We start from the raw sequence: 241823 nt of genomic DNA, 5'->3' as shown, positions 1-241823 counted from the left end.
TAGATTCTATGATAGGTTTCACCACATTAAAAAATTGAATTAAGAAGCTGACAGACAGGGCTTCCCTGGTGGTTCAGTGGTTGAGAGTCCGTCTGCTGATGCAGGGGACACGGGTTCGTGCCCCGGTCCGGGAAGATCCCACATGCTGCGGAGTGGCTGGGCCCGTGAGCCATGGCCGCTGAGCCTGCGCGTCCGGAGCCTGTGCTCCACAACAGGACAGGCCACAACAGTGAGAGGCACGCGTAATGCAAAAAAAAAAAAAGAAGCAGCTGACAGATGAGAAAAACTTCAGAAAAACAGCCACACCAAAAACGAAGCACACGTAACTTCCCTGGTGGCACAGTGGTTAAGAATCTGCCTGCCAGTGCAGGGGACACGGGTTCAATCCCTGGTCCGGGAAGATCCCACATGCCACAGAGCAACTAAGCCCATGCACCACAACTGCTGAAGCCCGCGAGCCTAGAGCCAGTGCTCTGCAATAAGAGAGGCCACCGCAGTGAGAAGCCCGTGCACCACAACAAAGAGTAGCCCCTGCTCGCCACAACTAGAGAAAGCCTATGCGCAGCACCGAAGACCCAACAGAGCCAAAAATAAATAAATAAATATTAAAATAAATATAAAAAAAAGAAAGAAAGCACAATCGCAGTTCACGAGGGAGCTCACTCATCTCAGCACTGAGTGATATTACAGGCATAACACAGATGCACTGATTCAACCAGTAATACTATACTCCACCCTGGCAGGATCCCGAGAGGAAGTGGGGTATGAGAGAGCAGAATTCTCACCTATTTTAACAGAAAGGCAATAGATAATGACTACAAGTGATAAAGCAAATCATAAAGTACAAAGACATTACTTCGAAAGATGGACAGAAATGATAGGAAGAACACTTACACCAGTGGTAAGTGGGCTGTGAGTAGGGAGCTATGTGGCGGGGGCTGCTGCTTTTCATTACAAGCCTTTCTAGGGCTGTTTGGCCTCTTAAACATTGATGCAAATAATGATTAATAAATTGGTATATCTTCTTCACGGAAATTCTAAGAAGCTCTCACTTGTGAATGTAAAGCTGTGTGAGGATGTCTATGACCACATGGCTTTAATAAGAAGCAAAAAACATAAAAGAAAAACAACCAAAATATTTATCAAGAGAGTGGTAAAGTAAATTAGGTACATTCCTCCTGAATTCTCTGCAGCTGCTGAAAAGCACAGGGCAAAGCTCTAACACAGAAAAAGAGTAAGGGCAGAGAAGCAAGTTGCAGAATATGAACTGGAGTCTTAGCCTTTTAAAAATTAGAGTCTATGACACCAAAGCATGGCCAATGGGGATCTTGAGTTATGCAAGGAAAAACAGGGAGGTGAACAAAGCTTGAGGAAAACGTCCGTGGTCGACACTAGAGCCTGCTGGAGAGCAGGTGGAGGGGATCACACACAGCTTCAGGGGAAGGGGTGAGGGGAGAGGGGGAGGCCATGGCCCTGAAGAAGTCTGCCGAGCAGGCAGCAGGGGCAGGGCAGGGAGGGACAGCTGAAAGAAGAACGAAGGACAATTCTCAGTCTTCACGGGGCCAAAAGGCAGCCAGCGTGCAAAGCCCAAGTCACGCCAGGCCGCTCCTCTCACCTTGCGAGAGGCAGGGTACCCCCTCCATGGGCTGGGTTTGGCTGCCCATCCCAGGACAGTGGGCAGCAAGGGAGATGGACTCACCTGGCCCAGCACAGTTCATTGGCACCCCAGCTGGAGAAAGGAGAGGGACGGTCCATGGCTCTGATCTGTCCCTTCCCTACCCAGAGCCTCTATCTCTGGCTGGCTTGAGAGTGACCTCAGGCCAGGAGTGCAAGGGCTTGGCCTGATGTTGTGAGGTCATGTTCTGCCCAGGGAGGGGCAGGAGGATGACTGTAACCATCCTGGGAGGGGGCTGGAAGGCTGCTTTAAGCACATGGCCCATGTGTGTGGAGCACTTGTTGTAAATCAGGCCCTGTGCTTGCAGTTGGCCTGTGCTGTTTCCTATGTTTCACTCACTTCTGTAACCCTCGTGGCACAAGGGAGGAAACGGGTTCAGAGGCTACAGAACCTGCCTAACATCACACAGCTAGTGTTAATTATCTAGTACTGTGCAACAAATGATCTTAAAACTTAAAGGCATAAATCAGCACACATTGATGATCTCATGGTTCCTGTGAATAAGGAATATGGGAGCAGTTTGGCTAGATGGTCCTGTCTCAGGGTCTCTCATGAGGTTGTGGGCAAGTTGTCAGCTCAGGCTGTCACTGAAAGGCTCGACCGAGGCTGGAGGATCCACTTCCAAGATGGCCCATTCACCCAGCTGCTGCTGGAAGCCTCAGTTCCTCATCATGGGGTCTCCTCCACAAGGCTGTCTGTCTTCATGCCACAGCAGCTGGCTTTCCCCAGAGTGAATGAGTCTAGAGAACACCCAAGATTGAAGCTGCAGTGACTTTTACAACCTAATCTTGGAAGCGATATAGCATCACTTCTGACACGGTCTGTGGGTCACAGGGTACCCCTGGTACCATGTGGGAGGAACTGCAGGAGAGTGTGAGTTCCAGGAGGTGGGATCGCTGGGGGCCATCTTCAAGGCTGGCCACCACAGCTGGTCAAGGGCAGAGCCAGGACTCCAATCCCGCTAGGACGCAGGGAGAGACAAGGTGAGAGAAGCAGGCCAGGCCCACACCCCCGGAGGTTTAGTGAGCCCGGGAAGAAAGCGCTCTACCTGGAAAAGGGGAGGCAGGGAGACCAGTTAGGACACATCCAGTTAGGGAGAGACATGGGGACTCTCAAAAGATAATGGGGGGGACTTCCCTGGTGGCGCAGTGGTTAAGAATCCGCCTGCCAATGAAGGAGACATGGGTTCGATCCCTGGTCCAGGAAGATCCCCCATGCTGCGGAGCAACCAAGCCCGTGTGCCATAACTACTGAGCATGAGTGCTGCAACTACTGAAGCCCACGCACCTAGAGCCCATGCTCCACAACAAGAAGCCACCACAATGAGAAGCCTGCGCACCTCAAGGAAGAGTAGCCCCTGCTCGCTGCAACTAGAGAAAGCCCGTGTGCAGCAACGAAGACCCAACGCAACCAAAAAAAAAAAGATATTTGGCGTGCTCTCTGCCTCTGCCTACTAAGTCCCTGGTCACCATGGCTGAGGTTTGCTCGTGGCTGCCGGTGGATGGATGAAAGATGCCAAATTCAGCCAACGATTTCCAAGCCACCTGGGTAAATATCCTCCCATGTGAATCATGCTATGTGAGGAAAAAACCTAGACTGAAAGTCTGGAAATGGAAAGTTGCATGAGGTCTCAGGCAAGTAAGCTTCTCTCTCTGAAACTCAGCTTCCCCAACTTTAAAATGGGCTGACTCCCCATACTGGTCAAAATTCCAAAGACTGAAAACATCCAGTGTCGATAAGCATGTAGGGCAACTAGCACCTTCATACACTGATAGTTGTAATGTAGTATCCCCTTTAGACCCAGGCAGTGGGGAGCCCTGGCCTAGGCCCTTCTCTCTAGAAGGTATGGTGGGGAGAATAACAGAATAACAGCACCTCCAAAGATGTCCACATCCTAATCCCCCAACCTGTGAATATGTTATCTTATATGGAAAGGGGGAATTAAGGTTGCTAAGGAGCTGACCTTAAAATCAGGAGATTAGGGACTTCGCTGGTGGTCCAGTGGTTAAGAATCCGCCTTCCAATGCAGGGAATGTGGGTTCAATCCCTGGTCGGGGAACTGGGATCCCACATGCTGCAGGGCAACTAAGCCCACGTGCTGCAACGAAGAGCCTGCCGCAACAAAGAGTGTGCGTGCCGCAACTAAGATGCGACACAGCCAAAAAATAAAATAAATAAATTTTAAAAATCAGGGGATCATCCAGGTAGGGCCAATATAATCACAAGTGTCCTTTAAAGATGGAAGAGACAGAAAGAGTCATGATCAGAGTGATGTAATGTGAGAAACTGGACTGCCATTGCTGGCTTTGCCAATGGAAGGGGGTCATGAGCCAAGGAATGCCAGTAGCATGTACCAGCTGGAAAAGGTAAGAAAACAGATTCTCCCCTAGAGCTGCCACAACCTTGATGTTAGACCATTGAGGTTTATTTTTGACTCTGACCTTCAGAATTGTAAAATAATTTATGTCTTTTTAAACCACTAAATTTGTGGTAATTTGTTCCAGCAGCACTAAGAAACTAATACAGAAGACCCTTCTGTGGCCACAGGATGGAGGAGGAACCCACAGGGCCCAAAGGAGTGCCCAGGCAGGGCCCCCTTCAGCCTTTTACATACACTTGAGCATCAGAATCCGCAGAGTTCCCTGTGCATCACTCCAGGGTCCATCCTCCCCAGGGCAGCTGGGGTGGGTGAGGAGGAACCCAGCTGGTCCATGGTGGGATCTGGTTATTAGGTCAAGGAACATCCATTTTAGAGAACACTGGGTACCTTGTTAAAACAGTGAGACAGATCCATGCATCCCCACCTGGGAAGCTCTCCACTTCACGTTGTTCAATTTAAAAAAATAGTGAATGTTAGAGCAGTATTAAAAGTGTATAGGACTTCCCTGGCGGCCCAGTGGTTAAGACTCTGCGCTTCCACTGCAGAGGGCGTCGATTTGATCCCTGATCAGAGAACTAAGATCCCACAATCCACACAGCGGGCCAAAACAAAAACAAAACAGTGCAATCCCAGGTTGTAAAACAAAGACATAAATGTGGAAACAAGTCCAGGGTCACGTTGTAAAGAACCACACCAAGCTGTTGACGGTGGGGGAGTGGGGCAGAGGGGCGTGGAAAAGAGGGTTGTGGTGCAGGGGGTTCTACAGGCAGGCGATGGAACGGAGAGGGAACAGGCGCAAAGAGGCGGGGCCGGGCGGGTCTGGGCGCTGGGCCGCCCTTAAACTGGGTCAGAGGGCTCCGCGCACCCCTATCGCTCGGGGGAGGCGCGGCTCTCCGCAGGGCGGCCCAGATTGGCCAGAGCCAGAAGCCCGCCCACAGGAAGGAGCCCCGCACAGGGCGAGCGAGTCAGCGGGTGCCGCACCCCTTCCCGGACCTGCAGGTCCTCTTAGCCCGGGCGCGCAGCGTAGCGGGTTGGACCAGGTTCATTGTGGACGACCCGCCCCTCAGGCACAGCCCGGTTCGGCGTGGCCCGTAAGTCGGTCCCCAACCCCCAAACGGACTTCTCCGGCCGGGACCACCCGGAACCCCTGCACGAATCCGCGTGCGACCCCGAGCGCATTAATGGCCCACCACGGTGCCTGGTGAGCTCGGGGCCTAGGAGGCCCGTCATCCCGATGACAAGCCCGAGGCTTCGGGAGGGACCCCTCAGCGATGAGACTCCAACTCGAACCGCAGGCGCTCGGCACAGTCCAGAAGCGTCCAGTGGAAGCCTCGCAGCACCCAGGCTCGGCAGCCAGGTGTCCCCCGCCCCCACCCAGGGGAGTCGCGACGCGGCGGCCGCGTGGGCTGAGCACCTCCCTGCAGAGCCTCTCTTACCAACGCTGGGCCCTTGAGTCCTCCCACCCACACCCAAACAAGCCACGAAAGAGAAGCTGGGAGCCCCCAGGTCACCTCCCCGGATCCCACTCCAGCTTCTCCAAATAGTGAAAGTCGCCCGCACCCACCAGTGACTCAGGCACACACCTGGTGTCACCTCCCCCGCCCCCCCAGTCCACACCCACACCAGAGCAAGCCTGTCCCCATACTTTGTCTCTGGCCCCACTGCCACCCGACAGCCAGTCCCTCAGGGTCTCCTTGTTACCCCCACACCCCCAGCAACCAGAAGGAGCACTTAAAATGCCAGGGCATCCTTGTGTTTAAAGCCCAGCAGCGTCGGGCTTCCCTGGTGGCGCAGTGGTTGAGAGTCCGCCTGCTGATGGACATGGGTTCGTGCCCCGGTCCGGGAAGATCCCACATGCCGTGGAGCGGCTGGGCCCGTGAGCCATGGTCGCTGGGCCTGCGCGTCCGGAGCCTGTCCTCCGCAACGGGAGAGGCCACAACAGTGAGAGACCCGTGTACTGCAAAAAAATAAAAAAATAAAACCCAGCAGACTCAAAACTCAAAACCAAAGCGAGCGAGGTGGGTGCAGAGCTGGGGGAGGTGGGGTGGGAGTGGGAGTGTCCTTGGTGCAGTTCCCCTTTGGGGAGATCTGGAGATGATAATGGGGATGTGAATGTACTTAATGCCACTGATCTTTGCACTTAAAAATGGTTAAAATGGTGAATGTTACATATATTTGACAAAACAAACTCACTCCAGTGGCTGCCCCCACACCCCAAATAAAATCCAAACTCCCAGGCCAACTGCAAGGCCCAGCTCCCCACGCTGTGGTTCCACTAAAGCCCCCAGGTCACCTCCTCCTCCAGCCCTAGCATCCATCTGTGTTCCATCAACACACTAAGCCTGTGCACTGGGCCTTTGTGGGGCAGTTCCCTTCGCTTCCAGCCCAGCATTCACTCCCACTCTCCCTGGTGTCACTCTTGCTGACCACCATCTCAACTAGCCCCTCTGTGATTCTCCACCCAGAGAGGCAGCATGGTAGCAGGGTTAACAGAGGCCCGGCAGCTGGGCAGGCCAGGCCATGTCCCCACCCCAGTGCTCACCAGCTCTGGGACTTGGTGCCCCCGTTTCCCCAGCTGAGAAATAAGGATGACAAACAGGAAGCCCTTTGGATTGTGGACAGAAGGAAGGAGTACTAGTACATGCTAGAGCACTAGGAGGCCTGGCACTGGTGGGTACTGTAAAAGCTCCTCCCTATTGGGCTCCTGCAGGTGGCCCCCACCCCAGGCCATCCCTCAGGCCTGCATCACATGGTTGTTCTTCCCAGCCTATTCACCATCAAACACAGCTGGGACCTGCAACCGTTTTTGTCACCTTGGGCCTGGAGACACTTCCTTTAGTGGCTCTGAGGCAGAGGCAGGAGGGGCAGTGGCCCAGCCACGTACAATGGTGCCCCATGACCTCCTGCACCAAGGGCTGCTCCTGTGTGAAAGGGGGAGAGGGGTGCCTACCCCAGGACCCAAATGGGCGGAAGTCAAGACAACAACCCCAGACCTGGGGCTCACCAACGCCTGTGTCGTGGCTGTCCTCAGAGCCAGCAAGGCCCCCTACAGCCCACCCGCCTTGCCTCAAAGCTGTCCTACTGGGCTTCCCTGGTGGCGCAGTGGTTAAGAATCTGCCTGCCAATGCAGGGGACACGGGTTCGAGCCCTAGTCCAGGAAGATCCCACATGCTGTGGAGCAACTAAGCCCGTGCGCCACAACTACTGAGCCTGCACTCTAGACCCTGAGAGCCACAACTACTGAGCCTGTGTGCCTAGAGCCCGTGCTCCACAACAGAAGCCACCGCAGCGAGAAGCCCACGCACCACAAAGAAGAGTAACCCCCACTTGCCGCAACTAGAGAAAAGCCTGCATGCAGCAACAAAGACCCAGTGCAGCCAAAAATAAAATAAATAAAATTAATTAAAATGCAGAGATTAAAAAAAAAAAGCTGTCCTACCCAGGGAGCCCAAGAGCCTGTGCTCCCAATGTGGGGGGACTGTTGCCAAGGCTGAGGACACCGGAGGCTGCAGGATGACACTAATGGACAAACACAGTGGCAGGGTGCAGGATACACACCGAGGACCCCCAAGCTGCCTACCAGCACCAGGCAGGGTCACCCACAGCTGTGTAAACACCAGGGCACAAGCGGATCATTTTACCCACTCAGGAGCTGGGTCAGGAAGTAGAGCTGTTCAGAAAAGAAGCCAAAAGAAATGGAGCCTCAATTATCCTGAGGGCTCAAGGCAGTAGAAACTCTGGTTGGGCAAGTTGACCGGGGTCAGCCCAGGGGCCCCAAGGCCAGTGCAGATTCCTCTTGAAGGTTGGAGAGGAGTGCCCGGTGCCGTGTCCAGGTCCAGCGCTGTGGCCTTGGGCCTCCACTTGGCCCACCCAACTCAGGGGTACAGAGAACTACCCACAGGACACCCGCACACACCAGCCTCCCAAACCCTTTGCAGTGCCCACCCGAGGCCCCTCCTGTCTTCGGCTCCATCCAGCCTGTTCCCTAACTTGTCTCCATGACCATTGATCCATTCTTTCCTGTTAAACATTCCAAGGTGCACCTACCCTTTAGCTCAGCCCCATAGGCAAACTGCTGAAGCTGAACAATCACTCCCCAAGCCCCTTCCTGCCGGATTTCCAGCCTGTAGTCCATGGCTTCCCCCTCCTGCCCTCTGTTCATTTTCAGCTAGCTCATCTGCCTGTGGGTCTGCAGGCCTCAGACACATCTGTCTAACAGAGAGGGGACCTGCTGCCCCCACTGAGCCCCATAAACCCCACAGGCAGGGTGAAGCTGGAATCCGGCCACTCCCAACCCTGAGCCACAAACACCAGCCCCAACCACCACCACCAACAGCCACCAAGGTGAGGACAGAAACAGCAAAAGCCCCACTTTGAAGCAAAAAACTCAGAGACCAGGCGAGTCCCGACGGGGCACATGTTTATCCAAGCCAGCCGCCTCCGGGCCGAGGCCCCCACCACTCTCTGGAGACCAGTTCCTCGATGGCCCAGCCGACAGTGTCCAGCTGGGGTTGGGCATCCCCTCCAGCGGCGGTCCTCAGTCACTGCCTGGCTTCTTCTGCCTGCCACACCAGCTCGCCCGAGATGTAGGTGGCCCGGACGTGGAGAGAGTCATCGAGCACCACAAAGTCTGGGTCAGAGGTGGGTGGTGAGAAGCAGGCAGGGGCAGGGCTGCCACCGTCCCCACCCCAAGGCCCGGGTGCAGGAAACCAAGGCCCGGCACACGACTTGTGCAGGACATCCCAGCCCATCACAGACTGAGGCCCCAGAAGCAAGACTCCGGGCAGCAGAGAACAGCCAACAATGTTCCCGCAGACCCTTGCCTGGCCCATCTCAGATGCCAGAAGGCCTAGCCTACCGGATGGGAAAGGGGGGCCGGACCGAGGCCACTGGCCAGGCAAAGCCACCTAGGTGAGGGGAAGAGCCCACCTCCTGCCCACCTGCCTCCCTGGCTCTGTCCCAGGCCTCCCAGGAACTCCCAGGCCGCCCCTCATTGGGCGCTGACCTGCATCGGCCCCAAAGTCCAGGGTCCCCTTGTGCTTCTCCAGGCCCAGCAGCTGTGCAGGGTGCAGGGACGCAGCCTCCAGGGCAGACTCCACGCTGCAGCCTGCTCAGGGAGCACAAATGGGTGACTATCCCCAACCTCTGGCTGGCTCTGCCATTTGACTTCAGGGCAGGCAGGGCCGGGGGTGGGGGTGCAGCAGCAGAGCACCGAGTCCTGGGTGGCCTCATGATGCCTGGGGTCCTCCTTTCTGGAGGGGTGCTTTCCTTGGAAGCCAAGGGGAGGGGCCTGCAGACATTTGGGTCTAGAGCATTTTGTCAGTGAGGTCCCTGCAGGGCTGGGATGGGTGAGTGGCAGGAAGAGGGTACCCAGCAGGGTTCCCCCCCCAGCCCCAGAGCTCCAAATCCTAAGGTCACACCCCAAGACTCCGCAGCAGGGTGATGAGGCCCTCCCCTCCCCCCAACCTGAGAATACTGCTGGGTACCCCAATTCTCTCCATCCCCTGCTTCACCCCCCAAGCCAGGCCAACAGCTGTCTGTGCCTCCCAATTCGTCTCCCTGCGGCTCCAAACAGCACCTTGGACCTCGGTGCCCCCCACCCCCGGCCCCCTGCATGACATCCCAGCCCCAAGGCACTGCCAAGAGCCCCACAGGGCCTGGCCCACCACAGCCTCTGCCAGACACACCCTCCTCACCTCCCCAAAAACATGCCAACCCCATTGAGAGGCCCCCGAGCAGCCCAACCCTGGAGCCTGGAGTGCTGCCCCCACCCCACTGCCCTCCACAGCTCTGCACCTGCCAATCCTGCAGTTCCACAGGCCCCAGGCCAAGGCCCTGCCCTCGGGTGCCGTGGCTTCAGTGCCTGTCACTGTGGGTTCCAGCCATCCGCTTGCTCGCAGCCCTCTCCCTCTGCCATGAGCTCCTGCAGGCGGGACCTTGGCCACATTCCTAGTGCCCATCCCCTGGGGACCCCACCAGACACAGACAGGCCCTGGTGGTCCCCACTCTTCCCTCCAGCTACTCCCAGATGTAGCCTCTGCCCCAGCACACACACTCACACACACGCACACACACACGCGGCACACGCACCCCAGCCTCACTAACCTGTGGCCTGCAGGAAATGCCGGACGCAGGTATCCATTGGGGCTATGCTGCCACTCAGTGTGTTGGTGCCTTGAGAGCAGAAAGGGCAGGTTCTGGGGAGGCCAAGGGCACCAGGCACACTGGGCCACCCGAGGGCCCAGTGGGTCGGCAGGGGACACCCAGGTTCTTATATCCCACCAGAGGGGCTGAGAGGCTATCCTCACTCCGGCAGTCTTCGGGACAGGGGTCACTCACCTGCCACATAGGCTGTCAGGCCATCCACCTCCACCTCCTGCTGCCCCAGCGTGTGACGGCCATTGCCCAAGCCCAGGGCAGGGACAGCATCAGTGACCAGCACCAGCCCTGCAAGGGGAAGGGGCCTCAGGAGCTGCCCAGCCTGGTCTTCCTACTGGCTCCCACCCTGTATGGCCGCTCACCCTCGGGGTGGGCCCGGTGGGCGATGCGCAGGGCGGCAGGGTTGGTGTGTATGCCGTCAGCAATCATCCCGTAGAAGATGTGGCGGCCCAGGGGCAGCCGATCACTGGTCAGGAGCCCCACGATGCCTGGGTCACGGTGGTGGAACTGGGCAGGGGCAGGCGGGGGGCGCTGAGCAACAGCAGGACCCCTGCACCCTCCCGCCAGGAGCTGGGGTGGCACTCACAGGCAGCATGGCGTTGAAGAGGTGGGTGATGAAGGTGGCCCCGCTCTGCACGGCTTCCTCCGCAGTGCCCAGGTCAGCTACTGAGTGCCCTGCGGCGACCCAGACTCAGACTCGGCACCCAGCCCAGGACCCCGGATGGGCTGGCCCCCAAGGTGATGACACACCCCCTTACCTAGGGACACGCAGATGCCAAGGGCCGTCAATGCCCGGATCACCTCGTGGCTGCGGCCCAACTCGGGGGCCAGTGTCACGATGCGGACGTTGTCCAGGCCCCCATAGGTGGCCAGCAAGTCTTGGAAAGCGTTGGCCTCAAAGGAACGAAGGTGGGCCTCGGGGTGTGCACCCCGCTTCTCGTGGCTGATGAATGGGCCCTCCAGGTGCACCCCTGGGGGGAGGGGAGGGGATGATTCCAGCAGGCCCCCTGCCCTGCAGCCCCCACCCTGGCCCCTCTTGCCTGCCCACCCTCCCTCCCCAGTTGGGCATCTGGAAGGCAAGGGGCTGCCAACAGGTCCCCAAGGAGCCTCCCAGGGTAGGGGTGGGGAGAGGGGTCAGCCACTCACCGAGGACCCCTGCCCCATGGGGACCACCACTCTTCACGGGGATCTGAGGAAGGACCTGGGGGGAACCAGCTGTTAAAGCCCTGCCCCCCACGGCCCAGCACCCAGAGGTCACAGCCCAGTCAAGGTCAGAGGTCAGAGTTCAGAGCCCAGCCCCTGCTGGCCTTCCCTCAGGTGTTAGAAGATGGTCGAAGGCCCCAACCACGGGAAAGCACAGCACATCAAGAAATGACAGGTGGGCTTCCCTGGTGGCGCAGTGGTTGAGAGTCCGCCTGCCGATGCAGGGAACACGGGTTCGTGTCCTGGTCCGGGAAGATCCCACATGCTGCCGAGTGGCTGGGCCCGTGAGCCATGGCCGCTGAGCCTGCGCGTCTGGAGCCTGTGCTCAGTAACTGGAGAGGCCGCAAAAGTGAGAGGCCCGCGTACCGCAAAAAAAAAAAAAAAAAAAAGAAAGAAATGACAGGTGCCCAGGGATGCAAACCTGCTCTGCCTGAGAGGACCTAGAGGCGGGGAGACAGCTCCCAAGCAGGGGGCAGGCACATGGCACCAAGGCCCTCAAGGGCCCCGTCAGACAGAAGCTAGGACGCAGCGGGCTGCGCACCAAAGGGTCTGGACCTAGACAGGATGACCAGCCTGGCCTCGCTGAGCTGCAGGCCCAGGAAGCAGGGCTGGCGCAGGAGGAGGGCACGCAGTCCAGGCAGAGCAAGAGGCAGAAGCAGGGCTTGGTGGCCAGAGAGCTCAGGCACCGATGGCGCAGCCACACTGTGCCCGGATCTGGACACCAGGGGCAAAGTCACTTGTGTGACTCTCTGGGGAGATTGGGGGGCTGGAGGGCAGGAGATGGGCCTGAAAGGGCTAACAGAAAGCTAACTCTTATCTTTCCTGGTGGAAAGCAACACTTACGCTGCCCTAAACCAAAAAGTTGAGCAGGAGTACTAGCACATTTTCTAGAGATACGGGGGCAAATTCCAAGGGTCAGCTGAGTTGAAAGTGATTACCTCTACGTGGGAACTGGTGGGAACAAAGGGCTGCTGTTTTTCCTAACAAGCCGTGTGATACACGTAAATTCACTAAAGGGTTAAAAAATTAAAATTAGGGCTTCCCTGGTGGCGCAGTGGTTGAGAATCTGCCTGCTAATGCAGGGGACACGGGTTCGAGCCCTGGTCTGGGAAGATCCCACATGCTGCGGAGCAACTGGGCCCGTGAGCCACAACTACTGAGCCTGCGCGTCCAGAGCCTGTGCTCCACAACAAGAGAGGCCACGACAGTGAGAGGCCCGCGCACCGCGATGAAGAGTGGCCCCCGCTTGCCACAACTAGAGAAAGCCCTCGCACAGAAACGAAGACGCAACACAGCCAAAAAAAAAAAAAAAAAAAAAAAAAAAAAAAATTAAAATTAAAAAAAGAAATAATGGCTGTGTTTTTCTAGAACAGAGTTTTAAAAGGGAATGCTAGAAAGCACTGAGTAGACAGAACAGTCTGGAGATGAAGGGAATGAGGCACGTTCAAGGCAGGAAAGCAGTGGAAAAGGTGAAAGTGTAGAGGGCGTTTGGGGCCTGAGGAAAGGGCCTGGCTGCCACCCTGAGGAGGTGCCTGATGTTGACTCAGCAGACAATGGACCTGAAGCAGAGAACAACGCGCTCAGACCCTCCTCCTGGAAGGGTAGGAAAGGGCAAGACTGGAGGAGGAGACCCCAGAAAAAGAGCAGGTGGTCTCAGTGGACCTGAAGAACTTCTGACAAAGTAGCAATCTGTTTCCGCCCACTGTGAAACGTCCCTGGAGGGAGATGGGGCAGAACGAAGGGAGGGGCGTGTGTGGGGACATCCAAGTGAACAGTTCTCTGGTTTCTAACGTGATACTGGTATCAAAGTTTTCATATTCAAAGCCCTCCACGATTTCCACCATAAATCAGTTTACTCTATGCCTCCCAAGGCTTTCATCCTGTAAGCATTTATGAAGGGTGACAGGAAGAAAACGTAAGACAGAAGCCCTACTGGCCCAAAACTCCTTCCCCTATGGAAGAAGCCCCACAGTTCATATCATGATGCTCGAAGGTGCTGCCTGAAATCAAGGGCAGCGGGTGACAGCACGGCATGGGCAGCGCGCAGCAGAGGAGCTACACAGGACGGAGACAGAGAGGCAGAGGCCTTCCACGCGGAGAGCTTGGGGGCAGAAGAGGGAGCTGCCTCGAATGGCTGAAATGCAGGTGGGGAAGGAATGCTCAGGAGGGTTGGTCAACCCTGCAGGAGGTTGGGGGAAACATGAGTGTTGTGCGGAGCCTGACACCTGGGAAACGCCACTCTGGCAGGACCCAGGGCTGGGAGAGCAGTTGGGAGACTGGGTTAGGAGTCACTAAGCCTCACTGTTGGGGACCAGGAGAGGGGAGGAGAAAGAAGGGGGGGCAAGAGGGTAGGCATGTTCCTGGATCCTGGGCAGGGAAATTACAGCCTGATGACTGAAAGACAAAACACAGAACTAGGGGCCAGTTTGCAGCAGGAAAATGAGATTGGTTTTTGACACCTGACTCTGTCGTGGGAGACTCGGGGAAATTTCCGGAAAGATGTCCATAGCTGACATTTACCAAGGGCATACTATGAACCAAGCATAGTGCTGAGCGCCCAATCCTAAGAGATGCATTCCGTTATTATTCTTACTTAAGGCTTGAAAAAACTGAGGTTCAGAAACAAACGACGTTGTCCCGAGTCTCCGAGACGATACACAAAGTCAGGGGGCCAGGACCGAACCCGGGTCCACAGCCAACCTCCCCCAGCTCCAGGCTCTGAGTCTGCGTGCACACACCCAGGAGGGGACCCCACAGCAGGCAACACAATCCAGGATCCTGGGATGGATCCTGGTCTGGAGAAAAACTACAAAACTAGAACATAAAAGGTAGACTAAAAGGAAACCGTGTTAATTCCCAAAACTCAAGGACTCCATGGTACTCGAATAAAGGAATACCCATGCTTTTAAGAAAAGGGTAAATACTAAGGAGCAAACACGTATGTTGTGTGCCAGCTACAATTCAGAAATTCAGAGAAACAGAACAATATACAAACAGAGAAAACAAGATCGAATAACATAACGTGGCAAAGAGCAAAACCGGAGAACCTGCGTACAAAGTAAAACTTAAAAGAAAAATGGACTGTGGACAACTGAATTCCAAGACTTGCAGATGAGAAAGAAGTGTGGTGGTGCATGCGGGACCAGCAGAGGAAGCCTGGGGCAGGCGATGGAGCTTCTTCCTGGAGAGCTGTCCACTGGCACCGCATACCACAGATCGGTGGTGGGGCATGATCAACTAAGGATGTGGCAATCACAGAGTCCCCAGCAGCCATAGTCAAGGAGGTGCCTGGAGGCGGCCAGACTGCAGGGTGGGGAGGGCGTATGGCAGGTGGCTGAGGCAGCGAATGCGGAAGCCCATGGGGACAGTCAGACCTGCAGTGGCACACCAGGCGGAGGAACACCTGGATGAGAAAGCCCAGGGGAGGGGACCCCCAAGCCCAGGTGGAGGGAGGCCAGCAGGTGAGGCCAGACTCAAGGGCCAAGGGGTGTTCGTGAGGGAAAGAGATCAGATTTGAAAATTAAGAGGCTGGGTGTTCCTGGGGCCTCCTTCACTGGAGGCCGGGAGCCTGACCTCACCTTGCAATAAACCTCCGGTGGCGAGGTGACCAACGTGGGACAGAAGGAGGTGACTCCGTGCGGCAGGATCCTCCGGGCCACCAGGGCGACTCCCGAACCCACGTCCTCTGTGGCCTGAGAGAAGTCAACGCCAAACCCACCTGCGGTACAGACAAGAGGGGATCACACGGTGCTCAGAGCTCCTCTTCTGGGTCCCCGCCCCGCGGGCTCCGGACCACACCGTTGATCTGCACGTCGATGAAGCCGGGCGCTAGGATGCAGCCCCCGCAGTCCCTCTGCTCGTCAGCCACGCGCCGCTCCTCAAAGAACAGCTTCTCCGGGTCCAGAATGCGGCCCCCGCGCACCCACAGATCCTCCCTGCGCACAGAGCGGGGCGGAGGTTCGCATCACCGGCCCCGGAGCCCACCAGGGCAGCCCCGGCCCCGGCCCCGGCCCGCGCCCACCTGAGCAGCGCCCGGCCCCGCAGGATGCGACAGTTGGTGAACTGGATCACCGGGGCCCGCGCCGCGCCCTGCCCGCCGCGCATCCTGAGCCCAACCAAGCGGCAGGCGCCGGATTCCGCGCCGAGTTCCGGCCTAGAGCTTGGCCGGGCGCACGTGACCCTCAGCTGAGGCGTGCCCACGTGATTCGGGCACCCACGTGACCAGCGCAGCACACAATGACGCGGTGACGTCTTCCCGGGTGGCCCGGCCCTCGGCCCTCGGCCCCTCCCTCCCGGCCCTGCCACCCGCGAGCCCCGGGACCCAACAAGCGACCCACACCCAGGCAACCAGTCACATCCGAGAACTTTATTGGACACGGTTCGGCGCCAGGGCCCAGTGGGCCCAACACACTGCGCCACGGCCCTGGCAGCCAGGGCTGCAGGAGGTGGTTCCATCCAACGCGTCTCAGGGCAAACGGTAACCGGTAACCGCACAACGCAACAGTCTACCTAAGATTACTATAGAGTTGGGAGACAGAGGGCTGCTCCATAGACGTATGAACAGGTCAAATCTTTATAAATAAACATCCAGTGAAGAGAAAATGACAACTCTAATTCATCCTTATACACAGAGCACTCTAGGGCAGATGGGTGGGGGGCGGCCAGAGGCCTGCATCCTCACTGGTCAGGGGCCTGGACCGGGAGTGGTGGGCCCAGATGTCCACGGCACGGGGCGGGCAGGGGCAAGGCTGGGGGCAACAGACAATGGGCACTAGGACACTGCGCATTTACAAGACCAACTACTGGCAGGCAGCTGCCCCGTGCGTGTGTGTCAGGCTGTTCGTTCTGGAATGAGGAGGGGGTGGTCTTTACATCATATTCTGTGGCTGGTGGGCCCGGAGGGGCTACTTTGTGGAGAGGATGAGGGCGACGATGAGACCGTAGAGGCCGAGCACCTCGGCGAAGATGAGGATCAGGATCATGCCCACGAATAGCCGGGGCTGCTGGGCAGTGCCCCGCACGCCGGCGTCCCCCACAATGCCGATGGCAAAGCCAGCTGCCAGCCCACTCAGGCCCACGCTCAGGCCAGCGCCCAGTTGAAGGAAACTCCTGGGGGAGAGAGTACACAGGATGGATGTTAGCCAACAGCCAGGGAAGGCATTAGGCATGGGTCACCAGCCATCCACCCAAGACCCCTCCTGGCTCCGCACAGTGGCTTTACCCCAGGCAGGGTGTAGGGAGAGCAACCCAGGCCTCACCTGTAGAGACTGATGCCATCATTCAGGGAGTTGGCAATGAGGACTGCCACCACCAGGCCATAGATTGCGATGATACCGGCCATGACCACCGGGATGATGGACTTCATGATCAGCTCCGGCCGCATGACAGACATGGCTGCGATGCCGGTGCCACTCTTGGCTGTGCCATAGGCAGCACCCAGGGCTGAGGGGGAGAAGATGAGGTGAGCCCAGAGCACCTGTGGCCAGAACCCTGGGGGCAGCTTTTGGCATACTTGAAGGCCAACGCAAGTTATCACCCGCAAGGGGCAAGATGAAAGTGGCACTCAGCCAGGAGCAGGTGGCTTTCAGAGGAACAGCCATAGCTGGGCACTCAAGGAACCCACGGTATGGGTTCCTCCACCAGATACCCTCATGGCTGTCTGGCCCATATGGGCTCCTGCTTTCCTGTGAAATCCCAACCCAGGCTCAACAGCACTCCCCATGCCTGCTACATAGATCCCATGCTTCCATGGAGCCTCAGACCTAAAAGGGGGAGCTGTGACAGGCTGCCCTGTCACGTGGGGAAACAGGCAGCTGGGCACAGAAGCCTTGCAGATTCTGGGCACCTTTTGTCCCACCAGGCACTTTCCCACGTCAGGAAAGGCCTGGAAAAGCACGAGCTATGTCAACAGCCCAGATGTTGAGCCTGGGTCAGCCCACAAGCCCTGGGACTAAGTGCAGAGACAACACGCTGGAAGAGCCACTGCAGTGCAGGGTCAGGGGAAGCTGGCCTGGCAATTCTTGTCCTCTCAGGCCAGAGGTTCGCCCACTCCCCACCCTGCCCACCACACTTCCCACAACTCCCAGCCCAGGGACACGCTGCAGCAAGGGCTAGTGTGTCTGTCAACAGGCTGAATGCTCTGCCAGAAAAGGCAGCTCTCGGCACCCTCAGCCACAGAGCAGGCCAGGACCCTTGAGTTCAGGGAGAATCCTCTCTGAACAACCAGAGAAAGGGCAAGTCAAAGAGAGGACAGGGTACAGGAAAGACAGTGGGCTGTGAAGCCATCACCCAGGCTAACCCCAAGGCCCCTGCAGACCTGTGAGAAGCCTAGCTTGTGTTGAGGCCTCTGGTAACTGGGGTGGGGGGGAGGCTCTAGGCACTGCAGGACTCCTGTCTCCCCTGCCACTATCTCTCCTCCCTCTTCCCAGGGTGGGCTGCCTTCCTGAAAGCCCCCCTTCTCCTGGCCTGTCTTCCAAGCCTAGGAAAAACGTTTGCAAGTACAACAGACAACCACAGGGCCCCAGGCAGCTGTTCTGACTCCAGTCGCCACCCTCGAGGCTCCCAATGTGCGGCTTGAGCAGATGCTGACATGGGTTAGAGGTGGAAGAGGCCAGGACAATCCCAGACATTCCTGTGCATCTTTGACTCACCTGTTTGGGCTGTCAAAAGATGAGTAATCTGTGCTCATTGCAGAGCAGGGATGAGGTCAGAGGGGCTCTGCCTTCCCAGGGCTCTGAGCCTGGTGAAGAGATAGACGCAGCCCCTCCAAGCATGGTAACATGTTCCAGGAAGAGTGGGGAGGTCTGGGGAAAGGTTTCACAAGGGAGGTGACAACTGAGTGGAGGGCTGATAGTGAGTAGGTAGTCACAGAAAGGCGAGGCAAGAGGAAGAAGATTCCAGACCACACAGAGCAGAGATACCAGATAGGGAGCAGAGGGAGGGAGGCAGTGGTGGGGGCAGCAGGACCTTCACTGCTTCCCCTCCACACCCCCGACATCCAGCCTTCAGGTGCCAATCTTCACCAAGCTGCTCCTGGAGCAACCGTGCATTTTTCAGCCTCCTACTACAGGCCCAGCACCACACCAGGCCAGCGCCAGGGCTCATTACTCAAGGACGAGGACACAGACTGATAGGTGGCACTGGGTGAGACCCCATTACAGGGAAGCCAGCGCCCCAGGCAGTGGGCCCCGCTGCAAGGCTGGAGCGGGTGAGAGTTGGCAAGTGAGCTGGGCCCTTCTCTGTAGAGTGCAGCATGGAGATCATGTGGCTGTGCTTCCCCTAGGGGTGGGGAAGCCACAAGAGGAACAAAGGGAAGAAACAAGGATGACCATCAAGAGGGAAAAGCAGCCTGACCCAGGCTGCTGGGCTGGGAAGACCCTGGATGCCAGCTCCAGAGTCCAAGCCTGAAGGTGCTCCAGATGGAGCAGGGAACAGAAAGAGGAATCAGGACACAGTTCCGTGAACATAGCGCCAAACACCAGTGGCTCACTGGTAGGGAGGAAGTCACAGAAGATATGGAAAAGGAGCAACTGATGGCTCCATGGAAGACATGATGAAGAAAAAATATACAAGACTTGGGTCGTAAGTTAAGAAAAAAAGGGAAGCTGGAATGGGTGATGGGGATTGGGAGAGGGAGTGGACCTCATTCAGTCGTAAGAAGCCCAGTCAGCCAAGTGCTAGGCAGGCCAGTGGCAATCTGGGCCAGGAGCCGCGGACAGAGCTTCCACTCACCCTAGCAGCAGCACCTGAGGCCTGAGAACTGTTCAGGAAGGCACAAGGAAGTAGACGAAGACAGGCCCTGGAGAAAGGTTCTAGAGAAAGAAATTAAGTCAGAGTCTGACCCAACTGACCAAGTAAGAAGCTAGCTACTGTAGGGCCACAGTAAGCCCCATGTAGGGAGGGGAGCAGGAGTGAAGCTGCATACGAGCCAACCAGAACGGGTGGCCCCAATTCCCAGGAGCCTGGGGCAAGCAAAATACCTCTGGACCGGTGATACCCTGTCTCAGTAACTTCCAAAGACCTGCTGGTCAGGCTCTATTCAAAAGTACCAAGTAAGTTCTAGAAGGACAGGAAGAGAGGCACCTGGTGACCAGAAGGAGGCCAGGAGCTGGATATGGAAAAAGGGTTCGGGTGTAAACTCTGCCAGATTTCAAGTTCCACATGAGCAGGGTTCTTGTTTTGTTCACCGATGTCCCCCAGTGCCTGGCACATAGTAGGAGCTCAATGGAGAATTACTGAATGGTCAATGACAGACAATCAACAACCCACAAGTGGCCAGGCACTGGCCCTGGAGGCATTCCGGAGGCAAAGAGCAGAAAACAGTGAGGGAAAAGAGGGTACAGCAGCCTGCTGGGAGGCACGGAAGAACAGGCAGCTCTGGAAGATGTGGAAATAGTAGGCATCGCCTAGGACAAAAGGGGAAGTACAGGCCACTTCTCCCACCACAAATGATCCTTTACTCGCACATGACGGGAAGGGCAGGGCCCACTCAGCAGCTTGTGACCAGCAGGCAGGCCCGCCTGGGCAGAGGGAGGCCCCAAGCCCCCACCCCACTAGTGTTTATAGTCAGCAGAGAGTGTTTAGAGTTCAATCCCTCCACATACCTGCATAGGGAGCCTCTCCAGTCCACCACACAGGGTGGGGCAGGGCGAGTCATCAAAGCCCAAAACCAGACCTACCTCAGAAGGCCTAGACCAGACCAGGCCAGACCAGTCCACAAGGGCTGCAGCTGGGTCAGGACTCACCTCCCTGGGTCCCACATTCCTGGCCGGGCCCAAGTGCTATTCTCCCAGAAGGGCCCATTTTCATTGAATTTTACATCCCAGGACTGATAAGACCCAACTTCAAAACCAAGGTGCCATCAAAAACCTTGCAAGGCCCCTTCTCCATTCCTAGGGCAGCCCCTCCCAATTCCCGGCCTCAGGGAAAGGGAGAAAGGTCATTCATTCATTCAGGCCTGAACTGAAGACTTCCTTCTATGGAAAAAAAACCAATCCCCTCAACACTGAGGCTTCATGCTACCTCGCTCACCCCGACAAGCGTCTGCAAACGCAGTGCTGAGGGTGGCCTGTCTCCCAGACATCCATACTGCACCCTCGGCCTGTCTGACCCACCCCCACCCCCCAACTCCACTCCCACCTCTGGGTCCCTGCCGGCTCTCAAGACCAACCTCTCAACCCAGTTTTTCTAACCAACCCACACCGCCTACAGGGGTATTGGGAAACACCGACAAGCCCTAACCGGAAGCACCTGCCTAGGTGCAGACCCACCTGACCCCCGCCGACGGGCCAGGCCGCCACAAGGGCGAGGGCTGTGGACCACGGCGGGGAGCGCCAGGGCCGGATTCCCCACCTCCGCCGCCCACGGACAGGGTCGGCCCTGTGTCGGGGGATCTTTCCGAGGTGTGATGTCACACCTGCCCGCAGGATAGGGGGGGCGGGTGCGGAGCAGACGCAGGACCGCGAGCCCCCACCCCAGCCTCGCTCCCGCCTCTCCAGGGGCTAAGATGGCAGCGGCGCCGCCGCCCCACCCCCGCACCGACACGACCGGCTGGCCGCGGGCCAGCCGGGGACCCCCGGGAGACCCTGGGACCCACACCGGGACCTAGCCCGCATGCCCTGCCCTCCAGACACCCGACGGGCCCCTGCAGCCCTCAGGGCCCCGGCCCAGGCCTGCAGTCACGTGAGACCCGGGACCCCCAACAGCTCGAAATTACGTCAGAGTGACGTCACACGCCGAACCCCGGAGAGCAGCAGGCACGAGCCCCGCGCGCCCCCCGCCTCCCGGGTCCCTCCTGCCACGGCGCTCACCGCTGAAGACCATGGCGGCCGAGGCGCCCATGACCGCGAAAAAGGAAGCGTACTCGGGGCCGCTCTTGGCCTCGGACATGTCTGCGGTGAGGCGGGGGCGAGGTCGGGCCGGGCGCTGCGAGCACCGAGCTGTACGAAGCGAGCAATCAGGCGGCTGGGAAAGCGATCCCGGCCGTCAGCCGCTGCGCTCTAAATACCAGCACCGCAGAACAAAATGGCGGCCGTGGCCGCGTCACATGACCCGGGCCCCGCCCCTGCGGGCCATACCACTTAGCGCCGGTAGGGGGCGTCATGGCCCCGGGACGCCTCCTAGCGGCCCGCTGACTGCCCACGCACTGTGTTGTCGCCTTGCCGGCCTGGACCCCTGCGCCCCGCCCCACCTCGGCCTCCTCAGGTGCGCTGTCGGGCGCCGCCGGCCTCTCGAACCCCGCGGCGTTGGGCCCGTCCGGTCCCCGGGCCGGGGCGGGGCGGTGGCGCGCCATATTAGCATATGGGGCGGGGCTCGAGGTGTCCCACCTCCTCTGCGGCTGCGCGGCACTCTTCGGTGTTCGCTTCCGAGTGTCGTTTCTGTTTGCGTTCTCAGTGTGCAGGCTGGCCGAGGAGTTCTCACGGCCCAGACCGCAGGGGCCCAGGACTACCGTCTACCCCGAACGTCCTCATACTTCCTGGGGTGATCTGAGAGTCCAAGCAGGCGGAGCCGAAATCCTGTGTCTCCCGTTGCCCCCCACCCCCACCCCGCCGAAACCGTCCCCAGACTCTTCCAGACCCACCAGGCCCCAACCCAGCAATTGGTGATTTCTCTCCTGGCTTCCGAGGAAGAGGAGCCCCCTCCCCCTTATCTGTTCCCTCCTTTGCATCAGGGACCCAGACTACAGTTGGAGGGGTTGTCTCTGCCCCTCAAAATGTAAGCATGACTGGTCTGAAGACCTGTCAGTGTTGCAACCTGTGAAGGCTTCCCCGGATTTCTACATCTTCTGGTGTTCCTGTTCTCCCTGTTCCCACACAAACCCTGCAAATGCAGGGCTGCCCGTATTTCTGGAGCAGCAGTAAGTGGTTCCCTCTCAGCCCAGCAGGCAGTCTGGCCTGGGACTGGCCCCACCCTGATGATTCCATGTGACCATCCTGGCATCCCAACTGGCTGCCTTATCTCTGCCCACCAGCTCTGGTTCCCTTTGCCTTTTTGTCCCATGCATTTCAGGAGCCCTGGGTGGCTGCCATCTGGTCCTGGGTCTCCCTTGAGCCCCAAGCCCTTGTCCCAGCATTAAAGCACTCTCCCTGAACAGCCTGAGCGGTAGCTGTCATCAGCCTTCTCCATGTGGGTGGTGGGGTCACCTCCCCTGGCCTGGCCCTCCCACTGGACTCTCAAACCCACCTTCCATGACAGGAACCTCCCTCACAGCGTCTTCTCAGTGAGGCTGAGTTTGCCCCCCTCTGAACTTGCAGCCCTCAAAGTGCCATGTCTGTCGTGTTTCAAAAGAGAGGAGGCCACCATTCTGCTAGAGCCCTCCCCACCACCCTCTGCCACCTGACCAACTTCTGGAAAGAGGAATCTTCACTCAGCATCTCCACCTCCTCCCCAGCTCCTTGTCCTTGCCAAGGTTGCTGGTGACCGCCATTTCTCTAAGCTGAGGAACATTCGTCAGGCTCTCTGAATGGGCCTCTCTGCTGCCGCGGCCTGCTGCCCACTTCCCCACACCCCACTCTCTCCAGTTCACCACCATCTGCCCTGATGCCCTCATTCCTTCCTGGAGTCACAAGGAGGAGCAAGGACGGACCCAAGCCCTGAAGCCTCAGCTTCACTGCAGGTCCCGGGTGTTCCCAGGGCTCTCCCTGCCCTGCCCTACCCTGGGTGATCACCTGCACCTTTCCAGACCTGAAGCTGTCCGAGCAAGTGAATGCCCAAGTGTCTGCCCCAGGCCCAGTCCCCATAATTACAGGCACTCAGGGTCCAGGGCCCGGGGAGCCCAGACCAGGGAGCTGTCACTGGCTGGGGGGCAGGGAGGCTGCATGCAGGGGCAGAATTCAGACTAAGGAAAGGAGATACAGGACAGCCCCCCTCGGGAAGCTGCACAGCCAAAAGCACAGTGGTGGCAAAGCGCACAAACCCCAGCACAGCTGAAGTCCTGAGACTGGGAGGTCAGGGATACAGTTCCCCCCTCAGGCTCAGAGGGCAGGTCGGCTTTGCTCACCGTCCTCTAGTTTTCTGCCGAAGTTCTGGTGTGAGAAGTCACAGCGGGTCTCCAGTGGGGCTGTGCTGACACCTCAAACCAGCATGTCTCAAACTGAACTCACCTCCCAGCGTATCACCACCAGCTTCCACTTGGTTGTTTCCATTTCCGGCAAGAGGCACAGCCATCAGCCACTGCCACACCAGCAGCCTTCGAGTCACAGCTCCCTCTTCATTACTCACCAGGCCCCGAGATTCTGTGGCTTCCCAGCTCTCAGCTCTGCCCCTGCCTCACTGCTGCTGCTGCCCCTGAGGCAGGCCTTTACTTCTGGCCTGGGTCTTCTCACAGCCTCCAACCTGGTCTGCCTGTCCAGTCTTCCTCACCCTGTCACCATGGGAGCTTCCTAACTGGTACATCTGACCAGTTACTCTGGTCCCGGAATCCTTCAATGTCCCTCTAAGCATTTGGGGGCATTATCTAATCCTCATAATGATCCTTTGAGGAAGATATAACCATTACCCTCATTTTGTGGATGAAACAGGCCTAGGAAGCTTTAGTACCTTGCCCAGGGTTAGCCGGCTAGCGAGTAGTGGAATTGAAACTCAAACTCCACAGGCTGAGCCTAGCCTGTGCGGCTTACTACACCTCCTGCTTCCTGCATAGGAGCTCAGGGAGTGTCTGGTGACCAGTGACAGGGACAGGAGAGACCCAGGTCACCTTCCCCTTGGCCTCCCAGCATCAGGCAGGGCCCGGGGATGGGGTGGGCCAGGGGATGTGTAAGGGAATGGCCAGGGACACACACCTCTGCCTTCTCCCTCACAGTTGTGCAGCCCCTGGAGTGAAATCACAGTGTCAAAAGCCCCTGGCCTGTCACTGTGCAGGTGGGAATTTCCAGGAATAAAGAAGGAGGGGCTTTGGGAAACTCAAGCCAGAGACCCCAATAGGGAGAGGTATAGAGAGATGCGGGGTGAGGTCCCAACTTCCCCGAGGGTTCTAACGGGGATGAACAGGCCCATTGTCTGGACTGAAAGATGGTGGGAAAGAGAAATCCAATGGCACTTTGCAGAGACCTCAGGGAAGGAGGAGATGGCTGGGGAGATGGAGACCACGAATAAAGTGACAAAGGGCCTCAAATGATTAGAATTAGAATCCTGAGGAAGCCATTTCAAAGAAGAGAGAGTCCTGCAGCCTGACATGGCAGTCTTATCAAGAATATCAGGAAACTGCAGACAAGGTGTCCAAGCAGAGCGTCTTCTCCCAGCGGACAGTCCCATTCTTCCGAGTAGCCATGAAGACATACCATAGGGTGTGATGCTCAGAGAGGGCACCAGGCTCTCTTGACTTGATAGATAAGAGCTAAGTGTGGCCCAGGCAAGGCTGGGAGGAGATGGAACAAAAAATATAGTTGCGATATCAGAGGGGGAAGGGGCGGGATGCATAAAGATGACTTTTTGGTATAATTAAAATAATTGGAGCTTACAAAAAGATACAAAAAAAAAAAAAAAAGATACAAGGTGTTTTTTTTTTTAAATAAAAAATGTCTATGTACAAGCAGGACAGGGGCACAGCCGGGGCAGCCAGTCCTGCAGGGGAGACTGTGTTTTCCTGAGTGGCTCCAGCTGGATGTCAGGCCCTGAGAGAGGCAAGAGGTGGAGGACTGGGGTGATCCCAGAGATGGAGCAGCCCCCCACTTCCCACTGACCCCAACTCTGAGGGCTGATGAGAAAGGGCCTGACTGATTCTCTCTCTCTTTTTTTTTGGCCAAGCAGAGCTGCTTGCAGAATCTTAGTTCCCTGACCAAGGATTAAACCCAGGCCCCCTGCGGTGGAAGCGAATAGGCTTTACCACTGGACTGTCAGGAAATTCCCAGCCTGACTGATTCTTAAAACTCTTTGAGAACCAGACTGGCAGCAGGCAGGAAGCCCAGGGGCTGGCCCCGACAGCCAGGGGGCAGTGTGTGACTCTCCCTGGGCCAGTCAGAGGAAGGAAGGGGGAATCCTATGGGTTTACAGTAAACCAGGGCCAGGCACAGGGAGCAAGCTCTCAGAAAGTGCGCTGGATGAATCCTCAGCCCTGGTGGGCACCATCGGCCCTGGTCTGGGCTCAGCACCCTGAAGGCCAGTATGACCTCCCTCCACTCCAACAGTCAGCCTTCAACTCTAAGCCACTCGTCTGGCACTTAATTGAGCATCTACCGTGTGCGGGCACTGAGCTAGGCTCTGAGGATACAAGATTGAGGAAGACAGCTCCTACCCTACCTGGGAGGGCTGGACTCAAGGACAATGATATCCCAGTGCCAAATCAGCTACAAAGGAGGGAGAAGCCTGGAAAGCTCAGATGGCCCCCAGCGGGTGATCTCTAAATGAGGGCTTAAAAGATGAAGAGAGGGACTTTCCTGGTGTTCCAGTGGCTGAGACCACGCTCCCAATGCAGGGGGCCCAGGTTCAATACCTGGTCAGGGAATTCTGTATGCCGCAACTAAAACTAAAGAGCCCATGTGCTGCAGCTAAGACCTAGCACAGACTAAATAAATAAATATATATTTTTTAAAGATGAAGAGGGTTTTAAAATATATATTTTTTTATTTTTTTGGTTGCTCCGGGTCTTAGTTGCAGCATGTGGGATCTTCTTTGCCGCATGTGGAATCTTTTATTTGTGGCATGTGGGATCTAGTTCCCTGACCAGGGATCGAACCCGGGACCCCTACATTGGGAGCATGGAGTCTTAACTGCTGGACAACCAGGGAAGTCCCAAAAGATAAAGAGGGTTTGAGCAGGGGAGAGACAGGATCCTGTTTGTGCTTAAATTACAGACCATCCACACCACAGAAAGTTGGGCAGCTGTTGATGAGATGGAAGCAGGTGGATGACCCCTGAGATGCAGTTAAGTGACAGGCAGCAGGGTGGGGAGAGTGCACAGGTGGGTTACCTGAAGTGCACAGACCCTGCTGACAGCGGTGGGTCCCCGAGACCAGACTGGGAGGGAGACCTCCCCCTGTGGATATTCCCGTACTGTACTGATTTTCTACGAGGTGCATATTTTACCTTTAAAAAAAAACAAGAGACAGGGAGAAATGCAGAGCAAGTGCTTAAATGAGTTTCCTTATGGAGTGATAAAAAATGTCATGGAACTAGATAGCAGTGGTGGTTGCACAGCACTGTGATGGCACTAAGGGCCACTGCATTGCTCACTTTGAATTTAACCATTTGAATGTTTAAAAGGACAATAAAACAAAGCATTTCCATGGCTGGCTACAGATGGGAAAACAAGCTGAGATACGATTACCCTGGACCAGGCCCAAAAAGGGGCCCACGTGAGGTGGTGCTGGGAGGAGAGAGGTAGCCCAGGCTGGTGGAGCTCTGGGCAGACACCGTGGCCACCACAGCTGGCCCAGCCTGAGGGAGGCAGGCCTCCAAAATGTTGGAGGATATAGGCCTGCATCCCTACCTCCCCTATGGGGGCCTTCTCCATCCCCCCACCCAGGGAACGCATCTTGCCCAACTCTGGCCCGGGTCACAGTGTCCTTTTTTTTGGGGGGGGTGGCGCTGTGTTGGGTCTTCGTTACTGTGCGCAGGCTTTCTGTAGTTGCGGAGAGCGGGGGCTACTCTTCATTGCGGTGGCTTCTCTCGCTGCGGAGCACGGTCTCTAGGCGCGTGGGCTTCAGTAGTTGTGGCTCGTGGGCTCTAGAGTGCAGGCTCAGTAGTTGTGGCTCACGGGCTTATTCTGTGGCATGTGGGATCTTCCTGGACCAGGGCTCGAACCCATGTCCCCTGCACTGGCAGGTAGGTTCTTAACCACTGCGCCACTAGGGAAGTCCCAGGGTCACAGTGTCTTAATGTCAACCATAAGATGGGCCTAAGCCCACTTACAGTAAGAAGGGACTGCAGGGAATGTTGGGGCATCCCCAACCGCAGGCCCCAGGAACACACACTGACACGTGAGACAGGTGCACAGCCATCCCCATCCAGAACTGTCCGATGGACACTAGCATGGGCAGCACCACAGGGGGCTCCTGCTCTCACAGGCCAACAGGGGAGGGGTAGTGGGGCAGGGGCACGCAGCCCACTGATGGATGGGAAATGGTCCAGAGGCCCAGTCTCTTCGTTCAGAAGAGGAACTGAAACAGCTGGTGTCAGAGAGCTGGCAGCACTGGGACCAAGCCTCTCTTCCCCTACCAGCCCAGGATTTCTGGGACCTGGGCCAAGCCATCTGAAGGTGGCAGCAGGAAAGGGATGACGGGAACACGCAGGTCTTGGAAGGCAACGGCAAAGGAAGGGGGAGCAGCAGGAGTGAGTGTCCAGCCGCCAGTGTGGGGAAGAGGAACAGAAGGCAAGAGCGCGACAGAGCCGCCAAGGCTGCCGGCAGGATGGGAGGGCCGCTGGCAATCCGCCAGCCCTGGGAGGAACTGAAGGACAGGTGTGTGCAGGTGGCAGAGAAAATAGGTCTTACGTGTTTGTTGTATACGTACACCCAACTAAAATGCAAGGGATTAGAAAAGACATTCATAGTGACTTCCATAAACTTCCAGATAGAATAAGCTTATTTTGAATGAGCATGACTTTTTGACACTGAGTTTTACACAGACAGGGATCCTTGCAATTCTGGACAGAGAAGTTTGGGCGACATTTCCTGATGGCCATTCCTCACGTTTACGGAGCACGTCCACACGCCGGGCGCTGTGAAGAACAGTAGACAAAATCCATCAGGGGAAGACTTGGTTGGCACCAGAGGCAGCAGAGGATCTATCTCTGGAATGAAGAAACTCCTCCCCGTTGATCAGGATCAGCTAATGCAGTCCCTCAAATTCATGTCCAGTGGTTCCTTCAGAAATTCCCATCCCACTGAAACATTTTCAAATCAAATACTTCACAGTGATGTTGATCCATATGTTCTCATTCATTTTATTTAGGACTCAAAATTAACACTGACCAAACATATCACTAAATCACTTATTTTTCCAAAGTTAGATTTTGCTTCAAAGTTACACATTCACTCACTACACGTATTTCCACAAGGTCCTCAAAATATTTTTTTTACATTCATTTAAATGCTCTAAAGTGTCAGTCCAGTAATCCATTTTTCAGCCAATAACCATCCTAGACAAGAACAAGAAGGTAAAATTATTCACACAGCTCTCCTCTTCGATCTTTAGCTTGTAAACTTTTGACAAAACGTGTCCTTTGCCAGTCAACGCACTTCAGGGTGAAATAGAACAGGGGCTTGCTCCTGTATCTTTGTGTGAAAATAAAAACAGGGGCTGGGATAGCTTGGGTTGAGCTAGCTTCACCACGTTATCGACCATATCACTGGACAAGATCAGACCTGCAGGCTCCCTGCAACCAGGGGCGCATCTAATGGGGAACCTAACTGAGCAGCCACACCTGGGCTTTAGCGGTCTAAGGCGGAAGCTTTTGTTAGTTGGTGTGTCCCATGTCACATCATGGGTCAGTGTCTGTGTGACAGTGTGCCCACTAACTTTGCTTCCTTGGTCGCCAAGTGCGGTGTTGATAAATTCCACGCGGTCGGGTGAAATGAGTGGGTCTGCACGCATGGGAGGCATTTCAGCTCCAGACATGAGTCACATGACACTGTACCTAACTTCAAGCACAGTCTGACATGTATATAACGAAGATCATAAATTCTTTTTTTTTTTACGACAGGTTATTTTTAAACATGCAAACACTTTTCTTTCTAACTTGACATCGTAGGGTGAAGCACCTGCGAGGTGTGCCTGGCACTCCTGCCTCATTTGGCGACCTCTCTGTGTAAACACGACAGTTGGGGGAGGACCGTTGAGATACAGGAATACATATTTGACACAGTCACTGTACGGCCTAATTATGGCAATTTTTTTTTGACCAGTGTTAGTCATGTGAACTTAATGACATTCAGGATTTAACTAAAATATGAGGAAGTAAACAGTTATAAAAATTAAATCTATTCGTGGAACAAAAACGACTATAGAAAAACTGAGGGAATCTGAATACAGACTGTAGTTTAAGTTTCCAGCATCATACTAATGGTCATTTCTTAGGTTTGATAAACATGCACTATTAACACTGGGGGAGGGTAGGGAGGGGTCGTGGGAGCTCTATACCATCCGTGAAACTCTTCTGTAAATCTAAAATTATTTCAAAATAAAGTGACAAAAACTGAATCTACTAAACATAAAATATGTAAGGAGACTATTATAAAGGCTCTGTGGCTTCAGGAAATAGATAAAAGAAATTTGAAGCCCTTGTGAAATCTTCAGAATTTTCTAAAACAAGTTGCTCTGAAAACCTGAAAAAAATAATAGGCATGGAACTTATAAAAATAGGAAAAATTGAAATACTTATTTTAATTCAATAATTAAAACTGAAAACTCATAAAATACAAATGACTTACTCTTGTATTACAAATTATTTTTTAAAAACTGATTTTCTAAAGCCTTAAATGCATACAGTCCACTTTGATAATGAATTGGTTTAATCTATGTTCAATTTTTTGCTTTCCTTATTTTTTTTTTTTTTTTTTTGCGGTACGCGGGCCTCTCACTGTTGCGGCCTCTCCTGTTGCAGAGCACAGGCTCCGGACGCGCAAGCTCAGCGGGCATGGCTCACGGGCCCAGCCGCTCCGCGGCATGTGGGATCCTCCCAGACCGGGGCACGAACCCGTGTCCCCTGCATCGGCAGGCGGACTCTCTACCACTGTGCCACCAGGGAAGCCCCTGCTTTCCTTATTTTTAAAAATTTAAAAAATTAATTAATTTTTGGCTGCGTTGGGTCTTCGTTGCTGCGCGTGGGCTTTCTGCAGTTGCGGTGAGCAGGGGCTACTCTTCGTTGCAGTGCACGGGCTTCTCATTGTGGTGGCTTCTCTTGTTGCGGAGCACGGGCTCTAGGTGCGCAGGCTTCAGTAGTTGTGGCTCGCGGGCTCAGTAGTTGTGGCTTGCAGTTCTATAGCGCAGGCTCAGTAGTTGTGGCGCACGGGCTTAGTTGCTCCACGGCATGTGGGATCTTCCCGGACCAGGGATCGAACCCATGTCCCCTGCATTGGCAGGTGGATTCTGAACGACTGTGCCACCAGGGAAGTCCCTAATTTTTTGTTTTTGAAATAAATTTTCAAATGTTTCTAGAAAAACAAATAACTCATTATGCAAATCCATAAAACTTTGGCTAATTTTTAACATAAAATGCTAGTAATAATCAGGAAGAAATAATAGAGTATTAACACCTAATATCAGATAACAAGGACAATAATAAGAATAAAAAATAGAGATAATAACCACATACCTTTTAGTTTAGCAGAAAAGTTAGGGAGAAGATGTGAAATTCAAAGAAACTGAATATTTTACATGCACACATGAAGATCTCATGATACAGAAATCGTGACTAATCAGCAGTCACCCTCCCTGGCAGACCTCTGGGGGCCCTTGGGGCAGCCACAGAGAATCCTCTGGACTTACTCTCCAGAAAAAGAACACCCCAGTTCAGGAAGTTTACAGAGGAGGCCATGCAAATAGCGCTCAGGTATGCCTTCAGCTGCTTCTGAAAGGCTGTGCTTTTAAAAGGCCTTCGACGTTCCCGTGATAGAACACTGACAAGCAGGAGGCTGCACCCTGTTCGGTGGCATGCCCAGGGGCGGGTAGCCCCGGGAGGTCCCCCTAATTGAAGAAACCAGACTCGGGATCCCTGGAGTTCATGTAACGAGACTGTGTTTAATGAACACCAAAGTACAGGTGAGGGCTGTGGGGGCTCGAGGACAGAGGGCAGCGAGGGCTGCAGGGTCTGGTGGGGGGGGTAAGCTGTGACACCACCTCCCAACACCTCTCCCTTCTACAGGGATTCACACTGGCCCCTCAGAGCCTCTCAGCAGTCCTGTGGGTACAGCACAGCAGGATGACTGGCCCCATTTTACAGTTGGGGAAACTGAGTTCCAGACAGGTTCATCAGCTTGCCCAAAGCCACACAGGGTTCCCGGTCCTTCCTTCTGTATCACTTTGGCCTGGCTCAGGGGGGATCTGAGTAGGTGGGCAGGGGAGGATGAGCACCCCACAGGAAGAGCAAGCAAGATGTGGAGGACAGAGGCGTGGCATGTGGGGACATGGAGAGGCAGGACCCCCTGGCATCTGTGGCGCAGGCTGCCATGGCCTCGGCACAGCCCCTTGGATGTCCGCTTGTCCTCTTTCCTCAGGGGTGTGCCCAGGCCCTCAGGACCAGCTGAGGGAGGTCATGGGGTGGGAGGGCCACTCCCTGCAGGGCTCACACAGCCCTGAGAGACGCAGAAGGAGAACTCGTGCCATGCAGAGGGATGCGTCAGGAAGGTGCTCGGGGGCAGGGAGCTGGGGAGGGTGTGTGGAGCACAATGAAGGTGAGGTGGGTAGGCCTGGACGAGGCCAGCACTCCATGCTGAGGGGTCTGGACAGGATCCTGGGCCACGTCACTGCAGTGAAATGGGGCCGCCGCAAGGACTGCAGTGGAGCTAAGGAGGGCCCGAGCTGGAGAGGAGGAGGGCTGAAAAAGGTTCCAGGGGTCCAGGCTTCTCCAGGCAGGCCCCTGGAAATGTTGGTTGGTTTGGGGTCAGTCACGGAGGGCCCCTCCCTGGTCAGCCTCTTTAGGCGTGGCTACACACTGAGGCCCAGCAGAAGCATCAGGCTCTGTGGAAACACAAGGACACGTACTGTCCCCTGCAGCCCTTCATCCTACTGGCCCTCGGCCCTCCCTCGGGAGGGGCCCAGAGCCCTGCATACAGCCTACCCTCCCTGCCTTCACCCTGCTGTTCCTGTCTGAGAGGCACCCCCAGAAGGCCAGTATGGGGAGGAGGGAACTGAGTCAGAAGTTTCAGGCAGATGCTCCTGCTAAGGAATAGTCCCCAGGATGCCTGTTGTCTTCCCAAGACCAACACACCCCTAGGGAACCACCAGCAGCAGGCCCAGCAGGAGGCCGCAGGGCCTGCTTGGGAGCCATGCTCAGAGGCACCAGCAGGGGGTGCCATGGACCCACACTCGAGGGGCAGGCTCCCTCTGCCTTTCCAGTCTCATCTCCCCCACCCCTCTCACCCCACAGAACCAAGGCTCAGGGGCTGCAAGACTTAACCCTTCCGGTCTTGGGCACAGGATGCCTGCACAGAGAACAGCCAGGGCCTGAGTCCGAGGTGGAGACAGTAGCAAGTATGGGCAGGTCTGAGAAGGGCCAGGAGGGACAGGCCTGGCCAGCTGAGGTGCTGGCACCACTCCCCAGCCCAGCACCAGAGCCCAGCTGCACCCTGATGGTGCCCACGCACGTGGGGGGGGGGGCGGTCTTCATTCACTGCCTCCTCCCTGAAGAAGGGGCCCAGCCACCACCCCACCCTACAGCAGCAGCTCGGTCACCGTTAGATCACGCCTGTCACTGGGTGTCAGGGTCTTGGAAGCCCCAGGCCTCCACAGCAGCGATGAGGAAGTTCTCAGAGCAGAGGGGCTGGTTGTTGAAAGTGTCACAGTGGCCTGTGCGGCCCCGGTTCAGGTCCCCGTCGATGTAGAGTGCCTGGCCGCCCCCTCCACCTGTGGGATGCTTGGTCAGTGGCTGCCCGCTGTCCAGCGCTGCCCCCAAGGGGCTCTCCTTCTGCTCCTGAGCAACTCCACTTGTACAGGGCAAGTCTTGGAGCCGTCCCTGTGCAGCCCTGCCAGAGGCCTCTCTAAAACCACGGGGCTGGCTTTCCACTCTGTAAAGTCCCCCGGCTCCTGGTGAGACCCTGCTAGTGAGCTCAATTCCCCACACACAGCCTCAGGTCCCCACGCCTGCCCCGCATGCATGCTCCACCCCCAACAATCCCACTGCCTTCCTCCGTCATCACAGGGGCTCTGCCTGTCCCTCAGGTGAGGTACCTATCACCTGGCTCAGCAAGAGCTGGCCTGGGGCTTCAGCCACCCACGACCCCGTACCCTCCTCCCAGGCTAAGTGACCAAGGGCAGACAGGAGCCCAGCCTGAGGTGCAGGGAGGCGCCCACCTATGATGAGGCAGTCGTTGCCCCCGGCCATGAACAAGGACTCCGTCTTGGAGGGCAGGTTGAAGTGTCGAGCAGCCAGGAACGGCGAGAGGCGGTCAGCAGGGTCTGAGGACACAGAGTGGCAGGGCGAGGACAGAATGGTGGTAGACTCCAAGGACACAGGCTTGGTCAGCTCCGGGTGTTTGATGACCACCCACTCGTAGCGCTGGACCTCGGGCTGCAGCTGAGGGCAAAAGGGCAGCATGAGGAGTTGGCACATGGCGCCCACAGGGCCCCTGCCAGCTTCCCGCCCCCCACCCCACCCAATTCATCATCAGTGCCTTGAGTGAGGCCCTGAGTGGGGGCTGGGAGATGGCGCCACACAGCGCAGATGAGGGCCTGCCCGCTCTCACGGAGCTCACGGTCTAATGATCACAAACCAGAGAGAGACGGCGAGGTTAGCCTGTAGGGTAACAGCTCTGATAGAAGTAAACAGGGTCACGTGAGTGGGGGTGATCTCCCACAGGGAGGCCCACTCACCCTAAACACAAAGCATTCTCCGGTCCCAAAGAAGCCCAGCTTGCCTCCAAACTTGTTTCTCTCACTCCAGTCTGTTGACAGGTAAGCTCCACACACCTGGGGAGAAAGGCCCAGGGTGAGGCTGTGCCCTGCTTGCCTGCAGGAGTGTCCCCTCACTCAGGACCTGCTGAGAAGCCACAGTACAGTCACAGCTGGGGGTGTTGTGGTCACAGCCCCCCTCACACTTGAGGGCCAGGGCTGGAGAGTAGTATGGGAAAGTCAGAGTTTGGAGGGCATGGGGCTGGCAGTGACCATGCGCGGGGGCTGCCTCGGCTGCCATCAGCTTAGTTGGGATATTTTCATTTCCCTCTTGGGCCCTAAAGCATGGGAATAAGCTCCATATCCACACTCTGATTGTGGGCATCAGTGCCAGGGAGGCCCCTCAGATGGAAGCTTCCAGGAAGCACCCCTGCTCAAGAAACGTTTTCCAACCCTCCCATCAGCCAGCAAAGTGGTTGATTTCACCATTAAAGAGTCACTCCTTTGAGTCGCTACAGGATTTGCCCAAAGTATCTGACAATCAGAGCCATCTGCTATAACATAGATGCCTGGGCTTCTCCTGGAGAGCCAGACGCAGACTCTGCAACAGGGTGAAGAAACTGAAACTCCCACAGGTGCAGGTTCGGGAGCCACTGAACGAGGAGCCTCTATCTCATGCAGACACCCCCAGGACTGGGGCGCGTGAGCTCTGACTTTATTCTAGACATCTTAGATACTTTCCAGATGACAGCACTGCAGAGAACAAGGCCCTGAGAACTACCTGTCAGGGGCTGGAGGCAGGTGAAGGCAGACAACTCACCTGGTGCTGGCCAACTACTACAGGAGGAGGTGAGGCCTCACTCACTAGGCATTCCTGCAAAGCTCCTCTAAACTGCCAGGCTGTGTCAGGCTTGGGGCCTGGACCCCAAGGGGAAACAGGGAGGCTCTGGGTACTTAGGGGGTCCTAGGGGAGGCTACATTCACCTCTCTGTAGAGGGCTGGCCCTGCTCTGCACCCCTAAGCCCAGGGAGCCTGGGTAGGGGCTATCAGGGAACACCCATCCTCTCTGGGGCACAGACTCCCCCAGAGCTCATCAGAGGCCAGGACCCCAAGCTCCCTCTGGTCCCTCCTCACCTCCTTTTGCGTGGTCTTGATGAGCAGGAGGGTGGGCTCGTGTCCTTCACACTGGAAATAGAACCTGGGGGCAGAGACCACACATGCCAGTCCTGACAGTAACAATCACACCTGCACCCCTTCCCTGTGCCACTTCAGCCAGCCTCTGTTGCCCCAGGCTGTCTGGGGGTGGATGGACCTGGAAACTGCTTGTCCTCCTCTCCCAGGGACCAGGCGCAGTGGCTTGGATGGTAACACCTTGGCCCAGGCACTTTTCTCAGACAAGATGGAGCCCTGGCCAGGAGGTCCGCAGGCCAAGCGGTCAAAGGTCCCAGGACTCTCTGCCCTGGTGTGACACACAGGAGAAGCTGCATGGCAGAGGGCCCCCAGCAGACAGAGCCACGTGCCAGATGCTTCAGGGAAGCAAGAACCAGAGGAACAGGTCCCTGCTCTGGGAAAGCTCGGAACGTCCTCGGAAGCTAGGCAGCACTGAGAAGCATGTGAGGAGGACTGAGGCTGCCGCTGTGCCAGCACCAGGTGCCCAGGGGTTGGCTGGCATCCCTGGTGGCCCTGCTTAGCCGTCCCTCAGCAGGCCTCCCACACTGCACAGAGGTGGGGGCCAGGTCAGCGCAGCTCTGGTGCCTGCTGTGTGGCTGGGCCAGCCCCGACTGCATCACCTATGACCCAAGCCAGACCTTGGGTCAGAAGCTACCTGCCATCTGAGGCTCTAGGGGGGTGGCCACGCCTGGCAGAGTGACCCTGGGAGACAGTGTGCCCTGGGGGAAGCCTGTACAGGGCCCGGCACAGCCCACAGGGCCAACATGGACCTGGTGTGTGAATTGATGAAGTGGGGTGGAGGAGTAGTGAACCAAGGCCGGCCGCCTCAAGTTGTCCTGACAGTTCTGTAAGCTCCCAGGAGGGAAACTCTGCCTCCCGTGTCATCACAACGCCTACGTGGGGGCCTGGAGCTACGGCGTGTACTGTAATGACATCTGATGTTTGGGTGGCCTTGGAGTGAGAGAGAGATGCCCAGAAAAGGGGCTCCCAATTCTAGGGCCCCCCAGGAAGAGACAGGGCCTTGCCCAGGTGCTCATGTTTGAAGGCTCATTTCCAGGCCCACCATAACCTCCCGGAACGAAGGACGAAGAAGCTGGGCAACTCCACAGCTCACTCCACCCCTTCTGCACTGTCTGGCCCTTGAAGTCCATACCTTGGGGCCTTGGGAGGGTAGGCCCAGCATTCCCCAGCCTCCTGGGCATTACCTGGTCAGGCTGTACCCGTGCTGCAGCGAAGAGAAGAGGAGGAGGGGCTGGCAGAGGGCGAACCGCTCAGGGACCCATGACCAGATGTCTCTCATCTCCTTCACGCCGACGATCTCTGAGTGGAAGTTCTCTGCATGAACAGCCAGGTGCACAAACTGCCTGGGGGAGTGGGAAGAGGTCAGAGCACAGCTGCGACCCCAGCCCTGGCCACGCCCCCCACCCTGGAGGTGTGCAGAGCCTCTTGTGTGAGCTCAGCCTGGAGGAAACGTCTCACCTGTTCAGCCAGGTCAGAGCCTGGTTCTAGGGGCCCTCAGGAAGAAACGGGGTGGAGCTGTCCCCCTGGAGTCCTGCTCCCACCCCGCTACACAGAGGGGAGAGCGCCCAGCCTGGGTGGGGACAAAAGCACCTTTTCTCTAATGGGGATAGAGAGTGAGTCAGCTCTGAAAGACAATGCTTCCTGGCCAGCCAAGCACCGACAGGCAGACAGACAGGGCCTGAACTTCGGCCAGGCTCTGAGGCAGCACTGCTGAAGCCAGCGCCGAGAGCCAGAGCAAGCAGCCAGGCTGGAAGACAGAGGGAAGCCAGGCGTGGAGACATGGTTTCCAGACCTACCTTTTAGAAAGTGAAACACTGAAAAACAGGAGGAAGCAACAGACGTGGAGAAGAGGAAGAAAAATAAAACAGACAAGGAGAGGTTAGTTGCAAGTACTGATGCCCAGGATACGCCTGCCTTTGGCCTGCAAGAAAGGCCTCCACACCTAGAGTACACTCACAGCGTCTGCCGCCGAGGTCTCAGGACACCATGGGCCCTTGCCACGCCTGTTCCCCAGGGGTCTGTGCTCAGGGCAGGGGGCCACGCTCAGCAGCCACGAGAATGGCCGGCAAGGGAGCCCAGAGCTAGAGTGGTGGAGCAGAAGCTGCTCTAAAATGACCCAAGGAGGACAGCCTGGCTCACTGCTGGACCTGCTGGGGCCATGGTCAGCATCCAGCTTCCATCTCAGCCATGGCCCCTGTACCCGGGAACAGGACCCTATGCCTCCTGCACCCACAGTTGCCTCAGCAGCCTGTGGCTGTAGCCAGGAAGGCCCTTTCTCCTTTCCCGTGGCTTTCTATCCACACACGGATGGCTGGCTGGACAGGCTCAGGCCCCAAGCACCCAGAATGCATTCCCCCAAAGCCCCACCCCACTTGGGCCCTGATGGTAGCCCCTGCCTACCTCTTCTGCTTGACAGTGATGCCCTTCTGCTTCAGAGCTTTCTCATTGGCCATCTGTAGGAGCTGAATCTCCTTCCGAGAAAAGAGGCGGATGGCAAACGCTTTCTCCAGCAGCTTCTCGGGAGACACAGTCTTGGCGATGTCCTTGACAAAGGTGCGGATATCCTGCTTCACGTTGTCTGACTCCAGCGGCTGCCCAGCTCTCACCTTGTGGAAGAATTTGAGGATTGCCAGCGCCACGCGGTACAGCACCTTGTAACCTTCCACCAGGAAGACGTCAAAGACGCGAGCAAAGTAGTTGAGGGGCAGCTCCCCAAACAGCCACCGCTGCCAGTCCGCATAGACCTGCAGGACGTCCTCTGAAATGGCCACCATCAGCTTGTGGGCTGCCTGGCAGTACTTGTTCACCAGGTCCCCGAACGTCATGCAGGAAGACTCGAAGGCCAGGAAGCTCTGGTCGATTAGCTTCTTGCTGGGGTCGTTGCAGGCCAGGATGCGGCAGGCCTTCTCGAAGCACTCGGCCTCGTCGATGCTGTAGTGGAGCAGCAGGGCCACGACCGCAGGCAGCGCGGGGCAGAAGGAGACATCAGGGAACTGGTTGGCGATGCACAGCAGGATCTTACGCACGGCGCCCTCGCCCCGTGTGTTCAGGCAGTAGCTGGGCACCTGCGTGTTGTCCACAAACTCGGGCAAGGGCAGGCTTCCACTGCTGTGCTTGCCCACGATCTTGCCGACGATGTCACTGTACACGCTGGCGTCTGGTGTGACCGTGCGGCAGGGGATATCCCGGATCAGGCGCTGGTACACCTTTCCCCGCAGGGTGTAGCTGCGGGCCCAGTAGCCCTGGCGCGCCAGCTGCTTCAGCTCCTGCAGCTCGGTGCAGCTCAGCTCCTTGGGCCCCAGGTCCTGGATGGTGGCATCCATCTTATCCCTGTCCACAAAGCAGTTGTAGCCCGGGGAGTCCATAGCGCAGGGCGTGCCCAGGAGGAGGCCTAGGGCTGCCAGGAGGGGGCGAAGAGCAGCTAAATCCACCAGCGCTCTGTCCGAGGCTTCTCTGCTAACCTGTTTGCCATCCCATATCCTACAGGATTAAAAACCATGCTTAGTATGCGTGTATAAAGGTTTACATTAAAAAAACACATGTTTTTGTTTTAGTCTTTTTTTTAATTGAATTGTATACTTTATTTTAAAATTAATGAATTTTTATTTTTGGCTGTTTTGGGTCTTTGTTGCTGCGCGCGGGCTTTGTCTAGTTGCGGCAAACGGGCTACTCTTCGTTGCGGTGCGGGGGCTTCTCATTGTGGTGGCTTCTCTTGTTGTGGAGCACGGGCTCTAGGCACGCGGGCTTCAGTAGTTGTGGCATGTGGGCTCAGTAGCTGTGGCTCGCGGGCTCTAGAGTGCAGGCTCAGTAGTGTGGTGCACGGGCTTAGTTGCTTCGCGGCATGTGGGATCTTCCCGGAAGAGGGCTCGAACCCATGTACCCTGCATTGACAGGCGGATTCTTAACCACTGCACCACCAGGGAAGTCCTGTTTTAGTCTTTCTATAAAGTATCAGTAGGGCTTCCATTTAAGATAAGTGGATACTCTGAGAATTCACTACGAACTCTGGAGCATAATTTCTTTCCTTGGGGCTTATGAAGATACTGGAAGAGGTCACATAGATTCTGGGTCATGAGAAAGGGCTTCGAGAGGCTGACTCTACTGGAAACAACTCTCTGCTCAGGGGTGGGTGGCCCACCGGGCCCCCACGCTTCACCCTGCAGGCCTTGTAAAAGGAGCAGCTAGTCAAGAAGACTCCATGAAGTCAACAGATGCTGCGTTTCTGCCCCAAGACCCCTGGCTTGCAATCTGGAGGCCAGCTCTTAATTCTCTAAAAATAACAGCTAAGTTTCGGGCAGGTATTCCGAGAAGACTCAGTGGTGGGGAGTAGACATGAGGGCTGAGAAATAAATGGAAGGTGTCACAGCTTCAAAATTAGACATTTCTGGAACCAAATGAACCAGAAGTATTGGGGGATTTGGGCAACTATTGAGATTCGTGCAGACATTTAAAAAAAAAAAAAGGATAAAATGTGCTATTTGAGAGTCTCTGGCTGCATGTGGACAGCAAGACAGAAGTCTACCGTTCAGAATACCGCAATCTGACATTTGTTTTGCCAAAGGCTACTGTCCTCAACACTAAAGTACAATAGTCTGCCCATGCACCTCTGACTAACCTTTCCACCTGGGATGGTACACTGTCCAGAGTTATCACAAGGGTTTGCTTCAGTGAGTTTTGGTAAATGACCAGATCATTCTGGTTCTGCTTGCATCAAGAACATTTATCTGAAAATATTAAAAGTAACATTTTAAAAATATTGAGTGGAAAGAATTGTAATGTAAAACCTGTTATATTCAAGAAGATGTCTTGAGAAATCACCTTGATACGGTGGGTTTTTTTATTGTGTTAAAATATACCTAACAAAATTTACCATTTTAACCATTTATAAGTATACAGTTCAGTCACATTAAGTACATTCACAATGCTGTGCAACCATCACCACCATCCATCTCTGGAACTTTTTCATCTTCCCAAATAGAAACTCTGCATCCTTTAAACACGAGCTCCTCATTCCCTGGCCCCCAGCCTGTTATCCACCATTCTACTTCCTATGAATTTGACCACTCTAGGGACCTCATATTAGTGGAATCATACAATATTTGCCCTTTCGTGTCTGGCTTATTTCACTGATTATGTCCTCAAGGTTCATCTATGTTTATAGCATGTATGAGAATATATTTTTTGAATTTAAGACTATTATTTAGAGCAGTTTTAGGTTCACAGCTAGAGAGGATGGTACAGAGATTTCCCACATACCCTCTGCCCCCACGCATGCACAGCCTCCCGGTTATCAACCTTCCCCACTAGATGGTACATTTGTTACAACTGATGAGCTTAAACTGACACATCACCCAAATCTATAGATCAATGAGGATTCATTCTTGGTGTTGTACATGAGTTTGGACAAATATAAAATGACATGTACTCTTATTATAGTATCATAAAATGTATTTTCACTGCCCTAAAAATCCTGTGCTCCACGTATTCATCCTTGCTCCCTGCAACATCAGAATTTCATTCCTCTTTATGGCTAATGTTCCATTGTATGGACAGAACACATTTTGTTCATCTATTCATCTGTCGATGGACATTTGGGTTGTTTCTACCTTTTGGCTGTTGTGAATAATTCTGCTGTGAACACAGCGGTACAAGTATCTGTTCAAGTCCCTGGATATATATCCATTGATACTGTTTTTATAGGGACTTTCCCACAGAAATAAGGTTTTGTGACAACATCTATTTAACACATCCCACTGGAAAAACCTTACCCACAGCAGGACCAGGCGCTGCCAGTGCTGGAAACTTCTTCCCCAGAAAAGAATCCCAAATGGCAGTTGGTCTGTTTGCTCTATCCTGGGAGGGATGGCAGTTAGGGCTCTCCCATTTCCCCAGGTTGTGAATTACCTGTACAGTTTACATCTTTCGTTCTAGGCTCTGAGCCCACTAGCCTCTGGAGGGACCCCAGGCCTATCCTCTTTTCTCGAATAGAATCCACTCCTTGTCAGGGCAATAAACATGTTTATAAACAGAATATGGGCTTCCCTGGTGGCGCAGTGGTTGAGAGTCCGCCTGCCGATGCAGGGGACAGGGGTTCGTGCCCCGGTCTGGGAAGATCCCACATGCCGCGGAGTGGCTGGGCCCGTGAGCCATGGCCGCTGAGCCTGCGCGTCCAGAGCCTGTGCTCCGCAATGGAAGAGGCCGCAGCAGTGAGAGGCCTGCGTACCGCAAAAAAAAAAAAAAAAAAAAAAAAGTGTTTATAAACAGGATAAGAGCTAGGCAGGACAGTGCCAAATCTTGCTCAAGTGGCCTCAGATTCAGGTTGAACATTAAACTGGAAACTCCAAAAACGGTTATTGCACCTTGCAAATTCCTTCAGAAAGGACCTTCAGGGAGAAGCAGACCCACTTTTTTTTTTTTTTTTGCGGTACGAGGGCCTCTCACTGTTGTGGCCTCTCCCGTTGTGGAGCACAGATTCCAGACGCGCAGGTTCAGCGGCCATGGCTCACGGGCCCAGCTGCTCTGGGGCATGTGGGATCTTCCCGGACCGGGGCACGAACCCGCGTCCCCTGCATCGGCAGGCAGACTCTCAACCACTGCGCCACCAGGGAAGCCCAAGACCCACTTTTTGTTTGTTCTTTTGTGGCTGTGCCGCAGGGCACGTGGGATCTTAGTTCCCTGATCAGGGATCAAACCCACGCCCCCTGCAGTGGAAGCACAGAGTCCTAACCACTGGACCGCCAGGGAAGTCCCCCACTGTTTTATTTGTTGTAGCAAGTTGTTGCAGCCTGGGGACTCCGAGGCAAAGACAGGTGCAGAAGACCCTGAAGGAGGTCCTGGATCCCTGCAGGCCTCCTCCCACCTGAAAAGACAGCATGGTGTTTGTGGAGCAGGGCAAACAAGGCTTATGATGACCTCCTTAGGCATCTATAAAGCCAGGTCTCAGGGCAGGTTTTTGTTTGGTTTGTTTTTTACATAAACACATAATCATGAAAACATCCAGTAATACAAAATTATACAGTAAAAATGTAAAGTCCTGTTTAAGTTACCCCCTCAATCCTACTCCCTCTTCTACCTAAGGTAATCACTGTTCACATCTAAGTGCATGTCCTTCAAAACCTTTTTCTTTCATTTACGTGCACACGCATCCACAACCCAGTTAGATAGTTTAAGCTGGCTATTGGGAAGGGGAAGTCAGGAGATGGGAAACGGATCAAAAACACAAAGTCGCTGGGCTGGACCCTCACTCACCGTGTGGAGGTGAAGGTACACCCTCCCCGAGCTGTCCCACCTGCAGCTTGCAGCCATCCTGCAACACTGTCCACACCTCCAGCTCCCACTCAGAAACAAGGCCTCACCGGCTCCCCACAGTCCCCCAGCTCCTGACTGAGGCGCCAGGCCCAGGAAGGAGGCTGTGCTCCCTGGTCCATGCCTGGCAGCCAGTGGTAGAGAAGGGAAGCAGTTTACTCGGGAAGCGAGCCAGTTTAAAGTCAGACAGGCCGGGCTCAGAGTCCAGTTCTGCCGCTTGTTGGGCTGAACCTCAGATAAGCCATGCCTCCTCCCCGAACAGCTGGTGCCCGTCTCTAAAATGGAGCCAATGAATATAAGCCACTGGACAGACATTAATCCCCACACAGCACCTGTGGGTTAAGCTCTTACTCTGGGCTCACTGGCTAGGGTGTGGGTGACACCCCACACACAGGCACATCCCACTCTCTTCCACTCCCCCTTGCCCTGTGGCAGCCCAGGGCAAACAGCCACTCTTCTCTGCCAGCGGGGCCCTGGCGGCAGGTGCACTAGGAAACCACTTTCCCTCAGCCTCAGGAAGGGGAGGGAGGGAGTGAATTCTAATCTCAAACACTGCACTCACCTTAAGCACCGCCCCCCCCCCCCCCCAGTCTCAAGTTCACTGCAGAAGAAGAGGGTGGGGGCAGGGCTGGCTCTGGGGTGGCACCTCTCCATCAGCCCTGTGGGAGGAGGCTGGCCCCAGCTGCCCACAGCTCCCTGAATTTAGAATGTAGGAAAGAACTTTGTGTTTTCTGTCCTTAGCTTTGGGCCTAACCTGCAATTCTGGGAAAACAGGAAAAATTCTGCTCAGCATCCTGTTAGACTCACAAGAACTGCACACAGTGACCATTTCAGATAGTTGGGACACCACGCCGTGTGTCTGGAGGGTGGCGGCTACTTCAGCTAGGGTTGTCAGGAGGACCGCTTCCCTGCCGAGCTGAAGTGATGAGAGGGAAGCTGCCAGAAGAGCTGAGGAGAGGTCACTCTGGACCACGAGAAGACCGCGTGCAAAGGCCCCGAGGCAGGAAGAGGCCTGCTCCAGAAAGGGAAAAGCATCCAGTACAGCCAGGGCACAGTGAGAAAGAAGAGCGGAGACATCCATGGGTTGGATCGTGCACGGGGAGGAGCCTGGACTTTAAGTGCAGTGGGAAGCAGGGAAGGTATGTGATCCAACAGACGGGTTTAAAAGCTGACTGCTGTGAGGATTAACTGAGCCTGTTTATAGAAGGCACTCAGCCCGGCCTGGCTCACCAGGGCAGCTCAGAAGTCCCGAGGGCCTCTCGTCGTTACTGCTCCTTGGGCTCTGCTGGTCTGGCACTGGCTCAGGGACGTCTGGGGAGTGATGGGGTCAGGCAGGTCAATGCTAATGCCCGATCAGTCCTGTGGTGAAGCTGAACCGTGCCCCTCCTTAAGGGGGCAGTGCAGCCACAGGAGGCTGCTGCCAAGGTTCTCCCACGGGCCGAGAAGGCCCCTGCTCTCTTTGGGATGGTCCCTTCGAATGGCCTCTTCGAGGGCCCTTCTTCCCCTTCCCTGCCTGTGCTACTGCTTCCCCATCCGGAAGCCCCTTCCAGTCACCGTCATGTCCCTTTACTCACAAATACTATACCTGTTTTGAGAGTTCAAGCTACCTAATGGAAAGCAAGTATTCCTTAAAAAGAAAAAATAAAAACGTTAAGTGGAACTAAGTGACCTCTATTTAGGGGTGTTAGGGGGCCCCTTCAGCAGCTCTAGGACTGCAGTCCCATGGACCCTGGGCCAGGAAGCTTTTCTGAGGAGGGGAGTTCCTGTGACATGACGCTTTGGCTGGAAACACCCCATGGGAGGTCAAATAAACTCGAACTCTGCTCTCCTTGGTGAACCCCCAAAGTGTGCCCACAGGAAGAGGAAGGCGGCCAGTGGGGTGGGAGAAGCCCTCCCACCCCATACCCGCCACTTCTGCCTCCAGAGTGACCCCACAAGTGTCTTCGACCCCTCTCCCATCTCAGGAGCGCAGGTCACCCAGGAGGGCCAGCCCCACTGCGCTCCCTCCTCAGCCAGTTGAGGGCTGGCTTCTTAATGCCACACTGCTATCCCAAAGCACTACCCATGGTCTGATAGTCACAAGACCTCTGCCTTTCTCACCTTTTTAGTGGGGAACATGATTTTCCCAAACAACTGGATTTGAAAAAAAACTCACTTGCATGTGACAGACCGCCCCCACCCCCCTTAAGCCTGGGTGATTCCATCTTAACCACCCGACAACACTCGGCACTATGCCTTCCTTACAGGCTGCCTCTCCCAGAGGGCCCAGCACCCCATCATGCCTCCCCTTGACTCAAACTTTTATTCATTTGACAAACTTCTACGAAGTTCCTTTTCTGGGCAGGGCACCGGGGATACGAAAGTAAAAGACAGCTCTCGAGGAGACCAGTGGTCACGGCATCCACAGTGAGACTACGAGAGCCCAGGCGGGGCACTGGCAGACCACCAAGGCAGGCGTTGACTCGGTGTGAGTACCACAGAGGGGACAATAGTACCTGAGTGTACAAAGACGGGAGTGGGGACAAATGCATGAGGGAGAGCACGGCAAACTGGGGAGCCTCAGAGAGATGGTAGGGAGTGACCGGAGGTGGGACAGGAGGGGCTGATGGCCTTCTGTGCCAGCTGCACTAGAAGACCAGACATCACCCCCACACAAGAGGGAGCAGGAGGAGAAGAGCCGAAGCAGAAGGTGACATATCATATCTGCATTTTAGAAAAAACCCCTGGTGGCCAAGGAGGAAGGAGGGCAGAGTCCAGAAGCAGAGGCAGGAGGAGGGTTGGGCTGAGCTGGCCAGGGAGGATACAGAAGATGGGGTGGATTCCACCAGATGAGGTGACCTGTTTGGGGTGGGGGGCAAAGACCCAAGCAAAGAACAGAGAATTCTGGCCCAGGGGTGGGGTTTTGGTGGGGCAGAGGAAGTGCTCCATTTTAAAGTGCCTGTTATGACACAGATGCCTCTCAGGCAAATGCCAGAGCAGGTTAGGTGAGGCAGAACCCTGGGCTGCTGTGCTGAGATCCTGCCCAGACACCCACCCCTCAGCCCTGACACCTACACTGGCTCCTGGACTCCTCTATCACCCAGTGGGCTTCACAGATGGCCCCTCCACATACCCAGAGGCCACCAAAGAGCCAACTGTGGCCCAGGTGGAAAAAGTCAGCCCTGTGCAGAGGGAGCCTGGTGCTCCCCAGGAAGCCTACCCACTCCTACTGACCTCTGCCCAGCCCAGCCTGACCACTCCCCACCCTCCCCCTTGGCTGCAGGAATAGCTCATAGCCCAAGCAACCAGGGCTCAGCCTGGCCGGGCCTTAGTCACTGCACCACAGGACAGGGTGCTGCACAGTTGTGTCTCAGTTCTTCCCCTTCACTCTGAGCAATCCCACATCTGTTTCCTGAGAGTGAGATCAGGAAACAAAGAAAGAAGAGGAAGGAGGCTGGTTCCAGCCCTGCCGACCGGCCAAGAACGGGGCGACAGATGGGAAGGAGGGGCAGTGAGAGGCGCTAGGTCCTGGGCCTGAGGAGTTCCACGTGACCAAGAAACGTATGCTCCTCTCAGGCAGTTTCCCCAGGGTGGAATTCAGAGCACGCGCTCTCTAGGGAGCCCCTCACCCTCAGAGACCATTGGTCCCCAGCCAGGACGCAGCAGAATGACGAATCCTTCAAACAACTAGTGGCCCCACTCTAGCCCTCAGGGTATGTGAGGTCTGGGGATGAGAAAGACACAGCAATTACAGGACATGGTCACTGTCTGATAAGATCTCAGGGTGCCAGGCACAGAATGTGGCAGCAGGACAGGGAAGAGCAGATGACCTCCTGCCTGTGGCTCTGCTTGTAGGGTATTTGGGTAGAGGAGCAGGGCAGGTGGGACAGCCTGGAAGGGAATCTGGGCTGGTGAGTAGGGTATGGCAGGTGGAGCTCTGAGGCAGAGAAGGTGGATGGAGGTGGGGGGTGGGAGTTATTCCTGAGGCCATCCACCTAGCACACCCAGAAGGGGCAGGGTGGGTGGGGCCTGGAGCAGGATGCATTCCACCCTCTCCTCAGGCTGGGACCTTCCTCTCAAGTCCAAGTCTGACTTCCTTAGGAGAGGCCCAGTGCTCCCGTCCATCTATAGGGAGAGGCCAGGGAAATGCCCAACCCCACTCCCAAGGATCTGCTGGAGGCCTCGGAGACACAGCTTCAAGACTCTGTCTGGAGTCCTAGGTCGAGGATACTCATCTCCCTGCCCAAGGCCTCAGCAATAGGATGATTCCCAATTCTGCGGATGACTGGTGGTGACAGTGTCATTGATTGGGGTGACTACGGTCACCGATCCCCCACATTCGCTTCCTTTGCTGCCTTGCTTTTTACTGACCTCACTCCGAACTCCCAAATCTCTTCTTGCTCTGGAACTTGGCTTGTAGCAAACAATCCCCCACCTCCTCATCCTCTCCCCTAATGCACCCTTCCTCCAGGCCAGAAAGCAGGGGGCTCTCCCTGGGACCCTGCCCCTTCTCTCCAGGGTCTCCCCAGGGTTCTGACACCCCTCTGTCCAGGGTCTCCCCAGGACGTGCCACACACTTCATTCCAGTTCTTGGCCTCCTCCTCTCAGCTGCCCTCATTGCAGGGCATTCGAGGGTCAAGCAGGCAGACCTGGTTCAAAGCTCCCCAACTTTTTGGGTTTTTTTTTTTTTTTTTTTGCGGTACGCAGGCCTCTCACTGCTGTGGCCTCTCCCGTTGTGGAGCACAGACTCCGGACGCGCAGGATCAGTGGCCATGGCTCACGGGCCCAGCTGCTCTGCGGCATGTGGGATCTTCCCGGACCGGGGCACGAACCTGTGTCCCCTGCATCGGCAGGCGGACTCTCAACCACTGCGCCACCAGGGAAGCCCAAAGCTCCCCAACTTTAGAAACCTTTACATCTCTGATGCTTCATCTACACCCAGGTCAGCCCCAGAAACTCCTCCACTCAGTGAGCGCATATCACAAACACCCCACTCTCTTGTAACTGTCCTGAAGCTCTTCACTGCCCTCCTCCCACTCGCCATAACTCTATCTCCCCGCACCGCCAATCCTTTGTGACTTTACTTCCTTGTCTGCTCAGCCTAGACCTGACCCTCCAAGCCTCAGCTCCACCACTTCCATGCTCCTGTCTCAGCTACCCAGAAGCCCCACGAGAGGCCAGCCTGACCAACTATAGAGAGAAAATCACACTGCCCTGCTCGTGGCCCTTGGAGCCACCTGGCAGCCCTCAGCATGCCTCGTGGCACCCGCCCCTGGTCCCCACACTAGCCAACAGCTTCACATCTACCACTCTCCTTGAGAACCCAGTGTCACGCAAGAAGCATCCTCTCCTGTCTGACCTTGGCCCTTGATATGCACCCCCACCCTTGGTCCTGGATCTGTTAGATAGGCCCCCAACCCCAGCACCCAACACTCCCCTTGAGCTAAGCCTTTCCTCTTTCTTTCCTTCCCAGTCAAGCTCCCGGGGAGAGCAGGCTGTATGTCTCCCCCCTCGCCCTTCACGCCTGGCTGCCAGACCTAACAGACACCTTTGAGCCCTTATCTCCCTGAATCACACAGAGCTGACCCAACTGCTCTCAGCTCTCCTCTCCCCAGGCCTCCAGAAACCCCTTCTGTCTGTCTCCTTGCCTCTCTGGCTGCTGCTGCTCCTGTTCCTGTCCCTCAAATGTCCCTTTTGCAGAAATCCATCTTCTTTTCAGCCAAGAATTCTCAGGTCCCATACCTCCAACTGCTTTCCTGAAGTCTCCCCACCTTCACACACTTCATGTGACTCCAACGTAGCTCAGCTCTGACTCCCAACCCGCTCTGCCCCAGCTCTCCACCTGAAACCCTTTCCTGCCCACCGCCCCACCCCCCCTCCTTTCAGGATTTGGCCCTACCTGCCCTCCACGTAGGGCAGCTTCAGGAGTCTTGACAGTGGGAAGGGGGAAAGGCAGGACACACCTGTTCTTCTTCCTCCTCTCGGGCCAGTCTGCTTCAAGCCTCGGCCCAATGCCCCCTCCTTCCCCAGCCTTTCTAGACTCCTGACCTCACAGGCAGGACTGAGGGCAACCTCCCCACACTCCACCCCTCCTTGTCCAAGTCTGTTTGAACTTGGCAGGCCTCTGTGATGAGCTGCTTATGAATCAAGCTCTTCTACTCTACTGTGACTTTGAGCCCAGGTGTCTCACACCATATACTCAGTGTACCCAGGAAGGAGAAAGCAAGAGAAGGAAACAGATGGAGACTCGGGAAAATCCCAAACCACTTGGGCCCAAGAGGGAAATTTAACTCTAAATAACAGGGGCCATTTGCCAACTTGTTTGTTCTAGGCGTGTGTCCTTCCCAGCAGACATCTTCACATGATGAGAAGGCAGACTGGGCTCTGCCTCAGCCCTGAAGCAGCACTGGGATTTTTCAAATGCTAATGGAAACTGGCATTCCACAGTGACTGCCAGGCTGCCAGTTACCCGGAACCTGATAGTGGGCCCTTTGCTGATGGCACATAATGGAGGGCACGTGCCAGGTATAAAGGGGCGTAACCATTAAGGAGGCATTAGTCACAGCACCGTAGGCCAGTTGGCTGGCCCATCTGCTGCCGCTGGTCAGAAGTTCAAATGCAGGTCTTACCAGTGGCAACTGAGCCTATGGATGGGACCCAAGCAGGGCAGAGTCCTAACCGTATTAGCCACTCGAAAGGTTTCCTGCAGGGACTCGGGGACTTCCCTGGCGGTCTAGTGGTTAAGACTTGGCGCTGGGACTTCCCTGGTGGCGCAGTGGGTAAGAATCTGCCTGCCAACGCGGACTGGGGACACGGGTTCGATCCTTGGTCCGGGAAGGTCCCACATGCCACAGAGCAGCTAAGCCTGTGCGCCACAACTACTGAGCCCATGCACTGCAACTACTGAAGCCCGCGCGCTCTAGGGCCCGAGCGCTGCAAATACTGAAGCCCGTGCCTAGAGCCTGTGCTCTGCAACAAAGAGAAACCACTGCAATGAGAAGCCTGCGCACCACAATAAGGAGCAACCCCCGCTCACTGCTGGTTTGGTCCACCCACAAGCAGGGACTGGGGTTGCAAGGGGGCTCTGCTAATTCAAGGTCTTTACCTTCTGAGTTCAAAAGGTCCTCCCAACAACAGCCCCCAAGGGCATAGGAGAAACCAACTAGCTACACAGAATGAGAAGCAGAGAGAGAAAACCCAGCTGTCAGAAGCTAGAATTTTGACTGGTCTGAATTCTAAGCAAGGTGCCTGTGATAGGTGTGCCTCGGAAGGCTGGGCACATGGCAGGCTCTCAGCAAGTATCTTTAGGCCTGACAACAGAGCTGGGCTGGGAGGGAATCTTGCAGGTTTAATCATTTTAGTAGGCATTCAAGACACTTCCTGAACACCAGTGTATCAAGTGCTGGAATATGAAGATGCAAGGCCCAGTCCTAGCTCTCAATGAGCTTCTGGATGTGAGGACATGGTGTATTGACCATGCCAACTCAGGAGCAGATGCTATGAGAGAAAAGCACAGGGTGTCTGGGCCCCCAGCCTACAAGAAAAGAGGGGTCTGGAAGGATTCCCTAGCCAGCACCTGCCTGGCCTAGAACCTGAAGGCTGAGGAGGCCTTCGGCCAGGAAGCAGCAGAAACAGCATGCGAACAGGACAGGGCCTTGGAGAGCATAGCTGTTTAGGGCCAGTGAGTGTCATTCATGGCTCAGATTCAAAGACAGTTCTACAGCCCAGCTTCATGGGCTCTAAGAAGCCAAAGGGCCCAAGACAGAGGCCTGGGGTTCACCAGGCTGCCGAGGAAGGACAGTGCTTGTGTGTGCTGGGAGGTGGGGATGGGATGGCCCAGGAAGGCAGGGAAAGAAACCAGAGGCAAGTGGAGTTAACCTATACCCCTGGATCCTTTGAAGGCCCACAGGTTTAGGAAGATAGGAAGGCGGGAATGACCCTTGCTGAAAAATGAATTACAGATGATAATTAGGGAATGAGGACAAACTGACTCAAGGAAAGGCTGAAGGGAAAGAAGCCAGGGAAGCTTTTGGTGGGACACAGGTAATGAGCTACATTTAGAATGCTACACAGTGGAAGGGCTTTTATTGGTAACAGAATCACCCATCGGTAATCAATTGGTACCCAATTAAAATTGTGTAACAATTAGGCGGACACACAGTTTCAGGTTATGCGAAACAGGCCAAGCCATGTGTAGCGGGTTCTCAATGGCCTGTAAGAGGAGAGTGCAGGCTGGGCAGGATGGAGGGAGAAACCATGACCGCGCACACGTGACCTCTGCCAGCAGCTCCTTGGGCAATACCCAGGGGAGATGGATAAGGTCCCACAGCCAGGCAGGGGACCATAACTGCACAAGATAGAAGGAGAGCTTGTTGCACATACCCCTAACTGAGCAGGTTCCCTAAGAGACGAAGATAACTGCTAACAGCACTTATCCAGAGGCCGGGACAGCCCTGGGGGCCATGCGCCTCCTTTGGGTAAAGAGGAACTCCTTTTGCCTTTCCTCACCCTCTCCCGTGTGGCCCCTCAGCATGGGGGAAAGATTACCGAGGGGGCACTATACACTTGGCCTCTGTATCTTCAAGAGTCTTTCCAAAGTCCCACCTGCTGCTAATGCTGATGCACTACACAGAAACTGGGGTCCTGGAAGAAGAGCGACAGGACCCAGAGAATTCTGCGACCTTGGATCTATCTCTGTGTCTGAGAAGGCCTGTTTTCAGAGATCTAATTGTGAGAACGCCCTGAGAGGACCAACTGTCGGGCTGGAGGGGAATGAGGTCCTTTGAGATGAGTGACAATCTGGAAGTTTCCCAAAAGGCAAATAAACACACATGTGACAGGAAGCCCCGGGAATCAATCATGTGATTTTGCACCTTTAGTATCTTACATTTTGCTGTTTAACCAACAAACAGGGGCTCTACGACAGAAATAAAAAGCCCACTATCCTGCCCCCATCTCCGCAAAAGGCAAGAGATCATTAATCAGATTTTTGTTACCTTATCTACTCTGCTCTACAGACATGAAACATCAGGCATCTCCAAGGTTCAGTCTTCTTTTTCTCACTCCACACCACCCCACTCCCTGGCTTCAGTGCCACACAGGAAGTAGTACCCAGGACACTTTTGTGTTTGCTCTCCTTGGCTCCAGACCAATCTCTATCCAGGAATTCTTACCGACCCTCAGCTCAACATCTCCACACCGCAAGTCATCACCCACTCCCAGGCCTGTCCCTTCCAGCACACTCTGTGTGGCACAGCCTTACCAGCTGCCAGTCACCTAACCTTGGAATGTTCCCTAAGTCCTCCTTTATCCCTGGTCCTTCTCATCCCTGCAGCCACTTGTCTCAAGGTCTTGCTCTCTTTTCTGTCCCCACTGCCCTTCCTTGGTGCTGGGCCTTTTGTCCCGCCAGGTATATCCCCGTGTTCTGTTAACCGCCCTCAGTGCAGGACTTCACCAACCTACCCTGGCCACCACTGCCTGGTCACCCATGAGGGCACAATCTGACCAGTCACTCACAAACCCGAGATCCCTTAGCGGCTCCCCACCACTCTCAGGGTAAAATGCAAACTCGGGACTGGTACTCAAGGCCTCTCCTGACTGCCACCAGCCTAGCTCCTTAACTTAATCTCCCTCTCCTCACCCCAACCACCGGAGCTACCCACTGCCCTTCTCCCAACAGCCGGTGGGTGGGAGCTGTATTCCTGTACTTCACACACTGTGCCTTGGCCTAGAAGTCTCATTCCCTCATGTGGCCCTGCCACTCCCATTCGTTTTTTTAAAAAAAAAAAAAAAAAATTTTTTTTTTTTTTTTTTTTTTTTTACCACACCGCGAGGCTTGTGGGATCTTAGTTCCCTGACTAGGGATTGAACCCATGCCCTCGGCAATGAGAGCGTGGAGCCTTAACCACTGGAGCGCCAGGGAACTCCCCGTTCTTCAAAATTTAATTCGAGCCCTTCTCAGGAGCCCCCACTAAAGGCCAGCTGGACTCCACCCCTCTGTGCCCATAGCAAGCTCCGTCTGCCTCTGTGAGAGCGCCGACTGCAGTGCCACAGTTCACTGGCCCGTCTCCTCACTGTACCCTAAGCTCTTCAAGGGCACAGGCTCACTCAACTTTGTAGCCACAGAATACCGGGCACAAGTCCTCATCGTGTGAATTATGATTTGGATAAACCTGCACTGAAAGAACAACAAAAATCATCAAATAATGAATTTAGGTTGGTCCTTAGTGAAAAGCCCAAGGTGTTGTTTCTCTGATATTATCTCCATTTGGAAAGTGACACTTGAAACAGCCACTGAAACTGCTGCTTCAAGTTGAAAAGGCTTTTTTTCTTCCCTGCACAGAGTTGTCATAACAGAGAAGCTATGCTCAAACAGGTAAAACATTGAACAGGGTAAATATTAAGTGCTTTTTTATAACCTGCTTCATTGTCCTTATGTACTTCAAACCAGAAACAATCTAAAAGCAAACACTTAAATATGTCTTCTGAGATTGGCTGAGACTGTAATGAGAATTAGGCGCAACACTGCATGCCCAAGGTCACTTGGCCTGCTGACAGTCCTGGCAGGTGTGGTCAGCGACAGCTAGCATGGCTCACCAGCAGGTGAACTTGCAAATTCAGGGTGTGAATTTTGTTATTATGAAAAACCTGCCTAGATTACTAGATTACTTCTACATCCTCTGAAGGTCACCCTTCATCCAGATGAAAACCACTGCATTAGTTTTAGCACCTTGGTTCATTTCAACAACCATTCAGGGAGAACCCCTGGCCCATTCCATATGAGGCAATGGGGGAGCAAAGATGAATGCGACGTGGCTCCAGCCCTGTTCATAGGGAGAGATGAGCTTCTAAACAGAGCACTCGCTACTGGATAAGTACTTCTCATACAGGCTTTACCTGAGAAGACTAAACGAGGACCAACCTTCAGGATAAAAGGATGCATATGTGGAGGTTGTACCACTGGCTAGAAATGGAAACTGTAAAACCTCTGCGAGTTTTCTTGATCTTTTCTTACCTGGGTTTGTTTCTCCAACCCTGTATCCCTTAAAAAGAAAAAACCAGCACATCTGTCTTCAAGGCAATTAAGTAAATGTTTACAGGTAGCTACTGTGTACTGGGGCTAGAAAGTGAAGATGGAGCGGAGCCCTTGCCTCAAGTGGAATAAACCGCTGTATCTGATGAATAATGGGATTTTTTTCCCCCTGTAATTGCCTAGATGTTCCTGCAGACCTGGGAGAAAACACACACAGAACTAAGGAAAACCACCTTCAAGTCCTTCTACTGGCCCTGGAAAGGCAGGCAAACTCCTCACCAGGAATAAGCAGCTAGGTAAAGACCTCAACACAAGCATCACAACCACAGCCACATCGGCCACCAGGTCTGTGCCTCCCAGGCACATCGCTATCTTAACAGCTGACCCGCGCCTCCGCACTGCCCAGGTGGTCTTCAGCCTCTGGCCTTAAGTGTCAGCCCAGCAAGTGGTAATCCAGGAAGCCCACCGCTCGTCTGTTCCCTACAGAGTAAGGCCACCAGGCCACCAGCGCCCTTGCCAGAAGAGGACCTTGACCGAGTGCAGCCCATCCCCGACCTCCAGCTGTGCTTACTCAAGGCTCAGAGAGCACAGCGCCCAGGGGCCCCCGACCTCCAGCTGTGCTTACTCAAGGCTCAGAGAGCACAGCGCCCAGAGGCCCTGTGGAAACGCTTTCGTCCCCAGCACAGCCTGGCGGACAGCTGCCGCCTGGCACAGCGGCCACCCCAGGAGGCACCCGCCGGACAGGACCCAGAGGCTGGGTAGATACCTAGGCGGCAGGTGGGCAGCGTGTAATCCTGGGGCAAGCGTAGGACCAGGACGGGAGCAGCTGCAGGTCTTCGAAGACAGAACGTTATCAGAGAATCTGTTGCAACTTCGAGTCTAGAAGAGGATTTCCTACCCCGCAGAGACCGAAAGCGCCCGAGGAAGGAGTGACACAGAGCCAGCTCTTCCCACCGCCGCCTCGCCCGGAGCCGGCCGGAGAGCCGACAGCGCCTGGTGAGGGGCGCCGGCGCGACCCCCGGGGTCGGTGTCCCGCGGGTCCGAGGTCGGCTCCGGACCCACGTCGCGCCCTGCCCGGCGCTCGGGCCGCGGGGCAGAGCCGGCGGCGGCGGGCAGTGCCCGGCGGGCGGTCGCGGGCCCAGGGCGCGCGGGCTGCGAAACCGCCACCCGCACTGCGGCCGGTCCCCGCGCCCCGCTCGGACGGAGGCCCGGCAGCCAGGCCCCCACGCCCCCTCCGTCAGCACGCCCCCTCCGTCAGCACGCCCGGGACGCGGTGACAGTCGGCCACCCGACCCCGCGGCCCCCGCGCCGGGCCGTCACGCCCCCGCCCACCCCGTTGCGCACCTACCACCGCCCGCCGCGCTGGCCGAGAACCCACCTCCCGGCGCCGCGCCGCACCGCGCCGCTTTCTCCTCAGCTAGCTGAGCTCCCGAGCGTCGGTCTTTCTGCGCACGCGCGCACGCGGCCCCGCCCCCGCCGAGACGCGCCGCCGGCTGCCCACCCGCGGCGCCCGCGGGTCTCTGGGGCAGCGGGCTCCGGGCATGCGCGCTGACGCCCCGAGGCGAGGCGGCAGGAGCATGCGCCGGCTCAGCACGGGTCCCGATGAGAGGCGAGGGGCGCGCGCGAGTGGGCGGGTGGCTGTCAGGCCCAGCTGTGGGCAAGGCTGGGGTATCGGGGGTCGGCAGGGGTGCCCGCCGGAGTCGCTGCCGGGTTACGCGTAGACCTGGGAACGCGCGCCCGCGTGGGCACGACGTCCGGTCCCGAGCGGGCGGAGGAGTGCATGGGGGGACCTCCGGGTGGGACCTGGGTGGAGGATTCCTGAGGCCGAGGCCGAGATAGACAGCCAGACGGAGACAAGAGACAGGGACTCAAGGGGGCAAAAAAGAGGCTGAACACAGCGGGGGGCAGGGACACGGACGCCCAGCCGGCAGAGACAGGACAGGCAGAGGTGACCTACGGGACAGACGGGAACCAGAGGCCGCCGTCCTCGTTGGGGGAGGAGTCATAGCGCCCTCTGCGTGTCCTGACAGGGGGCGGGGGAGCCAGTGTCACCGAGCTCCATGGGGGTCCACAGGCGTCTGTGGTAGCCACAGTGCCTCTTGGGGAGTCAGGGCGCTCTCTGGCGGATCACAGAGTCCGGGGGCGGGTGGAGTCTCAGCGGCCCTTGGGGTATTCGCAGATCTCTATGCGTCCTGGCATCAGAAGGGGGTTCATAACTATTTGAGGGGGGTGTCAGTGCCTTTCAGGAAGGTGGGAACGCTGAGGGACCACGACATCACGGGGGGCTGTGTCACAGAGGCCCTTGAGGTGTTCGCAGAGCCTCTAAGTATTCGGCCCCACAGGGGGTTCACAGCCCTCTGGGGGTATCGTGGTGTCCCTTTGAGAAGGCAGATAGCTTGAGGGTGGGGGGGCCAAGGGGTCCTTTGGATGACAGGTGCTCCAGGGGGCCTCAAAGCAGCTCTCTGGGGCTATCACATCCCTCTGTTGGGGCGGGGGTGTCCCTGCGTCCGTCACACCCCTCCTGGGCAGGAGCTCGAGGCACCGAAGGAGGCGCAGGGCAGTGGGCCCAGATGGCGACGCGCGCGACGCGAGCAAAGACTTCTCGTGAGGCGGATGCACTGGATGAACGTGTGCCTTGATGTGTGAGAAGCCCCCCGCCCGGTCCCCGCCCGGCCCCCGCGCTCAGGCCGCCCCGCAGCGCCCCCGCCGCTCGCGCCTCTGCAGCCTCCGAAGGCGCCTCGTCCACGCATCCCGCCAAGGCAACACGAGGCTCCCGCGGGCGGCGCTGAGCCCGGGCCCCCGGCCCTCGGGACCCCCGGCCGCGGCCCCCGGTCCGCCCCCCAGCAGCAGGTAGCGGCGGTCCGGTAGTAGGCGCGGGCAGCCGCAGGCGGCGTCCCGCGCAGGCACCCACAGCGCGCTGCTCCCGCGCCGCGCGCGCTCCTCGCCGCTCCGGAACACGGCAAGCACGGCCACCGGGAAGCGCGTCCAGGAGCCGCGCGCCTCGCCGCGCGCGCGCACCGCCACCTGCACCGCTGCGGGGGAGGCGAGAGGGGGCGGGGTCAGGCGGGGCGGGGCCCGGAGGGGGCGGGCCGCGCAGAGGAGGACACGGCGCCCGCGGGGGTGGGAGGCGGGGTGGAGGAGGAACACAAAGAGGACACGCCGCAGCGGGAGCACGAAGAGGCCACGGGGGCTGACAGGGCGGGGCCGGCGACAGCGTAGGACCTGAGGGCCAGGGGATGGCCTTGGGGTCCAGCGAGGGTCAGGGTATACGGAGAGAAAGTAGGGCAAGGTGAGGAGGACGGGGGCAGGAGGCCTGAGGGTGGCCTACCGTAGTCCTTCCTGCAGAACTTCTTCAAGCTGATGCGGTAGCTGCCACGGGCAGGTTTGCAGTGCAAGTTGCAGTCTGGGAGGAGGGCGCAGGAGGAGGTTGGCACCGATCTGCACCTCCTTCTCCCACCCTCTCCTCCTCCCCTCCTGAAATCCATAGCCCCCTCCAGCCAAGGACATGCCCCCTCTGGAACCTCCACTCACCCTGGGGCTCCACAGGGCTGCTCTCCTCAGTGGGTCCAGGGACAGGGGTCTCTGTGGAGAGGATGAGATAAAGGCCTTCCTTTGAAGGGAGCCAAGGGAATCTGCAGGGCTCAGGGGACAGTTGAGGGGGGCAGGGGGATCTGCGGGGCCCAGGTAGGCAGCAGCAGGGAGCTGGGTTGACCTTGGCTGAGGTGGTCTAAGCAGGGCAGCATCACTCACTAACGCAGGGTGCCACTGGAGAGCGGCTCTGCTGGAAGCCAGGGGCACAGCGGTTGCAGGTGAGGCCAGTGACGCCATCCTTGCAGGGACACTGGCCTGTGGTCTGGTTGCAGGTTTTGCCAGCAGCACCAACAGGGTGACAGTCACAGGCTGAGGATAGAAGTGGGATGGTCAGAAGCCCATCTAGGGATGTGGGAAACCAGAAGGTGAGGGTGTGCAGGTAGCTGGCAGCAGGCTCACCCCTACAAGCGCGGCGGTCACTCAGGGCACGGCCTGGGTCTCGATAGAAGCCCTCCTGGCAGTAGTGGCAGTGCCGGCCGGCAGTATTATGCCGGCAGTTGAGGCAGACACCTCCACTGCGGCGGCCAGACAGTCGGTACAGCTCCATGTTGAAGCGGCAGCGGCGGGCATGGCCATTGCAGGAGCAAGCTGCAGGGAGGGATGAGTCAGGGACAGGCTGGCCTGGTCTCAGATCCCCAGGCCACCCTCCAAGGCCTCACCAAGGCAGGCGTGGGCTTCCCGGGCTGTGGCCCGCTGCCATGGCCTGTCGCAGTAGAAGGGCTTGCAGCGGCCGCAGTCGGGGCCCTCGGTGCCATGCCGGCAGTCGCAGATCAAATGGCCCTGGGTGTCCAGCAGGCACCTGGAGGCATGCCCATTGCACTTGCAGCGCCCGCCCACCTGGAGCTCAGTGGCTGAGTAAGAGTAAGGGACCATGGCCGTGGCGTCCCTCGTGTCCCCCAGCATGGTAGGCCTTGTGAGCACTACTTGAATGTCTGTGGCGGTCACCCAGTCTTGGAGCACCGGGCTGCTGTCCAGATCCAGGCCTGGCGGGCTGCCGTCCTGCACGCTGAAGGCCAGAAGGCCACCCCCATCAGGCTGGGCCTGGGGCTCAGGGAAGCACAGGGCTTCGGGCCCCAGGCCAACTGGGCCATCTGCAGGGGCAGGCACGCGGCCATAGTCCAGGCCACAGCGGGAGGAGAAGAAGCCCAGTGGGGTCCAGCTTCGGCCATGGTCCTGCGACTTGAGCAGGGCCACCGAAGTGGGGGGTGCAGAGCAGAAGCGCAGGCTCACGAACACCAGCTCAAAAGCCTTGCCGAGGGGCACTGTGAGGGTCACGTTGAGGGGCACCTGCGTCAGCGAGTCCGAACGCCAGCACACCGGGCTTGTGGTGCCCCCTGCGGAGGTCAGGAGGGTGGCAGGGTGTGCCCGCCGCGGGTCCGAAGCGTCGCAGGCCCGCGTGGCCGGCCGCCCGCACGTGCTGGACGCCAGCACCTCGCGGCCCAAGGCCGCGTTCACCAGGCCGGGCACGCAACCGCGGGGCGCGCCCCCCTCGTCATGGCAGGGGTCGGCGGGCCCCGGCGGCCCTGGGCTCAGCGCGGCCGAGATTGTGCCCGCGGCCAGCAGCAGCCCCCAGGGCCAGCTGGGCATGGCCGGAGCCGCCGTGGGTCAGCCAGCCGGCCGGGGGCCCACGCCGCTGCCCTCAGGAGAGAGAGCCCGATCCGAGGCTCTGCCCGCTGGCCCGCGGTGCCGAGCAACCAGAGCCCCGGGCCGCTCCAGTCAGGGCCCAGAGGTGGGCGCAGCCGCCGTTACGCCCCGGGCCGAGCGGAGCAGCGGGGATGTCGGCGCGTCCTCCCGCTGGGCCTGGAGCGTTGACAGGCGTCGCCCCCGCTCTCGGCGCCTCCGCCCGCAGAGGCCCCACCCGCCGCCCGCCGCTCGCACTCACCCACCGAGGGCCGGGTCGAGCAGGTCTCCCGGCCTCCCGGGACTGGCCGAGGGCGGGCGGGGCCTGGGGCGCCCCGGCCGCCGCCTCCTCCCGGCTGCAGCGAGGGCGGGCAAGCTGTGCCAGTAGAGGGTGGGGGGCGCAGCAGGCGCAAGCCTGGGCGCAGCCGGGGGCGGGGCTGCTCGGGCCGGGAAGGAGGGAGGGAGGGGAGGGGAGGGGAGGGGGCCGGGGAGGGGGCCTCGTCGGCAGAGCCGGAATCAGAAGCAGATTCAGACACTGGCTGGGCCAGCGGGGGAGGGGGCTGGGAGGCCCTGGAGCCGGGGGAGGGGCCGGGGAGCCAGGAATGTGCTGGCGGGAGGGCTCTGGAGGGGGTGGTTCAGCCACGCAGCCCGTGGGGGACCACCCAGCCGGCCCCCGGCCTGCCTCCAGGCTTTGACTGCTCCTGGGGTTGTGCCACGTGCCGGGTGGGGGTCTGGCTGCCTCCTCCCTCAGGCCCATCAGGCAGGCTGGGCCCTGGATCTGAAGGTGGGACCCTCATGCTCCCATTGGTCCCTACAGGGCACACTCAGCACAGAGGGAGCCAAGCTGGGCTGGTGGTTGTGGGGTGTCCCCAGGGCAGCAGTCTGCTGTAGTAAAAAGAACCCAGGATTGGGGCCAGGTCTGATTTTGAATCCAAGCTGCTTCAGTTTCTAGTTGTGTGGTTTCAGTTCCTCAACCTGCCCAAGCTTCAGTTTCCTCATCAGCCAGATGCCTATTATTCAACTTTGCCAAGCTGTTGGGATTTCATGAGCCACATAGGTATTGGATGTAGCCAGGGAGCTCAACAGACTGGAGTCTCTCCTTGATGGAGGAGGCAAAGCATCCCAGGAAGGGTCAGCCCCATGCAAAGGGGGCAGGGAACATGGGAATATATCCCACCTGGGAGCAGCTCTGAGGCCTGAAGTTCTAGATGGGAGGCTGACCCCAGGCCAAGCCCAGCTGTCAGTGGAGGACACCACATGGGTGTGTCTGTGTAGGCGGGGCTGCCACCTTCGGTTGGGCCAGAGACACTGCAAGGACAGATAAGAAGAGGATGGAGAGAAGCAGAATCCTTGTGCTATTTAGGAGAGGAGGAGCAGGAGGACATAGAAGCCTCCCAGGGGACACTGAAGGAGAAGAGGACACACGAGGGCTTGACCTTGGAGAAGGAGCAGCAGGAAGACAGGGTGATTGATGGGCTACCTGGAGTGACTGACACTCTCTGGTCAGGCCCTTCACCAGGCCTAACCAGCACAAATGCAGGGGTGAGGGGTGAAGGGACTGAAGGGATAATAGGAGACTTTGGAAAGACTAAGCCAGGAGGGCCAGAGGGGCTGCTGGCCTCTCTCTTCTTTTCTGGCAGCAACAGGAAGGCTGAGGGTGCCCCTCACCCCACAAAGCAGGTGCCACTGGGGCCTGTCCCTCAACTTCCCAATAAAGAGAATGTGTCCCTTATAACAAACAGCCATGCACGAATGAGGTAGCTGGCGGGGAACACTGTTCTGCTCTGGGATGGGTCAAGTTCAGAAAGAGCACCTTCCCAACCATTCTCTTCAAGGTTCTTCTGATCATCAGCCTCAAACATGCTTGGGATGGGGGGAGCTCTGGTGGGAGAGAGGGAGGTGCGATAGATCCTTCTCGGACTGTTAGAAGCAAGGAGGTGGCCACAGGGGGGAGAAATGCCCAGGCCCAAGCCAGTGGTTCCCCAGGGCCTGAGACAAGACTCCAGGGAAAGCTTGGCTGTCTGGACTTCAGGACTCCTGCTGGGAAGGAGGAAAGCAGGGAGCAGCTCCCCCTCCCGAGCCTTGCAGACTTTGTGTGCAGCACAGCCTCCTCGTGAGTTGGGGGTAGGGTGTGCAGAACATCTGGTGGCCTCTGGTGTGGGTGAAGGCCCCCAGGGCTCATCCTGCAGAGTGTTCATCGGGGTCAGCAGGCAGGTACCTGGCCCAGAGCGTCGTTGCCCCACTAGCTCCCCAGGGAGGTGGCTGCAGGCAGCCCAGGCTCTTTTCTGGAGTGGCCCTAGGTGTGCTTTCTATTCTGGCCCCGGGGGCAGCCCTGGCAGATGGTGTGATGGGAGTTAGGGAGGGCCTTCCTCACAGCCCCCCACCCAGGCTCAGTGCTCCTTGGGACTCAGCCATCTGTCCCCAGTCCTTGACTAGGGCCTCTCAGACCTCACATCTCTCTGCTGGCCCTGCCCCTTCCTGGCACCTTAGAAGAGGCTCAGCCTCTAGTTCCCCACCTGCAACTCCTCAGGCTGCTGCAGGCCTCCCCTCCCCTGCCCCCACTCAGAGTGACAGCTGCTAGCTCTGGGGCTCCAGGAACCTCTCTGGGGGAAAAGGGACCGAGGGGGGGTCCTGATATGTCTCAGGGGGCTGGGGTCTTTCTCTTAAAAGGCCAACTGATAAAATACTCCCGGCTTAGCCCAGGACTTACTGTCCCCACCAGACTTTTGCAAGCCACCACTTGTTCATATATAGCACAAACATTTACTGAGCGCCTATTTTGCCTCGAGGGGCTTCCAAACCAGTGGGGTTTGGACAGCTAGGGGAGGAGGACACAGACCACTGTGCCTCGCCCCGAGGAGGGTAGCCACGTCAAGTCCCCGGCCCGCCGCCGCCCAGGACCCTGCATACCCTGCAGGCCCCCCGTGCCATGCAGACTGCCGCCAGCCCCGCGCTCAGCCAGGACGGCTCTGCGCGCCAAGCGAAACGCTCAAAAGCAACATGGGCGGAGGCGGGTGCGAGAGCGGGAGAGCTGAGTCGGGGGAGGGGAAGGAGATGGCTCGAAGTGCCCAAAGCTTGGGCATCCTGAGAGTTCAGAACAGTTTGGGGACGGCGTCTGGGGAGGAGGCTTCCGCCACACGCGCTTGGCACTGCGCCAGCCGGGCCCAGGCGAGATCCGGAGGGAGGGGGCGCCGGCTCGCCGTGACCTCGCAGGGGAGAGGGCTTGGCGCGTGGGTTCAGGGCGTCCCCGGCTCCCGCCGCCCCCCGCGCCCGGCCTTCTGCCGCCGCCGCCGCCGCCATGCGCGCCAGCACAGGAAGGCGGCGGCCAGTAGCCCGAGGCCCGCGCCGAGCCCTGGGCCAGGTCCAGGCGGGGTCCGCGCAACGAGAAGGTGATGGCCGTGGCAGCGGCGCCTGCAAGCAGAACCACGGCGCCGAACGGCAGGACGCAGCGCGGCCAAGAGCCCCCCGCGACGCCGGTGGCCAAGAGCAGCGAGCGTAGGGCCCCGGGGGGCTCAGGGGCCTCGGCAGGCGCAGGGGGCGAGCGCTCGGTCGCGCTCATGCTACCGAAGCGGGGTCTGCGCTCCGGGTGGGTGTGGGCGCCCCCTGCAACCCCGCTTGCCCGCCAAGTCGGAGCAGATTGGCCGGCGATGCTGTGACGCCACGGGGACAGTTCTTCGCTGCAGCCTCCTGGCGTGGTGTGGAATCGAGGTGGGCGGGCGCTAACTCGCAGGGGGTCTCCCTTTTCTGCTTTGGGTGCCTTGTGTTGGGACCTACCCAGATCTCTCCCCTCATGTTATCTGCTGGCACCTCCCTGCCCATGAAGGCCCAGGTGCCCACAGAGGTCCGCAGGACACCACCAGTGCCCAGGACTGGCCAGGTGGGTCATTGAGTCAACAACCTCTGGGTGCCCATCTGCGCTTAGCTAGAGATGCAGGTGGACAGCATCCCTGACAATAAAGTGCACAATAAACTAAGACAACCAGTGGGTGAAATAATTGCAGTGAAGACCACCTGCTACGGATTCTGGGGTGGCCAGTAACAGGGGGGTGGTGGGATTTGCCCTGGAGATTAAGGGTTCCTCCAGATCCCAGCACCTGGACATAAGCTCTGGAGGCAGCAGTGGAGTGGCCAGAAGGAGGTGGTTGTACCCCAGGCTCCCTCCCTCTCTTTCTCCCCCTTCCCTGGTTTCCTGCTCTGGAGTTCCACTCCCTGGAGGCCCCCTTAGTGCAGTGAGGGCCCTGATTTTTCATTTTCTACTTTGGTCTGTCATCTGGTCCCCAGCAGCTCCAAGGACCTGGGACTCCATGTCCAAGGTTTCTGGCCTGTTGGACTGTGGGGCCCTTTACAAGTAGGGCCTCCTGCAGGGTGGGGCTACCCTGAGGCGGCTTCAACTTCACCCAGTTCATCCCCCATACCTGCAGCACTTCATCAGGCTTGCAGAAAACCTGGCCTTCTCCAGGAGTCATCTGCCTCCTGGGCCTGGGCTTCTCAGGGCAGAAGCAGGTGTTATTTGGTCTCACATCACTGTCCACACAAAGGGCTACTGCCCTAGCTCTGAGGGTTGTGCCTGGTCCACACAGGTACTCACTAAAGGCTCATGAAAGGGACACTGCTGCCTCAAAGCCCTCACCAGGGTGCAGAGCTGTGAAGCATCTAACACCACCTTATTCATCTTCAGCCCAGTGGTAATAACCACTACCCCAGTATGACAGTGGGGACAACACTGGGAACTGAGGCTCAGAGTCTTCAAGAATCTTGCTGGAAGTCCCAGAGCAGCAAACAAGTCATGATGTAAACCCAAGATGTGTGACCTGTAAACCCAGAGGCTGTGACCTTGACCTCTACACTTTCTTGCCTTCCAAGAAACAGTGCCTCCTTCAACAGGGGAGGTAGGAGCCTTGGAAGTGACAGTGGAGCAGGGGAGGGGTGGACTCAGTCTGGGGGGCCCACATAAGCCACAGCAATGGCACAGGAGCAGGTGGTGGGCATGGGTGCCAGGAAAGATGGCTGTGGGCAGACAGTGGATGTCCACTGCAATACTGGCTTGTGGCTTTTTTGTCTTTTGATAAGCCCGGTACAAATGTAGGCACTTGTGGGGAGAGGTTTCAGGTATGCTAGGGCCAGTGCATGAGGCAAGTCCCCAGGGCAGCCCACCTTGAGTGGCTTTGCCCCCTCCCTTCAGTACACAAGGGATATGCCTATTCTTGGTAAATATACTTGATATATTCTTGGTATATAATAAACACAAAGAAGAAAACAAACATGCACCAAGTCGCACCTTGGTATGATTTAAATATATAAACTTTCTAAAGTAGTTTTAATGTCACACAAGTAGCTTTTAAGTGTACAGCAAGAGAAAACAGAAGTAGCTAAGAAAAGCCCCCACCAGTCTCAGGTCTCCTGAGCCTGTGGAAAGCCAAGCCAAGCTGAGCCCTGACCAGCAGCTTTAGCAGCCATTAGAAAGGCCCTAAGTTCCTCAGGAAGAGCCAGGGGGCAGTCCCCGCCCCTTGGAAACCTGGTTTCCTAAGGGGGTACAGGCATCTCTGGGCCCCTGGCTCACTGTACCAGTGAAAGTCCCCTCAATGCCCATTCATTTGGTTCCTCCTAGGGAAGGGGGGCTCTCACCGACAGTCAGGCTAGAGGCAGAGCCAGCCTGCCTTTGCTGCAGGGTTCTGGGGGACTGGGGGTGGGCCTGGCCATGGGAAGGGCTCAGTCAGCAGGCTTATCTTCTCGTAGGATGGTGAGGAAGCGCTGGCCTCCCTCACAGAGCAGGCTGTGGACAGCCCGGCACAGCGCTAGCCAGGGTGGCCCCAGCGGCTCCTGCTTGCTCACCAGGGGGAGGAGTTCGGCCATCAGGACCTGGTGGGTGGTGCAGGACCAAGGTCTCAAGGGGGCCCTGTCCCAGCTGGCCCAGGGCCCCCAGAGGAGGGCTCAAACCAGGGCCGGCTTTGAGGCACCATGCCCCAGCCCATCCCTCCTCCAGAAGCTCCAGCACCCTCACAGGGGCACAGGCCCAGCAGCTCCCACCCTTCCCTGGTGGGTCTTGGTGGGAGGAGCACAGATAGGCTCTTGAGGCCAAGCCCTCATGAGGCTCCAGACCTAGAGTCCTCCCCAGGGCCCACGGCTCCCCGACACTCAGTCACCCACTCCCTACTCTAGAAGTACCTTTTCCAGGTGGATCTGCTGGTGCAGCATGGCCACCCGCAGCCTGAGGGCCGCCAGGGTCTGCAGCTCCTGGGTACTAGAGTAGAGAAGCAACTGGGGGCTCCAGATAGGGTCTGCTCCTCCTCCACAGGGCAAGGAGGCCCTGGGGAACCTCCCCTCAGGCCACGGCCCCAGCTGCTGTTCCACCACTGTTGCGAGGACAGGGGATATGGCCTCACAGGGCACAAGCCAGGCACCTCCTCCCCAGGCCCCTTTAAGGGGGTGCAAAGTCTCCCCTTGCCTCCTGTATGAAGCCCTATTGTCCATAAACAACTAACTCTTGCAATACCAGGCATCTGCCAGTACCTCTCTGATTGTCACAAGGCACTTTTTCAATAACTGGATAAATAAGTAAGCTACTCGGAGTGGTGGGGTCTGTGTGTCGGGAGAGAAATTGGAGCAGGGGTGCTGCGCTGGCCAGCTCCACAGCACAACTGCAGAGAACTCAGAATGCAGTGGGGTGACACAGGGAAGGGCCGTCCTGCCCGCCTGCCTCCGTTCCCAAGCTGCTGTTAAAGTCCCAACACCACCCCGTGGCTAGAGGATTTTGACCCCAGACTTCAGCACGGGCGGGGCAGGCCTCACCTGTGCATAGCTCCCGCAGCCTGTGGAGACACTGCCCCACGATGGCCTGCAGCTCCTCCAAGGTGAGCAGGCAGCGGTACTCCTGCATCCAGTCCTTGGGGTCTACACGAGAGCCAGGGGGAGCAGGCCAGGTCCACGCCGGTCCTGAAGCCTTCCCCACCCTGACCAGAGACGCAACTGAGGGCCCACTAACCTGCCGTGAGCTCTTCCCCCATTCGAAGTCTTAGCAGCAAGCAGGCCTTCTGCAGGTGCCGCACCTCTGCCTCCACCTCGGTGGCACTGAGCCTGGGGCCAGGCCAGCCTGACTGCATGCGGGTCATGGAAAGTCCCCTGTGGTCAGGCCCCTCCGCTTTCCCCAAGGGCTGGGTCCTGGAGTAGCTCTGGCCCTTCCTGGAGTTGTTCCTCCTCAGACTCGCCAGGTTTAGAGCCAGAACCTCTGCCCCCCACCCCTCACTCCCCCAAGCCCCGCAAGGATACAGTTGTCTGCATTTTCTGGAGGAACTGCGTTTTGGCGGTGGTAGCAGCATCCACAGAATCACTGGTCTGTGTAGAGCTGAGCTGGGCCCACAGGCTGGGATACACACATGCACAGCCCACAAACCAGAAAGCAACGTGGTTACTACAGCCAGCTGGGCTGGGCCACGAGAAGTAGGCAAGGGCCAGGGTAGCAGCCCCAGCCTGGGGTGTCTGGCTCTTCTGAATGTCAGGAGGGGCCTTTGGGTGTCCTGGGGAACCGAGGGGGACACTGTCCATGAAAAGGGGACAGAGCTGACCCACTCTGGGAAATGCTAGGAGAGAATTCAAGGAAAAGGGGAGAGGAGCCAGCAGTGACTGGTGACCAAAAAGTCTGGTAAGAGCTTTGGATGCTGGCTCTGTGCCAGGCACAGCACAAGCACCCGAAAAGCCACCACCTCGTTTAACCCCTACAACACCTCTAGAAGCTGGTACTATTATTGTCATCTTCACAAGGAAGACAAATGGGGACTTGGAGACACTAAGTGCCTTGGGGCCTCAGAAGCTGCTGGCTGAGTCTAAGGTGACTACAGCCGTCCTAGGGAGGCTGACTCTCCTAATGTGGAGTGTCACCACCCAGCAAAGAAAGCCAAGGGACCCGTGGGAAGTCTTACCAGTGGGAAGCCTCAGCCTCCCTGCTCTCCACACTCCCCTGGTCTCCCCTCCCCCTTCACCCAGCCACAAGACTCAGCCTCACCGGGAATTCCGGGAAGCCGCTTTCCTGAAGGCCTCAGGCAGCTGCAGCAGGATCCTGTCAGGGAAGCCGGTGCTCAGAGCAGCTCTGTCTCACTCTGGGGGCTGCAGGCCCCACTCCCTACTCAGAGCCCAGTGAGAGATGAAGCTCACCCACCCCTCAGACAGGGCTTCCAGGGTGACCACAGGAGCCAGCCCAGTCCAGGTACCACCTGGCAGAGAGAAGAGAAAGCAGAGACCAGGCCTTCGAGAGCTCATGTGGAGCCCTGGGGCTGGGTGGATAAGTGGATAGGGCACAGGTCACGCCCCAGTGCATCAAACATGGCACCTTCACAGCCAGCTGTTCCACTCTGCCAGCTTCTGGGCTTGCCACCCCTCATGGGGTGGCATCCTGGGGTTCCCCTGGCCCACATCCAGCTCAATGCCCTGCCCTCCCTGTCACCCCAAACCCAGACTCCTGCTGCTGCCCAGGATCTGATCAGGTAGAGACAGTAGTTCCTCTAGTGAGGGTCTGGGAAACCTACCCCTTATCCTTGAGTGTAAAAGCTCCTGGGGCCTGAGAAGCAGCCGACAGGGCTATTTGTTCGTTCCTGAGGCCTGATTTAGGCTTGGTGGCTCCAGCCCCTTGCCCCATACAGGCCTGATCCCCCACTGACAGAAGCCTGCGCTCAGGGAGGTCCTTGGTAGGCACCCTGGTTTGGAGGATGCCCCTGGGAGGTTTTGTCTCTGATGCACGGCTGCCAGCCCTGTGTGAGGTGCTGGGTGGGTAAGAGGCTCTGGTGGCAGGGGAAGTGGCAATGGATCCAGACTTCAGGCTGGGGGCCTTGTTTCCTTCTCCAGCCTTTGATATGCCTTTTCGCACCCGTACAGCCTTCTCCAGTGCCTGGGTCAGAAGCTCCAGCTCCTTGAGGTCTTGCGGGCTGGGTATGCATGCTGCAAAAACCAAGAGTCATGTAGAGGTCCCTCACCACTTCATGTCTGAAGACAGGCCAGAGGTGGCACCTGGAGAAGGTAGATGGCTGAGGTTTACCTGCAGATGGGGCCTCTTCATTAGTTTCTGACCCTGGGGTTGGCTCCGGAGCCAGGGTCTCGGCTGGTTCCCTGTGAAGACACAAGGCAGCCGTGGCACGGCCAGGGCCCAACAGGCCCCCAAGGCCGCCTGGCCTAGGGGCAGACCCGCAGTCTCAGAGCCTGCAGAAAAAGCGGGGAGCACTGACAACCCGCAACTCCGAAGTGAGAGCTGGGCCGGGCCTCCCGGCCCGGGGTCGCTAAGCGGGGTTCTGACGGCCCGAGGGAGGCCTAGCCGGGTGGTCCCGGGGTCCGCGTACCAGGCACGCAGCAGCCGCCGGGAGACTCGCAGGCTCCGCTCCAGCTGCCGCTGTCGCTCGGCGCAGGAGTCCAGGGCGTCACGCAGCTCGGCCACTAGCCTGGAAAGGACGCACCAGAGGCTCAGCACCCTGGCCAGCCTCGGGCCGCGCAGCCTCCCGCCCCCTCCAGCGGCGCGGGACCCACCGGCGCGAGCTGCCGGCAAGCAACGTGAAGGCGGTATCCATTCTTCGCGATCTGCCGCCGTCGTCAAATCCCGCCCCTTCCGGCCTAGAAGACCGCCCCTTCCGGCCGGACTGCCCAATTCCGAGCCCAGAGTTCAGGGCCCGCCCTACCCGATGATGATCCCGCCTCAAGGCCCCCCATTTCCCCCGGGGTCCAAGCCATGACTCCGGTTCTGAGCTCGGGCCGGGGGCAGCGGAGGGAACACGGGTGAGGACCTCGGGTGACGCGCAGGCTTCTGGGTTGGATAACCGGGTAGATGGTGGCACCTGTGATCGCTTAACGGTTGGCTTCGTCTTTGTAGTGAAGGCGCTCTAAAGCAGGGCCCTGCTGCCTTGCTGACCCCGGGCCACCTAGCACAGGGCAAGGCACATGGAGTGGCCCAGTAGGTATTTACTGCAGTCGATAGAAGTGAGGATTACATGTGTGTTGGGAGCAGGGACAAGGGAGGAGGGAGTGTTCACTTTTGGATATGTTGGTGAGGTGATGACATCCAGGGGAGGCATCAGTGGGCACCTGGGCAGAGGCGAATGAAGCCCAGGAGCCAAGGATGTGGCACATGGAGCAACGGGCCTGGGCGAGCTGGTCCAAGGTGTGCATGGATGGGGACAGGTGAGGGGGAGCTGGAGCCCAGAGAGGTGGAGGGACAGCAGAGCCTGGTGTCACAGAAACCACAGGAGGCTATCCCAGGAGGGAATGTCTGCGGGTTGGGGGAACGGGGCCTTCAGAGAATCAGGAGACACCTGGCGAGGAGGGATTGTAGGGACAGATGCTGGCTGGGAGGAGTGGTTCGGGCAGCAGGGTCCACTGTAATTGGAGATAACAGGAAAAACAGATGAATGCCAACCCCTCAGGGGCCAAGAAATCTCAGGGGAGAGCAGGACAGGTGACAAACCTGGGAGGGGTTGTTTCAAGTTGGCGAGGTGTCCGTTTCACAGTGCTGATAGGAAGGTGCTGCAGCAGAGGACAGAGACACAAAGGAGGGGAGTTGAGGGTGCCAGGCAGAGAAGGAGAAGGGGGTGAGGACCTAGGCAGCCCTGGGACTGCCCTTAGGGTGGGCCCCTCCATCGGTAGTGGCCTGTTTTCTTGCCTAGTGCGGGGAGGCTGACAGCATTCTGACTAAAATGAGATCCTCTGTGAGGTAGGAGGGGAGGGAAGAGGGCTTCAGTCAGTGCTTAGAAGATGCAGGGAGACCCCACCCCACCCCACGGTCAGGTGGTACTAGGTCCCCACTGGAGTGGGAGAAGGCAGTTCAGTCATGCACATCACGTGGCTGCTACTACCCTCATCACATTTAGTCCTCACAACACCCCTGTGAGGTAGGTATTATTGCCCCATCTTACAGATGAGGAAACTGAGGCTCACACATGCCTAGGGGCACACAGTCAACAGGGAGGTCTGCAATCCCTATGCTGGGATTCCCTTACTCAACCATGCCTGACCCAGGATGGTCAGAATTCTACTACAGTAGCAAAAAGCGCTCCTACAGGGAAATCAACACCCAGAAAAGCCTCACGGAGTCAGCATCTCCCTGTCCCTGTCGTTTTGGTTCAAGAGCATTTGGGGGACACTCCTGGCTAAGTGGTTCTTTCTGACATTTTCGAGAGGAAGCAAAAGCTATCAGCAGGGCTCCACGTCGGCACCAGCTGCGGGGCAAAATGGAGGTGTGGGACTCGAGGGACATTGTTCCAGCTAATGATTAAGAACTCTCCAGACAATAGGGGCTTCTTAGACAATGGGTGAATTTCCAGGATGTCCGGCCCCCTTCCGAGAAGGAGGGAGATAACAAAATGTAAAAAAGGTGTCTGTCAAAGACCAATCAGGCAGCTGGGGAGAAGGAGGGAGATAACAAAATGTAAAAAAGGTGTCTGTCAAAGACCAATCAGGCAGCTGGGGACAAGTTCCCTCTCTGGCTCACCAATCAGCAGGAGAACACAACCAAATCTATAATTTACATACGGGGAAGTGGGAACCTATAAAACTGACATATTCGCGCCCAAAAGGGTTCCTTCTTCGACCTCCTGCGTGAGGACCAAGGAACCCCGGTGCACCGGCCTTCAATAAACCTCTTGCGTTTTGCATCGACTTCCGACTCTTCTTGTTTCCTGGGCGAGTCGAAACTCCTAGGAGACCGCGCAGGTCTAACAGAGGCGCTGATTTTGGAACCCTCCCTGTATACTGTCAAAGCCATCCTGATTCTGGACAATGATGGAGATCGACTTTTTGCCAAGTACTATTACGACACCTACCCCAGTATCAAGGAGCAAAAGGCCTTTGAGAAGAACATTTTCAACAAGACCCACCGGACTGACAGTGAAATTGCCCTCTTGGAAGGCCTGACAGTGGTATACAAAAGCAGCATCGATCTCTATTTCTATGTGATCTGCAGCTCTTGTGAAAATGAGCTGATGCTCATGGCTGTTCTGAATTGCCTCTTTGACTCCTTGAGCCAGACGCTGAGAAAAAATGTAGAAAAGCGAGCTCTGCTGGAGAACATGGAGGGGCTCTTCTTGGCTGTGGATGAAATCGTAGACGGAGGGGTGATCCTGGAGAGCGATCCCCAGCAAGTGATACACTGGGTGGCATTAAGGGGAGAAGATGTACCCCTTACAGAGCAGACCGTGTCTCAGGTGCTGCAGTCAGCCAAAGAACAGATCAAGTGGTCACTCCTTTGGTGAAGACCCCACTGTTCCTGGCTCCTCACTCCCTCAAAAAATCCACATGTCTGCTGTAACTTCTCATCCAGCCCCACAAATGATGCTCTCAGGGTCATCTCGGGGATAACAGGGATCCTTAAATCTCCATCCTTTCTGTGGTTGCCCCCTCGCAAACCCGTATACGCTTCCCGTTCCTTCTCACTCTTTTTTGCAGTCCTGGGAGTAAAGCTCTTAGCAGATTTGGACACAGGGCAGGGGAAGCACCCTCTTCCTTGCTCGACTGGATTATACTCCCATGCTCTCCTATCCCCCATATTTTCTCCTCCACTTCTGTGCCCTTTGCTGCAGCTACACTTCAGATCAAAGCAGGAGAAAGAATGTGCTGAGTGTTTTCCTCCCTTTGCCTTTACCCGGCCTTCATCCCAACAGTCCATATGTCCAGCAAGGGGAGAGAGAGAGAATTCTTTTCTATAGAAGGAGTGCGGGTGGGGAGAGGCATATGAAGTCTCAGCCACAGCCCCGCTTGCTGGACTTGGTATTTTCTCCCATTCCTTTTTACTGCCCAGGCCTCCAGCCTTGGAAAAAAGATTGGGAACAGCTCATAGTCAGGGGACAGAGTGGAAGGAGCAGTGATTTAAATATTATTGGACAGAGCTTATAAAATTCTGTATTTCAGACACAGCTGCATTTTTTACCCTCATCCTGGCTTATACCTTCAAAACTGCTGTGGTCTGTGAGTGTTCGGTGTGGGAGTGTCTGTCTCTCCGTCTGATACCTTAACTTTCCACCTTCACTACCCCTGCGAGCTCTGCCTGGCTTGCCCTGTCTGTGCCCTGGAGCAAAGCCAGTCCCTGATCTAAAATGCCATTCCAGTCTTGGGAAGAAGAGTTTCTGCTCAGAACTGGGGATAGGGTGGAATTTATGACTTGGGCCTCTGGGCTCTCTCAGTCCCCTTCTCTCTCCCACATGCACCTCACTCCTCTGCCTTGGGTCTGCGATCTCTGCTGCTTAACCCTGTCCTCCCTCTGCCTCAGCCTTACATCCGGGCAGTAGGTCTGGGCGCCTCCCTTCCCTAGGTCGCTGAGAGAGGTGCCTTTCTTCAGAAGACCTTTGGGATTTGGCTTTCCCCAGGAAGACGGAGGATGGGACACCCACTGTTGGGTCATCTCTCCCCTTGACCCAAAACTTCCCACAAAAATGTCACAAGAAACCTTCCTGAGACTTAGCATCCTGTCCCCACCCACTAACTGCCAGTTCTCCAAGTGGGGCGGGTAACTGGGCATCCTGGAGGGAGCATTTTTGTGTAAGAGGTGTGCGGAGTCAGCATGATAGCCACCTTCATATACTGTTCTGCGCAAAGAGGAATAAAACATTTTTTTCCAAAAAAAAAAAAAAAAGCTATCAGCAGGGTGAGTGTGTCAGCAGGGGAGAGAGGTCAGGGTCAGTCTTCGTCAGATCCCAAGTCCCTGTGGTCATTATTCTCAGGAACTCACAGCAGATCTACCCTCACCCAACAAACAGGTCCTCTGAATCTTGCTCTTCTGTATCTTGGTCACCTCAGATGTTACAAATGACATTTAATTTTTTTTCTGGCTAACCTCTCTGGGAAAATTGGTTTTGCATACAGTGTCAGGATAGCACTGAGGGGTTTGAATCGAATTTTCTTTTTTTTAGTTGAGCCTAAATAATGTTGAGAATTAAAAAAAATTAATACCTTATATATTTAATGTTTTTTTAAAAATTTATTTTATTTATTATTTATTTTTGGCTGTGCTGGGTCTTTGTTGCTGTGCGCGGGCTTTTCTCTAGTTGCGGCGAGCGGGGGCTACCCTTCCTTGAGGTGCGCGGGCTTCTTGATGTGGTGGCTTCTCTTGCTGTGGAGCACAGGCTCTAGGCGCGCAGGCTTCAGTAGTTGTGACTCGCGGGATTCTAGAGCGCAGGCTTAGTAGTTACGGCACACGGGCTTAGTTGCTCTGAGGCACGTGAGATCTTCCCGGACCAGGGCTCGAACCCGTGTCCCCTGCATTGGCAGGTGGATTCTTAGCCACTGCGCCACCAGGGAAGCCCTCATATCTTCTATTTTTAAGTTTTCTTTTGTTTTTTATCTTAGAGGGATGGAGGATGGAAATAAAGACAGGGAAAGAAATGGCCCAGACATTCCGATGCTCATACGGACATCATCTGTTGGGGACACAGACAAACCATCACAGGAGAAGGGGCAGATTTCTAAAATGAGCTGAGAATATGGGAGGAAGAGAGCCTGTGACCAAGACATCAAGGCCCTGGCCTGCAAAAATGTCAGGGCCCACTCACCCGGTATTCACACACAGTCCGAAACGATCCGCGGGGCAGAGTTCCCTCACGATAGGACCCACCACCCAGTGAGGAAAGGAACGGCTGCCTGGGGCAGGGCAGGCCAGGCCAATGTGGGCGCAGGGATGGTGTGCTCAGAGCTATTGGCTCCCCGTGGAACCCCGAACCAGATAAATGTGGGAGGGGGTGAGCTGTGCCAGGATACCTGGGTCACACATGTTCTCAGCTGTGAAAGCTCTCAGCTCCCGCGGTGCCTGGGGCTCCGTGGGGCTGGGAAGTTCAGGACGTGGGCTTAAGTTTCCCAGAGAAAGCAGGACAAACATGGGAGGGGACAGAGAAATAGGCTTCACACAGTATGGCATGATTGCTTTGAGGCTAAACTTTCCAGAGAGAAGGAACTGAGTTTTTGTTGTGATTTAGACATTCTGATGGCTCACAGTGGGCTCCCCTAGGGAAAGAAACTTACTGCCCCAAGTTCTCCTTTCTATTCCGTGTGACTGCCACCAGGGGTCTACAGGGATCCATCTCCAGCGCCCCCCTCCCCCTTGCTAGTGCAACAGCAGCCCTGCCTCAGCAAACATTCACTTCAGCCAACATTCACTGCAGCAAACGCACTGACACACTCACAGCTTCAAAAAGCCCAAGTTCATGTCCTCCTCCTCCTCATTGTGGGCGGACAGGTTTTTCCTCTTCACCTGTTGCTGGGGAGCACAGCTCTCCGGGGGGCTTGGGGGACGACACTGTACACACGACTTCCTCGCGTGATGGTGGCAAGGCTGTGTGTTCAAGTCGCTGCCCGGGGACAGTACTGAGGTAGATCGGGCAAGGCCCCCCAAGCCATCTGCGGAGTTTGTGGGACTTGTGCTGCTGACAGAGGAGTACCCTGAGGTCGTTATGTCCTTGCCTGCCCCCCTCCTGCTGCACAGAGAGCGCTCGAGCCCTGGGGTCCAAGGTGTCTGGCTGCCTGGTGCTGACGCCTGTGTGTCCTGACGCCCCTCCTCCTCCGGGCAGGCCTCCTCATCGCTTGATTCCTGGCAGCAGTGCTGTTCCGGGTTCAGGTAGACCACAGTGACATCGAGGACACCGCTGGGAGCTGTCACTATGGGAGATGGGGGAGAGGTCAGGCCATAGCCTGAGCATCAGGGTGACTCCGTGCTCGGTCAGGACCCAGGGGAGCCCAGGGTCCAGCTCTCGGCCGCACATCCTGAACCTCGCTGGACAGTCCCCTTTCCTTTACGTAAGAAATTGGGGGTGAAGTGCCTCCTTTCAAACTTGGGGTAATACCCAATGTGACTTAGGGGACAGTAGGAAGTGACAACAAACTGGCCATCTAATAATTTAGTTAATCCCCTGAGTGGACACAAAAATAGCAGTTGGAAAATCAACAGAAGCTGTCGAACTGGGCTTCCTGTGCAGATGGCTGATGAGACATGGGGACAGAGCCTCCTGCAGCCTGCCCTAGATGGGTGCCTGAGGGACAGAGCCCAGCAGGGGGCACATCTCACACAACCTTCTAGAAAGGTCTATTTCTCTGTCCCTGACCTGGTGAGGTCCTTCCACCAGCACAGGTCCAGCTGGAGCTGGGCGCAGGTTGGGCCCACATCCTATCCTCCCTGTGGGCTGGTATTCCAGGGGCTCTGCTCTCTCATGTCTACCTGCGTCCGGACACACTCTCCTGCAGCTCAGGCTGGGGGCCCTCCTGCCCGCTGTCCCCTCTGGGGCAGCACCGGGTGGTCTCCAGCCCTGGCACTCACCATCGCCCTCCTTCTCGCCCTCGCTCTCTTGGTCGCCCTCGTAGCCGGAGCAGTAGTCCAGGCTCCAGTCCAGGAAGCTGCCCAGCAGTGTCTCCTCCTGGCTGGACAGCTCTGCGGTCGGCGTGGTGACGAAGCTGCCCCTGTCCTCCTGGAGGCTGTTCTCCCGTTTCCTGTGCGGTGGGAGAGCCGGGAGCCGGGTCATAGGCAGCAGTGTTGGGAGGCCCAGTCTGGTTCTTGGCACCTGCCTGACCCTGCCCCCACGTGCTGTGAGCAGGGACAACACAGCCACCCAGGAACTGCCCTCAGAAGCTCAGGGCAGATTTGCAGAGACAGGGCCAGCACCATGGCGAGGTTCCTGCTCATCTGGACTTTGTAGGATGGATAGGAGTTCTTTAGGTGGGTGAGGTGGAGGGGGAGGTTATTCCAGGCAGTACAGCTGGGACACTGAGATGGAAGAGACAGGGATAAAAGGGATGCACACAATGAGGGCACAGCTGGAGTGCAGGGAGTGCCACAATGTGGTGGAGCAGAGCAGTCCCGTATGGCTCACACCGGGCGTGGGGCAGGGCCAGAGCCTGAGTGGGCTCAACCTGTGCTCAAGACCACCATCCCTCACAGGGAGCCAGGCTGGAGCCAGAGAGCCACACTGGGGAAAGGAGACGGTACTGTAGGCAGTGGAGACTACCAACCGCAGCTTCAGTTTTCTGAGGATCTGCTCTCTCCCTGCTGCTCCTCAGGAGCCCCGATGGCTGCACAGGTCACGAGGGAACCCAGGCCTGGCCCGCAGGGTTCACTCACCGCTTGGTTCTCCTTCCAGAGGGAGAGCTGAGGAAGGTGTGAATGTCCCCTGTGCTGAGGAAAGACGCGGGTTCTGGGCTCTCTTGTTTCACCCCTAGAGTTGCACACAACTGGCCGTAGCTCAGCACCTGAGGGGAAGCCGGGGTCAGAGGGAGGGCCGAAGCCCCAAGGGGCCCACGGGGACCCCCGCTCCCTAGCACCCACCAGCACCTCTTCCTGGCTGATCTCTTCGTATCGCTTGTCCTCGAATCGCTGCTTCACGGCAGTGAGAGAGACCTGCCTGTAGTCCTTGGGGGCATCGTCATGGAAGCTGCCGACAGAAGGACACGTGAGGGGTAGTGGGGGGCAGACGGTGCTGGCACCTCCACCCCAAAAGCTCCCATCTTTAGCCTCCACTCACTGAAGTGAGAGAGGACAAGACATTTTCAAAACCAGCCCAGCAATGGGAGTGAAGCCCAGCGCTGCTGTGCAGTCTGGCGGTTCCTCGAGTCACCTATGACCCCCAGGTGCATCCCCAGGAGAAAGGGGAACAGAGATCCACACAGAAACCTGGACACACATGTTCACAGCGGCACTATTCGCAACAGCTGGAAGGTAGAAAAACCCCAAATGTCCATCAGTGCACGACTGAATAAACAAGATGTGGTCCCTCCATCCAGTGGGCTATTTGTACAGTGGAAACATTATGTAGGTGAGAGGCTGGTCATAAAAGGCCCCAAGTTGTACGATTCCATGTTGGTGAAACATCCAGAACAGAAAGAGCCAGGAAATAGATGAGTGTTTGCTGGGGGCTGGTGGGGAGGGGAAACGTGACGGTAATAGGTAGCAAGGGCGGGGTTTCTTTTGAGGGTGGGGAAGATGTTCTCGAATAGATTGTGGTTTGTGGTGATGGCTGCACAATTCTGAATATACCAAGAGCCTGTTGAATTGTACACTTTAACAAAAAGTTTCGTTGGTAAATAAATATGTTTCCAGTTTATCTGGATTGGGAAAAAAAAAAAAAACAACTCGGTGGGGGGCGGGGGATGGGTGTAGGAAGGCAGCCAAGCAGCAGCTTTTGGCAGCCTGGTCAGGCACCGACCCTGCACTGGTCTGAGCAGCCTCGGGGGCAGACACGTGTTGACCTGCCACCGTCACCCATGCTGCCGTCCACCAGCGACGAGGTCTGGGCCCTGCAGGAGAAACGGGCTGCACACACTAACCCAGGAAGTGCTGACAGGCTCCCCGTGTTAGCGGGGAGGGGGAGAAGTGGCAGATGGGCCAGAGGGGCTGGTCAGAGGAATCTCTAGACTTGTGCCCAAGTTCTGATCTCATCCCCAAGGTGTAAGCAGAAGTGTCGTGTTCAGAGGCTGCCCTGTGGAAATCCAGGAGGCGGCTGGGGCAATGACCATGGGCAGGTGAACAAAGTGCATTGGCCCCGAGAGCCGCTGGGATGCAGGGACAGAGAAGCAGAAATGGGCTGGCCTGAGGGCTCTGATAGGATGACCGGGGCCTTGTCCACCAAGCACCAAATGAAATCTATGAGGAGGAATGGCCTGGTGTGGACAAGCTGGCAGGGGGGTCTGTGGCTCGGGTCAGAGGTTGGCTTTTAGATGTGTTCTGAATCCTGGAAGTGGTTAAGTCTCCCAGGGAGCGTCTGGGTACAGGCAGAAAGGCAGAATTACCCGGACCCTCGTGTCGGGGAAGGGGACTCTGAGGCAGTGTGGCCTGGCGGAGAAAGGAGGAGGTCCCTGGGGGCTTTAGCAGATATGCATGCGGTGGGGAGTGAACGTGAGACTGAGGAGTGGGAGGAGCGAGTCTGCCAGCCAAGCTGAGACAGGAGGCGAGGGAAAGGGCCAAGGTGTGTGCCCGGGGCTGCGGTCTGCCAACTCCAGAGCTGGAGGCCAACCTGTCCTAGACTGAAATTACCGCTGGTCAGGGAGACAGTCTCATTTTTTCTTACGTTCCACTGCCCATGGAATTAGGTTTGGGTTGGGGGGAGCTGCTGCCCACACATCAAATGTTAAAAACGTATGAAATAAGCAACATGGCCCTGGAATTTCTAAACGTCAGTCCTGAGATACGCGGCTCACGCGGGTAAGGTCTGAGTGTCTTGACAGCCCTCACGTGAGAGCAAATTCCCCCTGGACTTGTGGTATTAAGGACACATCCTCTGTGTGGGGGGACAGTCGGGGGGTTGTGGGGGGAATTGCTTCCTTACACGCTTACCACTTTTTTTTTTTTTTCGGTACACGGGCCTCTCACTGTTGTGGCCTCTCCCATTGCGGCTCTGGACACGCAGGCTCAGCGGCCATGGCTCACGGGCACAGCCGCTCCGCGGCATGTGGGATCTTCCCGGACCAGGGCACGAACCCGTGTCCCCTGCATCGGCAGGCGGACTTTCAACCACTGTGCCACCAGGGAAGCCCACGCTTACCACTTTTGATGAAGGCTTAAGACACAGGGGATGAGGTCTTCACAGGAGAACCCAGTGAGGTCCCATAACCGAGTGGTCCAGGGCTGTGCTGGGGAGGAAAGCAGGAATAGTGGGGCCGTTCTGATGCCCACTCATGCCCCACAGCCCTGATGGTTCTGGGATGGAGTTTCCTAGGGCTCAGGGTTGAAAAGGCCCCAGGTACAGAGCATGCGTGCTCATTGTCGACAATGTGGGAAATATTAAGCTAGAACTGTCTCTAACCTCACCCCCAGACAATGGCTTTTAGTCCATTCTGGTGTTTCCTTCTCCAGAAGATGAACACACTTCTTTTTCTCCCTCCAACCCCCTTGAATTTGAGCACTGGCTCCTGACTCCAGGAATCCCCCGGACCACTGGCTCAGCCCATGTTCTGAGTGGCTGGTGGGGAGGACCAGCTCCTTACTCTGCCCATGTGTCAGCCTCGCCAGGAGCAGGGCGGCTGCAGCCAGGTGGGCCGGGGCATAGGCGGCCAGGCTGGTGTGCAGCAGGGAGAGCTCACAGAGGAAGCTGCACAGGTGCTGGGTTCTTGGCGCCATGGGGACCAGCGTCAGCAGGACGTCCTTGTAATCGACCACAGTGGGGACCTAGAGGGAACGGGGAGGCAGACGTGGGGTCTCAGCACACAGAGGGCCCCTCCACCCACTCGGTGGGGAGGCTGGACCTTAGAAACACCACCCTCGGCGTGGTCAGCCCAGCATCTGGCCCGACTGCTGTGCACGCCAAACAGCTGTGGCCTCGCGCCCTCTGGGTCCAGGAGGGCTTCCCAGAGCAGGGAAGCTCAAAGCCATGCAGATACCCTCTGCCCCTCCATGCCCTCACGTGACCTCAACTTTGATTCAAAAGGAAAAAGCAAGTGGTCACTTACTCGAATCTTCCCTTCCAAGGCAGAGATGATTTCTCCCATCATCCTCACCAGGTCCTCGTATTTGTACGTGTTGTCTGTGAGCCACACAGCCTCCCGGATCGTCAGGATCTCTTTGCTGATGAACCTGGAGTGTTAAGAAGGGGTCTGAGCACTGAGCCCACTCCCCTTAGTGGGGTGATCACTTTAGGCTTCAGTGATGGGGTTGGGGGGGTCCAAAGAGTGGACTCTGCTGCCCCTAGCCACTGAGGGGAACTGAAAAGGTCAGATAAGCCTATCATGGGGGCTGGAAGGGAAGGGGGATTAGTGTCACAGATCAGTGGCAGTGAGAGCTGCTGGCCTGCTAGGCATGCAGGTGTTTCTGCAAAACGCACCCACGAATGACATGATCGGTCAATCCTCTTAACGACCTGAGGGATAAGGGTTCACCCTGCCTTGTGTCAGCTTCTATGGAGCGAGTATAAACAGCTTTAACCCAGAAGGCAGATGAGCCAGCAGAACCAGAGACAGAGGTTGTTTGAAGGTCTGGACCCAGCATGGGGTCTGGCCATGGGAACTGGACTGTCCTTAGGCAGGTGGTCACGCTGTTCTCTACTCTCCACCAGTTCCAACTATCAGGGAACACGCTAGTCCAGCGGCCTGCTGAGGACACCTCCCCACACAAGGGTGGACTGGGACCGGGCCCTTGGCTGCTCTGTCATGGGGACTCTGCAGCTCCCGTGTTTGCTATTGCCTGGGCCAAGAGAGAGGACAGGAGTTGTAGGGACCGCAGGTGCTGGGGGATGTTATGTGAGTGGGGCGGGCGAAAGCCCTGTGCTCAGAGCAGCGGCAGGTGCTGCTTTGAGAGTGGATGTAGGGGCATCTCGGCTTCTAAAAATCTTTTAAAGCAATTATCATCTCATTGCCAGCAGCCTGTGGTCTGGTAGTACCTCAGTCTCTCATTGCAAGGACATAACTACGCCATTTGGATCCAGGGAGGCTGGGGACCCGTCTGTTCAGCCCTCTCTGGTGACAAGACCTGGAACGCCGGGTTCCGAGAGCACACGAGAGGTGCTGGACAGCGTGTGGCATTTGCTCACCGACTCTGAGCCCACGGACCCTGCTTCCACAGCCACCTAGAGACCCCACTTCCCAGTTCCCGTCGTGGCCACATGACTGCGCTCACTGCAAAGGTGGACCTGGTGGCCTCAGGGGTCATGGCAGGTAGCAGAGAGCAAGTCAGGACCTGGGCCTCCTTCATGACGTCATGAAACAGATAAACCATCCCAGTGACACAAGCCTCTGGGTTACTGTGCAGAAGACAAATCAGTCTCTCCATAGTTGACACCACTGTGTGCAATGAGCCTGCTCCTCCCTCGAAAGCCTTACAGATAATGATGTTGGTCTGGAAAGCACCACCCAGGGGAGATAGCAGACCACGTAGGAGAAGTCTGCTTTAGGAAAACAAGAAAATGCAAAATGTATGCTGGAAACTGCCATCCACATTGTGTCCAAAGGCAAAACTGGGTGGAAAGGTGGATTTAGGTAAAACTTAAAATGGTCTGATTTGAAAAGTCAGAGCTGCTGCAGGGGTAGGCTGCCTCTCTGAGGACGCATCCTGCCCATGTGGTTGGAGGGGGTCTGTGGGGAGTTGGGGGTGGGGGGCACATGACACTGATGAAACGCAGGTCTCTGGACGCAGAGTTGAGAACCGGACTGGCAAGGGCAGCCGCCTGTGACCCTCCCTCATCGCTGTGTTGCCCTCAGGGGCTAGGGGAAGAGGGTTCCAGCCTGAGCCTGCCCAACAGAGGCCACGTTCTGGGTCCTGAGGCCGCGTGTTGGGATGAGCGGCTGCCCACACACCAAGGGTCAGCCTTGCCACCCCCGTGTGGGTAGGACCACTTGGCGTGGGCACCCCCTAAAATGAAAATCCCTGTCATAAGGAGGTGGGGTGCTGAAGGCTTGTTCCACTGAAAAGCCAGCCTGTGAACTGGGCAGCGCCAGCATGCTGTGTTCCGTCTGCGGGCCCAGCCTGGGGGGTTTCTTACCGGGTGCACATGACCATGCAGGCGATGCCCAGCAGCTGGAGCCTGTACCGGGGCACCAACCGCCTCCGCAGGTACCGGTCCACGCACTCCACGGTCAGGTGAAGGCACAGGCTCGAGAAGTCCTTCATGGTCGCAACCTCTACCAGCCAATCGATGAGAATGTACCTGTGGGAAGAGCACCATCCCTGAAAACCAGGCCAAGCCTTCATGAGTGTCCCGTCTCCCATTCCTGCCCGGCCATCTGTCCCGAGGGGTGAGCGATCACTTTAGGCATCACTGGCTTATCCAGGCACCTGTCCAAGGCTGAGACACCCTGTCCAAGGGGGAGGCCCCATGACTCCCGACTTTGTTCCTGGGAGGCAGGTGGGCTGCACATATGTGTACTCTGCCTCCCCCACCCCGGGACCCCCAGGCACTGGATAAGCCTGGACCGTTACTTGTAAGGGAGCAAAGCAGGTCTGCTCTGTGGACCTGGGACAGGTCACAGGACAGGAGAAAAGTCAAAGTTTATCGTTCTGCAAACCTGTCTTCTCTCTGAGGAACTCTCACCCATGGGGTCATTTATCACAACCCTCCGCAGTGGAGCAAAGAGCCAGGAATGCATCTAAAGCAGGATTCCCTGAGCCTGTGTGCTGGAGTTCTCAGTCACCCAGCAACCATGATGGAGAACTTGGGCCGGCAGAGCCAACAGACATAGGATCCCTCCTCGACGGGGCTAAAAGCCGGGCCAGGGACACAGACGTCACAAGGGGATACTGCATGCAACATCAAGGATGCCCAAGCATGGTGAAAGCCTTTTTGCACAAGGGAGAAGAGATGGGGAGAAGAGAAGCAAGAGAGAAAAGAAACGTGGTGGTGAGTGATTCTAGGCAGACAGGAGGGACTGCTCCAGGTGTCAGCCTGGACAGGAGCATCTTTCATAGGCAGAGGAAAGGAGGGAGTGCTGGGGCCGAGTTGGGGAGGGGAGGAAGGAGGAGGGATGAAGGGGAACAGGCTGGGGAGGAAGACACGCAAGGCCAGGTGTTTGAGGGTTAGGGGCAGAAGAGGAAGCTTCCTACGCAGACACCTTTGACAAGCTCAATGATCTGACTTATAAAAACAGACCAACGGAACTGTACACTTTAAAATGGTTAAACCTGAAACTAATGTTACATGTCAATTATAACTCAATAGAAAAAAGGAAGAAAAAGTCAGCTGTTGCTTTACATAGAGGAAAACGTAAAGATGCTCAACTTGGGGATTGAAATGGTATTATTGCAATAAAACTACTTTAGCTCTTGAAAAGAAAAGAAAGGTTAAGTTTATGTTAACCCCCACCCCCAGCACACAAAAGGAATAGCAACAGTCCCTGGCTCCCGCCGCCAAAAGAAAGGCAGACTGGGAGGGCACGGCGTGGGGCAGGGGGCACCACCCCCAGCACAGGCACAGGACTCAAAATCACAGCAGCTTGGTGACATTTAATGTGGGAGCCAAGGACACTGCACCCCCTGCTATGAGTAAAGACGGAGCCTCTCCAGGGAAGAGAGCTTACCAGGTGCTGGGCTTTGTCTGCCGCAGTACAGCCAGAGCCTGCCCATTATAAATCTAAAATGTATTTGAAATCTCTGGTGTAAGCTTAAAAAATTATTCACATTTTCCATTTTACTCTCTAAACAAGTTCTGTGATTGAGTGTAAAAGTGTGTTATCTCCAAACCTCGAGGGAAAATGGACCTGCAGGAAGAGGCAGTTTGTGGGGTTTCTGAGGCTACAGGCACATGGCAGCTGCCTCCCACACTCCCGCACGCTGATGCGCGTGATGATGGGTTGGAAAGAAAAGGTGTTTTCTGGCATCATTTCTGAAAGATGTTTAGTACGGTTTAATATAGTCTGAGACTTAAAAAGGAAAACTGGAGAGAGCAGACATTTATGTGGGAAATTTTTCTTTTCAAAGCCCTGGATAACTTAGGCATAACTGGTTTTAGAAAATACACACACACACACACACACGTGGATCCCAGTGGGGTTGATGACGCAGGGGCCCTGTGACAGGAGGCTCAGCTGAAACAACAGACAGACCCTGTCACGCGGAGACGGCTGTCGCTCTGCCTCGGACCCCTCACCTCATTGTGTCATTGAGTCCCTTCTGCACAGAGAAGACCCTCTGCTTACTGACAGCGTGGGAGGCCTGGAACAGCTGGCAGACTATCTCGTTGGAGGCTTTCGCTTCCAGTCCGAGCTGGTTTCCGTGTGCACAGGCTTTGGCTAGAGACAGCTGAGGACGAAAAGACTCGAGGGATGAGCAAGGGGTTTTGAGGTTCCTGCTTCTGAACGCGAGGAGGATTCTGCCTGTACATACACTGGCCCACTTAAACCTTCTAAGCCTTCTGAAACCAGGAGGGCCAAGATTTTAATCTTTTGGAAATAAATAATATATCACGATAGAACATTTTAAAAGGTACAAAAGGTGCATAATGGGATATCAGTTGACTTCCTGCCCGGCACAGCTCCACGGCCAATTCCAGTCTTCTGCCAGCATTTTCTTTTAAATTAAGTTTGTTTCTGCTCACCGCTCCCTAGTGAAAGCTGATGCTCTGGGGGAGGCCACATAGCACAGTGGCTGAGAGCTGGCTGGGGGCTCGAATGACCCGGCTTTAAGACCTGGGTCTATGTGTGACCACAGGCGAACTGGAGGCTTCACTGCACCTCAGTTTCCCTTTTCACCAAATGGCACAACAGCAGCTGCTTCGGCAGATGCCGTGAGGATTGAATGAGATGCACAAGCACCTTGCTCAGGACCCGCCGGGGCCCTCCAAGCCCTCAGTGGTTACTGTTGACCATCTCTACGTATTTCCTTCCAGAGTTTTCTATGCACTTGTAGCAGAGTGCATGTGCATTTGTGATCACGGAACACACATGTTACCTTTTCTTTGCCTGCCTAACGATTAACGTGGTTCTTTGCGATAGGAGACTTCTGTAAGCGTGTTTTCCTTGTTCTTCCTTTGAGGGGGTTTCTGTTGGTTTTGTCACATTGAGGGTCACCTTTGTGCAGTCTTGTGCACCTTCTGCTCACGCAGTCGACCCACAGGCACTACCTGTGCCCAGGGGCTTTCTGAAATTCCTGCGCGCATTTTCACACACACTAATAGGAACACTATTTTTTTTTTTTTTGCGGTACGCGGGCCTCTCACTGTTGTGGCCTCTCCCGTTGCGAAGCACAGGCTCCGAACGCGCAGGCTCAGCGGCCACGGCTCACGGGCCCAGCTGCTCCGCAGCATGTGGGATCTTCCCGGACCAGGACACGACCCCGCGTCCCCTGCATCGGCAGGCGAACTCTCAACCACTGCGCCACAAGGGAAGCCCTTTCCTGTACTTTTTTTTTTTTTAGGAACACTATTTTATCACATGTTTGCCGGCAAAAACTGCTATCATTAAAAATGTATATTTTCAGGGCTTCCCTGGTGGTGCAGTGGTTAAGAATCCGCCTGCCAATGCAGGGGAAACGGGTTCGATCCCTGGCCTGGGAAGATCCCACATGCCGTGGAGCAACTAAGCCTGTGTGCCACAACTACTGAGCCTGCACTCTAGAGCGTGTGTTCTGCAACAAGAGAAGCCACGACACTGAGAAGCCTGCGCACCGCAACAAAGAGTAGCCCCCGCTTGCCTCAACTAGAGAAAGCCTGTGCCCAGCAACAAAGACCCAACACAGCCAAAAAAAAAAAACAATAAAAAAAAGCTGAACTGTATTTTCAGAAGTTCCTAGCTATCCACTCAAAAACACAAAGACTACGTGTATATGATTTGCTAGTGTGATCAGGCACGATCTCTTTAAACGTGTGCCTTTTTGACTAGCAGAGAGGTCAAACCTGCTCCGTATTTTGACTGCTTGTATTTATTTCCTCTTTTTTGAGTACCCTGAGGCTCTGTGAACTTCTACAGGGCCTTACTATTCTTATTGATTAGCCTGAGCTTGAACTAGAACCACATTGTTCATTGTTGTATTTCTTGTAAACTTGTTAAGTGCCTTTTTGGACATAAACATTACAACGTCCTGTGATGTGTCAGGCGGGCCATCCCTCTGTGATTTCTTCTCTAGCTTTTAAGGGCAGATGACTCTCAACCCCCAACTTGGTGGGGTGACAAGAGCAAGTGTCTACCAGCTTGGCAAAGGGGGACTTTCTTTGATTTATCTTAAAATAATGACTTCTTTACAGCTGCACAGGGAGAGTGTCTGGAGAACGCCAACTACAGACCCTTGATGTCCTGGTTCCAACACTGGACAACCTGGTGAGCAGGTCAGATAATGAGAAGAGGACAGCATTCCACACACCCATCTGCTCTAAGGAGCTCTAAGTTCTGTAGCCAAGATGCTTTCCCTACAGGCCAACTTTAGGGAGCTGTATAAATTTTGATGCAGATGTAGTCCACAGCACTTAGAAATTAAGTGGCTGGCTGTCTTAGATGGAACTGGCAGAGGTGAGGAAAGCGCTTCTGGGCTCTCCTCCCCGCACACCCTAGAGCTGAACTCCCTTAGATTCAGTTCCAAACCCTGGGCCACTCTTACTTCGTCCTGGGTGGGAACCTGGCAGTGTTGCCCCCACGGTCCCCACGAGAGGAGGCGTCAGGACAAAGGCCAGCTCCCAGCTCACCTGTGCTTCCCAGCAGCCTTTGGCAGCAAAGTCCCTGAGTTTCCGGAAGCTGTGGAGGCATCGTCCGGGATCTGACATCTGTCAATGGGAGAGTCACCATGCCCTTACATGGCCATATCTCTGGAGAAACTCAACCAACCCACAGTCTTCTTAAATGTTCCCCCTGACACCTCCAGAGGGTCCCCAGCTGTGCTTTCTTCCCAGCCCTTTATCCCCCAAATGGTGGTGGTCGTTTCAGGGGCAGTGCTGAAAGCAGCCCCATGACCAGCAGCGACCCCGGCTGTGGTGGCAGAACCTTGTCCACGGGCTACTCTGGAGATTGTGCCTTTGGCCAACATAATCCATTCTTTCCCCAGACCTAGGCCCACTCACATCCATCTTTCTGTCACTTTCCCAGAGGAGGTACGAGCTGGTCAAACACCCCTGATTAGCAGACTCTTCAAACAGGTCCCGGGCCTGCTCCTGTTTCTCTTCATCCTAGAATAAGTACCTCTAAGTAACCACATATACTGTTCTCATCTTTAATAAAATGAGTTAACTACATTAGAGTAAAAACAACTCTGAAGATGCATGATTTGACAACCAACTCGTGAAGGCAAGCCCATGAGTTCTGCCCTCAGGCCCTGCTTCCTCCTGCACGAGGTTTGTGCTGGACTCGGCTCCCGGCACTGCCCGGACGGTGATGGGGGAGGGTTTCCCAAGGTCTTCCAGCTCCTCGCTCATACTAAGTGTCCCTCCCTGCTGCTGTCAGAGCACCTAGCACCAGGAGCCACCACCTCCCCCAAGACTGCTGCAGACGGGGTTCCCGAATCACAAGGCTCACTAAGTAGAGAAGTCTGCGTGAGTAGTGGCAGGGAGCCGCCAGTAGCAGAGCCGTGAGACAAATAGACCCGGGGTCCTGTCCCGCTCAGACACTCTTCCTGGCTCCACACAGCCTCACAGACAGGGCTCATCTTGGCTTTGAACCCCGGAAGCCCCCTTCTGCTGCCTTTCACGCAGTTCCTGATTCTTGGTGCTTGAAGCTGCCAGAAAGGCGAGCAGCACAAAAATGCAGACCCGCTGTGCCCTGTGTGCTCACCCGGGCCAGGACGCCAAACAACGCAGGGCCCCGTGGGATGGTGGAGGGGACTCACCTCAAAAAGACTCAGCACTCTCCCCAAGCAGTGCAGTATGGACGCTCTGTGAGTCTAGAGAAAGGAGGTGGAGGAGGAGGGGTGACTGTCAGCGGACAGAACTTCCCGGGGACTGTCCCTCCGTGTGCGGGTCCTCCTTGCTCCCTGCCCAGCCCCTCTGTGCAGAGGACCGCTCCCTGATTCCAGGCCTCCGCCAACTGCTTCACAGAGTCTCAGTCCTGCCTTTCCAGCAGTTGACCCGTCTGCAGCCCAGCCCCTCACCTGATTCCCCTGACCCTGGCTCCGAGGCCTCCTCTCCTGCTAGTCATTAGCAGATGCTCCCACATCCACACTGTTTTCTATGCCTCCACTGCTCTCGGGTCCCTGACTTTACATGGTCCACAGCATCTCCCTTCAAAGTTTTCTCACCTCCCGGGACCCTACAGGGCTCAGCCCGCCCAGCACGGCCTGCCCTACTTGCACCCCTTGCCAGGACTCACTTTCTGCAGCTGGCACTCCATCCTGAGGCTCTCGTGAACCACGGCCTTGCAGCAGCTTCCGGACACCGACCAAGGTGGGCGGATGAAGAGCCAGATGAAGGGCGCGGCGCCCACATTCAGGCGCTCCGTGAGACTGAAGAAGCGAGAGGCCTTCAGCCCGTTCACTTCCGCCCGGGCCTCATCAGACACAGACACTGAAGAGACGGACAGAACACAGCCCGGGATGTCTCTGGAGGAGGGGTATAGGAAGTTCCCCAGTCTTTTTGGAAAGTTTAAAGCCTTAAGCCGCTACAACGTGAAGTTGCTGGTGTCTTAGGACAGAAGAGCTGGGATGGGGGCTCCTCCCTTTTCTTCCCATGTTTTATGAACCAAGTGCCCTGCGGCCCCTCCCAGCGGCCTGGATTCCGAAGATCTGGGAAGGTCCCCCCCACGTGGAGGCATCAGATGCCCACCCTCCCTCCTGTGGGGAACTGCTGCTCAGACCCCTGTTAACGGGTAGGGGTTTTCTTTGTGGGGTAATGAGATGATGGCTCCAAATTGAGTGGTGATGGCTGCACGACTCTGTGAAGATACCCAAACCACTGGACTGTATACATTAGACAGGTGAGCTGAGTGGTGTGTGAATCTTGTCTGGGCAAAGCCATCTGACAGGAGGGTGGGCGCAGGATTGCTCATCGTCTGCAGGTCCAACAGTCCTGTCAACCAGCTGTGACCAGGGTGACCTCTCAGTAAGACGCCAGCTCTTTTAGAAGCAGAAAAATGGCGACTATACCCAAGTCTTTATGCATCTTGGGAGGTGGGACAGGATGAACTGCAGGCTCGCTCCTTAGTGTGCTCAGCAGACAGGCAGGAATTGGGAGAGAGGGCCGCACCAGGTTCTTTCGAGGAGCACCTGCCCCTTAGGGGTGAAGGAATCTAGGTACCAGGCTGGCTTTGACCTGTTTGTACTTGCCTCCCACTTGGAGCCTTGGCTCCCTGTGTTACTGACACTTGGCATCAGGCATGCTTTGACCACTGCCCCAGGTTCACTCAGATGAGCTGTGGCCAAGGAGAGAAGCTGGGGTCTATGCATGGGCTGTGGTGTTAACTAGGCAGCCAGGGAGGGCTGGCTTGCCTGAGTAGCCCCCATTCTGAGTCTCTGCTCAGAGTCACTCGTTGTCAACCGAAATTAATGGTTCATTAAACAAAGAGGCAACTCCCCCAAACTACAAAATCAAACTTCATCCATGGGTCCCTGAGCAGGACACCTCTGGCACAAGCTCCCCAGTGGGGACGGTACACAGCCAGACACAGCAAGAACAGCGACTAAACTGCTGACACGGGCAAGAGCTCATGCTTGTTCTATTAGGTTTTTTGTTTTTGGCTACACCACACAGCATGCGGGATCTTAGTTTTCCAACCAGGGATCTAACCTGCGCCCCCTGCAGTGGAAGCACAGAGTCTTAACCACTGGACCACCAGGGAAGTCCCTCGTGCTTGTTCTAAAATGTCAGTACCAAGTGGGGTGAGGCCAGCCCCAGCACCAGCCCCTCGAGGACTTACGGCCTTCATTGTAGAGGTAGGCTATGCCCAGCTTCACAGCAGCTTCAAAATTCCCTTTTTCGGCAGCCCTAGAACATTAAGAACATGAAATATCACATGATTTTATTCCATAAAGGTTATGTTCCACCACAGCACTTAAAACTACAGTACTTATTTTCTGAACAGAAAATATTTTTGACAATGCAGCTAAATATCAATTATCCACGACATGCTACAACATGGATGAGCCTGGAAAACACACTTGTGAAAGAAGACAGACACAAAAGGCCACATGTTGTATGATTCCACTCATATGAAATGTCCAGAAAAGGCAAATCCATAGAGACAGAAAGCAGATTAGTGGCTGCATAGGGTCTGTGTTACTATAGGGAAAATAGGGAGTGACTGCTAATGGTTATGGGGCTTCATTTGGGGGTCATGAGAATGTCCTAAAGTTAGATAGTGTTGATGATTGCACAACTCTGTGAGCATACTAAAAACCATTGAGTTGTACACTTTAAAAGGGTAAATTGTGTGGTTGGTGGACTATGTCTCAGGCAGCCTGCCTGTGACCACTGGCATACTGCAGCTTGCAGCCCCTCCAGCCCTTCCTCTAGGTCCCAACCCCGGCCGGGGAGGTGGGATCAGCCAATGAGTATAATGTAATAGGATTCAAATCGCATTGTTCTGACCAAAAGAAGAGGGCTGAGGAAAGTTTCCACATGCAGGTGACCTGCATCTGAGTCACACACAATGGGTCACAGCTCAAGTGGACCCTTCAGAAGCACTGCTGTGACTAATGAGAGTCAGGCCCGTGCTGGTGGTGTGGATGACCCATGATTGTGCTGGAAGTTGTGTGACTCGATGGGTGAGGTCGACAGCCCTCAGTCACTCCCTGGGGGATAAGGTGTTGGCGGGAGCAACAAGCAAGAGGAAAATCATTCCCAGGTCAGGCCTTGAGACACAGACTGGCATAGCAGGGAGGCCCAAAGGTAGGAGAAAGCCACGCTCTTCTCAGGGTGCAGAGATACCTTTCAAAGAGCTTCAGGTTCTTTGGAGAAGGCCACAGCTCCTGGAAGCTGGCACATGCCCACACGCTGGCATGGTTATCCACCAGGTACTTCAGGTGGGAGTGCACCTGAAGAACAATGGAAGAGGGGGAGTGGTGGTTAATCAAGGGACCTCCCAGAAGCCCTGCTTCTGGAGCTTTTGAAGACAGGGTGTAGACAGATGTAGGGTCTCCTGTTTCCCTCCCCACCCTAGCAGTAAAGGCCCAGCCTCTGTGTATCAAAGTAACTAACAATTGCTTTGAATAGAGAAAAGAGCCCAGAAACAACTTTCTCTGTGGCTCTAAAGATGGGGACAGTGGTCCTGGAAGGGGGAATAAGCACCTAGGCTGAGAAAGGGGATATAATGCTATAATACCTGCAAGGATCAGGGAAATCAACTCTAATGGGAACAGGTAGGTCAGAAATCTGTTTTGAGCTCCTTTACTTAGGGTCTTGCTAGTGGGAGCAAAGCTGGGGCCTGCAGGTCAATAGGGGCTCTCAGAAGAGACTGAAACACATGACAGCAGCCTCAGGTAGGACTTCTGTCCTGGGTGATAGCAGGAAGTACCCAGGCAGGGGGCCCTGAGCACAGGTGAGCATTTTAAGTGCTAAAGCTTCCACTGCCATTGGAAATTCAGCACCCATGGATATTATGAACGCAATGGAGGCAGGTTTGGGAGTCAGAGAAGTGGGTTCTTACTGGTGTTCCCCCACTAATTTGCTGTATGCCCTTGGTTAAATCCCTCAAAGTGAAGCTTCAGTTCCGAAATCTGCAAAATAACTCCCAGAGTCTCTTTCAGTGCTGAATATTACATGGGCTTTGTCCTCAAGAACATACTATTTTTCTTCTTAATGCTATCTTATTTCTTGAGGGAGGCAAATTTCACTGCCATAAAAGGGTATTTTCTCTGTCAAAATAAACATTACAATGAGCAGACTCAAACCTTGCTGTCCTATGTTTTAGCTTTCCTGCAATCAGAACAACCTTAGGCATCTATTACCAATATCACCATTGTTTCCTCTACCTTCATTTGTAGCCAAAGTTTTTGTTCTGACATTTAACACACGAAGGCTTCATGGTACAATATAACCAATGATGCCAAGCCTGACACTATTTTCATCTGACAACTTACAGCTCGGACAGCGAGGATGTCTCCAACAGAAAGCCATTTCAGGATATGAAAGAGCACATCTTCAGGGAGACTCAAGATCGTTAGGTTTCGGGGTCTCCTTCTTATTCTCCGCTTTGTAGGATAACAGAAACACTTGGCACACCTACAGTGGATCACTTAAGAAAAAAAATCAGAATGGTCTAAGTGATGTGTTGGAAACGAGTTGTGCTGATATGAAAAGTTACATCTGAACATGATTTAACAGTTACTGTCCTCTGCCCCAGCCATATTTACAGTCTTAAACAAATATTAAATAAAGGAGCAGTAGTGGTACAGAAGACATCATCATTCATTCAAATATTCAATAAACATTGATGGTGAGTAGTAATCATGTAACCTGGCTATTGGGAAACCTTCTGATCCAGAGCACAGATGACAACCAGGAAGGGGGAAAAAGCAGCCAACGCTGATGATGGTTAGGCTTGCATTTCACTCTCAGGGAGGCGCCTTGACCCTTACTGATCTCTTTGCTTCTATCTGCACACAGGACTAAAATGCATAATGTTAATAAGGATCTATGGACTTGAACAGTCTGGTTTTCAAGTCCAAACTAGGAGGGTCCACCCTGCAGAGAAGCCAAAGGTGGACTTGGAGGCCAGGCCTGTCCCAGCTCTGCGGATGTCAGAGCTGCCCAGCCAGTCTCAGTGTCCTCTCAACCCACAGGAGGTCCTTCTAACTTCAACTTCAGCAAGTCTTTGCTGACTCTAAGCAGACGACAGAGAAGCTTGAGGCAGGAGGAGCCCATCACCTACAATTCACCTGGTTTCCCACCCGTTCCTTCCTCCAGTCCCGACAGGAGGTGGCTGCTCTCCCACCCGCACGACTCCCTCCTCAGGGCTTCTTCCTGCCCCCCTCCCCTCGCTCTTCACCTGGGTCTTCCCATCATCAATTAACATGCTGCGAAAGCCAAGCGTACACGCAGGGCGACCGATCCCTGCGTTTTACCGCATTTTCCTCATCCCCTTGCTCTAGGACAGCCACGATAATAACCACGGAAACCTGAGCTGCGCTCACGGCCCTCGACAGGTGGCAGACCCCGCGCGCCGCTTTCACCGCTTTCACGCGGAGCAGGGCGCTCCCGGGCATTTAAACCACGCGCCGAGCGGGCGCCGCCGGGAAGACACGCACCCCGGGCCGAAGGGCTCGAGCCAGCCCTGCTCAGTCTCGAGGCCGCCCCGCCGCGCCCCGCGCCCAGCGCTCACCGCCTCCGCTCCCCATAACCGTGGCTGCCGTCGCTGCCGTCGCCGGTATCTCTGCCAGTGCCGCCTGCCGGCCCAGAGCGCGACTCCCCACGCAGGCGCAGACCCGCCCGCCGCCCGCCGGAGTTTTCAAATGCACCAGGCGCTCTCATTGGCCCGCCCGGGGGGGCGCGCGCCACTGTTCGGCCGGGCCCCGCCCCCTCCCCCCCACTCGGGCTCGGACGCTCGCGATTGGCCGCGCCAGGATGCGAATTCGAACGCCGGCTGTTGATTGGTAGAGCTTGCGCGGCCGCCCCGCCTCCCCGGCCCTGGCGGGTGTCCCTAAGGAGCGTGGCTCCGGGCCTGGCTGCAGCAGTGTCTCTGAATCCGCTCCGGCCCGCGTGGACCTGGCCTGTTCTAGGCTTAGGCCTTGTGGTTGACTCGGCGGCAAGAGGTCCTGGCGACCGGAGGCCACGGCGTGCAATGGTTTGTCAGTGAAGGTCTGAGCGGACCGGCCGCGCCTCCGAGCCCGGGGTCTCGGAGCGGGGACCCCGACGTGGTCTTCTACCTGCGGGGACGCAGGCTAGCCGGCACCCGCGGGCTGCGCCTCACCGAGGCTGGCCCTGACCTTTCCGACCCGCACCCCGAGGCCGCACGCCCTTCTTCCAGCCCTTGCTTCAGGCGAGGAGACCCCTGGTTCGGTGGCCGAGTCGCTGTTGGCATAGATCGTAATGCAGAAAGTGGAGTCCAGAGACCTGGTGCTCGAAATCTTCATTGACTCATGCAACACGTTTGACTCCTTCCTCCCTTGAAACGTGGCTCACCCTGGACCCCTCCTCCATCCCTGCCCAGGGCAAGCCCTCACCTTCTCACTTGGACTAGATATCGTCCCCTGTCAGTCCCCAATGTCTCCTCGTGGTCACCTGGGAGCCCAACTAAAATAGAAGTGCACACCTGCTTGCTTTACTGGCTGCTTTCAGCCACAGCTGAGCGTTCTGTTTACTCAGGTATTAGGCAGTGCCCACCCAGTCTGTCTTTCTGCAACCAGCTCACATCCCACCTCTTTCATGAGACCTTCGGACAAGGAAAGAAATGCAGTCTCCTGGGAGAAGTGTTTGATGGAAGAGGACAGAGTGGCTTTTCCTGGAGAAGCCGGGGAATCTGGTCAAGACTCTCCTCCCCCATTTCCCCACAGCCTCAGACAGCACTCTGTCCCGCTACCACTTATACTCGCTGAACCCCTTCAGGGTACTTGGTCTGTGCTCAGCAGCCGAACACACAGAGGAGCCATGGTGCCAAGGCTCCATGCCAGTCTGGAGCAGGAGACGAACGGATGACCACAGCATGGGATATGAGGCCTTGGAAGCTGGGGGTGGAGGAGGGGCAGGGGTGATGTTCATGGGAAGAGGAGTGGGTAGAGCAGAGCAAGCTTGGAACTTGCTTCCCAGATGCCCCACGTTCCCACACCAGAGAACAGGAGAATCCACAGGACCCCTAAGGGTTTTCAGTCTTCTTCACCTCACCTTTGTTTCCATTGGTTACTGTTTCCCAATTTGGTATTTTGTTGTCCTCCCCCTGCACTGTTACTTTCTTTGTTGCTGGTCTCCCCAGGGCAGAGGTACACTCTCTGTGTTAGATTTTGGTGACATTGGCTTCACCAGTGAGTGAGTAAGTCACGCTCTCGCTCCCCTGTGACGCTGCGTGTCTGTGGAGTCCAAGTGGCACCCTGACCAGTCTCTCAGTTGTCCTCTATCTTGCTCCTATGTCCTTACCACTCTTTTTATTTATTCAGAGGTAAAGTTTTCTTGTTTATCAGGAAATAGGCGTTCTTCTCTTGGCTCTGCTGCAGCCATGCCATCCGTCACCCCCACCCACTGCCCTGGCAGTAAGAGCCCCTGGGCTCAGAGGGGTGATGAGCCACTCCCAGAAGGTGTGAGAAGAGCCCATTTCCCATTGGGCTTCAGGAAGGTGAGAGAACTCACTGGAAGAGTAGATTTTTGGGAGCTCAGGCAAGTTCCTGACTGGAATAAGATGGCAGTTGAAGGCCTGGGGTGAATGAGAAAGAAACTCAAGGGTAGCAGGGTGCAGAGGGGAGAGTAAGGAAAAGTGAAGCAGGCTGGGAGCCTGAGGCATCCCCCACTCGGAGAGAAAGGAAGAGGAGCCTACAGAGGAGGCAGATGAGGGGCCATGGGGGGCCTGGTGCAGTGGGGAGAAGGGGGCAGGGGACACTGAGATGCCTCAGAGAAGTCACAGGAAAAATGGATGGAGTGGGTGTGGCAGCCAGGCATGTGACAACGCTGTACTTTTGGTGAGTGGTGAGGGGAGGTAGGGAGTGTGGGCAGGGATGGTAGACACCACTTTCCCAGAGCTGAGCTGAGAAGGGAGGGAGAGAACTACCTGCAAAGGAGAAGCCGAATGGGGCTTTGTAGAGGGGCGGGTGTGACCATGCTGCAGGGAGAAAGGCTATTGGGCAGGGCACTTCTCGGAGGAGAGCCCTCGTGACAAAGGTACACGGCCACACCCATCTGCACTCAGGCCGGATGGTCTGAGCTCACAGGCTTAGCTTAGTTCTTCTCATGCCTGAGCTGCATCAGAAGCACCTGTTAACACAGATTGCTGGTCCTCACCCCCCAGACTTCTGATTCAATGGGTTTGGGGTGGGGCCTAAGAATCTGCATTTCTAACAAGTTTCTGGATGATGTGGATGCTTCTGGTCAGACTCCACTTTGAGAACTTCTGCCTGAGTTGAATCCTGGCTCTACCATCTGTTGACCATGGAAAGTTGCCGGATATCTCTTAAGTCTCAGCTTACTCTTCTGGGCAATGGGATAATAATCATGTCCACGTCATGGGTTGACGGAGGGCCATATACAGGCTCACCCCTAACATTCGCGTGGGCCAGGGCAGAGAACAAATGGAGCCCCACAAATCCAAATATTGAAAAATGGTGCTTTAAGTTTGCAAACTTGTCAATCTCTTCTCTCCTCCTACCTTCAGAAGTACGGCATCATTACAACCATGGTCACCCCCAGGCCTCCATACTCCTGACAGGACATGGCAGGTGTTGTTCCTCTGAGGCTGCTTCTATGGCCAGGTCTCAGTGAGGCTGAAAGCCACCCAGGTGGGACTTGAGGGGATCCTTTTCCACAGAAATGCACCTGGGTCCTCCATCAGGCCTCTAAGGTGAGTGGCCTAAATCTGGTAGAGAGCTGCCCCCACCCCTCCACCCTCAAGCTGAGCTCACTGGGTCCTCAAGTTGCCTCTGTAACCCTTGCAGCCCATGGCAGGCTGTGTGCACCTGGGCTAACCTGGCACTGGGAACTCTTTATTACAGCAAGACAGCCTTTGAGGGAAGTGGTGAGGGAGGCTGGGAGGGAGGCCAGGAGGAAGACCAGGAGGAAGACCTGAAGGGAGGTGGAGTGGGAGGCCAGGAGGGAGGCTGGGAGGAAAGCTGGGAGAAAGGCTGGGAGGAAGATGGAGTGGGAGGTGGAGTGAGAGGTGGAGAGGGAGGCTGGGAGGGAGGTTGGGAGGGAGGCAGGGAGGGAGGCTGGGAAGAAGGTGGAGAGAGAGGTGGAAAGGGTAACAAGGGGCCTGCAGGTTCTGCCTTCGCTTGTTTGTTTTCCCCTTGGTTGGGGGGCACAGGGCAGGTGAAGCTCAGGAAGATGTCCTCCAGAGAGATCTGGTTGACTGAGTAGTCTTCCAACATGTACTTTTTCTTGGCTTGCTCCAAAATGCCAAACACCTGTGGGAAACGAGGAAGCCGCTATAGATGATGGGCACAGGGAAGGGGAGAGGAAGGGTCTTTGGGGTTGTTACAAAGCCCCCCAAAGGCCCATCCCTCTCTCAGCTGCTCCCAGACCACCTCTCAAGAAGTCAGTCCTACAGAATTGAGCTCTCTGTGATTTTAGGGAAAGGGACCCTGGCTGTGAGTGGTGCCAGAAGGCAGAGGCCCCAGCTGGGTCCCTGGATTGCTGTGTGACCCTGGGCATATGGTGTCCCCTCTCTGGGTCCGCTCACCTCTCTGTGAAATGAGGGGGCGGGGGGAGCTGACATCCGAGGTCCCTTCCAACTCAAACATTCTTATTTTCTATGAAATCCATGTGAATGTTGCAGCAGCACTGAATAAGACTTCCACCCGAAAGAGAGAACACCAGAAAGTGGGTGACATCAGAGGTGTGCTCCCTCTGATGCCCAGGTATGTGCTCACCTTCACCCAGCTGAGGTCATTGCCAGACAGGTAGTAATGGACCATCCCTTGGTGCTCATCTTCCAGGACACTGCCTGCACAGTGTCCCCCTGAGGGCCGGGCTGGATGGCCAGGGGAGGGCGGCCCAGGCCCCTGGAATCGTGGCCCTCGTCCCAGGGGTCAGGGATGGACAGATGCACAGATGACCTCTGCACAGCAGCACATACCTGGGAAGGTCAGGTCCACGAATGCCTTGAACTCTTCCAGGGCCTCCTGCTGCCTGTCGCTCCAGATCTTGGCCCGTAGGGAGTAGCCACTGCCAAACTTGCTCTTGAGGTTGTGTGGGCTGCCCAGGCACTTGAACTGACCCTGCACCATGATGGCCAGCCAGGTGCACAAGGCCTCACAGTCCTCCATGCTGGGGAGAGGGAGTGGAGGCCTGACAAACGGCTGGGAGATGCTGATGCCCACCATCCACGTCAAAGGCTTGTGCAGATAGGAAGGTGTTGATGCCCAGATCAGGCTGTTCCTGATTCCCATGCTCAGGGTGTGGCCCACATGGTAGAGCCTGGGGACTCTCCTCACAGACTCTTACCAGATGCTGACAGGTCTTCTCTCCACCCAGCCCCTCCCGGCCCACCCCTCCCTCAGCCCCGGTCCTGGCTTTACCTGTGGGAGGTGATGACAATGGCCTTGCCAGACTTGCAGGCCCTCGCAACGGTGCCCCAGAGCAAGCTCCGGGCCACGGGGTCCATGCCAGTGGACGGCTCGTCCAGGAAGATGACTGTGGGCTCTCCAAGCAAGGCAGTGCCGGTGCTCAGCTTCCGCTTGTTGCCACCGCTGGGGCAGAGGGGGAGAAGTTGGGTGATTGGCAATCTTAAGTTTCCAGTAGTACAATCCTCCCCCCTTTTTTCTTCTCTATTAAGAAAGTGCTCACGCCCCACGGTGGGGCATTCAGTAATATGGCCCACCACCCTCCCTCAGGGGTGCACTGTGACTTGGCTGTCCACTCAGCATCTAAACCATTTCCCTGGACACAGGGATAGGTCCAGGGTGAGCACATGGTCCATGAATCTCATTTGAGGGTCTCTATGGATGTTAGGGGGATAAGAGCATAGGGCCTTTTTTTTTTTTTTTTTTTTTGCGGTACGTGGGCCTCTCACTGTTGTGGCCTCTCCCATTGCGGAGCACAGGCTCCAGACGCGCAGGCTCAGCGGCCATGGCTCACGGGCCGAGCCGCTCCGCGGCATGTGGGATCTTCCCGGACCGGGGCACGAACCCATGTCCCCTGCATCAGCAGGCGGACTCTCAACCACTGCGCCACCAGGGAAGCCCCATACGGCCGTTTTAGCTAACTTTATTTAATGAACACATAGCATTTACAATGTACAAGGCACTGTTCTAAACATCCCAGGTGTTAACTCATTTAATCATCAGAAGATGCAAGGAAACACAAAAACATGCTTGAAACCGAAGTCAACAGAAGAAAGAGACAGAGCAACACCATCTAACCGCCTCTGACTTCCCTGTCCCGGGAGTGGGGTACTGCTGCCAGCCTGCAGGGGCGCTGTGCACAACTCGAGGGGTGGCCTGGGATTCCGGACATGTGTGGCCTTGCTTTGTTTAAGCTAACTGGAGTTGGGTTAGGATCATTGGCAACATAAGACTGAGGAATCCCCCAGGCTTCTCAGCAGAACAACAGCTCAGATGCCTCATACAGAGCGGGATAAGGTAGTGTGTGCTTGAAATGCAAGTCTACCAGAAATCAGAAGCCCTTTGTGAAGCGACAGGAAGAATAATACCAATGGTGCATCAGCCTGTCCTCAGCCACATAACTGCCTGGGGCCAAGAGGAAGCTGTGCCTTGGGGCAGCCCAGGCCATTGACCCATTCTTACAGGGGAGGGAGGCCATCTTCCCAAAAATCCACGCAGTGGCATGGACCACAAAACTACCCCAAGCACGGAGCTGACACGCCTTGCCCTACCCCTCAGCACTGAGAAGAACCACAACACATCTTATTACCGGAGGGGGAAGGGCCGAGGGAGCCCCAAGTCTCACCTGTAGGTCTTCACCAGGTTGTCGGCGTACGTGTACATGAGTAAATCATCAAGAATTTGGTCCACACAGGCACTGATGTGGAGCTTGGGGATGCCCCGGAGCTGGGCGTACATGACCAGTGTCTCCTTGTCCATCATGTGGTCCAGCAGGACATCAAACTGGGGAGAGTAGCCGATCCACTGCCTCACCTGGGGTTGGAACACAGCCCAAGGGGTAGGCGTGTCAGAAGGAAAGCTGCCAATTGGGCAGGGGCCTGAACCCTGCCTCTGTCCTGTGCACCCCCATGTGTGCCACATGAACAGATATGTGCCATGGGGTGCCAAGGTCCAACAGTGACGTTCAGGAGTCTGGATGCAGCACTTGCTGGTGGCGTGAACCCCAATTCTGGAGGGTGCATGTTTCCTGCCTGGCAGGAAACCTCAGTGCCCAGTGCTCCCTACCTCTTGTCACCTTCCAAGTATATGGTCAGCAGAAGACGCTTTATTATTTCCCCTTTAAACACATTTTCTATTAGACATGTAACCCACGAATAGATTTTCTTTGTAAGGCTGCTGGAGTCTCTTGGCAGGGCACGCCCCGGGCAGTGCAGTCACATGGGGGTGCACTTCCAAACTTTTGCACGGCTGGGTGCTCCCCATAGGGGACCAACTGTGTTGCAAACAGTATCATCCTTTATCTACCATTCTGCAACTTGCTTTTTTAACTCGCCATTACGTCTTAAAGATCTTCCTTGGTCAGTAAATACAAACCTACTCCAGCTCAGTTTAACTGCTACTTAGTCATCCAGGAAACATTTCTAGATTTGAGTTGGCTGTTTATAAAAGATTCAGGCACATATGTGATATTTCCAAGTTTTTGCCGTTATAAACTTGCAGCAAACCACCCTGATTTGTGCCCATGTTCAAGAGCTCCCCTGGAATAGAAGATGACAATAGTATGATACCATTTTTGAAAGATAATCAGTGTTCTTCCTTCTCCTTTCCTCCTCCCTTTAAAGCAGCTGGACAGCTCTGGGCTCTGCCATCTGGGTGTGGCGTGTGGGGAGACCATGACGGGGTGCAAACCAGAAAATCACCTGGAATGTCTGCTTAGGGAAGAACATTTGCATCACCCAACTAAAGACAGGGCTTTTTTTTTTTTTTTTTTTTGCGGTACGCGGGCCTCTCACTGTTGTGGCCTCTCCCGTTGCAGAGCACAGGCTCCGGACGCGCAGGCTCAACGGCCATGGCTCATGGGCCCAGCTGCTCCGCGGCATGTCGGATCTTCCCGGACCGGGGCACGAACCCATGTCCCCTGCATTGGCAGGCGGACTCTCAACCACTGCGCCACCAGGGAAGCCCAAGACAGGGCTTTGGATTCCCAGACTGGGGCTTCCCCTGAAGACAGATGTCACTAGTCTGGAGGGAACTGCTGAGAAGAAAAACGCAGATGACTTGAATGAAGATGCTTCAAATATTTCAGTATTAAATATAAAGATTTCTGATTGCCTTTATCAACTGATTTTAACCTAATGTTTCTTCTATTTCTACTTTGCTAAAAAATTTTTTTTATTGAAGTATAGTTGATTTATAATATTAGTTTCAGGTATACAACATAGTGATTCAATAGTTTTATAGATGTTCCTCCATTTATTACAAAAAAAGGCTGTATTTCCCTGTGCTGTACAATATATGCTTGTTGCTTATTTATTTTATACATGGTCGTTTGTATCTCTTAATCCCCCCCATCTTGCCCCTCCCCACTGGTAACCACTAATTTGTTCTCTACGTCTGTGAGTCTGTTTCTGTTTTGTTATATACATTCGTTTTATTTTTTAGATTCCACATATAAGTGATAACATACAGTGTTTGTCTTTCTGTGTCTGACTTATTTCACTAAGCATAATACTTTCTAGGTCCATCCATGTTGTTGCAAATGGCAGAATTTCATTCTTTTTTATGGCTGAGTAATATTGCTTTGTTTATATATATATATACACACACACATACATACCACATCTTCCTTATCCATTCATCTGTTGATGGACACTTAGGTTGCCTCCATATCTTGGCTATTGTAAACAATGCTACTATGAACATTGGGGAGCATGTATCTTTTAGAATTAGTGTTTTAGTTTTCTTTGGATATGTACCCAGACGTGGAATTGCTGGATCATATGGTAGTTCTGTTTTTAGTTTTTTGAGGAACCTCCTTACCGTTTTCCACAGTGGCTGCACCAATTTACATTCCCACCAACAGTAGGTGACGGTTTCCTTTTCTCCACATCCTCACTATCATCTGTTATCTGTAGACTTTTTGATGATAGCCATTCTGACAGGTGTGAGGAGATAGCTCATTGTGGTTTTGATATGCATATCTCTGATGCCTAGTGATGTTGAGTATCTTCTCATGTGCCTGTTGGCCATCTGCGTGTCTTCTTTGGAAAAATGCTTATTCAGGTCTTCTGCCCACTATTTTTTTTTTTTTTTTTTTGGCTGTACTGCATGGCTTGTGGTATCTTACTTCCCCAACCAGGGATTGAACCTGCGTCCTTGGCAGTGAAAACACGGAGTCCTAACCACTCGACATCCAGGGAATTCCCTTCTGCCCATTTTTTAATCAGGTTGTTTCTTTTTTTGATATTGAGTTGTATGAGCTCTTTATATATTTTGGATATTAACTCCTTATCAGTCATAACACTTGCAAATATTTTCTCCCATTCAGTAGGTTGCCTTTTCATTTTGTTGATGGCTTCCTCTGCTGAGCAAAAGTTTTTGAGTTTAATCAGGTCCCATTTGTTTATTTTTCCTTTTGTTTCCCTTGCCGTAGGAGACAGATTCAAAAAAGATACTGCTATGATTTATGTCAAAGAGTGTTCTATGTTCTCTTCTAGGAGTTTTATGGTTTCTGCTCTTACATTTTATGTTTAATCCATTTTGAGTTTATTTTTGTAAATGGTGTGAGAAAACCATGGTGTTCTAATTTCTTTTTTAGTTTTTTACTGAAGTATAGTTGATTTACAATCTTGTGTTAGTTTCTGGTATACAGCAAAGTGATTCAGTTATACATATATATTCTTTTTCATCTTCTTTTCCATTGTGGTTTATTATAAGATGTTGAATATAGTTTCCTATGCTACACAGTAGGACATTGTTATTTATCTATTTTATATATAGTAGTTTGTGTCTGAAAATGTTCTAATTTCACTCTTTTACACATTCTTTTACAGTTTTTCCAGCACCTTATTGAAGAGACTGTTTTTTCTCTGTTATGTATTCTTGCCTCCTTTGTTGTAGATTAGTTGACCATAAGTGCATGGGTTTATTTCTGGGCTCTCTATTCTGTTCCATTGATCTATGTGTCTGTTTTTATGCCAGTACCATACAGTTTTGATTATTGGAGCTTTGTAGTATAGTCTGAAGACAGGGAACATGATATCTCCAGCTCTGTTCTTTTTTCTCAAGACAGTTTGCTAAGAGTTAAAAAAAAATCAGGGCTTCCCTGGTGGCCCAGTGGTTGAGAGTCTGCCTGCCAATGCAGGGGAAACGGGTTCGTGCCCTGGTCCGGGAAGATCCCACATGCCGTGGAGCAACTAAGCCCGTGAGCCATGGCCGCTGAGCCTGCATGTCCGGAGCCTGTGCTCTGCAACGGGAGAGGCCACAACTGAGAGGCCCACGTACCACAAAAAAAAAAAAAAAATCATGAGTGGGTACTGAGTTTTTATTAAATGCTTTTTCAGCTTCTATTGATAAATATTTTTCTCCTTTCATCTGTGAAGGTAGTGCTTTACATTGGTGGATTTCCTACTGTTAAACCTTACTTACATTTCTGGAATAAACCTGATGACTGTAATTTTTATTCTTTCAATATACTGCTGAATTTGTATTGTTAATATCTTATTTAGGGTATTTATGTTCCTGTATGAAATTGGCCTATGGCTCATGTTGGATACTGTCTTTGGTTTTTCGCTTAAGATTGGGTAGCGCTCTGTCTTCTCACCTATGCTTCTGAAGCGGTTATACAAGAAGGAAGTAACTGTTTGGTGGTGGTTGGTATACTTGCCCATCAATCCCTTTTAGCCTAGACTCTTTTAAGAAGGGGTAGATCTTTAATCATTATTTCAATTTTACCTCCAGTTTTGGTCTATATAGGCTTTCTATTTCATGAACAAATTTTGGGATAGAAGGCTTGAAAATGTTATCATTTGATGCAAAGAAAATGAAGAAATGTGATGTTTCTTACACACCTGAGTTTGCAGTAAGCCTGTTGCCATGGTGGCTCATCTGGGATGGCCAAGGAGCCCTGCTCAGAGCATGGTGGCACCATGGACCAATGACAATCCCACAGTGGAGCCGAATGATTCTGAGTGAGTAACTCTGACAGAAACGCATGTGGACTCTCAGAAGTCACTGCTGATTTTTAGAATACTAGCAGATTCTGGTAAGAATGTATTTTAGGAAATGTGAAAGAATGCTTAAAAATATTTGTACAGGGGCTTCCCTGGTGGCGCAGTGGTTGAGAGTCCGCCTGCTGATGCAGGGGACGCGGGTTCGTGCCCCGGTCCAGGAAGATCCCACATGCCGCGGAGCGGCTGGGCCCGTGAGCCATGGCCGCTGAGCCTGCGCGTCCGGAGCCTGTGCTCTGCAACGGGAGAGGCCACAACAGTGAGAGGCCCATGTACCGCAAAAAAAATAAATAAATAAAATTAAAAAATATTTGTACAGATAAAGGGTGGTAAGCAGAAGGCTCACAAAGGAAGAGAGCAAGGATATAGCTCTGTTAGAGTTTGCTGATGAGATTAATCCATGTGAGATTTCTAGGAGAAATGGAGAAGTGGAGGAGCAGGTTTAACTGTATTTAAATTCTATATTTCCAACTATGAATTTTCATAAATTGCCAGGAGGTGATGTGCAGATGGGTTCCAGGGAGACTGAAATCCAATTTCTTGCCAGCCAGGCAGGATGAAGGTCTTATAGGCAGATGCCACTTGATTTTAAATAATACAAAGAAATGTAGCACTTCTTATCATTTGAGTTTATGGAGTAGGTTCATACTTTCTTGTCTGTGAGCTTCAGTAAATGTCTGTTGGATGGATGATTGATGACAATTATGCCAGTGGGAGGGTCTCTCCACGACCATCTGCCCTTGACCTGTCTTGTTTTGTCTTTTATTCCTTTGTTTGTTCATTCCTTCTTTCTTTTTTACAACAGCTTATTGAGATATAATTAGCATACCATACAATTCATCCATTTACCACAATCACCCATCCGATGTGTTCAGTTCAATGGTTTTTAATGTAGTCACAGTGGTGGTCCATGATCACAATCAACTTTACAGCATTTCATCACTCCTCCGCAGAGCAACTTCAAATTCATGAACAGTTACTGCCCACTTTCCCCACTAGTCTACTTACTGTCTCCACAGATTTCCTGTTCTGGATATTCCATACAAACAGAATCACACAATCTGTGGCCTTTCGTGACTTGCTTCTTTCACTTAGCATCATGTATTTAAGGTCCATCCATATTGTAGTGTGTGTCAGTGCTTTCCTTTTTATGTTTTTTTAAATTAATTAATTTATTTTTGGCTGTGTTGAGTCTTCATTGCTGCACACAAGCTTTCTCTAGCTGTGGCAAGTGGGGGCTACTCTTTGTTATGGTGTGCAGGCTTCTCATTGTGGTGGCTTCTCTTGTTGTGGAGCACGGGCTCTAGGCATGCGGGCTTCAGTAGTTGTGGCACACAGGCTCAGTAGTTGTGGCTCGTGGGCTCTAGAGTGCAGGCTCAGTAGTTGTGGCACAGGGGCTTAGTTGCTCCACGGCATGTGGGATCTTCCTGGACCAGGGCTCGAACCCGTGTCCCCTGCATTGGCAGGCAGATTCTTAACCACTGCACCACCAGGGAAGTCCCCTTTTTATGGTTGAATAATATCCTATTGCAGGGATAGATCACATTTTTTTTATCCATTCATCTGTTTGTTGGTGGACATTTGGGCTGATTCCACCTTTTGGCTACTGTGAAAAATGCTGCTATAAACATTCATGTACAAATTTTTGTGTGAATGTAACTTTTCAGTTCTCTTGGATATATACCTAGGAGTGAAATTGCTGGGTCATATGGTAACTCTGTGTTTAACCTATCTTCTCTAACAATCTTAATCTTTTAATTGGAGTCTTTAGTCCATTTATATATAATGCAATTATTAATATATTTGAATTTAAATCTACCATCTTATTAGGGCTACCTACTTGTCCCATGTGTTCTTTGTTTCTTTTTCTCTCGCACTTATTGTCTTCTATTGACTATTTTTTATAATCCACAGGGCTGCCTGAGTGTCTTCTTTTTTCTTTAAATATTTATTTATTTTCTTTTTTGGCTGTGTCAGGTCTTAGTTGCAGCACATGGGATCTTCCCTTGCGGTGTGCAGGCTTCTCTCCATAGTTGTGGCATGGGATCAGTAGTTGTGGCACAAGGCAGATTCTTAACCACTGGACCACCAGGGAAGTCCCCTGTCTTCATGACATGGCCACTAGCTTCCCCCAGAGTGAGTGATGTGAAGGGGAGAGTGTACTCAAAACATAAGCTGCAGTGTCTTTCATAACCCAATCTCAGAAGTGACATGCCATCTCTTCTACAGTATTCTGTCAGTCACACAGACCAACCCTGGTACAATCTGGGAGGGGACTACTCAAGGGTGTAAATATCAGGAGGGGGTTTTTAGGGGCTGTATAGGAGCAGTTTTTATATGTTTTTGAAGTTAAACTGATATAAATTCAAATTAGAATGTTATAACTTTAGGATGTTAAATGTAATTCCCATGGTAACCACAAAGAAAATAGCTATAGAATATACCCAAAAGGAAATGAGAAAGGAATTAAAATGTTTCATATGAGGTACCTAGAGTAGTCAAACTCATAGAGATGGAAAGTGGAATGATAGCTGCCAGGGGCTGGGGCGAGGGAGATGGGGAGTTAGTGTTTCATGGATTCAGAGTTTCAGTTTTGCAAGTTGAAAAAAGTTCTGGAGATAATGTTTATGATGGTTGCACAACAATGTGAATGTACTTAATGCCACCGAACTGTACATGTAAAAATGGTTAAAATGGTAAACTTCGTATATATTTTTCCAGAATTTAAGAAAATAATTAATTTTAAAAGGTGTTGAAAGGATGTGGATAAATTGGAACCCTCATACATTGCTAGTGAAATGTAAAATGGTGCAGCCACTGTGAAAATAGTTTGGTGGTTCCTGAAAAAGCTAAATAGAGTCACCATAAGACCCAGCAAACCCACTCCTAGGTATATACTCAAGATAACTGAAAACATGTTCAAACAGAAACTTGTACGTGAATGTTCACAGCAGCATTATTCATAATAGCCAAAATGTAGAGACAACCCAAATGTCCATCAACTGATGAATGGATAAACAAATTGTAGTCTATCTATGCAATGGAATATCATTCAGCCATAAGAAGGAACAAAGTAGCGACGCACACCAAAACCTGGATGAACCTCAAAAACATTGTTGTAAGTGAAAGAAGCCTGATACAGAAGGTCACATAGTATATGATTCCATTTACATGAAATGTCCAGAACAGGCAAATCCATAGAGACAGAAAGTAGATTATTGGTTGTCAGACGCTTGGGGGAAAAGGGAATGGGAAGTGACTGTTAATGGATGGGGTATTTCTTTTTTTCAGGTGACGAAAATGTTCTAGAATTAGATGGTGATGATGGTTGTACCACCTTGTGAATATACCAAAAGCCAATGAATTGTATACTTTAAAAGGGTGAATTTTCTATGAATTATATCTCAATAAAAAAATGTAATTAACAAATTCTGTTTGCAATACTCACAAACTTGATTGCACTCAGTCTGGTTCAGGCTCTTGGCATTGCAAAACTTCTGTAGTTCAAAGTTGTAATATAAGTTGGAGAAAGCCATCCCCAGGCAGTGGCCTGGAAGCGGTAGAAATGTGTGATCCAAAGACTCTGAGACTTTTGTGTAGCCTAGATCTGTGAGGGGAATAGAAAATATTAACTCTTCTTTCAGGAAGAAAAGGGAACATCCCCTAGCAACTCTCTGAACCCACTGTGCCTTTTATCCTGTATAAAGGATCTGTTATCTCTATCTGTTGCTATATCTGTCTCTGCACGTCACATTGCCAGGCCCAAGACCGGAATCAGGTTCTCCCTGACTCCCAGTGTTCCCTCTTCCCCTGTAGTCATTCAACCTCCAAGCCATAAGTATTTTTCTTTTGCAGTGCTTCCTGAACCTGTCGTTTTACTTCTATTCCTATTGTTTATGCAGACAAATCAGAAAGAGCTTGGTGTGTTTGAGAAAACCAGCAAGAACGTGGCTGCAGAATGGGATGCACCTGTGGAAGCAGTGGATTTGAAGGCTGGAGGTTTACAAATGAGTTAGGGCCAGACAGGAGGGTCTGGTGGGCCAGCTTTGGAGTTATTTGAGTGTCATCTTACAGGTAGGTAAGAACACAGTTCCTGCCTGTACAGTTTGTAAAGCCAAAACCATCATTATTTGCAAATGCTGTACATTATCATGTACCTAGAAAAGCCACAAGAATCAATCAAAGAGCTATTAGAAATAAAAGAGAGGGAACTTCCTGGTGGTCCAGTGGTTAGGACTCCACACTTCCAATGCAGGGGACACGGGTTTGATCCCTGGTCGGGGAACTAAGATCCCAAAAGCCTTGCAGCCAAAAAAAAAAGAGAGAACAGAACAGACTCGCAGACATAGAGAACAGACATGTGGTTGCCAAGGGGGAGGGGGTTGGGGGAGGGATGGAGTGGAGTGGGAGGCTGGGATTAGCAGATGTAAGCTATTACGCATAGGATAGATAAACAACAAGGTCCTACTGTATAGCACAGGGAACTCTATTCAATATCCTATGATAAAGCATAATGGAAAAGAATGTATATATGTATATAACTGAATCACATTGCTGTACAGCAGAAATTAACACAATATTGTAAATCAACTATACTTCATTTAAAAAAAAGAAATAAAAGAGAGGTCAGTAAACTGGCTGGTTATAAAATAAATACACAGAAACTGGGGTCTCTTAGAGGTTTGAGAAGCCAAGTTTTTAGGTTCATGTTATATTGAAAAGTGAAGAAATGCCAAACGGGGTTATAAATAAACTGTGTTATATTTAAAATATTTTAAATGTTTATTTACAACAAATAAACACAACTGCTCTGCAAAATAAATATGCTACTCATAAGCTAATTAATTTGTAAGAGGATTAACTCATAATGTGCTGCTTGGGTCATGAGCCAGCAGTGGGGCCATGTTTACAGTCCACAAATGTAATCAAGCCCTCACCCACCCAACAGGCCACTCCGTGCTTATCCCTGATAACTACACGTGCTACTAGCCGCCACCCTTCACAAACCACAAAATATCCTCACGAACAAAAAGGGGAAATAACTGGGTGGGATTAGAGCTCTAATTTCAGACTTCATGACTAGTCACACCACCAGCTCTAAACCAGTGGGTAGTCCAAGGGAGAGAGCCTGTGGACGTGTGACTTACAGATTCCCTGAAGAGAGGCTGAATAAACTCTTCATATAAAAAATGAACTCTACTCTCAGGGCTTGGATTTAGAGAGTAGTACAGCTTTTGGGTGTCAATCTGTGAAATTCCTGTCAGTGGAGGCTACTGTGATGTATGGTGAGGTGAACTTGGATATGACGTCTCCAGACCAACATTTCCTGGGCCAGGACTCAGAAACTGAGCATCAGAGCCAGGGTCCACCCATGCGGCTGGAGGTGCAGTTTGGGGCACAACTCAGAAGTCGTGGCTCCACACTGTCGCTGAGGCCCCAGAGTCATGGCTCTGGTGACCAGACAGCTGCATCCAAGGAGACCATGCCTCAGCAGTACAGCTGCAAAGGTGGCAGACATGGCTCTGGGAAGGAGACACAGTGGGTCACGTCCTCCTCATTTTTTCTCTTTAGAATTCTAAATTTGGAAATCTAACCTGGAGACTGAGGTAGAGGGGAGATGGGAAAACTACCAGAACATCAGCAGTGCAGCTCCTGTGTGGAGTAGAGAGAAAGACTTAACCACTAAGCAAGGCTCATGAGCCCAGACTGGGAATGAACAGTCAGCCACGGTCTCCTCCCAGACCTTCCCCTGTTCAGCGAAAATCTTCGGGCCCCTAAGAGACGAGTTGTTGAAATCTGAGAGGGGACAACCCCATGCCCCAAGCTCACCCTAACCAGAATCAGTTCACCAACAATACGTGTAATCAAAGGAACAGATATTTACAACTTCTGCTTGTTTTCCTTCCTTCCTTCCTTCTCTGCGGATCCTACTCCAAAGCTTGTTGAAGACTGAGGAGAGGTCACAAACCATCCATATCTAGCCCTCCAACTGAAGGACTTTTCTCTGCCACATTCCTGGGTGGGATTCATCCTTTTCTGGATCTTGTGTCTTCTTTCTCCTTTACTTTACTCCTTCACTTTGCTGGCCTATATCCTTAACTTTCCAAGAAAGTGACGTGGTGACTTCAATTTCTGTTTGCCCATTTGAAATTGTCTTTGTTCTGTCCATACACCTGACTGACAAGTGAATTCAGTATAGAACTCGTTGTCATCTAGGAAGCATCTGGGTCTTTTTTCATTCAGTGTTGGATATTTGATGGATCCCTTCAATCTTGAAGTTTGTTTTTTCAACTCTGGGAAATATTTTTGCTTTATTTCTTTGGTAGTTTCCTCAACTTCATTTCCTCTGTTTTCTCTTTCTGGAATGCTTATCAATTGAATATAATAGCATCTCCTGGACTTACTCTCACGTTACCTGCCTTTTTTCTCAACTTCTCCTATTTCTCTTATCTTTTTGCTCTACTTTGGCAGGTTAATTGACTTTATCTTCCAACACTTCTGCTAAATTTTTATTTTGGCAATCAGCTCTTTCTTGTCCTCAAAGTTTTTCTTCTTCATGGAATTCTGTTGTTTAATAGATGCAATCTTTTCCAAAATCTTTGTTTTGTTTGGTTTTGTTTCCTGCATGGCCCTACCCCTGTGTCTCCTTTTTGTTGGTTTGTTTTAGTCTTTTCTTGGCTGCCATCCTCAAGTGATCAGTGATCCTTGATTGGTCTGTCTATTCAGAGAGACAAATGAGGCACCAGGAGGTGATTTGCTAGCTTTGTTTATGGAGGTAGGGGGCAGGCTACATTTTAAGGCAATTAGGCAGGGGACCAGTCCATAATGTTTAGGTCTCTTTTGGAAGCAGTTTCAATTCATCAAGAGGAGGGATCTCTGACTGCTTCCGGGTGGGGAGTGGTAGTAGGGCCAGTGGAGATGGAACAGACTGTTTCACTCCCTTTCTCTGTGGTCCCAAGCCTCTCGAGGATTCTGTGTTGCTAAATTAGATACTTGCTCAGCCATTTTCCCCTCTGAATGCACTTTAGATGTTTCTTCATTGTGAATTCATACATTTTTATTTCCTTTGCTATCGTTTTAGTAGAGTCTCAGGAAAAAGAGCTCAGATTTAGCTTTCATAACTCTCTGTCTACTGCCATGGTGACAGCATCTTAATGAGGCCTCTAGGGCATGTGTACAAGGGCCAAGGGCCAGCCTCTAATGTATAGTTTTCTTTCTCAGGGAGTAGGGATGGAGCCTGTGAAGGCACTGGCATCCTTTTCCCCAGACCAGAGGTGAAGCTTCTTGCCTTGTCCCAGCCTCCCTCTTTTTATTTTTTTATTTTATTATTATTATTTTTTGCGGTACGCGGGCCTCTCACTGTTGTGGCCTCTCCCGTTGCGGAGCAACAGGCTCTGGACACACAGGCTCAGCGGCCACGGCTCGTGGGCCGAGCCGCTCTGCGGCATGTGGGATCCTCCCGGACCAGGGCACGAACCAGTGTCCCCTGCATCGGCAGGCGGACTCTCAACAACTGCGCCACCAGGGAAGCCCCCTCCCTCCTCTTTGACTCACCCGATTTCCAGTTAGTTTTAGCAGTTGCCTCCTGCTAAGCAGAAGAAGTGCCTTGGTCCCTGTATTGCTGCATTGGAGGGAAGAGAAGAAATAGTATGAAGGAATCTAAGAAGAAACAGATCCCAGCAAGGCCAAAGGATCCAGAGAGAATGTCCAGAGAGTCAGGTGCTAGCTTGGTCATCTTCTCTAAAAGCTCTGCTCCCATCAGGGCCCTCAGTGTCCTTGGACTTTCAGGTGCTTGTCCCTCTCGGGTGGGTTGAGCGACAGAGAAGAGGAGAAAGGGAGGAATCCTTAGATTCTCCCTGGAGATTAGGGCAAACATTTCTCAGAGTGATTCCCTGTACCACCTGTGTCGGAATCATGCAGGATGTCTTTAAGTGCTGATCAGTGAATCTCAGATGGAGTTTACAGCTGAGAACTGCTGGATTTGGCTTCCCTCAGGACAGGCCTTTGTGTATCCCCTTTCCTCTGCCTGCAGTGTGCTTTTTGTTCTATTTCAATCATAAAGTCAAAACACTGTCACTTTTATGATCCTCTCAGATGAAAATAATTCCATCTCTGAAATTCCACAGGTGGTATGTATGAGAACTGGAAAAGGCACCACAAACTCTGAGAGTTAAACTAGTAAAATAAATTCAAAATAGAGAATACACACACGTCCTTTAAGAGACAGAATGACTCCCAAGATGAAAGCAGAAGAAGCTGTTAACATATTTTTAAATTAAAAGAAAGAAATGAACAAAACCCCAAAGTCAATTTGAAGGAGGTGGTCAGCATAAAAACAAATGAAAAAAAGCCTTACAGAGGTAAAATATGATCATGGATATCTGACCCAGAGAGAGACGGCAGCACAGACATGAAGACGTCGGTTTTAAAGGATGTGGTGTGAAGATGGCTCACCCCTCAGTTTCTTTGACTCTAATTGCACGTCACCAAGCAGCCTTCATCCAACCCTGGCTTATTATTACCTTTTTTGTGTGTGTGTGTGTGGTACGCGGGCCTCTCACTGTTGTGGCCTCTCCAGTTGCGGAGCACAGGCTCTGGACGCACAGGCACAGCGGCCATGGCTCACGGGCCCAGCGGCTCCGCGGCATGTGGGATCTTCCCAGACCGGGGCACGAGCCCGTGTCCCCTGCATCGGCAGGCGGACTCTCAACCACTGCACCACCAGGGAAGCCCTATTACTTTCTTTTAAACTGAGGAATAATTTATTTCAGTGAAATGCATGATCATAAGTGGACAGTTTGATGAATTTTGACAAATATTTATGTCCATGTAACCAACACCTGGATCAAGATACAGAGTGTTTCCAACACTCCAGAAAGTTCCCTAAGGTCTCCATGTGGTGGACCCCCTCCCCCCAGCTCTGAGCCAAACGCTTTTCTGGCTCAGAGTGTGCCTCTTCCACGTAGCACCCTGTTTTGATGTTTGTTTGCACTGCTGCACGTGGTGAGCATCTATTCCCTCTTTGCTGCTGAGCATACTCTGCTGATGAATATAACCACTGTGTGTCACTGTCCTCCTGGAGATGCATGTTTGGGACGTTGACAGTTTGGGGCTCTTCCATTGACAGCTGCTGAGAAGAGCCTCACACAGGCCCCTGGCAGACACACGTTTTCATGGGTACAACTTCTGTGGCTGCTGGAGGGAAAGTTAAAGATGTGTGATGTGTAGCCGTAACGGTCCTCACCTTTTTCACTTGTGACTGAGACGAGAACAAGGGGGTCGATGCTCAAAAAGGTGAGCGTGATGATGAGCTTAACACAGGCGCTACCCGCATTGTCAAAGCAGAAGCTGGTCAGGTAGATGAAGGGGATGATAGAGGCATAGAGCGTTAGCATCAAGACAACAGCAGGGATGTTTTCTGGTGTGTAAAAGCTTCTTCATCATAGTACAAAAACACCACCTTTGGAAAGCGGGGTAGAATTTGGAAAAGTCACTAAGAGTCAGTCCTAAGCATTAGAGAAAGGATATGATAATCTTAATTTTAAAAATAAAGTAAATAGGGTGTTAGCAGTACTACATCGGCAACTCCCCTTACTCATCCGGCAGTGCAGAGACAGCTGGCTCTGCCCCTGGAAATCAGTGCAGTGAGATCAGGGGCTCAGAGGCAGAACAAAGGAGGACGTGATCCATTCTGCACAAATGACCAGGGAACCTCAAGCTGCACAACTCAGTCACCACCAAAGACTTGCAACCCTCAGTGCCCTGGTGAGCTATTTCTGGGCACTGTCCCCAAGGCACTGTCATTTACTAGCTTGAGGCAGCAGTTGTGGGGAAGCCACAAATTAGAGACCCTAGAGCTGGCCCCTCTGCTCCTTATGATACTGGGACTGAAATCATGTTTTACTGAGGGTCAGCAATGAAGGTGCTTTCACACCCTGTGTGGCCAATCAGGGGCTTAGCTGCCAGCCTGGACTTCAGGTAGGGTTCTGGTTCTTCACAGGGTCCCCAAGGCAAGCCCCCTGTGATGTGCAGGGGAAAGGCCTCAGCACCATGCAGCTCACCAGCAGCAGCAGAGTGGGGATGAGGAAGGAGATGAGGTCCCACAGCAGAGCGGAGAGCCAGAAAGTAGTCACATAAACGCCACTGATGAACTGGACCTGCTTGGTCTTGATGCATCTCTCTTTGACTGTCAAGATGGAGAAAGAGCTAGACAGGAAAGCCATTCCAAAAAGTAAGTTGATAACAAGATAATGTCCTTTAGGACCCCTGTAAAAGACAGGATATAAGGAGAAAGGTAGCCATTTAAGTAGAACTGCTCACAGCAACCATACTCCAAAATAACAATTTGTGATTAAAACAAAACAAAATTAAAAAAAGGAAGAAGTAGGTGGTAAAGGGAGAAGCACTGAGGAGGGAAGGAAAGTCGTACATACTCGTACAAGATATTCTCCGAGGTCTCCTTGTTTGACTGAGGTTGAGGGTGGTTGAATACCGTTATTGAAGCCCTGGCACCAGAAAGCAACTTGAAGGGGACATTGTCCACCAGTGCCAGCGCCAGGGCAGTGGAATGGTATGCCTGGTTGTTGAACAGCGCTGTCACTATGGTGTGGTTCCCCACATCTTCAAAGGAAGCTGCCACTAGGTAGTTCTGATCAAAGACCTCGGGCTCCTCCTCTAACTTTTTCAGGAGGAATGGCTCTACTGAACGTAGAAGAGAGCAGACCATCCGAGAGCATCACACCAGGTCCAGTGAGGCAGAGAGGATTCGCCTTTGGCCTCCCCCAACCACTGCTCCTCCTGGGTATCTATCTCATCACTAACCCCCGCCCACATCCGAAAGTGGGCTCCTCCTGACATGGCCGTGCTCTGAATTCCAGTGATCCCCTTTGCCCACAGGGCTGCCTCCTGTCCAAGCCCCATGACCCCAGGGCATCAAGAAAGTTTTCCTTTCATTGACTGGAGCAGTATAAAAAAGTCTTGTCTAGTCATCTTTTAAATCTCAGCTCTGTCTACTCCCCTCCTCCCCACGGCCTTGACGCAGCCCAGGCCCCACCACCTTTGCCTGGACTGTGTGGCTCTAACAGAGCTCCTTGCCTCCTATCCAGTCCCTCCAGTCTCATGTGAAAGGACATGTCTGATCACACACACCCTACCCAACAATTTCAAGTGACTCCCCCCTGCTCTCGGGATAAAGCTAACCTCCTGCACACGACCTACAGTGCCCAACTGTTATCCAGACTCCACTTCCTGTCTTGAAGTTCTAGCCATGCCTAAGGACTCACCGTTCCCCATGCTTACAAATGCTCTTCTCATGGTTTGGAATGTTCTTTGGGTTACATTCCCCTGCTGTGGATCAGTACCTATTCACACCTTAGGCTCCTAACTCTGGAGCATCCTCTGGCCCTCCAAGGCTGAGACATGTCTCTGAGATCATCACTTACGGTTCCTTTGTATTGTAACTACTGTCACTTATCCATATGATCTCTGGGCTAGAAGCTCATCAAGGGCTGGTAATAATACTGTTCATCACTGGACTTCCAGCACACAGTGCCAGGCGAAATATATGACCCACTTAGAATTCTGGAATTTTTAGTGCTGGAAGGGACCTTCAATCACAGCAACAACAATAATGATAATTGAAAAAAAACCCCAAAATACCCACAATAATGATAATTGTACCAGTGGCTGAAGGTTACTGAGTGCCAGTGTTAACAGTGTGCAAAGCTCACGATAGGCACTCTCTCATGGAATCCTCCGATGACAATGTGAGGCAAGGTTTATTATTCTTTCCATTTTGCAGGAGAGGAAACCAAGGTTTGGAGAGGTAGGTCACTGTAATCCCAACCACTTTGCTACATCATCTTCTGCATTTGGTCTCTTTACTTTAGTTAAAAAAATGCTTAAAATTTTTATTTTAAATTAAAATATCACATGAATATAATTTTTAAAATCAAATAATTATATAAAACTTATAATGAGAAATGGCAGTGCCATGGCCTACCCATCACCATCCCTGGTACCTGCTCACCAGAGGCAACCACTTTGAAATCTTTTAGTTCATGTTTCTCTGGATTGCTAAATAGTCCATCTCTCTATTGACATCCTATCTTGGATGCAAGGACTTTGTTCTTTTATGACTATCCCTGCCCCCTATGGCCTTCCCCTCCCCTCTCCTCCCCCTAGAGTTGTATCATAAATTCGGTTCAATCAATAGTCAGTTTTGATGTTACTATGACAAAGTAAAAATTATTCACAGCTGAACCAAGCAGTATATTATGACATGTTTCTTTTTTTGTACAACTTTCCCCCTCTGAAGTTAATAACGTTCTCCTTTTCTCATTTGCTTAGTTTTCTCTACATCTATCACTAAGTCATCCACAAACTCCCTTTGTGGGAGGGAGTGTAAATCTCTTCTTAATACATTCAAATGTAACAGAAAATTTATCAGTTTCATTTTTGGACATGCTTTAGTCCCTAGAAAGACACAACTTGGTCTCATTTCTAGGAACTCTCCCTTTCCTGTCGTTTGATTTTTGAAAGATGTTTTTCTGAGACTTCTAGCTATTCACTCTGACTTCAGGGAGCATCACGTGGCCTGGAAGCACATGGCTTCACTACAAGGAGCAATGGGCCTGTTTCCTGCCCTGTTTTCCTGGGCCTGGTACTTACTTAGCAGCTGAAGAGGAATCTGTTCTTCAGCCATGAGCATATCTGTAAAATGTTCTGAAAGCTGAGGACCCAGCCTGGATTTCAGAGAAATAAAGAATGGAACAATAGTTTGACCATATGTTTTTTAGGGTCAACTCCAATGGGACATTTTCCATGCTTGTACTGAAGTTGAGGAATGAGAGGCTGACCATAAGGATCACCAGAGGTACCAGGATCTGTATTGACAGCATCATCATCGAGTTGCACCAAGAATATGTAGCCCTTTTCAAGAACATGGCATAGAACTGTTGGCAGAGAAGGCTGAACTACAATTTAAAAAAAGGGGGAAACAACATTAACATAGTCACAGGTAGAAGCTGGCAGGCAGTTACGTGGCTCACGCCCAATTGTATTCTCTCATATTGTGTCTAACATTTTGATGATGTTAAAAATTGCTTCAGATTAAAATTCTTTGACTTAATTATTTGATTAACATTTAATGGCAGAAAAAGAAGGCACAGATTGGAAAGAGTCTGGAAGAGTAGCCTAAACAGATACCAAATATAAACATGATACAATTGTTTTTTACCTGCCAGATTGGCAAAAATTTTAAGTTGATGAGGATATGAGGAAAATGCCATTGCTGGCATTTTAATCTGGTATAACTCTTTTTAGAAAACAGATTAGCTGAATGAATAAAATTAATTTGATATTCACACAGTCTTTAATCTAGAAATTTTACTTCTAGTAATGTATCCTACAGGTATACTTGTGTAAGTATGCAGGACACGCACAGAGATGTCCCTGTGGCGTTGACAGTAAATGTCAAAGTGTGTAGTCGTGTGCACTGAGATCCCAAGATCCAGTGCTGGGCCCAGAGGCAGCAGACTGTGGAGGTGGGCACTGCATATGCTCCCACCCAACTTGTCTGTAGTGCTGCACTAGCTGGGGCAGGCAGCGGGGCCTTCAAGCCACAGGTGCCAGTGTTCCTTGTTCTCAAAATACCAAAAAATCCCTGAAAGTCTCTACCAAGCACCCCCCAAGTTTCCCACATTTGACATGATGGAAGCTCCTTTCCCCTCAAACATTCATTAAAAGGCACTGCTAATAACTCATCAGAGGTGGTGCTCTGAGAAATACTTCCTGGGAAGGTTCCAGAACTGTTTGCTAAAGCAAAGCCTGGCCAAGTAGAGGCCGGATAGATCCTTCCTGGGGGTTGGAGAAAAGCCTCCTGTATAAGACAGGCACTGGCCTAGATGACCCCCAAGACCCTTTCCAACTTGGAGGCTCCATGAATGGTAGCTTCCCCTTGAATAGGTGATTTAAGACTATGAAACAGTGAGATTAATCTCTTCACTAACCCACGAAAACCAGTCTCATTATTTTGCAACATACCTTATAGATAGCTAAATCAAGACCACTATATAAAATGCATATCAATATTCTTTTTTTAAGCATTAAAAGAATGTCCATGTACTTCATAAGAATATATTTTTAAAAATTTAAATTCCAGGTGGTACAATACATGATCTGTTTCACAGTGAAAAATTAAAAAGAAAGATTAAGTATGGGTTTTGGCCAGTAGATTTAATGCTTTTATTCTTTCTTCTTCCTGGTGAAAGGAATGGCCACGACTTTTTCTAGATCTTTTCTGATACTCCCTTCCATTGTGTTGATCCTAGTCAGAAAACACCAGCATTCTGACTTTGAAGTGGAGCAAAGAGCATGGTACTGCTGAAACCCAGCAGAGCCAATCTTTTAGGCCTAAAATCTGCACATTTTTTCTTAAGCCCCTATTAAAGGTTGATATATACTTCTTGACAGAATAATATCATGATTCCAAGACTGAAATAAAAATCTGCTTTCTTGCATACATTTGAAATATTTGCTCACCCCAGTGTTTGGTTGGATTGGTAGGCTGGACTGTATTGAGAAAATCCTTGAATGAAGACATTTAATTCTATTAACAGGAACTCTGCTAACCAGAGGGTGAGAATGGAAGGAGGGAAGCTTGATGATTTGTATATCTATACTGGAATCTACCAACTTACTAAACCTAAACCAAACCAGAAACAAAAAGAAATAAAAATTCTCAAAATCACAACACATTTCATTTTGTTTGGATTTAAAGAATGAAAGTTGTGTAAGATATAAAAAAAATAAGTTAGGACAATAATGAGAGAAAAAAGAGCTGCACCAAGATTCCATACTGCTAGCAAGTATATACTGGCTAGAAAATTCTTAAATAGGCACTAAATAAGAACTGAATTAACTGAGGCAACACTAGCATAAATAGATTTCATTATTTTCCTTAAAAGATACCACATACAAACTAAAACAAAAATATCACTAATATCTATTTTATGAGCAAAACTATAAATTATAAAATGCAGCATTGCTGACGCTCTAGGACAGGGGTTTGTAAACTATGGCCAGTAGGCCAAATCCAGCTCAGAAAGGATTTTACATTTTTAAATGGTTACATGTTTAGATGGTTATCTAAGTGACTTACGTAATACCCTTGATTATGCCACTAAACCTACATAGCCTGAAGTACTTACTATCTGGCCCTTTAAGAAAAAGTTTGCCCCCCACCCCCGCCACCACACACACACAACAAGGCAAAAAGATGTATTCATTGTTGGCAGCAAACTGTTAGGTCAAGAAACATATTTTTATTCATAGTCTTTGGGCCAGTTATTCTACTGCTGGGAATTTGTCACAACAAAATAATCCAGTAAACCGGTGACTCATTTTCCCTCTAGTACAGTTCTGCAAAAGACAGTGAATTAATTGTTATTTATTGCTGTGACACAGATTATCCCAAAATTTAGCATATTTATTTATTTATTTATTTTAAAATCTTTTGGCCTTGCCACACAGCTTGTGCAATCTTAGTTCCCTGACCAGAGATTGAACCCACTCCCCTTGCACTGGGGGCATGGAGTCTTAACCACTGGACCACCAGGGAGGTCCTAGCATCTTAAAACAACAGTAAGCGTTTATGATCTCACGCAGTTCCTGTGGGTCAGGAATTTAGGAGTGGCTCAGCTGGGTGGTTCTGTCTCAAGGTCTCTCCTGAGGCTGTAGTCAAGCTATTGGCCAGGCTGCAGTTGTCTGAAGGCTGGACTGGGGCAGGAGGGTAAGCTCTCAGGGTGGTGCCCTTATGTGGCTGTGGGCGGGAGGCAGTAGTGTGTGGTTCTCTGTAGTTCTGACAAGAACATTGGTTGATGGTTTAAGTAACATTAATGATTAAGATAAAAGTGAAACAACAAAGATGTATGTCAGAACTTCACTCATTCATCCATGAGGTGAGCACCATTTTTGTTGGATTGAGTAACATTTTTTTAATACTGGAAGAGTATTTCCTCAAATTCTATTCTTAATGAAATTGCTTCAGATATGACATACTTTTAAGCTTAATTCACACTATTAACATTTTCTCAGTCGTTACTTTTTTAATCTAGACAATCAAAGCAATAAATTAAACCCCAATTTATAGTGTTTATCAATTTCCATGTTGTAAATACTCTCACCATGATTGATTTCAAATTATCAACATAACATTTCCATCATACAGATGTAAGTAGATGTAAAAATAACCTCAAGAGCACTGATAATAGTAAAATGTAGCCAAATCATGAGGAAATGAAGTTTTTATTATTACCTTTTATTATTACCTTTTGTGATTATTGTGATTGATAATAAGAAATATGTATTTGATCTTTGTCCTGGTTCTGGAATAGAGCGCCTAAAATCCTTATAAATTTCTAAGTGATGAGAGCCATAAAAGTGTCTTTTGTTATCTTAATGGGTGACTTTTGGAAAGCACCAAAGGATGGGGGTTGGTTGCCATGGGAAAAAAAAACAAGTGATTAGAGGGTTAGAACTTTTGACCACCTTCACCCAATTCCCCCACCCCTACCTCCAACCTCTGGCAACTACAAATCTGTTCTGTGTTTCTATGAGGTGTTTTTTTTTTTAAGATTCCACATATAAGTAAGATCATACAGTGTTTGTCTTTCTGTGTCTGACTTATTTCACTGAGCATAATGCCCTCAAGGCCTATCCATGTTGTTGCAAGTGTCAGGATTCCTTTTTTTTTTTTTTATGGCCAAATAGTGTGTGTGTGTGTGTGTGTGTGTGTGTGTGTGTGTGTTTATCAATCACATTTTCTTTATCCATTCCCCTGCTGATGGACACTTAGGTTGTTTCTACAACTTGGCCATTATAAATAATGCTGCAATGAACATGGGGGTGCAGATATCTCTTTGAGGTAGTGAGTATATTTCCTTCAGATATATACCCATAAGTGGAATTGTTGGATCATATGGTAGTTCTATTTTTTTAAATTAATTAATTTATTTTTGGCTGCATTGGGTCTTCGTTGCTGCGCTCAGGCTTTCTCTAGTTGTGGCGAGCAGGGACTACTCTTCATTGCAGCGTATGGGCTTCTTATTGCGGTGGCTTCTCTTGTTGTGGAGCACGGGCTCTAGGCACATGGGCTTCAGTAGTTGTGGCATGTGGGCTCAGTAGTTGTGGCTCATCGGCTCTAGAGCACAGGCTCAGTAGTTGTGGCGTGCAGGCTTAGTTGCTCCGTGGCATGTGGGATCTTCCTGGACCAGGGCTCAACCCTGTGTCCCCTGCATTGGCAGGTGGATTCTTAACCACTGCGCCACCAGGAAAGTCCCTCTATTTTTAATTTTTTGAGGAACCTTCAATATCAGTGTTTATAGTGGCTGCACCATTTTACATTCCGACCAACAGAACACAAGGGTTCCCTTTTCTCCACATCCTGGCCAAAGCTTGTTATCTCCAGTCGCTCTGCCATTCTAACAGGTGTGAGGTGTTATCTCATAGTGGTTTTGATTTGCATTTCCCTAATGATTAGTGATGTCGAACACCTTTTCATGTATCTGTTGGCCATCTGAATATATTCTTTGGAAAAAAAGTCTATCCAGGCCCTTTGCCCATTTAAAAATTGGATTGTTTTTTCTTTTTTGCTATTGAGTTGTATGAATTCTTTATATATTTTGGATACAAACCCCTTATCATATAAGTGTCTGTGAATACTTTCTCCCATTCAGTAGGTTGTCTTTTAATTTTGTTGATCATTTTGTTTGCTGTGCAGAGCTTTTTTATTTTGATGTAGTTCTACCTGTTTATTTTCCTTCTGTTGCTTGTGCTAATGTCCTCCCTTTGATTGTGAGCTGGACCTAGTGACTAACTTCTAATGAACAGAATATAGCGAAAGTGATAAAAATGTCACTTCCAAGATTAGGTTACAAAATGAATGTAGCTTCCATCTTGGTCACGTTTTCTCTCTTTCTCTGATCACTCGCTGTGGGGGAAGCCAGTTGCCATATCACAAGGTCACTCCAGCAACCTGGGAAGAGGCCCACATGGTGAAGAACTGAGGCCAATAGATACCAAGGAACTGAGGTCAGCCAGCAACAACAGGAGTGAACTTGGAAGTGGATCCTCCCGCAGTTGAGCCTTTAGAGACTGCAGCCCTGGCTAACAGCTTGACTACAACCACCTCCCAGGAGACCCTCAGCCAGAACCACCTATCTACCAGCTCCTGGACTCCTGACCCACAGAAACTGTGAGGTAATAAATGTTTGTTGTTTCAAGGCTGCTAAGTTTTAGGGTAATTTGTTATGCAGCAATAGATAATGAATACAAGCCAAAAAGAGAGTATAACAGACATGAGCACCTGAAAGGGAAAAATCATGCATAAGTAGTAGTCCCAGGAGGAGTGGAAAGACAGGAAGGATCAGAAGAGAGATTGGTTGAGAATTTTCCAAAACTGAGCAATGTCAGGAAACACATTGTGAAAAGTGGTAAAAATCCTAAGCAGAGGAACACAAAGAAAACCACACAAAGGCACATCACTGTAAAAATGTTGAAAACCTAAAACAAAGAAAAAACAATATTAAAAGCAGCCAGAGGGCTTCCCTGGTGGTGCAGTGGTCGAGAGTCCGCCTGCCGATGCAGGGGACGCGGGTTTGTGCCCCGGTCCAGGAGGATCCCACGTGCCGCGGAGCGGCTGGGCCCGTGGGCCATGGCTGCTGGGCCTGCACGTCCGGAGACTGTGCTCCACAGTGGGAGAGGCCGCGGCAGTGAGAGGCCCGTGTACCGCCAAAAAAAAAAAAAAAAAAGCAGCCAGAGGTAAAGGACAGATTGCATTAAAAGTATAATAATAATACTGGCAGCTGACATATCAGTGGACATAATGGAAGCCAGAAGACAATAGAATGGAATGGATAAGCAAAAGTGATCTATCCATATGATAGAGTACTATTCAGAAATAAAAAAGAACAAGTATTTATTATAAACACCACAACATGAATGAACCTCCAAAAATTCTTCTAAGTGAAAGAAGCCAGACATAAAATACATACTATATGATTTTCTACATATGAATCCAAATGATTCCATTCTTATGAAATGCCCAGAATAGGTAAATATATAAAAACAGAAAGTAAACTAGTGGTTGCCTTGGGCTAGAGTTGGGAACAAGGAACGTTTGCTAATGAACATGAAAAATCTTTTCAGAGTGATGAAAATGTTCTAATATTGGATTTTGGTTATGGTCACACAACTCTGTAAATTTACTAAAAGCCATCAAACTTCATGGTATGAATTAATGATTAATGTTACAGTATGTAAATTATACCTCAGTAAATCTGTTTTAAAAAGAAGACAATAGAATTACACTGTAGAAGTGTTTAAAAAACCCTGCTAAAGTAAAATTCTATATCAAGGAAAAATTCCTTCAAAAACGAAGGCCAAAAATATATTTTCAGGCAAACAAAAACTCTGAGACTTTATCACCAGAAAATCTGCGCTAAAGGAAATAGATATTGTTTAGGCAGGAAGAAAACAGTTCTAGGTGGAAGCTTAAGGGTGAATGAAGGTTTAAAGAAAAATGCAAAGGGTAAATATGTGCTAAATTTATTTTAAATTAATTTTTATTGGAGTATAGCTGCTTTACAATGCTGTGTTAGTTTCTGCTGTACAGCAAAGTGAATCAGCTACACATATACATATATCCCTTCTTTTTTGGATTTCCTTCCCATTTAGGTCACCACAGAGCATTGAGTAGAGTTCCCTGTGCTATACAGTAGGTTCTCATTAGTTATCTATTTTATACATAGTATCAATAGTGTATATATGTCAGTCCCAATCTCCCAATTCATCCCACCCCCCCTCCTCCACCGGTATCCATAGGTTTGTTCTCTATTTCTGTGTCCCTATTTCTACTTTGCAAATAAGTTCATCTGTATCATTTTTCTAGATTCCACATATAAGCGAGATTATAAATATGTGCTAAATTTAAATGAATACCGATTGCACAAAAAACAATAATGTATTATGGGTTTTTAAAAATACACAGAATTGCAATAGTTGAACGAAATAGCACATATCTCTGTAAGTAGAATAAATGGAATTTAAGTGTGCTATGTACCTTGCATTGTCTGGAATGTGATAAATGTACTAGTTTATTGTAAACTTTAATAAGTTAAAAATGCACATTGTAATCTTAGGATAACCATCAAGAGAACAGAAAAATAACTTACAAATTCTAAACTAACAGAGGAGAAAATATAAAGTAAAAAAAAAAAAAAAACCCACTAAATCAATCCAAAAGACCAGAAAGGAAATAAGAGAATATGGAATTGGTGGGATAAATAGAAAACACTGAATAACATGGTAGATTCAAAACCAAATGAACTAGAATTTTTCTTAGTTGTAAAGGACCAAAGCTTCTATTTAAAAAGTAAAGATAGACAAATTAATGTTTTTTTTAAACTTCAGCTATATTCTGTTTATAAGAAATACACCTAAAATATATGGCTACAGTTAGAATAAATGCAAAAGGATGGACAAGGAAAATATCCTTCAAAAATCAGGGAGAAATAAAATCATTTCCAGACCAAAATAACTGACAGTGTTTGGCACCAGCATAAAAACAGTAAAGGACGTGGTACAGAATGTACTGCAGGCAGAAGGAAAGTTACTGGAGAAGCACGAGGAGAAAACAGAAAGAGCTAACTATGTACATGAATTTAAATGACCATTGTCTTCCCCAAACAACAATAATGTTTTGTGGAGTTAAAAAAGAGAATTAAAATATATAATAATAGTATATAAGTTGGTGATGGTGGAATGTGTGTGAATAAAATTCAAGTGTTCCAAGGTCTTAGTATTTTCCAGAAGCAGAGGAAAGATACTAATTCACCTGAGACTTTGATAAATTACATATGTGTATCTCAATATCTAGGCTTACCACTAAAATAAGAATATATAGTTTCCAGTTAGTGTGGGGTAGGGAGGAAAATATAGAGTGAGAAAAAATAATCCAGAAAAGGGAGAGAATAAGCCATATAGACTAAGCGGGACTAGTATAAAATATAAAATGATAGATATAAATTTTAATATATCATAAGTAATACTCGTAAATAGCCTACATATTCCATTTAGAAGACAAATATTACCAGACTGGGTAAAATACTCACCTGTTCTTCTTGCCACTTTATGGCCTAGTGTGGCCTCTTGGGTAGTTTACCTGGAATGCCCCCTCAAAGCCTTCCTAGCACTGAGCCAGCATCCCTGCTTCATTATGTTCAAATAGCTTGGTGGATGAATCAGCCAATCTCAGAGCTGCCCTAACTTGGGAAATCTTTTTAAATGAAATAATAAACCTTCCTAATAAACCAGCTGAGTGTGGGTTATCTGTTACTTACAATCAAAAGTATCCCAACTGGTATAATATTTTTTTTTATTTTCATTCCTAGAAATTTATGTTAAAATTTTGTTTGTTGGGTGATATTACATTCAATATTTTCTGCATTAACCAATATCCCTATTACTGGAAGTACTAGTCAGAGGCTGGAAGACCATTCAGTGAGGATGTTATAGAAAGGATTCAAGCACAGGGCAATGTTTAAGATCCCTTCCAACCCTAAGATTCCTGGAGTCTATAGTTTTGTACTTGCTTACCGAATGACGACTTCTTCCATAGTGGTGACGGAGGCCCCAAAGCCGGCAATGCCCAGCTCTTCCTGCCTCAGTTCCAAGTCAGTAAATAGAGATTCAAACCTGGGATGGAAAAACAGTTTTATTCCTCAAAGGTGGAAGGTGAATCCCTCATTATCACCATTGGCTTTCTACAGAGGAAAAAGCATGGGCTATGGAGTCTAGAATATTTTTGTTCAAATCTCAACTTGGTCCCTCTCTTGCTTCATGCCTCTGAACTTGAACAATGAGCATAATAGCATTTACTTCAAAAACTTTCTGTAAGGGGCTTCCCTGGTGGCACAGTGGTTGAGAGTCCGCCTGCCGATGCAGGGGACACGGGTTCGTGTCCCGGTCTGGGAGGATCCCACATGCCGCAGAGCGGCTGGGCCCGTGAGCCATGGCCATTGAGCCTGCGCGTCCGGAGCCTGTACTCCACAATGGGAGAGGCCGCAACAGTGAGAGGCCTGCATACAGCAAAAAAAAAAAAGAAAAAAAAACTTTCTGTAAGGATAAATCAAACATACATCTAGCACATTGCAGATACAAAGTAAATATTAATTAATCTCTTTTATTTTGAGCAAGAAGAAATAACAGTACTATTTTTGGAGTGCTTACTAAATGCCAGGGGCCATTCTAAGCCCTTTTCCATTTATTAACTCTGTGAATCCTCTCAACAGCTCGCTGAGGACAGTGCTGAGAAGGTAAATAACTTCCGTGGGAGCCTGGCAACAACTGGACTGGAAGTCAGCCACACCTACTAGATTGCCCATAGTAGTCAGCCTGCCACAACAGAAGAGCACACATAGCTCACATAGGAAACACCTGCAGAGCATAGAGCACTGGTGACCAGACAGGAATGCACCGCTGGGATGCATAGGATGTGATGTCCCCTACCTAAGGCCACTTCTCCAAGATCAGGAAATGTAACCAATCTATCAAAAACATAAAAATAAAAACAGCTGGAATTAGGCAAAATGAGGTGACAGAAGAATATTTTTCAAATGAAGGAACAAGAGAAAACCCCAGAAACAGAACTAAGTGAAGTCGCTTAACTGATAAAGAGTTCAAGGTAATTATCCTAAAGATGCTCAAAGAACTCAGGAGAAATATGGGTGAACACAGTGAAAAGTTTAACAAGGGGTTAGAAAATATGAAGAAGAACCAAACAGAGCTGAAGAATACAATAATTGAAGTAAAAAATACACTAGAAGGAATCAACAGTAGATTAAACAATACAGAAAAATGGATCAGCTAACTGGAAGACAGAGTAATGGAAATCACTCAAGCTGAAATAGAAACAAGAATTTTTTAAAATGAGGACAGTTTAAGAGACTTCTTAGACAATATCAAGTGTACTAACATTCACATTACAGGGGTCCCAGAAGGAAAAGAGAGAGAGATAAATGGACTGAGGACATATTTGAAGACATAATAGCTGAAAACTTCCCTAACCTGGGAAGGGAAACAGATATTCAGGTTCAGGAAGTAAGAGAGTCCCAAACAGGACCAACCCAAAGAAGACCACACCAAAACACATTGTAGTTAATATGGCAAAAATTAAAGACAAAGAGAAAATATTAAAAGCAGCAAGGGAAAAGCAACAAGTTATGTAAAAGGGGACTCCCATAAGGCTATCAGGTGACTTTCAGCAGAACCTCTGCAGGCTAGAAGGGAGTGGCACAATATTTTTAAAATGATGAAAGGGAAAAACCTACAACCAATAATACTCTACCCAGAAAGGCTGTCATTCAGATTTAACGGGGAGATCAAAAGTGTTACAGACAATAAAAGCTAAAAGAGTTCAGCACCACAAAACTAGCTTTACAAGAAATGTTAAAGGGACTTCTCTAAGCAAAAAGAAAAGGTCACAAGTAGAAATGTGAAAATTATGAAAGGAAAAATCTCATTAGTAAAGGCAAATATACAGTAAAGGTACTAAATCAACCACTTATAATGCTATTAGGAAGGTTAAAAGACAAAAGTAGTATAATCATCTATATCCACAATAAGTAGTTAAGGGATACACAAAACAAAAAGATGTAAAATATGATGTCAAAAACAGTAAACATTGGTGGGGGGAAGTAAAAATGCAGGGTTGTTAAAATACGTTCCAACTTAAGAGATCAGCAACTTGAAATTATAGATATAGATATATAGATATAGTTTGCTATACATTAACCTCATGGTAACCACAAACCTAAAATCTGTAATAGATATACTCACAAAAAAGAGAAAGGAATCCAAATAGAACAATAAAGATAGTCATCAAATCACAAGGAAAGAGAGCAAAAGAAGAAGAAAGAAACAAAAAAGAACTACAAAACAACCCCCAAACAATTAACAAATGGCAATAAGTACAAAGCTATCAATAATTACTTTCAATGTAAATGGTCTAAATACTCCCATCAAAAGACAGAGTGGCTGAATGGATACAAAAACAAGACCCATTTATACGTTGCCTACTAGAGACTTCAGATCTAAATACACACACAGACTAAAAATGAGGGGATGGAAAAAGGTATTCCATGCTAATGGAAATAAAAAGAAAGCCAGGGTAGCAATACTTATATCAGACAAAATAGACTTTAAAATGAAGACAGTAACAAGAGACAAAGAAGTACATTATATAATGATGAAGGGATCAATCCAAGAAGAAGATATAACAATTGTAAATATATATGCACCCAATATAGGATCACCTAAATAAAGCAAATATTGACAGACATAAAGGGAGACATTGATAGTAACACAATAATACTAGGGGATTTTAACTCCCCACTTACATCAATGAACAGACCATCCAGACAGAAAATCAATAAGGAAACTCTGGGCTTAAATGACACATTACACCAGATGGACTCTCTTTCTCTGTGTGTGTATATATATATATATACATACATATATATATATATATGGAACATTCCATCCAAAAGAAGCAGAGTACACATTCTTTTCAAGTTCACATGGAATATTCTCCAGGATAGATCAAATGCCAGGCCAAAAAACAAGTCTCGGTAAGTTTAAGAAAACTGAAATCATATCAAGCATCTTTTCTGACCAAAACACTATGAGACTAGAAATCAACTACACGAAAAAAACTGCAAAAACCACAAACACCTGGAGGCTAAACAATATGCTACTAAACAACGAATGAGTCACTGAAGAAATCAAAGAAGAAATTAAAAAATACCTGGAGACAAATGAAAATGAAAACACAATAATCCAAAATGTACATGATACAGCAAAGGCAGTTCTAGAGGGAAGTTTATAGTGATACAAGCCTACCTCAGGAAACAAGAAAAATCTCAAATAAACAATCTAAACTTACACCTAAAGGAACCAGAAGAAGAAAAATAAACAAACCCAAAGTTAGTAGAAGAAAATAAATCATAAATATTAGAGCAGAAATAAATGAAATAAAGACAAAAAATAGAAAATAATCAATAAAACTAAGAACAGTTTCTTTGAAAAGATAAAAAAATTGATAAGCCTTTAGCCAGACTCATCAAGAAAATAAGAGAGAGGGCCCAAATCAATAAAATCAGAAATGAAAAAGGAGAAGTTACAATGGACACCACAGAAACACAAAGGAATATAAGACATTACTATGAACAGTTATACACCAATAACATGGACAACCTAGAAGAAATGGACAAATTCACAGAAATGTACAATCTCCCAAGACTGAAACAGGAAGAAATAGAAAATATGAACAGACCAATTACCAGTAATGAAATTGAATCAATAAAAAACAAAACAAAACAAAACAAACCTCCCAACAAACAAAAGTCCAGGACCAGATGTCTTCACAGGTGAATTCTACCAAACATTTAGAGAAGAAAAATCCTTCTCAAACTATTCCAAAAAATTGCAGAGGAAGTAATGCTTCCAAACTCTATCTACAAGGCCCTGATACCAAAACCAGACAAAGATACAGCACAAAAAAAGAAAATTACAGGCCAATATCACTAATGAACATAGATGCAAAAATCCTCAACAAAATATTAGCAAACTGAATTCAACAACACATTAAAAGGTTCATACACCATGATCAAGTGGGATTTATCCCAGGGATGCAAGGTTGGTTCAATATCGGCAAATCAATCAATGTGATGCACCACATTAACAAACTAGAGAATAAAACCATATGATCATCTCAATAGATGCAGAAAAAGCTTTTGGACAAAATTCAACATCCATTTATGATAAAAACTCTCCACAGCGTGGATATAGAGGGACCATTCATCAACATAATAGGGCCATATATGATAAGCCCACAGCTGACATCATACTTGACAGCGAAAAGCTGAAAGCACTTCCTCTCAGATCAGGAGTAAGACAAGGATGCCCACTCTCACCACTTTCATTCAACATAATATTAGAAGTGCTGGCCACAGCAATCAGACAAGAAAAAGAAATAAAAGGAATCCAAACTGGAAAGGAAGAAGTAAAACTGTCACTGTTTGCAGATGACATGATACTGTACATAAAAATTCGAAAGATGCTACCAGAAAACTACTAGAGTTCATCAATGAATTTGGTAAAGTTGCAGGATACAAAATTAATACACAGAAATCTGTTGCATTTCTATACACTAACAACGAAAGATCTGAAAGAGAAATTAAAGAAACAATCCCATTTACCATCACATCAAAAGAATAAAATACTTGGGGATAAACCTACCTAAGGAGTCAAAAGACCTGTACTAAGAAAACTATAAGATGCTGATGAAAGAATTCGAAGGTGACACAAACAGATGGAAAAATATACCATGTTCTTGGATAGGCAGAATCAATATTGTGAAAATGACTATACATAGAAAATCCTCAAGATGCCACAAAAAAAACTACTCATCAATGAATTTGGTAAAAGTTGCAGGATACAAAATTAATAGACAGAAATCTACTGTGTTTCTATACACTTACAACAAATTATCAGAAAGAGAAATGAAGGAAACAATCCCGTTTACTGTCACATAAAAAAGAACACAATACCTAAGAATAAACCTACCTAGGGAGATAAAAGACCTGTACTTGGAAAACTATGAGACACTGATGAAAAAAATTCAAGACAACACAATGTGGTGGATATACTGTGTTCATGGATTGGAAGAATTATTATTATTAAAATGACCATACTACCCAAGGCAATCTACAGATTCAATGCAATCTCTATCAAAATACCAATGACATTTTTGACAGAACTAGAACAAATAAGTCTAAAATTTGTATGGAAACACAAAAGGCCCCAAATAGCCAAAGCAATCTTTAGAAAGAAGTCTAGAGCTGGAGGTATCATGCAAAGCTACAGTAATCAAAACAATATGGTACTGGCACAAAAACAGACAAATAAACCAATGAAACAGAATACAGAACCCAGAAATAAACCTATGCACCTATGGTCAATTAATTTACAACAAAGGAGGCAAGAATAGGCAATGGGGAAAACACAGTCTCTTAATTAAGTTGTGCTGGGAAAACTGGACAACTACATGTAACAGAGTGAAATTAGAACATTTTCTCACATCATATACAAAAGTAAACTCAAAATAGATTAATGATCTAAATGTAAGACCAGAAGTCATAAAACTCCTAGAAGAAAACATAGGCAGGACACTTTTTGACATAAATCGTAACAATATATTTTTGGATCTGTCTCCTAAGGCAAAGGAAACAAAAGCAAAAATAAACAAATGGGACCTAATTAAACTTAAAAGCTTTTGCACAGCAAAGGAAACTATTGACAAACAAAAAGATAAACTACTGAATGGGAAAAAATATTTGCAAATAGTATATGACTGATAAGGGGTTAATATCCAAAATATATGAACAGCTCATTCAACTCAATATCAAAGAAAAAACAACCTGATTTTAAAATGGGCAGAAGATCTGAATAGGCATTTTTCCAGTTTGGATGGAAGGGTGTGAAAGCCACTGTGAAGTAGACTAAGTAATGCATGGGTGATGAGATAAAGCAGGCAACATGCTTAGCCCATTTTAAGAGAGTTTTGATTGTGCAGGGTTGCAGGGCATGGAGTGGTGGCTGGAAAGACAGGTAGGCTCAAGAGAGTGTTCTTCCAGATCACACTAATATGTTCATGGAAATGACCCAAAGAGAGAGAAGTTGGTGATGTAGATGAGAGAGGAAATTATCAAACAAGTGAACTCTTGAGAAGGTGAGGTGGGTGGGTACTTGAGCTGGTGTTGAAGCAAGCAAGTTTGTAGGTTTGTGATAGGGATAAAATAGAGTTCTTGTTGGATGGTGTTTATTTTCTCAATGAAGTATAAGGTAAGATTCCTCTCTGAAAGCAACATGAGGACTGAGGAGAGGGAGAGAGGGAAGTGTTGGGAACCAATTTGAGGTCTAAGATAATTACAGGGCTGACTTCTGCTCCCACCCCACATCAGAAATCCACTTATAACTTTATAGTCAGCCTTCCATATCCAAATGTTCCACATCCACAGATTTAACCAAATGGGGATAGTGTAGTACCATAGTAACCTATTTATTGAAAAAATCTGTGTATAAGTGGACCCACACAGTTCAAACCTGTGTGGTTCAAGGGTCAACTGTAATTTAAAGGAAAATCAAGTAAAATCTTCATCTGAGCTCAGTTACTTGGGTGCATGTAATTAGAGTTCACACAATCAAGGGCCCCTCTAAAGCCATCTCAAAGAATTTGATTTTAACCTGAAGGCAACTGGGAACCATCAAGGGTTTTTAAGGAGAAGGAAACATGATCAGAGTCCTGTATTTTCAAGTGCACTCTGGCTGGGGTGTGGTGTCTTTCTAGGAAATACCAAAGGCCTAGGGATCCAGACCATTACAGCTTCCAGTGCCCTTGGCGAGGACAGGGATAGGAGAGACAACTGTACACTCAGTACATGCAAACAATTACTCCAGACGTCTCAGGTATGGCATACTTGTGCACGCTCTCTTTAGGAAGTATAAATGTTATTTCTTCTCCAGTGCTAGACTGGAAAATTGCATTTGGTGTGTGTTGATAAATCAGATGAGAAATCTTCTCCATGTTACAGTGAGGTTTTTTCACTAAAGTCATATAATATCCTGCACCTGAAACAACATTTAAAAGATCATGAAACAGTTTTACCCTTTTCAGTCACATTTAGCATTCTATATCCTAGAACAGGATAGCTCCACAGGACAGGGAAGCTGGTGAGCCCTGCAGACTTGAATTTAAACCACAGTGAACTTGCCTTTGAAGGTCTATAATGCTACTCTTGAGTCTTACCTTCTACTCCATAGTTGGGAGGTGATAATAGCACATTTAGCAATGCTAGGCAAAATAAAGGAGGGTTGTATTAAGGGCAACACTCTCTTTAAGTGATAACTAATGTGGGGAAGTGAAAACTTAGTACGTAGGGGCCTTGGACATTAAGGTTAAGAACAAGTATACCTCTATCATAATTAAATTATGTTTTTGAGGATACATACCTTATGGTATTCTAAACATTCTTTCAGAAATTACTAGTAACACTTGTTACTACACTGCTTGCAATGCACTCATTCAACAAACGTTCACTGAGCTCTTATGATGTGACAGGCACTCTTCTAGGTACTGAGCACATAGCAGTGGACCAAATAGTCAAAGATCCCTACTCTCAAGGGGCTTTCATTAAAGGGATGTGAGACAGATAATAAGATAAATAAGTAAAATTTAGAGTATATTAGTGACAAGTGCTAAGGCGAAAGATGAACAGGGGAGGGGATACAGAGTATTGGGGATTGTGACTTTAAACAGGGTCACAAGGAAGGCCTTACTGAAAATGTGACATCTGTAAAAGGACTGAAGACCTAAGGAAGAGGAGAAGCCATGACAATATGTGGCCCGGAGGAAGGAGCAGGCCCAGTATGCTGGATAAGAAAGGGGGCCATGAGGCAGGAGCAGACCAAAGCAGCTGAAGAACTTTAGGAAATGTGGTCGGGGTAATAGGACCAGGCAAAGCAACGCCTTTGGGCCACTCCCAAGACTCTGCCTTTTCCTTTCAGTGGGACAGGAAGTCATTGGTGGACTGAGCAGAAGAGTGACACACTCATTCTGACAAATGGGCAGAGGCCAGGGGTGGGTTAGAAGCAACTGCAATAATGCAGGTAGAGGGACGGCAGCCTGGACCAGGACGCTAACAAGTGGTAGAGGTGGGAGGAAAGCAAGTTCACTAGAGTTTGCAGGTGGATCAGTTATGGGCTATGAGAGACAGAGGATCAGGGAGCCCCCAAGGTTCTGGCCAAGCACCTAGAAGAATGGAGCTGCCGGGCTTCCCTGGTGGCGCAGTGGTTGAGAGTCCTCTTGCCGATGCAGGGGACACGGGTTCGTGCCCCGGTCCAGGAAGATCCCACATGCCGTGGGGCAGCTATGCCCGTGAGCCATGGCCGCTGAACCTGTGTGTCCAGAGCCTGTGCTCCGCAATGGGAGAGGCCACAACAGTGAGAGGCCCACATATAGCAAAAAAAAAAAAAACAGAAAAAAAAGCATGGAGCTGCCTTTACTGTGGGGGAGATGGTTTGGCAGTAAAGAGCTGGAGCTCAGCTCTGCACAGGTTTTGGACAAGTCTTTCAGGTCTGTTCACCGTCTATGTGGATGTGTGGAGTAGGCAGTTAAATACACAAATCTGGAGTTCAGTTGAGAGGTCCAGCCAGAGATACATACATTTTTCAGCCAGGTAAGTATTTAAAGTCAGGACACTGGATGAGATCACTAAGTCAGTGGGCAGAGGAAGAAAAGTAAAGCAACCAAGGCATTTCCATGTTTAGAAGTAGAAGTGATGCAAAGGAGCATTCAGAGACATAAGAGGGAAACACAGAGGTCTGGGGGTCCAGGAAAACAAGGGGAGGATGTTTGTGGTGGGATGCTGATGAGGAGCACACCCAGTTGTGGAAATAACAACTCGCACTTTTGCATGCACTAGCTCCCACTTTGAGGAACATGGTATCTTAATCTCCGTTTTATAGATCAGAAAACTAAGGCCAAAAAAGGATGAACTAACTTGGTAGAAAGGATGAAGAGGGAGTAAACTACCAGAGTGGAACTCAAACACAGGCCTTCTAACTCCAAGTCTCAGAGATTTTTTCTGCTTCATTCCTTCTTCGTTCTCACAAGGCCCTCTGCCTGGGGCCTCAGGTCTCTACCCACAGGTAGCAGAACAGGATGTCTAGAGAAGACCTCTCCCTGCCTGATCTCAGGGGCCCTTCAGGAACGTTACCAATGGATACTTTCTCCAGCACACTGGGCCAGCAACGCTGACCCCACACAGAATGGAGTTTTGGCTGCCTGCCCGGGGCCGCTCACCATATTTCTGTTTCAGGAACAGAGATGACCCGCAGCACTGCAGCTCCCCCTTGGCCATGATGGCGATGCGGTCCCCCAGCAGGTTGGCCTCATCCATGAAGTGGGTGGTCAGCAGGATGGTGCGGTCACTTTTGTGCTGCTGAGGAAGGTCCCAGATGGCCCTCCTGGAGATGGCATCAACGCCTGAGGTTGGCTCATCCAGCATCAGCACCTGAAGGGCAGAGGAATGACCTTGTGATGACGGCAGAGTCACGTCCCAGGCCCCGGCTGGCTGCACTGCAGGCCCTATGTGACTGGAGGTCAATGAAGATTCAGCAGTACCACCCACACGAGACTGCCCATCCAGGGTGTCCAGAGCTGAGGTGCCTGGGCCATGGCTGAAGGGCCTGCAGCCAGCCCAGGCCAAGTGGGAACTATAAAGTGATAATTCTGGGCCCTGCTGACCCAACGTGTTTGTCTACTGCATGTGGGGGCCCTGACCTGTGTCTTTAAGGAAGCCAGGCCCTGCCGCCCCCTACCTTGGAGCCTGCGATGAGGGTGATGCCGATGAGGGCGATGCCAATGGAGAGCTTGTGTCTCATTCCCCCACTCAGGAACCTGCTCCGGGAGTCCCGTTTGTCCTCCAGACTGAGGATGTGCAGCACACAATTGATTTCTTCAGGGCACTTCTGGCGCAACAAGTCTTTCAGCTGAAATAGCAGAGGACAGAGATCTGGCAGCAGCTTCTGACGGGAGGCTGGCTCGTCCAACAAGCATTTTGCTTGAACAGCAGTCCCCCCTTATCTGAGGTTTCGGTTTCCACAGTTTTAGTTACCCACTACCCACAGTCAACTATGGTTTGAAAATATTAAATGAAAAATTACAGAAATAGGGGACTTTCCTGGTGGCGCAGTGGTTAAGACTCCGCCTGCCAATGCAGGGGACACGGGTTTGAGCCCTGGTCCAGGAAGATCCCACATGCCACGGAGCAACTGAGCCCGTGCGCCACAACTACTGAGCCTGCATGCCACAATTACTGAAGCCCGTGCATGTAGAGTCAGTGCTCTACAAGAGAAGCCACCGCAGTGAGAAGCCCGTGCACCGCAACGAAGAGTAGTCTCCGCTCACCGCAACTAGAGAAAGCCCGCGCACAGCAATGAAGACCCAATGAAGAAGCCAAAAAATACATAAATAAATAAATAAGTATTTAAAAATTATAGAAATAAACAACTCATAGTTTTAAATTGTGCACCGTTCTGAGTATCCTGAACTCTGAAATCCTGTGCCATCCGGCTCTGTCCTGCTCGGGATCCCCAACCATCGACATCGTCTGCCCTTGACATCCAACCGTCGACGTTGTCATGACTTGATGATCCAGGATCACCTGGAGCAGATGATTCTCCTCTGATGTATTGTCACTAGGTCAATAGCCTAATGCTGTGTCACAATGCTTATATCATTCACCTGACTTCATCTCATCACATGGGCATTGTATCATCTCAAATCACAAGAAAGGTAAGTACAGTACAATAAGATATTCTTAGAGAGAGAGAAAGCGAGACCACATTCACATAACTTTAATTACAGTATATTGCTATAATTGTTCTATTTTATTATTAGTTATTGTTTTGGTTTTTAAATTTTTTTTTATTTTTTAACATCTTTATTGGAATATAATGGCTTTACAATAGTGTTTTAGTTTCTGCTTTATGACAAAGTGAATCCGTTATACATATACATATATCCCCATATCTCTTCCCTCTTGCGTCTCCCTCCTTCCCACCCTCCCTATCCCACCCCTCTAGGTGGTCACAAAGCACTGAGTTGATCTCCCTGTGCTATGCGGCTGCTTCCCACTAGCTATTGGTTTAATGTCTTACTGTGCCTAATTTACAAATTAAACTTTGTCATAGGTATGTATGTATAGGAAAAAACATAGTATATATAGACTTCGGTACTATCTGAGGTTTCAGGCATCCACTGGTGGTCTTGGAACAAATCCCCTGCAAATAAGCCAGGACTATTGTATATACATAAACTGTACATAAGAAAGACACACAATAAACTTACTACCTTCAGGGAAAGGGATAAACAAAAGACTTTTGTATCTTTTTTTTTTTTTTTTTTTGCCCACACCATGAGGCTTGTGGGATCTTAGTTCCCTGACCAGGGATTGAACCCAGGCCCTTGGCAGTGAAAATGTGGAGCCTTAACCACTGGACTGCCAGGGAATTCCCGGCTTTTGCATCTTGAACCATTTAAATATATGACTTATTAATACTAAGTACCGCAGCATATTAAAAGGATTATACACCATGACCAAGTGGGATTTATCCCAGGAATGCAAGGAAGGTTTAGCATATTAAAAATCAATGTAAGTGTTGTATAATAAAGAATCTGGATGGCCTCTGTCCCCAGTTACTGGGAGGGGCCTCTAAATCCTTGGAGTATAGGGGTGTCTTTGCTATTCCTGGTAGTACCCTCAGGCCACACCTGAGTTTATGCTAATGAGGTGGTCAAGATCTGGGCTGGTCATACCAAAAAGACAAACCATGTGATTTGATGGTTGGGGCTTTGAGCCATGATATCAATCTGACCTCCCAATCTGCTGGGAGGGAAAGACTGCAGACTGAGCTCAGTCACGAGGTCCATGATTCAATCATTCACACCCATGTAATGAAACCCCAGTAAAAACTAGACACTTGAAGCTTAGGTGAGCTACCCTCTATATAGCAATGTGCCAGGAGGGTGACACATTCTGAAGACATGGAAGCTTTTCATTTGGGACCCTCCCAGACATCACCCTATATGTCTCTTCTTTTGGCTGGTCCTGATTCTTTTTTTAAATATTTATTTATTTATTTGGCTGCGCCAGGTCTTAGTTGTGGCACGAGGGATCTTCATTGCAGCATGCGGGATCTTTTTATTTAGTTGTGGCATGTAAGCTCTTAGTTGTGGCATGCAGGATCTAATTCCCTGACCAGGGATCGAACCCATGTCCCCTGCATTGGCAGGTGGATTCTGAACCACTCTGCCACCAGGGAAGTCCCCTGGTCAATTGATTTTTGACAAAGGTGCAAAGACCATTCAATGGGGAAAAAAACAGTCTTTTCAACAAATGGTGCTGGACAACTGGATATCCACATGCAAAAGAATGAATTTGACACCTACCTCATACCATATAAAAATTAGCTCAAAATGAATCAAAGACCTAAATGTAAGAACTAATGTATGGGACTTCCCTGGTGGTGCAGTGGTTAAGAATCCGCCTGCCAATGCAGGGGGCACGGGTTTGAGCCCTGGTCCGGGAAGATCCCACACGCTGCAGAGCAACTGAGCCCATGTGGCAGAACTACTAAGCCTATGCTCTAGAGCCCGAGAGCCACAACTACTGGGCCCATGTGCCGCAACTACTGAAGCCTGCGAGCCTAGAGCCCGTGCTCCCCAACAAGAGAAGCCACTGCAATGAGAAGCCCGCGCACCACAACGAAGAGTAGCCCCCGCTCGCCACAACTAGAGAAAGCCCGCACGCAGCAACGAAGACCCAACGCAGCCAAAAATAAATAATAAAATAAAATAAATAAATTTATTTTAAAAAGAACTAATGTTTGAAACTCTTAGAACGAAACATAGGTGGGAATCCTATGCAATGCTTTTTATTTTTAAATTTTATTTATTTATTTATTTATTTATGGCTCTAGAGTGGACAGATGTATGTATTATTTATTTATTTATGATTATTTATTTATCATTCATGGTCTGCATTTTGGCAGAATTTGCAATTACATTAATTAATTAATTCAGTCATTCACTCAATGATATTTGTTGAGTGCCTATCCTTTGCCAAGCGCGGTTCCAGGCACTGTGGATCCAGAAGTGAACAGAACAAGCTTTCTAGGGAGAGGGATGGGGGAGACAGAGAAATAACACACACACACACACACACACACACACACATATATGTATACACAAACCAGATGAGCACAGACTGTGATGAATACTAGGAACAGAATATAAGGGAATGCAATAGGGGAGTGTCTATGGAGTGTTTCTATCAGTCGGCCTTCTTAAACAATGTTTGTACCTGACTTGCCTCCTTGATCACTTAGCCTGTTGTCTAGCTGGATCACCCTTCAAGTACTGAGGACCTCACAAGTCTACATAGAAGGGGAGGCCTTCCCTAAATGATCATGCTGCCAGAAGTAGCAATGCCTGTATCTGAGAGAGGACCATCTGTCTGGAGACATTACTGCACCCCCATCCTGATGCATCCAGAGCCCATCCAGCATGTATCTGCTGGGCTGAAACTTGGTTTTTAAAGTCCCAGTACCAAAGGCACCTCAGACCAAACTTCAAAATATTGCTGCTCTTCAAATGCCTTCAGTGGAAGGTGCATCAGCAACCTGTGAGGAGAATTGTGGCAGCTTGACTTTGAAGTGCTCATAGCTTCCCAGCCGTTTGGTGTTCTGTATGTAACACAAAAGAACTGGTGGGCTTTCAGAGTGCCTCAAAATTTAGAAATGCATCTCACTGGTTTTATACAGAGCTTTACATAGGTTAAGCCTTCAATAAATATATGTTTCTTGAATGAATGAGTTTTCAAATATCACAGATATTATTTTAGTTAATGGAATATGAAAGAATTATTTAGGCATAAAAGCTATTCTGAAACAGATAATTTTAGAATAATTCACCAGGTATCATTCTAAAAGTGCCCCTGGCAATCAAAAGTAAGTGGATGAAATGTTTGGTTGAGAGATTAGTGGTGCCTCACTGTACCGGAAAGTTCTACCTGGAAGGAAACATGCTAAGCAGTGTTCACAACTTCCTGATAGTGTTTGAAACTAAGTTCCTCAGATTGACCAAAAGAGTCAAAGATTCCCTTTTCCTGCTACAGAGTAATGTGAACAACCAGGCACTACTACGTAGATAGTAAAAAAACAAACAACAAACAAAGATGCCAGTGAAATCTGATGAGGGGAGATGGAGCCAAAACATCTAGATCTGGATCAACAATTTCTTCAGCACTTCCTCAGGAGGGCTGACCCCACACACATATCTGTGAGCATGCCGCAGGTGGTGGTTTTGCCTGCTCCATTGTGCCCCAGGAGAACAGTGATCTGCCCTCGGTACAAGTTTATGGTCAGATCTTTGACTGCCATGTGTTCATCCCTTCCCTTGTAGAACACCTGTTGAAAAGCCAACTCTGACTGACAGTGTAATATGCACACGCATGTGGCATTTCTGAAGAACCTGTGACAGGCCGAGCACCCACACCAACTTCCTCTGAAAGTTCATCAGTGGGACTCCAAGTGGAAATCCATAAGGGAGCTCCTTCTTTCAGAGTTTAGCTGCCTGGAGCTACTGAGGACCATGATGGGGAGCAACACCAGGGGGGTTTCCCTGGCCTCTGGAGCCTGGTGGTAGAGCAGCTGAACCACAGAGGCCAGAGTTCAAGGACAAAGGGCTCGGAGCTTGAACGAGAACTTCTCTCTGCTTCTTGAGCCACACTTTGCTCTGCACTGCCTGGCTAATCCCCTGAGAAAGGGCACCCTGCCTCTTTTGTGGGCAGTGTTGATCTAGGGAGAGAACACCAGACAGTCTGTCCTGTTTTCTAAATCAAATGTCTCCAGTATTTTATTTTATTTTATTTTATTTATTTATTTTTTTGCAGTACGCGGGCCTCTCACTGTTGTGGCCTCTCCCGTTGCGGAGCGTAGGCTCCGGACGCGCAGGCTCAGCGGCCATGGCTCACAGGCCCAGCCGCTCCGGGGCATGTGGGATCTTCCCGGACCGGGGCACGAACCCGTGTCCCCTGCATTAGCAGGTGGACTCTCAACCACTGCGCCACCGGGGAAGCCCTCCAGTATTTTAAATACCATTTATTTTTTTCTTATTATACAAGTAATTCATATATGAGTATAAGGAAGAAAATAAAATCACCCACAATGCCACTTGCAGAGATACATCACACTTCATCACATTTCAGCTCTGTGCCATTCCTCACACATACCAGGCGCACTCCTTTTGAGAGGCTTCTATCTTTACTGTTTTCCCAGTCTTAGACTTGGTCTGTCTTGTTCATGCTGAATTCCTAGTGCCTGAAACTGTGCCTGATTTCTGTCCCGTCTAATTGCATCTGGGCTGGACTTGGGGTTTGGAGTGCAGACATTATAGTTGGGTGAGACTTAGACGTCACTTCTTCCCACCATTTATCTAACTGTGTTTGGAAGCAGGATGCTGCGGAAAGGAATTTGGCACACTTCTCCTGCCCCCACATCCATCTGGTATGATTATTTTGAATCAAGTGTGACGGTCCTCTTCCCTAACTTCTCAGTCTCCCTTTTGCAGTTGAGGTGGACATGTGGCAGAATTCTGGGCAGTAAGAATAAGGGGTGATCTACTGAAGGGCAGAAAAGAAGGAAGGAAGGAAGGGAGGGAGGGAGGAAGGAAGGAAAGAAGGAAGGAAGGAAGAAGTCCTCCCAAAAGAAAGCCCCTCGCTCTTATCTTTCCCTATAGATGGGCTACAGCAGCCATCTTGCAACCGGGAAATGACAAGCACGCAGATGAGAGCTATATGCTTCCACTGGCCCAGGGAAAATAAATGAAAGCAAGTGAGCAGAAAGAGCAGGGGTCTGGGACAGCTTTGCTGAGCAGCTGAAATCATGCCAGAACCATGTGCCTGCAGACTGCTTGTTATGTGAAAAGAGGAAACGAAATCCCTGCTTATTGAAGCTACAATAAATTGGGTGAAGACTGGAGCATTCCAAGCTGCTACCACAGTATGTAAAGGAGCTGGGATGATCCCCCATGCTGTGGAGCCCCTGGGCCAGTATGTGATGCACTTGATCCCATAGGCCAAGGAAGGCAACACAAAGTATTGAGCTAGCACCTTGACTGTAACCTTGTATCAGTCATACAGAGGACACTGCCTCTCCTTAAGCTCATCATATTTGAAGAATGGAAGATTCCAAACAAAAAAATAATGCTCTGGAGGACACACCAGGGTACAGAGCTTATATCCAGTCATCCTGTCAGGGGAGTCCTTAGTCAATGCAGGACTCAGCAGACACTGGTGAAAGAACAAACACTTCTGCATCTGGAAGCCAGCAGTGAAATCTGGTTTACTATTTGATTTGGTTATGTAAAAACACTGGTGGATCAAAGTCAGCCATCAAATGACTGAGTTCCACGGTGTCCCCAACAAGAGGTGTTTGGCTTTTGCAAGACTGTTTCAAGAAAGATCATCTAGATCCTCCATCCAGTCACTTAACTTTATGACAGAAAACAGGACATTTTACATTGTACCCCTAATTTTGAGGATAACATTACAGAAGGGAATTAAAAATCTATCACAAAATGTACCTTGTAACCACTGGCAGAATAAAACAGAAGCCTCTATGCACTATTTCTCAAGTCCTTGGAAGAAGATTTGTGAGCTGATACCTTGTATAGATGTTGGATTTCAATTCCTTTTATCAAATCAGTAGGCTCTTCCTGAATGAACTTGCTTTTCAGAGCTTTCTGAGGATCCCCCAACTCCAGCACTGAATTCATAAAGGATATAGGTTCTCCACAGCAGTAGGAGGGCTAGAGAGGAAGTCAACTTACATTAATACATGTAGGTGAATTGGCTCTCTTCTTCTGGAAGATAAATATTTTGGTAAATTAAATTCGCACACTTCCCTCCCCCAACCCCCACCCCAGCCTCACCCACCGGAGCTTCCTGGTATCGAACACTTAATGGTGCCTGAAGAAGTCAAGAATTTGCTCACAGACTTACTACTAATAAACTGCATTTCAACCTACAACCGTCTGGAGGATGGAGCTACAAATGATGCCTCATATCCACACTCCTGGTGTACTGGGGAAGCTGTTGTGTTGGCAATCAGCACCCCTGTGGGCTGAGGCCTGGAGAAATACTGTCGTTAACAATCTACCCACTTCCCACAGACCAAGAAGGGCAAACATGGCAGCCTTTGCCGAGGCCTGAAGTGAGTACCTGTGCAATTCAGATGAGATCAGACTGAATCTGCAAGAGGACTGAATCAGGCATGATGGGTTCAACTTTGTAGGAAAATTTACTCACCATAGGACAGAAAAGATTTGGAGAGCTTCATGGGGTTGTCAACGAAAGCTGTGCCCCATGCCCGTGCCCCCAGGTCACAGAGGTCTCAAAGAGCTTCAGGGCCTTGCCACCAGCCCAAAGAGGAAAGAGGCCAAGGAGTCCTGAGGGCTCTAGCTTGTTGGGGTGGCATTCTGTGAGAGAATGCAGGGCCTGCCACTCAAGTGGGCACATGTGAGACAGCCACAGGCACTCTTAAGGGGACTCTGCACAGGGTATCAGCAGTGGCGCAAGAGTCAGACTTGTTAATTATGCTCCCTTGGCAACCACAAGTTGATAGATTTGGGGTGAATCCAGGTTAGAGAACTGCACTTAGATTTCCAGGAGTTTGAGGTTGCAACCAACACCACAAAGAGGGATAGGAATATTGATGACGAGCTATAAAAATTCTAATGTCAATCTATAAAACAGCAGCATCAGTACTCACCATGAGAAAGAAGTACCAACGTTTGGGTGTACCATACACCCCTGGGAAGACAGACTCCACATACCAGGCCATCAAGCCATTTAAGAGTCCAGCAGTAGCATCAGCAGCACCTGAGTGAAGTTAAACTCTCCTCCTATACTGCCCATGTTCCTCCATTGGATGCCTGTGCCTATTCCAAAGGAAGGAAAACAGTCACCACATCGAAGACAGAGAAAAGTTACCAGAACTTTCCAATCAAACAGTTGGAGAACAAGCCAATGAGAAGACTGGACTATTCATGTCTGGGGTATTAAGGGACAAAAGTTAGGTACAGGAAAAGAAAAGCTAGCTGTTGGTTTCTCAAAGAAGGTAAAACTTTTTTTTGCTTTTTGGTTTTTTTTGACCATGCCACACAGCTTGTGGGATATTAGTTCCCCAACCAGGGACTGAACTTGGGCCCAGCCGTGAAAGCGCTGAGTCCTAACCACTGGGCTGACAGGGAATTCCCAATAAAACATTCTTATTATTGCCAAAATGATTCTTTGGCACCAAGAAGTGGAAATTTGGTCATCTGAGACACATCTTCACACTCTTGCACATGCTGTCAGGTAAGCCCTTCCTACTCCTCCCCACCTTCTTTGCTTGGTTAATTCTTACTTGGTAGGTCAGCACAGGTATCTCCTTCCCCAGCAAGCATGTATACTCACTCTCTTGGGTTATATGTCTAACCCACATGCATCTGGGGCACCCTGCGCTAATTGTGAGGATTGAAGGTCTCACTCCGCACTGTGAAACTGCTCACTTATTGCCAACCCCAGCTTGGGGCCAGGGACTGTCAGCTTATCTCAGTATCTCCAACATCTGACCCAGGACCTCATATGCAGCAGCTGCTCAATACATACATATGCCATGAAGAAAGGAGTGCTGAGGATGGGCTTGGGACCAATTCCTGGGTGCGTATAAAGATAAGTATCCTTTGTGATGCCAAGTGTCTAATCTGAATGCAAGCTGACTAAGCTTCTCATGTAAAGCATCCAAGATACCCTGCATCTGTTGCCACACGGCAGGATTGAGGAGGTGGTAACTAGCAACACCAGAGGAGACATTCAAATACTGGTGAGCAGACAGATGGGCTAGAACGGTGCTCCTCAAACTTTCCTGTGCTTACTAATCACCTGAGGATTTTGTTCTGATTAAGTGCGTCTGGATGGGCCTGGGAGTCTGCATTCCTAACAAGCTCTCTGAGGGTTCTGATGCTGCTGGTGCACAGGCCACGCTGTGAGGGGCGAGGGGCCAGGAAACCTCTGAGGTCCTTCCTGAGATGAGATTCTATGACTTGTGTCTGTCTTTGTGCCAATCGAGAGCCTTGTCTTTCACCATGGCTTACAGACAGGTCTCGCAAACCTCAGCTGCCATAAACAGTCAGCACACTTAGTTTGTGAAAGCCAGGTGCATCCTTGTTCAGTGTAAGTCTGCAGTGTCCGAAAAGAAGAAAGAGACAAGGCTCCTTCCCTACCTCAGCAGACATTTGATTGCCAGTTAACTTTATTTATTTATTGGGAATATACATATCAAGTATATAAAATGGAGTTTAACAAGCAATTACACAGGAAGTACTTTGTACAACTACCACCCAAATCAATAACCCCCAAAACCCCAAATATGCACACCCCCTTTACAACTTCACCGTCATCTTTGTCTGTAGGCAGCATCTAGTTGGGTTTTGCCTTTTTATCTAAACTGACTCTTTTTAATTGGTACGTTTAGATTATTCACATTTAATGTGATTATTGATTGGATTAAAATCTAACACTTTGCCAGCTCTTTTCTATTTGGTCCAAACTTTTCTTTGTTTCTTTTTTCCTCTTTTTCTTGCATTAATGGGGACTTTTTTTTAATCATTCCATTTTATTTCTACTATCGATTTATTACTTATACCTCTAAAAATTTTTTTAATGTTGTTCTAGGGTTTAAAATCATCTTTAGTCTATCTTCAAATAATATTATACTACTTCATGTGTAGCATAAGGATCTTACAACAATTTCCAGTTTCCAGTTCTTCCCTCCCACCCTTTGCTACTGTTGTCATACATTTCATTTTCACATAAGCTATAAACACAATACATTGTTACCACTTTTGCTTTAGACAGTCAGTTCTCTTTTAGAGCCAGAAACCTCCACAAAAGACAAAATAAATTGTATCTTCCATTTTCAGTGCTCTTAATTTCTTTGCGCAGATCCAAGCTTCTGTCTGATATGACATTGTTTTTGCTTGAAGAACTCAACATTTCTCGTAATGTCTCCCAGCAATTGATTCTGTCACTTTGGTTTGAGAGAGTCTTCATTTCTCCCTAATTTTCCCCTGGATATAGAACACTGAGTTGACAAGGTTTTTCTTTCAGTACTTTCTTTAAATATGTCACTTCATTTTCTTCTAGCTTGCATATGTTTATTGGCTATTTGGAAATGTCTTTTCATGAAGTACCTATTTTTGCCTGTTTTTTTCTTTACTATAAAGTATGATATATAATTGATTTTATGAATTCTTTAAATATTCTGGATACAAGCCTTTTGCAGGTTAAATGTATCGAGCATCCTCTCCCACTCTGTAGCTTCTCCTTTCATTCTCTTCATGGTGTCTTAATTTTAATGTCATTATTTATCAGTCTTTTCCTGATGGTAGTTATTTCTGTGTCTTGTTTAAGAAATCTTTCCTACTTCAAGTACATGAATGTACTCTCCTATATCATCTCCAAAAAACTTTATAGTGTTTTTTTAAAGACACCAATTGTACTTAATATTTGTTACTTTTTTAAAAAATTTATTTATTTTTGGCTGTGTTGGGTCTTCGTTTCTGTGCAAGGGCTTTCTCTAGTTGTGGCAAGCGGGGGCCACTCTTCATCGCGGTGCGAGGGCCTCTCATCGCGGCCTCTCTTGTTGCGGAGCACAGGCTCCAGACGCGCAGGCTCAGTAGTTGTGGCTCACGGGCCTAGTTGCTCCGTGGCATGTGGGACCTTCCAGGGCTCGAACCTGCATCCCTTGCATTAGCAGGCAGATTCTCAACCACTGCGCCACCAGGGAAGCCCCACTTTATAGTTTTTTTACATTGGAATTGATATCTGCATATGGTGTGAATTCAAAGTCCAATTTCAATTTTTTCCATAAGGTTCTTTAGTTGCTCCAGCACCATTTATTAAATCCCACTGCTCTGAAGTATCATCTCTGATATTTAACAATGCATTTATCTCTCCCTTCTTTTCTGTTATATTAGTCTATTTGTCAACCATAATCTTAATTACCATTGCTTTATGATAAATCATGAAATCCGGTAAAACAAGTTTTGCTGTTTTGTTCTTCCTCAAGAGTTCTTGGCTATTCTTGGTCCTTTATACTCCCATGTACATTTGAGAATCAGCTCATCGAGTTCTATTTAAAAAACAAAACAAAACAAAAATACTGCTGGAGTTTGGATTGGGTAGGAGTTAGCTGTTACTTCTTTCCACAATTTATTTATTTGTGTTTGAGAGCAGGTTGCTGCTGAAAGGAATCTGGCAAAGTTCACCTGCCCTCACATCTCTTTGATCATGATTGTTCTTCCCTGACTTCTCATCCCCCTTTGCAGTAGAAGAGGCCATGTGACATAATTCCTCTCCCACACCACTTCTTTTTGACTCAACCAATCTTTTGATTATTCCATTTTCTCTCTATTAAGTTTGAAAGTTATACACTGTTCCTAGCCTTTTCCTGGTTGGCTCAGTAGTGAATTACCAGGTACATTGCTGCAAAGTCTAAAGTTAATCAATATCTTTACTCCCCTTCCAAAAAGTATTTACCCCCACTAACTTCTGACTTTATCTCCTCAAAAACCCTTTTATGTATTTTAATTCTATCTTTTTAAAAAAATCCTAAAGACATCATCATTATCATCATCATTATTATTGTATACAACGTATAAAGCCACTATCTTCAGGCTCCCACTCTTGGCTCCTTTGAAAAGCAATGTCTTTTTTTTTTCCCCTCCAGCTACTTTTAAGATTTTTCTCTTGACCTCTGGTGTGCTCAATTTTATGTTGGTATGTCTAATGTAGATTTCTTATTGTTAATCTTGTTTGGGATTTGCTGGTCTTCCTGAAATCCAGTTTTGGAACAGGTTTGGCCACCATCTTTTCAAATGTATTTCTCTGCCCTATTCTCTCTTTTCCTACTGGAACTCTTTTGCTCAGAGGTCATTTACTAACAAGAAAACTTTGGGCTTCCATTCGGATGGCCTTTCAAGGCAAGGGAGCTAAACAACAAGGCCCAGCGTCCCACCCAGGTGGAGAGCATAATAGGAGACCTCTCTCACATTAATAGGGGTCCCAGAGATAAATTCAATAGTCACAGGTTGGGTTCCTTGTGACACAGACCCTGAAATGGAGTTTAGTATGCAAGATGTTTATTAAGGAATACCCTTGAGATCAATACCTGTGGAAGGGAAGAGATTGAAACAAGATTAGTCAGGGCTACAAGACAGCACTGACAAGCTTGAGGAGCTGAGATAAAAAGGCCCATCTGAGCATCTATAATAACCCATCCACTAAGTTTTTTATTAGTTATAAAAAGATATTTGGGTATTAATAAGATGACATCTCTGTATTGTTTCTCAACTGGTTCAGAAACTAAGGAGGGGAGAAGGGTGCTATTTACTGGGCCTCTTAAAAACTAAAATCAATCTAGTAAATAATAAATTAACAAATAAATCAATAAATGGAAATTTCAAGTGACAAACCCAGTTGCTCCACAAGCATGCAGGTTCTGATTTTAAGAGGGCAAAATGTTTCTGCCATACAACCAGAGGCCTGATTCATGTTGTATATAGTGATTCCTGCTCAAGATTAAAACCGAAAGCACTGCACTAGATTTACTGAGAAAATGTACAGAGTAATTTTTTTTTTTTTTTTCCTGCGGTACGCAGGCCTCTCACTGTTGTGGCCTCTCCCATTGCAGAGTACAGGCTCCAGACGCGCAGGCTCAGCGGCCATGGCTCACGGGCCTAGCCGTTCTGCGGCATGTGGGATCTTCCCAGACTGGGGCACGAACCGGCGTCCCCTGCATCGGCAGTCAGACTCTCAACCACTGTGCCACCAGGGAAGCCCCATAGTAATTTTATTTATTCACTCACTAGAAGGCATGCTATCTGATTTGAGCAGATAGGTCAAATGAATAGGAAAGCCTAATCCAGTGAAAGTATGAGGTTTCTAAATAAGAAATATTATCCTCGGATTTCTAACATTTCATCAATTATATTCTTAGAGATTCCTACCTGCTTATGATCATATGCATTTGTATTTCCTTCAGCTGTAACACTAGACACCATTTATGGGCTATCCTGTGTCTTTCAGGAATGAACACTGAACATAACACACCGTTCATCCAGTCCAACCACCTACCTAAATTCCCTCAATTTCAACAGACAGGCTCCATAAAGCATCTACGTTCATTCACTAACATGTAAGGAATCAGATATACCATTTCAAATATACTTTTCCTCCATAAGTATTTGTAAATCATGGTCTCAACATTGCTTTGTTAAAGAAAACCACTCACTTTCAATAAATTCTGGTCAACTTAACATCCTTTATTAAATTTTAAGCACCCTTAACCCATTTAGACCATCCAAACTTAATGAAGAAATTCATTGGTAGGTGATGCCTCTAACCAGGACATTGGAGATTATCCCAATTGCAGTAAGGCGACCCACAAACTCGACCCAACTGATAACTCCTATCCCTGTTATCTGCTGCTAAACCAAGCTTTATCATTTGGGACCTGGACTCTGGTGATAAAAGCTAACATTGAGCAATGAAGGCACTTGTTAGAGTGTTCAGAGCAGATTATCTTAGTACCACCGAAATGGGAAACTGTTCCATTCAGAAGTACTGTAACCCCACAGACCTCAGGGTCCTACATTTTATTTATTTACTTGTTTGTTTGTTTATGGCTGTGTTGGGTCTTCGTTGCTGCGCATGGGCTTTCTCTAGTTGCGGCGAGCAGGGGCTACTCTTCATTGCAGTGTGCGGGCTTCTCATTCAGTGACTTCTCTTCTTGCAGAGCACGGGCTCTAGGCATGTGGGCTTCAGTAGTTGTGGCATGTGGGCTCAGTAGTTGTGGCTCACGGGCTCAGTAGTTGTGGTGCAGGGGCTTAGTTGCTCCGTGGCATGTGGGATCTTCCCAGACCAGGGCTTGATCCTGTGTCCCCTGCCTTGGTGGTGGATTCTTAACCACTGTGCCACCAGGGAAGTCCCAGCATCCTACATTTTGATTGACATGTTGGCTGCAATCTTCTGCAATGACTGTAGATGTTGTGGGGAATTCTTCAAACTCCAGAAACATGAGACAAATGAAAACTTCACATTGTACTTTCAACTCCAAAGTGTGGAAGTTGTAACATCTCTGATGGAAGGCCCCCTAGACCAACTTGTGAAAGAAGACTAACTCTGAAGCCTATGAGAATAAAATATGGTATCTGTAATAGCACTACATTATCTGTAAAGTTCTAAAGTGTTATTTGAACTTCTAATCATAAATCTATACATTTTAGATCTATACAACTATATAGGTGTATAATTCCCTAAATCATTTACATGCTTTAGTTTTTCTCCCAAACTACATTGTAAGCTGCATGGTGTAAACGTCATTCTACATTTCTTAAGTGTTTCTTACAGTACCTACCATAGATGTAAGTATACTGTAAATGCTCAGAACACTGAATAAAATGAGCCAGTTATGTTTATTTGGCAATGAAGGTCAACTCTGCCTGTCAGCAAATGGCAAAACATCAAGGCAGTTTACCTTGAGAAAGGTAAGGTTCACCTTTTGTCTTATATGTGGAGATTAATCGGACTCCCAGTGCCATGGCAACACTGGAGAGGAGACAAAAGGCAATCTTTTGGAAGTGACTCCTTTGGTTGTAGCTGAAAGCGAGGTACAGGTATGGGAGGTAGGTGAAGAAGAAGATGATGCCTCTGGAGGCAGTTGCAACATGAGCTGCAAATTCAGAGGGGAAAAATGAAGAGTTTCATCAATAATGCACCAAGAGGGACTTCCCTGGTGGCGCAGTGGTTAAGAGTCCACCTGCCAATGCAGGGGACACGGGTTCAGGCCCTGGTTTGGGAGGATCCCACATGCCGCAGAGCAACTAAGACTATGCACCACAACTACTGAGCCTGTGCTCTACAGCCCGTGAGCCACAACTACTGAGCCCACGTGCCACAACTACTGAAGCCCACGTGCCTAGAGCCCGTGCTCTGCAACAAGAGAAGCCACAACAATGAGAAGCCCGCACACCACAACGAAGAGTAGCCCCCGCTCGCCGCAACTAGAGAAAGCCTGCATGCAGCAACAAAGACTCAACACAGCCAAAAATAAATAAATAAATTTTTTAAAATGCACAAAGAACCTATATGAGAAAACAATCTAAGAGAGAATGAATATATGTATATGTATAACTGCATCACTTTGCTGTACACCTGAAACTAACACATTGTAAATCAACTATACTCCAATAAAATGAAAATATTAAAAAAAGAATGTATATATACGTATAACTGAATCACTTTGCTGTACAGTACAAATTAATACAACATTGTAAATCAACTATATTTCAATAAAATAATTTTTTAAAAAAATAAAAAAATAATGCACAAAGAAGTATAATGCAAGTCTCTTTTCCCTGCCATGGTAAGGAAAGCATCTCTGCATTTGTCTCAGCATTTCAGAAGGGAAGCAGTCTTTTAAGAAATTTTGATAGAAACCTTTTATACTTGCACTTTCACTATCAAAAGACTAAGAGGATTTGTTGCACTTAAGAAATTAATCAATCCTTACAAAAAAGCACAAACATTTAATTGCCTAAAACTTCCCCTAATACTGCATTAATAACATCTCCTACAATAAAAACCATCTTCTTCAAAGATAAGTGGTAGATTATATAGCATCTATGGAGCATTGCCTGGCACTGGGTAAGCACTTTATATACAGTATCTTATTTAATCTTCATAACCTCTCTGTTTTTCTGATGAAGAAACTGAGGCTTAGCCACATTAAATAAATTTGCTCAATGTCATGGAACTAGTAAATGATGGGTCAAGGATTCAAGGTTTCCCAGGCTCTAAGTATAGTGGCTCCAGATTTGGAGATAAACCAATCAAACTGAAGTCTGGGAGAAAAACGCAAAATAAATGCAAACATTTGCCTTCCAGGAAGTTAAGAGAATACAGATCGAAAATGTAAGGATTGCATATATAACAGAAAGAGCCACAGTTAAGGCATCAGGCAGCCCTTCACTGAACCTGACTACATGAACTATGGCTGACCCTGGGTCTTCTATAACTTCTCTGACTTCGCTTCTTCTTTTGTAAAACGTGATAATAATTGCTAACATGTACTAAGTTCTTACTATATACCAAGTATTATTCTCAGCATTTTACATCCCATTTAATTCTCATAACTAAGTTATAAGATAAGTGCTATCATTTTCCAGTTTCACATAAGGGGAAATGGATACAGAATCTATTGACCTGCTCAAGGTCAGGATCCACACCGAGATATAAATACAGCACTCTGAGGCTGGAGCAAGAGCTTCTGACCTTGTTGTAACAAGTAAATCCTTCTTGTTTATCTACTTGATATACAGTAGTGTGTATCTCTTAATTCCATAGTCCTAATTTATTCTCTCCCCTTTCCCTTTGGTAACCATAAATTTGTTTTCTATGTCTGTGAGTCTGTTTCCATTTTGTAAATAAGTTCATTTGTGTCTTTTTTTTTAGATTCCACATGTAAGTGATACTATATGATATTTGTCTTTCTCTGTCTGACTTACTTCACTTTGTATGATTATCTCTAGGTCTATCCATGTTGCTGCAAATGGCATTATTTCATTCTTTTTTATGTCTGAGTGATATTCCATTATATATACACCGCATCGTCTTTATCCATTCATCTGTTGATGGACACATGTTGCTTCCATGTCTTGGCCATTGCAAATAATGCTGCTATGGACATTGGGGGTGCATGTATCTTTTCGAATTATAGTTTTTGTCTTTTCCAGATATATGCCCAGGAGTGGGATTGCTGGATCATATGGTAATTCTATTTTTAGTTTTTTAAGGAGCCTCCAGACTGTTTTCCAAGGTGGTTGCACTAATTTACATTCCCACCAACAGGGGTTCCCTTTTCCCCATACCCTCTCCAGCATTTATTATTTCTAGACTTTTTGATAATGGCCATTCTGACCAATGTGAGGTGATACCTCATTGCAGTTTTGATTTGCATTTCTCTAATAATTAGCAATGTTGAGCATCTTTTCATATGCCCATTAGCCATTGGCTTTAGTTACCTTTACCAGGGGTCTTTATTTCTTCTTATGGCTTCGAGTTATTGTCTAGTGACTTTTCATTTCAGCCTGAAGAACTCCCTTTAGCAGGGAAAGGAAGGACTATTGGTAATAAACTCTCTCAGCTTTTGTTTATCCAAAAATGTCTTAATTTCTCCATCATTCTTGAGGGATAGTTTTGCCAGATAGAAAATTCTTGGTTAAAAGGTTTTTTTTCCTTTCAAGATTTAGAATGTCATCTCACTACCTTCTAGACTCCATAGTTTCTCTAGAGAAATCAGCTGTTAATCTTATTGAGTATGTAGGGAGTCTCTTCTCTCTTGCTGCTTTCAAAATGCTCTCTTTGTCTTTGAGTTTTGACAATCGGAATTTTAGACTTTTACTGGGGATCTCTTTGAGTTTATCTTGCTTGGAGTTCATTGAGCTTCTTGGGTTTGTAGATTCATGTATTTCATCAAATTAGGAGGAGTTTTCAGCCATTATTTCTTCAAATATTTTTTCTGCTTCTTTTCTCTCTCTCTTGTCATTCTGGGACTCCTATGATGTGTATGCTGGTGTTTGATGGTGTCCCACAGGTCTCTCAGGTTCTGTTCTAACAAAGAAAAGCCCAGGACTAGATGCCTTCTCTGGTGAATTCTATCAAACATTTAAAGATGAGTTAACACCAATCTTTCTCAAACTCTAGATATAAAGACCAATGGAATACATTAGAGAGGCCAGAAATAAACCCTCACAAATATAATTAACTTGGGTGCCAAGACTATTCAATGGACAGTCTTTCAACAAATGGTGCTGGGAAAACTGGATATCGCCATTCAGAAGAATGAAGTGGAACCCTTACCTTATACCATATGCAAAAATTAATTCAAAATGGATCAAAGATCTAAACATAAAGCTAAAAACCATAAAACTCTTAGAAGAAAACTTAGTGGAAAATCTTCATAACCTTGGATTTGGCAATAGTTTCTTACGTATGACACCAAAAACACAGACAACAAAAGAAAAAAATAGATAAATTGAACTTCAACAATTTAAAAGGTTTTATGCATCAAAAGACACTATCAGGGCTTCCCTGGTGGCACAGTGGTTGAGAGTCTGCCTGCTGATGCAGGGGACACGGGTTCGTGCCCCGGTCTGGGAAGATCCCACATGCCGCAGAGCGGCTAGGCCTGTGAGCCATGGCCGCTGAGCCTGTGCATCCAAAGCCTGTGCTCCGCAACGGGAGAGGCCACAACAGTGAGAGGTCTGCATACCGCAAAAAAAAAAAAAAAAAAAAAAAGATACTATCAAGAGAGTAAAAAGACTACTCACAGAATGGAACAAAATATTTGCAAGCCATATACCTATTAAGGAATTGATATCCAAAATACATAAAGAATTCCTACAACTCAATGTCAAAAAAACAAACAATGCAAGTAAAACATGAGCAAAGGACTTGAATAGATATTTCTACAAAGAAATTGGAACCCTTGTGTATTGCTGACGGGAATGTAAAATGGTGCAGCTTCTGTGGAAAACAACAGTTGGATGATGCCTCAAAAAGTTAAACAGAATGACCATATGACTCAGCAATTACACTCCTTGGTGTATACCCAAAGGAACTGAAAACAGGGACTCAAACAGATACTTGTACATGAATGTTCATAACAGAATTATTCACAACAGTCAAAAGGTAGAAACAACCCAATGTTCATCAACAGATGAATAGATAAACAAAATGTGGGGAGTATTACTCAGCCATCATAAAGAATGAAGTGAGGAAGAAGTCCAAGTGGCTATCCCATTGTCCTGGTGCCATTTGTTAAAGAGACTATTCTTTCTTCATAGAATGGTCTTGGCATCCTTGTCAAAAATCATTTGGTAATGAGATGTATGGGTTTCTAGACTCTCAATTCTATTCCATCGGTCTGTATGTCTATCTTTATGCAGGTACCACACTGTTTTGATCTCTATAGCTTGGTAGTAAGTTTGAAATCATGAAGTGTGAGTCCTCCAACTCTTTCCAAAATTGTTTTGGCATTTTGAGGCCCCTTGCAATTTCATATGAAATTTGTCTATTTCTGAGAAAAAGGCAGTTGGGATTTTAATAGAGACTGAATTGAATCTGTAGATCAATTTGGGGAGTATTGCTATCTTAATATTGTCTTCCAATCGATGAACATAGGATGTCTTTTCATCAATTTAAGACTTCTTTGATTTATTTTAGCAATGCTTTGTAGTTTTCAGTGTACAAGTATTTCATCTTAGTGGTCAGATGTATTCCTAGGTATTTTATTTTGGATGCTATTTTAAGTGGAGTTGTTTTCTTGATTTCCTTTTCAGAATGTTCATTGCTAGTATATAGAAATATAACTGATTTTTGTGTGTCCATCTTGTGCCCTGCAAATTTGCTGAATTCATTTATTAGCTCCAATAGTTCCTTCTGTGGATTCTTTAGGATTTTTCATATATAAGATCATGTCATCTTTTTTTTTTTTTGCAGTACGCGGGCCTCTCACTGTTGTGGCCTCTCCCGTTGCGGAGCACAGGCTCCGGACACACAGGCTCAGCGGCCATGGCTCACAGGCCTAGCTGCTCTGTGGCATGTGGGATCTTCCCAGACCGGAGCACGAACCCGTGTCCCCTGCATCGGCAGGCGGACTCTCAACCACTGTGCCACCAGGGAAGCCCAATCATGTCATCTTTGAATAGAGATAGTTTTACTTCTTCTCAAATTGCATGCGTTTTATTTCCTAATTGCTCTGGCTAGAACTTCCAGTATAAAACTGAATATCAGAGGGGAAAGTGAGCATCCTTGTCTTATTCCTGATCTTAGGGGGAAGGCTTTCAATCTTTCACAACAGACTATGATGCTAGCTGTGGGGTTTTCATAAATGCTCAGTATTAGGTTGAGGAAGTTCCTTTATATCCCGGTTTGTTAATTTTTTTTTATCATGAAACATATTGGATTTTATCATATGCTTTTTCAGTATCAATTGTGATAAATAAAAATGAATAAAATTGTGTTTATTTTTTCCTTCATTCTATTAAGTGGTGTATTACATTGATTGCTTTTCATCTGTTGAATCATTCTTGCATTCCTGGGATAAATCCCACTTGGTATAGTGTATAATCCTTTTAATATGCTGCTAGATTTAGTTTAGTAGTATTTTGTTGAGGATTTCCCCATTGATATTCATAAGGGATACTGGTCTGTAGGTGTTTTATTTATTTTTAACTTTTATTTTTTTATTTTGGCTGTGCTGGATCTTAGTTGCGGCACACGGGATCTTTGTTGTGGCACATGGACTCTCTTAGTTGTGGCATGAGGGCTTCTTAGTTGCAGCATTCATGTGGGGTCTAGTTCCCCAACCAGAGATCAAACCTGGGCCCCCTGCATTGGGAGCATGGAGTCCTACCCACTGGACCACCAGGGAAGTCCCCTGTAATGTTTGTTTTTCTTTTTTGGCTGTGTTAGGCCTTCATTGCTGCATGTGAGCTTTCTCTAGTAGCTGCGAGCAGGGGTTACTCTTCGTTGCTGTGTGCCGGCTTCTCATTGCAGTGGCTTCTCTTGTTGCAGCACGGGGGCTCTAGAGCATGTGGGCTTCAGCAGTTGTGGTGCACGGGCTCAGTAATTGTGGCTCATGGGCTCTAGAGCACAGGCTCAGTGGTTGTGGCGCATGGGCTTAGTTGCTCCACGGCATGTGGGATCTTCCTGGACCAGGATTGAACCCATGTACCCTGAATTGGCAGGCAGATTCTTTTTTTTTTTTTTTTTTGCAGTACGCGGGCCTCTCACTGCTGCGGCCTCTCCCATTGCGGAGCACAGGCTCCGGACGCGCAGGCTCAGCGGCCATGGCTCACGGGCCCAGCCGCTCCGCAGCATGTGGGATCTTCCCGGACCGGGGCATGAACCCGTGTTCCCTGCATTGGCAGGCGGACTCTCAACCACTGCGCCACCAAGGAAGCCCCTCAGTCTTCTTTTTTATCACTTGGGTTTCTGATGTCATATCTAAGAAATCACTGTCTAACCCAAGATCATGAAGATTTACTTCTGTATTTTATTTTAAGAGTTGTATAGTATTAGCTAGTTCTTACATTTAGGTTTATAATCCACATTGAGTTAATTTTTGTGTATGATGTTATGTAGAGATCCAACTTCATTCTTTTATATGTGAATATCTCGTTGTTCCAGCACCATTTGTTTAAAAGACTCTTCCTTGTCTGTTGAATTGTCTTGGCCCCTTTGTCAAAAATCAATTGATCAGGGACTTCCCTGGTGGTACAGTGGTTAAGAATCCGCCTGCCAATGCAGGGGACACAGGTTCGAGACCTGGTCTGGGAGGATCCCACATGCCGGGGAGCCACTATGCCTGTGCGCCACAACTACTGAGTCTGTGCTCTAGAGCCTGTGAGCCAAAACTACTGAGCCCATGTGCCACAACTACTGAAGCCCGCACGCCTAGAGCCCATGATCTGCAACAAGAGAAGCCATCTCAATGAGAAGCCTGCACATCACAACGAAAAGTAGCCCCCGCTCGCCACAACCAGAGAAAAGCCCATGCGCAGCAACGAAGACCCAACGCAGCCAAAAATAAAACAAATAAAATAAATTAATTTTTTAAAAAGTGAAAACTTGACTCTGAAGGAATAATAATTAATGCCACAGATAATGGGAACAGCAATGCTACCAAGAAAAGAAGTCATGAACACACTCCCTGACAGAAGATTGTATCAGGACTCACCTTTTTGGAAGAATGTGCTGATCATGAATGCAAAGAAAATTGTAGCAATTGCAAAATACATTAGAAACACAAATATCAAACTAGGGTCACTGTTTTTGAACACTGCTACATCGTTTACCTACAAAACAATCACAGATGCACATAATTTTTACATGAAAAGAACGAATAGAAGGCATAAAGGACCCTAAAACACTGCATAAATTTTTTTAAAAACCAAGATTATCTTAAGCAAAACAATATATATATATTTTTAAGGCAGACCTTTGATCCAGCTTCCATTACCACTTACAAATTACACTCTACACATGTATCTCTTGTAAGGAAAGCATAAGTTTGATATCAATTTTTGGCCCAATGTGAATGTTCCTTTTTCTTTAATAAGAGAGTTTATCCTATTTATCATTATCACTATTACAAATAATTTTAATATTCCTTTTGATATCTTACATTTCCTCTTTTTATTGCTTTCTGGCCGTTTTCATTGTTTTATATATTTTGCTATATAGTCTGGGTTCTCTTGCCTTCGTTTGAACAAAGTGCCCCAAGTTTGGTGATTTAGAAGGTAAATTTTCATATATCCATATATTATAATTTAGTTATTAAACACAAGTTAGCAAATTGGAACACTAAATTCCACTGACAGCATAAGAGGAAAAATTAACAAGATACCATGGGCATAAAAGAATGTTCTTATCTTTTACAATAGCTATTTCAATTATTTATGAAGCACAAAATTTGCAATGTTTTAAAGTTTATAAAAGACATCTTTTGGAATTCCACTTTCCTAATGGAGTAAACACACCCAGGTCCACTACTTGAAGACCAGTGAACTGAAGGGAGGGCAAAGCTCTCCCAGATCATAAAGTTTCAATGCTTCCTATGCCAAAGTCTTAGCAAATACCACCACATATCAACCTGAGGTTTTAAAAATGTTCATCAATAACTGTGTTCTCATCATCTATTGAATCTCAGCACCACCACCCACACCACACCAAATTTTTTCCCCATATCTTCACAGCTTAGCACATCCTGAAAGACAAGAGACGTGTACCTTTGTGCAGAACAGAATGGTCATGAAAGAAACAACAATGAAGGCAGAAATGGAGAATATGGTGAACCAAGCAACCCAGTGTTGCCAGTTGTGCAGCCCCATCATACACATAAACTCCTAGAAAAAGCAAAAGAACCAGATGTTACAGAGTCTAATGCTCAGTTTCAACTGGTCTGGCTTAGCTGTTTATTACTGAAACCTGAGCAGTCTGGGATGAAGGGTCATATGTGTGTCCTGGGAAGAGGTGGATCCTGGAGGTGATGAAGACTGAATGAGTTGGAAAGAGACCTACAAACCAGAAAGTGGAGTTTATCTAGTAGTAGGCCTTGTGTTAAAATTATTCTTCTTTTGCAATGGTAGGTATACTGCTAGTTCACTCATTTATTGAACACTGACTATTAGTAAATGGCTCCTATGGCTCTGAGGATAGAATCTAAACTCCTTGGCATACTGTGCTCTGGTCACAAAAAACTTCCTGCAATTCACTGAACACACCGTGACTTATATGCCTTTTTTGTTTGTTTGTTTTTGTTTTTTGCCTCTCACACACGTTGTTCTGACTCTTTTTTCTCTCATTCTCTCTTTATGTAGTGAAATCTTACTTGATTTTCAAAACCTGTTCAAGAGTTACCTGCTCTGTGAAGCCTTCTGTGGTCAGCTTTGCCCATCCTCCACACAGCCATCACATCTATACATTCCATTACCTTAGCACTTGGGATTCTTTTGTAACATAAATCACCTGAGGGAAAGGACTGTGTCATTTATGTCTGTAACTCACATGCACATGTTTGGTAAATACAAGTTAATAAATGTTTGATAAGTGAATAAACGCAAAGCTCTATGCTGGGTACCATGAGGAAAACATACAACGGGCAGAGCGACTGCCTTCCAAAAGTTCACAATCTAGTACTGGAGATACATATATGATAATAACCCTGTATACTCCACACCCTAAGTACAGAAGTAGAGTTTTTATCTTTTAAGATTGGATGTGGTAGTAGGTCAATGAATCAAAAACAAGTTGGTTATCAGGAAATCACAAAAGTGACATACACATGATTTAAAATTTCATCTTCACTTAAAGCACATAAATGTGTCATGTGTGCTAGTATTGCGATGTCAGAACATGAACTCTTCTTCTGAAGCATGGGCGTGCTCATTGGAGCACTAGTGTAATGTCCACATAAAGCTCACTCCAGGATCGCAGTCTTCAAAGTGCACTGAGGATGCAAAATACAGGTGTAAAGTAACCTAGTACAGACTCTTCCCAGGCTTTTATAATTTTTTCCCCCAAATTTTACAGCGGTTTCACCCACGTGAAATTTACTAACGTGCTTCCCCCCGTCCTCCCACCCCACCCGCCATGTCCCAGCCACACTGTGCAGCTGGCAGGATCTTAGTTACCCAACCAGGGATTGAACCCAGGCCCTTGGCAATGAAAGCGCTGAGTCCTAACCTCTGGACTGCCAGGGAACTCTCTACTAACATGTCTTTAGAGAGCTACCTTACTGAATCTTTCCAAAACATTCAAATATACTTTCAAAGGCAACTCCAGTTCCTTTCATCCATTTATATAAAATTTAATTAAGGCACAAATTATTAGAACGTGTACAGGTATGAAGAGATTTAGGAACAAACCTTGATAAACACACAACTCAGCAGGTGAGAGGCCATAAGCCCATGTGTAGTAGAGAGAAGCTCACCAGCTGCAGTGTGCTGGGAGCTCCAAGCAAAAAGCTTTTCAGAAGTGATGGAGTGTCAGTTAATTTGGGAATGGATTACATGGAGACGAGTTAAGAAAGCTCCATCTATACTATAATAGAAGTGGAAACAACATGCTATGGGAAGATGGGATGAAAATTTGATGAAATTTAGAAAGGTTTCCTGAAGGACATGAACTATAGTATGAATTTTGAAGTAGAGGGCATTCCAAACAGAGAGGCCCACCTGCAGGAGGAATAGCTAGCACCTACTTAAGGGATAGAAAAGGGATCTATTCAACTAGAGCAAAGGGCTTATGCTGGGGTGCGAGGGCTTGTGCAGGAGATTTCTAAATTAAAGACAATCCATTTTAATCCTCCTCAACCTATTTACATAGTCAGACCATATCAAAACTAGATCTGAAAAGGGCCTAGCTCTCAGAATACTGGTTGTATTCTGTGTTCAAAGTGGAAAGTGACACTGGTTGCCCCCCTCTCCCATTCTCCCACCTTGGTCCCAGGGACAAATTCTGTCAGGGCATCCTCCTTCATGGAACAGATCCCATATTCATGACTCCTCCTGGACTATAACTTACCTGCTCCTGGTTCCTTACCAAGGAACAGTTGAAAGGTTTGGGCTGAGTCTCAGTTATAATGTGAACAGAAAGGAGGAGCTAATTCATGATCCTATCAGCCTCCAAGGCTAAGGGCTTTTCTAGAACCCCCCAGTGGACACCCTTTTTCACCCAGCCAAAATAGAGCATATTCCTCTCTGGCATATGTCATTTAAGATCCCACTTGGAAAGGCAAAAGCTTAATTATTAGAAATCTGTTTTACTTTGCTTAGGGAGAGATATTATTTATCTGAGAACGAAAATTGTTTTTTTGCTTTTTTTTTTTGCGGTACGCGGGCCTCTCACTGTTGTGGCCTCTCCCGTTGCGGAGCACAGGCTCCGGACGCGCAGGCTCAGCGGCCATGGCTCACGGGCCTAGCCACTCCGCGGCATGTGGGATCTTCCCGGACTGGGGCACGAACCCGTATCCCCTGCATCGGCAGGCGGACTCTCAACCACTGCGCCACAAGGGAAGCCCCGAAAATTGTTTTTTATTGCTAGCTGTACTGTCCTGTATAAAGTTATCTTGCAATTATTAATCTCTGTGTGCCTCAGGGTACCTCCTCTACTAAATAGAATAATAGTAGTAGTTATCTCATAGAACTGTGTATCAGTCAGGGTCCCTAAAAGAAACAGATGTTATACTCAAATCAGAATAATCTGAGGAGGGTTTGTTTATAAGAGGCCTAATTACAAATGCTTACACAGTGATAGGAAACACTAGGATGGTGCAGAAACCTAGGGCCAGCAGCCAACAGAGCTATTATCACCTTTGGGCCCAAAGGGGTAAGAAGGAAGAGAGGTCACGAGACCCCAGGAGAGGAGAGAGTCTCGTGGAGCAAGATACCTTGAGAAGACAGTGACCTTCAGCTAACGGACAAACCGAGCCCAAAACTACCTGTGGAGAGAGAACTGGGATGGGGGGACAGGACACACCCTGACCTCAGCCCCCTACTTCCTTTTTCTGAGGTTCTTAGGGCTCCTTCCTCATGGGAGCATGTTTTGGAACATGGGCGGCTCAGTCTTCCGGACAGAGAACAAAGTGGAGATAAGTGAAGAGTGCATCTGGAGGGCCAAATAAAAGGTAGGAGGGTGAAAGGAATGAATGGTCCTACAGTGCTGCCCAGCACAAGGCAAGCACCACATACAAGTACATACTATTAAATCAACACACAACATGTTTTATGCCATTTTGTGTTAGTTGGATTTTGTTTCTTGAGCTATTCTAATTTTTTCTTTCTTTTAAAAGGAAAGCTGATCCCATCGACTATTATTTTATAACTGCCGTATTTGGTCTTCTGCTACCTTATTTAATATTATACTTTCTGTTCTGTAGGCTTTTTTTGGTGATTTCCTTTGTTTTCTGTCTTTTGGTATATGAACTATATTTTCTTTCCTTTTATTTTCTCCAGGGTTTTAAGAATTATATATCCTACTTTTAAATACTATTGGTGGTTACTCTTAAGTTTTTCAAAAGTGTTCTTTAACCTACTCTTGTCTAAAGAGTAGACTCAAGCGTGAAATAGGAAACACACAACCAATTCAATGGCATTAAGTGTAAACATTTGATGCCCACCCCTTCCCTCCACCAATTTGTTGCTGAAACAGTTTAACAAACAGGAAAAAGAAACTCTCTCTCTCATCCAGGAACTAAAAGGGGTTTCCAACAGCACATCAGAAGCTTCTAGTTTCCCTGGGGTTTTTCAGTCGGTGCAGAGCCAAGTGGAGAGGCCTGCCAGGTAAGCCACTGTCCCACCATCACCCATCGCAGTGCAAAGCAGGTTCCCTGCCTTTCCACCCTATCAGATGCAGCCTAACAAGGCAGTAGGATGAGACTGCTCCTTATGCCTGAATATGCAAGAAGACAGAGCAAACCAAACACTATTGGTGAGGCCAAGCATAGCTCAGGGAGCCACTGGCAGGCTATTTTAATACATAAGAATCAACAAATAGAGAAGAAAGCTAAAGAGTGAGAAGAGAAGTTTTTTAAAGAGCAAAAAGTGAGGAGAGAAGTAATAGGAGAGATTAAGTAAGCAACAGAGGAGTGCAGAAAGATCAACTTTGTCTTAAGTTGTATCTTCTACAGAACGCTTCCCATCTACCTTGCAGCAAAATGAGACCGAGTTAATTTTGGATGATTATTTCCCTCACTTATCAGTTAGTCATTCCACAAACATATTCTGAACACCTATCATGTGTGAGGCTGCGTATTAGCAAATCAGGAACCACTAGGCTGGACGCTCCCAGTCTAAAAGTAAGAATTCATGTAATAACATGAATTAAGTTGCAAGCCGGTTAAAATGATGAAAGAACTTCCAAGTTGCTTGGAGTTTGCTCTGATACCTAAAGCAACCTCTTACCTGCCTTGGCCTCCCTCCTACTCTGGCCATTTTTATTAGCAGCTCCCATACATTCCTGTCCAGGAAGAGGCACACATCTGATGTGATGGAGTTACCTTCAATTTTCTCTCTTTCTCCAGTGCAATGGAATTGATGGTGGTGAGCTCAATGTAGATGAAGCTGAGCATGAGGAAAAGAGGGAACTCATTCTGAAGGACCAGGAAGAAACTGTCCTGGACATAGGCTCCATGTGGGAATCTCTTCAGAAGCACACTGAGACTCTCAAACAACTTGGTCGTCTCATTGGGAGCGGGGTGCCACATGATGGCTTTATCTGTTGCATGCTGTATGGCCAGGAAGCCTTCTTTGTTGTATCCTACAGCAGAAAGCAGTGGATATCAAGTATAAGAGATTAAGAATGAAGATGAAAAACAACAGATAATTCAGATGGGTCATGGCTAGCCATTCACACACACACAGGAATAGAAAAGGCATTTCTATAGCCAAGATGCTACAATATGGAAGAGCAGAAAGTCACAATGGGAACCCTGTGGCTGAGGGACAATGTCTTTTATCAGAAAATGGGGTAAAGTAGTTCTGGGCAGACAAAATAAGGGATACCCAATATTACAATCTTCCAGGTGGGGCTGCATCTTCTCCCCTAAGTACTCAGGCTTCAGGGAAAGGGTGCCCATTCTGCAGTTTTGCTCATTCAGCACACAGGAGTAGTTAAATTCAAAGCACTTGGAAGACACAGCCCCCCTCAACTGCTGTGACCTGTCTCTGAGTTGTCACTGCTGTAGTCCAAGGGTTATCGTCACTGAATTTTGCTGCCAAGCCTCAAAAACAGTCTTTACCATAAGTAACCCTTGTTTCAATATAGCACAGCTGGTGTGCTAAGGTCAGCTTTGGGGAACAATAGATTGAAAGGCAAAGAGCCCTGGTTTTGGAGTCTTCTAAGAAATAATGGCCTCACTACCAAGCAAGGGTCACAGGCCTCCAAACCGGCAGAGCCAGGGTGGGGTATGCCAGCACTGGAGTAGAGGCGACTAAGGTCTTCTGTTGGCCTAAACCTAGGGAGGCCTCCAGATCTGTCAGGATGAAAAAGGCAGGAACAAATTTGATGATAAAGTTCTGGGAACTATTAGATATTCTTGACTGCAGAACTGTTCACATCTTTTCTAGAATCACATGAAACTATAAACCCTGGGACTTGGATTCCCACTTGGGGGGCTTGCAAGCCCAAGGCTTCAGGTCAATTGTGTGGTTACTTCTACAAGGTGGTGCAGACTGTCAACTTAATTTTCTAAGAGCAGTTAGTTCCCTAGAGGATGGTCACCCTAAACCCCTCACAAAGAGGGAGACCAAAACTCGACAGTGAAGTGGAGGGCATGAGTCCAAAAGAGGATCAGTTCCTGGGCCTCCAGTCAGGAATATGATGCTTATTGCAGAGTAGAGAGGATGAGCAGATCTCCACGTTGTCCCACTGTTCTCCCATAGTCTGCAGAGAGTTAACAGCAGGTACACATTTTTATAAGCAGAAAAGTTAACACATACAGAAACATAAAGAAGGCACTCGTTCCTGTAAAATTCCATTCTTCTCTCGAACAATTCAGTATCAGCACAAAACAATCAAATGCATAACTGCTAGACTAACTTACTCTAGAATGTAAGCATTTTACAGAATGCCACATTTCTAAATGTAACCCCTTCAACATCTTCTGAAATGTTACTGTAGCAAGTGTTTAGAGAGCAAAAACAACACAAATAGCATCATAAATATGGGACAAAAGCAGGCTGTGCTCATGACAACACACAGAGGCTTCCTCACCAGGGGATCCCCCATCGGAAAGTCCATAGTCCCAGGGTTCTTGGCTTAGGTTAGGAGGATAAAGATAGGATGCGCTCCAGCCTTGAAAGTCATCTTCATGGAGTATTAGTCTCAAGAATAAATAATTCCTCTGAAAACAACTGAAGTGCAAGTAATACTTAACCTATGAAGAATAAAGAGAAACAAATTCGGTCATGAGATTGTGAAACTCAGAAAAGGAACAGGACAGAGCAAGGGTGTGCCTGACGTCAGCTGCGATGGGAGGAAAGGCACCCACAGTGGTAGATGTTCCTCTGCGGAGCACACTGTAGTTGTGGTCTTCTCTGCATTCTGCTGTGACCATCCTAAGAAACAGACAAGGGGCTACTGAGCCCCCATCCGGAAAGGAGTGCTGCAGAATAATTCTGAGTGCAGGCTCTGGAGCCAGACCACCTGGATCCAAACCCCAATCTCCTAATGAATAGCCATGGCACTTTGGGCAAATTACTTAATCTTCTTGCCTTGGTTTCCTCATCAGTAAAATGGGAATGATGTTAACAGTACCTACCCCAGAGGTGCTGTGGGATCAAGTGAGATGGCCCCCGTGATGGGCCTGGCATTAGCAAGTGTTCGAAAAATGCCTTGTCTCCACCTACCAACATCCCATGCCAGTTCTAACAACTGATCATTAGATAGACTGTACAGCACAACACAAAAGCTCTATATTAGTTGTTTTCCCATCCTAAAGCAGAAAACAAGTATTCTGATATTTAAAACACTGCCTTTTCCTTAAACAAACAGATCTACCATATCTGAAGTCCGTGGGATTAGTAATAATGACAATAACTATCCCTTCTGGAAAATGCCTCTGCTCCAGGCTCTGTTCTAAGCACTTTATAGGCATAAATTCATTTAATCCTCACAATGGTTCTATGAGTTAGGAACTACTATTAATCTCATTACACTGATAAGGAAACTGAGGCCTAGGAATGTTAGTGACTGTCCCAAGGTTACACAGTAGGACGCTGCAGAGCTGGGACTCCAGTCTATGGAGTCTAGCATTGGGGCTCGCTTCTGTAATCCAGCAGCTGAAAATATGCCATCCTGTACCCTTGGGACAGAGGCTTACTCCAAAAAAGTCTGCTCTTTTAAAGAATCTGAAAACTGGAAGGAATCTCAAAGTCCAGGATATAAGATATAAAATCAGGAGTATTCTCTTACCTCCTCTGGAATTAAGATTGCCACCAGCTGACAAAGCTGACTAGAAGGAGCTCAGGTAACAAGACTGCTTATTGAACTCATGCTCAAGGCTGGGTAGCACAATAAGATTGTGATGGAAAAGATGCTCTTACCTCAAGTGGCAAGGGCTCCTTGCTGTCATTGAAGCCATGATCAAAACCAATTCCAGTCAATACGTAGAAAGCTTTGGGATCCTGAATTATGTAATTTTCAAATGAAGGTACTGAAGAATAGCCTAGAACTACAGAGAGAAAAATCCAGTTAGTGAGTGGCTGGTGGGAAGGCAAATGCTGCCCAACTATCCTCTTTCTACCGAAGGAGATATGGTCTTGCCAGCCTCTCAACTGAAGGATGGAAACGGTCATTCACTCAGTCCTTCATTCTGCAAACAAATGGGCGCATCTTATGTAAGATGCCTGGGGCTGTGCTAGGCAGTGTGAACACAAAGTCAAATGATAACAGCCTCAGCCTCCGTGGCATTCTGAAAGCTCTTGTGTTCGAGTTCTTCTTAGCTAGGTTGCACTTAGGGCTACAGTACATAGAGCACAATTCTTGTCCATGTTAATGAGGAAATTATTGCTCCATTGCAGCCTTCTCTTCACGGTTATAACAACCAAAAGTGGAAACAAAATCATAAAGAAATATAGCTGCTCTGATGAGAGAAGTAATTTCTAGAGTCAACTGCCCTCACATCTGACAATTTAATACAGGATCCTCCTTGAAAATAATTCTTTCTCAGAATGTTGAAGGTGTTACTATACCGTTTAGCATGCAGCGTTGCTGAGTGTAATGTGTGATTTCCTTGTAGGTAACCAGAAGCCAGTGAGACTTCTATTCCTTAATCTCTGGGTTCAGAAATGTCACTAATACATGCCCAAGTTTGCTATTTTTTGTTCCCCTGCTTGTAACTAGTGAACCCGTCCAAGGTGGAAATGGTGTTCAGAAATCTTTTCTGTATTATTTTGTTTTCCTCCCCTCATTTGTCTCCTTTCTTCCTTCTAGAAATCCAAGTAGATGAGGTGGGACTTCCAGACCTGCCCTTCATGTCTAACCCATCTTTCATACTTTCCATTTCTTTGTCTCTTTGCTTTACATTCTCAGAGGCTTCCTTGACTTTATCTTCCCCATTACCAACAGAACCTCAAACATGTCCATTTTATTATTTCCATGAAAGTTATTTTGATAATCGTTTTTAATTTCCATGTCCTCTTTCTGTTTCTTTCATGGTTTCCTTTTCACAGGAGTCCAGTTTCATTTTGGAGTGGCAATATTTTCTCAAATGTCTCTGAAAATACTAATGAGAATTTTTTATTAACTAGATTAAAAAAAAAACCAGAGCATGCACATGGTAAAACTTTGAATGATACTAAAGGTTAAAAGGTGAAGCATCATTCACCTACCATTGGCCCACAATTCCTTTATCATGACACAATCTCTTTAAGCCACTTTCGTTTGTATGTTAAAAAAAAAAATCTATGACTTATGTTTTTGGCCATGATGGAGTAATGGAGATTGAATTTACCCTCCTACCACAAATAACAAGAAAACTGGACAGGAAAGAAAAGAATCAAGAATCAGACAATGGACAATATGTAGCATAGCATTACGATTCCTGAGAAAAGAGAAACAAACAAGGTGATCACTAAGATTGCCCTGGTTTTCTGTCTGGAGGCACATTTCAGACCATAGAATAGGGAGGGGAAACCCAAGTGGAATGCAGCTACTTGGCTACATTGACAGAGATTAGAGTTTGAAGAGTCTGAAATGGCTAAGAGTTGCAGGGCAGAGTTCCCAAGAGAAGAAGGCTGTGCTGGGAAATCGCCCTAGAAATCTGGACAGAGGACCCCTTTAATGAATACTAAGATATGCCCTGCCTGAGCAAACAGGAGAAGTATGAGCTAAGTGGTGCCCAGAGCCCACATAAGACCAGGAGGCATTTGACCAGCCAGTGTGGACAGTTCCTGGTGATCACCTGAGGCATTCAGAAGAGTCACACCTCAGTAATGGGATTAATTATCTTTAAAGTAAAAGCTGTTCCACACCTTCCCCACAAAAAAGCTTAAAAGTCTTGATAGACTTTTTGATGAAACTGAACTTTAACTTTCTAGCAGAACAAAACCCATTCTTTAAAGGAAAACAACCACTTGATCCACGAAAGTTGAGACTTGATCCAGTTCTCAAATTGTATGATCAAGACTTCATTTTGTAGATAAGTTCATTTGTACCCTTTTTTTGGATTCCACATATAAGTGATATCATATATTTGTCTTTCTCTGTCTGATTTACTTCACTCAGTATGATGGTGGGGGGAGGGGTAAACTGGGAGATTGGGATTGACATATACACACTACTATATATAAAATAGATAACTAATAAGAACCTGCTGTATAGAACAGGGAAATCTACCCAATACTCTGTAATGGCCTATATGGGAAAAGAATCTAAAAAAGAGTGGATATATGTATATGTATAGCTGATTCATTTTGCTGTACACCTGAAACTAACACAACATTGTAAATCAACTATACTTCAATAAAAATTAAAAAAAAAAAAGACTTTTCTTTCTCTCCCTCTGTATTACTTCTTTGATGTCCTAAGATGGTTGCTAGCAGTTCCTGGGACTAAGACTTCCCAGTTCAAGTTCTGAATTGAATAACAAGGGCCCTGTCTCTTAACCTTTCTTCTACATTTTGTCAATTCATCTCTCTCTGTGTTGTACTGTGTTGTGAAAATTTCCTTCAGATCTATCTTCCAATTCACCAGTTTTACATTCAGCTGAGTTTTATATTCTGATCATTTTATTTTTCACTTCTGGAAGTTCTGTTTGGTTCTTTTTTTCCCCTCACACCTGCTAGGTGACTCTTTTTTTTTTTTTTTTGCGGTACGCGGGCCTCTCACTGTTGTGGCCTCTCCCATTATGGAGCACAGGCTCCGGACGCTCAGGCTCAGTGGCCATGGCTCACAGGCCCAGCTGCTCCACGGCATGTGGGATCTTCCCAGACCGGGTCACGAACCTGCATCCCCTGCATTGGCAGGCGGACTCTCAACCACTGCGCCACCAGGGAAGCCCCTAGGTGACTCTTTATAGTGAAATGCTATCTATAAATATTTTCAGGTTGTCTTTTATTTCTTTAAATCTAGTAAACATAGTGATTTTATAATGTGAGGCTAATAATTCCATTATCTGAAATATTTCTGGGTCTGTTTTTGCCATCTATTGTTCATACTGATCTTCATCCTTGCTGTCTTGTTTCCTGGTGTGTGCTCATTGACCGTGATACATTTGTGGCCACCCTTCTTTGAGATACAGAATCACAGCGTGTTCCTCCAGAGGTTTACATTTGCATCTGGCAGTCGACATCTCACTCCATAGTTTGAGGGGTTTTCTTTGGACAACCAGGTGATGTGAATTTGAGCTACAAATCCCTGGGACGGGTGCACCTGCTGCTGTGCTCAGTTCGGAGGCAACTCTCCTCAGAGCCCCTCAGGGGTGGGAATGAGGTGTGTTTTCTTCTGGCTCAACCTTACACTAAGAGTACAGGCATTTGGGATCCCAGCTCTATGGGGAGATGGTCTCCTGTGAGACGTCCCTCCTGAATGAGCCTTGACTTTTTCTTCTTTCCCTCTGTGCCTTACAAGGCTTGAAACTACATCTCAGTTCCCCCTCATATGATGCAGTTTTCATAAGAAGCAGTTTGAGGACTCCACTGACCTCTCTGGGTTCTTTCCTTCTTAAGAAAAATATCTAAGAATATGGAAATATTTTAACAATACAGTAAATAAAAAGTAGGTTACAAAGAGTTCATACAAAATGATCCTATTTTTGTTAGAAAAAGGGCAGGAAGGGTGTATGTGAGGTTTTAAACAGCACTTGTATCTGGGTGATAGAATTATGAGTAAATTTTCCTTTTATCCTATATATGGTTTTTTTTGTTGTTGTTGTTCTTTTGTTTCCTTAGCCTTATTTAGGTTTCTTTTTAAACACACACATATACATACACACATATTTGGTTAAATTGCACAAAATAGCATACATACAGGAAGGCATATGAAACACAAATGTTCAGTTTAATGAACAATTATAAAATTAAAATCTAAGTAATTACCCCTTGGATCAAGAAATAAAATATTTTTACCCAATGCTGTTTGTCTTGATGGTTCCTTACTGTCTATTTAGTTCTTTAATACTTTTAAGAACATGTTTAAATATTTATCCAGCATCTGTTTTTCAGAAAGAGGGTTGGTCCAAATAACCTAGTCTGCCGTATTACCAGAAGCAGAACAGCAATAATCTTTTTCCCAGAAATTCCCAGGAAAAAATCTAAGTGTTTCCTTGAGTCTTACTGAGTTATGTGTCTTCCCTGGATGAATCCCTATAGCAAGGGGACTGCCAAGTGCAGACTGGTGTAGACAGAGGTTACATGACTCATCCTGAGCCCAGGGTGGAGTCATCATGGGCTCAGAGTGGGAGAGGGATCAGGCCTCCAGGGAGAAATAGGCTGTGCATATATCAAAAGGGTCGATAGATGCTGTGAAGAAAAAAACCCAGAAGTCTATCACAGTTTGGAAGGGATCGTCAAACTATTGTTTGTCCTTACTTCTAGGGTGGAGGATTTGCTTAGGGGAGTGGCATGAAGAGGGGAGTTTAACTTTTATTATCTTTTTATACTGTTTGAAATTTTCAGTGCAAGGAGTTCTTGTATTTATTGTAAATTTTAAGATGCTTTAAAAATTTTTTTTAATTCCAGAAAAATACATCCCTAACAGTTAACAAAGAATTCTGGGAAGTGGGATTAGGGATGGGAACTTTAACTTTTTACATTAAACACTGCATTGTGTCATGTATCATTCTGTAATAAGGAGAGAGGGAGGAAAAGAAGGCATTAAACTGTTTGAGGACAAAAAGTGAGCAAGGAAGACTCCAATGGAAATGGCAGGGAGGTAAAAATAGATGAAGATTACAGTATCACAGCATTCAAAGCAGTAGAGAATTCCAAAGAGATGGATGAAAGCATCCCTGTCACAATGAGGACAAAGAAAAGAAGATGGGAAAGAAAGCACTGGATTTGGCAATTAGCAAGGTATCTTTCCCTTCCTGATGTCTGCAAATTCTAGTCCCTTCCAATCACTCTTCCAGAGAATAACCAGATAAACCTTTTTAAAACAAATTACATTGCAGCATAACCTGTCTTCTTAAAACCCCTTCAATGGCTCCTTCTGCATGTAGAAGAAAACCCTAACACTCTAACAAGGCCTGCAAAGCTCTGCATTATGTGGCTCCTACAGACATTTCAAACCTCATCTAACTCTCTCAACTTACTTCAGCTTCCCTTGATGACTTTCAGATCCTCAAACACCTCAGGGCCTGGCTACTCGCTGTGCCCCTGCCTGGATAGCCCCTGACTCCTGAAACACACCACCCTCCTATTTCCTATGGCTTGTTCTTTATCATCATGTTTTATCTAACTTATCACCTCACCACGGAGGAATTCTGGTGTTTTTTTCTTTTAATTTCGTAATCTCATACTTATAAAAGGTAACTGAATTAGAATAATATTTTAGAATACTAGGCAAACATAAAGCACAACTTTCAAAACAGTAGTTCCCACACATTATACCACTGAGGTCCTTTAAAAGAATTGTCTTCATTGAGTGGCACTCAATGCTGAGAGAGGAGAGCTCTTTCTTTCCATGTTCTACCTTATATATTATTAGAATACCTTATAAAAACATATATTACAATTATAGGAACTTTGAAAAGTTACTCCATATTTTGAAAAATTTTATCTACCTAACTGCATTCATTCAATAAATATGTATTGAGTACCTACTGTGTGCCAGGCACAGTGTATGAACAAAACACACATAGTCTTCTGCCTTCACGGAGGTGGAACCTAGCAGGGAAAGGCAGACAGTGCACAGGAAGCAGTGAGTGGCAATGTAATTAAACATTTATCAAAATGCTATGAACATATCCAATGGGATTCTGTGAGAGAGAAAAAGGCAGAGATGGGAAACCTAAAATCTACATTCCTAAGTGCCATTTTAGCTGAAACCTTAATGATAAAAAGGAGCAACCCACAGGAAGAGCTGAGGGCAAAACATTTTGTCAGAAGGGAGGAAAGACTCACAGATTCCGGGAATTGAAAGGTGGCAACACCACCAGTATGGGAGCCCAAGGAAGAGAGGAAGCCAGCAAGACTGAGGAAGGGTCTGGTTGACTGCCAGTGCAACGGAAGTCACTGAAGGGGCTGAATCGGGAGACTGGCCAGATCCCACAGATCTTTTAAAGATCTTTTTGGCTCCACGTAGAGACTGGATGAGAATGGGACAAGAAGACGAGGAAAGAGACCAGTTAAAAGGCTAATTCAGAAACTCTGAATGTTTCCTGTCTTTTATTAGTCAGAGACATATTATGACTGCAAACCAGGATTAATATGAGATAACCAGTGTCACTACAGTAAATTAAAAACAAATACTTAACATTTTAACTAGCCTTGAAGCCTTGTGACATAAATATACAAGTCTCTTGTGCATTGTGTGAAATAGTAACTATACCTTGTGAACTGGTTTCCCCCAACTACCACCTTTGCAGACTCTTCAGAATTCGGAGACCCCAGATTTGGAATCAGTATTGTAAGAACTCACAGGAAAAAACTTCAAACTATACTTTATAAAAATGTCCTCTCTATCCTTCCCGCATCTTTATGTCTAACCTTCAAACTCAATGCCAAAGGTTTTTTCCACACTTTCAGTAATACTCTTCAAAGTTTCACTTTTGGAAGGGATATATAAACTAGTTGAAATCTATTTTTCAGAGGATATTGAATGAAGAATTCTGGCAGTGAAGTGATATCAATTGCACAGTAGTTGACAGGAGGTCTATTTCCTGGCAAACTACCAAAATGAAGACACATTACAATTGCAGAAAATAGTAATGGCATCAAGATTTCAAGGACTGTTACCAGAGTCTTTGGTTTCTAAAATAAAAACAAAAGCCGTATGTTAATCCAAAATAGAACACAAGCATTAAATGGCTACGTGGCAAATGTTCTTCCATTAAGAATGTTTTCAATCAACTTTACTTCACTAAAATATATATTATATATATAAATAAAAGAATGCGTTCATTTCTTCCAGCCTCCCTGTACAACACATGACAAAGAAAAAAACAATGAGAATTAGCTAGAAATATCTCCTTTTATTTTTTCTATAACAATGGCTAGAAATCAGTAACAATGATGCTACCTTCAATAATTAGGGCTAACAGAACTACTGTGAAAACATGGCTCATTTGCAGAAAAGGGCCCCTTTACAAGTAAAGTTCTTAATTTTTTCTTTACTCCATTATTAGAAACGAATTTAACTAAATCTTTCAGTTCCTCCCAAGGAGACTCACATTTTCCCTACAGATAACTATACCTACCTTTAAAATGAAATTCTTCCAGAGAAGAAGTTTTAAGTTCCTGAACATCGTCATTTTTCTAGCTGAAGAGGAGGGATCACCACTAGTTGGGAAACAAATGGGGCAAATATTATGCGTAACATAAAAATGTTGAATTACTCTTTCATCCTTGAAAAGCTTTCTTCTCTTAGGCTTTCAGAACATCGTTCTGGACTACTTTTCCTCCTTCCTTTCTAGCAGTTCCTTCTCTTTTTTGGTGACTCCTCCTCCCTTCCCCACCCTGTAAATATTAATGTGCTCCAGGGCTCCATCTGTGGACTCATCTCTTTTCCAGCGGCACTCACTCTGAAGGTGCTCTCACTCACTATTTTGGGTTTAAATCCATCTACATGATGACTTTTATACTTTTTTTTTTTTGTGGTACGTGGGCCTCTCACTGTTGTGGCCTCTCCCGTTGCGGAGCACAGGCTCTGGACGCGCAGGCTCAGCGGCCACGGCTCACGGGCCCAGCCGCTCCGCGGCATGTGGGATCTTCCCGGACCAGGGCACGAACCCGTGTCCCCTGCATCGGCAGGCGAACTCTCAACCACTGCACCACCAGGGAAGCCCTACATGATGACTTTTAAATTTATATTTCCAGCCTTGACCTTGCCTCTAACTCTAGACCCAAATGCCCAATTGCCTGCTTGCCATCTCCACTTAACCCGTCAAAACGGGGCTACTCATATTTCTTCTAAAACAGATCATCCTACAGTCTTCCTCATCTCAATGAATGTCAGTTCCACTCTTTGAGTTACACAGGGTTACTGACTGTACTTAAAAAATATACCCAGAATTCAATCTCTTTTCACCACCCCTTCTCTTATCACCCTGGTCCAACACCACCTCATCTCTTGCCTGGATTTCTGCAAGAGCCTCCTCAGTGGTATCAATGTGTCTGCTCCTGCCACCCTGTGATCCATTCTCCCTGCAGTAGCAAGAGTGATCCTGTTCAAGTCGGGTCACACCCACTCCTTTGCTCAAAACTCTCTAATGGCTTGCATTTCGCTCCAAGAAAGAGCCTAGCCTTTATGATGAGCTACAAAGCTCTAGGGGATACACCCCGTTACCTCGCTCATCTCTTCTCACTTCATTTCCTGGTCTACTTTCCCTCCTTCTCCCGCTCCTGTATCACAGACCTAGAACAGAGAAACCACAGTTCTGCCTCAAACCTTTGCATTTGCTATTTCCTCTGCCCAGCACACACTTCCCTCATGTGTTGACATAGCTAGCTCTCCTACTTCTTTCAGATCTTTATTTAAAAGTCACTTTCTCAATGAGGCCTTTCCTGATCATCCTATATAAAATTTCAAAACCACTAAACATTTTGTATCAATCTTCCCTGTTATTTTTGCTTCTTAGCACTTTTAAACTATTTAACGTGGTATTTATTTAACATATTTATCGATTTAATATGATTTCCCTACTAGAATTCACATGTTCCATGAAGGCAGGGAATTTTTTTGTCTTTTTTTTTTTTCTTCACCATTGAATCCACAGACACAAGAGTAGGGCCAGTATGTGGTAGTCATTCAGCAATACTGAATGAATAAATTAATTAATTAAAGGGTAGGCAATTTTTGTAGGCATGTGGTTGGAACAGACGTGATTGTGAGGAAAGAAAAACACTTTGGATAGCACCAAGTTACTTCCCTTTTCAGTCTTTGTTTCCCAAGTGTAACATATGCTTTAATTTTTAGATACTACCACAATGAGCTTTTCTTTTTCAGAAAAACATTTTTCCATTGAGGAAATATGCATACTTTTCCTCCAGTTAAAGTATCTCTGACATTGTACATTAGAAATTAAAGAAACTGGGACTTCCCTGGAAGTCCAGTGGTTATGAATCCATGCTCCCAATGCAGGGGGCACAGGTTCGATCTCTGGTTGTGGAACTAAGATCTCGCATGCCGCACCACGTGGCCAAAAAAAAAAAAAGAAAGAAATTAAAGAAACAGCATTATGAATAGTACATGAAATATCACTGAATTGTACAATTTAAAATGGCTAATTATGTGTTATGTGAATTTCCCCTCGATGAACAAAAGTAGTGAATGTAGTGATACACTTGTTTAGTCAGCTATTGCTGCCATAAACGTATATGGCAAACACCACACCAGAACTCAGTGGCCTACAACAACAGGCATTTATTTCCTGCTTATGGGTCTGCTGGAAAGTTGTGGCTGTACTGGCCTCCTGGGATTGGCTGGACTTATCTTCAGGCCTGTCATGGGCTCAATTGTTTCTCCCCCACCAAATTCACATGTTGAAGTCCTAACCCTCAGTACCTCAGAATGTGACTGCATTTGGAGTTAGGGCCTTTAAAGAGGTGATTCAGTTTAAATGAGGTTGTTAGGGTGGGCCCTAATCCAATCTGACTGGTGTTCTTAGAAGAGGAGGAAATCTGGATGCACAAAGAGGAGCCAGGGATGCATGGGCACAGAGGAAAGACCATGTGAGGACACAGCAAGAAGACAGCCACCTGCAAGTCGAAGAGAAAAGTCTCAGAAGAGCGCAAACCTGCTGACACCTAGATCTTGGACTTCTAGGCTCCAAAACTGTGAGAAAATAAATTTCTGTTCTTTAAGTCACCTTATCTGTGGTATTGTGTTATAGCAGCCCTAGCAAACTAATACAGATTTGCTCTATGTGTCTCCTCAGACCAGCTTCCAGCTGGAGCATGTTGTTCTAATAGCAAGAGGCCAAGCCAAACCACACAGATATGCTGAAAGCTTCTGCTCATACAACACTTGCTAAGCATTCCACTGGCCAGAGCAAACCCCACAGCCAAGCCCGGTATTAGCACAACAGGGAAAGAAACTCTGACTACTCTAGTGGGGGGCACTGCAGCATCACATGGTAAAGGGCACAGATATAAAATTTCATACAAGGAAAGAGTGAAGAACCAGGAACAATATCCACCTACCAAAACATTCAGGGCTTCCCTGGTGGCGTAGTGGTTGAGAGTCTGCCTGCCGATGCAGGGGACACAGGTTCGTGCCCCGGTCCGGGAAGATCCCACATGCCGTGGAGAGGCTAGGCCCGTGAGCCATGGCTGCTGAGCCTGTGCGTTTGGAGCCTGTGCTCCGCAATGGGAGAGGCCACAACAGTGAGAGGCCCGCGTACCGCAAAAAAAAAAAAAAAAAAAAGAATCCCAAAACATTCAGCATTTAATTCTTTAAAAGTCGGCGTTAGAATTTGCCAACCCTAACCCTCACCATGTAGATGAGGAAGTATTTTGGCTCATTACTGGTGCAACACAAATAAAAAGTAACAGCCAGGGACAATGAGAATACACAGTTTTCTCCAACCACATTTACAGTTCAATGGACAGGAAAAAAATAAGAGCAGGTAGAGGTTTTCATATCTTTTTAAAGTTTGTGATAATACAGGTAGACTGTTTCTTTTAAAAGAACGTTTATTGGGCTTCCCTGGTGGCGCAGTGGCTAAGAATCCACCTGTCAATTCAGGGGACACAGGTTCGAGCCCTGGTCCAGGAAGATCCCACATGCCACGGAGCAACTAAGCCTGTGCGCCATAACTACTGAGCCTGTGCTCTAGAGCCCATGTGCCACAACTACTGAAGCCCGCACACCTAGAGCCCATGCTCCGCAACAAACAGAAGTCACCGCAATGAGAAGCCCGCACACTGCCACGAAGAGTAGTCCTCGCTCGCTGCAACTAGATGCAACTAGAGAAAGCCTGCACGCAGCAACGAAGACCCATCACAGCCATAAATAAATTAATTTTTTTTAAAAAGTTTATTTAGATGCTTGTAATGTACAATAACTGGCAATTATGCATTAAAGCAATTATGTTTTGAAGGCACTGTGTCTGAGCAAAATGATATCATAAAAAGATCAGTAATGGAGCTCATTTTCATGGAACCCAGCAGTGGAAAATAAGCCTAGTAAAGGAAAATAATATATACAAAGGAAAACATTATAGCACAAGTAAAGTGAGAATCAAAAGAGATGCACTTAAGGATAAGCAAACTTAAGGACAAATGAAAAAGAATAAAAGTCTAGCAAGACCTCACAGGTATAAGGTCACTTGATTTATAACAAAGCTGACACTGCAGAACACAGGGAAACAGTCTTCAACAAATGGCTCAGAGTCAATTGGCTGTCCACATGGAAAACAATGTATATTGACTCCTGCCTCCACCGCACACAGAACAGCACTTCAGGGGAAATAGAGATCGAAATGTGAAAGGTAAAACAATGAAGTTTTTAAGGAAAAAAAAATAGAACATATTCATGACCTTGAAGTAGGTAAACCTACTTCATTGGGTTAGCTGCAAACCACTAAATATAAAGAAAAAACGCTAAATGGAATTATATCAAAATTAAGTATCTTTGTTCCATGAAAGACATCTACAACATCTATAATACATACATCTGACAAACAACTGGTATACAGAATATTTAAAGAGCTCCTATAAGTCACTAAGAAAAAGACAGACATCCCAGTAGAAAAATAGGCAAGAGATTTGAACAGATGACTTCCAAAATAGAATACCAAATGGCTAATAAACATGAAAAAGTGTTCAACCTATCTGGTCATCAGGGAAATGCATTTTAAAACCAAGAGCTGACACTGAGATGGAGATATCTGCACAGGAAGTTTACTGGAGAGCACTCTCAAAATCAGTGCTTTGGAGAGTAAAGGAAGCAGGCCTGGGCAGAGAGAAGCCAGGCTGCAATGCAGTCAGAATAAAGGCCTCAGTCATTTCTGCAGGATCACAACATCACAACCAAACACAAACTATGATGAATTATCAGCCTCAAGCTCAATTATGAGGACAGGATTCAAACAGGCCCCAGATAAGTAGGAAGGGGATTCAGGAAAGTCCATTTATGCTATATTTGGGAAAACAGATGACTGAGATAGAAAAAGAAAAAATGGGCTTAAAATAAGCAACACAGCAACTATTCAGAATTTCTACAAGAACATATTACTACCCTTTGATCCACCAATCCCACTTCTAGGAATCTACTCTACAGACATACTTGCACAAGTATGAAATGACATATGTACAAGGTTATTCATTGCAGCAGTGTTCATAACAGCAAAGAATTGTAAACAGCCCAGTATTCATCAATAGGGGATTAGTTATAAAAACTATTATTTATCTAACAATGAAGTAATGTGCAATCTTTAAAAAAAAGGAAGAGCTCTATGTACTAGCAGAAATCTGGGATCTGCAAGATATATGTGAGAAAATATATTTTCTTATTTATAATAAATGTGAGAAAATATATGAGAAAAAGAATAGAGACAAAAAAATAGAAATAAGATTATAGATAGAAAAGATTAAAAGATATGCAAGATGCAGATAATTAATATTCCTGAAATAGAGAATGCTGTGTTGGTCTTCTTGGGCTGCCATAACAAATATCATAGACTCGATGGCTTAAACAACAGAAATTTATTTTCTTACAGTTCTGGGGGCTAGAAGACTGAGATCAGGGTGCCAGCATAGTCAGGTCCCAGTGAGAGCTTACTTCTTGGCTTACAGATGGCCACCTTCTCACCGTGTCCACCCATGATGGAGAAAGACTTCCCTCTCTTTTCCTCTTCTTATAGGACCAGTCCTATCAGATTAGGGCCCTACTCTTATGGCCTCATTTAACCTCAATTACCTAAAAACTCTATCTCCAGATGAGTCCCATTGGGAGTTCGGGCTTCAACATATGAATTTTAGGGGAATACAATTCAATCCATAGCAAATGGCATAATTAGAACAGAAATATATATATATATATTTAAATACGTGTGTATTAGGAGAAAATGTGTCAAATGAAGAAATAGCTAAATCAGAAAAAAAAAAGTGTTTTAAAGATCCTCATGTTCCAATAAAAACCTAAATAGAACTGTAAAAATAGAGACCATCCTGGTGAATCACTGAACTTCAAGGATAAAGAAAGACTCCTACAAGCATCCAGGCAAAAAAAAAAAACCCAAAATACCAACTCAAATCACTGACCAGAAGGGAGAAAATCAGTCCACCCTCTCTCAGTCCTCTCCCCAGAGACTGTCAGCAGACAGTACAGGAATATCCTCAGAGGATGGAGGCAAAAGAGTACAATTCTGGGGCTTCCCTGGTGGCGCAGTGGTTGGGAGTCCGCCTGCCGATGCAGGGGACGCGGGTTCGTGCCCCGGTCCAGGAGGATCCCACATGCCGCGGAGCGGCTGGGCCCGTGAGCCATGGCCGCTGAGCCTGTGCATCCGGAGCCTGTGCTCCGCAATGGGAAAGGCCACAGCAGTGAGAGGCCCGCGTACCGCAAAAAATATAAATAAATAAAAATTAAAAGAGTACAATTCTAAGATGTTATAATCAACTAAGTTAACAGGCAGACATTTTCAAGCTCGCAAACATCGATGGACCCATAAACACCCTTGAAAAAAATTAGGATGAAATGCAATCAGTGCTCAAATGATTCCAAATAACTCAGAAATGGGGCAGCTTTCACAAGAAAGTACTTGTAGTGGGCACTGAATTTAATGCGCATCTCAAACTTGAAGTGTCCACAAAGGTACTCTTGATTTTATCCTCTCTGCCTTTTCTACTATCCACCTCAGTAAATGGTAAGTCTATACCAGTTGCTTAAGCCAAAAATTTAGGTTTTAACCTTAATCTCTTTCCCTCACCTCTCATATCAAATCCATCAGTAAGTCCTGATGGTTCTGTCTCTGAAAGATATCTCAATGTCATCCACTTCTTTTCTTGTTTCAGTTACAAGTATCAGAAGTCCAATTCAACCTAGCTTAAGCACCCACCCTCCCCCCGAAAAGGATTCATTACTCACATTACATTACTTTCCAGTCCAAAGTGGAATAAACTACAGAACACAGCTGAATCCAAGTATTCAAATAATGTAATCAAAGTTTGTCTCTCTCTCTCTTCATTCTACTTTCCTTTGTGTATCTTCTTGTCAGGCAGTCTCTAAATACATGGTGGGGTGGGGGGCGGAGATGGCCCCCAGGAGCTCTAGGCTTATATCAAAATCCCAGAGAGAAGAGTGTCTCCTTCCTGGTAGTTCCTAGGAGGACGCTTATTGGGTTAGCTTGGGTCCCAGCAGAGTGGCAGGTGGAAGGAGGGTATGGAAAATGGGGGAGAAGAGGTCAGCACCTCCTGAACTATATGGAATAGTTACCCCACACACACATACACACACCAAAGAAGGTTTCTATTACCAGCAGAAATGGGGTGTGTGTGCACAAAGCACACCTCCTTTGCTCTCCACAAAACAGAAATCCTTCCTACATACAAAATTTCCAAACTTCTCAGCCTAATATAATAAACCAACTATGTGCAACATAAAACACACTTGCTCCCTCTTCAAAAGATCTGCTAGGTTTTGTGCAGTTTCTGTATCCCAGATCAAGGCTAGGCTGTCTGGGCAATGCGCATTTCTCTGGTCCTGGTCTACATGTGACTCCCTGGGCTATGGTAGTTTGGGCTAAAAGATGAGAATATGACCACCCAAGTCATCCAACATACACTGAAAGAGGGAAAACTGGTTGTATTTGCCATACTTCATGGCCTTTCGTAAGTAGGGAATAGGAGGCAATTTCCCTTCTGAGCAGCTGCAGAACCTTAGTAGCCCACTTCTTACTGGTGTGATTTTTGAGAAACACCTAGAGACTAACTTAGGGGTTGAACAATCACAGAATTTTGCTTATTAAACATTCCCCCCATGCCCCAGAAATAAAACTCCAGTAAAATATCAGTCAGTTGCCAGTCAATTTACATTATGTTGGCTCCTTAAGCTAGGAACTAAAACCAGATACTCTGTCCAACCACAGGACTTGAGTTTGGATGGCAGCCATGGAGTTCTGTCTCTTTCCACAGATAAGGTCTCTCAGGTTCTCAGTTTACTACTTCTAGAAGACTTGACCCCTGACTCCAAAAGGACTGAGATATTGATGTGGTTCACTGAAATTAGTTTAGTGGAGTTCTTGTTGAAAATACTTTCTAAATGAAAATTCATCATTGCTGGTGTAATTCTGACTTAAAGTGGGCATTCAAATCATCTCTGGGGTCAAAACGTCCACCATATGAAAAAGGGGTCAATATAAGTGGGTCAGAAAAGTTCATACACATCCATGGACTATTCATGAAGACAGAGTTGTGTCAACCATAAAGAAAATGTCAGATTCTAAAAAGTTGAATAATGCTGACCATATTCCTAGACCAAAATGCACTGAAAGTAAATATTAATAAAATAAAAGCACTAAGCACAGGAAAAACAAACAAAAAAACAAAAAAAAACCACTGCAAACCTTTGAAAATTAAAAACTCTCTCCTAAACCACAAAACACTACATAGACCAGGAAAATGAGACTCTATAGGCCATAGACTGGCAGAAAACATTTACATAAGACATATGTCATAAGGATTGTTATCCAAAATATAAAAAGAACTCATATAACTCAATAGTAAGAAAATGAACAATCAGATTTAAAAAATGAAAAAAAATTTAATGAGCAAAAGACCTGAACTAAGGAAATGACAAATAAGTACATAAAAAGAGGCTCAACATCATTCATCATAGTGAATTGCAAATTAAAACAACAATGAGATACCACTACACACCTATTAGAAGGGCCAAAATCCAAAATACTGACAATATCAAATGCTGGCTAGGACATGGAACAACAGGAAGTCTCATTCATTAATGGTAGGAATACAAGATGGAACAGCCACTTTGGAAGACAGTTTTGCAGTTTCCTACAAAAGTACACATATTCTTACCATACAATTCAGCAAATGTGCTCCTTGGCATTTACCCAAATGAGATGAAAAACTATGTCCATACAAAAATCGGCACACAGATGTTTATAGCAATTTTACTCACAATTGCCCAAACTTGGAAACAACCAAGATGTTCTTCAGTAGGTGAATGGAAAACAACCTGTGGTACACATAGACAATGAAATATTATTCAGTGCTAAAAAGAAATGAACTATCAACCATGAAAGACATGGAGAAAACTTAAATGCATATTACTAAGTGAGAGAAGCCAATCTGAAAAGCCTACACACTGTAAGATTTCAATGATATGACATTCTGGAAAAGGCAAAACTATGGAGACAGTGAAAGGATCAGTGGTTGCCTGTAAGATTTCAATGATATGACATTCTGGAAAAGGCAAAACTATGGAGACAGTGAAAGGATCAGTGGTTGCCTGGGGTTGTTGGGGAGGGAGGGATGAATTGGTGACCCACAGATGATTTTTAGGGCAGTGAAATTATTGTGTTTGATACTATAATGGTGGATACATGTCATTATACATTTGTCAAGACCCATAGAATGTACAACACCAAGAGTGAACCCTACTGTAAACTATGGACTTTGGGGAATAATGATGTTTATAATGGAAGAGGCTGTGTCTGTAAGGGGACAAGGAGTATATGGAAAATCTCTGTATCTTTCTCTAAATCTTGCTGTGAACCTAAAACTGCTCTAAAAAATAAACTCTATTTAAAAAACTACACCGATGCAAAATTGTATCAACAGGAAAATTCATAATCCTAAACCCCTTCACTATTAAATTAGAAAATTTTAAAAGTCATACAAATTAAATTAAAAATCAATTAATTGGGAATGTGTGTAATTTTTTATTACACGGACCATACAGTTCCTTAAACTGATTCAAGGAACTAGGTCTGTGCAGTTACACAGCTGCAAGAGCTTCTTATAGGTCATTAACATCTTTATCACCCACTGTTAGGGATACTAAGGATGTGTATGATGCTTTAGCTTAATGAAAGTGTTGTTGATGAGAGGAAAGAAAGGCAGTCCTTCTTAAACAAAATATAGATGTAATCAAATGTTCCGTTTATGTAGTTATAACTTGAAAGGTATTTTTAAAATATGATAGTTGAGATTCTGGCAAGAAGAGGATCACTGTTATAGTATGTATGACTATCTCTAGTCTATAACAACCCTTTCCAATTGAAAGAATTGTTTATGTAATGTGTTTTCTTAATTCTAAATTTCTTAGAAACACAAGATATTGTTTCATAGCAGAGAGTTTAAATTTAAAAAGAGAAAAGAAGGATTGACAGTTGGGAAATAAAACCCCTAAAATAAATAATCCACTAGCACACCAAGTCAACACAAAAAGGGAGCCAACACACTGACATATTAATTAAGAATAAAAAAGGGAGTTAAGATTTATCCTTCTAAACTATTCCAAAAAGCTGCAAAGGAAGGAATGCTTCCAAACTCATTCTATGAGGCCAGCATCACCCTGATAACAAAACCAGACAAAAATATCACACAAAAAAAGTAAATTACAGGCCAATATCACTGGTGAACATAGATGCAAAAATTCTCAACAAAATATTAGCAAACCAAATTCAACAACACATTAAAAGGATCATACACCATGATCAGGTGGGATATATCCCAAGGATGCAAAGGTGGCTCAATATCCACATATCAATCCATATGATACACCACATTAACATACTGAAGAATAAAAACCATATGATTTCTCAATAGATGCAAAAAAAAGCTTTTAACAAAACTTAACATCAATTTATGATAAAAACTCTCCACAAAGTGGGTATAGAGGGACCATTCCACAACCTAATAGGGCCATATATGATAAGCCCACAGCTAACATAATACTCAACAGTGAAAAGCTGAAAGCATTTCCTCTAAGATCAGGAATAAGACAAGGATGTCCACTCTTGCCACTTTCATTCAACGTAGTATTGAAAGTCCTAGCCATAGCAATCAGACAAGAAAAAGAAATGAAAGGAATCCAAATTGGAAAGGAAGACGAAATAGGCAAACTACCTGAAAAAGAATTCAGAGTAATGATAGTAAAGATGATCCAAAATCTCGGAAACAGAATGGAGAAAATACAAGAATCATTTAACAAGGATCTAGAAGAACTAAAGAGCAAACAAACAGTGATGAACAACACAATTACTGAAATTAAAAATACTCTAGAAGGAATCAATAGCAGAATAACTGAGGCAGAAGAACGGATAAGTGAGCTGGAAGATAAAACAGTGGGAATAACTGCCAGGGAGTAGAATAAAGAAAAAAGAATGAAAAGAATTGAGGACAGTCTCAGAGACCTCTGGGACAACATTAAACACAACACCATTTTTTTTTTTTTTTTTTTTGCGGTATGCAGGCCTCTCACCGTTGTGGCCTCTCCCATTGCAGAGCACAGGCTCCAGACGTGCAAGCTCAGTGGCCATGGCTCACGGGCCCAGCCACTCCACAGCATGTTGGATCCTCCCGGACCAGGCACAAACCCACGTTCCCCGCCACTGCATCGGCAGGCAGACTCTCAACCACTGCGCCACCAGGGAAGCCCAACATCATTTGAATTATAGGAGTCCCAGAAGAAGAAGGGAAAAAGAAAGGGTCTGAGAAAATATTTGAAGAGATTATAGTTGAAAACTTCCCTAACATGGGAAAGGAAATAGTTAATCAAGTCCAGGAAGCACAGAGAGTACCATACAGGATAAACCCAAAGAGAAACACGCCGAGACACATATTAATCAAACTATCAAAAATTAAATACAAAGAAAAAATATTAAAAGCAGCAAGGGAAAAGCAACAAATAACATACAAGGGAATCTCCATAAGGTTAACAGCTGATCTTCAACAGAAACTCTGCAAGCCAGAAGGGAGTGGCAGGACATATTTAAAGTGATGAAAGGGAAAAACCTACAACCAAGATTACTCTATGGAGCAAGGATCTCATTCAGATTCAATGGAGAAATTAAAACCTTTACAGATAAGCAAAAGTTAAGAGAATTCAGCACCACCAAACCAGCTTTACAACAAATGCTAAAGGAACTTCTCTAGGCAGGAAACACAAGAGAAGGAAAAGACCTACAATAACAAGCCCAAAACAATTAAGAAAATGGGAATAGGAACATACATATCGATAACTACCTTAAATGTAAATGGATTAAATGCTCCCACCAAAAGACACAGACTGGCTGAATGGATACAAAAACAAGACCCATACATATGCTGTCTACAAGAGACCCACTTCAGACCTAGGGACACATACAGACTGAAAGTGAGGGGGTGGAAAAAGATATTCCATGCAAATGGAAATCAAAAGAAAGCTGGAGTAGCAATTCTCATACCAGACAAAATAGACTTTAAAATAAAGACTATTACAAGAGACAAAGAAGGACACTACATAATGATCAAGGGATCAATTCAAAGAAGATATAACAATTGTAACTATTTATGCGCCCAACATAGGAGCATCTCAATACATAAGGCAAATGCTAACAGCCATAAAAGGGGAAATCGATAGTAACACAATAATAGTAGGGGACTTTAACATCCCACTTTCACCAATGGACAGATCATCCAAAATGAAAATAAATAAGGAAACACAACCTTTAAATGACACATTAAACAAGATGGACTTAATTGATATTTATAGGGCATTCCATCCAAAAACAACAGAATACACATTCTTCTCAAGTACTCATGGAACATTCTCCAGGATAGAGTGTATCTTGGGTCATAAATCAAGCCTTGGTAAATTTAAGAAAATTGAAATCGTATCAAGTATCTTTTCTGACCACAATGCTATGAGACTAGATATGAATTACAGGAAAAAAACTGTAAAAAATACAAACACATGGAGGCTAAACAATACACTAGTAGATAACCAAGAGATCACTGAAGAAATCAAAGAGGAAATCAAAAAATACCTAGAAACAAATCACAATGAAAACACGACGACCCAAAACCTATGGGATGCAGCAAAAGCAGTTCTAAGAGGGAAGTTTATAGCAATACAATCCTACCTCAAGAAACAAGAAACATCTCAAATAAACAACCTAACCTTACACCTAAAGCAATTAGAGAAAGAAGAACAAAAAAATCCCCAAAGTTAGCAGAAGGAAAGAAATCATAAAGATCAGATCAGAAATCAATGAAAAGAAATGAAGGAAACAATAGCAAAGATCAATAAAACTAAAAGCTGGTTCTTTGAGAAGATAAACAAAATTGATAAACCATTAGCCAGACTCATCAAGAAAAAAAGGGAGAAGACTCAAATCAACAGAATTAGAAATGAAAAAGGAAACGTCACAAGTGACACTGCAGAAATACAAAGGATCATGAGAGATTACTACAAGCAACTATATGCCAATAAAATGGACAATCTGGAAGAAATGGACAAATTCTTAGAAAAGCACAACCTTCCGAGACTGAACCAGGAAGCAATAGAAAATATAAACAGACCAATCACAAGCACTGAAACTGTGATTAAAACTCTTCCAACAGGGCTTCCCTGGTGGCGCAGTGGTTGAGTCCCCCTGCTGATGCAGGGGACACGGGTTCGTGCCCCGGTCCGGGAAGATCCCACATGCCGCGGAGCAACTAGGCCTGTGAGCCATGGCCACTGGGCCTGTGCATCCGGAGCCTGTGCTCCGCAACGGGAGAGGCCACAACAGTGAGAGGCCCGCGTACCACCAAAAAAAAAAAAAAAAAAAAAAAATCTTCCAACAAACAAAAGCCCAGGACCAGATGGCTTCACAGGCGAATTCTATCAAACATTTAGAGAAGAGCTAACACCTATCCTTCTCAAACTCTTCCAAAATATAGCAGAGGGAGGAACACTCCCAAACTCATTCTAAAAGGCCACCATCACCCTGATACTAAAACCAGATGAAGATGTCACAAAAAAAGAAAACTACAGCCCAATATCTCTGATAAACATAGATGCAAAAATCCTCAACAAAATACTAGCAAACAGAATCCAACAGCACATTAAAAGGATCATACACCATGATCAAGTGGGGTTTATTCCAGGAATGCAAGGATTCTTCAATATACACAAATTAATCAATGTGATACACCATATTAACAAATTGAAGGATAAAAACCATATGATCATCTCAATACATGCAGAAAAAGCTTTTGACAAAATTCAACTCCCATTTATGATAAAAAACTCTCCAGAAAGTGGGCATAGAGGGAACCTACCTCAACATAATAAAGGCCATATATGACAAACCCACAGCCAACATCGTTCTTAATGGTGAAAAACTGAAACAATTTCCACTAAGATCAGGAACAAGACAAGGTTGCCCACTCTCACCACTCTTATTCAACATAGTTTTGGAAGTTTTAGCCACAGAAATCAGAGAAGAAAAAGAAGTAAAAGGAGTCCAAATCAGGAAAGAAGTAAAACTGTCACTGTTTGCAGATGACATGACATTATACATAGAGAATCCTAAAGATGCTACCAGAAAACTACTAGAGCTAATCAATGAATTTGGTAGAGTAGCAGGATACAAAATTAATGCATAGAAATCTCTTGCATTCCTATACACTAATGATGAAAAATCTGAAAGAGAAATTAAGGAAACACTCCCATTTACCACTGCAACAAAAAGAATAAAAATACCTAGGAATAAACCTACCCAAGGAGACAAAAGACCTGTATGCAGAAAACTATAAGACACTGATGAAAGAAATTAAAGATGATATAAACAGATGGAGAAATATACCATGGATTTATATGTTTTGATACATCGAATACTCACAACAATCCTATGAAGTGGGTACTATATAATCCCCATTTTACACAAGGAAACCAAGGCACAGAAAGTTAAGACATTAAGATCTGGGATTCAATTTGAGGCTGTGTGGCCAGAGTCCATAACCAGTTTTAACCACTGCAATATAATGCCTCTTAATCACTGAATGAAGGAGTATGTGTACAGCCCTTAGTTTAGAAGGCATCCCCCAATTATAACATAGTCCTATGGAAGCAACTGGAAAAGCCCCATTCTAAAATTCTGCATTGGGGACTTCCCTGGTGGTGCAGTGGGTAAGACTCTGTGCTCCCAATGCAGGAGGCCCGGGTTCGATCCCTGGTAGGGGAACTAGATCCCACACGCATGAAACAACTCAGAGTTTGCATGCTGCAACTAAGGAGGCCGCCTGCCACAACTAAGACCCAGAGCAACCAAGTAAATTAATTAAATTAAATTAAATAAATTCTGCATTGAATATCAGTAACTAACATACAAAAAAAATACATATATAAGCATATGTAGGTATAGCTAGATAGTATTTGTGCCTCTCAAAAGAAACAGGTGCTAAAATATTGGTTTCATTTTAAAAACGCATATAGTATATATAGGTATATTATTATGTATGTCGGCCAACTATTATAATGACTAAGTTTACTGCCTTTTGTAAAGCCATAACATTTGTTTATGAGTGACACCATCGACTTTAACATTTGCCATCAATCTTTGAGAAATGTCTGAGCCATGTGAATCCCAAGAAGTATACCATGTAATTTCTATTCATATATTCATGGTATATAAATGTGAGTAATTCACGTACCAGAGAATATTAAAGAGCTCACAAACCTGAACACCTGGGTTCCGGTCTCATCTCTACTGTGTACTTTGAACAAAATTATGACCATTATGTGGGCCTCCTGATGGAAGGAGAAGACTAGATGGAGCATCTAGGTTTGTTCTGTTTTTTTCGGTAGTGGGCCTTGAGCAGAACATTGGTGGATTTTTCAGTGATTGTTGAAAAGCATCAGAAGAGTCCAGCCCACTGTGGGCAGTTGTTTTTGAACAGGAGTCTAGAGCCTGGAATCTTTGCATGTGACAATCTGCCTTTGCCAGTGACCTTCACACCCTCCCGTTCATGATTATGATAATTGATAATAATTACAATAGCAGGCACCCTAACATGATTAAGAACAAAGATATAGAATTCTTTGCAGTTGTTTTTTTTTCCTTAATAAATTTATTTATTTATTTATTTTTGGCTGTGTTGGGTCTTTGTTGCTGCACACGGGCTTTCTCTAGTTGCGGTGAGCGGGGCCCACTCTGTTACAGTGCGCAGGCTTCTCATTGTGGTGGCTTCTCTTGTTGCAGAGCATGGGCTCTAGGCGCTCAAGCTTCAACAGTTGTGGCACGTGGGCTCAGTAGTTGTGCCTCCCAGGCTCTAGAGCACAGGCTCAGTAGTTGTGGCACACGGGCTTAGTTGCTCTGCACCATGTGGGATCTTCCTGGACCAGGGCTCGAACCCGTGTCCCCCGCATTGGCAGGCGGATTCTTAACCATTGCGCCACCAGGGAAGTCCCCAGATGTCTGTCTTGATCTGCATGGTCATTCTTTTTCCTGTGCCCCTACCCTCACTTTCCATATAAGGGAAATTCTGAGTCAGCCAGTTCTGTTTCTGTATTTGGTTATGCAAAACTGGGATCAGGTTTAGAAGGGGTTTGAAAAAAAATTGCAAGGTGTAACCAATGTAAGTTAGAAATGGAAAGGATGGGTTCCTGAAATTAAAAAAGATTAAGAGAAGCAGGGTGAAGAGAAGGACGAGTCAGCCAGGTTCACAGAGTTTTTCCCAGCACTTTTGTTGGGAGGGAAGGGGTGCAGTCTGTGAGGAATAATGGGGAGAGACGGTTTTTAAGATGTTTGTCACATACTAATAATCCACTCTTCTACCTATCCAGTAATTGCCTTCAATTTTTTTTTCTGAATCCTCATTACAGAGACCAGACTATATAAGTCTCTAGTTATATTTCCATTATACTACCATTTATTTGGCATTTATGTGCCAGGTATTGCGATAAGCACTTATTTTTTTTCTCATTTCACTTTGAAATACTAATTACCTTTGAGTTTGGTATTATTTTAATTTCAGGGATAGGAAATTGAGGTTCAGGAAGTTTAAATGCCATGCCTGCACTAGTTAGGGGATAGGGTCAAGATTTGAAGCCAGGTCTTTGTGACCCTTTCATTCAACAAATATCTATCAAATGCCTCCTCTGTACCAGACATGCTAGGACCCTGGGATGTAGCCATGAACTAGACAAAGTCCCTTTACTCATGGAGCCCATCTTCTGGTGAGAGACAGAAAAAAATAAACAAACAAGTAAATAACACTACTTCAGATAATAAAAGATGTTAAGTAAACAAATGGGGGCACTGAGACACTCTTATCACTAATCCATAAACAGTCTTGGGGGGCAGAGGTCTGCCTCCCGAATTGGGTCATTACTTTACGATTCAGTCAGTCTTGTCCTCATTCCAGAGGCGCGCTTGGAGCGGGGGCGGGGCCTGGCTGGTCAGCAGGCGGCGTCCTGGGACGGCGACCTCAACCAGGAGCCGCCACCTCAACCAGGAGCCGCCAGAGGCTGGGCAGAGGGAAGCAGGGCAGTTGGGCAGCCAGCCGGCAGGTGCACGTCGGGCCGCGGGAGGATCCTCGGAAATGATGGGCCGCTGGCGGCGCTCACGACCTGGGCAGTCGGGAACCGAGGGGCCAGCCCGCGTGGACTGTTAGCCACGCGCCGCCCACGCCTCGAGACCCTCCGCCCCCGGTGATCCCTGTCGGGCCTCGGGACCCTCCCGTCCAAGGTGACCCCCAACCCAGCCTCACAACTCTCCCTGCTTCAGGGGACCCCGACCCGACCCGACCCGTGACCCTCCTGAGGTAACCCTGACCCTGACTCTCGACCCTCCTGCCTGAGGTGACCCCGAGGCCTCCCTGCCCCTCTGAACTGCGCCCCGGGACCGCGGCCACACTCAGGGACGCTGCGCCGTCCTGCCCACCCCAGGGTCGTTTTCTAGAAATTTCCTAGGGAGGTCCACCCCCAGGGCCTCTTCCGCCCAGCAGCGTTCGTGCCAGGCCTGAGGCAGCAAAGCGCCCTCCCTCCGTGAGGTGTACGGCGCCCAACAGAAAGACAGTGCTGGAGGGCAAATGGAGGATGGCCAGGGAAGGCAGAGGTTCGGGCGAAGACTACTTCAGCCGCCTGTAAGTCCCTGCGGACCACGCGATTCTCCTACCGGATCCAGCCCTCGCCCAGACTCCCGCGTGTCGCCCCTCCTGCCGGCCTTGTAGCGGGCGCGCTGAGCCCTATGCACGCGCGATCAGGGGCGGGGCGTCCCGGGGCGGGGCTGGCACCCGCAGGGCGGCACACTGCGCATGCGCGGGCCGGCCGAGGGGCGTCTCCTGCAGGACCCCGAGCGGCCCGGTCCTCTGCCCGTCGCGGGTCTCAGGCGCCCCCTCCCCGCCGTGGCGGCCTAGCAGTTGTCAGCAGCGGTCGCCGCCGCCGCGAGGCCAGAGCAGAGCCGGGAGCCGAGGGAGGGGACCCCGCGAGAGGGCAGCGCCCCGGCCGCTGCCGCCCGGGCGCTAAGGGTCGGTGAGTGTCCCAGAACCCGCCGCTCGCGCGCGCTGGCTCCCAAGGCTCGAGATTCGGGGGCCGCTTCCCCGCCCGGGGCCCCCTCCCCACCGCGGGCTGCCGCCCTCCCCGGCCGGGCACCCGGCCCCTCCCGCGGCCCTGCCCGGCCCCCGCCCTGCCCGCGGTCTCCTCCGGCGGCGCAGCAGGTGCATCTCCCAGCAGTGCAAGGCCGCCCTGACTCAGGCTTCCCCTCGGCGCGAGCCTCTGGGCGTGTCCTCATCCCCTCAGGCATTTCCCCAAAGCCGGCCCCTCCTTGGGGAAACGTTACCTTCCCGGAGCTAGAATCGTTGTGGAATCCTTTGTGCCGAGGCGAGGAGGGTGGACAGACATTTACCACGCTAAGACCCGCTGGCCTTCACCCGGCAGACAGTTTGAGCACTTGCCTGCTAAAGCCAGGCGGCATCACAGGCTGGGGAGCTGAGGCAGGCCCGCCAAGGATGCTACTGGCTCATCTCTCGGTGCAGAGATTCCCAGTGTGGGTGGGAATGCATCCCCGTAACGGAGTCCGCCCTGCTCCCAAACCCGCCTTCTCATGAGCCTCAGAATGGGGGTCCAGTGGTCCACTGTTAGTGGTGGGAGTTGTGTGAGGGACAGAAGGAAAGGGACCTCCTGGTCTAGGCAGAAGGGCCTGCAACAGCCCTGGTGCCCATGGTCAGTCTGTACTTGGTATGAATTTGTGTTTACATAGGTGTTGGCTCCTTCCTGAACTAGACTATAAGCTTCATGAGGGCAGGGACTATCTCCTAAATGAGTGCTTAGGACACATGCCTAGTGCATATTTGTCGCATGCATGAATGCCCCTCCTCACTTCCTTGGACGTTGCCTAATTAAAGCCTGTTACCTGATAGGGTTGTTTCTGTTTGCCCCTTTGCCTCCTGATCTGTGAGCTCCCTGAAGGCACAGATTGTCTCTTGTGGGGCTTGCACTTCTAGCACATAGCCAGCACCTGGCACATGAGAGGCACTGAAGGAACGCTTGCTGAAGAAGTGGATGACACCCTGTAGCAGTGTGGAAATCCAGGCAAGGTGCAAGTGGAAGAGTTATGCTCTTTTCTCCTGAGCAGCTATATCATTTGATTCAGAACATTTTGATGCTGCCTTTTGTAAATGTGAAAAGGTTAAGGATGTTTTCCTTTAGAAAGTTAACATCATTGGAAAAGTAAAAGAAAGGGAAAACAGGTAAAAATGGATGCCATGGGAATCCCCACACCTTTTTAACTTCTCAGAGGTTTGTTTGGTTTTTTTAATTGAACACTTGCTTACTATATTTGACAAACAGGATGACATCTTTCCTTCTTTAAGGTGATCTATCATCATTCTGTTGAAACAGCCTTTTGGAACAAGAGAGGGAGCTAAAGCTGTTGGTTTTTTTTTTTTTTCTGAGTTACTAGCTTTCCACAGTGCATATGCCAGGCAGTCCATGGGAAGCTGTTTTAACTTAGTCTCAACTGGGAAAGCCCAGGTAAGACTCCCTAGTTAACAGTTTCTTTTCCAGCCCTGCTTCCTGAAACAGCAGTAGACTCCTCTGCTATTGAGTCTGTTACGGGGCGGGGAGCATTCTAGAACTCTGGGGAGAATGATGGGCAAGGCTCTGTGCACGATCGGGGACCTTAGGATGGAGCTAAAGAGATGATTTATTCACAAGTAACTGACCTAAGACAGAAGGAGATAAGTGCTACATGAGACATCCAGAAAAGCTGCCTCAAGTATGCAAAGGTGGAGGGATGGCTTTCGACAAGAGCAGAAGGTTTCAACCCTGACTGCATGTTAGAATCACCCGGGAAAGAGTCCCATGCCCAGGCCACAGCCCAGAATCTCCAGGGGTGGGCCTCCAGCATCAGTTTCTGTCTTAAATTATCCCAGAAGATTCCATTGTGAAGCCAAGACAAAGAACCCCTGAACCAGTCAGGGTTGTCGGTGGCGGCTTCACAGAGGAGCCAGACCTGGACTGGGAAATGATAGGAAGGATTTCAGAAAGTAAAGATGGGAATGGTGGGTGATACTCCAAGCCGACAAAACCACAGAAGGCCCACACACTCCCGGGAAAGTGTAAGGTGTGGCAGTCCCTGTCCTGGGAGACTTGGACAGTGCCTGTCGCTCCGACTGGCTGAGTCGTTCGCCACATTTGGAGAGATTTGGAGTCAACGGGCAGATAAGTGTGGTTGCAGGAGCTGAGTAATGAGCTTGCTGCCTTGCTTGTTGCAGAAGATCCATGGTTACCTCTCTCAGGGGATTCTCAATTGCCTCCTTACCTCGTTTCCTACACCTAGAGAGGCAGAAGGCTAGCAGGACGGGGAATGGGCCCGAGGCTGCAGCAGGGGTTAGGAGAGCAGGCAGTGGCACAGATTTTGTAGAACTCTCTCCTGATAGCCTCCTCTGGGCCACACCTTTGGCTCAAAAATATACCCCACCACTCCCTGCCAGGAGCTCCAGTGTAAACTCAGAGCCACATGATTCTGAGGAGCCCGCCGCCCTGACCCAGGACAGCACAGGTGGTGGCATTGAGTGTGAGACCTGTAAACTAGGTCTCCATCTGGGCCTCCCAATGCAAATGACCATGGCCTTGAACCTGGCCTCATGGGGCTCTTGGACAATGACTGCGGCTTGTGGCATTTGTTCCCACCTTAACCACACAAGGGTCATTTCGGTAAATAAGTTGTCCACAAGCTTTTTTCCTGTTCACTGCTATATGTAAAAGAATTTGAGCATGCACCACCATACGTTTTATTTATTTATTATAAAAGAAAGCCATATACTACTGTCTTGAATATCATGGACATAGAAACACATACAAATAAAGACCTATTAAGTGGATGAGAGGCGAAGTGAACACGATTAAATTTTTCAGTGTATCAATAGTACATAATCTATTATACAAATGTGTGCTGTTTTTAAAAGAAAGCCATGTGATCAAGTCTACATCCTATTTATAAATTCGGTGAAACCTGAGTCCAGCATTTGAAGGTGTGGTTCTGAGTTCTGTTTATTTCAGTTCCTGGTTCTTGAGGGGTTCACAGGTAAGCACAGTGAACCTCAGGGAGGCATGCAGACTTGCTGTGCGTCTGGTACTTGTTTTTCAATCCCACCTGCCAGTCATTTGAGGGCTCTTGATGAATCTGGGCTGCTAAGTGTTCAGGGGCTATCAGGGGAGGTGAAAGTCCTGGTTCCCAAAGCTTTTGCTGTGCAGGTGTCAGTGTTCATGTGGATGGCGCACTTGCCACATCCTTGGCAATACAGTTACACACCTGTGGAAACATCGCCAAACGTCTGTTTTCATAAATGCTCTGTTCTTGGCACAGATTATTTTGAAAAGCTGTAACTCATGCATTGTCACCTTTTCCTGGAAGGGACAGATTTGAGTGCATTGGCTTAAAACCAGTAAGCTAGCTCACACGCTGCTGCGCTCATTTGTCATTGAATAAAAAAAGAAAAAGGTTTCCAGGTTTGACACTTCTCATGAAAGAAAATATGTATTTCCTCCTTAAGTTCTAAGTCACAAGATAACCAGGTATTCACAACTCCCCAGATCACTGCAAAGTATTGTAAAGCTTTAGCTATTTGAGTCTTTTTTTTTTTTTAATTGACCACAACCACGATATCCCAAAGCATGTAAACTCCAACACACCTGAGAGACTTAAAGTAAACTAGCGGGCGAGGGCCAGTCATCACCCACGTGTCACAGAGCCCCTCCTCTGTCAAGATGCTGTGGCTGCTGACACACAGGCCAGCAAGAGTGCCAGGGTGCATTCATGTGTTAAATATTAGTAAAACCAATTTTTCCTCATTTTTAAAGTAGAATTTCTTGCCATTCCTTTACTCTAGCAGATTGTCTTGCTCATCCCACTTGAAGACCAATAGTGGGGTTCACTGGTGGGAACCACCCTCTATAAATGTGCCTGCTATTTTCAGCCTATTTTTTACAGTGCTTATTGGTATTTGGACATTCACCTGCAGAATCCACTGAATTAGATATTTTCACAATTTAAAAGATCATGTACTGGGTAAAAGATTATAAGCAAAACAGAACACCCTTGAGCAGAATTACTGCACTTTTGGATCCCCTCCCCACCCCCCATCCCACCCCTACCCCTGCTCCCTTCTTGGCACGGCATCCAAGGCCTTGGTCGGCTTCCCCTTCTGGCTCCGTCCCTGGTGCTCCTCCCCAGCCACTCAGAATTACTTGCTGTTCCCCCCACACACTCTTTCATTTCTTCATGATCCTATAATGCCCTCCCTACCTCAACTAACAAGAAACCCGAGACTGGTCTCCTGTGTCACCTGTTTCTGGGAGCCTTCCCAGAGCTCACCCTGTCTTACACATACACACAGAATCCTGATCTCCAGAATCTCATGATGCTTCATTTGGCTTCAGTTATAGTGATTACAGTACATGCAAGCATGTGCAGACTGTGAACTCCTTGGATTAAGAACACTGTGATTTTCATTTCCAGATCTTTAGTGCCTGGTATAAGTGCCTATCACACAGTAAGTACTTGGCAAATGTTAGTTGGATGAGTAGATGCTTTTTTGTTTTGTGTATCCTAAAAAACCACAGATTCTACCAGCAAACGTGAAGTACCTATCATGCCTTCTGCAGCGTGTACACACGTAGACTTAACACCGCTGACTGTTGTGGGCTCCCCGTGTGAGAAGGAAATGCTTTCCCAGCTGAAATGGGTCCTCACCCACCTCAGTCTTCAGGAAAAGTGCCGAGTCCCAGCGAGCACCACCAACAAGGGCATCTCTCTGTTCCACATGTGTGGTCAAGAGGGCAGAGCCCTGGTTGTCTGCTGTCTGTGTGACAGCAAGATGTCTGCCTTGACCTTACTGAGACCCCCTCCCTCCCAGCGATGACTTCCCCCAGGCCTGTGCTGATGGCTTCCGTGGAAGGAAAGGCACCGAGCTCGGGATACGACAGGACACGTGACATAACAGCATGTGCCTGGCCTCGGGGCTCCGTCCACTTCTGCTTGCTGGCCTTGAGGCCCACTCAGCAGTGATCTTTCCAGAAGCGTTACCACCATTCTGTTCTGTATATGCAGAAATAAAAGCTTCTTTTGCTTGGGCACATAGAAACTGGAGGACATATTCAAGCCCATAATGAAAAAAAAGACCCAAATCAGGAAGCAGAGCTGTCGGGACTCAACACGCAGTGGCAAGCACCCAGCACAGTGCTCCCAAACTAGGACAACCATTTCCCAAACCGGGACAGCCATTTTCAGAGGAATCCCGTGTGACATCAAGAGAGTTCTTAGGGACTTCCTTGCTAGTCCAGTGGTTAAGGCTCCATGCTCCCAATGCAGGGGGCCCAGGTTCGATCCCTGGTCAGGGAGCTAGATCCCACATGCCACGACTAAGACCTGGTGTGGCCAAAAAAATAAATATTTTAAAAAAAAAGAGTTCTCAGAAGTTAGCAGCCCACAATAGGCACTCACTCTGGACCAGCTCCACTGCTCACCTGAAAACCAAACATTGAAATACTCAATGATTTGTGTAATGTTTAATATTTTAACAGTAAGCAAACACGCCTTTCCGTGGTAAAAAGAGCTTTCCCTTCCCTTCCCGGCTCTGTCCTGGGAGGAGTGAAGTGAGCCTTGGGAGAAGTCCTCAGACGTTCTTGTGGGGCTTTGCGAGCGGTTGCTTTGGAGTGGACCCGCCTGGGCTGGTTCTGGATCGCAACCCCCGCCACTTCTGAGGGACTCTGAGTGCCGCGGTCTTAAGTGTTTTGAGGAACTTTAACTTCCTTTCCTCGTGTACATTTGCTGTCGCAACCAGAAAGCTTCCCAGATTTTGTAATTCTGGGAATCTCCTCCTTTAAATTCCTTTTCTGCTCAAACTGAACAGACACGAGTATGGCATTTAGTGAGACTTCAGATAGAGCATGGCAGGCACAGAGCAAAGAGCTGGGTGCCTTGAGGAGACAGAAACACGTATGATGTCTGTTAAGGCGGTGGGGCTCAAGGGATATTTTTTCTTTTTGATTTCTAATGTTAGGTTCTGGGAGAAATACATAAAGACTTTATAAAGATGTTTGCTGCTTTTAGGATACACAGACTGTAAGGGTGTAGTGGTAAAAACACAAACTAGGAAGCTCAGATCCTGGGTGTGTGCCTTGCTTCCTGTGTGATCCTGGGTCAGGCACTTCCTCCTAGTTTCTTAGTTTTGAAAGGGTGATGGTACCAGAAGTTAGGGCTGGATTAGGAGGCTCTATAAATATAAAAGTATATAAAATAAAAGCTTCTTACAGTTTATTGTACCAGGAGAGAACAAAAGCCACCCCAGAGTTCTCTGATTCCCGAAATCCATGTTTCTTTGATATTGGACTTGGCTTTGCTTAAGTAACATGCTTACAGTGTATTTTGCACTTCGATTTCCTACCTCGGTGAGAGGCGTTTTATGATTATTTTTTAAATTATGCTCTGGCACCCTCCATTTGCCCAAAGGTGGCCGGAGCGTCATGCCAACGAGCCCCAGGCCCTTCCTGATATCCTGTGAGGCGTCAGTGCTCCCGAGCTCCAAGGTCAGCCCACCGCACTCCAGAGGCCTACCGGCCCCACCCCAGAGCCCTCTGTGCAGGGCCGCTTTCTCCCAGCCAGACCTCCCATAGCCCCAGAGGAAAGCCTCAGCCAGGAGCCTCTGTCAGGACTCAGGTCAGTTCCCCGGTGTTGCTGTCTGGTGTTGTCCTAGTGGGAAGGTGGACGGTCTGTCTCCCTGCCCTGCCCACCCCTCTGGGCCTAGAGAGGTGGGATTAAGCGTGGGGACCTGTCCTTTCTTGACCAGACTTTTCCGGAAAAGGAAGTCATCGACTTCTCTGACCAGAAGACTTCTTTGAACTGTGACCTTTTCACATTCCCCTCTTGGTAGAGAAAGAACCTTCATCTCTGCCAAGACAGGCACCCATCAGCCTGCTGTGGGGATGATCAGCTCCGTTGGAGGCACTGCTTTCCCCTCTTAGCCTAAACCACTTCTTGAAACTGTTCATAGGCCGTAGGCCTTCGTGGGTAACATTACACTACTGCTCTTTTATTAACTGTCTACGACTGATTTTAAGACAGGTTTTTCCATCTTATTAATTTTAAAAGAATTTGGATAATTTATTAAGTTGCCACTTAATAGCCCTTCATTGCTATTTTAGCTTTAATCTCTCCATATTTTAACCATACGGTTAAATAAAAGCCATATTTTAAGTTAATTTGTAAATAACTTCTTGCAGTTGTGTTTTCTACTAATATTTATTGAGTGCCCTTTAAAGCTTAAATTTTGAGGAACTACTTTTAGGCAGATATGGACAGCTACATCTTTTTTTTAAAAGCGAGAGTTTAATTTAAAAATGAGCTTTAATGGAAATGATTTTTCAGCTAACTGAAGTCAAAAGCAAAACTGGCTGTTTCAAAAAAAAAAACAAGCTCTCGCTCCATGCGCACTGGGTCTCGAGATGGGTTCTTTGGGCCATAGTGTTAGAGCAGGTTAACTAATGAAGGATTTACCAGCCATTTGTCCGTGCCGTCCTGACGCGCCTAATGGATGGTGTTGGGTTAGTATCGACCTGAGTGTGGAGCCGGCTCACTGCACTCAGGACTCTTTCCTGTGAGTCACAGATGCTTCTCCCCACCTGAAGGACCGTGAGCTGTGGAGGGCCCCTCTCCGCTCCATCTGCATACTTGGCGCAGACGGTGACCAGGAGCTCTCCAGGGCCTCCCCTCCTCTGCCGCCCTCGCTGCCCACGTCAGGTCCAGCCTCGGCATTCATGCCCGCAGCTTACAGAACTAGGTGCTTCTAGTCATGAGCGTCCTGGGGTCTTCCTGAGCTAACTCCAACTCCCTCCTTCTCTAGAGGTTAGTGTGGCTCCGTGTCTCTGCTTCTCACACTGCAGTCTCATGACATAGATTTCCCTAAATTGAGGAAGACCTTTATAAAGCTCTGTTCTTGTTTCTGCTGTCACTGTGTTTGATAATTAGTCTCAGCAGATTTTCCCAGCCATACGTGCCAGATTTAAATATAACATTCATACCTGACATAGAGTAGATTTTCTCTGGAGGAAAATGACCAGTGTCGTGTGGAGGCTCACAGACCACTGCTCACAGTTAAAGCAGGAAAAACTGGTTCTTAGGGTTCAAGGTGGGAGAGTACATACCATCCTGCTGCCCACGCGTCCGCCTCGCCTGCTGTGTCTGCCCCTGGGTTAAGGCCACTGAGGGCCCTCACCCCAGGCTCCTCCCCTGCTCCCCCACAGCCCTCTCCAGGTCTTAGAAATCAGCCGGCAGCCAGGATACTGGGCTGAGTTTCCTTTTACTGTTCTGTGATGGTGGAGAATAAAGCAGTCAGGGAGGGGAATTCCATCAGCCTGAGTTTTTGCTAAGAAATAGCACATTCATACGAACCACAGAGAACATCTGAATAGCATTCATCGAATGATTGCCATTCCATTGGCCACGTTGCATCTACCAGCCCTGCCGTTCATCTCCTGTTTCCAGAAGAAACAAAGTCAGCTTCCTAAAAGGGCGTGTGTTCCTTGAACAGAGTAGAACTGGCCTCTCCCTCTGGGGAGCTGTTCTGAGTTAGGCTGGGACAAAAGAAGGTGAGGAGAAGTGGAGGGTCTGTGTCTCAGGACTGACTCTCCCCCACTCTCCCTGCCTTCCCCAAACACAATTCTCAAACCTGAACCAACACCCTTTTTGTCTTTGGTCCACAACTAGCGGCCCTTCTGGCAAGGATGGCGGTGCTCAGGCAGCTGGCGCTCCTGCTCTGGAAGAACTACACTTTGCAGGTGGGTCCGGCCCTGGGGGCATGCTGCAGGGGGAAGGGCGAGAGGGGCCTGGCAGAGGGGGTGTCAGCAAGAGGGGGCATCAGTGGGAGGGGCTCCAAGAGCCCCTCGCCTCCACCTCGCACTCCTCAGCCCTCGGTTTCCATTGCTCTTTAGAAGCGGAAGGTCCTGGTGACCATCTTGGAGCTCTTCCTGCCCTTGCTGTTTTCTGGGATCCTGATTTGGCTTCGCCTGAAGATCCAGTCAGAGAACGTGCCCAATGCCACCCTCTACCCCGGCCAGTCCATCCGAGAGCTGCCACTGTTCTTCAGCTTCCCGCCACCGGGAGCCGCCTGGGAGCTCGCCTACATCCCATCCCAGAGTGACGCCGTGAGGACCGTTGTGGAGACAGTGAGGAGGATGCTGGTGATCAACATGAGAGGTGAGTTGTCGGGGACTCAGTAGTGCTGCGGGACTTGGGATTTGGGGCAGGGACTGGCCAGGCGGGGAGCTGGGCAGCAGGCAATGCAGTCTGCCCTGTAGTGGCCGCACGGCCCGCAAATCCCTGTGTCATGTCTCATTGCAACAGGGACCAGGGTTATGACGGCTGTGGGAAGCAGTGTGTGTGACAGTTTACAGCCCCTGGCTATTCAGAGTGGGGATGGCGTCCACATACCCCACAAAGCTGTTTAATTATGGGGGCAAGGCCCCGGTGCCAGGAATCTCTTCTGGGATATGGTTTTGGGAGGACAGCTCTGATAAAGGTCATCAAGAAGCCTGCTGAGGGCCATTCCCAGGAAATGTGCCAGTCACCCTCGCTAGGTCTTTGCTTTCAGAATAGAAAGTATTATCCCTTTTCCTCTCCCTCTTGATTTTGGCACTGTGGCCTGTTTAATTCAGTGTAGCAAACACTTAGGGGAAGATCCCTGGTCCCTCACTATGTGATTATAGTCAAACCCTTTATGTGAAATGGGGTCTGGGTGAGAGAGGTCGTTGAACAGACTATACATTAGTGTCCACTTGAATTTTTAAAGCCCACCATTATGGTTATGAGAGAAACTGATGCTGGCTGCAGAGCTCAGGGCAGGGCAGCTGCCCACATGGAGGGGCCCTGCTCCAGCTCTCAGCTTCTAGATGCCCAGGGCCGGCTTCGATGGTGAGGTTCTGCCAGTCTTCACCGCAGCCCGTCTCTGCCAAAAACAAAAGCCTCCTCGAGTCTTAGGAAAGGTTTACAAAGCCCTAGAGAAACTTGTAAGCTTTAGTCCTTTATCTGAAGGTTCAGCTTTCTCAAGCAGAGTGGACGATTGGGCAACTCTGGGCCCCCCTCCTCCCCACAGCTCGCGGCTTCCCCTCCGAAAAGGACTTTGAGGACTACGTCAGGTACGACAACCGCTCTGCCAACGTGCTGGCCGCCGTGGTGTTCGAGCATGCCTTCAACCACAGCAGGGATCCCCTGCCGCTGGCGGTGAGGACCCCAGCCCCACGGAGCCAAGCTTCCTCCCCCAGGAGCCAGAGACGCTCTGCCTGCCTGGGAGCAAATGCGACTTTCCCCTTGGGTCCAGAATCACCTCTCAGCCCACTGAGGGGCCCTGATGGAGTTTGACCCATCAGGCCAGAGCGGTTTAGAAACCTCGCGTGTCTGAAGAAAGTGGCCGTAGACCATTGCTGTGGCCCCTCTTTGTCCTCTCATTTTGTGAAAGGCGTTACAGGTCTCCTTTGACAGAGTCAAATAGGACAAGTAGGAAAGTAGCAGATACTCGGGACTTAGCACCATATGGCATTAGAATTTCTGTTACATATTTAAACAAACAAACAAAAAGAAAGGTTTTTTGGTTGCCCCAGTGGCAATAAGACTGGGAAACCGTCAGGTCCCTCAGCATCACGCTGGTGGCCCTGCACTGGTTAGCAGTGACGAGTCATGCATGGAATTCCCATTGGTAATGGCAGAAGAGGGTGGTGAAGAGCACTGCAGAGGTGCCCCTGGGCTCTCTGTGCCCTGGCAGGACCGCTCACTCTGACCTCCTGAGATCCAGACACTGGCGGGGGCTGGGGCAGTGGTGAGGTCACGGTAATGAGGGTCCCCCAGCCCTCCCACTGGATGCAGACGTTTGCTCCTCTGGCTGGATCCCTTAGAGCACTTGGTTTTCTCTTTGTTTCCGTAGGTGAAATATCACTTACGGTTCAGTTACACGCGAAGAAATTACATGTGGACCCAGACAGGCTCCTTTTTCCTGAGAGAGACAGAAGGCTGGCACACCACTTCCCTTTTTCCACTCTTCCCCAGCCCAGGACCAAGGGAACCCACATCCCCTGATGGCGGAGAACCTGGTGAGGAACACTTTTAGGGGGTCTCCTTCCCTCCCCCGGGGTGCTGGCTCATGATCATCACGTCGGGGAAACCCATCTTGCATTTCTCTGGAGGAAGATTTTTTATGATTATTTGACCTTCTTCTTTGTAGGAGAAGGAAGAAAACATCCAGTAAAACTGGCTTCTGAAAAGCAAAATAATCTTTGAAAACAGCAAAGGCTGTCTCCCTATTTCCCAGCAAACGTGCTGTTGAATGAAACATTTATATTTCAGTTTTTAAGGAGCTTCAGTTTGCATTGGGTCTTTTGGGCTTGGTTTTCCATTTCCCTTCTCTCCTTGCCCCTCTCTCTGTACAGTTGCATAGGCATTGTACGCTCTGTTGTCCTTGTGTAATTGTCCGTGGTTTCATTGAGTCAGTGGAATGTTTGCAGAAGTCGGATCTCAGCTCACTGTATTGCCAGAGGGTGTGTCGGTCTGTTCGCTGTTACTCTGGAAGGTAGTTGGCTTGTTTGTCTTCTCTGACCAAGGTTCCATCTTAGAACCAAGTAACTGGGGCCCAGGACTAGACTATGCCCTCAAGCTGAGGCCCAGCTACAGGCTCCAGGAGGCATCCTGGGTGTTGCAAAGAACACAGAATTAATTCCCAGGTCTGCAAGAGGCAGAACTTGTTAGAGATTTTGATGAAAAGACCCAGAAATGCCCTAAATAGAGCACCAGGAAGGCAGGAGGCAGCCAGCATTTAGATTTATTTCTGGTGCCAGGACCCTATCACCAGGCTAATGTTCCAGGAAAAGATTTTAAATCCAAAAGAGGAGCTAAGACGACGAGCAAGGCAAGGTGAAGTGTGCAAGGCCCCAGAATGAAGCCCTGGACAGGTCACCAACTGGAGAGGAGGAGAAGCCACATCAGCTGCCACGCCCACTGCCTGTGGCCAGCAGCAAGAGACACTGGCTGTGTGACCTGGGGCGGGGCTGTCCGTCCTGTTTGTGGGGACAATTTCCTAAGCTTGGAAGCGATAGAGGCAAAAGTTCTCCAAGGAAAAGACTGACAGATTTCACTACGTACAAACTTGAAATTTGCTAAAAGAGAAAAAGACATAACACCAGTTTTGAAAGCAAATAAGAGATTGGGGAAAACATTCCAGCAGATGACAAAGGGTAAATACCTTCTGTTTTATAAATGATTCCTTAGTCCAAATCAGTTTTAAAAAAACACAAAGACCCCAAGAGATGTGGAAAGGATGTGAACCTGGCACACAGCAGGCCCTCCAAGAATTAGGCCAGTGTTCCCCCCAAGCCCACCCCCGAATGTCCATACCTTAGACCCCTGATAAAAATTGAGCCCCTGGAATAGTCTGAAAGAAGGAGAAAATGCAGAGGCACAAAAGAAGTTCCCCACAGCATTGTTTATGATCATAAAAACTTCAGTAGTGGGACATGATTGATCACAGAGGGTGGCTTTGCCTCAGTGCTGAGCAGCTGCAGAGGTTGTGGTGGTGAAGACCCCATGGCAGCATGCAGAACCTCATGGAAGAACAACTAGGGAGCAGGAGGCAGGCAGGACGTTTCCTGGGGGAGGCGTTGTGACGTGAGAAAGACACTGGCTTTGAAGCTAAGAGACCAGGGTCCCGTCTCAGCTTTGTCCCCTCCCCCTTTGTGTGGCTCAACGCCCTGGGCCTCAGTGGCCCCGTTTGTCCAATGAAGATGTCGTTCACTACTCTGCAGGGTCACAGTGAAGATGAGAACTAAACCCCCACCCAGCACAATGAGCGGTAAGATTCACTGAGCACCTGCTATTTCTGCAGCCATATAAAACTACTTACTCAAGGGAGGTGGTAGAAGTGCACAGATGTGGTGACCTCATGCTGGGGGTGGGGTGGGCATAAAATTGCTTTTCTTTATTCTAGAAGCTTGAACTCAGGCAGCTGACAGTTCTGTGTTGGAGGATGTTAGGTGTTCTAAATGTCACTGTTTTAGGAATGAGGGTGCCCACGCCACCCAGACCCGCACCCCATGTCCCCTCTCTGTCCCCTGGGCTCGGACATCAGGAATCCAGGCTGCCTTTCTCTCTCCTGAGGCTATGCCGTACTCCTTCCATAGGCTCAGCCTCTCACAAGCCTCACTGTGGACTGGAATATCGTATCCCCCTGGCCCTTATCACTTTAAAAATGTGGGGAGTCAGAAAGGGCCAGCAGGGAGGGACCACAAAGCACACAAAGGTCGTGTAGTGGTGGCCTTTGGTCTGTGGTTCCTGCCTCCCTTTGAGATGGTAACTCAAGGGTGGATGGAATGAAAGTTGCTGATCAGCTGGTCTCAAGGGAACAAGACTTGTCGATTATCCCAGTAGGTCCTTAAAAGTGGGCAAGGGAGGCAGAAGAGAGAGTCAGAGAAAGATGTGATGACACGGAAGCCAGTCAGAGAGATGTTGCCTGGATGGTTTGGAAGGTGGAAGGAGGGGCCTCGAGCCAAAGAGCGAGGGTGGCCCCTGCAAACTGGAGGCCTGCAGGAAACCCCAGGCCACTTCACCAGCTCAGTGCCCTCAGCGCTCTGAGCACCAGCACCCAGGACCTGGCTTCTCCCACATGTATCGACCCCACATGCCGGAACGTCCTCTGCTCCTGCACTCAGGGTATATCCGTGAGGGCTTCCTGGCCGTGCAGCATGCCGTGGACAGGGCTGTCATGCAGTACCACGCCAACGCCTCCACGCACCAGCTGTTTGAGAAGCTCACCGTGATCGCCAAGAGGTTCCCTTACCCGCCTTTTATCTCGGACCCCTTCCTCGTCGCCATCCAGTACCAGCTTCCCCTGCTGCTCATGCTGAGCTTCACTTACACCTCACTCAGCATCATCCGGGCTGTCGTGCAAGAGAAAGAGAGGAAACTGAAGGTAACCCTGTTTGCGTTTGGCTTTGAGAGATCCTGAGTCCGGGCACAGTGTGGCCATGGGCTGTCGTGTCCTGAGTCCTGTCATCAGGTGGGGGCAGCTCCTGGGCACTGGGGGCACCAGGGCAACTGGGCGTGGGGCTAGTGCCCACATGGCTCAGCCCATCTCAGGCTTCTTTGAAATCAAGCCTGTTCTGTCCAGATTTTTAAAACCCTGATAAAGCGCTGTAGTTCATGTGCTGTATGTTAAGGACTGAACATTGAAAAGACAGTGTTTTGGATACATTAGGTAAAGTAAAATACATTGTTGAAACTAATTTCATTTGTTCCTTTAAACTCTTTTGGCTGCATTGGGTGGGTCTTTGTTGCTGTGCGCGGACTTTCTCTAGTTGTGGTGAGCAGGGGATACTCTTCGTTGTGGTGCGTGGGCTTCTCTTTGCAGTAGCTTCTCTTATTGCGGAGCATGGGCTCTAGGCATGTGGGCTTCAGTAGTTGTGGCTCGCAGGCTCAGTAGTTGTGGCTCACGGGCTGTAGAGCACAGGCTCAGTAGCTGTGGCGCACAGGCTTAGTTGTTCCGCGGCATGTGGGATCTTCCCAGACCAGGGCTCGAACCCGTGTCCCCTGCATTGGCAGGCGGATTCTTAACCACTGTGCCACCAGGGTAGTCCCTAAACTTTTTTTTTTTGGCCACGCCACACGACTTGCAGGATCTTAGCTCCCCGACCAGGGATGGAACTCGCGCCCTCGGCAGTGAAAGCGCGGAATCCTAACCACTGGACCGCCAGGGAAGTCCTCCTTTAAATTTTTTTGATGTGGCTACTGAAATTCTGAATTACGTATGCGGGTTGAATTCTGTTTCTGTTGAAACAGTAGGTCAACACAAGACAAATGTTCACGTACATGGAGAGCAGGAAGCGAACTTTGCATGTGATCAAGGACAGCTGTGGTGCCCAGCTGTCAGGCAGTGTCGTGGGGGATGGAGAAGTGTGTGGAAGTGTGTGAGGTGTGCTCCACAGGCATCTCACTGACATAACCATGTACATCTGGATGAATAGTGTCCTCTGTAAGCTCTCACCTCTGACGCTGCCAGAATTACCCAGAATTTATGTGAAGTTCTTCCTTTGGCAATGTCTGCAGTGCCAGTGGAAGGACGTTTAGAGTATTCTCAGTGGTGCCAACTCTGTGATTATTGGAGCTTTTTTTTTTTTTTTTTTTTTGCCACACCGTGTGGCATGTGGCATCTTACTAGTTCCCCGACGAGGGATTGAACCCGTGCCCCTTACATTGGAAGCTCGAAGTCTTAACCACTGGACCACCAGGGAAGTCCCTGTTGGCGCTTTTAAATTGTTGTAAATGAGGGGCTGGGAGAACTAATGAGGTGGGTCCTGTCCACTTCGGTGCCTAAATAACTTTAATAAAATGGTGCGACACTGAGGTGGTTAGCAGTGGACAAGGAAATGGTTCAGGAAAAAATGTTTGTGCGTGCACGCGCCTCCAGGTACATAGATGAAAACAGTGTGGCGGGATGTTGAATGATCACTGAGCCCAAGTGGTATGTGAGTGGCCACCGTTCCAATCTTCCTATTTTTCTGGTGGTTTGAAATTGTCCATGAGAAGAAGTTGGAAAATCAGCCTACCTTAGTGCCTGGTACACAAGAGACACTTAATCAGCCCTGGTCCCCTCCCCCAGACCAGTGTTGTCCATGGTAACAGACAGGCCTGGGTCTGCTGTCCTCTACGGCCCCACTGGGCACTTGTGCCTGGCGCGGCTGAGGAGCTGGCTTTTTAATCTTAAGTAATTTCAGCCAAAATAGCTACGTGTGGCCGCAGGCCGCTGTATTGGATGGTGCAGGTTTAGCGTGAGGGAGGCTCCTGGGGTCTGGTGTGGCAGGGGTGGCAGGCGGTGGGGCGTGTGGAGCAGCACATGTGCCCCTCCCCCAGGAATACATGCGCATGATGGGGCTCAGCAGCTGGCTGCACTGGACCGCATGGTTCCTCCTGTTCTTCCTCTTCCTCCTCATCACCGTCTCCTTCATGACCCTGCTCTTCTGCATCAAGGTGAGTGTGGCTTCAGAAGGGGGTCTCACATGAAAAGCAAGGCGTTGGAGTTGGTGGGAGGGCCAGAGACAGCTGTGGCACCACCAGGGAGACCCCAAGACTCCGCATTTATGGCTTTGGTTGGGGAGTCTGCCCTTTTGGTAGAGAGGACTGGTGTAGCCCTTCTCCCACCCTTACCAGCTCCATTTGGGGCTGGGAAAGTTTGAGACTCTTCCTGGTTTTGTCTCCCCTACCCTGCCCCGACCTGCCCCCACCTGCCAACGGGATGGCTGCACAGGTGAAGAAGAATGTGGCAGTGCTCGCGCACAGTGACCCCTCGCTGGTGCTAGTCTTTCTGGCCTGCTTTGCTATCTCCTCCATCTCCTTCAGTTTCATGGTCAGCACTTTCTTCAGCAAAGGTGAGTTGTCCTGCCTCTGAGAGTGGAGGTCTGTGGGTGATGCACACCTCAGAAGACCGGCAGTTTCTCTTGGGATGAGTAAGGTCAAGGGGTCCAAGGGCATCTGAGCAGAAATAACCCGGAGACTGAGGTTTTCTTTACTCTGTGCCTTCCTTTGGATTCAGTTTTTTGGGTGTCAAAGTACATCCCTGAACAGTCCTTTCAGTGAAGCTCAGTGAGTGGTTAATTCTCATTGACTTTGTGTATCTGAAGATGTCTCTGTTTTGCCCTCACTCCTGAATACTGTCTTAGCTGCGTATAAAATTCTCCTTGGCGCTTTGATAACATTACCTTATTGCCACCGGATTTCCATTATTGCTGGGAAGAAGTCAGCTGACAGTCTAGGTCTGATTTTTCTGTATGGATGTTTGGATCTGAGGACTCAAGTCTTTTCAGTTCTGCATTTCCGTTCGTCATCAATCAGACTTTGCTCCCTGTTAATCCCCCTTCTCTTCTATTAGACCTAAGTTGAAGCCTCTCAGTCTGTCCTTCATGTCTCGTAACTTTTTTTTTATTAATGTGGTAAAATACATACGACATAAATTTACCACCTTAACCATTTAAGTGTAAAGTTCAGTGACATTAAGTACATTCACATTGTCATGCAACTGTCACCAACATCCATCCCCAGAAATCTTTTCATCTTGCAAAACTGAATCTCTGCCCCCATTAAACACTAACTCCCTACCCCGTTCCCACAACCCTGGAAACCACCATTACACTTTCTGTCTCTATGAATTTGACTACTCGGGACCTCGCGTAAGTGGAAATCATGGAGCGTTTGTCTTTCTGTGACTGGCTTACTTCATTTAGCATAATGTCTTCAAGGTTTATCCCTGTTGCAGCTTGTGTCAGAGTTTCCTTCCTTTGTAAGGCTGAGTAATATTTCATCATATGTATAGACCACATTTTGCATATCCATTCATTCATCAATGGATATTTGGGTTGCTTCCACGTTTGTGGCTATTGTGAATAATGGTGCTATGCACATGGGTGTACAAAGATCTCTTTGAGACCCTGCTTTCAGTTCATTTGAGTGTATACCCAGAGGCAGAACCACTGGATTGTATAGTAATTCTATTTTTAATTTTTTGAGGAACTGCCATACTGTTTCTACAGCAGCTGAACCGTTTTATATTCCCACCAACAGTGCAAAAGTGTTTCAATCTCTCCACATCCTCACCAATACTTGTTATATTTGCTTTTTTTTATAGTAGACCCCTCTTGGGTGTAAGTATATCTCTCAGTCTGTTCTTTATGTCTCTTAACTACTTTTTCATACCTTAAAAAAAATCTCTTTGTGCTGAGCTCTATATGAATTCCTTAGAGTTGTCTTCTAATTCCCTAATTCTCTCTTTGACTGTGTATGTTCTAGACTGTGTCTCATCTTTGAGATTTTATTTCTATGACTATATTTATCCTTTACCAACTATCCAGTTGATTGTTGTACATATCCACTTATTCTTGTTTCTTCATCCATTTTTGTGGGGAAAAATCCTCCTTTTATCAATGGAAGCATTTCTTCATTTCCTCCTTAAGTCCTTGATATTCTTGTTTTGAAGTCTATCTCTTTCCTACTCAAACATACTCCTTTGGAGAGCTTTAAACATGGGGATAATTCCCAGATTCAGACTCATGCCCAGCAACTCCCATTAGATGTTTAACATGTGTCTCAGTCAGACGTGTCCTGAACTACTGATGGTGTCCTCAAAACCCCATTTCCCCATCTCTACCATGTGCTCACACTAAAAACCTGGGAATGCCCTCGACTCCTCTTCCTCTAGCATCTTGCCCCAGTCCAGTCAAATCCTGTCCACTGTACCACAAGGTACCCCTGAACTCCAGCCATCTCCCACCTCCCCCACAGCCCTGCCCTGGCCCAAGCCACTGTCATCTCCAGCCTGGTTGACAGCGGTAGCCCCATAACTGGCCTTCCTGGTTCTGCCCCTGCCCCTCTTCAGTTTCTGCCCAGGTCAGAGGTTCTCCAGTGTGGTCCACGGGCTCCTGGGACCTTTAGAGGTTCACAAAATCAGAACTTTTTGTGATAATATCAGAATGTCATTTGCCTTTTCTACCATGTTGACATGTGCACTGATGGTGCAAAAGCAAAAGTGGTAAAACTGCCGGCCCTGAGCACGATCAAGACAGGCTCCAAACTGCACTTGACAGTGGCGTGTTCTTCACACCACACACTCTCGTAAACAAACAAACAAAAATGCCAGTTTCACTCAAAAATGTCCTTGACGGAACAGTAAAAAATGTTAATTTTGTTAACCTTTGACTCTCAAGTATACTTTTCTAATATTCTGCATGACTGAATGAGATGTCCACAGAAAGTGCTTCCTGAGTATTGTAGTATAATGATTCTCTTGAGGAACAGCATGTGTGCAGGTGTTCGAGTTGTCAGCTGAACTAGCCACTTTTTTCACAGAACACCATTTTTGCTTGAAGCAATGACCATCACACTGTCATTCACTTGCTGGTATTTGGTAAGCATTTTCTCAAGTGTGAGCTGCCTTTTTGAGGAAAACAACTGACAATATCTGATGTCAATTACAAAATTCAGGCTTTCAGGCAACAAAAATAGAATTTTGCAAACTTTAATCTACCACCATGAGCTTTACAGCCTCCCAGTACTTACTTACTTTTTTATGAAATTAGTGATAATATTACCCAGTGTGATTTTTTTTATGTGGTGTAATAAAATGTGTCAACATTTGGAAGATGTTCTTTGCCCAACGAGCAATATTTTCCAAATGGCCATGCATCATGTTACAAAATCATGCAAGAATAGTAAATAACCCATTCCAGGTACAAGATGGACCAATAGATTTTCACATAACAGAGTATAAAAAGTTCATTGTTCAGGTTGATTCCACGTGGCACCTCACCTTTAAGAAACCACCCCTTGTTAAGTGGTGGTGTGGTAGCAAAGAATATCCAAAATACCTAAAAAGGCTATTAAAATTCCTGTCCCTTTTCCAACTGCTGATCTCTGTGAAGCTCATTTTCTTCATTCACTTCACCTAAAACAAGGCAATACATCAGAGTGAATGCAGAAGCAGATATGAGAATCCAGCTGTAATTGGTTAAATCTTTACAGAGGTTTGCAAGAATGTTTCACAAGGCTACTCTTCCCACTAAATTGTGGGAAATACAGGTGTTGTTCATAAAAATACTTATGTTAACTTGTAATGGGTTTATTATTGTTATTCTTAAATATCTTAACATTTTCTTAGTATTCATCTCTGACACAGTGGAATGTTGACATATATATAATGTTTGTATCCCACATAAACAAAGTTCTTTGACATCCTCAACAACTGTTTACAGCTAAAGGAGTCTTAAGACCAAAGGGTGTAAGGGCACTGCGTCGACTGAAGCCATGCTGTCTCCCCACACCTCCACCACCCCATCCTTACCTCCTTCAGGTCTTTTCCACATTCACCTCCTCATCAAAGCCTTCCTTGGCCGCCTGGTTATAGTTGCAACCCTCAGCCTAGGGAGTGTCTTGTCCCAGGTCTGTGGCTTGTTGCTCTTCACAGGGCTGTACCCACCCAGCACCATCTGCTTTACTTACCTTCTTGTCTACTGGCTGTGTCCACACTGGATCCTAAGCTCCCCGAGTGGAGGGCTTTGTCTGTTCTGTTTCCTGGTGCCTGGAACAGGGCCTGGCACAGAGCAGGTGCCCAGCGAGTATCTGTGGGATGCACGAGTGAACAAGATGGGGCAGGACCAGGCGGGGGATCACATGCTCCGTGTTAGTCATGTCAGGTGTGCGATGCCCAGATAGCTGGAGGTAGGTCTGCAGGAGAGGGTGGAGAAATCCCCTTGGGGTTCCTGGGGTGGGCACAGGCACGCCAACAAGGGCAGAGGCTGAGAGCCGAGCATGGAGCGCCCCCCCCCAGCACTGAGGCTTGTGTCCCCGTGTCCCCGGCTCCTGCCAGGCTGGGGTTGGGCAGCTCGCCCAAGAGAGGCGTCCTTTGTGCCACGGATGGAGCCCATCAGTGCAGATGCCCTCGCCTGGTTCTGGCACACTTGTCTTCCTCTCTCCGCCCATAGCCAATGTGGCAGCAGCCATCGGGGGCTTCCTCTACTTCTTCACGTACATCCCTTACTTCTTCGTTGCCCCTCGATACAACTGGATGACGCTTAGCCAGAAGCTGTTCTCCTGCCTCCTGTCCAATGTTGCCATGGCAATGGGAGCCCAGCTCATAGGAAAATTTGAAGCAAAAGGTGAGTATTTTCCTTTACACGGGCTGTCCTTGCTGATTCAGTTACCCCAGAGGGTCTAAGCAGAGGGGACTCCAGACTCAAGACTCTCGCTCCAATGATAATCAGACACATCAGCACAGCTAAACGAACAGTGCATTTGGAAGGCAGGTCCTCGGCGAGGGGGAGGCTCACGCCCAGGGCAGACGGGGAGGAGTGACCAGAGCCACAGGAGAGGTAGGTCAGAGACACGTGGTTCACAGGACAGAAAGTTGAGGTGTCCAATGCAATGTTGGCCACCACCTGGCCATTGCGGTCCCGGCTCTGAGCACCCCTCGAAGCCCTGCCTGGAACTGGCCGTTACTTCAGGAAAACGCTGGCCGTGAGCGTCTGCATCTGCCAATGGTGGGATTCAAGTTGGTCGCCTCTGAGTCTCTGCCTGCCTCTCGAGGCTTTAGGATTCCTAGGCCAGAGGTCTCAGTCTGCAGGGTTCGAAGGGTTCCCAGCTCTTGGTGAACTTGTAGAACTAGCATCTCCCCTCCTCCTGTTTCCCTGATACCTCCTGCAGTAATTGGTGATGACAGCAGGAAGGCCTGAGAGAGGAACAAGTCACAGACCAGGACATTGCTTTCTTGAGTTTTGTGAAATTTCCTGATTTTTAAAATGTCATGGGTGTCAAATAAACACCTCTAGGGCTGACGTTGGCCTGTGGGCTCCCATTTTGCAAACCCTGCAGGAGATGCTCAGATTTCACATGGTAGAGTCAAGGCTGCTCCTCTAAAGGGTTGAGAGGACGCCTAGTTTAACCCTTAACCCCACATCTAGTGGGAAATCTCCAGAGATGGAGTGCTCACCTCTTAGGAGAAGGCCCCGTTCATTTCTGGATCACTCAGACCACCTCACAGAAGGGCCTTGAAGAGGCAAGTGGACCCAGACCTGGCCCTGCCTCTGTCTCACTTGCCTTGGTTCCAAGCGGAGACAGAAGGGACAGGATGAGTTTATGCGTGGCTGGTGTTGTGTCGGTGTCCGTCTCCCGGGAGCTCCTGGTGTTGCTCTGGCTCTGCTAGCAGGAGGTGAAATACAACCTCGCTTCTGAGTGACTGACCTGAGTGCATTTTGAGATGGTTTCACCCCGCCCCACCCAGATGTTCTCTATCAGGCTGAATGCTCTGGTTTCTTCCAGTCATGCAATGCCTAGTTGTAGCTTCCTAGTTGTGGGTCTAAGGAGGGAGGGAGGTGGGTGGCCACGGGAACCTTTAGTGTGGCTTTATCCTTAATTAGAATATTTTTCTTCAGTTGGCAAAAGTCCTATGACATTGGTGCTTTTAAATATACATGGTTCTCCATGTTCAGTAGTGTGTGATAAAATGTAGATTTTTTTTTTTTTTTTTTTGCGGTACGCGGGCCTCTCACTGCTGCGGCCTCTCCCGTTGCGGAGCACAGGCTCCGGACGCGCAGGCCCAGCGACCATGGCTCACGGGCCGAGCCGCTCCGCGGCACGCGGGATCCTCGCGGACCAGGGCACGAACCCGCGTCCCCCGCATCGGCAGGCGGACTCCCAACCACTGCGCCACCAGGGAAGCCCTAAAATGTAGATTTTTTTAAAGGCATAGTCCCTTCCAGGGTTCAAATGCTTTTTAAAAAGCCATTTATAAAGAGGAGTCTAACTACATGGCACCTCTTGGTTTTCAAAATTCTATACTGAATTTTCTTCTTTTTTTTAAAAATTTTCTCCTGTTTTTTATTTTTATTTTTTTGGCTGTGTTGGGTCTTTGTTGCTGCACGCGGGCTTTCTTTAGTTGTGGCGAGCAGGGCCTACTCTTTGTTGCGGAGCACAGGCTCTAGGCCTGTGGGCTTCAGTAGTGGCATGCAGGCTCTAGAGTGCAGGCTTAGTAGTTGTGGCACATGGGCTTCGTTGCTCCACGGTGTGTGAGATCTTCCCGGACCAGGGATCAAACCCGTGTCCCCTGCATTGGCAAGCAGATTCTTAACCATTGCACCACCAGGGAAGTCCCTGAATTTTCTTAAAATAGACAAACTTCTAGTTGTTTGAAAGTGAACAGTGACCAAGGCTGGAGAGCAGCCATTTCCATCACGGGCTCTCGAGCCAACCCAGGTGGTCCAGCCTCACAGAATCCCCAAGCATCATTTGGACTGTGATGTTGCAAACCAGAGAGAGGACAGAACACCACGAGCACCACTAAACAGAGCTTTATTTATGCCGGGAGTGTTTCCTTTTTTTTGAAAAGACTTATATTAAATGCAGCCTCTTCCAGTGTTGGCCTTACCCAGATCACATATGTGTACGTGTGTATGTGTATGTACACGTGTATGTGCATCCGTGTGTATGTACAAGTATGTTATGTAGATGGATATGTGTTTATGTGTGTATATGTCATAAATCAAACATGAGCCCCTCTCGTCAGTTCACAAGCTTTTGTTAGTTCTATGATACCGATTTGGTGACTTGCTCTTGTCTAAAGGCCTGAAGAAAGTTGTCAGGTTTGCTGTAGGCAGGGAAGCGTCACACTGACTTTGCACTGCTGCGCACACGTGTACATTGGTGACCACGGGTCCGCTTCAGGCCTGTTTCCTGGCATGTCTTCCAGGCACAGGTGTCCAGTGGCGAGACCTCCTGAGTCCTGTCAACGTGGACGACGACTTCTCCTTTGGGCAAGTGCTCGGCATGCTATTGCTGGACTCCGTCCTCTACAGCCTGGTGACCTGGTATGTGGAGGCCATCTTCCCAGGCCAGTTCGGTGTGCCCCAGCCCTGGTATTTCTTCATCCTGGTAAGTTCTGACAGCCACCTCTGTGGGGGTAGGGGTGGGCCCAGCACCCACCCCAGGCACCTCTAGTCCCTGACATGCAATGCATGCCCTGTGCGCTGTCATGAGCCATGTGTCCTAGGGACCCCGAGACCCCCACGCCCGAGGTTATCCCTGCGCTCCAAGGTCTGAGAGGAGGAGCTGGCGCTGGCTGGCCTGCCACAGGGCCAGTACACAGCCCCCTCCCAGCCGTCTTTCTCAAAAAACATCTTGTTGGGTTTTCTGCCTACAAAGTAATAGAGCTTTGTGTAAGAACGATCACGTGCTGGAGTGCACAGCACACTCCCACCACCCAGAGATGAACATCGCTGACACTTTGAGGTGTAGCTCTTCAGATGATTTTCTATGCATGTGCAGCTATAACATATGTACGCTTGTTTTTAGATGGGGGGATTATATTGTAAAAATGCTTGAAACTTGCTTTTTTTTTTTTAACGTAACAGTACAGCTTAGATATCTTAAGTACATATACATGTGGTCTATTTACAAATATGTTTTTAGATTTTTATCTACATATGTTTATAAATTTTTAAATTTTATGTATAAATATATTTCTATTTAAACATATGTGATTTTATCAACCAACTTCACTTTTTAATGACTACCCAGTATTCCATGGATGTACCACTGTATCGTTAACTTAATTCCCTGTTGGTGAGCTAGGTTAGCCAGGTGCCACTTCATCGTTCGTTCTTTGATTCAACAAATATTTATCAAGCATCCATTTACTGTATTTCATCAAATCTAAGATGGCCCTTGGGGAATTCTGTGGCGGTCCAGTGGTTATGTTAGGACTTGGGCTTTCACTGCCAGGGTAGGGTTCAGATCCCTGATCAGGTAACTAAGATCCCACAAGCTGTGTGGTGCAGCCAAATAAATAAAAATAAAATAAAGCTATAAATACATTTAAAAAAAATCTAAGATGACCCTGATTCTTAGAGGCACCGTTACTTCATCACTAAGAAAGAAAGATACTGACAGTTAAAACTATGGCATTTCTGTGATTTGTAAGACACATTCTGATTTCAGTCACTTAAAACTTGAGACATGTGTCCCCTAAAACCAACAGACTGTGATATGAGGAACCACCCCAGGCTGTGGGGTATGTGGGGGCTAGAGCTGTGGGTGAGATGTTCTCCCCCCGCAGGGCTTCCCTCCGGGGTGTGGGCATTTTTCCAGGGCCCTGTGCTCACCGCTCTTGTGACCCTACCCAGCCACTGTGCCATCAGTGTGCCACCCTCAAGTGACACCTGCACTGCTGGGGCCAGACTGTAGAAGGGGAGGCCTCCTCCCAGCAGAGGGAGGCTGGCCCTTGGGCTTCTCCTGCTTATTTCACGAGCGCCTGCGTGGCTGAGTGAGGATGCAGCTGGGGGCTCGCCCCACATGGCTCTGGGCTGGACTTAATGACCTGTTTTTTTGTATTAAATTCCATTGTTAACTTTCCCTGTATCACCTCTGAGTTGACGTGCATAGTAAGCCCCTTCAGCGGAATAGGAAACAGTCTCAGAGCTTCCCAGGGCAGCTGGGTGCAGAACTGCGCTGGGTCTCACCCCAACTCTGAACTCTAAGCAGCGTCTTCCCTGCAGGGGAGTCTAAGGGCGGCTACTGTCTGCTCTAGCTTGTCAGTTGGTTGTCGCAAACAAAATGAACTGACGTGAATTGGCTGTTTGAGAGCTTCTGATTTCCATCCTAGCCCTCATATTGGTGCGGACACCCGAGGACAGTTCTAGGGAAAGAGGAGGAAGATGATGATCCTGAGAAAGTGCTTAGGACCGAGTACTTTGAAGCTGAGCCAGAGGACCTGGTAGCCGGGATCAAGATCAAGCATGTGTCCAAGGTGCCATACCTATGGGGATGGGGACCGCAGGGTCATGGGGCGGAGACCATCCTCTGGGCCTTGTTTCTCCTGGATTCCTGTGGCTGCCCTCTGACCGGCTCTCCTGGGCACCAGCCATCCCTCAGGCTGTCCCCCCAGGGCCCAGTGTGGAGGCTCAGGGTCAAGTCAGCAACCTGTGCTGCCCCACTTAACCTCTGACCAGCTTTGCAGTGGATGCTCTCTGAGCTCGCCATATATGATGCCTGGGCGTCATGGGCCTTCTAGTCCTGCTGAGACACCAAAACACCTGGGTGCTGTGGACCTGGGGTGGGGCGGAGAGCAGCAGGAAGCAGCGGGGCCTCCTCTCAGTCCTCTTCCTGCCTCTCTGTGCGCTGGTTGGTGGTACTGGGCGTGGTCTCCTCCCCAGACGCTTGGATGGGTATTCCAGAGGGGAGTAGAAGGGGCCCTTTGCAGTGAGGGGCTCCTGAAGTCTGGGGCCACCCTCTGCCTTTCCTGCAGGTGTTCAGAGTGGGGAACAAGGGCAAGGCAGCTGTCAGAGACCTGAACCTGAACCTGTATGAAGGCCAGATCACTGTTCTGCTGGGCCACAACGGCGCGGGGAAGACTACCACCCTCTCCATGCTCACTGGTGAGGGGCCCAGCCTTCATGCCCTACCCTGACCTCCAGGCCCTTCCTTCAAGGCCACCTCAGGCTGCCCCGGCCTTGTGCCCTCAGGTGGCTCTTGTCCTCCCCCTGCTGTGCTGATAGCTAGTGGAGCCCCAGGGGCTCTGGGAACAGGGTGGGAGCCTCTCAGGCCACACAGAGGCGGCCCCACCCACGCTGATTTAGTCCCGAGCCCACTCTCCTAGAAAGTCGTCCTGAATGAGCCAGCCCAGCCCTAACGGTCGTCCTGTCCTCCCTGAGAACAGGCTCGAGTAGGACCTGGGCTCGGAGAGCGTGGGGGATGCGCCTCTCTCATTCCTTACAAGCCACACATCCTGGCAGTGGGCATCCCCCACCCTCCTCTGTCTCCGGAGACCCACACGGCAGGGTGCACACCGTGTGAACCAGGGAAGCTCAGCACTCCTCGTGCTACTGGAGGATGTTCGCGCTGAACTTGAGCCCCGGGGTCTTCTGCTCGGCCCTAGGTCTCTTTCCCCCGACCAGTGGACGGGCATATATCAGTGGGTATGAAATCTCCCAAGATATGGCTCAGATCCGGAAGAGCTTGGGCCTGTGCCCGCAGCATGACGTCTTGTTTGACAACCTGACTGTCGCAGAACACCTGTATTTCTATGCTCAGGTGAGCTGGCAGGTGACAGGATTCATGGGTCGTCGTGGTTATTCCATCACCTACATGCTCGGGTCCCCAGGGCAGCCATGTGAGCCCTTAGCCTCCCAGCAAACTGAACCTGCTCCGAGGAGGCGTTCGTGAATTGTGGGGTGGGTGGGTGTCAGGACACGAGATCCAGCCTGGGGAGGGACGGAGACAGCACCATTCCAGTGCCAGCTGGACGGGCTGGCCTCCCATCAGAAGCCGCTGCCAGATCTCTGTCCCCTCCTGTGTCAGCTGAAAGGCTTGTCGCGCCAGAAGTGCCCTGAAGAAGTCAAACGCATGCTGCACATCCTCAGTCTGGAGGACAAGGGGGACTCCCGGAGCAGGTTCCTGAGCGGGGGGATGAGGCGCAAGCTCTCCATCGGCATTGCCCTCATCGCAGGCTCCAAGGTAGGGGCGGCGGGGCCTGCAGCACAGCAGCCTGGGCCTAGGACGTGGCTCTGCCGTCATCACAAGCCCTTTCCTCTGCCCTCCAGGTGCTGATGCTGGACGAGCCCACCTCAGGCATGGACGCCATCTCCAGGAGGGCCATCTGGGACCTTCTTCAGCAGCACAAAAGTGACCACACCATCCTGCTGACCACCCACTTCATGGATGAGGCCGACCTGCTGGGGGACCGCATCGCCATCATGGCCAAGGGGGAGCTGCAGTGCTGCGGGTCATCTCTGTTCCTGAAGCAGAAATATGGTGAGCGGCCACAGGCAAGCAACGGGGCAGGCAGCCGAAACTCCATTCTGTGTGGGGTCAGCGTGCTGGCCCAGTGTGCTGGAGAAAGTATCCACTGGTAACGTTCCCGAAGGACCCCTGAGATCAAGCAGAGAGAGGCCTTCTGTAGACATCCTGTTCTGCTACCTGTGGGTAGAGACCTGAGGCCCCAGGCAGAGGGGCCTGGGAGAATGAAGAAGGAATGAAGCAGGTAGTCTTGATTTGGAGCATCATTCAGCTTTGAGCAGTGGACTAGCAGTCAAGTGCCAGGGCCACCAAGAGCAGGGGTGCCGTTGCAGAGACCAAGCCCGCTCTCCAGCCTTGCAGCTCCCAAACAAGTGAGGGGCCCACGGCACTGTCTAGGGCTGGTGGGCAGCGCGTGGAGTCAGCCCCATCTTTGCTGTATGAGCATGGCTTCCCATCTCAAGGACAACTCATGGTCTAACATGGTCCTGGCATGCCAGGTCACATCCATGTCCCGCCAGCAGAAGGAGCCAATACAGAAGACCAGCACCCCACCCCCAGGACACCCCAGGATTTGCACCCCTCATATCTGCAGCTTCCTCTGACCAGCACACAGCCCTGAAAGCAGAAGGTGACCTAGTATGGTCACCATCAGGCTGGGGGGAGGCTGTAAGAGAGTGGCCTTTGCCCTTAGGTTCTGCTACTGAGAAAGCAGGGAGAAGGGGTTTTGGGGACAATTTGTACCCCAGTATCTGAGACTTGACATCTGAAGTCCAGCTCTGGTTTCACCTCCTTATCATGCTCAGCAACCCAGGTCCTCCAGCATCTCTCCCCAGCGGGTGGAGGTGGGGTGGTGAGACCCTCAGGGCAGTATTGAGGTGCCCTGAGATGCATCAATTCCAGTTCACTTGCCCCAGCTCTGCAGCCCCTTTCCCAGGAGCCTGACCTGCAGGAGCCCGGGGCCCTGGGTGGGCCAGGAGGAGAGTGGGATGCAGCCTCACTGGGCTCCTGGGTGTACCAGGCGCAGGCTACCACATGACGCTGGTGAAGGAGCCTCACTGCAACCCCGAGGGCATCTCCCGGCTGGTCCACCACCATGTCCCCAACGCCACCCTGGAGAGCAGTGCCGGAGCAGAGCTGTCGTTCATTCTTCCCAAGGAGAGCACACACAGGTACATACATGTCCCAGAGAGCACGGACAGGTACACATCCTAGAGAGACCAAGCACAGGCACGTGTGTGTCCCAGAGCACTCACAGGTACAGATCTGAGAAGGAGGTTCTGGGGGCCTTAAGGGCTCCGTGTGTAGAGTCACCCGCCCTGCACCTGTGTGGCTTGGCCAGGGGCACCTCTTAGTTCCTGGGCCTGTGATGGTCGGTATCCAGTGAATCTGCTTGCTGGGCCCAGGGTGCCAGGCCTCCCTGTGCATCAGGGCTGTACCCGAGAGGGAGAAGAGTGGCTCATCACAGGGTACTCAGTGCCCTGGTGCCATCCACACTCGGCACGAGGCTCACTCCTCACACTGCAGCCACTCAGGGTTAGTGTGCAGCTGTGAACTCGTGTGTCTTCTTGGTCTCAGAATCTGAGTCATGAACACAGGCCTCATAAACAGAGCAGACTCCCGGTGTGGGGAGGTAAAAAACAAACTCTTTAAGTCACATTCAGAAACTTCGGAATAGAAGACTTAAAAGTACATTAATCTTGCTGCAATCTGGATTGAGAAATGTTGTTTTAATCACGACAGTGTTCTCTGACTCATTTTTTTTTTAATTAATTAATTTATTTATTTTTGGCTGTGTTGGGTCTTTGTTGTGCGCGGGCTTTCTCTAGTTGCAGCTAGCAAGGGATATTCTTAGTTGCAGTGCACGGGCTTCTCATTGCAGCGGCTTCTCTTCTTGCGGGGCATGGGCTCTAGGCATGCGGGCTTCAGTAGTTGTGGCTCGCAGGCTCAGTAGTTGTGGTTCGCGGGCTCTAGAGAGCAGGCTCAGTAGTTGTGGTGCACAAGCTTAGTTGCTCTGTGGCATGTGGGATCCTCCTGGACCAGGGCTCGAACCCAGTCCCCTGCATTGGCAGGCAGATTTTTTTTTTTTTTTTTGGCTGCGTTGGGTCTTCGTTCCTATGTGCGGGCTTTCTCTAGTTGCGGTGAGCTGGGGCTACTCTTCGTTGCAGTGCATGGGCTTCTCATTGCGGTGACTTCTCTTCTTGTGGAGCATGGGCTCTAGGCGCATGGGCTTCAGTAGTTGTAGCTTGCGGGCTCTAGAGCACAGGCTCAGTAGTTACGGTGCACGGGCTTAGTTGCTCCGCAGCATGTGGGATCTTCCCAGACCAGGGCTCGAACCTGTGTCTCCTGCATTGGCAGGCAGATTCTTAACCACTGAGCCACCAGGGAAGCCCAGCAGACGGATTCTTAACCACTGCTACACCAGGGGAGTCCTCTCTGACTTAGATATAGTATAATTTGTTTTACACCTACTCTGTTATCACACACACACAAATGTGCTAATGCACATCCTTTTAGAAAAATCTTTGTCAACATCTCCAATGACCCCTTAGAATAGATTCCCAATAGTGGGGTAAATTTTACCAGATTCACTTCTGGAAAGGTGATGTGTTTGACTTCCCCAGCAGCAGCATGGGGAGTGTCCATTTACTCCACAGTTGCCAACTTTGAGTAAAATTTCTTATTAATATTTGTGTATCTAATGGGTGAAAGTGGCACACACACACGTAATTGGCATTTTGTATTTCTTCCATTCCTGCTGGCGGGAGGTTGACCGCTTCCCATGCTTATTGGGCTATAAGCGTCGCTTCTTCTGCGTGTTGCATGTTCACGGCTTATGTATTAACATCAACCATTTGTGTCACAACATTTTCTGATTTGTTGCTGCCTTTTAATTTTGTGGGATTTTTTTCCCCCTGCAGATGGGATTAATGGGTTATATCTTTTCCTTTGTTATTTCTTCTTAGAAAGTACTTTCCTACCCAATAAGTAAAAGAATATTCATCGATTTCTTTTGGTTTGCTTTGTGATTTCATGTAGGTATATAGGTATCGAAGAGTGCCTTATAGGCCAACATACTCAAAAAATGTTATGTGTGGGAATTCCTTGGTGGTCTCGTGGTTAGGATTCAGCACTTTCCCTGCTGTGGCCTGGGTTCAATCCCTGGTCGGGGAACTGAGATCCTGCTAGCTGTGCGGCATGGCCAAAAAAAAAAAAAGATTATTAAAAAAGAAATGTTACATGGGGGGAGAAAGGGTGTGCAGGGGAAGAGCAAAGCCTAACTTTTTTTTTTTTTTTGAGAAGGCATCTCAAGGAGCTAACCTTCCTTTGCTCCTCCCCCGTACAGCACAGAGGTGATTATTTAGAAACAAATTATCTAGAAAGTCACTGAGAAGTGACTCATCACTCGGTCTTTTTCTTCAGGTTTGAAAGTCTTTTTGCTAAACTGGAGAAGAAGCAGAAGGAGCTGGGCATCGCCAGCTTCGGGGCCTCTGTCACCACCATGGAGGAAGTCTTCCTGCGGTAAGTAAACGTGCGTCTGCATCTGTCTAGGGCTCAGCCTTGATGATTTTTCTGAAGTGTGATAATAAAGCAATCCCCTTGATAGTCATCTGGAACACCCATCTGAGGTGGACCTACAGCCCGGGGGGGTGGGCAGCAGGGCAGTGGGCCGGCTGTCAGGACCCGAGTTCACATCACAGCCCTATATATTAACACTTGCACAGACTCAGCCAGGTTCCTGACACGCGCAGTGACTCAGACAGCAGAGCAGCCGAGCTCTGATCACTGGAAACTCCACTCCCACGTTGTGAGTGTGTTGGCATCTTCCCTGGGGCCCCTCCCGGGAGCACCTCAGCAGCATCAGGCTGGCCAAGCTCCTCTCAGGTCTAGGTAATGATCCCGGAGTGTGTTTCCATCTTTGATAAAGATGTGAAATTTAGCCTTCACCCCTCAGAACTACGGGGTGAGCTCCAGACGGTTAATACATTGGTCAAACATTGCTTGAATGCTTTATTTAGCAGATATAGTGCTAAGAACAAGAAATACAAAAACTGTGAGATAGATGTTTTTCCTTTAGGATCGCATACCCTACAGGAGGCAACAGGATAAGTGAATATAAGTACAGTGCCGTTTGAGTCGGGTGGCTCCCTGGCTTCGGTGCGGCGCCAACACCAGGCTCCGCCACAAGGCCTGGCAGCCTTACCACCCACCCGCCCTCCATGCACCCGTCTCTGTCGCACCTGTCCCAGTGTTGCCCCTTCTGGAACACACTCTTCTGCTCCCTGGTCTCAGAGTGACAGTGAGCACCCCGAGCCACGGTGTCCTGTATTGTGACAAGCCCTCCTGGTGCTGCCATCGTGCCTCAAGCCCCATCCTGTCCCTCTGGAAAGCCCGGGTTATAAATGCTGACTTCGATCAGTCTCCCTGGCAGACCAGGAGGCCCTCATGGGCAGGGCCCTGTCTAATTGTCTCTCTCCTGGACTTTGCTTGGCTGCCATAGCTGGTGTCCTGGAGATACTTATCGATGAATGAGTGAATGAACAAATGAAGTCCCAGCTGATGGAGCAGATGGCGCTCTGCTTTAGTGCCCCTGACAGTTGCCCGCCTTTGCTGCCCCTCTCCCTCCCTGAGGAGCTGAGTTGTGACTGGGCCTCCATGTCTCGACCAGGGTCGGTAAGCTGGTGGACACCAGCATGGACATCCAAGCCATCCAGCTCCCTGCCCTGCAGTACCAGCACGAGAGGCGGGCGAGTGACTGGGCCGTGGACAGCCACCTGTGCGGGATGATGGACCCGACTGACGGCGTCGGCACCCTGATTGAGGAGAACACTGCCGTCAGGCTCAACACCGGGGTGAGACTGCGCGACCTCGAGCACTGCATGAGTTAGAGACCGCGGGGGCAGATGTGAGCATAGGGAGGGTCAGCACTCTGGGAAGAGGGCAGATTACAGCTCGTGCTCCCATGGGCTGGCAGGCAGAAGGAAAACCTGGAACATTTTAGTCGAGTACCTGTCGTTTCAGGTTGTTCTAACCTGGCCACTCACAAATAAGGGTGAACACTGCTTATAAGGCTAACAGTACCCCGTGTACCGAGAGCTTAGAGCTTGCTATGTGCCCGGCACCCAGTGAGACAGAGGGCAGCACCGGTCCCATTTTACAGACAGGAAGCTGAGGCCTGGGCCAAGGTCGAATGGGCAGCACATGGCGGAGCTGGGCTCTGGTCCCTGCCGGCCTGACCTGCACTTAGAGGACAGTGAAGGGCTGAGCGTGGGGAATATAGGCAGTGGGGGGAGGTTTGTCCATTTCCTCTGCTGTGAGGTTGGCCAGAGTCCTCTGACCAGGAGCATGGGGAAAGCAGAGGCCTCAGCTCCCCTCTGGGATAGCAGAGGGTCCCTTAACCTCCTTCCATGGTGGAATAGTGCCTGCCCTGCCGCCACAGCTGGTGTGAGACCCCCAGGGCCCATTTGGGACCTATGGGGATGTGTTCTTGTGGGTCTTCCATGTCATCGACTGGGCCCCAGGAGAAGCCCTGGCTCATGTGCAGACCGTGCCTGCTGCTGGAGGGCGGGGTCAGGCACTGGCTCTGTGGTGGAGGTTGTATCACCCTCATCCCCTCTGTCGCAGTTGGCCCTCCACTGCCAGCAGTTCTGGGCCATGTTCCTGAAGAAGGCCGCATACAGCTGGCGGGAGTGGAAGATGGTAACGGCCCAGGTCCTGGTCCCTCTGACATGCATCACCCTGGCCCTCCTGGCCATCAACTACTCCTCCGAGATCTTCGATGACCCCCTCCTGAAGCTGACCTTGGCCGAGTATGGCAGAACCATCGTGCCCTTCTCGGTTCCCGGGACCTCTCGGCTGGATCAGCAGCTGTCAGAGCATTTGAAAGACATGCTGCAGGCTGAGGACCAGGAACCTCGAGAGGTGCTGGGTAAGGGGTGTCCCCAGGCGGCTTGGGGCCCAAGTTGTGCTGTCAGAGCCTGCCTCTCAACCAAGGCATTGTGGACATTTGGGGTGGTTCTTTGCTTAGCAGCATTCCTGGCATCACCCCACTCCAGACATTGCCAGGTGTCCCCTGGGGGAGAAAATCTTTGCCCTGAGTCAAAGGAAGACAAAAGTCCACGTCTCTAGGGCTAAACTATGTCCAGGCAGTCATTTACAGAAGTCAGATTCTTCAGGACCATTTACAAATGAAATGTAAAACCTCAGCAATGTTTACGTTACCTTTTTTTGTTTGAGAGGACGGTCACGATATGCCTTATGTGACATGGTGTTTTCTTACCACATCCTAAAACTGAAACTATCTCGTGTCCCTGGCGGTGGCAGTTGCACACTGCCCTGGCTTTAGAGCAGGCATCGCACTCTAGTTAAATGGAATATGCTTGAAGTTTTTCACGTTTTTCTGCTCCCCTCCCACTTCCTGGCCAGCAGCTTTGAGGTTCAGCACACTGATGGTTCCAAAATCTTGGCAGGAGTCAGGTTCCTCTTTAGGAAAATGTCGACCGTATCAATGGCCTAGAGCAGGCCGGCACTGCCAGGGGCACCCCTGCCAGAAGGAGCTGTTGCAGCCGGAGTCCCTGCTTGGCCTGCCAGCGATCAGGGCCCTGAGTAGCCCTACTGACAGTGGTGGGCACCTTGTTTGTCACCCCCATTCCATCCCATCTTGTTTTCTGGCTGTCACTCAGCCTGGTGTGAAGATTTCAGGGCTGTCATGGTGCATGGTGGCTCCAGGGATTTAGAACAGTACCGTAGATGCCCGGGCCTGAGAGGGTGTGGAAGGCCAGACTGCCTGCTCCCTCATGGAGCGTGGGGACTTTCAGTCCTGAGCACCTTACTGTGGGTGAATTACGCTGCACCTAACGCATCTGACCCTTTTCCTTGTGTGCCAAGAGCCACAGCAAACCTTGCCAGGAGCCTCTATAACTGTCTCCATTAGGATTCACCAACGGGTCCCTGTCCCCTTGCTGACACTGGGGTCCCACAGTGTGGGTGTCATTGCTGTCCCCAGGCGACAGCTGAGTGAGAGGCAAGGCAGGAGCAATGAGTATGTGTGAGATGCTGGTTTCCTGCAGCCGCGTGGCCAGCTCTGGGCTGGGCAGTGTGTGCTCGTGAGCTAGTGGAACTGAATGCCCCCAACGTCACTCGTGGGTGGGCAGCTGACCCCACCCCCATCAGAACCCCCACTTGCTCTGTGCCACAGCTAAGGAGCAAAGTGACGGGCCTGGCATGATTAGGATTCTGTTGCTGCCCTTGGGTTACAGGAGAATGCCAGGCATATGGGCTGCCCAGAACCCAACTGCCTAGAGAATCTGATGTGAAGTGGAGATTCGCTGGAGCTCATTCGTGTGCCAAGAGAACAGCTCCTTCTCCCAGGGCCTTCTCCCTCAGCCCACTCTTTTTAAAAACTCTTTTTTTTTTTTTTATATGATTATAAAAGGGTACTTACGGGCTTCCCTGGTGGCGCAGTGGTTGAGAGTCCGCCTGCCGATGCAGGGGACACAGGTTCGTGCCCTGGTCCGGGAAGATCCCACATGCCATGGAGCGGCTGGGCCCGTGAGCCATGGCCGCTGAGCCTGCGCGTCCGGAGCCTGTGCTCCGCAACTGGAGAGGCCACGACAGTGAGAGGCCTGCGTACAGCAAAAAAAGGAAAAAAAAAAAAAAAAAAGGGTACTTATTCCTTCTATGAAAACTGGAAAAACAGAGACATAGAGGGACAGTCCAGTGTAATTGCACCCTTGGAGGTAGCCCCTCACCCACCCCCGTGGTCCTGAGGGCTGGTCCAAGCCCACCTAGGGCCACCCCTCCCTGCACCTGACTGGGAGCTTCGCCCTTCAGGCCGCTCAGAGGTTTCCACAGCTCTGACTTCTGGATCCTCACCTCCTCCTGATCCAGCCTCTTCCTGCCACGTTGACCCTGGCCCAGGTCCGGGCCTGTATCTCTGAGAGGCCCTTTAGTGTGTGTATGTGTGTGAACAGGGGGTTTGTGGGGGAGAAGGAAGAGCCTGCCCTGCCACTCAGCTTCCTGTGGCTATGGGGGTGTCCCCCCCGAGGCCTGCAGCCCTAGGTCCTGCTGCTCCCACCACGTGGCCCCATGGTCCGTGGACAGTGTGCGGGTGGAAGGTGATGCATCCTTTCTGCTGTTCCTCCGGCCCTTCAGAGCCCCACAGAGCAGGGCCTCAGAGGGGGACGCAGGACGCTGCTGACTCTGCCATTGCCCACCCCCAGGTGACCTGGAGGAGTTCCTGATTTTCAGGGCCTCGGTGGAGGGGGGCGGCTTTAACGAGCGGTGCCTGGTGGCGGCATCCTTCAGAGACGTGGGCGAGCGCACGGTGGTCACTGCCCTGTTCAACAACCAGGCGTACCACTCACCGGCCACCGCACTGGCCATCGTGGACAACCTTCTGTTCAAGCTGCTGTGCGGCCCTCAGGCCTCCATCATGGTCTCCAACTACCCTCAGCCCCGGAGTGCCCTGCAGGCTGCCAAGGATCAGTTCAACGAGTATGTGCACTGTCCCCCCCCCCCCTCAGGACCCCATCCCCGCATGGTCAGGACCTGGCCTAGCCCAGTCAGGACCCTGCTCCCATCAGGTCGGGACCCCACACCAGGCCTGACCACCTCGGGCACTGCCAGGGACCCCCAAGGGCCATGGCAGTAAAAACAACATTGTTTCTGCCCTCAGGAATCTCCCAGTTCTTGGCTGGGGACTCCTGCCCCACATCCTTCTCGGCCTTCCACACTCAGCCTTCCCTTGGACAGCAGATAAGCTGGTGAGACCACAGCCCCCATACACCCAGGCCCCACGGGAGACTCCTGAGGATTTGGAGGGCCGTGCCCTCTTCCCAAATCTGCACCCAGCTCTTGCTGGCCACTGCCCCTGGGGGATCCGAGTGTCTGCTCCTGTCCAAGCTGCAGCACGCAGCTGTTGTGTGTGTTGCTGCCCCTCGGTGGCCTCGAGTCAGGGAGCCCATTGGCATCTCTGTCCTTAGGCCTGTCACACCATCATGTGTGTGGGACTCTCCCTTTTCCTCGTTGCAGAGTCCCCAGACCTCTGGGGACCGTCCAGAGGAAGCCGGAAAAATCAATGAATTTCAGAACAATCATCCCACCTCAGGGCAGTTAATCAGTGGGGGGCGGCTTCATCCCCACTTCCCATTTTAGACTGTGCCCTGGCCCTCTAGTGTCTCCCTTCCCCTCTGCTCCCTCCCGTCCCCACCACGGAAGCAGAGACACAGCGGCGGTCCTCTGTTCTCGCCATGCTGGGGATCAGGCTGAGTTGGGCTTAGTAGGGTGACAGTGGACAAGGAACAGGAGTTTTTGTTTTGTTGTAACAGCTCTAGGAGATATAATCCACCTGCCATACAATTCACCTGTTCACGGTGTACAACTGAATAGTTTCCAGTGTATTCAGAGTCGTGGAGACATCACCACAATATAATTTTATTGAACGTTTTCATTATCCCTGAAAGAAACCCCGGGACCACTGGTAGTCACTCCCCATTCCTCTTTCCTCCAACTCTAAGCAGCCAGGAGTCTGCTTTCTGTCTCCGTGGATTTGTCTGTCCTGGACATTTCATGTAGATGGAATCAGATACCACGTGTGTGGCCTTTCATGACTGGCTTCTTTCACTCTCGAGCCTCATCCACGTTGTGTTAGCACTTCACTCAGTACCTAGCATCCATTTGTCCCAGCACCATTTGTTGAACCTTTCATGGTGTGGGATGTTTTAAGCTACAGAAGAATAATGCTGTCAGCGCTGGTTTCTGGAACATGTTGCTGGCACCTGAGGGTCCTGCCCACTCAAGAGCGGGGAGACGGCCACCACCCTGATGCTGTGCCCGACAGCGGGTCTGACTGGGGCAGCCAGAGAGAGCGAGGTGGAGGTCTCAGATCCATACCTGAGGGTCTGTGGGAGTGGGTGGCACGGGGACAGATTGAAGGCAACTGGGAGAGTGGCACTGCCATCATTGGGGATAGGATGTCCAGAGGAGGAGCTGTTCTCAGGGGGATGGAATTTTCCTGGTGCAGAGACCCTGAGGCTCTCATGTTCTCCCTTAAACCCTTTAGTGGCTGGGCCACTGCATCACCTGCTTTGGACAGTAGTGACCCAGCACTTGATACCCCCACCTTCCCGGACATGCTGTGCTCTGTCCCTGACCTGTCGGTGCGCCCCCTCCTCACCCCCACAGGGGCCGGAAGGGATTCGACATCGCCCTCAACTTGCTCTTCGCCATGGCGTTCTTGTCCAGCACGTTCTCCATCCTGGCGGTCAGCGAGAGGGCCGTCCAGGCCAAGCACATGCAGTTTGTGAGCGGAGTCCACGTGGCTACTTTCTGGCTCTCGGCTCTGCTGTGGGACCTCATGTCCTTCCTCGTCCCCAGTCTGCTGCTGCTGGTGAGCTGCATGGTGCTGGGGCCCTTCACCCACGTGTCCAGGGGGCTTGCCTTGGGGACCCTGCGTGGACTGAAACCAGCCTGGGGTCCATGCTGGCAGCTCAGCCCCCGTTGTGGGAGGAGATTGGGAATGCCCTGGCAGCCCCCCTCGCCTGTCTGCACACCCCCAGCCTCTGCCCCACTTCGGTAGGTAGGTCCCTGGAGCAGGTGCCCTGGTGGACAGCTCCCTATTTCCTCAGGGAGGATGCCAGGAGAGCCTTGGAGGTGGGTGGGGGGCAGACAAGGCCAGAGGGGCTGATGGGCCTGGGCTCATGCGCCCCCTGAGGGCACGCCGGCCACCTGTCTGTGCTGCTGCAGGTGGTGTTCAAAGCCTTCGACGTGCACGCCTTCACGCAGGACGGCCACGTGGCCGACGCCCTGCTGCTGCTCATGCTCTATGGCTGGGCCATCATCCCCCTCATGTACCTGATGAGCTTCTTTTTCTCGGGGGCGGCCACTGCCTACACGAGGCTGACCATATTCAACATCTTGTCGGGCATCGCCACTTTCCTCGTGGTCACCATCATGCGCATCCCAGGTGGGAGCCAGGAGACCACCTCCCTGCACTCCCATCCCTGCACCCACAGAGCCGCTCAGCCCGATGGGGGAGGCCCAGATGGGGGCACCGGGCAGGCTGGTGGGGCCGCCTGCCAGAGGTGCTGCCCCGGAGGTCTGGTGCCTGATCCCTGGGGGAGGCACAGCTGGCTATGCAGGGAACTCCGGAAACCTGCCCTTCCCGATTGCTCTGTTCTTGGAGGCAGGTGTGGTGTGTCCTCCAGCGCTGACTTGTCTGTGCCTCCTCCCCACAGCGGTCAAGTTAGAAGAACTTTCCAGAACCCTGGACCGCGTGTTCCTGGTGCTGCCCAACCACTGTTTGGGGATGGCGGTCAGCAGCTTCTACGAGAACTACGAGACAAGGAGGTACTGCACCTCCTCCGAAGTGGCAGCCCACTACTGCCGGAAACACAGTGAGTGTCCAGGCCTCTCTTGGGACAGCCTGTCCCCCATCACAGGCACAAGGGCCACCTCACATGGTGAAGCCACCAAAACGCAGGAGATGCTTGGGGCCCCCGTGTGGCAGTGACACACCCTCGGAAGCCCAGTGGGCCCCGCGCCAGCGCATCCTCCACCCTGGGGGCTGAGCGCAGGCACCTCACGGTCCCAGAGAGAGGGTCGTGGGCTGGGACCCCGGAGGGGAGGGGCGCTCAGGGCATGGGCACAGCACCCTGTCCCTTGCTTGCATAGACATCCAGTACCAGGAGAACTTCTATGCATGGAGCACTCCGGGGGTTGGCAGGTTCGTGACCTCCATGGCTACCTCAGGGTTTGCCTACCTCACCCTGCTCTTCCTCATTGAGACGGATCTGCTGTGGAGGCTGAAGGCCTGCCTGTGTGCCTTCCAGAGGAGGCGGGCGCTGGTGAGTGGTTCTGGGGCCCCCGTCTGGCCTCTGGCTGCTCTGCATTGGGCGCCCTCCAACCGAGGTTGGGCTTCCTTGAGGCCACCACACAGGGAGGGCCTCAGCACTGGCCACAGCCTGGCTGCGCGTCCGCCGGCAGCGCTCACAGCCTGGGAGGGGCTGCGGCCTCACCATCCCCAGGGACTCTCTGTCCCAAGACCCTGAAGCCATGGAGTCGAGGGAGCCTGGGGCCTCAGGGACCACGGTCTCAGTGGAGGCGTGTGGACTGGGGCGCTCTCATGTTTGTCACATACATTCTCTCCCTAAACAAACAAAACCTGTTGAAACAACATTGGATGGACAGGGCTAACTGGGGCTAAGGTATTATGACTTTTCTAAGAAAAAGGGTTTCGTGGTTTTCTCCATGAGTCCTGCACCGTCCTTGTCCCTCAGGTAGTTTGTGTCTCCTCAAGGCAAATGTTAGCCCTTACAGCTGCCCAGCTCTCCTTGTGGGAGGTCTGAGTCGGCACACGTGGGGCTGAGCTGGGGTGAGTAGTTTAGCCCTTCCTCCCATGGGGAAGGACCGCTCTGGTGGGAGCTCACCCTGGTGGTCTTTCTCTGGAACAGACAGAAGTGTACACCCGGACGTCGGCGCTTCCTGAAGACCAGGATGTGGTGGATGAGAGGAACCGCATCCTGGCCCCCAGCCTGGACTCCCTGCTGGACACGCCTCTGATTATCAAGGAGCTCTCCAAGGTGAGGCAGGCCCTCCCTCCGCGGGTCTACCCCCCAGCCGGCTCCCGGCTGTCCTCAGGCCTCCCCACAGCTGTGTTTTCTCCCGGGCACTGTGCAGGTGTATGAGCAGCGAGCACCCCTCCTCGCCGTGGACAAGGTCTCCCTTGCAGTCCAGAAAGGGGAGTGCTTCGGCCTGCTGGGTTTCAATGGAGCCGGCAAAACCACGACTTTCAAAATGCTGACCGGGGAGGAGACCATTACTTCTGGGGACGCCTTTGTTGGGGGCTACAGCATTAGCTCTGACATCGGGAAGGTGGGTACAGCCAGGGAGGCAAGAGGAAGGGCACCCGGGAGGTAGGGATGGGGCTTGTCTCTGGCTCATGGTTCATGGACAGCAGGACAAGGCAGTGACCACGGCCAAAGGTAAGCAAGTGATGAGGAGAAGACTGAGGAGATTACAGCCCCCTCGGCCAGAAGGGACCAGGCCTGGCAGGCGGGCCGAGACCGGGTCCCTCCCAGAGAAGCGGCTTCTCTGGACCTGGGCACAGAGTGGCACCCACAGAACTCTGCCCGCTGGAAAGAACTCTAGTCTGTGCGCGTAGATTTATAATAATGGTGTTCTGGGCTATTCAAACTAGGCGTTCCACCGAGAACCAAAAGCAGGATAAAATGTTAATGACAAACCACATGGTTAAGAGCATCTAAGAGCCCGAGGCATGGTGAAAACCTCCGCAATCTGCAAGCCCCGAGAGGCTCCACCGGAGCGCCCCTGCACAGAGGGCGCTGTGGTCCCAGTGACTTGGTTTAGGGACCTTATCGAGTGTATGGGGCAGAAACAAAGGGCCACCCCTGTAGGTTAGGATGAAGCAGGCTACCCTCCTGCTCTCCCTACCCCCCGGGGATTGCATGGACGGTTTCCCGTGTGCTGAGCAGGGCAGGGGAAGGAACAGAGAAGATGTCTGTGCCTGGGAATGACTGCATCTCCTGAACTGGCAGCAGGGGCTTCCAGGTGGCTCTGCCCCCACACTGCAGCTCACACCCTCTCTGCAGGAAGGCTTTCATCCTAGGCCTCCAAGAGCCCCTCACATAGTGCTTCAAGGCCTGTGAGCAGTGCACAAGCAAAGCAAACAAAGCAGACAGGGTGCTGTGGCTGGAGCCACAGACACAAGGGCTCCACAGCAGGACAAGCCCACCACTTTGGATTTGCCATTACCAGACCCAGATTATAAAACAACTGTGTTACTATGTTCAAAGAAATAGACAAGATTGAAATTATATGCAAGGAAGAGGAAACGGTAAATGTGATCTAGGAAATGGAGGCAAGGTGAGAAGCCTGAAATACGTTTAATCTGGTTCCCGCAAGAAAGGAGAGAACGGGGGGGAAAGGTAGTAACTGCCATGGTCATGGCCAAGAACTTTCCCAGACCAATTAAGAACAGATTCCGGAAGTCTAAGAACCCCAAAGAGGTTAAAAAAAAAGAAACCACATCTCTGGAATCCACAGAAACCAGGCTTGCCTGTCCCCACCAGCTGCCGAATGTGGCTGGAGGTGGAGGCCTGCCACGCAGCATCCTGGCTGTGCTGAACGTAGCCACTTGCTCCAAGACCAGCTACCATGCCATCTGCCCAGGTGACACCCCACCCCAAAGGTGTTGCCAGCAAACATCTCTTAACAGAGGAGGAAAAAGAAAGGTCCCAGCACACATTAGATGTTTGTCAAGCGTCTAATGAACGGGTATCTGTCAGCTGTAAAGCATTGCATGGATACGGTCACTTTGTATAATCAATGCATTCTTGCACCCGTCTGCCCCTGTGCTGCCCGGGGTAGACTGGTCTCTGGCCTGTCTCTGACCCCTGGGTGGGGGGCAGTCTGGGTCCCGGTGCCTACCCGGCCACTGAGCCAGCCGAGCCCCTCCAGCAACCCCAACAAAGTGCTGCTCGGCAAACTTTGGCAGTGGGAGGCCGCCAGGGCCTGTGCACCAACTGAGGGACCACCCTAGACAGATCGCCTGAGAGAAACCCTCTGACCTGCTGTCTCCTGGCTGTGCTCCAACCCCAGATGCGGCAGCGGATTGGCTACTGCCCCCAGTTTGATGCCCTGCTGGACCACATGACGGGCCGGGAGACACTGGTCATGTACGCCCGGCTCCGGGGTGTCCCCGAGTGCTACATCGGTGCCTGCGTGGAGAACACGCTGCGGGGCTTGCTCCTGGAGCCGCATGCCAACAAGCTGGTCAGGACGTATAGGTGCGCCTGCGTCCCAGCCCCTGCCCTGCCCCCCGCCTCAGTGACCTCAGGCCTTCCCAGGGTGGAGTCAGGCTCTCCATTACCATAGAGCCAGGGGCACTCGGGTCAGGGGCTGGAGCTCCCACCCATCATTCCAGGATCAGTGAGGATTTGGCAGCATGGCCCAGGCAGGTCCAGATGAGAGGGGCTGCCCCTCAGGTTCCCGCTACCTGGAGGCACAGTCAGGACCCCCTGTCAGGCCCCCTTAGATGCAGACAGGTGGTGTTACTGCTCTGTGTGGGGCTGTGGACCGACCCCCTGGGCACAGCTCTCTCTAGGGCTTCCTACTCTATGAAGTGGGCTTTCCAGGCATGCTCACCTCATTCTTCTTCACCTGAGACACTCTGCCATCACTGGGCCTGGTCCTGTGCTGGGACCCGGGGAGCCCACGCTAATCATCCGCCTTGCCTTCCTCTGCACCCTCTCTGCCCTAGCGGCGGCAACAAGCGGAAGCTCAGCACCGGCATTGCCCTTCTTGGAGAGCCAGCAGTCATCTTCCTGGACGAGCCGTCCACTGGCATGGACCCCGTGGCCCGGCGCCTGCTCTGGGACACCGTGGCAAGGGCCCGCGAGTCTGGAAAGGCCATCGTCATCACCTCCCACAGGTAAAGCCAGGACCGGGGCTGTAGGAGGGGTGGGCCGGGAGGGGCTGGGTGGACAGAAGACCTGTCAGCATCTGGTGAAGAGTCTGAGGAGAATCCCTAGGCTCTACCATGTGGGCCACATCCTGAGTATGGGAATCAGGAACAGCCTGATCTGGGCATCAGTACTTTCCCATGTGCACAGCTTTTGATGTGGAGGGTGGGCATCAGCATTCCCCAGTGCTATATCAGGCCTCCACTCCCTCTCCCCAGCATGGAGGAGTGTGAGGCCTTGTGCACCCGGCTGGCCATCATGGTGCAGGGTCAGTTCAAGTGCCTGGGCAGCCCACAGCACCTCAAGAGCAAGTTTGGCAGTGGCTACTCCCTACGGGCCAAGATCCGGAGTGACAGGCAGCAGGAGGCCCTGGAAGAGTTCAAGGCATTCGTGGACCTGACCTTCCCAGGTATGTGCTGCTGTGCAGAGGTCATCTGTGCGTCTGTCCATCCCTGACCCCTGGGACAAGGGCTACAATTCCAAGGGCCTGGGCCGCCCTCCCCTGGCCATCCAGCCCAGCCCTCAGGGGGACACGGTCTCTCCTTTGTGCAGGCAGCGTCCTGGAAGATGAGCACCAAGGGATGGTCCATTACCACCTGCCTGGCAATGACCTCAGCTGGGCGAAGGTGAGCTTGGGCCCCACTGGACCTCCAGCAGTTGCTCCTTCTCCAGCCAGCTGTTTCCAAGGAGGAATCACTTCCAGTTTCTCCTCTAACACTCACCCTAATATTTGCTAGGTTTGGGGGTTTATACCTCAGATATCTGAGTTGGAAAAAAAATGGTGCAAAAAAGGAGACTGGCCCAGAGAGGTAACACATCTTGCCCAAAGGTCATACTCTGAGCTGGGAAGAGTCAGGAGGAAGCCTGGTGCTGGGGCCTGCTCACCCCGTGCAGGGGTAGGATCTCTGGTGACCTTACCATCCCCTATGGCCAGAGGAGTCCCAGACCAGCTGAGGAGCCAGGCCCTGCCTTGTTAACAGTGGCTTTTCTGCTTCCAAAGGTGTTTGGTGTTCTGGAGAAGGCCAAGGAGAAGTATGGCATGGATGACTACTCTGTGAGCCAGATCTCGCTGGAGCAGGTCTTCCTAAGCTTCGCCCACCTGCAGCCACCTGTTGAGGACGAGGGGCCGTGAGGAGCCGGGCTCACAGATGGGCATCCTCTCTCGCTCCGAGTTCACCTCATCCTGCACCTTTATTTCTGATCACTGTTTTCTACAATGGATTCAAGAATCAAGGCACAGTATGGACCGGGTGTGTCGCGCCCTCATGCCGGGAAGCAGCATGGGAATGTCCACGTCTCAGGCATTCTGAAGCCCGCTGTCCAAAACTCAAGATCCCCACCAAGAGCGTGTTGGGCAGTCTGTGCGGGCAGGCTGCGGGGTCTGGGCGGAGAGCTGTCCCGGAAGGGGCCTCACTGACCCAGGGGTCAAGAGTACCCAGCCATATCCCTGCATTCGCACCTGGCACGGAGCTTCCCAGGGGAGGCCTGCAGGACAGTGGGCATCGGGCTCACCAGGCTGCCCAGGATGGACAGAAAGATGCCTGTCGCTGTCCTCAGGGGAGATGCAGCTGAATTAGGCACTGAGGTCTTGGTTTCCAGTGCAGCTGGGTGTCCTGGAGTCCCTCTCCTGAGAGGGTGGACACTGCACCAGACAGAGCCGGCCTTGAGCCCGGTGTCATCCCACCAGCATCTTCCAGAGTGACCAGTGAGGGGAGGGGTGAGCCACGGGCCGGGAGGCCAGTTGGGGACCACCATGGGGCTGAGCGGCCACCCATGGAGGGCACACCTAGTGCGTGGTGACTGTCCGCAAAATAAAGGCTGGGAGGGAACATAACCGTGGTCTGTGAGTCACGAGGTGGGCCTGCGGGCCCCGTCACCCAGCGCAGTCCCAGCACGAGCCTCCTGTATCAAGTTCCAGACAAAAACAAGTGCTCGTTTTTCCCAATACGTAGTCAATTTACACAACTTGCTGCTGTGGAATAAGCCAAAAATGCAAGTGCACAATCAGGGTCGCTAAATGGCCACCTGGAAGACCCTTCATCCAGGGTGAGGAAAGAGGCATGTAGGGTTGGCAGAGGAGGGTGTGGAGCTGGGTGGGCAGGAGGCCTTTGGCTCCAGGGCCACTTGGCTTTACACCATTTTCCAGGAGAGTTTTCTTCAGCATCAGCTCCCTTTTATTAATAAGACGCACTCATTTCTTATGGCTTTTTTTTTTTTTTTTTTTTTTTTGCGGTACGCAGGTCCCTCACTGTTGTGGCCTCTCCCGTTGCGGAGCATAGGCTCCGGACGCACAGGCTCAGCGGCCATGGCTTACGGGCCCAGCCGCTCCGTGGCATGTGGGATCTTCCCGGCCCGGGGCACGAACCCGTGTCCCCTGCATCGGCAGGCGGACTCACTGCACCACCAGGGAAGCCCAATGGCTTTCTTTTTAACCTTTTTTTTAGTGGTTTGAGAGACGGCAATTTTTATTTGTTTGTTTATTTATTTAGCTGTATTGGGTCTTCATTGCTGTGCACGGGCTTTCCGTAGTTGTGGCGAGCACGAGCTACTTTTCATTGCAGTACGCGAGCTGCTCATTGCGGTGGCTTCTCTTGCTGCGGAGCACGGGCTCTAGGCGCACGGGCTTCAGTAGTTGTGGTTTGTGAGCTCTAGAGAGCAGGCTCAGTAGTTATGGCTCAGGGGCTTAGTTGCTCTGTGGCATGTTGGATCTTCCCGGACTAGGGATCGAACCCATGCCCCCTGCATTGGCAGGAGGATTCTTAACCACTGTGCCACCAGGGAAGTCCTCTTAATGGCTTTCTAAATTTCCGTGATTTGAATCTCTGTGCCTTTTACATTACCTTAGAATTCATAGGTTTAGAAAAGACTTGTTTTCATCACTCTGGTTCATTTGGTACAGTTTCAAATTTGCATTTTTATCATTCTCTCAAAGTTTATGAACGTTGCAAATAGTTTCTTGTAGCTCTTTTATTCCCTTTAAGATTCTTCCAACCATCATCATTTAGTTCCATATTATTAAAAAATAACAACAACAACAACTTAGGGGTGGTTGTGGTCCTAATCGTTGCCCAGCAGCAAGCATCTTCTGAGAGGTGGGCTGTGACTTGTCTGCAGGTGTGTGGCAGCTGTAGGTTTGCTGGTCAATGGAGGAGGGCAGAGGCCAGCATGGCCTGGCCACGTGTCCTCCTGCAGGGCATCCTGGCCTTGTTTTTCAGCCTATGTGTTAAAGATTTAGAAATTTGACATTTTTCCCTTCAATGTCACAAAACAGGGTGTGAGGAAAGGTGCTCAGGACTCAAGGAACAGCATATCTGAGGCACACGCATGAGATCAGATTGCAAGGGTCCAGGGAGAGGTGGGTTTGTTGACGGGAGATGAGGTGGAGAGACTGGCAGGATGGAAGCAGGGGCTGTCGTGATCGGAAACCCCTTTTGGAAGACAAGTCAGCAGCCGTGGAGAGGATGATGGAGTCACAGCCAAGGCTGCAGCAGTGGGGACAAAATGAGAGGCATACGGCAGTCAGGGGAGAGGAGCCCATGACTGTATCCACGCGTGGAGCTTGGGCAGTTGCAGGAGAGACAGTTAGGAAGGACCCCAGGAGCAGCAGACAGGTGCCGCTGTTAGGGTCCACGCAGCACCCCCAGGTCATCTGCAGGTCTGCTGGAAACCCACCATTGGGCCCAAGTGTCCTCAAAGAGCCAGGATTGGGGCCTTAGATGCCCGCAGCCCTGGTGGTTTGGTTTGAGCTGTGGCACCTCCAAGCCCAGGGGCAGGGCAGGACCCACCAGCTCCCTAACAGGAGAGTCGGCCTACCCACACCCCGCCACCTCCTGCTCCATGCCTATTCCACTTTACTCAGATCTCCAGGCCCAGATGGTCCCTAGAGATGCTGGCCCCAAACAGCTGCCACATCTGCCAGGGCCAAGGTCCTGCCTTCCCTGCCCTGCACAGTCTGGTCCGGGGCTCCGGAGGTCTAGAGACCACATCAGGGCTGAGAGCGAGGCCTGTGGAAAAGTCCTGCCGGGCCCCACGGTGGCTCAACTGAGACAGTCAGTGGACACATGGGCTGTCCTACAGCCTGACAGCTGCACCCAGAACCGAGGGCCCTGAGGAAGGAGGAGGGCAGCCTTGTGGGGAGGAGGGGAGCACCTCCTCTGCCTTCACCATGGGAAAGGGCTGCCGGGCAGCAGGTTACAGGAACAGCTCCTGTGGAACAAAGACTCTGCAGTGGCCTTACTGCACACATCAGAAAACTACACCGCGGTGGTTTACAAAAGACAAGAGTTTATTTCTCTGCCAAGTACGAATTCCAGAGAAGGCAATCTAGGCATTCCATTACCAGTGGTCAAGGTCTCAGGGAGCCAGACTCCATCTGCCTGCTCCATCCAGGTGCAGGCCTCCCTCCTCAAGGTCACCTTTCAGGGCCAAGGTGCCAGCGAGACTTCCAGATGGAGTGAGCAGGAAACAGGGTGAGGAGCGGGAGGGCACAGCTGGCCGTCAACGTGGTTTTGCGTCTTTGTCATCATCCAGAATGCAGACACATGGCTGCACCAGACGAGGGCGCTAGGACATGCAGTCTTATATTTACCCGGGCACCCCCCCCCCCCCGCAAGAAAAACCCCAATACCAGGACACAACTGCAGTCTCAACCGTGATTGTAGAAGGCAGGCTGGCTTCCTCAAGAAATTGGTCCCCCCATGCATGCCTTCCTTGTCCACCTTAGCTAGTGAGACCCCACTTCAGCCAGGAAGACCTGGGTATGGCCGCTCTGTGGCCCTACCCCAGGGTCCATTTCCCCATCCACCACCCTGCCAACAGAGTGCCCTAGCCCTTTGGCTGCAGGGGCTCAGAAAAGCAAAACAAACTGGACAGTTTCTTTCTGGGAAAATTCCAATCCCAGATCTTTAGCCTAGAACTTGAGGGGAAGCCAAGGTCACCCAAGTCCCTGGGACCCCTGACCCAGTCTCACAAAGCAGCAGGCAAGAGTGAGGCAGAGAGTCCAGCAAAATGGAGGAGTGAGCCAAGGCCAGCACCTGGAGGGCAGGCTGGAAGGAAGGTCCGAGGGTGGCCACAAACCGTCTGGGGATGACCACACCCACCAGGTGGAGGAGGAGCTGGCCCTGTCTGCCTGGCCTGGACTCACACACCCCCAGCCCGGCTTGAACTCAGGCCATTCCTTGAACACAGAGGCGATGACGGCCCATGCCCCAGGGGAGTCAAATTGACACCTGTGGGGCCAGAGCCTGGGAATGAGGGGGAAAGGTTTCCAAAAGGCTAGCCCGGGGCTAGACTGCCAGCCAGGGCAGCCGATTCCTGCTGCTCCATCTGAGTGACACCTGCGCCAGCTGCTGTTCAGCTCACCTCCGGGTACCAGTGCAATGCTCATGGCATAAGCTAGCAAGGCCCTGTAGGACCCTCACTCCCACACAGATCTGTCAGTGTGAAGGTGAGCACCACCCATGCTCATCCAGACCCTGCTGGCTGTGCTAAGGGCCAGAGCCATACCTGCAGACAGGGACACTCCTGGGTAGACAGCCTGGGCCCACCTGGGTCCAGAGGGGCTAAACACCCACTCCATCAAGGAAAAGACCCACAGGGGTTCCATGAGGTACCTCCAACACCAAAGTCAGGGTTAGGCTGCTCACCCAAGCCCACAGCTGAGGCCAGCAGGCCGAGTGTGCAACATCACCCCTCCAGACACAAGGCCCCATTCCCTGAACCTTAGCTCAGGTCTGACCCCAAACCCTGGAATGTGCAAGCTCCTGCAGCCCCTCTCCCATCCCCACTGGAGGGCAGGGCACCCTAAGGGGGTTTCAGGGTAAAGGTGGGCCTGGAGACTGCTTGAGAAAGGGCACCAAGACGGCAGTCCAGGTCCCCACAGGCCCCCCAGGAGAGACAGCCAGGAGGCAGCACAGCACTGGGGCCCTGGAGTCTCATGCACACATGATGGGCACACGTGGCCTGGGCTTCAAGCAGGCTGGAAGAGGGGCTGAAGCTGGGGGTCGGGCCCAGGGAGCGGGGGCCCTGCCTTCCTTCTTCAACACACAGGGCCGCCCAGGCCCCGCTCCTGGGGCCCGGCCCACACCCCAAAGATGCCAGCATTAGATGCCTCCAAGGTCGGAGAAGCCCCAAATCCACTGGCTGTGGAGGCCAGAGTAGGCATGGGGCAGGCCTGAGCAGCTCACCCAGAACCCAGCACACCTGCTCCCCTTCTCTGGCCGGGCCCCTCCCTGTCCCCTGTGACAGCCCCAAGGTGGGCAGCTCAGATATCACTATCCTTGACCTCCTTAGGGCAGAAATGGACATGAGGTTTAGGGCATGAAAACCAGCACAAGCTCCCAAGCCCACCGCTCAGCAGCCCTAGGCCCTGTAGCCCCTCCAGTGGGCAGCCTGTTCCGCCCATGGGGCCCCAGGATCTGACGCCCCCACACCTTGGAGACGCAGAGCCAGGGAGGCCTCACCACAACTCCAGACCCTCATTGGCTGGCTGGCCCTTTCATATCCAGCCTGACCACCCAGAAGGACAGGCCAGTGCCTCCTCCTGGGTGCCTCCTTCTGGGCTCCTTCAGGGGCTGCAGGCATTCACCCCCACAGACAGAAGCCAGGCCTCTTGACCCGCCCCTCTTCTGATGCCTCCTCCAGGGTCGCCTAGACATCACAACTGCCTTGACCCCACCCAAACCCCTTTCTTCCACTTGGCCAGACCATGCCTGCCCTTGGCACAGAGCCTGTCAGCAATGGGTAGAAGTGCTTCCTTGACATGGTTTGCAAGTAGATGCAATGCCTGCTCAAAGCTCCTGTGTGGCCCACTGTGACCTCCAACACAACCCAGGCCATCCCTGGCCCTTTCAGTGTGCCAGGTTACTAGCCTCCAAGGGCAGGCACTGCGGAGGCCTCCAGGCCCATAGAGAATAAAGGCAGGGGGATATTCTGCCTTGATGTGGGTATATTCTCAAACTGAGTGCAGCCCCACATCGTCAGCAGGTGGCCCTCGGCCCTGGGGGAAAGGGAGGGGGGCTCAAGACACTGGCCAGAGCCCACAGGATGCTTGTGGTGTAAAGCTCCAGGCCTGGGGCTTGTTTGCCCAGTGCCCTGTCCCAAGGAGCCCTGCCCCACCCCCTCCATCAAACCTGGGCCAAAGACCTCCTGAGGTCCCCGAAGACCACAGCTCCCTGGCCCTCAATTCCCATGGCCTCAGCAGGTTAGCACTGGGGGTTGGGAGGGGAGAAACCCAGGACTCCTGGAAGGCTGGGGTCGGGGGCCCTCCAGAGTTTTATTTTCTCATGCTCCTTCCAAACACATTCTGCTGATTCTCAAAATGGCAAAAGCCAAGATGCTCAAATATTAAAGCTCAACAGCTGATAACACACGATAATAAAATCAATAATATTTAGAAACAAATTTGATTAAATTCATAAATGAATAAATCATGCTTTTAAATTTAATACGAAATGTGTTAAAATTTATATGCGTGCCAAATTCTACTACTTTAGAGCGTTAACAACAACAAAAAAACTGAAGGGGGGACTTCCCTGGTGGTCCAGTGTTTAAGACTCCATGCTTCCACTGCAGGGGGCACAGGTTCGATTCCTGGTCAGGGAACAAAGGATCCTGCATGCTGTGTGGCAGCAGCCAAAAAACCAAAACCAGAAGGGGCTATCCGCCCAGCTGGCTGTGTCCCCATCCTCCTTTTGCCACAGTGGGGATCATGGGCTTGCCCCACCCCCACCTAGGGTGTCACTGTGTCCCTGGGCAAAGGCTCTGGATTTGGGGCCTTTCGGGCACACATTGACGTGGCCCTGAATATGTGGGGCTCCAATGTGCTGCCGTGGCCTCCTCACAGACTTCTGTGTGCTGCAGGCCTGGCTCATCAAGGCCACACCATCCCCAACACCGACCCTCTGGGTCTCTTCACTGATGCACGGCCAGGGATACCCTTCTGTTCCACTTATGCCTCCATTAGTGGCCATGGCAGATGTGACAGTGATGCAGAGATAAAGGCCCCCTCCTCCCCAAATCTAAATGCAAAGGGAGAACCAGACCCACACTGACTCTGCCTGCCAACCCCCACCCCCAGGAGTGTGTTGGTGCCTAGGCAGAGAGGATTCAAAAGGCAGGCTGCTCCTCCAGGACTCTCTTTTGTCCCCAACTTCTCAGACACTCCTCGGCCCAGGGTGAGGTGTTAGGGGCACACTTGACACCCTGGACAGGGCCAGAGGAACTGGAT

At 49.9% G+C, this 241823-nt stretch overlaps 9 protein-coding genes across 18 annotated transcripts; 2 read left to right on the top strand and 7 right to left on the bottom strand.

Moving 5' to 3' along the window:
• Nucleotides 1–8463: 8463 nt before the first annotated feature.
• Nucleotides 8464–15872, bottom strand: AMDHD2 (amidohydrolase domain containing 2; the record flags this gene model as incomplete). Its single annotated transcript, XM_079946581.1, has 11 exons — nucleotides 8464–8685; nucleotides 9061–9162; nucleotides 10161–10229; nucleotides 10395–10502; nucleotides 10577–10721; nucleotides 10801–10889; nucleotides 10973–11185; nucleotides 11361–11415; nucleotides 14996–15135; nucleotides 15216–15352; nucleotides 15439–15872. The coding sequence occupies 11 exons, from the start codon at nucleotides 15870–15872 to the stop codon at nucleotides 8597–8599; spliced, it is 1581 nt and encodes a 526-aa protein (XP_079802707.1). The 3' UTR covers nucleotides 8464–8596.
• A 104-nt stretch (nucleotides 15873–15976) lies between these two features.
• Nucleotides 15977–21418, bottom strand: ATP6V0C (ATPase H+ transporting V0 subunit c). Its single transcript, XM_079946582.1, has 3 exons — nucleotides 21227–21418; nucleotides 16676–16859; nucleotides 15977–16526 (listed from the first exon to the last, which is right to left on the bottom strand). Exons 1-3 carry the CDS (start codon nucleotides 21303–21305, stop codon nucleotides 16322–16324), a joined length of 468 nt encoding a protein of 155 aa, XP_079802708.1. The 5' UTR covers nucleotides 21306–21418; the 3' UTR covers nucleotides 15977–16321.
• A 9502-nt stretch (nucleotides 21419–30920) lies between these two features.
• On the bottom strand, nucleotides 30921–54845 carry TBC1D24 (TBC1 domain family member 24). 5 transcript variants are annotated; one of them, XM_079946193.1, is made up of 8 exons: nucleotides 54784–54829; nucleotides 37490–38569; nucleotides 36274–36432; nucleotides 35033–35096; nucleotides 33881–33976; nucleotides 33362–33584; nucleotides 32744–32914; nucleotides 30921–32029 (listed from the first exon to the last, which is right to left on the bottom strand). In XM_079946193.1, the coding sequence occupies exons 2-7, from the start codon at nucleotides 38452–38454 to the stop codon at nucleotides 32760–32762; spliced, it is 1662 nt and encodes a 553-aa protein (XP_079802319.1). In that variant the 5' UTR covers nucleotides 38455–38569; nucleotides 54784–54829; the 3' UTR covers nucleotides 30921–32029; nucleotides 32744–32759. The 5 variants fall into 5 exon arrangements, with proteins under 5 accessions (XP_079802319.1, XP_079802320.1, XP_079802317.1 ...); XM_079946194.1 differs by lacking the exon at nucleotides 30921–32029 and having other exon boundaries at nucleotides 32775–33584; nucleotides 54750–54845; XM_079946191.1 differs by lacking the exon at nucleotides 30921–32029 and having other exon boundaries at nucleotides 32775–33584.
• A 1222-nt stretch (nucleotides 54846–56067) lies between these two features.
• On the bottom strand, nucleotides 56068–58739 carry NTN3 (netrin 3). 2 transcript variants are annotated; one of them, XM_079945602.1, is made up of 6 exons: nucleotides 57656–58739; nucleotides 57396–57584; nucleotides 57156–57305; nucleotides 56937–56987; nucleotides 56734–56808; nucleotides 56068–56437 (listed from the first exon to the last, which is right to left on the bottom strand). In XM_079945602.1, exons 1-6 carry the CDS (start codon nucleotides 58581–58583, stop codon nucleotides 56088–56090), a joined length of 1743 nt encoding a protein of 580 aa, XP_079801728.1. In that variant the 5' UTR covers nucleotides 58584–58739; the 3' UTR covers nucleotides 56068–56087. The 2 variants fall into 2 exon arrangements, with proteins under 2 accessions (XP_079801728.1, XP_079801727.1); XM_079945601.1 differs by having other exon boundaries at nucleotides 57156–57584.
• Nucleotides 58740–62375: 3636 nt separating this feature from the next.
• Nucleotides 62376–68195, bottom strand: TEDC2 (tubulin epsilon and delta complex 2). 3 transcript variants are annotated; one of them, XM_079945414.1, is made up of 10 exons: nucleotides 68124–68195; nucleotides 67940–68038; nucleotides 67642–67712; nucleotides 67136–67544; nucleotides 66616–66669; nucleotides 65883–65976; nucleotides 65599–65710; nucleotides 65406–65507; nucleotides 64782–64969; nucleotides 62376–64475 (listed from the first exon to the last, which is right to left on the bottom strand). In XM_079945414.1, the coding sequence occupies exons 1-10, from the start codon at nucleotides 68162–68164 to the stop codon at nucleotides 64326–64328; spliced, it is 1320 nt and encodes a 439-aa protein (XP_079801540.1). In that variant the 5' UTR covers nucleotides 68165–68195; the 3' UTR covers nucleotides 62376–64325. The 3 variants fall into 3 exon arrangements, with proteins under 3 accessions (XP_079801540.1, XP_079801539.1, XP_079801538.1); XM_079945413.1 differs by having other exon boundaries at nucleotides 64338–64475; nucleotides 64782–64857; XM_079945412.1 differs by having other exon boundaries at nucleotides 64342–64857.
• A 1952-nt stretch (nucleotides 68196–70147) lies between these two features.
• LOC307198482 (coatomer subunit zeta-1-like) lies at nucleotides 70148–71013 on the top strand (the record flags this gene model as incomplete). Its single annotated transcript, XM_079945453.1, has 1 exon — nucleotides 70148–71013. A coding segment is annotated over one exon (690 nt), but the record flags the coding sequence as incomplete, so codon positions are not given.
• A 608-nt stretch (nucleotides 71014–71621) lies between these two features.
• CCNF (cyclin F) lies at nucleotides 71622–92291 on the bottom strand. 2 transcript variants are annotated; one of them, XM_079945173.1, is made up of 17 exons: nucleotides 92208–92291; nucleotides 90967–91121; nucleotides 89816–89922; nucleotides 88806–88873; nucleotides 87264–87457; nucleotides 86785–86838; nucleotides 86024–86128; nucleotides 85652–85729; nucleotides 83126–83277; nucleotides 81026–81190; nucleotides 79002–79125; nucleotides 78540–78720; nucleotides 78098–78185; nucleotides 75892–75991; nucleotides 75682–75809; nucleotides 74884–75053; nucleotides 71622–74228 (listed from the first exon to the last, which is right to left on the bottom strand). In XM_079945173.1, exons 1-17 carry the CDS (start codon nucleotides 92221–92223, stop codon nucleotides 73753–73755), a joined length of 2361 nt encoding a protein of 786 aa, XP_079801299.1. In that variant the 5' UTR covers nucleotides 92224–92291; the 3' UTR covers nucleotides 71622–73752. The 2 variants fall into 2 exon arrangements, with proteins under 2 accessions (XP_079801299.1, XP_079801300.1); XM_079945174.1 differs by lacking the exon at nucleotides 86024–86128.
• Nucleotides 92292–92352: 61 nt separating this feature from the next.
• LOC307198480 (ATP-binding cassette sub-family A member 17-like) lies at nucleotides 92353–183493 on the bottom strand (the record flags this gene model as incomplete). The annotated part of the gene is given in 33 exon segments (XM_079945452.1): nucleotides 92353–92751; nucleotides 93436–93496; nucleotides 95588–95925; nucleotides 96391–96460; nucleotides 96593–96787; nucleotides 97039–97209; nucleotides 98429–98616; nucleotides 106265–106419; nucleotides 112057–112233; nucleotides 112236–112272; nucleotides 112874–113078; nucleotides 113246–113513; nucleotides 115482–115605; nucleotides 115607–115786; nucleotides 117354–117516; nucleotides 124467–124565; nucleotides 131408–131558; nucleotides 133792–134002; nucleotides 134310–134480; nucleotides 138822–138959; nucleotides 141217–141360; nucleotides 142323–142405; nucleotides 142408–142491; nucleotides 149154–149327; nucleotides 156399–156516; nucleotides 157450–157566; nucleotides 162219–162478; nucleotides 163934–164096; nucleotides 165265–165392; nucleotides 171868–171943; nucleotides 171946–172131; nucleotides 172578–172659; nucleotides 179408–183493. Coding segments are annotated over 32 exon segments (5088 nt in total). The 5' UTR covers nucleotides 172632–172659; nucleotides 179408–183493.
• Nucleotides 183494–190589: 7096 nt separating this feature from the next.
• Nucleotides 190590–236154, top strand: ABCA3 (ATP binding cassette subfamily A member 3). Of its 2 annotated transcripts, XM_079945691.1 has the most exons (31): nucleotides 190590–190786; nucleotides 199521–199591; nucleotides 199745–200009; nucleotides 200905–201032; nucleotides 201730–201895; nucleotides 204503–204762; nucleotides 206700–206816; nucleotides 207094–207214; nucleotides 211316–211489; nucleotides 214075–214256; nucleotides 215986–216129; nucleotides 216628–216757; nucleotides 217258–217412; nucleotides 217680–217835; nucleotides 217922–218132; nucleotides 219136–219286; nucleotides 221538–221636; nucleotides 222784–222967; nucleotides 223740–224043; nucleotides 226337–226610; nucleotides 228300–228504; nucleotides 228861–229080; nucleotides 229352–229510; nucleotides 229788–229960; nucleotides 230567–230695; nucleotides 230793–230987; nucleotides 232734–232921; nucleotides 233395–233565; nucleotides 233815–234005; nucleotides 234149–234222; nucleotides 234597–236154. In XM_079945691.1, exons 2-31 carry the CDS (start codon nucleotides 199538–199540, stop codon nucleotides 234726–234728), a joined length of 5112 nt encoding a protein of 1703 aa, XP_079801817.1. In that variant the 5' UTR covers nucleotides 190590–190786; nucleotides 199521–199537; the 3' UTR covers nucleotides 234729–236154. The 2 variants fall into 2 exon arrangements, with proteins under 2 accessions (XP_079801817.1, XP_079801818.1); XM_079945692.1 differs by lacking the exons at nucleotides 190590–190786; nucleotides 199521–199591; nucleotides 199745–200009; nucleotides 200905–201032; nucleotides 204503–204762 and having other exon boundaries at nucleotides 201753–201895.
• Nucleotides 236155–241823: the final 5669 nt, after the last annotated feature.

The sequence above is a fragment of the Stenella coeruleoalba genome (genome assembly GCF_951394435.1).
Source record: "Stenella coeruleoalba genome assembly, chromosome: 15".
Classification (NCBI taxonomy): Eukaryota; Metazoa; Chordata; class Mammalia; order Artiodactyla; family Delphinidae; genus Stenella; species Stenella coeruleoalba.
This window is presented reverse-complemented; position numbering and strand designations above follow the sequence as displayed.

Excerpts from the sequence above, each read along its gene's own strand:
- ATP6V0C (XM_079946582.1), bottom strand. The coding sequence starts at position 21,305 with ATGTCCGAGGCCAAGAGCGGCCCCGAGTACGCTTCCTTTTTCGCGGTC. Across the intron at positions 16,860-21,226 it reads GGCCGCCATGGTCTTCAGCG|CCCTGGGTGCTGCCTATGGC; the intron begins GTGAGCGCCGTG and ends TCTCCCCCTCAG. Across the intron at positions 16,527-16,675 it reads GATGGCATCAGTCTCTACAG|GAGTTTCCTTCAACTGGGCG; the intron begins GTGAGGCCTGGG and ends TCTCTCCCCCAG.
- TBC1D24 (XM_079946194.1), bottom strand. The coding sequence starts at position 38,454 with ATGGACTCCCCGGGCTACAACTGCTTTGTGGACAGGGATAAGATGGAT. Across the intron at positions 36,433-37,489 it reads ATCACTGTCAAGCAGAAGAG|GCAGTTTGTGCACCTGGCTG; the intron begins GTAGGCAGGGGC and ends CCACTCCCCCAG. Across the intron at positions 33,977-35,032 it reads TCAAGACCACGCAAAAGGAG|GTGTGTGGAGCTTACCTGTC; the intron begins GTGAGGAGGGAC and ends CTTTCTCCCCAG.
- NTN3 (XM_079945601.1), bottom strand. The coding sequence starts at position 58,583 with ATGCCCAGCTGGCCCTGGGGGCTGCTGCTGGCCGCGGGCACAATCTCG. Across the intron at positions 57,585-57,655 it reads GGAAGCCCACGCCTGCCTTG|CTTGCTCCTGCAATGGCCAT; the intron begins GTGAGGCCTTGG and ends CCCTCCCTGCAG. Across the intron at positions 56,809-56,936 it reads CAGCCCTGTGGAGCCCCAGG|ACTGCAACTTGCACTGCAAA; the intron begins GTGAGTGGAGGT and ends CCCTCCTCCCAG.
- TEDC2 (XM_079945414.1), bottom strand. The coding sequence starts at position 68,164 with ATGGATACCGCCTTCACGTTGCTTGCCGGCAGCTCGCGCCG. Across the intron at positions 67,713-67,939 it reads CGGCGGCTGCTGCGTGCCTG|GGAACCAGCCGAGACCCTGG; the intron begins GTACGCGGACCC and ends GTGTCTTCACAG. Across the intron at positions 66,670-67,135 it reads TTTACACTCAAGGATAAGGG|GATCCTGCTGCAGCTGCCTG; the intron begins GTAGGTTTCCCA and ends CTTCCCTGACAG.
- CCNF (XM_079945173.1), bottom strand. Across the intron at positions 88,874-89,815 it reads AACCTGAAGCTCTTTGAAAG|GGCTGCCGAAAAAGGGAATT; the intron begins GTATCTCTGCAC and ends TTAATGTTCTAG. Across the intron at positions 86,129-86,784 it reads GAGTGCTGAGTCTTTTTGAG|GATGAAGAGAAACAGGAGCA; the intron begins GTGAGTCCCCTC and ends TACTTATTCTAG.
- ABCA3 (XM_079945691.1), top strand. The coding sequence starts at position 199,538 with ATGGCGGTGCTCAGGCAGCTGGCGCTCCTGCTCTGGAAGAACTACACT. Across the intron at positions 230,988-232,733 it reads TTAGCTCTGACATCGGGAAG|ATGCGGCAGCGGATTGGCTA; the intron begins GTGGGTACAGCC and ends CTCCAACCCCAG. Across the intron at positions 232,922-233,394 it reads AAGCTGGTCAGGACGTATAG|CGGCGGCAACAAGCGGAAGC; the intron begins GTGCGCCTGCGT and ends TCTCTGCCCTAG.